Source organism: Thamnophis sirtalis, unplaced genomic scaffold, assembly GCF_051295495.1.
Source record: "Thamnophis sirtalis isolate CommonGarterSnake01/CBP01778 unplaced genomic scaffold, rThaSir2_p1.2 scaffold_13, whole genome shotgun sequence".
NCBI lineage: Eukaryota > Metazoa > Chordata > Lepidosauria > Squamata > Natricidae > Thamnophis > Thamnophis sirtalis.
The window spans coordinates 44858662-45147019 of NW_028261393.1; the positions used below are offsets into that span (position 1 = coordinate 44858662).

The 288358-nt window shown below is 42.7% G+C and overlaps 7 protein-coding genes across 10 annotated transcripts in view; 4 read left to right on the plus strand and 3 right to left on the minus strand.

Annotated features, from left to right (window-relative positions):
- The window catches only part of LOC106548733 (connector enhancer of kinase suppressor of ras 2), a 217428-nt gene extending 201036 nt beyond the window's left edge, over positions 1–16392 (plus strand). Inside the window, exons 17-24 of the mRNA XM_087727105.1 lie at positions 1252–1427; positions 2784–2857; positions 4945–5016; positions 6298–6368; positions 7041–7144; positions 8231–8741; positions 10654–10853; positions 12953–16392. Coding sequence (XP_087583231.1) covers positions 1252–1427; positions 2784–2857; positions 4945–5016; positions 6298–6368; positions 7041–7144; positions 8231–8741; positions 10654–10853; positions 12953–13168 — 1424 coding nt within the window. The 3' untranslated portion in view covers positions 13169–16392. The remainder of the gene's footprint in view (positions 1–1251; positions 1428–2783; positions 2858–4944; positions 5017–6297; positions 6369–7040; positions 7145–8230; positions 8742–10653; positions 10854–12952) is intronic.
- Positions 16393–27170: 10778 nt separating this feature from the next.
- On the plus strand, positions 27171–43569 carry APOOL (apolipoprotein O like). 2 transcript variants are annotated; one of them, XM_087727343.1, is made up of 9 exons: positions 27171–27227; positions 33054–33158; positions 34909–35028; positions 36531–36585; positions 37662–37760; positions 40085–40176; positions 41191–41298; positions 42128–42293; positions 43129–43569. In XM_087727343.1, exons 1-9 carry the CDS (start codon positions 27216–27218, stop codon positions 43224–43226), a joined length of 855 nt encoding a protein of 284 aa, XP_087583469.1. In that variant the 5' UTR covers positions 27171–27215; the 3' UTR covers positions 43227–43569. The 2 variants fall into 2 exon arrangements, with proteins under 2 accessions (XP_087583469.1, XP_087583468.1); XM_087727342.1 differs by having other exon boundaries at positions 27174–27227; positions 33051–33158.
- A 1470-nt stretch (positions 43570–45039) lies between these two features.
- On the minus strand, positions 45040–53701 carry SATL1 (spermidine/spermine N1-acetyl transferase like 1). Its single transcript, XM_087727437.1, has 6 exons — positions 53214–53701; positions 52482–52533; positions 50943–51023; positions 48571–48672; positions 47218–47258; positions 45040–45374 (listed from the first exon to the last, which is right to left on the minus strand). Exons 1-6 carry the CDS (start codon positions 53298–53300, stop codon positions 45204–45206), a joined length of 534 nt encoding a protein of 177 aa, XP_087583563.1. The 5' UTR covers positions 53301–53701; the 3' UTR covers positions 45040–45203.
- A 1209-nt stretch (positions 53702–54910) lies between these two features.
- On the plus strand, positions 54911–64451 carry LOC106552540 (uncharacterized). The gene is made up of 7 exons (XM_014070850.2): positions 54911–55097; positions 58056–58161; positions 59683–59862; positions 60842–60905; positions 61172–61254; positions 62967–63105; positions 64287–64451. The coding sequence occupies exons 1-7, from the start codon at positions 55019–55021 to the stop codon at positions 64395–64397; spliced, it is 762 nt and encodes a 253-aa protein (XP_013926325.2). The 5' UTR covers positions 54911–55018; the 3' UTR covers positions 64398–64451.
- A 1991-nt stretch (positions 64452–66442) lies between these two features.
- Positions 66443–88074, plus strand: ZNF711 (ZFX family zinc finger ZNF711). The gene is made up of 9 exons (XM_087728087.1): positions 66443–66610; positions 70862–70963; positions 71833–72363; positions 78273–78431; positions 79665–79811; positions 81211–81348; positions 82948–82995; positions 83451–83594; positions 85184–88074. The coding sequence occupies exons 2-9, from the start codon at positions 70879–70881 to the stop codon at positions 86359–86361; spliced, it is 2430 nt and encodes an 809-aa protein (XP_087584213.1). The 5' UTR covers positions 66443–66610; positions 70862–70878; the 3' UTR covers positions 86362–88074.
- Positions 88075–89695: 1621 nt separating this feature from the next.
- POF1B (POF1B actin binding protein) lies at positions 89696–150144 on the minus strand. Of its 3 annotated transcripts, XR_015698297.1 has the most exons (16): positions 149576–150144; positions 119556–119636; positions 118916–119002; positions 114425–114604; positions 110899–111011; positions 109241–109268; positions 108643–108717; positions 106373–106465; positions 105197–105310; positions 103996–104148; positions 102686–102796; positions 101498–101626; positions 99425–99501; positions 97302–97419; positions 96432–96564; positions 89696–95565 (listed from the first exon to the last, which is right to left on the minus strand). XR_015698297.1 is itself a non-coding variant. In XM_087727339.1 (15 exons), the coding sequence occupies exons 1-15, from the start codon at positions 149999–150001 to the stop codon at positions 95545–95547; spliced, it is 1743 nt and encodes a 580-aa protein (XP_087583465.1). In that variant the 5' UTR covers positions 150002–150143; the 3' UTR covers positions 89696–95544. The 3 variants fall into 3 exon arrangements, 2 of the variants coding, with proteins under 2 accessions (XP_087583465.1, XP_087583464.1); XM_087727339.1 differs by lacking the exon at positions 96432–96564 and having other exon boundaries at positions 118916–118988; positions 119605–119636; positions 149576–150143; XM_087727338.1 differs by lacking the exon at positions 96432–96564 and having other exon boundaries at positions 149576–150142.
- Positions 150145–195446: 45302 nt separating this feature from the next.
- Positions 195447–275226, minus strand: CHM (CHM Rab escort protein). The gene is made up of 15 exons (XM_087727162.1): positions 275125–275226; positions 261418–261484; positions 254282–254354; positions 252296–252420; positions 245649–246042; positions 240479–240595; positions 238457–238577; positions 237233–237458; positions 223366–223443; positions 213499–213603; positions 209303–209369; positions 208149–208245; positions 204259–204348; positions 198473–198642; positions 195447–196195 (listed from the first exon to the last, which is right to left on the minus strand). Exons 1-15 carry the CDS (start codon positions 275171–275173, stop codon positions 196007–196009), a joined length of 1968 nt encoding a protein of 655 aa, XP_087583288.1. The 5' UTR covers positions 275174–275226; the 3' UTR covers positions 195447–196006.
- Positions 275227–288358: the final 13132 nt, after the last annotated feature.

The following is a 288358-nucleotide window of genomic DNA, read 5'->3' on the forward strand; positions in this document are numbered from 1 at the left end:
TAATTAAATTTGCCCTCGGCTTTATAGGAAAAGTGATATGAATATTACAAGAAATTCTGTTTCTGGTGATAAAAGAAAAAGTGACAGGAAAAAAGGAGAAGAGAATTTCTGAGTGATCCAGCTGTTTGAAAATAATGAAAATCAGAAGTCTTCTGGTTTCTTACTCTTTGACTTATGCCCACAATTGTGCCCAAAATATCTCTTCTTTTTTTTCATAAAGTTTTTTTTTCATTTTCATAACATATAATCGTATGTATACTATTACATAGCCAACATCGCATTGTATTATTAAATGTTTATATCAATTCAATTCATCTTACCATCAACTTCCCAAAAGAAAAGAAAAGAAAACCCAGTTATTGGCTCTTCTGCTCTCCATACACCATATTTGTGCGTTCACTTTCTTCTCCCTCTCTCATCCCCCTACCTCCTTTCTTCTCTTTGTCCTCCTTTTCTTCTCTACTTCCGCTTCCTCTCTCCTATTCCTCTCTTCCCTTTCCACTCCTCATTTCTCTCCTCCTCTTCCCCTCTCCTACCCTCTCTCCTTCCCTTACCTCTCTCCTTTTCTTCCCACTCTTCATCTCGTTTGCTTGGTGTATTTCAGCTTCTGAGCAAGCTCCATTTTATGCTGATGGTATTTATAGTTCCTTTTCAATATACATATTTAATTTTAAACATATAAAGTAAAAATAGAACCAAAAAGTATGCATATATAGTCATTGTACTTTTAAAATGTCTCTTCTTAAGTGAGACATTGGTTAAGGGAGTTTTGCTCCATTTTACAACCTTTCTCTCCCCCTGTTGTTAAGGGGATCACGGCAATTGTTAAGTTAGTGGCCCGGCTGTTAAGTGAATCCATTGACTTTGCCTGTCAGAGGGTCATAAAAGGGGATCACATGATCCCCAGGAAAATGCAACCATCATAAATATGAATTAGTGGCCAAAACATTTGAATTTTGATCATGGGACCACAGGGACAGTAGAATAGTTGTAGGTGTGAAAAATGGTCATCGGTCACTTTTTCCTTTGCCATTGTAACTTTGATAGGTCACTAAATGAACCGTTGCAAGTTGAAGATTAGCTGTGTTGTTGTTAGTTGTGAAGTCATGTCCAACCTATCAGGACCCCATGGACAATGTTCTCTCCAGGCCTTCCTGTCCTCTACCATCCTCTGGAGTCCATTTAAGCTCATGCCGACTGCTTCGGTGACTCCATCCAGCCATCACATTCTTCTACATTTTTTCTTTAAAGGTGGTTCTCTGAACAACAGTAGCCGACGGCGGATTTCCTGTAAAGATTTGGGCCATGGCGACTGTGAAGGTTGGTTGTGGAAGAAGAAGGATGCCAAAGGTTACTTCACCCAGAAATGGAAAAAATACTGGTTTGTCCTGAAGGATTCTTCCCTCTACTGGTACACTAACCAAAACGTGAGTACCAAGCGCAATTACAAGGAAGATGGGATCTGTAAACTGAATAAAAGAAACTGGTTTGTTTTAATGGAGGGGAGTAAGGAAGCTGAGAAGACAGGAGAAACTTCCAATAAATGAATGGCTTGGTCAACAGCGGCAGACAGGATTTTAAAGCAGACAAGTGATTGAGCTGATAAATGAGGTATGGATGTCTTGTCAGACTTCTGCACCTAGTAGAGAAATGGGCTAACTAGAGAATGGAGCTGCCTCTTTCTTCACCCAATAAGAAATGCAGTTTCAGTCCTTCTATTGGTGTGTGTGTGTGTGTGTACATGTGTGTGTGTATGTGTAGATAAGAGAGAGACAGATTGACAAACAGAGGAGAGACAGACACAGACAGATAGACAAGATGATTGATAGATGATAGATAGATGATGGATGGATGGATGGATAATGGATGGATAGATGAATGGATGGATGATGATGAAAGGATGAATGGATAATGGATGATGGAGGGATGGATAATGGAGGGATAGATGGATGGATGGACAGATGCACAGTTGATGAAAGGATGGATGATAGATGGAAGATTGATGCATGGATGGATGGATGGATGGATGGATGGACAGCTGCACACATGATGAAAAGATGGATGATAGATGGATGATTGATGCACGAATGGATGGATGGGTGGATGGATAGATGGATGGACAGATGATGAAAGGATGGATGATGGATGGATGGATGGAGAGAGTGAGAGGGGAGATCCAAGAAATCAGGAGCACTAAGCACAAGACAACCCACACGAATATTTCACAGTTCAAACTATTTCACAGTAAACTTCTTTTAAATTAAACTAGGCTTATTTTTTTAATTTTTTTAATTTTTATCTACGTCACATAGATTCACAAAACCAATCGGGAGTTGTTCTCAGTCAGAAAACAATTCAAAGGTTCCCATAAAGCTTTTTTCTGACTTCTGACTTCTAAAAGGCAAAGGCAGATTTCATCTTCACATCACAGCTGTCAATCAGTGAGCTTAAGGGCCTTTCATTCTGGTTCTGCTTGTGGCCTGGGCTTGCAGAAAGTAACATTAAACCGGCTTCAAAAGTCATTTTCCTCGCATGGAACTGAATCCCATTATGGTTCCATATTCCCGAGCATCATGTGGTTATTAATAGACTGAAACCTTAACCTTTTTTTTTCCTGAAAGTAGTTAGGATTTAAAAGGCCATCTTCAAACAGAATTGGTACCTGCCATAGCATGTTTGGTGATCTGGCAACCTAATTATCTGTAATGGAAGGGAGATATGGGATACTTCTCTGCCAACCTTGGTTCTGTCTCAGCGGCATTTTCTTCTTCCTCCAATCACAGGATGAAAAAGCAGAAGGGTTTATCAGTTTACCAGAGTTCAGAATAGACAGAGCAATTGAATGCAGAAGGAAACAGTAAGTATGAACCAGAATCACCTGCAAAGTAGAGATACGAATGGCTTACAGACCCAACAAATCTGTTTGTGCTTTATGAAAAATTGTGCAAAGCTTCCTTTAGGGGTGCAATTCCAGGATCACCAAATTTGAAGGAGCTTCAAATTTGAAGGCTCCTCTTCCACCTCCTCCTCTCCCATTCCCTTCACAGCTTAAGTGGAGTCCAGCATTTGAAGGGACAGCTTCAGTCCATATTCATGCAAGCACCCAAACTCCCATGACTGAGTCCTAGGAAAATCCTTGTTTTGCCTCACTTCATTTGACTGGCCTTGTCTGCCATCTAGCGGGCTCTGATTGCTGAAGTCCATTTAAGGCCTATATTTTTATCATGGTCTCTCCTGGTATTTCTCAACTCTGGCAGCTTTAATTGGCATGGACTTCAACTCCCAGAATTCCCCAGTTGGGATTCCGTTCAAAGCCACTGGAAATGTTGCGTTTCTCTGCAGAATTATTATATGCCGTGTCTGAATCTCACACCAGGAGCATAATTTGATGCTTACCTCCTATGATATCAGTGAGGAAGATGTGTCTGTAGACCATGTGAAATCTGTCCTCGCTGCCTTTGGAAATTTTGCTTATTTGGAAAGGTGCCTAAATCCGTGCCTTAATTGTCAATGTTTGAGTGTAGTCCAGACAATGAAACCAAAAGCGCAAATATTAACATTACCTTTATTGTAAAGATAAAAGGTAAAGTTTCCCCTTGCACATATGTGCTAATCATTCCCAGCTTTAGCGGGCGGTGCTCATCTCCGTTTCAAAGCCAAAGAGCCAGCGCTGTCTGAAGGCATCTCCGTGGTCATGTGTCTGGCATGACAAAATTCCGAAGGTGCACAGAATATTGTTACCTTCCCACCAAAGGTGGTTCCTATTTTTCTACTTGCATTTTTACATACTATCGAACTGCTAGTTTGGCAGAAGCTGGGACAAGTAACGGGAGCTCACTCCATTACGCGGTGCTAGGGATTCAAACCACCAAACTGCTGACCTTTCTGATCGGAAAGCTCAGCATCTTAGCCACCCTTGCGCCTTTATTGTAAGGTTATAGTAAAAAGAATCTTGCAAGTCTATAAGCAAGTTCTCCACCCACTCCTCGGTACTTAGGTTCCAGAGAAATAAGGAGGGTCAATTCTGAGATTCTCTGTCCATCCCCAATCCTGTTTTGGATTCAGATTTTTTTCTTCTCAGTCCCTTGTCCAGACTGCAGCTCTTCTTACTGTCTCCAAGGTTGTTATCACTTTGGAAAACTTTGGAAGAATGAAGAGCTTTACATTTTGAGCAGAAATTCTGTGTCAAAGAAGAGAAAATTGGGGTTATGCCAAGCTCTCCAAAATCTACGTAGGATAACTAATGATTCAGAAATCTGTGAATTGTGTTTCAAAAGTTCTGGATATACCTGGTCACTGCCAAATTCAAGCAGTAACTTGACTTCAGGAAGAGTCATTTTAGTCTAGTGGTTAAAGCATCAGGTTAGAAAGCAAAAGACTGTGAATTAAAATCCCACTTTAGGCATGAAAGCCTGCTGGATAACTTTGGCCCAATCACCAGGAGACTGGGAGTTCTAGTCCCACCTTAGACATGAAAGCCTACTGGGTGACCTTGGGCCAATCACCAGGAGACTATGAATTCTAGTCCTGCTTTAGCCAAGAAAGCTGACTGGATGACTCTGGGTCAATCACCAGGAGATGATGGATTCTAGTCCTGCCTTAGGCATGAAAGCCAGCTGGGCGATTTGGGGTCAGTCATTCCCTCTCAGCCCAACCCATCACAACCATGGCAAAAATGGGAGGAAGGCAATATTGTGTATGTTGACTGCCTTGAGTTATTTGTAAAAAAATAAAAATAAGAAAGGATGGATACAAATAAATAAATACCATATAAATAAAAGTCAGTAGAACTGGACAACTTGCTGTCATTTTAATAGATATCAAATTTTCTTTCTTTCTTTCTTTCTTTCTTTCTTTCTTTCTTTCTTCTTCTTCTTCTTCTTCTTCTTCTTCTTTTTCTTCTTCTTCTTCCTTTTCCTCTTCCTCTTCCTCCTCTCCTCCTAGTGCTTTCAAGGCTTGCCACCCCAAAATCAAGAGCTTCTACTTTGCAACAGATTGCCTGGAAGAAATGAACCGGTAAGTTGCTCGGAGATTCTGCATCGAGTGAGAATCACAGAATAAGAGAGTTGGAAAGAATCCTGGAGGTCTTCTAGTCTAACCCTTTTCTCAGGCTGGAAACACTATAAAGCATGTCAAACAAATAGTCATCCATGATTTACTCTGATTTCACTCTGATACGTGTTTGGGGATAGAGAGCAAGAGAACGGAAGGATGGTGTTCTTTTATCTTCTGATACTTATGTTGAACTTCCCAAAACTATGAACAGTTACAATATGACTATTTTGCTGCCCTTGTGTTGTGGCTTATCGGACTCCAGCCTCTCCGGCCACAGAATCGGAGGAGGTGGAGGCATGGGAGTTAAGGTCAGCATCAAGGCAACCTGAGAGCTAAGAGGGGGAAGAGGGAGTGGGGCTGTCAGAGAGAGAGATAAAGGCGGAGCCTGGGTCGTCTGTCAGCCTCAGATGGAGAGTCAACATCCCCCAGGTCTGGAGGTGTCTGATGAAAAAGAGGAGGAACAGCTGGGCCCAGTGCCTGACACGCAGAAGGCAGAGGAGAGGAGAGCAGTGGAAATCTATGGGCCGGTCCTTGGGAAGGAAGAGCCACCAGTGCAAGCAAAGCCATACCCTAGCTCTGGGGATAAAAGGCAGGATGGCAGAGATGAACAGATGGGGCAGACAACTATCCATCTTCCGGATAGAGGGACTTGTTAGCCTGAGAGAGAAACCTTTTTAGCGGGGCTCCTGGCGCTCCTAATAAAGGGGTCTTTTGAGTTCACATCAGAGGGTCTGTTGTGTTTGAGGAGCTGGGTCAGAACACCTTGACAGCAGGAATGGACTGAGGTTAAGAATAATACCCATCAGAAAGCAGCACCCAGGAATCTTTATTTTCTGGGTTGTATTTAAAGTTGTATCAAAGAGTTGTGAAATGGGAAACTTCATATTGTGCTTCAGGATTATCCATTTGCAGCCAGCCTTCCAAATGTTGCCGAATGCAATTTCCCAACTTCTAAGTCAGCCCTGTGAAAGATGAAAAAAGTAGGAGAGTCCTAGGAACATATAAAGTTGAATAGTTAGTTGAAATTGAATAAATAACACAGAAATTGAGTGAATGAATGAATGAATGAATGAATGAATGAATGAATGAATGAATGAATGAATGAATGGATGGATGAATGAATGAATGAAAATTTAAAATCATTATCATCACCAGCAACTTCAAATTTTCCACTCACTGCTTAATATAAGGAGGGTTTAAAGCCATCGGAACCCATTTCTCTTTTTAAAAATCTTTCAATAGATGGATGAACCGTCTAGGTTTGGCCGCCATTGGTTACACACCTGATGACAAGGATATTCGGGCAGATGAAGGTGAGGTTCTTTTCTTGATGACAGAATAGAATAGAATATTGGAATGAAGAATAGAACAGAATATTGGAATGAAGAATAGAATAGAATAGAATAGAATAGAATATTGGAATGAAGACTAGAACAGAATATTGGAATGAAGAATAGAATAGAATAGAATAGAATAGAATAGAATAGAATAGAATAGAATAGAATAGAATATTGGAATGAAGAATAGAACAGAATATTGGAATGAAGAATAGAATAGAACAGAACAGAACAGGAGTAGAACAGGACAGAACAGGAATAGAAGACAATAGAATAGAACAGAGCAGTGCAGAACAGAATAGAGGAGAGGAGAACCGAATAGAGAGAAGAGTAGAACAGAACTTTTATTTAGTCAAGTTGATTGGACCCACAAGGAATTTGTCTCTGGTGCTCTCCGTGTACGTTCAAAACAGCAGAGTAATAATAATCGTAATAATGATACCAATAAGAGAAGGTAGGAGAAAAGATGAGAAAGGATAATAGTAATACAGTCATACTACATGGGTGAAAATACTTAGATTTAAGACAAAGCTCTGGGAATTAGTTGTTCAAAAGAGGCAGTTGAAAATATCTGACTTTTCTGCAGCCTTTGGGAAACCTTGCCTAGCAAAGCAGACACTTCTGAACAAAATGAAAACCTTTTCTTAGCAGATTATTGGAGTGAAAGTGACCAGGAAGACGTTGACAACTCCTTAATGTTGAAGCAAGAAGGACCCGTTGTGCTTTGTGACTCCTACCACCGGACCCCCTCGGTGAGTCCAGAAAGTTGTGAAATGAAAACTTTTTGAATTTCACTCTGCGTTTTCTTTTCTTTTCTTTTTTTCTCTCCCTTTCTCAATGTCCCAAAGGTGCTTTTTCCAAAAGGCAACTGGACTTCCTTGACATTTTTGTTTGAAAACCTTTCGCTTCTCACCCAAGAAGTTTTTTTCCATTCTAGCTCTGTTAGAACTGAAGAAGCTTCTTGGATGAGAAGCAAAATGTTAAGTAAGTAAGTAAGTAAGTAAGTAAGTAAGTAAGTAAGTAAGGAAGGAAGGAAGGAAGGAAGGAAGGAAGGAAGGAAGGAAGGAAGGAGAAAGGAAGAGGGAAGGGAGGGAGGAAGGGAGGGAAAGAAAGAAAAGGATGGAGGGAAGGGAGGAAGGAAGGGAGGAAGAGGAAAGAAAGAAAAAAGAAAGAAAGAAGAAAGGAAGGGAGGGAAGGAGGGGGAAAGAAAGAAAGTGAGAGGGAGGATGTAAGGGAGGGAGGGAGGGAGGGAGGGAGGGAAGGAAGGAAGGAAGGAAGGAAGGAAGGAAGGAAGGAAGGAAGGAAGGAGAGAGAGATCAGTTTTGGGACAACCATGACCTGGATGATGGAGAATCTCCATGGAAACTCTTTCTGGATGTGTGTTGGGAACCTGAAACCGACATTCAACTGGATGTAACAGAGATAATAGATTTCAGTAACAGAGATTACCAACACAAAAGCAACTCTACAAGAAGCAGTAGCAATAGCAATGGCACTCGGACGTATATACCGCTTCACAGTGCTTTACAGCCCTCTCTAAGCGGTTTCCAGAGTCAGCATCTTGCCCTCAACAATCTGGGTCCTCATTTGACCCACCTCAGAAGGATGGGAGGCTGCGTCGACCTTGAGCCGGGTGGGATTCGAACTGCCAAATTGCAGGGACCCGGCAGTCAGCAGAAGCAGCCTGCAGTACTGCACTCTAACCACTGTGCCACCACCGTGGCTCAGTAACAGCCTATTGAGGGAAAGAAAAGGATTTGCCTCTGAAAAGTCTATCTTGTATGGTTCCAATGTCTTTCCATAACTATACCTTACAGTGGTGTTTTATTCGTTTGCAGATGAATTCTTCGAGTCCATTCCCTGAGCCAAAACATGGCCGTCACTTCTCCAGTGAATCAACCTATTCCCATTCTTCTGCAGAGGAATCCCGACAGGATCCAGCAGGGAACACACACTCTGCAGGAGGTTCTAGACCTCCCTACAGAGAACGACGCTCATGGCAGGATCTTATAGAGACGCCGTTGACCAGTTCGGGACTCCATTTCCTGCAGACTGTTCCTACTGACTCAGACTATGTGAACGAGAGGTTCGGGGTGTCCCCGGAGAGGCGGCGACAAGCCACCTTACCCGTCCAGAGGCGCCATAATCATGATCAGGATGGTCCTTTCCCGTTGGTCGGGTGCTACAAAGGTCAGAGTTCGCACTCCAGGCCCCAGAAGCAAAGGAGTCAAAGCCTTCCTCGGAATCGCGACGTCCGGATCAAAGGGCGGGTAAAAACAAGCGGGATCTCTGAAGAGCGGTCGGAAGAGGAGCTGGCCGTTAAAAAGCCGAGTAATTCGGGGGGAGATGGTAAGAGGTTAAAATAGCTGGGACTTCGGATAGTGTGAGGGATGGAAGCGATGAAGCTGAGCGATCGGGCTTCTGCTCCTTGGGCATGTCAAAACATGAACATCTCCATTACAGGCAGAAGAACTACAAAAGGTTTCTGTGTGAGATCTTGAATAGTTAAGTCGGAGAAGATCAGTGGTGGGTTTCAAAAATTGTTGGAACCTACTCTGTGGGTGTGGCCTCCTTTGTGGGAGTGGCTTGCCACCCATGTGACCAGATATGAAATTATGAATTAATACTTAGGTTGGTCCAAGTAGCTGTTCAGAAACTCTGGCATTGAAGCATGCAAGTCTTAAAAGCTGTCAAGTTACAAGATCCTTGCCAGTGGTGGGTTTCAAAAATTTTTAGAACCTCTTCTGTAGGTGTGGCCTGCTTTCCGGGTCCACTGGTGGAACCTCTTCTAACCGGTTCGGTAGATTTGACGAACCGGTTCTACCGAATAGGTGCGAACTGGTAGGAACCCACCTCTGGAGAAGACGTTTCTGGATCAGATGAACTCACTAGCCAGCATGACACAATTTCTAGCATTTGTAAAAGTAGGGTCATCTTCAGTGATTGAGGCAATGAAACATCTGGTAGAACAGACAGAACTTAGGCTGGAAGTTCTGGAATGGACCTCAAAGGTCTTCTAGTTCAACCCCCTTGACCAAGTAAGAAGACTTATACTATCCCGGTCAAATAATTGTCTAGTCTATTTTTTAAAACTTCCAAAGATGGAGTGCCTACAACTCCTGGAGGAAAGCTGCAGGTAGAACTCAATTTACAATAGCTCATTTAGAGACCGTTCAAAGTAATAACGGCACTGAAAAAAGTGACTTAGGATGGTTTTTCACACTTATGACCATATCAGCATCCCACCCAGCTTTGGACAAGCAATGTCAATGGGGGACATTACTTAACAATTGCATGATTCCCTTAACAACTTGGACAGAAAAAGGTCATACATTTGGCCACAACTCGCTTAATAACCACTTTGCTTAGCAATGGAAATTCTGATCCCAGTTGTGGTCATAATTTGAGGACTGGTTGTTAGATATTAGGACCTTAAGTCTAGATGGTATATTCTGTGGTTTGGTTTGGCTTAGTTCATACCCAGAATTCACATAGGTTAGAAAATGTCTCTTTCGTAGGTTTTATTTTTACATTTCATTGGGATTAAAACAGAGATAGCAACAGTGTCAGAGTTTTGCAGCACATCCGACCAGCGCACAAGTAAATGAACTTCAGCAGGATTCAATTATATATTAGAAACTTATTTATATACAATACCAAACAGCAGAAGTCAGCATACAAAATCAGGAATACAAAGCAATATTCATAAAAGCAAGTCATTACAGAGCAGAGAGATACAGAGGCCATATATTGTACAGATGTTGCAAAGTTACAGCGGCTAAACCAACTCTTATATACAGTTCAGTAAGTCTAAGCCATGCCCAGGCTCCAAAATTGTCTCTTATGGCCCCATACAAACAAATATTATGTTTCAGTTTCCAAACAGTTCCCATTGATCTGTTGCCTGTCTATAAACATTCATACTCTGACAAATAGCCATAGCACTTAGACTTATATACCGCTTCACAATGCTTTACAGCCTTCTCTAAGCGGTGTACAAAGTTGGCATATTGCACCCAACAATCTGGGTCCTCATTTTACCGACTTCAGAAGGATAAAAAGGCTGAATCAAACTTGAGCTGGTGAGAATCAAACTCCTGGCAGTGGGCAGAGTTAGTCTGCACTAACCACTAACCACTGCACCACATGGCTCTTATTTACACAATAGTCATCTGCACAATAAGGATTATGTCTTTAACTTTGCCTGTTTTCCTTCATTAGAAATATATCTAGCTTCTAAAGCAGGCTTGCTTCTCTTTAGAAAAAGTAGAAGAACGAAGGAAGAGCACAGATGGTCTTCATGAACTCTACAAGACTTTGGAACAAGCCAGCTTGTCAGCCTTTGGAGAGCAACGTCCTTCCACCAAGCAGGAATTCCGGAGGTCCTTCGTCAAGAGATGCAATGACCCTATCGTCAATGAAAAGTTGCATCGCATCCGAGTACTCAAAAGTACTTTAAAAGTAAGAACACCTTACCCCTGTAGTAGATTCAGTGAAAGGGGCTGTGTAGCTTGTTATAGTAACAACAAAGAGTTTTTCTACTCCTGAATCAAAGGTGGGTTCCTACTGGTTCAGACCGGTTTGGCCAAACCGGTAGTAACTTGGCAGCCTGGGTCACTGGCACCGGCAGTGACCCAGGCCTGCCATGACCCTGAACCAGTTCTCCTAGGGCACTGCCATCTTGATTTTCAGTTCTGTGCATGCGCAAAACACCTTTCATTGCAGAAATCTATTTATTTATTTCGTTTTTTAACGTTTTGCGCATGAGCAGACCTTTTTATGTGCCAATGCACAGAAGTGTGGAGCATGTGTTTAGTGTCTGCAAGAGTGAAGTGAGCGTGCGCGCACAAAATTTTTTGCACGCCGAACCGGCAGTAATGCCGGCACCAACCCACCCCTGCCCTGAATCAGAGGAATGTAGAAAGACCAATTCTCCATCTAGTAGCCTTCTCTAGGTCCAAGCAAGGAGAAAGCCAATTTGACACATGAAAAGACCCTGCTGCTGTCATTCAGATAGTGAAAGAGCATTTCTATCATCACATGGAAAGATCTTCCTCTTATGGCCTGGGTGAAACATCATGACACCAAGACAGAAAAGGGCAAGACTTGAACGTAATGTTGGGCATGGAGGATCAGGATCACACATAAGTTCCGGTTCAGAAGATTTATTGCTGAAACCTATACACAAGAATCTGGGCAACTAACGTACAAAACTAAATTGGGGCCTGATAAAGAGGGGATTCAAGAGGGGTTGGACTTATAACATTAATGGGAATGTAATGACTCTAGGCTAATGATTCACTTGACTCCACCTTCCCGCTCTGCCTCCTCTTTTCCTTCCCGTAATGACATGAAGCTGCTGCTTTCATCATTCTGCTTTGCTTCTCCCACCCATTTCGGCCCAGACACTGTGGATTTCACCCCCAATGGATCTAAATGTGTGATTCAACTCCTTCTTTTACTCCTTGCTCTGTCCATGTAATCTCATTCCTCTACTCCAGTGTTTCTCAACTTTGGTAACTTGAAGATGTCCGGAATTCAACTCCCAGAATTCCCCAGCCAGCGAATGCTGGCTGGGGAATTCTGGGAGTTGAAGTCCAGACATCTTCAAGTTGCCAAGGTTGAGAAACACTGCTCTACTCTTTTTTCCCCACCCATTACCTTTTCCTTATGTTTTATTCCAAAGCTGAAGGGAGGGATTTTCCTCTCCCTGACATCAGTCAGGTTAACCGTCAGAGATCGCGTCAAGCCGAAACTAAAGTTCAAAATTAAACGAATAATAATGAACCACAAATCATGCACATGTCAAAACAGACTCAAACACGCCCACCGTGATGCAGGAAGCCAACTAGGCCACGCCCACCATGGCCACGCCCACCCAGCAACGGGGCAACGAGCCCGTTGCTGCAATTTTTGAAGCCCACCCTGGACACAGTATTCTGCTGTGGAGTAGACCACCCCTACGGCTGAAGCTACTCATTTACCGTATTTTTTGGAGTATAAGACGTATAAAATGCACCAAGGTTTTGAAGAGGCAATTTTTTAAAAAAAGTTGTTGCACTGTGCAAACCTTCCAAAAACTGCCCATTTTTTTTATAAGGCATGAATAGCCTTTAGGAGGCTTGTAGAGTGCTCTGGGGGGTGGGGTGGGGACAAATATGAGCAAAAAACAGCCCATTGTTTTGCAAAAATGGGTCCATTTTATGTAAAAAAGGGGCATGGATAGCCTTTAGGAGCTCCTGGGGGCTGGGGGGGCAAAATTGAGCAAAAAAACGCCCCATTTTTTGCTCATTTCTGCCCTCCCCAACCTCCAGGAGGTCGCTGAAAGCCTCCATAAGGCTATGCATAGCCATTTTGGTGAACGGGGCAGGGTTTCGGGAGGCCAAAAATGCTGTATTCAGGGTATAAGACGCACCCAAATTTTTGGCCTCTTTTTTGAGGGAAAAAGGTGCGTCTTATACTCCGAAAAATACAGTAGTTCCACATCATTTCTGGAGTACGTTGTTCCTCGGATTGATTGTTTTTTTTCCATCTGAAATGTTTCTCTTTTTTCTGCTCAGGCCAAGGAAGGAGATCTGGCCATGATCAACAGCTTGCTCCACGAACCTAAGTTGACGTCCAAAAAATTCAAAGAATGGAAAATAAAGAACTATGAGTTTTTTCTGGACATTTGTGAGTACAGCGGTGCTTTGAAAGCCCAGAACGGAGCTTCTGAACTCACCATTACAGCCTCTCTGCTCTCACACACACATTCCTTCATCGAAACCCACGTCTGACCCCCGCGAGGGATTGTCGGAAGAAGGGCGGAGAGCCACGTGGGGGGGAGGGGGGGAGGGACGATCCCTTGTGACAGAACACTGTAACCCGTATCAATAATGTATCCAGCTCTATTGTAAATAGATTGGATAAGAATTTAGTACCATCGGATGCCTACTGCATTGCATGACGAGACAGATTTCTTTCTTTATTTTTACTCCCCTTTTTCTGGAATTATTTTGGGTTGTTTTTTCCCAATTCTGCTTTAGTGAAGAAGCAGCGTAGAAGGACGAACGGGCATAAAATGACACAAAACTGCAGTATATTTATAAAACGCCAGTATACTTACCCATATTTTTTAAAAGAAGTTTAGTCAACAGGATTCCTCTTTCTTTTATATAGGTAGATACTCTGCGCTTGCTCGTATCTAGGTATATAAAACGGAACGTGAAAGCTGAGGTTTTATTTTTTTAAAAATATTTCCAGAGACGTCCATCCTCATAAATTTCCCTCCCCTCCTTTTTTTTCCCCTTAAGAGTGGAAATTTTAAATATGAAAAAGAGGAAAAAAAAAGAAGAATAAATAAAAAAGAAAAGCTCCATCGCTCTTAGGAAAAGAGGGTTTAACCGTTCAGCATTTCCAAGAACCGACCTGGGTTGTGAGATTAAAAAGAGAGCTTGGCGAGGTCTAGAAATGGAAAAGTTAAATTCCCCTCTCCCCCTCACCTTTTTTGGCGTGCCTTAAAGTATGCAGCATTTTATCCCAGGAAAACCACTTGCTTTCGGTTTGGCCTGTCCAGGCTCAACCGGTACATGCTGTTGAAATGCTGTGCTATTCTTACAAAACTGTGCCTGCTTTTCGGAAGATTGACCCAAGATGCGCATGAGGGTGTGTGCGCACTGACACACAACCTGTACGTTCATGTGACAGAGAAGAAATTAAGGTACGAAAAACTGTTTGTGGGAGCAGGATTGTGCAAAAGGCAGCTTCTGCTCGCCCTTCTGGCCCGTCACGAGTCGGGAGCCGAGAACATAATCCATAATTTCTGGAAATTGGTAGCTATTCCGGGTGTCAGCAAATGTCCACTGTGAATTTAAAGGCCAGAAACCTACCAACGGCAAAATTCTGATCTTTGCAGACTCAAGACAGAATAACAAAATAAAAAAACAGCCAAACTGAACACCAATGGCTGTCTATATTTACACTGTGCTATTGAATAAAGATCCTCAGATTTATGATTTGAGAACCTTTGCAATAAAAGAAACCTACATCCTGTCGAGGCATTATCACTGAACAGGGAATTCAAGGCCAGTAAGAGACATGGGTTCTCCTAATCACCCCTGATCCTTCTGAACCTATCCCGTTGAGTAGGAACTCATCCTCCATCCTCATGTTCATTCAAAAACTTAGTGGAAGTCTCTAGCTCTTCAGGAACACTAGTAGTAGTAGAAGTAATAAGCGAATCTCTGTCCTGCAGATGTTGCTGGATTGCAATTCACATTTGTTCTTCAAAACTGGAGCTCACCTAGGTTCCATCCTAAAGGTTTCTACTCAACGTTCAAGGAAGTAGGAGTAGAAGACTCTTGCATAACCTCACTGCCCAACATGGAGAAGGGGTGAGCATTCAAAGCAGAGCTTGACAGTAAGCAAAAGGATATCAGGTGCAATGTTACCATTTTTTAAATGTCTGCATTAAATATTCTGGACTATAGAGCGCCATTTCCCAACCTCGGTGGCTTTAAGAGGTATGGACTTCAGCTTCCAAAGTTACTCAGCTCCAGTCATCTTACAGCCACCACGGTTGAGAAACATCGCCATAGAGGTCGCATAGCCACAGAGAGAAACAGATTGGCGTCTCTAGAATTAACCTACATATGAAGCCTACTAGAATGAGAATATATCTGCTGAATATAACTCCACGTTGGCGACAGGGTGGGCATCTGGCCAGTAAACACTCAGGCTCCATTTAGTTGCCCAGACTCCACCCTGCAAGGGATTATGGGGTTGTTAAAAGAGGATGATGAAACTTACTAGAGTTTTTTCAGAAAACTAGAATGCAGGTAATCCTCACCTTACAACTATCCTTTTAACAATTGTACAAAGTTGTGATGGAAGTGAAAAAAAGTGACTTATGACCAGTCCTTGCACTGATGTCTGTTGCAGTGTGCCCATGGTCATGCGATCAAAATTTGGGCACAAGACAACCAGTAAGATGGTCACTTATGACATTCCCAGGAGTCTCCCAACAAGTAAAGCCAATGGGAGAAGATGTTGCATAACAACTGAATCACTTAGCAAGGGATGTTCCAGTCCCAATTGTGGTCAAAAATCAATGACTACCTGTTTTAGAGTATTGGAATGCTGCCATAGGCTCATCGGAGCATTATGGGAAACTCCCGAAAGTCTATCTAATTAAGTCTTGTTAGAAGGGCAACTTCCAATCACAAGCAGAAGTTGAACAAGGAAATTGGTACTTGAGACAGAAGATCTCAACTCCTACTCCAGATCAATAAAATTAATCTAGTAATTGGCTGTTTATTGTCCCTTTTTCATTCCCTTTCCTTTTTCCCAGATGTGCTTCTTAAAACGGAGCCCATTCAGCTTGGCTTATTATAAGCCAAGCCTAGCCTATGGATTTTAGACAACATAGAAGGATGAATTAAGAAGAGAAATATTCGTTTAAGACGTTCCTTGGTGTATATTGGTTTACACTCGGTTCCTTGAGAGCCCATTAGCTGTATGCTTCAAGGATGTGCCTTCTACTTATTTAGGAGTAACTTACATCAAATTCTAACCAGAAGAGCATTTGGAAGTGCAATGCTATGTTGTGAATTTATTTGCTTTAAACCTTTTGCACCCTTCTGCAAAGCAACTAAACTGAGTTTTGATTGCATCATCCCATCCATCATATTGCCTTTTTTGATCATACATTGAGACATTCCTGGCACATGAAAAAACCTAATACCTTGACTACAGAGTTGAAAGTCCAAATGTTGAAAGCATTTCTAGGACCAAACAGAACTCTGTTGGCTACCATCTGACCACCACTAGCCATTGGTCAACATGTTTAACTAAGTTAAGTTTAAAGTCTTGGCAGGCATGTTTGCACTGAAAGATAAGCCTAGTTGGTTTTAAACTTGGTTTGTTTTTTGGGTTGGAATTTTGATGTCTGTTGAAAACCCAGGTTAGTTTTTCATTTCATAGATCAAAGACATTGCATCCAGTTTTGGTCATCACACTATAAAAAAAATGTTGAGACTCTAGAAAGAGTGCAGAGAAGAGCAACAAAGACGATTAGAGGACTGAAGGCTAAAACATATGGTGAACAATTGCAGGAACTGGGCATGGATAGTCTAGTGAAGAGAAGGACCAGGGGAGACATGATAGCAGTTTTCCAATATCTCAGAGGCTGCCCCAAAGAAGTGGGAGTCAAGGTATTCTCCAAAGCAAAGGCAGGACAAGAAACAATGGATGGAAACTAATCAAAGAGAAAACCAAAGTAGAACTAAGAAGAAATTTTCTGACAGAACAATTAATCAGTGGAACAGCTTGCCTTCAGAAGTTGTAGGTGCTCCATCACTGGAGGTTTTTAAGAGATTGGACATGTCTAGGATGGTATAATGTTTCCTGCCTAAGCAGGGGTTGGACTAGAAGTCCTCCCAGGTCCCTTCCAACTCTGTTATTCTGTTAAGGACAAACTCACATGGGTTAATTTATTAACCAGGTTAAGCATAGCATGTGAACATAACCACTGGGTAGTGGTACTAATGCCTCCAGAGGGGGAAAAATAGCAGCTGCAACCATGGTGTGGTAAGGCCAGATACCAGCTCCACAGATCAAGACTTCTAGGATTTGAAGAGAAAAACACTGAAGTATGTGAAATTTTAAAAATCAGCATATTTATAATGCCAGAGTGAAGCCAGGGCCTGATTTGATCAAACAATCTTTGTTCGCTAAAGCATTGTTTACTTATTTGTAAACAAGCATTGTGCCCTTGTCCTTTCCTTCCCTGGGCACTTCAATCATGGTTTATTAAGCCAGAATAAACTGGTTTGCCTTGAACAACTAGCTTTATTCAGTTGGATGTATATCTCATGAGATTACGGCAACTACTTTGACGCAGGCAAATAAAAGCTTCTGTCGCAATCTATGTCTGTCAAACAGAATGCGATGGCAGTTTGATATTCTAGTAATCTGTAATTCTAAGACTAAGGTAAAAGTGTAGAAGGAAAGATGGTGTGATAAACCACAGAGTAGAGACAGGGGGACAAAGATGGGGTTTATATGCCCCAATCTCAGTTTTAATATGTCTGAATCAGACCTTTGACTCTTGTTTATTTAACAATTACTTTCCCAAGTAACTTTTTTTTTCTTTTGTAAACTACTTTCTGCTCTTAGAAAAAGAAAGCATCTGCATTTTTCAAGGCAAGTTTAAAAGGAGTATTTGATACACTGGTGATAATAGATTCTGGTGCTTCCAAAGAAGACACTGAAGTGACTTCACATCCCAAACCATGTGCTTCCCAAAACATGTTGCCAAAGGTTTATAAATCCACTGTTTTGTTTTTGTTAGTCTCTCACATGTCGGTCACTGTATAAATCTATGCAGATCAGCCTTTTCTATAGAGTAGCTGTCCAAATTTGGCAACTCCTGATCTTGGCAGCTAGATTGATTCCGCTTCTCTGTGTCCTCACTAACTTGTTTCTTTGCGTTAAGAGCCTATATTTCATAAGTTCACAATCTCTCTCTCTCTCTCTCTCTCTCTCTCTCTCTCTCTCTCTCTCTCTCTCTCTCTCTCTCTCATTGAAAATGGCAATTTTATTGTTTATATGGTAGCAATGTTTCTCGATCTTGGCAGCTTTAAGATGTCTGGACTTCAACTCCCAGAATTCCCCAGATAGCATGCGCAACACTGGACCATAAGCTCCCTGGACATGCATATCAATCTAAATTTATGTCTCTTAAGATAAATGAACAGTATTCCTTCATCTCTCTGTCTCTCTCTGTCTCTCTCTCTCTCTCTGTCTCTCTCTGTCTCTCTCTCTCTCTCTCTCTCTCTCTCTCTCTCTCTCTCTCTCTTCCTCCTCTCGTCTCCTTTCTAAAAGATGTATTCCTACACAGGAATGAAACCTTGCAGTTTTGTCAAAAATATTGCTGTTCTATTAAGAAACACCATACAACAGATCGAGCCTAAGGTTGTTGCATTTGGTTTCCACTGAAATCAGTGTTTTCAATAGCAGAGAAAATCTGTGGTTCAGGGTTAAATTGTGGACTACTTCGTGGTTTCTGAGCTTATTTGCTTGCAGACATTTCATTACCCAGCTAGGTGACATCATCAGTGTGAGTGTGTGGATTTTGCAGCCAGGTTTTATTTAGCAATAGCAATAGCAGTTAGACTTATATACCACTTCGTAGGGCTTTCAGCTCTCTCTAAGCGGTTTACAGAGTCAGCATATTGCCCCCAACAACAATCTGGGTCCTCATTTTAGCCACCTCGGAAGGATGGAAGGCTGAGTCAACCCTGAGCCGGTGAGATTTGAACAGCCGAACTGCAGAACTTCAATCAGCTGAAGTAGCCTGCAGTGCTGCATTTAACCACTGTGCCACCTCGGCTCTGTTTGAGGGATTTGAGGGATTGAGAGGTCCTCCTTGGTGGTTACTTAATTAGACTAGTGCTTTTTGCCTGTTCATTTGTCTGGTGGTGATCCCTGCTTATCTGAGTATAGGCTGCTGGAGGGGGTATTATATTTTGGTCACCTTCTTAAATTTTTTATTATCTCCTTTGAGCGGTGTGTGATTATAGTTTGTATGTCTATGGATGGTTGGTTTAAGTCCCAGGGATTTCAGTGGAAATCAAATGTGTGATTAAGATGAGCTACAGTCTGGTGCTATTTCATCTATACTGAGTAGCATCTTCTGGGCAAACATTTTAATCAAGAGCCACATTTTGCTGATGATATGAATGTATCTGAAACAAATTAGACTGTAAAGATAGAGGCCACAGGGATGAAGTTTCTGGATTTCTTTTTGTTGCCTCACACATCTTGTTTTCTTCTTGTTTGTTACTTAATTTTAATAATAAGTTTCATTAAGGAAAAAATAAGGTAAAAATACAAAATAAAACAAAAGTTAGAGAACTAAGAGAGGAAAGAAGAAGAACAAAATAGTGACTTCCAACTTTTTTCGGAATAGTAAGATATAAAAAAAAATGCAACCTCAACCCTTTCTTTTCCAGTTCACAACATTTAAGTCATTTCTATAACAACCCATTCATTCTAATCATCAAAACCTAAAAGCAAAGGTTTTTTTTTTTCATTTTTAAGCAAAAAGTCCAGAAGTGGTTTCCAAGTAGAAAAAAACAAACCTAGAAAATCCCTTCCAACTCTGTTAATCTGTTAAATTCTTCTCTTTGATTAAAATGGTCCATTTTGCCATCTCCATTCATTCCATCACCTTCACCTTCCATTCTTCCATTGTGGAAATTGGTGTGTTTTCCCATCTTTGTGCATATAAGATGCTCGTTGCTGTTAACATGTAGAATAACAAAGTTCCACATTTTCTTTCAAGTTCTTTGTCCATCAAACTTGATGATTAAAAGCACCTTCCTCGCAGTTACATTTCCAACCTATGTTAAAACTTCTTTATAAGTTCTTGATAGTTTCTCAGGCGTTAAATACCAATGTTCTACATCTTATGTTCTTCTTATCCAACACTCCCTTTTCTTTCATCATCTCCCTCCCAAACCCCTAAATGGGCAGGGAAAGAGAGACTGCTAGAAGCTGAGCTGAATGCTTCTGCGACCATAAGTTCTTTCTAAACCTTCTTAAACTCTTATCTAACTTTCATCCTTAATGTCTTCCAATAAGATACCCCTGAAGTGTCACTTAAATGTCAGACAAAAGTGACAACTGCTTCCCCTCCCCCCCTAGAAATGAAAACCTGAAATAGGCCTTCACCTCACGTGACTCCATCCAGGCCCAACATTTATCAGTTCAGGTGCAACACTTGTGCAAGCCTAGTGAGTAGCAGAGAACTAAGATCAAATTTGGTTGTGTGTTTTTATCCCATCAACTGGAAGCAAAGAAGCAGCTCTCTGATTTGGCACACTTCTCTCTATTCTCAGGCAAGAGAGAAACCTGAAGCAGTTTAATGAAGTACATCTGCACTCAAATATAAATCATGCTACGTTGGATTTCAACAGCCAAAATCTTCTTCCAAAGAATCCTGAGAAATGTAGTTTTGTGAAAACATTGATCGTTCCGTGGTTGGATTCACTCATCGTACGGAACCATGAATCCACACTAAACATGGCTAGATTTGCACAATTACATTAAGGCTGTTGCTTCCTTGTACCTAACATCCTTTGGGGAGGGGGGTGTTATTGTATCGCCACTGCATTCATCTCATCCTCAGTCCAGGAGTAAGGACATAGATTTGAGTAATCCTTAGCTGTCCCAGCATTAAAGTAGCATTTAATACCCCAAACCTCTTCAAGGATAGTCCTAAGATGGATAAATACGTTTGGCTTTGAGTGAGTGAGCTATCAACAATAAATGTTCATGCTAGGATAACGTTCTACACTATTAAGGATGAGTGGAACGCAGAACAGGAGTAAAAAAAAGCCCTTAAGCCATGTTCCATGGTTGATAAGAGCAAATTGCTGGTTTCTTGCAACATGATAAGCCCAATCAAACCAATCACCCAGTTGCTTAGAACAAGAAACGAACCATCCCTGCCAGGTCAGTCTGGTTCTTTGGGAAGAAGCCATGACAATGGAATCGACCTGTTCCAAAGATGTGACTTGAAAGTTGTTAGGAAGAGGAGGAGAAATTGAGAAGGGATCCCTTTGCTAGAGTTAAGCAGACTCCAATAATGTCTAGGAAGAATTGGCTTGTACCTCTTAAGGATCCAGCATCTGCCTGCTGTCTTGCCAATGAACGGAGTCCAACTTTTTTCAAAGTTCAACCTCTGCTCGAAACAAAGATACCATTGCTTTAAAAGTCGCAAGGGGCTCTTTAAAGCAGCCGCATCTTTTCTTCAGGCTTCATTGTCAACGCGTGCACAGCCTTCCTACCTGCACTGATAAATAAGCATCCTTCCACCTTTGACACTGAAGCTGTATTACAAGAACAGTTGCTTCGTAAACAGGCCCATAGGTAACCTCGCCTGATTTATTAAATAGCAAATCAATGCGATTTTTTTTTCCGTTTACAAATAGAGAGCTTTTTAAAGAATATAATGCTTAAATGTATGAAAAAAAAAATGTATGACACCATTGTACTACGGCCCGCACTTTACTTGCATATGAGCTTTGAAATAGGCTGTTGTCTTATTTTTATTTTTATTTTTTTTAATTTTGTTCAGGGGTTGAAGTAGCCACAAGCTGGTACTAAATGTCTGGTTCTCAAGCTGTAGTTTGTTTGTTTTTTAAACAAACAAAAAATGTCTCAGGAGACAGGCATTGGCATTTTAAAGAACGTTGAAGGTGGTAAGAGAGAGAGAAAGGGTCATGCTTTCGCTGTGGTTCCTATATCAATTTGTCACCTTGAGACTAAGAGAAAAGTTGAGGCTGTAACTTTCTACATCAGCCTGGGCTTATAGACCACCGATATTCTTACGATATCTTCAGTCATTATGGTGCAACCTGGCCATACAACGTGTGGCTATGTTTTGATGGCCATATTTTGCTAGACCTCTAAACTGTGGTTAGGGACATCATTCTCTGCTTTAAACTTTGATACCCAACTTCTCCAACTGTGGCTTAAGTCATCCTTCTAAACGTCTTACAAATCACAGTTTGGCCCTATTTACCATAGAAGGCTGTCTTAACTTGGATGTCCCAGCAAACCATGGCTTAACTAAATGCAAAAAGTAAGGAATTAGGCCTGCAAGAGGCAAGATAAGGGAATTCACCTGTATTTAACCGTAAATTCAAGAACAGTCTCCACCCTGCCAATGATATTTTTTTAAAATTGAACTATGGTAATGGAAGAAGGGTGTTTTTGGTTAAAACATGGGTTGCATTAAATGTCAGGTTGCCTTCCTTGGGTATGCAACAGTGCATATGACATTTAACATTTTCCAAACCACAGAATGAAAACAAGGAAAACAATGCATGGTGTGTTTTTTCCCCCACCACCACCTTCAAACCTCTCTAAAATAGCGGCTGATTTCCTGCCAGCCAAAGATCAGATAAATGTTTTTTGAGGCAGAAATCTTCGGTTAATGCTAATGTCGTGTTGGCTGTGCTAAGAGAACTCCACAGTCTTTCTTTTGTAAATAATGAGCATTCTTAACAATTTCCGTAGCAATAGGAGGTTTTAAGCCAACCTTCCCTTGGACTGTTTTCAAACAACAACTTAACATTCTTGAGCGCCTTGTATTTTAAAAGAAAAGAAAAAAAAATTACAGAGAACCAATGTCTTCTGAAGATGAGGCAGCACTGTTATTAATCCTGCTATAAGCTACGTTTGTTCATTTCTAAATCTTTTGTCAACTGGTAAATATGTTGTTCATAGAGAGAATTTTTTTCCATTGGATGTAGTTTTCCCATAAACTGGAAGAACCGAAGGAAAACTTACAGGAATGGAACATCTGTAAGGGTGACCTTACAGTTATAAACCGGAGGGGGGGGTAATCAACCCTTTCCTTTTGCCTTGTTGTTTGAAAACATCTGTTCTGTCCACAGCTCCACTGAAAATGGGGACGGCGTAAACCATCATTTGTGTCTTTTAAAGTCCATCCCCATTGATCTCAATGGGATCTTGTTTCCATCCGTAAGCGTCTATGGGATTGCAGTATCAGACCACCAAAATTAAATTTCAACCTCTGGATAATTCAGATTGTTCTGTGTTTTGGTTTTAAGTTTTTCCAAAGTTCACAAAAGTCTTTTTAATTCTCCTCGCTCTATGTCAAGAAGCAATCACCAATTTGTAGAAGCAATGAATGTTCCTTCCGTCTGGTTTTGTTTTTAGGGGGTGGGGGGGAAATAATAATATTTATTTTTGGTGTGTCCTTGGCTGCATTTCTTTTTTTTTCTACCACAGATTAAATGTTAAACTTTTTGTGTGTCTACAATGAGAATTTATGAATGGACCATGAGAATTTATGAATGGACCATGAGAATTTATGAATGGAAATAAAATTCACTGTGTGTTTTTCACTGGGCATATACCTCATGGTACATTGCACAGACGTGTAAGTTGTAAGTTGCACTGCAACATTATAAAAGGAACATATTGCTCTTTTTTCAAAGATATTATCTTATTTAAAAAAATATATAGAGACTGTATATTATTGAAAAAGGACATTTATTCTTCCTAAATTGAAAAGTAACTTTTGTTTTGGGAAAAGTTGTAAAACTTCAGTTGTACATTGGACTTCAATAAACGGAATTCTCTGCATTTCAAAGATTCGTCTTTCCTTCCTTAGCACTTTAGGTGCTTGAAGAAGAAAACAGAGGCTTCGTTCCTACAACCCATTTGTCAAGCACGGGAGTCCTCAACTTATGACCACAACCGAGACCAGAATTGCTCTTGCTAAACAAGGCAGTTGTTAAGTGAGCCATGCCCAATTTTACAACTTCTTTTGCCATGGTTGATAAACATAACAGCTCTTAAGTGAATCATACCATCATAGCAGTTGTTAAGTGAATCACACAGTCCTTAAGCGAAGCCTGCTTGCCCCATTGACCTTGCTTGTCTGAAGACAGCTGGGAAGGTTGGAAGTAGCAATCCCAGGACCTAAGATTTTGCAACGATGGTAAATACGTACCGGTTGCCTGAATTTTGATCCCATGACCATGGAGATGCTATGATGGTTATAAACCCAATAACCAAACATAGATCTTTTTTTTTTCAGTGTGGTTATAACTTTAAATTGCCACTGAATGAATGGTTGCAAGTTAAGGGATACCTCTATTACATCTCGAAGATTTAGGCTTATAAGTTTTAGTTTGTATGTTAAACGACTATGGAAGTGTAGAAAGTTAGCAACCCCCCTCCCCCTTTCTCCTAGAAGAATAAAATATTTTGAGAAATATTAAAAAGGCAGACTATTATATTTCTGTGGATGAGAAATGAAAAAAACATGCCCTTGGAAAGGAACTCCCACCTTCCTTAATAGCCCACAGCGGATGTCAGCGCTTAAGAGATAAAGAGAAAGCTAGCTCTATTCTTTTCTTTTTAAAGGTTTTTATTAGGTAATGTCGCACTATATCCAATGTTAACAACATTGGACATAGTGCGACATTTCTGGCATAGTCATTTCCATAGAGTTCTTAGATCTTACAATAATAACAGTTTATATCCATTACATAGGTATGTGCAATCGGTCAAATTACCTCCCCATTAGTCCCTTTCGTTAGATAGTTACTATCAATACATATACATATCCAGTTCCTACCTAACATACAATATTCATACCATATTTCCATATTGTCTAGCTCTATTCATAAGCAAATTTCCTGCAGCAGGATCTGAACAAAGGTAAGATTAGCTCTCAGCCACAATAGGAATTGCCCAACAAGCACCATTAAAGTAGGACGTAAAGTGAGATTTGGACATTGTGTGAAACCTACTGGGTCAGGCTGGACAGCCTCTCGGGGCCCCTTTACTTCTATATTAAAAAGCCACATAGGCAGAGCTGCAGCTTGCAAAAGAATAGGAAGCAAGTGCCTAACCACAAGATGTTCCAGCCAACATCCCTATGTCAAAAGTCCAAACCACAAGGTTCAGATAAAGTTCATTAATGACACGTAGTCCATTCCTGTAACAAAAGGAGAAGTAAAACTCCATCTCTTATAACGCTTTCTCCTCAAGGTAACCACTAAGAAATGAGTTAAGTGTTTTGGTGTTACGCTGCCTTTGAGAATGTATAAGAATGCGCGCTTCGATAATGAAGGTTGTTCAGAACTTGCAATGCTAGCCTTTGGGCTAGCTTTCTGAACCTGGCTGCCAAATAAACTTTTCCTGTATCCTGAGAAGTCTAAAGCCTGTCATTTTCTGCAACACCATCAGCCAAATTTCAACCGAGCTTGGCTCAGACAAACTCCTAGGATTTGTACATGGCCCCATAGGAATCTGACAACAGCCAACAGAATACATGTTCTTGCACAGCAACAGGAAGTTCAAGTGCAAAGCTAAGAGAAGGTATAAAATACCACCCACTCTCAACTCCATGTGGTCATCTACACCAAAACTACAGACACGTGATTCTGCTTCACCATTAAACCATCTTTCCAATCACCCTCCATGTTTCCAGTGCCTTTCTCCCGATTTGGAACTGAACCAGATGGATATTTCTTCCCACAGAAGAACCCTTCTGGCTATCATTGACATACCAACTGAAAAGTAAGATCATGACTTTAAGGTGGACTTGTTTCCAGATATGTCATCTATATAAAATTCAGAAGAGCATCAACTGCACTGCAGCACCTGACATCCCGTCTTCGTACACTCATCTTGCAGATAACTCTGGTTCCAGGTAAGACTGCATAGAAGCCCAGCCTAGAAAACAGAGACCGACCTATCTACTGTCTGTATTTCAGCTTCCTTGAAGGTGCTTTTCAAGAAGCAACTGGACTTTCTGTTTTTTCTTTGAAGACGTTTCGTTTCTCATCCAAGAAGATTCTTCAGCTCTGAGTGGATGGTGGGGAATGGAAGGATTCCATTGTTAAACAAGGGGATTGTTAAGCAAGTTATATGCCCAATTTTACAACCTTTCCCTCCCCCCCATGGTTGTTAAGGGAATTGTTGCAGTTGTTAAGTGAACCGTGCAGTTCAGACTGGGGTGTATGGATGCTTGCTTCTTTAATGTTTGCTTGTACTAAACATTATTAAAACTCCCTGTCAATCTGCATTAACTTTCTAAAAAGAGGTGATTTGAAGTGTGGTTCAGAGAACTAGCAAATCTTTTTTTTCTCTTCCTAGCCATTCCTGCTTTCTTTATGTCACTATATGGCAGCTCAAGGTCTCTCCCTGCTGGATTTCTGCCTGTCATGTTTTAGTTTGATTCACCGGATATATAACCACAGACGTGTTTCTTGAACTTTTTGCTCTATGTTAGCCTGGGTTAGATTATTCCGTATCCGCCATATTAAATTTTAAGAATGCATTCTTGCAAACTTTGTTTTTAATAAAACGTTTTTCATAAAATAACTTTTTTATGAATAGAAATAATTGTGAGAAGACTAACATTGTTTCACACTTTTTTTGCCAGTATTTTCAATATCCCGCAAACAATTATGATTTCGTGGACTTCTAAAATCCTGCCCTCCTTTCCCCCCAGTCCTGGGACAACACTTTAAAAAACACTGGACTACAGCATCCATTACTTGTAGGAACGTGATGGGAGCTGTAGTCAAATTAACAGATTAACAGAGTTGGAAGGGACCTTATAGGTCTTCTAGTCCAACCCACTCAAGCAGGAGACCCTATATCATTTCTGACAGATGGCAGTCCAGTCTCTTCTCTTCTTGAAAGTCTCCAGTGATGAAGCCCCCACAACTTCCGAAGACAACTTCTGTCCCATGGGTTGATTGTTCTCACTGTCAGTAAGTTCTTCCTTATTTCCAGGTTGAATCTCTCCTTGGTCAGTTTCCCTCCATTATTCCTTGTCTTATTCATTATTATTAGTCTAACAAGGCTAAGAAACCAAGGAAGGAAACTACCAACAAAACTCATATTCATTTTCACCCCAAACACCTTATTTTAGCCCAGTAGATTTAAATCTTGGCAAGTTTAAAAAGGTGTGGACTCCAATTCCCAGAATTCCCCAGCCTGTACTGCCTAGGAATTCTGGGAGTTGGAGTCCACATTTTTTAAATTTGTCAAGGCTGTAAAACACTGTTTTAACCCTCCCCACAGCCGTTGAGCCATGCTCCTGGGGGATCATGGGAGCTGTAGTCCCGCGCGGGAAACTCTGCCGCTAGGGCGCCGCCAAAGGAAAACACCGGTTGACGTCACTCCAACGCCGCTTCTCCGCTCCACCGGCTCTCTAGGCCGGCTTTCCTACAGCTCCGCCCTCTTCCGGGTTGGACGCCTCCCACGTGAAGAGGTGGGGCCAAAATGGCGGCCAAGGTGAGTGGCTGCGTCGCGCCTCTCCGGGTCTCCAATTTCGGCGACTTTTGAGGCTGCTGGAAGCCCCTTTTTTTAAAAAAAAAACTTTCCTTCTTTAGTTTCGGGATCCACGACGGAGCCTCCCAGCCTTAAAGGGAGCCGTTTCCCGCTTTTCAACTGAAAACTGGTCCTAGGCTGCAAAGGGTGCCTGAGCATGTGCAGAGTTGCCTTTCCCTGCGAGGGTCTCTGAATCAGCCAGCAGGGCCTCTTTCTCATCTTCGCTCTTCTCTCCCGCCAGCCACGAAATTGGATCTTTGTCCTGCAAAAAAAGAGGCCCCAAAGCGGAGGAGGGGGTGGGAAAGGCGAGTGGACCTCTGAGCGTGTGCAGAGGGATTTGTCCTATGCCTTACCGCAGTCATCGCCCCTTCCTTCTCTGAATGGGGGGGTGCGAAAGAAATAAGAGCCGCAGGGCAATGGATGAGGAAGCTCAATGGGCAAAGCATCTCTTCTGAAGCTTGGCTCCATTGATAATTTCTTGTTCATGCCCCTCTCCATATCAGTGTGGAAAGGTGGACATTGGGGTGTTCCTGAAGATGCTGGGCAGCGGAGCATGTGCAGAATGCCCTTCCATCGTGAAATCAGATTTAATAGATTAACAGAGTTGGAAGGGGCCTTATAGGTCATCTAGTCCAACCCACCCACTCAAGCAGGAGAGACTACACCATTTCTGACGAATGGCACTCCAATCTCTCCTTGAAAGCTTCCAGTGATGAAGCGTCCACAACTTCCAAAGGCAGCTTCTGTTCCATTGGTTGATTGTTCTCACTGTCAGAAAATGTCTCCTTTTTTCTAGGTTGAATCTCTCTTTGGTCAGTTTCTAACCATTATTCCTTGTCTGGCCTTTGGGTGCTTTGGAAAATAGCTTGTTCCTCCTTCTCTGTGGCAGCCCCTCAAATATTGGAAGACTGCTATCACATCTTCCCTGATCCTTCTCTTTATTACACTAGCCATGCCCAGTTTCTGCAACCGTTCATCATACATTTTAACCTCCAGTCCCCTCATCATCCTGGTTGCTCTCCTCTACACTCTTTTTAGAGTATCAACATCTTTTATAGTGTGGTGACCAAAACTGTATTCTAGGTGTGATCTTACTAAGGCTTTATAGATTGGTATTAGTACCTCACTTGATCTTAATTGCATCCCCCTGTTAATGCAATTTAGGATTGCATTGGCTTTTTTGGCTGCCGCTGCCCACAGCTTGCTCCTATTTAGCTGGTTGTCCACTAAGACTTCAAGATCCCCCTCACAGTCACTGCTATTAAGTCTGGTTTCACCCAGTTTATATGTGTACTTTGGGGGGGGGGGGGTTAACCTAAGTGTAGGACTTTTCTCTACATTGAAAATCCCACTGATGAGGCCTCCAGATGTAACCCAACATCCTTGGGATTTTTCTGAGATTCCTGGCCAGACGTCTCTCCCTAAGAACTGCAAGAATTCTTTATTGGCCAAGTATGATTGGACGGAATTTGTCTTCGGTCCATAAGCTCTCAGTTTACATAAAAGCTATGATAAATCATGAACACTTAGTGATAGTCATAGGATACCAACTAAGCAATCAACATAAATCATACTAGGAAACTAAATAAAACAATATAAATCGTAAAGATACAAGCAACAAAATGATAGTCATAAGTAAAAAAGGAGATATGTAATAGAAAAGATGAGAAGAAGCATAGTAATACAGTATTAGTAAATTATTGACAGTGTCGTGGGAATTAGTTGTTTAGCAGAGTGGTGGCATTCGGGGGAAAACTATCCTTGTCTCTAGTTGTTCTGGTGTGCAATGCCCTATAGTGTCGCTTTGAGGGTCGAAGTTAATTTATATCCAGGATGTGAGGAGTCTGTAAATATTTTCACGGCCTTCTTTTTGACTCTTGTAATGTACAGGTCCTCAATGGAAGGCAGGTTGGTAGCCATTGTTTTTTCTGCAGTTCTGATTATCCTATGAAGTCTGTGTCTGTATTGTTGGATTGCAGGGCCAAACCAGACAGTTATAGAGGTGCAGATGACAGACCCAATAATTCCTAAAAAACTAGAGCCCTGTTAGCAAAACTATTCTGCTAATTTGTTTTAAAACTCCCAAAATTAGCGTTGGACATTCTTGAATCAATACTCCACAAGTTCCTATTTCTGGTGATAAGGTGTTTTCAAGATGCTATCCTGTGTTTTGAATCTTCCAGGTATCTTCCTTTTGAATCTTTTTTCTCAAACATGCAATTTACCAGATTATTTGTTTTAAGTGTCAGTTTTTTCAGCCGCTGCTTATGTCTGACAGGACATCATAATACATTTTAGGTGTACAAACTTTTTTTTTCCTGGTAAAAGATGCATTCCCTTTGTTAATCACTTGGTTTTATGCAAGCAGTGGCAAAAAACAAAGAAGAAGAATTAACTTCTTCATATGTGCATGTGCTTGTTGCAAATGCTCTAGAACTTTTGTGGAATCTAGAATGAAATGACAGATCCAAGTAAAATACAGCTGATGCTGTAATATTTGTGTGACGCCCTTCAAGTTGCTGTGATTGACAATAATAGAATAATAATGGGTGGGTGTAGACCAGCGCCCCTCAATCGTTTGGGCACCAGGAACCAATTCTTTGGAAAGAGGTTTTTTCACGGATTAGAGGGGGCATGGATGGGGCATGCCGCGAACCAGTGCTAGTCCACAGACTGGGGGTTGGGGACCCATAGGGTAAACAACTTGTTTTAGGTCTCGCTCTTTCGCCTACATTGATTCCCTAATAGATTATTTTAATCAAAAATAAAGAAAGGTCTGTTCCAAAGCCAAGTATTATATGAGCCCTGGTGGCGCAGTGGTTAGAGCTGAGTAATGCAGGCTCCTGCTGACTGCCGGCTACCTGCAATTTGGCAGATCGAATCCCACAGGGCTCTAGTTTGACTCAGCCTTCCATCCTTCCAAGGTGGGTAAAATGAGGAGCCAGATTGTTGGGGGCAATAGGCTGACTCTGTAAACCATTTAGAGAGGGCTGTAAAGCACTGTAAAGTGGTATATAAGTCTAAGGGCTATTGCTATTACTCCCTCCCTCCCTCCCTCCCTCCCTCCCTCCCTCCCTCCCTCCCTTCCTTCCTTCCTTCCTTCCTTCCTTCCTTCCTTCCTTGACAGTAGTTAAAATGCAGGCTAACTCTGCCCACAACCAGGAGTTCCATCCTGAGCGGCTCAAGGTTGACTCAGCCTTCCAGCCATCCAAGGTGGGTAAAATGAGGAGCAAGATTGTTGGGGGCAAGAGGCTGGCTCTAAAACCGCTTAGAGGGGGCTGTAAAAGCACTCTAAAGTGGTTTATAAGTCTGAGTGCTATTGCTATTAGCTTTCAGTGTCATTTTGATTTCTGGGAATGCCTCTGGAACACATGGCGTTTTTAGAAAATAAGCATGCTAAATATCTGTAATGTCAGTGCCAGGGATGACTTCACAACTGGCGAAAGGGGGTGTGAAGGGAAGAAGCTCACAGGCCTCTCTTGACATAAATACAGGGGTGATGTGAGCTTTCTGTAAAGAGGCAGCGTGCATACTGCCCCACCAGCAATGTTTTTATGGGCTGCCAGTTTTTATGGGCTGCCAGTTAAGCTTTTCTTCTGAGCTTTTAAAAAGAGACTGGACAGCCGTTTGTCTGAAATGGCAAAAGGTCGTGATGGCGAACCCATGGCAGAGCCCTCTCTGCAGGCACGCAAGCTGTCACCCCAGCTCAATTCCACCATGCATGCCTGCGTGCCTCCCGCTGGCCAGCTGGTTTTGGTGTCTGCTGTGTTTGCATTACATGCCTGCACATGTGCAAGGGTCGGCCGTGTGCAGGGGGGTTATGCACACATGTGCAGCGGTTGCGCAAGCATGGGGGTGGGGCACGCAGGGTGGGCATGCACGAATTGCATTACGGCGTGCTTTTGGCACGTCATGACAAAAAGGTTAGCCATCACTGCTATAGGGACTCCTGCTTGAGCAGGGGGTTGGACTAGAAGATCTCTTAAGGTCCCTTCCAACTCTGTTGTCCTGTTGGTGGCCAAGCTATTTTCTTAGCCAGCCGAAGAAAATGTTTTTCAGTGGTATGTTTCAGGGTAGTTTCTTTTTTCTTTTACTTTCCCTGTCTAATTTATATCATGATTTCAACACTGGAAGTATAATTCTTACACTTTGCAGCTTGCAAATCCTGTTAGTTGCCCCTGAATTGCAATTATGGATAACAGAGCAGCATTATTTAATCATAGCAACTTAATTTAATCTAAGCGAGAGACAGTTAAACAAAATCAAATAATCTCAGTTTTTTATCCAGACCTAATAATATGCCCCTTCCACAGACAGGCTGTCTTGAGTCTTGTGATTTTAATGGAAAAAAATTTTTTTTTACATCAATCAATGTTAAGATAATTGCTTCAAAATAATTGCTGAGCACTGAAATCTATTACAGGAGCATTTTGTTAGTCACTGCCCAGTTCCTTTCGGTAGACATCTCAAAGCAATTAGTGTTATTCGTGGAGTGAGCCAATTCCAGCCGTCATGCTACAATTCTTACCATGTAAATAAGATTGAAAATGTATGAAGAAATGAGAAAGTTTAAAAACAAACAAATCAGTGTTGAAGTTTCCAGTCATGTTTCTAATGAACCCCTCACCCCAAAAAAGTAATTTTGCCATTAAAGTGGATTAGACATACGAAGAACAGTTGCAGAAATTGGGTATGGCTCAGTGGTGGGATTCAAATAATTTAACAACCGGTTCTTTGCCCTAATGACTAGCTGGGTGGGCGTGGCTCAGTGGTCATGTGACCTGGTGGGCATGGCCAACTCAATGTCATTCACGTCAATGGGTGCTTCGCCTTAGCTGTGACAATGTAATCAGGGTGAACCGGAGAAACAGTTTCTGCAAGCAGAGCAATAAAGATTAGGCTAGAAACAACACCAGAATATTTCCTTCCTGCCTTCCTTACAGGATTAGCCCTGTAAAGTGCGGGGAAAAAGATTTCTTTCAACAACCTGTTCTCCGAACTGCTTAGAAAGTTAACTGGTTCTCCCGAATAGGTGCGAACTGGCTGAATCCCACCACTGGTATGGCTAATCTAGAGAAAAGAAGGTCTAGAGGTGAAATAATAGCAGTTTTTCAGTATTCGAGGGGTTGACACAATGAAGAGGGTGATCAACTTATTTTCCAAAGCACCAGAAGGCAGGACAAGAAACAATGGATGGAAACTGATCAAGGGGAGAAACAACTTGGAATTAAGGAGAAACTTCCTAACACTGAAGACAATTAGCCAGTGGAACAGCTTGCCCTTAGAAATCGTGGGCGCTTCATCACTGAAAGTTTTTAAGAGACTGGACAGTGACTTGTCTCAAATTCTATAGGGTGTCCTGCTTGAGCAGGGAGCTGGACTAGAAGACCTCCAGGGTCCCTTCCAACTCTATTCTGATTGATTGATTGATTGATGTGCAAAGAGAAAATACACTATATTGGCAAAAGTGTTCGCTCATCCACCCACATAATCAGACTCAGTTATACTCAGAATACTTTTGGCAATATAGTGTATCTGCTCTGAGCTCCACATAGGCATCAGGAAGGGCATCCGGCCTGTAAATGCTCTGCTCTGCTCAGTCGCCCCAACTCCACCCCGAAACAAGGGATGAAAGGCTTATTTTTTTAAAAAATGGATAAACCAGCCTTCCCAACTTAAAGAGAGATGTGGGCATAACAGTTTTCTTGGTGTTAGAATGGATGTTGAGGAACAAAAGCTGCTTTCCTGAAGGTATCGAATGTGTCCCTTGATTTCTTCCTCTGACAGCAGGTCACCAAATGGGCAGCTCTTCCTACAGTTCTAGCATGGACTTCTACTCATGCACTTGCTGCAGCCGAAGGAGAACAGAAATCTTGCCGGATTAGAGCACATCAGGTGAGATTCGTAAGGTCACTGCGGGTTTCGTGTTGTGTAGCAAAGCTTTCCCTGCGAAGGTTACATCTCAGGAAAAGGGTCTTTATGTAGTAGCCTGGAAATGTGGAATTATGCTCAAAACAAAAAAGATTGTGCATCTTTGTTTATTTAGCCATCTGTCAAATAAATATGCATGGTAGATCATTATACAGCAGCCTAAGAGGAAAGTAATACGTAATTAATAAGTAAAAGCAATTAACAAGTAATGGAGCTTCTTGTAATGACCTCCTGGAGGCTGAACTCAAGATCACCAAAAGTGATCTTTATAAATATAGTATTTCCACCTATTTGGAAAGGTAGAACTTTCCCCATCTGTTTTGGTTCTGGTTGAATTGCATTGGGGAACGATCAGACAAAACATGATTTAATCAGTCTTATTCTCTGTTATGGGCTTCCCCAGCCAGCAATGGCTGTTGCTGAGAATTCTGGGGAATAAGCTCCATACATCTAGAGAGGAGATAAGTTAAATTCATGAAAGGATTTCACTCCTGTTTAGAGCAGCTTTGAATCCCAAAGAGCTACTCTGATACTCCTTGGGGGAATTCTTCTCTCCACCCCCGCCCCCCCAGCTCCTAACTCCAGGGTTTCAAGGACCTTTTTGGGAGAATCGTGGCTTGATGGCTTTGCAACTCAATCACTCTAGATTTCTTTTTATTTCTTATGAAACCAGATAAAAGCACAAAATGTGAAGAAAGAATGGGGAGGAGGGTTGGCTTGTAGTAATTAATTTTGATGGACTTCTGTTAACTCCAGAACCTATAGCAGATCAGGATGGGTCAATGATTGGCATTCCCTATTCCTAGCTTAGTAATGCGGGGGAAAAACAACCAGTAGGTCTCTTTGGGGAGGGATGAAAACAGTGACTCGCTTTGGAAGGGTGGTGATATGGAAGACCCCTTTAAATGATTTAGAATAGGAGGAGAGACGGAGTCAAGAGAGGAAGCAGCCTAGAATCCTTACATTCCCACAAAAAATCCCAGTTGAGTCCCTCTTAAGTTCTGTTGACTCCTATCTATTTAGTGCTGACACTTTAGTCCTTGGCTAGACTCTTGTGTATAAAGATAAAGGTTCCCCTCGCACATATGTGCTAGTCGTTCCTGACACTAGGGGACTCATCTCCGCTTCAAAGCCAAAGAGCCAGTGCTGTCCAAAGACGTCTCTGTGGTCATATGGCTGGCATGACTAAACGTCAAAGGCACACGGAACGAGTTTCCCTTCCCACCAAAGTGGTCCCTTGCATTTTTACATGCTTTCGAACTGCTAGGTTGGCAGAAGCTGGGACAAGTAACGGGAGCTAACTCCATTAGGCGGCGCTAGAGATTCGAACCGTCGAACTGCCGGCCTTTCTGATTGACAAGTTCGGCGTCTTAGCCACTGAGCCACCATGTCCCCTCTGAGCCACTGTGTCTCCCCTTGGGTATAGACGTGAGCAATAAATCAGCCTAACTGGAACTTAACATGTGGTCCCGATTCTTCGTGCTTGACAAGAAGCAGATTTGAACACCTCTTATGAGCAATTGCATTGCAATATCTGTGGCCACTTAGTGGTGGAGCACTAGTTCCTTCTTATCAATAACCTCATGACCAATTCTTGTTGAATGAGGAGCAAAGAAATATCACTGATAAGGGAAATGGAATGGAGGCTCAGCGTTCATTTCCGCAGGCAAGCCCATGGTCACCGTCTGCCCCTTCCTTTTTTTTTTCCCCTCAGCTTCCCATTTACAACGCCCCACCTCTGGAATCACGGTACGTTGACGAAAAACCCGGCCGGCTGCAAACCAGGATTTCATCCGTAAGAAAGACGACAAGTTACTACCTAAAGAACTGCAAGGTGAGAACACAAGCAGGCTTCTCGATTTAGGAACAGAAATAATACATTTCAGAAGATTCAGTCACAACCCCGTTGGAGAAGAGAGCGGGGAGAGGGGGGAAGCATGTTGGACATCAAAACAACCTTTGAGATGCATATTAAATGTCTCTTGGCCACAACTCTTACAAGCTTCTTGGGTTTTTGCATTTAAGATGTTTCTCCCTTGTGAATGGAGACGTTCTCAAATAAGTCATTTCCCTATTATTATTTTTTTCCGTGCCTATCATTTTGTCCTCTAATTACCGTGATAATCCTGAGCTTGTTGGATAATGACATCTGGTGAGGTGAAGCCAGACTTAACGTTTAATGCAAGATTCCTACCTTGCAAACTGTAAATCTGAGCCGCAGTGGTTAGAGTGCAGTGCTGCAGGCTACTTATGCTGACTGCCAGCTGACTGCAATTTGGCAGTTCAAATCTCACCAGGCTCCAGGCTGACTCAGCCTCCCATCCTTCCGAGGTTGGTAAAATGAGGATCCAGATTGTTGGGGGCAAGATGCTGACTCTGTAAACTGCTTAGAGAGGGCTGTAAAGCACTGTGAAGTGGTATGTAAGTCTAAGGGCTATGGATATGGATATAGGGTAGACATTCTGATTGATAGTTGAATTAATAATTGGAATGAAAGATATTATAACTGTCCATAACATCTTTGACGTAAATGCCAATTCTGTATATTCCAATAACTGAACTGGATATTCAGTTATGAGGCCACTGCTGTACCCCCATAGAAGTTTTGTATATAATTACACAGATTGTGTGCATATGTTTATTTTTCTCTCCTGTTCTCATCATACCCTAAACAAACAAAACCTCGCAAACTGTGATGAAAACTGAAATTGTCCTGCAGATGCATAGCATAGAGATGAAAGGGAGAAGATATGTGTGTATATCGTTCACTACCATATGGTCATTCTTAATTGCTGAGATCTTGGATCGTGATATGAATAAATCTAATAAGTAATGTGCATGCATGGGCACACCAGAACAATAGGGAAGATTCTTACCAGTTTTGGGGTTGTTTCTTTTTTTGATTTTGTAAAAGATTGCAAATTTTTTTGACTTTGTAAGCTGGGAATTCAAAGAATTGTAATCGCAACACATGATTTGCATTAAGTGACATTATTTACCCAATTTTGCCCATGAATACCTGGGGGATGACAAGGGGGAGCAGTGATTGGTGTTGGTGTGTATACAGTGTCATCCCACAAAAGCTGCCACTTCCATCACACACCACAGGTACAAAACACGAAGACAATTTCTCATCACTTTGTCATCCCACGTATGTATCATTTTCTAATTGCAAATCGCATACACTGGGATGGGTTTACACATTGCGTTAAAAACAAAGAGTATTTTTTTCCAGCCGTCTCCCCTTTCTATGAAGCTGCCTTCATATTTGCCAGTGGGATTTTTTTTAAAAAAAAGAAAAAACAACAATGATTTTTTGTTTGTTTGTTTCTACAGGACGCTTACCTCTTCGTCAAAAGGGGAGTCACGACTTCCCTCCAGTTTGGAAAAGGTGGGCGCATCAATAGAGCACTTTGCACCACCTTCTGTTTTGGGGTACTTATGGTTAGCTTTGCGGGGTAATTAGACCAGACAGGAGGCCCAGCTCTAAGCACAGATAGTCCGCGACGTATGACCAGTTTTCCCCATTTTACGACCTTTCTTGCCACAGCTGCTAAGTGAATCACTGCAGTTGTTAAGTTGGTAACACGGTTGTTAAGTGAATCTGGCTTTCCCCTGTGGACGTTGCTCATCAGAAAGTTGCAAAAAATGATCACCGCAACTCTACCATAAATATTTGCCGATGTCAACTCGCAATGCACTCCTGGCCGGCTCACGACTTGCTGTAGGCAGAAGGGGGGAACTGCCACGACCAGAAGTCCATTCCACACATAACCTTTCTCCAGATGGAATGCCAGGTTACCAGAGCCAGCTGGAGAGGCGGGGTTTCTACAGCCCGCAAAAGTACTCCTTTGGAGAATGTGATTTATGACACACCCTGGGAGGGGGAGGGGAAACAGGGTTGTGGTTGGGCCATAAATCACGTGGGGCAGAGCTGGCTCCACTCAGGAACTGCTGACATGTTGCTCCTAATAAATCACTGGGTTTCCTTTGAAACTTGGCTCAAGGCTCATGGATTAATTAAGGGATCCGTCCGAACCCTAACAGCCAACTGCCCCACTTTTGATCATGTGATCATTGGGATGCTGCAACAGTTGCGTAAAAAAACAATCATAAGTCACTTTTTTCAGTGCCGTTGTAACTTCGAACAGTCACGAAATGAATGGTTGTAAGTCTAGGATTACCTGTCCTAACTTTAACTTTATTGTAAGGCTACGTTAACAGACTCTTGCAAGCCTGAAAGTACAATTTTCCACCTGTCTCTTTTACTCCTGAGAAAGTAGGGAGGGTCCTTTCTGAGCTGCTTGCCCTGCCCATATTCCTTTTGTGGGCTCAGCTGCCTCTTATCCATTATGTAGTCCCTAGTCTTCCTTCTGTCTCTCAAGGCCATTCCCACATACCACTACAACTTCTGAAAATAACCAACGAGCTAAAGAACTAACCACGATTGTTTTGCTTCTCTTGAAGATGTGTTCTTTTACCTGAAGAATCCTCCCCCAGAATTTCTCCCTAAAGTTGGTGTGATCACAGTTTCAGGACTGACCGGAATAATCCTAGCCAGGAAAGGTAAGATAATGCTTATTGTTACAACACTACAATTATGGGGAAGGAAGCTACTCCAGATGATAAGAAAAACTGCACTTACTTATTAGAGTGATCTCTGTTGCTGTGTTCAATTTATTCTTAACCTACAGCCAGTATCTTCAGGGGTGTGGTTAACAATAGTCTAGATGGCAACTGTGAAGTTGTGATGGTAGCTCTGCCCTCTATGTGATGGGCACAACTTGGATTACAGTATCATGGCTCCATCTTGGCTTTTTTTGACCGTGCTGTGGGGATACCCCACTCCAGACTAAGTTAATCATTTTACCTACAGCTTTTGAAGCTGCAGCTGTGGACAAAAAGAAAAGATGCAGCTGCTTTAAAGAGTTGCCAGCAAATATTATAGGTTCAAATCCCCGTGACCCGACAATTGCGCGATAGACATGTGCGCCGACAAAATATCGCCGATTAAAACACGACATCAAAATAGCGACGACAAAAGCGCGATGACAAGCTCAATAAAGCACAATAAAATCGAAAAAAGGTTAGGGTTAGGGTTTTATTTATTTATCTAATTAGTTTGTATGCCGCCCACTCTCGAGAGACTCAGGGCGGCTTACAGGTAAAAAAGGAAGGGGAGGACATACAAAGAACAAACAACATTAAAAAATCCACAACATTCACAACTTAGAATGGGGCTGGACAAAATCAACAGCCCCAGGCCTGCCGGAACAGCCAGATCTTGGTCGCTTTGCGGAAGGCCGGAAGGGTAGGAAGGATCCGGATCTCAACGGGGAGATCGTTCCATAGGGCCGGAGCAGCTACAGAAAAGGCCCTCCCCCGGGGAGTCGCCAGCCGACATTGACCGGCAGATGGAATCCGGAGGAGGCCTAGTCTGTGCGATCTTATTGGTTTCTGGGAGGCAATTGGCAGGAGGCGGTCTCTCAGGTAGCCAGGTCCGATACCATGTAAGGCTTTAAAAGTAACGACTAGCACCTTGAAGCGTGTCGGGAGACCAATGGGAAGCCAGTGCAGCTCGCGGAGGATAGGTGTAACGTGGGTGTACCTAGGTACACCCACTATCGCTTGCGCGGCTACGTTCTGGACTAACTGAAGTCTTCGAACACTCTTCAGGGGCAGCCCCAGGTAGAGCGCGTTACAGTAATCCAGTCTTGAGGTGACGAGGGCGTGAGTGACCATCTGAAAGGCCTCCCGGTCCAGATAGGGTCGCAACTGGTGCACCAGGCGAACCTGGGCAAAGGCCCCCCTGGTCACAGCCGACAAGTGATGTTCCAACCTCAGCTGCGGATCCAGGAGGACTCCCAAATTGCGAACCCTCTCTGAGGGGCGTATAATTTCATCCCCCAGGCTGCCGCGATTTTGTCGGCGCGCTATTGTCGAAAATCAATTAGCGATTTTGACAGCGCTCATTTGTCCATCGCGTTTTTGTCGGCACGCATATGTCTATCACGCATTTGTCAGTGAACCTCAAACTCCTGCTTCAAAAATACCATTGTACTTCCATATCCTAAGCACTGCACAGCTACTGAATCTTGAGCGAATGGAATGTGCTCAGTTAGTTCTCAAGTAGCGTTAGCTTGGTTAGTTTTTGGCGGCTGAGCCTGATGTGCAAATCTAGACAACTTGTTCCGACCCAGCCTTCACAGGTAACGATAAGCTGTTTATTCGTGAGTGAAACACACCCCTTTTTTTTAATAACAGGGCAGTATCCGTCTTTTATTCACAGGGCTAAAAAAAAAAATCGAACGTAATTAGTCCCAACAAACCTGGGTTTAGCCAAGGAATCTGAAGTGTACTAGAAACGAACGGTTGTCTGTGACAACTGGCCCCTCCCAAACCCCTCCTATTTATTTCCCAGCCAGGGAAGGGATTGGCTAGCATCCACATCTGCTTTTCCCTGAGAGCCGGCTTATTGTTTTCCTTCGCTCTCCTTTCCTTTCCTCTCTGCATATACGCGCACCTGGGATGGGGGCCAATCTGTTCCTCCTCCTCACTCAGTTCAAACCCCGAAGACAGCAGCCTCCCCACCTGGGGGAGGATGGAAGGCCCCTGGCTCTGCCTCTGTCCCCGATGCTGTTTCCTTATCGGAAACTTCCAAAGTCTCCCAAGTTGGCCCAGGCCATCCCTCAAGCTCCTCTTGGTCAGACTCTGCCACTAGCTCTGCTGGCAGCCGACAGGCCACAACGCAACTTGGCCAGTGAATGTACTCTAGGAAAGCAGGCCAATTATGTAGTGAAATCAGTGAATTATGAGGACACAGGCCTTGAAACTTCATGTTGCAGTTAGTGGTGCTCTGTGTGTTCTCACTTGGGCTTTGTTTCTCGCAGGATCTCGGTTCAAGAAAATCGCCTATCCCGTGTGCCTTGGTTCACTAGGTGTATCTCTTTGCTACCCAGCACAGTCGGTGATTGTTGCTAAGGTAAATTTCTCTTAAAGTTCATATTTAGGGGAGATTAGATAGATAGATAGATCGATGGATCGATGGATCGATGGATGGATCGATGATGGATGGATGGATGGATGGATGGATGGATAGATGGATAGATAGATAGATAGATAGATAGATAGATAGATAGATAGATAGATAGATAGATAGATAGATAGATAGATAGATAGATGATACCATATTTTTTGGAGTATCACACCAAGGTTTTGAAGAGGCAAATTTTAAAAAAAAAGTTTTTGCACTCTGCAGACCTCCCCAAAACAGCCAGTTTTCTGCAAAAACGGGCCCGTTTTTTTTTCCCTAAAAAAAAAAAAAAAACATGAATAGCCTTTAGGAAGCTTGCAGAGTGCTCCTGGGGGGTGGGGTGGGCCAAAACAAGCAAAAAACGGCCCATTTTTTTGTCCAAAAAATTGTATGCATAGCCTTTAGTAGGCTGCAGAGTGCTCCTAGGGGCTGGGGGGGGGGCAAAATTGAGCAAAAAATTGCTCTTTTTCTGCCCTCCCCAGCCCCCAGGAGCACTCTGCAAGGCTCCTAGAGGCTATGCACGGCCATTTTGATGAAGGGGGTGGGGTTTCGGGAGGCAAAAAATGCTGTATTCAGTGTATAAGATGCACCCAGATTTTCAGGTTCTTTTTTGAGGGGAAAAAGGTGCACCTTATACTCTTGAGAAATACGGGATGAATGGATGGATAGATGATGGATGGATGGATGGATGGATGGATGGATAGATGATGGATGGATGGATGGATGGATGGATGGATGGATGGATGGATAGATAGATAGATAGATAGATAGATAGATAGATAGATAGATAGATGATAGATATTAAACTCCAGGGGCCAAATTTCAAGTAGACTGCTATTCAGAATTAGGAAGTTTTTCTTCCACTCTCCGAATTGTCCTATTCATTAAAAAAAAAAAAAAAAAAGGAAAATCACCACCTTGTGTCTGTTGTTGACTTGAATAACACATTTCATGCTAAACCAGGTTACAGGTAGCAAAGTTTATACTGCGAGTCATAAGACGTATACAGCTATAGGATCACTCTGGACCCAAAAACCTTCTGCAGAAGTTGCCCAGGAAAAAGATATTCAGGTATGTCCTTTTCCAAGAATAGCAAGAGTTTTGATATGTTTTAAAACATCAACATTTTGCATCTGTTTAAATGATATAATTAACTGCATTTCTATAATTGCCCATTGTAAAGAGGCCCTAAGGTAGAGCTTAATGTTAGTTATCTATACATGAAGTCCTTGATGCTCCTGAATTTGGTGGCTTGCTTGCAGATGTTTCATTACCCAACTAGGTAACTAACCTCATAAGCAATAAATTATACCCTAAATCTTGACAACTTTAAGATCTGTGAACTTCAACTCCCTAGAATTAAACTAGGGACTCAGTAAAGATTTTTTTTTTAAGTTCCTTGTTTCATAGTTGGCTGCCAATTCTTTCTTACCACAAGTGACCAGATATGAGGCTGCTTTTAAAATCTGGCCCAAGTCCATTATCTTTATCTCTATTTGTATTTTGTATTAAGGGTGGGAAAATCTTAAATAAAATACATATTACAAAAATTAAAATCTGGCCCAGGTCTTTCTCGTGCTGGCATTTGATGACTTCTAATAAGAATTCTGAGCTAAAGCAGAAATATTTTGGCCAATGTCTATGGAGCTTCTCAGTCATCCAGGTCATGTGCTTTTTATAAGAGGCAACTGGACTTACTGGTTTTTCTTTGGAAGACGTTTTGCTTCTCATCCAAGAAGCTTCTTCAGAAAGTCCCGTTGCCTCTTGAAAAAGAAATATTGGCCAATGCTTTTATTAAAATCAGTCCCTTTTTGGAAGCCACACTGTTTAATTAGAATAGACTTCCCAGCCAAGATATCCTTCTGGATATGCCATAATTCCGTCTCTTTTTCAAGTACAGGAAGCTTCACGAGTCAGTCATAGCCTCCCAAAAGCTCAGGAGGCTTCTGTAAAATCGGAGGACAAGGCAGAAACTTCAGAGAAACTGACCCAGAGGGAGAGGTCAGACGTGCACAAAGATTATGAGACTTCGGTGGGCGAAACGAAGGCGCCAAATGTCAGGACAGGTGAGATGTTTCTAATTGCCATCACAGACTTTTCACAACTCTGGATCTGCAATTCCCAAATTGGATGATAGTTCATGCAGATTTTTGGGTAAGGGAGGTTGTTTTAAACACATGTGAAAGGCAGCTGGTTAGTGCAGGCTGTATCGGTTATGGCCCGCCAGTGGCCAGTCACGAACAAATCTTCACACTAAACAAACTAATTATCTCCTGCAAACTCTCCTCCCCTTTCGCTCCTCTTTTATTCCCTATGGGCAGGGGGGCGTTCACCGTCCACCTGTGCCTTTACTCCCGAGTTGATCCTTGTTCTTTAACTGTTCCCTTCTCCTGGCAGCTCTGTATATGCACACACTGGGAACAGGCTGCAGCTGTTCTTCTGCCCCACTGATCTCTGACTCCGAAGGCAGCTGATAACTCTCGGATGGCCCTGGCCCCCTCTCTGCCTCTGACGCAGAGCCTTCATCAGAGCCTTCCCCAGGCTCCAGGACTGGCCCATGTTCCTCCCCAACCTCCTCACTGTCTGAGTCTGCTACCAGCTCTGCTGGCAGGCCACAACATAAATAAACCTCAGGAGCAGGGGTAAAATTCAGCAGGTTCTGACAGGTTCTGAAGAACCGGTAGCAGAAATTTTGAGTAGTTCAGAGAATCGGCACATACCACCTCTGGCTTGCCCCAGAGTGGGATGCAAATGGAAATTTTGCAGTATCCTTCTCCTGCCACGCCCACCAACCCACGCCCACAGAACCAGTAGTAGAAAAATTTGAATTTCACCTCTGCTCAGGGGGCTCTCCCTGATTCCAGAAATGCTTGTCCTAACATCTTTGTGTATATTTGGCAGATGTATTGAAGGTGCCCAAGTTCAAAACAGATGCCAGCCTCATGGACTATGGGCAGGCCAGCCCAGAAGATGCAGATCTGTATAGCAAGAGAAGCTAATAACCTCCAGTTTTCCTCACGGGACTTTGAAAACAGGTGTGGAAGCCCTGTGCAATTTGCTCGCGGTCTGCATGGTGATAACGAAGTCAGGTAGCTTCTTAACTCTCCTTCTCTTGCCAATCTTCCCGTGCAATCCTTAAAATCTTTTTCTACTCGTTAGTGCCACTTCGTATTTTCAACTGGTTGAAAGCATAATTGGCCTCTGGGTGTAAAAAAAAAAGCCAAGAAGCTTCTCAAGAGATCCTTGCTGCCAAATTAGTGAACAGTGTAAATAACAAAGGATACCACGCTGCTTCTAATAAAAAAAACCTGCAATAATAATAATAAGAGAATTTAAACCACATTTTGTTTTGCGTTTCTTTCTAATCCCTGAGCTACTCAGAAACTGTGCCTGTTTTTAGTAATCTGCAGAAAGATGAGGATCAGGAATGTTTTAAGCCTGTAGAATTGATGGTGCAACTTTCAATCCATAAAAGATCAACGATATAGTTCTGTGCGCATGACTTTAATGAGTATGTTTCCCACACATCCTGTGTGCAATATCAAAGGCCTGGAAATGAAACCATATGAAGAACGGCTGCAGGATTTGGGCTTGGCTAGTCTAAACAAAATAAGAATTAGGGGTGACGTGGTAGCAGTATTCCAGTATTTGAGAAGCAGCCACAAAGAAGAAAGGGTCAAATTATTCTTCAAAGCACCGGAGGGCAGAAGAAGAAACAATGGTTGGAAGGTGATCAAGGAATAGAAGCAACCTGGAATTAAGGAGAAATTTCCTGACAGTGAGAACAATTAATCAGTGGAACAGCCTGCCTCCAGAAATCGTGGGTGCTCCATCAGTGGAAGTTTTTAAGAAGAAACTAGACAGCCACTTAACTGAAATAGTACAGATTCTCCTGCTTGAGCAGGGGGCTGAACTAGAAGACCACCAAGGTCCCTCCCAGCTCATTCATTCTATTCTATTCTTTTATAAAGAGAGATATTAGGCTGTCTAGAGGTATAACATCCACGATGTTCAGCTTATGGAACTAGCATTTATGGAATAGGATTGACTTCTTGATCAATCTCCCATTTCCAAGATGCTTTTTAGGAGCGCGCTCCCAAAATATTTTGTTTCTCACGAATGAAGGTAAATATATTGTACATGTTCCAGGATAACGTCACAGGATCCAATCTGTGTGGGTCAGGTGGTTTTCGGATTTCTCCCAAGCTGACCCCTGTAGATGCTAATGAACTTCTGCCTTTAGTCAAGGAGCCCTCAACAACCAAGAGAGCCCATCTAATGTGCCTGTGTACCGTATTTTTCGGATTATAAGACGCACTGGTGTATAAGGCACACCAAGATTTTGAAGAGGTAAGTAAGAAAAAAGTATTTTTTTCCTCCGTAGCCCCTAGGAGCATTCTGCAGGCTTCAGCAGGGCTGGGGGGAAAGGCAAAAATGCCCCCGTTCTTGCGAAAAAGGGGCGGAAAATGGTGTTTTTTGCAAAAACAGCATTTTTGCCTTCCCCTAGCCCTGCTGAAGCCTGCAGAGTGCTTCTGGGGGCTCAGAGAAGGCAAAAACACCTCCGTTTTTGCAAAAGACAAGACGTTTTCCCAAAAAATGGGATATGGGGACAGGGCTTTAGGAGGCCAAAAATGGCTGTATTCGGTGTATAAGACGCAGCAACATTTCCATGCCCTTTTAAAGGGGGGGGGGAGGTGTCTCTTATATTCCAAAAAATACAGTATGTATTTATTAAACAAATATTATTGGGGGGGGGGTGGAGATTTTGGGGCACACCAACACAGCTTGCCAATGGAAAACACCAGACTCCAATCACGTATCAAGCTATTGCCAGTCATAAATCAGGCAAGCTTCTTTTTAATTTTGTATGGCTAGTATTTGCCTGCTTTAGAGAGCTTCCCATTTTAGCCAGAGGTTTCCTTGGGACCGATGAGCCGACGGTGCGCCAACCTTGGAGAGAGAGAGATACTCCCGTGTTACTGTCCGGTAGCCATTCTGACGAGGTGCTCTTTATCGAATCGGAAGAGATGCCATCCCTCTTCGGTGGAGAGATCAGCCGCCCCGTGCCTCATGTAGTACTCGATCGACGGCTTGTTCCAAACCACGACGAGAAAGTGCATGCAGCTGCAGTTGGACTCGAGGGCGATCTGTTCAAGGGTAAAGCCAGAGGATTTGCATTGGAGAGCAAACACGAAGATGTTTGCAGTGCAATGCAGCAGAATCCACTATAGCGGGAGTCTCTAACCTTGGCAACGTTAAGACTTGGGGACTTCAACTCCCAGAGTTCAGGGAGTTGAAGTCCCCAAGTTCTGGGAGTTGAAGTCCCCAAGTCCTACCGTTGCCAAGGTTGGAGACCCCTGCACTACAGCTCAAATGTTGACCAATACAGCTTGTTGTACCGGTAACAAAACTTAGAATTAGTGACTTCCTTCACAACAGTCATTGCATGCAGAATTGTATACAGGTGGTCCTCAACTTAACACCCAGCATTTCTGTTGATAAGTTAATTTAATTTTGCCGCATTTTAACAACCTTCCTCGCCCCTGTTAAGTGAATCACTGCCGTTTTGCTGAGTTAATTAAAGGTAAAGGTTCCCCTTGCAGATATGTGCTAGTGGTTCCCGACTCTAGTGGGCGGTACTCATCTCCGTTTCAAAGCCAAAGAGCCAGCGCTGTCCGAAGACGTCTCCGTGGTCATGTGGCCGGCATGACTCAACACCAAAGGCACACGGAACGCTGTTACCTTCCCACCAAAAGTGGTTCCTCTTTTTCTACTTGCATTTTTACCTGCTTTCGAACTGCTAGGTTGGCAGAAGCTGGGACAAGTAACGGGAGCTCACTCCGTTGCACAGCGCTAGGGATTCGAACCGCTGAACCTCCGACCTTTCTGATCAACAAACTCAGTGCCTTAGCCCCTGAGCCACGGCGTCCCAATGAGTTAGTTACATGGTGGTTAAGCGAATCTATCTTCCCCGTTGACTTTGCTTGTCAGAAGGTCGCAAAAGGCGATCACATGATCCCCCGGGACACGGCAACTGTCATAAATATGAATCAATTGCCAATTGTCTGAATTTTGATCATGGGACCACGGGGATGCTGCAACAGTCGTAAGTATGAAAAATGGTCATAAGTCACTTTTCAGTGCTGTCGTAGTGTTGAACAGTCATTAAATGAACTGTAAGTCAAGGACTGCCGTATAATTGTATCGGCTTGTAGAATTGCTTATACAAAGCTAGAGGTCCATGTTTTTTTTGAGTTCTCCAGTGCTCTAAACCAATGGTTTTCAATCTTGGCCACTTTAAGATGCGTGGACTTCAATTCCCAGAATTCCCCAGGTAGTGCAAGTGGGCAAAGTAGAGAAATAATTGCTCTAAAGCTACCTGGGCAAAGCATGTGGACTAGAAGGAGATCAAGCCATTAAACCTTTTGTTAAGATTTGAATGTTTGTAGGTATAAAAATGGTTGCATTTTCATGCATACAATATATAGCTATAATTGAGCTATATATTTTTTTCTCTCTCTAACAACAGCTATGTTGCACATCAAATTTTGAAATGTAAAAGGAACATTCAGTCATGGAAACCTGTCTTTGCAATCTAAGAATTCATTTTTAGCAGATTTAGCCGCTGGCTGCAAATAAAACTGAACTTATGAGAGAGGTCAAAAAATTAAGACGGTGGACTCCATTGTCATCTTGACTTTTTCAGCCCTACAGACAACCCTGAGGCTGTGGCCTCTTTCTTTTGTGGACACAACCACGGAGTCCCCTCTAAATTTAATGTCCCGTCCTAGGAATGGCCATTTGGACTGAGGAATGATGTAAATTTTACCCACCAACTCAGGGAAAAGGAATCCCATTTTGGGGGAATTGCTGTAGCTTCTTTTTTTTTTTACTTTTCTGCTAGCTCTTTAGCAATAATTAGAGTTATCCAATGAAAATGATGAGCATAACATTTAAAATATAACTTAAAAGTCTTAAATGGTTACTTGCCTGACTTAAACTTTTTAAAAGTTCCGTTCCAATGCCCCAGCCTGCCAAAACACAGTTAAGAAACTCAGTTGTCTGAATTGGAAATTTTCCATTTTGTTCTAACCCAGGGGTCAGCAAACTGCGGCTCTGGAGCCTCATGTGGCTCTTTCCTCCCTCTGCTGCGGCTTCGTCACCGGTTGGCTCCACAATTTTGAGAGGAGCACAGGGGGAGAGAAGCACAGTGCGCCAGGAGAAAACTCTATGGCAAGGGGAAGAGTTTTTCCAGTTGTCTCCACAATTGATAGGGCTTTTGGTTATGACAGGTAGAGGAAAAAGTACGCCGCGCTAGGAGGAGACTCTATGGTGCGGGAACTGAACTTCCAGGCAGCTCCATGATTGAACAGGGGGCTTCTGGTTAGAACCTTTGTGGCTCCCGGTGTTTTCTTTTCTGTGGGAAACGGGTCCAAATGGCTTTTTGAATGTTTAAGTTTGCCGACCCCTGTTCTAACCCATAGAATTATCTGTTCAGTAAGCAAAAGCTTGCTAACATTGTATACAGGCTAAAACGTTTTTAGCTTCAGATCTTTTGAAAGGAAAAGAAAAACTGTAACTGCTTGGCTGCATCTATCAGGATGGAACCAATCCACCATTAGGTCAGGTGCATTCGCACCACAAATTTATATGTAGGGTACTTGAGTGGGGGGGGTTGGACTAGATGACCTACAAGGTCCCTTCCAACTCTGTTAATCTGTTATTACCGTGCTTCTCACCTTGGCGACTTGAAGATGGGGAGACGTCAAGCTGCCGAGGTTGGGACACTGCTATATTGGATAGTAACACATTCTTGGATTCACAAAATCTAAATAAATCCGGATTGTTCAACATGCTTGAAACCCATCACCCTAGTTGGGTAAAGGATACAAGCAACCACATTGTTGTGGCCTGCCAGCAGCCAGCAGAACTGGCAGCAGATTCGGACAGTGAGGAGGTTGGGGAGGAACATGGGCCAGTCCTGGAGTCTGGGGAAGGCTCTGATGAGGGCTCTGTGTCAGAGGCAGAGAGGGGCCCAGAGCCGTATGCCAGTTATCAGCTGCCTTCAGAGTCAGACATCAGTGAGGCAGACAAACAGCTGGAGACTGTTCCCAGTGTGTGCATGCGCAGAATTGCCAGATGACGGGAACAGGTAAAGAACTGGGGTCATCTTGGGATTAAGGCCACAGGTGGACGATGAACTGCCCCTCCCAGGGGAAACAAAAGAGGAGTGAAAGGGGAGTGGAGTTTGCAGGAGGCTAATTCCTAATTCCACCTGGTGATTCTTCCATTTCCTGGCTGCATTAAAAATGGGCAACAAAGAAACAGGGTCGTTAAAGTTACCTCTATATTCTTCCATAACATAAAAGTCTTCTAAGTATAACAGCTTGCCAATCCAAGGGTCGTAGGTAAAGTAATACATCGCAAAAGCTACAATACTTGCATCTGTGGGGGGTGAAAAGAAGAAGCATTGCTTTAAGGAATTACATCCCCCAAATGAAAAGGGTAAAGCTATAAAGCGACTAAAGAAATCCAGTTCAGTTTCCTTTAATTTCGTCAACTTAATATGACAGATTTTGTGATGAAAGTGGTTCTTGGAGAAAAGAGGATGTATGAAGATTTAAAGTAACCGCCTACCTAACTGCATTCTGGTAAGAACAGCCTTCTGTTAAAATGGACCAATAAATTAATTCCTCTCACTGAGTCATTGTGTTTTATTTTGAACTAGCACATACCCTGGCATTGCCCGGGTATTCATTTATACGGGGGAAATGTCCGGACCAAATGTAATTTCTAATGCTTTTTCTCCTCACCAGAGGGAGCCCCCTTGTGGAGTACTGTGAAGCATTACCATGGCAACTCCCCTGCACTGCACAGTAGAAGCCATTTTACAGCAGTACAGTAGAAGCCTTTTTAAGGCACAACAGGATGTATCTTAACAGAACACACACCACGGGGGTTTTTAGGGGTGTCTTACCCCCACAATATTTTTCTCTAGAGGGTAAGTCATCTGTGTATCAAGTTTGGTTGAAATTGCTCATGGCGTTCCAGAGTTATGCTAGAGCATACACACACGTGTATATACATACATACATGCATGCATGCATGCATGCATATATACATACATATATATATACAGTTAATATTTAGCAATAGCACTTAGATTTATATACTGCTTCTTCACTGCTTTACAGCCCTCTAAACAGTTTTACAGAATCAGCATCTTGCTCCCAAACAATCTAGGTCCTTATTTAGATGATGCAATGGGGCAATTCATGATGTCCAACTCATTGCTGGACAACTCAATCACAACTAACTTGCTGCGGAACAATTTAACAAATCTATTTAATTAGCGTTTTTTTTTTTTATGTTATTCAGATTTCATTCTGTTTACGTCCCTCCTTTTGCATCCTTTTTGTAGAATCCTTTTTGATTCTATTCCACCATTTCTTTGATATTACTGTAACTCTTGTCCTACAGCGAATTGTCATAGACCTTCACGCACTTGGTGGGAGTAATGAATTTGTGTGTATGAAAGCACAGCTCCTTTTCACAATTATTGTTGCCTTACTACTAATTGACTTTGACACCTCCGTTCACCTCGGGCTCAGAAGCAGCAGGAAAATGTCAGAAGGAGCCTCTGCATATCATGAGCACCTCTGAAAGTTCAATTGTTTTCCCCCACTGCCTTTTTATCCTACCCGCCGTCATTGAGAAAATTTAGCAGAATGAGGTAGGCAGAAGTAAAATACAGCCAGCCATTCTACTCCTGGGCTGAACAGAAGAGAGGTTCTTAATGGAAAAATAAATGTGTTGCCGTTATTTTTAAAAGGGTTGTTTTATATTTGGGACTCAAAACCAGATAATTCCAGGCACCTATTAAAAAAAGGGTAGAACAGTCTTTTTAAGCAACCCATTTTTTTAAAAGCCTCTTATGCCCTTGGTCCTCCTTTGTTACATTTTTGGAATATGTGGCTTCTGATAAAGCATAAATCACATGCATAGTCCCCCAAACCCTCTTTTATTTACACGGCTGTGAATTATGGTCATTCACAGCCCGTAATGATGCACAAAAATTCTGTGAAGAGTCTGACAGATGTCTGCTTGAGTTGCAACAATCTTTAAGAGTAATACTGATAAGTACCCACCTTTATCTCCCTTGAAACACTGCCAGAGACCTAATTGCCAATTAGTTTTGCGACGCCAAACAAAGCACAGTCAAACGGAGCTTCAGAGACCAGAACAAACAAATTGCTTCCTGCAAAGTCTCATGTCTGTGTGCTCCTCTTTTATGTCTTATGGGAGGGGCCAATCATCTCCAAGCTTTACTCCTAAGTTGCCCCTTTTGTCTTAACTGTTCTTGCTTTCTGGCAGCTCTGCACATGCACACACTAGGAACAAACTCACAGAGTTCTGCCTTGCTGATATCAGACTCCGGAGGCAGCACATCACTACCAGATGGCCTTGGCATCTTACTGAATACAGAATAACAGAGTTGGAAGAGACCTTGGAGGTCTTCTAGCCCAACCCCCTGGTCAAGCAGGAGACTTTATACCATTTCAGACAAATGATTGTCCAAACTCTTCTTAAAACAGTGGAGAAGCAAAAGACTGTTGAATTTCTTAGATACTCTTAAGCTCCGAACAGGTACTTTCCATCCTGCAAAGATAACTAGATTCATTTCACCAGCTAAAATAATATATTTGTTGGCTTACCTAACATTACATTTTCCGATGATACCTCTGCTACTAAACACTGGAAGAAGGGATGTGTTCCAAAACCATCTCGAAGTAAATCTGAAAAAATGTTCAATGAACATTGAATGAAGGGTGAGAAATACTACATGAAAATCACAAAAGAGAAGATCACCATTGGCCCGAAGCTTACCAAAGACAAAATGGTAAGTGGATGGATGGAAGGTGTAAGGTAGGTAGATGATAGATAGATAGATAGATAGATAGATAGATAGATAGATAGATAGATAGATAGATAGATAGATAGATAGATAGATAGATAGATGATAGATAGATAGATAGATAGATAGATAGATAGAGATAGATAGATAGATAGATAGATAGATAGATGATAGATAGATTAGATAGATAGATAGATAGATAGATAGATAGATAGATAGATAGATAGATAGATAGATAGATAGATGAGTGAAATAGGTAGGTAGGTAGGTAGGTAGATAGAAGATAAGACAAAATGGTAAGTGGATGAATGGATAGAAGATATACAATGGTTGGTAGGTAGGTAGGTAGGTAGGAAGGAAGGTAGGTAGGTAGGTAGGTAGATAGATGATAGATAGATAGATAGATAGATAGATAGATAGATAGATAGATGATAGATAGATAGATAGATACAAGATGGTGAGTGAATGGATGGATGATAGAAGAGATGACCAAATGTTATCCCCACTCTCTTACACAGAAACATCACAAACAAACACACATACACATACACACACAGATACCAGTGATGCATTTTTTTCTCTCCAGTCCCTCTTCCCTCTTGTCCCCATCCTCCTTCCCCTTTTCCCAAGGAAGGGCCCCATTTCTTCCCCTCCACCTTTACAAGACATCCTGCAGAGGAAGCCCTGTTTTGCCCCCAGCTGTTTCGTGTTTCTCTCCAGCCGGCCAAAGGGAAATTCTGGATGATTAAGATGCCAGCATGAGAGCAATTGGAATATGCCACATAGTGTAGTCGAATTGTTCTAAGAAAGAAGGGAGAAGTGCATTAGAGGATGGGAAAGAGGGAAGGTAGGGAAGGTCCCAGAAGAGGGGGGGGGAGGACACGGGCTTCCTTTGTTGTCAAACTAATGGTGAACTTTTTCAACGTAGAAAATATAGGCTGTCCTCAACTTATGACCACAACTGAGCCCCAAATTTCCATGGCTAAGTGAGACAGTTGTTAAGTGAATCATGCTCCATTTTATACCCTTCCTTCCCACGTTTGTTAAGTGAATCACTGCAGTTTAGTTCAGTTGCGAATCTGGCTTCTTCATGGACTTTGCTGGTCAGAAGATCGCAAAAGGGGGATCACATGACCATGGGACATTGTGACCGTCGTAAATATGAACCAGTCGCCAAGCATCCCGAATTTTGATCACGGGGATGCAGAAAAGGTCGTAAACATGAAAAACAGCCAAATGTCGCTTTTTTCAGTGCCATTGCAACTTTGATCACTAAATGAAAGGTAGGTAAGTCAAGGACGAGTTGTATAAAACACTCAAAACTGCTGGGTTTTTTTACCTGTTTCTGTTATTTTTACTGCTTCAGGCATGTTTTCATAAGCAGCCAGTTCCTGCCAAGGGAAGAAACCAGAATGTCACTGGGATAAAGAAAATAATGTTATTTGTTCGGACTTCTCAACAGTTGATAGGTTAGACCCCAATTCAACCCCATCTTCTTCTTCTCTCTTATTGTTGTGGCCCGCCCAGCGGAGCTGGTAGCAAAGTTGGACAGTGAGGAGTCTGGGGAAGAACATGGTTCCAGTCCTGGGGTCTGGGGAAGGCTCTGATGAAAGGTCTGCGTTGGAGGCAGAGATGGGGTCAGGGCCATCTGACAATTACCATCTGCCGTCGGAGATCAGTGGGGCAGAAGAACAGCTGGAGCCTGTTCCCGATGTACCCATGCACAGAGCTGCCAGGAGAAGGGAGCATTTAAGGAACGAGGGCTGACTTGGGAGTGAAGCCAAAGGTGGATGGTGAATGGCCCCTCCCATAGGGAATAAAAGAGGAGCGAAAGGGGAGTGGAGTTTGCAGGAGACAATTAGTTCATTCCTGCATTCTTGCCAAGTATTGCGGTGTCTGAAAGATATCGGCCTGGCCACTTTCCAAGCCTGATAAAGGTCGGTAATTGTGAACTATCTTGAAAGACTGTGGGAGAGGAAAGACTTTGCTGGAGAGGAATGAAATAAAAGGGGTTTATCAGGACGAGGACTCAGCTTCGTGCTGCTGGGGAAGCCTAAGTCAGAACACTTACTCTAATGAGTCGCATGATATGAGGACAGTCCTGTGGCTCAGCTGGTCGTACCCGGAAGCGATTCATGGAGCTGCTGTTGCCTTCCATAGTGAGACTTTGGAGCAGCCGAGCAGCTGTTCGCTTCCCACAAAGGGGCTTGAGCGCTGCTGAGCCTCTGCTGGGGCTGCTTCATTCACCATCTCAGAGAGTGATGGTCGGACAAGGCCAGAAAAAAAGAAAAAGAAAAGACAAAAGGAGAAGCAGAAGCCGCCTCCTCCCCCCGCCGCTGCCTTCCCCTGCGTTATCTTTTCTCCTGCCCGTTCACAAAGAATGGAGATTGGAGATGCGGTCTCTGTTTCTGGCTTGCTTCCATCCCAGCTTGTGCTGGGGTCACCCAACAGGCTGTGATCCTGCAAAGAGTCACAATGGGGCCAGCATCACAATATCCCATCTCTTGCTCATCTTCTTCCCTTATAAACAATTATCAAGACCCAAGGTGAAGGCGGGGAGGGAAGTTCTCAAGGTAGGACAACTCAGAGTCTACTTCTCAATGTTTGAAATCTCAAATGGAGGTTTAGGAATTGACTGATTAGCTTCTCTCTCTCTCTCTCTCTCTCTCTCTCTCTCTCTCTCTCTCTCTCTCTCTCCTGTTCCATTTCTTTGTTTCTTTCTCTCTCTCCTGTTCCATTTGTTTCTTTCTTTCTCTCTCTCTCTCTCTCTCTCCTGTTCCATTTCTTTCTTTCTTTCTCTCTTTCTCTCTCTTCTGTTCCATTTCTTTCTCTCTCGCTTTCTCTCTATCTTTCTCTCTCTCGTTCCATTTCTTTCTTTCTCTCTCTCTCTCTCTCTCTCTCTCTCTCCCATTTCTCTCTCTCTGTCTTTCTCTCCTGTTCCATTTCTCTCTCCTTCTCCTTCTCCTCCTCCTCCTCCTCCTCCTCCTCCTCCTCCTCCTCCTTCTTCTCCTTCTCCTTCTAACCACGCAAGTCAACGGATGTCCCCAAAAACGGATGGTAAGAAAAATGCTCAGGAAGGCCGACCTACAATATTTATTGGAATAGGTCTTCATTTAATGTTGGGGAAAAAAGAAACTGTAATAGCATTTAGATTTATATACCACTTCACAGTGCTTTACAGCCCTCTGTAAGCGGTTTACAGAGTCAGCCTATTGCCCTCAAACAATCTGGCTCCTCATTTTACCAATCATGGAGGGCTGAGTCAACTTTCAGCTGGTAAGGATCGAAATCAGAGGTGGGTTCCTACCAGTTCGCACCTATTTGGTGGAACCGGTTCGTTAAATCTACGGAACCGGTTCGTTAAATCTACGGAACCGGTTAGAAGAGGCTCCACCAGTGGACCCGAAAAGCAGGCCATACCTACAGAAGAGGTTCCAAACATTTTGGAAACCCACCACTGATCGAAATGCTGAATTGCTGGCAGCCAGCAGGCAGCAGAAGTAGCCTGCACTACTGCATTCTAACCATTGCACCACGTGATGATATCTGGGTGGGCGGGCAGGTGGAGCCTCCCACGGTCACCACAACCGGTTTGCCAGAACCAGAGAGAACCGGCTGAATATCATCTCTGCCTATATGCAATATAGGAAATGCTATGATCTCATGTCTAATCATTTATTTACATGAATATTGGTCTGAGAACCAATCCAAGAAGACCTATCTTTAGAGAAGTTAATTAAAAACCAGAAATGATGCTGTAAAAAGCAAGCTCAAAATCCATGGCCTTTGGTCTAATGTAAATCAAAATTATTCAGATTGGAATGAAAACTTCAGAAAGCAGGAAAAGGATCAAAACTCTCTTTTCGAAGGAATTCCATGATGTTTGCATCCAATCTCCACCTGCTCCAACTTCTGCTGTTAACCATCGTTTGCCTGACCTCACAAGCTGCAAATCGTAAGAAAACCTTTCTGATCTTCTTTTAGATGACTTCTGGTTAACTAGATCCCCCAGATGTCAGAATCAAGGGGAATCCTTTGGAACTTGACTTTTTTTTTTTTAAAGAGGTGGATGTAGTAAGGACTAGGATTAAAATCCGCAATGTTAATATTCACTTGTTGGAAACTAAACATAGACCTCAAGGGATATGTCTGTACAATATGATTTACCTAGTGCAGTTAAAGACTTAATATGTTAAACCTAGTTAGTTTCTTTGGATCTTAGCCTATGATGCAAACCTAGTTCAATAACGATGATCGTGGGAACCTAAAAAGGGGATTAATTTAATATCCATCCTGTAGTGTAAAAGAAGACAAAGATGAAAGATTGTTTCACTCAAGGTTCAAATTATCTTCTATCATACTTTGTTTTCATAGAGATATGGGGAACCAGGATTATAAATTCTCCGAGAACATCTACCTTACTTGAGACTGAAAGTCCAACTATTGCTGAGAAACAGAAGGGGAATAGAAATAGAATAGAAATAGAATAGAAATAGAATAGAAATAGAATAGAAATAGAATAGAAATAGAATAGAAATAGAATAGAAATAGAATAGAAATAGAATAGAAATAGAATAGAAATAGAATAGAAATAGAATAGAAATAGAATAGAAATAGAATAGAAATAGAATAGAAATAGAATAGAAATAGAATAGAAATAGAATAGAAATAGAATAGAAATAGAATAGAAATAGAATAGAAATAGAATGGAATGGAATAGAATAACAGAGTTGGAAGGGACCTTGGACCTTGATCTTCTAGTCCAACCCCCTGCTCAGGAAACCCTACACAAATGGTTATCCAACATCTTCTTAAAAGCTTCCAGTGTTGGAGCATTCACAACTTCTGGAGACAAGTTGTTCCACTGATTAATTATCCTAACTATCAGGAAATTTCTCCTAAGTTCTAAGTTGCTTCTCTCCTTGATTGGTTTCCACTCATTGCTTCTTGTTCTACCCTCAGGTGCCTTGAAAAATAGTTTGATTCCCTCTTCTTTGTGGCAACCCCTGAGATATTGGAACACTGCTATCATGTCTCCCCTAGTCCTTCTTTTCATTAAACTAGATATACCCAGTTCCAGCAACCGTTCTTCATATGTTTTGGCCTCCAGTCCCCTAATCATCTTTGTTGCTCCTTTCTGCACTCTTTTTTTTAAAAAAAATTATTAACAAACATGTAAAATATATACACACACAAAACTTAGACGTACACCCCATTTATACAATACAATACAAACAGGAGTTTCCTGTTCTTTCTAATAGCAATTATCAATCGATACCGCTCACCTTATATTATTTCCCCTTCTATTGTATTTCATTTGGATTTCACCATTTTTAACCCTCTCTGCACTCTTTCTAGAGTTTCCACATCTTTTTTACATCGTAATGACCAAAACTGAATGCAGGATTCCAAGTGTGGCCTTACCAAGGCATTAGAAAGTGGTATTTTCACGTGCTCTTAGAATAGAAATAGAATAGAAATATCTTGACTGATTCAAGAAAAAGAAATACATTTTAAGGATTTTTTTTCCTCCATGGAATCCAGTTTCTGTCTTTGGGCTGAGAGTACTCAAAAACACCTTATGGTTCTACAATCATGGGAATATAGCTAAAGATAATTAGATTTTTTTAAAATCCCGAGTGTAGATATTTCCAGAAAGAGATTGTTCTTATCTACTGGCAACCTAGGGTAGAAATATAGTTTTAGAAGTGAATTATTATTGTTGTTATAGAAGAATTTAAAATGAAATCGATGCCCTTATCAAAGTCAGCGGTTAATTACACAAAACACAATCCAATCCTTTCTTTTCCAGACAGGAAAAAGTGACTTGTTGGTAATTTGGGAAAAGGGAAGATAAGCTAGAAAAAAAGTAAATAACCACATTTTGGTTTGGTTTTTCCTCATATAATAGAAAGGGACCAGGTTCACATATGGCGGTAAGTCGTAGTTTGTTTGTTAAGTAAGTCTTATTTGGGTATTCTGACATGTGAAAGTCCATCTAATCCAGGGGTGTCAAACTCAATTTCATTGAGGGCTGCATCAGGGTTGTGTTTGACTTCAAGGTGGGGGGCAGCGTGCCCAGGGTGGGCATGACCAGCCTGACATCCCTCCTGTTGGGGCCGCTTGTGGTGGCATGAGCGCTCTGCCAGGGAAAATGGGCTCCCGAGCTCCGTTTTCTGCTGCCACGGCCTCCTGCAACCCTCTGCCAATAAAAACGGAGGGTTGCAGGAAACTATGACAGCTGAAAATGGTGCTTGGGAGCCCATCTTCCCTTGCAGAAGCACCATGAGCCTCTCCTTTGCTGTTTCCAGGGCGGCCCCATGGGCCAGATCTAGGTATCCCGTGGGCCGGATCTGGGCCCCGGGCCTTGAATTTGACACCCCTGATCCAGGGGTGGGTTCCATGCCGGTTTGCTCAGGGATGCGCTTTGGATGCATGGGCAGGCGCTTGATGCACACTACACACTCTTGTGCAGTAAGTAAAAACAAAAAAACAAGATGGCGGTGCCTATGGCGCCACCAATAGAATTGGTTTGGGGGCGTGGCCAGCCAAGTTACTACCAAATTGGCCGAACGGATCCGAACTAGTAGGAACCCACCTCTGCCCTGATCTAATCCAACATTCTTTACAATAGAAACAAAGTTTGTTTGTTTTTTAATTCCACTAAGCATGGCTTGCTATGCTGTTAAATGAACCATACTTAGCTCTGTTCTCCTACAACGCTAAGCCATAAGTCTGGCTTATGAAGGACAATAGCCAAGCTGACGAGAATGTACCACATCGAAAACAATTAAACTATATTATGGTTAACACAGTGCATTAACCTGGTGGTGAGCGACCCACATATACAGTTGAAATTTGCTCTTGGAAATCCAGTGATGACGTTGGAACTGAAGTGTGCCTTGTTTTCCAGCTGACTGCACCCATGTTGCAGACTTTGGCAACTGTGTAGGTGACACAAATGATTTTTGCCCTAAAGGGATTGCCTGCGGTTGTAAAGATAAAGCTCCTTATTGCAAGTAAGTAAGTTAACTTCCTTGTTTTGAGAATTAGGGAGAAGGGCTATATTTGCAAAGCCCAGTCTCTTCTTATAAGCCTCCAGAGATGGAAAATTTATGACTTCTATAGAGACAACTTCCATTCTGAACTTTTTCTTTCTTGGTAAACTAAATCTAGCTAGGTAGCCCTCTTTCCATCTCTCTCTCTATCTCTCTCCCTCCCTCCAGCTTTCTTGACTATATTCTCTCTAGCTTCTCTTTACATACTTGAACATGGCTATCATCTCTCCCCTAAGCTTTTTTTTCGTCATCCAACTTCCAAAAGTTAAGTCTTCCTGTCCTTGAAGGCATGCCCTCAAGCTCTTGAATCATCTTTGTTGCCCACCCCTGAAACTTTGTTGATAAGCAAACTCGGTCTGAATGTTTGAGGCAGATAACTACTTGCAAACATTACTCCAGAACACACTGTCCAAGGAGCTGCTGATTCTGTTCTACAGAGGAATGATTGACTCTGTCCTCTGCAGCTCCATAACTGTCTGGTTTGGCTCTGCAACCCAACAAGACAGACACGGACTTCAGAGGAGAATCAGAACTGCAGAAAAAACAATGGCTACCAACCTGCCTTCCATTGAGGACCTGCGTACTTCACGAGTCAAAAAGAGGGCTGTGAAAATATTTACAGACCCCTCACATCCTGGACATAAATTGTTTCAACTCCTACCCTCAAAACGGCACCATAGAGCATTGCACACCAGAACAATAGATACAAGGACAGTTTTCTCCCGAACGCCATCACTCTGCTTAACAACTAATTCCCTCACCACTGTCAAACTATTCACTAAGTCTGCATTACTATTAATCTTCTCATCGTTATTAGCCCCCAACCCCTCCTACTTATGACTGTCTATCTAACTTTGTTGCTTGTATCCTTATTCCTTGTGTGTCCAATCACACTTGACCAATATTCTATTCTATTCTATTCTATTCCATTCCACTCCACTCTACTCTATATTCTGTTCTCTTCTGTTCTGTTCCGTTCCATTCTCATTCTCTTATACTCTACTCTATATTCTGTTCTATAGCAATAGCAATAGCAGTTAGACTTATATACCGCTTCATAGGGCTTTCAGTCCTCTCTAAGCGGTTTACAGAGTCAGCATATTGCCCCCAACAATCCGGGTCCTCATTTTACCCACCTCGGAAGGATGGAAGGCTGAGTCAACCCTGAGCCGGTGAGATTTGAACAGCCGAACTGCAGAACTGCAGTCAGCTGAAGTAGCCTGCAGTGCTGCATTTAACCACTGTGCCACCTCGGCTCTACCCTACCCTACCCTACCCTACCCTACCCTACCCTACCCTACCCTACCCTACCCTATCATTACTTGCAAATGTTACTCCAGAACACAAGGAAGCCCTTGATTTTAGCATTCAACCCTAGAGCTGTTGGTTGGATTAGCACCCAACTTCATGATGCAAGCTATGCTTTGCAGGGAAAGTGCTTCAAAGCTTCTCAATTTTGGTCTCCTCCATTTCTATCTCTAGGTGTCCCTCCTACCGAAACAAATGGGCAGATTATTGGTACATGGGGCCCAAATGTAACTACCTGTGGAGCACCCTGGACTTGATTTTGATGATCGCAGTACCTGCAGTAACATTGTCTATGGTTGTCTTCACCTTAACGAAGTGGACTGCCTACTGTAGAAGCCAGCCGAAAAAGAGCAGGTGAGTTGATTTGGGGCAAGAAGAGAAGACCTGTTTTGATCAAGGTAGGATTTACCGATATTTGCACCAAATCCCTCCCCTGATCGGTGAATGTATACCGTATTTTTCAGAGTATAAGAAGCACCGGAGTATAAGACGCACCTTAGTTTTGGGGGAGGAAAATAGGCACATAGGTTTGCTGGTTTTGAATGCGCGCACACATGCTTTTCATCCCCTGGTTGGGGATGAAAAACAGCTTCTGAAGCACAGCTGATCATCAGAGAGAAAAGCAATGAGAAAAGCAGGCAAAGCCAGGGAGATGCTTCACTCCTTAGCGCTGCATTAGGGTTGAAAAAAAGCTTCGAAAAAGCTACATTCGGAGTATAAGACGCACCCACATTTTCAGCCTCTTTTTGGGAAGGAAAGTGCATCTTATACTCTGAAAAATACAGTAACACCGAACTAAAAGTGTCAAACATCCCGATAAAGAAGGAGCTTAGGAGCAGCACAGAAGTGGATGTTCATCTAACATACTAAGCCATAGTTTGTCTAATTATGGTTTATCACCCTACAATAAGCTGAGATCAGGGATTGTATTCATTTATCGTCCCTACCAGTTCACAAATGTGAGTGTCCGTGCATGTGCTCAGGCTAAAAAAATGGTCTATTTTTAATGGTCTATGATCCTAGTTTTAGTGGCAAAGACATAGAAGCCAGGGGAGTATGAGTTCCAGTTTCACCTTAGGCACAAAGCCAGCTGGATGCCCTTGAGCCAGTCACTTTCTCTCAGCCCTAGGAAGGAGGTAAGGACAAACTCTTATGAAAAACCTTTGGATGAAAATTTCCGGGAATATGTCCAGACAATCTCCAAGAATTGAACACGGCTGAACAAAATAAATATGCTTTGCTTAGCTTTTTGTTTCCTCGTCAAGGGTATGCTATATTTAAACTTAATATTTCTTTTTTTTTTTTTAATCTGATATTTTGGGAATATTTTCAGAAGTCAAGAAAGGCAACCAGGGCGCCCAGCTTCTGCCATGCCAAATAACCCCCAAAGACAGCTGGTAAGCTAATACGTTTTGAATTTATTTCATTGTTGTTATTATGGCTTTGTTTTGTTTAGTATGATTACTTTTGATTTAATTCAATGAGGTTTTTAAAGGGTTTTTCCCTCCAGTTTTATTTTATCTCCATCAACGTAATCTTGACCTATTTCATTTTTCATCAATATTGTTATTTTGGAATGCTTCCCCCCCCCCCCACACTTTTAAAACAATAATCAAAATCAAAGCAATCTGCTTATTTCTCATTTGTGATTTTTCTCGTGCAGGAAGCCCAGCCCAAACAAATGTCGGCGTTTCCCAGGCCTTTGGCCCAAAACCAAGCGGAGATCCCCTTTCCTGATAGATCCAGGTATGACCTGCTGCAGGGGTGGGTTCCTGCCAATTCTAACCTCTTCTATAGAAGAGGTTCCACAAATCTACAGTGCCGTTTAGAACCGGTTCCAGCTCCCTCCTCCCGCCCATCCGCTCATCATCAAGATGAAGAGCGAGAGGAGGAATTCTGGGAGTTGAAGTCCACAAGTCTTAAAGCTGTCAAGATTGAACACCCCTGGGTTTTTTTTCTAAAGGGTTAGGGGTGCAAGGGTCTAGTAACTTGACAGCTTTAAGATTTGCACACTTCAATGCCAGAGTTCCTGAGCCAACATGACTGGAGGAGGAATTCTGGGAGTTGAAGTCCACAAATCTTAAAGCTGTCAGGTTTGAACACCCCTGGGTTTTTTTTTCTAAAGGGTTAGGGGTGCAAGGGTCTTGTAACTTGACAGCTTTAAGACTTGCGTGCTTCAATGCCAGAGTTTCTGAGCCAACATTTTGGTTGCTAAGCAAGAACGTTGTTAAGTAAGTTTTACCACATTTTACAAGTTGGCCACGCCCACTCAGTCACATGGCCGGCAAGCCACTCCTACCCAGTCACATGGCCAGCAAGCCACTCCCACAAAGCAGGCCACACCCACAGAAGAGGTTCTAAAAAAAATTGTAACCCACCACTGACCGGCTGGGATAAAAACTGGTGTTTTCTATCACAGGGCCTGAATCCAGATTGTTAACTTTCTTCCACACTTGAAAAGTGAAGCTCGTGTTGCCCCCACTAATTTTAAGCATTGGTTTAAAATGTTTAGATGGAAATGCAGTCTAGGTAGTCCTCAACTTACAACAGCCCGTTTAGTGACAGTTCGAAATTGCAACGGCACTGAAAAACGTTGGTTATGCCTGCTTTTCACTCTTACGACCATTGCAGCGTCCCTCGTGGTCATGGGATCAAAATTCAGACGCTTTGCAACTGACCCATGTTTATGACGGTTGCAGCGTCCCTCATGGTCATGTGATCCATTTATGACCTTCTGACAAGCATGTTACTAACTTAACAACTGCAGTGATTCACTTAACGATTGTGGCAAGAAAGGCCGTAAAATGGGACAAAATTCAGTGAATTTTGTGAAAGTCATTGCATTTCAGTGAATTTTGTCCCATTTTACGACCTTTCCTGCCGTAATCGTTAAGTGAATCACTGCAGTTGTTAAGTTAGTAACATGCTTGTCAGTTGTTAAAACTGTCTCACTTAGCAACATAAATGTAAGGCTTCATTCTGGTTGTATGTTGAGGATATCTGTACCATCCACTCAACTTGGCTTAATCTGGACTCTGTGTGTGTATGTGTGTGTGTATAGCATAAACCCACTATTTAGACATAGGCACACGTACGCACACATAGAGTCCACACCCAGAAAGAAGCTATTTCACATTATTTCATGACACTATTCCATCTACAGTAATTTGCTTGAAAATCAGTTCAAAGGGAATATTTATTGGGAAGTCAGCTGTACAGTAACTTCCACATTGTGATGACTACACATACAATAGGCGGAAAAAAGCTCCCTTTCCCAATAAGCAGAGAAAATTAGTAACAGTGGAAAATTTGTATTTGTTTATGCGTCTGCTTTCATTTCCTGGCCGATACAGTAAATCGAGCCATATGTGGTTTAGCTTAACGTGTTGCAGGAATACAACGCCTAAGTTTTCATTTCCAGAATGTGTTTATGGTTATCTTCCATTTTCTCATGACAGCTACTCACCCCAGAGACCTCTTCCAAGGGCAGTCCCATCTGCCCAAGCTGGCCAGAGTAACCACTGGGTGAATGAGATACCAAGTGCGGATTATGATCAAGAAGCCCCATTTGAAGAGGTGCCTATGAGGCTGTTTCCGGTATGTCCAGATTTTGGCTGTGTACAAAAATGGCATTTTTTTCCAGAGTGTTCTTGGTATCAGTGGAAAAAGCCACCTTTGCTTCTTTGAAGGAATCAGCTTCCACTGATTCTGCTTCAAACTTGTCATTTCCTAGTGCCCAACAATAGGGCACATATATATAGAGAGACATATATACTGAGAGACCTATATAGAGCTTTTGGGGGAAAGAAATAATTTTCATCATTGTGCAAATAGAATGTGGCCCATATAAGCCAGCAGTGTGCGGCGGCAGCCAAAGAAGCCAACGCAATCCTATGTTGCATTAACAGAGGAATACAATCAAGATCAAGTGAGGTACTACCACTCTATGAAGCCTTAGTAAGACCACACCCAGAATCCTGTATTCAGTTTTGGTCGTCACACTATAAAAAAGATGTTGAGACTCTAAAAACAGTGCAGAGAAGAGCAACCAGGATGATGAGGGGACTGGAGGCTAAAACACGATGAACGGTTGCAGAAACTGGGCATAGCTAGGCTAGTGAAGAGAAGGACCAGGAGAGATATGAGAGCAGTCTTCCAATATTTAAGGGGTTGCCACAGAGAGGAGGGGGTCAAGCTATTTTCCAAAACATGTGAAGCCCAAAGAATAATAGATGGAAACTGACCAAGGAGAGATTCAGCCTAGTTAAAATAGCATTTGCACCTGGAAGCAGTGTTTCCGTAATCAAGAAATACTTGATTATAATGAGACCTGACTAGTTCAAAAGGCCCTTTTATTTAAGCTCTAAAGCCCAAATTTTCAGAGGTTATTCTAATGCCAGTGTCCAGGAAACACCCTGCTGGAAGTCAGTTCCTCTACATGGATTTAGGCTTACCAGTTCTGAGCTGCAAAAGTCTAGACAACTACTGAATGGCATAAAATAATTAGTTTTAATGGTATTTAGTGATTGTTCAGATCTTTGTAGCCTGGATAAGGTAGGTCTACTTTGTTTTAATATAACTGGCTATGGTTGGCATGCCCTCTTTCTCACTCTCCTTATTTTTGTGGACTTTTCAATTGGGAGAAACAAGTCAAACACCCTATCTCGAAGATTGCATAGACTTTTCAATTGGGAGAAACAAGTCAAACACCCTATCTCGAAGATTGCATAGCTGAAACACTCCCTTAAGTAACTTTTAATCTTAATTTTCCTTTACAGAAACCTAAGGTATCGGTTCGTGACTATGGGGAGAACAGTTCCCAGCCAATGAACCATCTCATTGCTAATGCACCCTCTAGATTTGTTAATCCACAGTATGCATATAACTAAAAGGAACTTCAGAAAACTGAAGTGTCTTATGGTATAATAAAATTATCAGATAAATTCTTTTGCCTGTTTCATTCTTTATTCTTCAGAGTTGTAGTCCTCAAAATAGTCTTCAGGTTGTCCCAAAGGTGCTTTTTCAAGAAGCAACTGAACTTTCTTGAAACATTTGAGGACATTTTGCTTCTCATCCAAGAAGCTTCTTCAGCTGTGACAAGATAGTTGGGAATGGAAAGATCTACATTCCTTGCAGACAGCTGGTCATTTGCATCCTTTTAGAGTTGATGATGGGATGCATGACAACCCCACAATATTTCAGTACTTATTTTGCAGTCCCAGAATGAAGATATTGAACCGGAGGACCACCCACTATCTTAATCTTAAAGGGGCTTTTTTTTTTTTGCATTATCACAGTAGAACTTCATCAGTTGTGTTTTATGGAGAATTGTTGGTAGAAATATACATCTGGTTCAGTTGCAAGCTGGGAGAAAGACACTGGAAACATGGAGGCTGATTGGAAAGATGGTTTAATAATGAAGCAGAACCACCAAGCACAAGCACACAGTTCTGATACAGCTGACCAGAGGGAGTTGGGGTAATGGTGTTATACCTTCTTTGGGTTTTGAACTTGAATCTTTCTGTTCCTGTGTATTCTATTGGCTGTTGCCAGATTCTCATGGGGTCATAACTGGCTCTATAGGCAAAAGAAGAAATGCACATCCTAGTATCTGAGCTCCCAGGTTTGGTTGAAGTTTGGGCTGCTCTGGGGGTCATGCAATTCCTATTGTTGCTTAATGGCTTTAGTCCTGTTTTGGCTCTTGGGTGAGGGTATTTGCTTATGAATACAGCTATCTAGATACTTGTCTTCTTTCAATAGGCTCTTTATCTCAAGTGCTGACATCTGCTGTGGGCTATTAAGGAAAGGGTGGGGGGCTTCCCACAGTATTATTTAAATGTTTGATAGGGTAAATATTGATCATAGCCCATACAAACAAAAGCTCTTTGGAGCTTGTCCTCCTCTAAAAAAAAATGCCCTAAGAGCAAAAAATTTAAGAAACTCCCGAGTATGCCTTTCACTGTTATTCTCCCTCTTTAGCAGCATCAAAAACTTTAGCAGTGTGTGTGTGATGCCCGTTGCTCTTCATAAATTTGGAATGCAGAAAGACAAAAGGGCATCCTATGTTAAAGATGCAGGAGGAGCTTTGTTCTTTGCTCCTGCAAAACTTTTTTTTTCTTCACCCTTCCTGAGACTTGATGGGAATATTAGAAAATGCAATCCAGTCCCCTTTCATGTACCTAGCAAAAGATTGCAAATCTTGCTATTTGTGGAGTAATACGTAGGTGAATTTTAACCTTTTTTTAAAGGCCCGTTTAAAATGTTGGCCGTTATGAATTTTGAGGGCTGTTGTTGAGTTTTGCTCCTGTAAAGGAAACCCAGGCAAATGTCCATTTGCATTGCTCGGTAGAAACAAAACGTTCACAAACAAAACTGGCACTTTATTGGTACGTTTCATTGCAAGAATAACAGGAATCCGATAAGAGATCAGGGATTGTTAGAAGATAAAGGTTGGACTTCGGCCACTTCTTTTATAAAAAAAATAACTCATTAAAATCGAGGGGAAAAGACAATCATGGTAACATTGCAACGACACATTTTTCTGCGCATTTCTGAAGTCTGCCCTCCCACCCCCGGGAAATGGTCTTGACGTGAGACGCTACCCGTAGAATCGCCCGTTTGGTTGGTTTCTCGTGCGCCGCCCTCCCGCCTTTTCCCCCCTCTGGGTGTTTTTCGCTCCTGGCTTTTGTTCGCCCGCTTTCCTTTCTCCTCCCCGCCCTCACCCTTCGACTCAGGGAAAGATGCGGGCGCCGCGGAGCTTCACTCGCCTCCGCGCGCATGCTCCCTCGAAGGAAAAGTGGAGGGGGGGGGAGAAAGGCAACCCAGGGGGACGACGCGCCTGGGTGACGTGTTCCGGCGGCGGCTGTTCGCGAGGACGGCGCAGGGGGGAAAACAGGGAGGGGGGGCAAGAGGGAGCGCGCGCGGGCGAGGGAGAAGGCCGCGCGCGCTCCCGCCCGCCTGCCGTTTCCTAGCCCGAGTCTGTGATTGGTGCAGGCCTCGGACCTGGCGGACCTCGAATGCCAGGCCCCGAAAACTGGCAGGCGAGGCGGCCGAGCGTCCTCCGGCCTACACCCCCGCTCGGGCCCGAGCCCGCCCGGCGAAGGTGAGGAGGTGAGGGGGGGAAACGGGGGCGGCCCATCCGCCGGTCGCTGCGAGGCGTGTCTTCTAAGGAAGCGCCACAGAGAGACGGAAAGGCGAGGCGTTGTCGGGAGGGACGGCCGCCAGGCCGCATAGGCCCCGGCCCAGGCCGCGCCCCGAGGCCTACTCCAGGCCTCAATGGCGGCTGGCTGTTTTCTCCTCTTCTAAGGACGGGGTTTCTTTTTACCTCAGCCCGGGCGCCGCTCGTCCCCTCCCTGGCGGCTCGCCGAGACGTTTTGGGCGCCTCCGCTGCTGCTTTGGCTGGCCCCGGCTTCAGAGCGGGCCAGAAAATGGCGGCGCGTAAAATGGCGGCCGACAACGGCCGCAGCCACCGCCCCCCCCCCAATCGCCTTCCCCAATGTCGCCGCCGCAACCCCGCCTCTCCCGGCTACGGAAAAACCCACCCCCCTCCTCTACGCCGCCCCCCAATCCGTTCCCACCCCCTTTGCGCCCCCCCTCTCCGTCCCGTCCCCTTTCCTCCAGACAGGCGAGGGCGGAAAGCCTCAGCGGGAGAATTAGACCCGCCCGGGCCTCCCCTCAGCGCCTCAGCCGTCTCCAAAGCTAGGAGGGGGAAGTGCCTGTCTGGCTCCGGCCGGCCCGCTCGCTGCTTCCTTGCCCTCCCTTCCTTCCCTCTCTCTCTCTCTTTCCCTCAGCCGCGCCACAACCGCCCCGGGGAAGGATGGGTACAACCCCACCCCTTTTTGCCCGACTCGGGCTGCAAAGCGCCGCTTTTTTTTGTTTGCTCATCACGGGCGCTGATTGGAAGAGGAGGGCGGCGTTGGAGCGCGCGCTCTTCCGCTCGACTCCTTCCCCCTCCTCTTGAAGCGTTCGCGCGCGCGGGGAGTGTGGTTGATAGAGCGCTGATGGCGCGTGCGCGCGCACTAGCGGGAGGGGGGGAAAGAGAGGTCCGTATGACGCAGGCGCGGGCCCGAACGTTCTTTTTGTATCGCGAGCTCCCCCCCTCCCTCCAAAGGAGTCCCCAGCCCGTTTCTTTCTGCCTCCCCCCCACGTGCAGATGCCAGCCAGATGTTCGGCAGCTGGGCTTGTTCTATCCGACGCGGGCTTGAAGTGGCCCTTCTCCCGGGGTTCCCTTTCCTCAGTCGCTTCCTAGAGGGGGAAATAACTCTGAAACCAGCGCCCCCCCCCCGGTGCATGGCTTAAGACTTCTCCCAGAGCCCCGATTTTTGAACGCGAAAAAAAAGATCGTCGTTTCCCCAATCCGGGGCAGCCAAAGGTGTTCCCCCCCCCCCCAGGCAACTGTGGACAAACTGGGATTTTCTTTGAAGACGTTTCGCTTCTCATCCAAGAAGCTTCTTCAGCTCTGACTGGATGGTGGGGAATGGGCAACCATGACCTGGATGACTAAGAATCTCTACAGACTTTTAGCTATACAATTTGGGATGAAGACCCTTTGAATGGTGTGGGAGTAGGAATGGATTTCGCGGGGGGGGGGGGGAATTGCAGACTACAGGAACCAGGAGCACCACTCTGGTGATCCTAAGAACACAGATAAACCTCCAAGTGCTTCAACGACCCCCTAAAAGACCAGCTGTCTGCAAGGAGTGTTAATCCTTCCCATTCCCCACCATCCAGTCAGAGCTGAAGAAGCTTCTTGGATGGGAAGCGAAACATCTTCAAAGAAAAACCCAGTTTGTCCACAGTTGCCTCTTGAAAAAGCACCTTTGGGTCAACCATGACCTGGATGACTGAGAATCTCCATGGTGAATCCACTTTTCCAGCCCTCCACGTCCCTTCCTGGCTATCTTGTCCCAGGAAGGAGGAAGTGCTTGGAATCTGTTTGAAAGGGCAAAGCATCCAGTTAAGACGGTACTTGCAAGGAAGGCAGATTCCCTGATCCCTGCTCCCCCAGGGTGGGGGAATAACTAGGGCATTGATGGTGAACTTTTTTGGCGCTGAGTGCTCAAATCAGAACGTGCACATGTGCGCACATGCACCAGAGCTCTAGAAACCCGAAGACCAGCTGACTGGTGTTGATGCGCATGCCGGCCAGTTTTTACGGCGCTTATGAAAACCAACTGGCTGGCGTGCATTTGCACGGTGGAAACCAGAAGAGCAGCTGGCGATGGCACGCATACCCAGAGAGAGGGCTCTGTGTGCCACCTCTGGCACGCATGACATAGGTTCGGGTCTAGAGAGATTCTCAATCATCCAGATCATGATTGTCCCAAAGGTGTCTCCCCCCCCCAAAGGTTACTGGACTTTGGGGTCCCTCCCCCCTTGAAAAGTTTCGCTTCTCAATCAAGAAGCTTTTTTCAGTTCTAACTCCAATTCTTCAGTTAGAAGTGAAGAAGCTTCCTAGATGAGAAGCAAAACGTTTTTTCCAAGGAGACTAGAATAGATACCTTTATTGTCACTTTGAATGTACACTAATTAGCATACATAAAAATGAAATTTTGTTGCATACAGTTCTCAGAAAGTCACCACCTCCAACATACATTACATGAACATGACTAAATAAATACATAAATAAATACAAAATTATGTATATACCCATATACATGGCACACCGAAGGAAGGAAGGAAGGAAGGAAGGAAGGAAGGAAGGAAGGAAGGGGAAGAAAAGAAAATAAGTCCAGTTGCCTTTTGGAAAAAAGCACCCTTGGGATCCCCCCCCCCCCCAAAAAAAAGGTGAATAAATCTTTTGAGTCGACTACACTAGGGGTGTAATTGACAGGGAGGGGTATATTGGGCTGATTTTTTTCACTTATTTTTCAGGATGTGTTTTGGAGTATTTAAACTTCATTAAAAAGTAATGGAGCAATGGTATAGGGTGCAGTGCTGTTAAGCAGGATTGGGCAAAGAGACCCTGAGCGGCAATTCCATGCTGACCAGACCTGACTTAGAGGCCAATTGTTGACAGCCTTATCTAGTTACCCCCTTTTTGTAAAAAAAATCTGCGATGGGAAGGCATCAGAAAATAGTCATAGGTGCAAAAGTCCTTTTTGAAAGTTCAGAGCTCTCTAACTGTGAGGATGCTGTCTCACCCAGTCAGGCATTTCATAGACTTTATAGAAACTTGTCTCCCTTCAGTTAATTATGTGCTGTTACAAAATTTTAATACCTTGATGTAGGGAGAAATTTTGGCTGTGAACATCACTCTCAAGACTGTTTGCCAGTGCCAAAGTCAATCTATATGTCTAGGTAAATAGAGTGGTACTAGATAACGAGAGTCACTCTGTTTAGAAAAGGAAATACCCCTGAAATGATGACCCAATGAATCTCGTTATCTAGTACCACTCTATTTACCTAGACATATAGATTGACTTTGGCACTGGCAAACAGTCTTGAGACCCAGGAAGTACCGTATTTTTCAGCGTGTAAGACGCACCTTTTTCCCTCAAAAAAGAGGGTGGAAATCTGGGTGCATCTTATACACCGAATACAGCATTTTTGACCTATCGAAACCATGCCCCTTCACCAAAATGACAATGCATAGCCTTATGGAGGCTTTCAGAGACCTCCTGGGGGCTGGGGAGGGCAGAAATGAGCACAAAATGGTCCGGTTTCGCTTGTTTTTGCCCCGCAGCTCCCAGGAGCGCCCTACAAGTCTCTCAAAGCTCTGCATGCCTTTTTTTTTTGTTTGTTTGTTTTTTTGCAAAAAACTAGGCAGGCAGAGAGTTTGGGAGGCCTGCAGAGTGCAAAAACTTTTTTTAAAAAAAATTCACATCTTCAAAACCATGGTGTGTCTTATACTCCGGTGCGTCTTATATTCCAAAAAATACTTATATATGTGCCTCAGTAATAAAAAAGAGGCCTTTTGCTGTTATGTTCTCAAAAAAACAGAATTTGGGGTTTAATTTTCAATGTGAATAACAGTTATTACATAAACATATTTTAACATATAAAAATATCAGGTGATTTAGGCTTCAATCTTACATTCACTTAACAGGAAGTAAGCCCCTTTATTTTTAGGATTTAATTATAAATCATTTTACAACATATTAATACATGTTTTGAATACATTAATTGCCTAATTTGCAAATAAGTTAATTTAAAGAGTAGCCAGATCTACTGTCATATCCTTTAATTGTTCTGCTAATTTTCACTTCTGATTTAGACTTTTGGTAACTATGGAGAGCAGAAAGTTCCTGCAATGTGTTTACGTTACATTTGCACAGAACAAAACAATTTAATAAAGATACTTCATATGATGTTAGTATAAATAGTAATAATATCTGTATAATTCTCTTTTCAGTTTGTGAATGAGACTCAATGATTATGGATCCAGGTGGTGGAAGTCTTGGTTTGCAGACACAGGAATCCAAAATGCCTCACACAATGATTATGCAGGATTTTGGTAAAAACCATACTATACTAACCCCAAATTATTATTATTATTAGTTAAACTATTTTCTTTTCAGGTGCATTGTATTTGTAAATGAATAATCTGCAGCAAGGATGCCAAAATTGGTATGGGGGTATGGATTTTTTAAATCTTTGGACGAGCTCATGGGGCTGACTTACTACTGCCTCTCCAAGGCTGCACTCTGGTTAGCTGCATGCTTCAGTTGCTTACGAAGAAAACCACATTTGGATGTGGAGGGTGTATAGTGCCCACTAATGAAATCATTCCTTTGAATTTGATGATAAGGTGACCAAATATTTTAAATAATACCATTGTATTAAATTTCTGAAATCAGGTGAATTGGAATACACTTGGCACTAGAAGGCTGCTAACCTTCTAGCTGAGCCGCGGTGGCGCAGTGGTTAGAATGCAGTACTGCAGGCTATTTCTGCTGACTGCCAGCTGCCTGCAATTTGGCAGCTCGAATCTCACCAGGCTCAAGGTTGACTCAGCCTTCCAGCCATCCGAGGTAGGTAAAATGAGGACCCAAATTGTTGGGGGCAAAAGGCTGACTCTGTAAAACTGCTTAGAGAGGACTGTGAACTACTGTAAAGTCAGTGCTATTGCTAATACCAATATTTAAAATGCTCAGTCTTAGCCTGCAGACTTGGTATTTCCTCGCAGACTCATTGAATGCCAACAATTATTGTAATGATTGCATCTAGCTGCAGAATTCTGTTTAAAGTTGATAATAAATATACTGGAAAGATGGAGAGTAATTTGGATGCACGTACAGCATTCATTAGCTCCTTAGGAATATGTAATGTTTCAATCTTGAAAACAAGTATTAATATGCTTCCTCGTACATTATTGTTTCCTAGTGGCTGGAATGGCTGGTACCGCTCATATTGATGGAGATCACATTGTGGTGTCAGTCCCTGAAGCTGTACTGGTTTCAGATGTGGTCACAGATGATGGGATCACCCTTGATCATGGCTTGGCAGCTGAAGTTGTCCAAGGACCTGATATCATAACTGAAACTGACGTTGTGACAGAAGGCGTGATAGTACCTGAATCTGTCCTGGAAGCGGATGTCGCTATTGAAGAAGCATTAGATACCAGTGATCACGTTTTAACTTCCGATTTAATCACCGAAACTGTTAGAGTGCCTGATCAGGTTTTCGTGGCTGATCTTGTTACGGGTCCTGATGGACACTTGGAACATGTGGTGCAAGATTCGGTATCGGGACCTGATTCCCCCACAATGGTATCCGAAGAAGTTCTTGTGACAAATTCAGATACCGAAACTGTGATTCAAGCAGCCGGCACCGTTCCCGGATCCACAGTTACCATCAAGACTGAGGATGATGACGATAGCAAGAGCACATCTGAAGACTATTTAATGATATCTTGTAAGTGAAGTAAAGATATATAAAATTACCTACTCAGACTAGAAGTGACTTGATCATGAGAGATGTAATTGTGTAGAAGTACTGTATTTGGTCGCTTGGTTTCGTATCAAGGAAGACATTGTAAATGAGTTAACAGAAACAAGCTGGTAAAAGAAATGAAGAGGAAATTGGAAATGTTTAGGCTTTTAAACAATTCTAAGCTTGCATATATTGTCTCAGCTGACAATAATGGGTGTAACTCGTCCTTGGACTGATTGCTTGTATCAGTTTCCACTTGAATTTCTTTTTTTCAATCCTTAATTATAGTTTACAAGTTAAGTTTGTAGTATTACAACAACAAAAACTATAGTTGAAAGTTGGCCACAAAAGTAAATGTGGTTGACATTAAAATAGCTAACTATGTTTCATGCTAAAAAGGGAAGAATGTCATGGAGGCCAGATGAAAAAAGAGCCATCAAATCTCTCTACTTTGGTTAAAATCAACACACAAATTATTTGCATATTATTTCACCATTTTAGGTTTAAATATGGTCTACAAACAAAAATATTTCTATATTAAAGAATGAAAATTGCGACTAATTCCAGCAAAATATTTCATTCTGCTTGATCAGTCTACCAGCCCTACATGTTTATTTGTTTTGTCTTTTATAGAAATAGCTATTTTACATATTACATAGAAATTACTTTTCTCCTAAAAGTGAAGTGTTGTAAATAACACTAATTTGTCATACTGATGAAGATTTGTTTTTCACTTCAGTCAAAAGAGTTCATTGTAAGGACATATAATATTCTTCATACCCGTGAAAGAGTGAAAGCTTTGTACATTTGTCTCATGACTAATTCAGTCGCCTTTGAAGTAAAAAGAATATTTTTTTTCCAAATAAAATAAAACTTATTTCAAAAGAAAGGTCCACGTTTAAAAGATTACATTTTTTAAAACTCGTTACCTAAAGGGTTGGAGTGAAAGATCCTGGGAATCCCTTCTAGCTCTGCAATTTTGCAATTTTATGGTCTAGGATTTATAGTGACCGTCGGCAAGAATTCAGGAAAAATAGAGATTTAGTGTGTGGGGGGAGGGGGAAATCACACAAAACATAAAATGCCCTTCTTTGTTTTTGTTTTTCAGGTTTGTGATGTTCAGGCACCCACAATGGATTGCTAGCTTTTGAGCCATAGGATGATACTGCATGCACATGCTGGTGATCCTATACCCACTACAGAGCCACCCTGGAGCTGTCCTTTAGGGATAAGGTAATATTCCACTGCCACCTCCTTTTAAGAATCTGTTAACAGTACAGTATAGCAGGGGTGGGCAACTTTTTCTTGACAATGAGCCATTTCCCCTCCTTTGCTAACCGGCTTGAACTTGCCTGCACCCAATTGGATCCCACTGCCTTCAATCATGTCAGTAGCACAGTTGGGCAAAGGTGGTGGAGTATTTTGCTACCAGTCCAGGGCACAAGAGTTAACAGTGCGGCTTACGGCCACTCTGCACTGCAGCTCAGCAGAAATGGGCCCTAAATGCACCACATTTGACACGTTGGCCAAAAGTTATTCACCCCTGCAATACAGCATTGCATAGTCTGCTACAACTATAAGTAAAATCCTATTCTGTTCCCTTCTTGAGAAAGCAATTAGGAAAGTCAGTTTTTTTAAATAAAATAAAATAAAATTGCACAGTTGTAAACTTTGGCATGTATCTCATGGTTTTATGGTGGGTGTGATATCACCAGCATAGTGCATGCTGAGACACCACATGAATGGGAAGCTGGCAATCCACAGTGAATCTGAACATCTCATACCTGGAAACAGCTGAGAAAGGTAAGTTAGAGGTGGTTAAGACTTCCTTATAATTTTTCTTTGTCAATGGATATCCCTTACTATTTCTGCACAAAAATTATTCCTTACAATTCCCTGGGTAATCATAATAATAGATCATTAATAATCAAAAGAAATAATTGGGTTTAAAAAAATGTTCAAGTTTATGTGCGGTCAGAAAATAATCTTCTGGAATTATGATTTGGTTAAGAATGAATGTGGAGTTAAATATTTTTTTAAACGTTCTGTAGGTTTACAAAAAAAGGACACGGTGGCTCAGTGGTTAAGATGCTGAGCTTGTTGATCAGAAATGTCAGCAGTTTGATGGTTCAAATTCCTAGTGCCACGTAACGGAGTAAGCGCCCGATACTTGTCCCAGCTTCTGCCAACCTAGCAGTTCGAAAGCATGTAAAAAAAAAATGCAAGTAGAAAAATAGGGACCACATTACTGGGAAGGTAACAGCGTTCTGTGTGTCTTCGGTGTTTAGTCATGCCAGCCACATGACCACGGAGATGTCTTCGGACAGCTCTGGCTCTTCAGCTTTGAAACGGAGATGAGCACTGCCCCCTAGAGTCGGGAAGGACTAGCACATATGTGCAGGGGGAACCTTTATTTTTATAGGTTTACAATTCTTATGTTGAAGTCTGTAAACCGCCTTTTGGGTTTTCTTTAACAGCAAGTTGTTAAATCAAGGTGGGAAAATTCATTGATGTATGAGTTATGGGTCCAGCAGTTTAGCTTGTATGTATTTAATTCTGGAATCCCTTGAATAAATGGTGCATGATGTTAATAAATAAAAATAAAATATGTCGTTAGCTTATGTCTAACAGATATCAACTTAGAAATTAAAGATACAGTGCATTTCAATATTCATATATTAAAGCATTATTGACACGCGATGTGTTTCCAATAATTTATAACCATTTTTATTTGCAGCTTCTCTCCCAGTACTATATAGCATTTCTTCCAACATATTTTTTCCAACATTTCCCTATGTCCCTATGGGTTATATGCATTATTTATAAAAAGTAAACTTTCAGCAGTGATCAGATAGGGTAATTCTAGAAAATATATTTCCGTCCATGTTTTATCCGTAGTTATGAGAAAAATGGGTCCTAGCTAAAATCAAATTGAAATCGTTGCATTTTGATAAATTGCCTTAGCGTTATGTTCCTTCTGTATTGAGAACTTTCATTGTTAAAGAATTGTATTTAGCAAATATTCTTTAGTGCAAGACATGCCTGAAGACTTGAAATGCTAGATTATCCATTCCAATACTTCTGCTGGTGCCTTTTTAGGCATGACATTAATTACATTTTACCGATAAGCTTTGGAAAAATGTGTTTTAGGAGGTAAGATTTTCTCCGTACATTAAGTACTGCAGTTTATACTACTAATGTATGTTAGCTGTAGGTTTTATTTTGGTTGGGAATCATTAGGGTCTTTATTAACATAAGGATTATTCTTTCTAATAAGCCGGAATTTGAAACTAGGGTTTATAATTACTGTATGCAACTTGACTTGTCAAAATAATGGTAAGGGGGAATTTAAACGGAGTTGCAATGTTAATTTTTCCCATTCTTTTCAGTTTTGTTAATTTGGTAAATAAAAGACTCTGAGGCCTTTATTTAACTGTCACTGGCACATCTTACAAATCTTAAAAAGAACTTGTTTTCTTTTATTCTTAGGAATGGAATTAAAGCAGTGACTATGAATTTGAACAATTGGTTTATTGTTATTCAAACAGGATGTATAGAAAAAACATTCTAAAACCTTGGAAGAAGGAAACTGTCACAATACAATAGAGAAATCATTTCCATTTCCTTCATAGGTTTATGTTTATTATTTTTCTTTCTCATTTTTTTTTACTACATCTTCATGAATCTAGTAAATGCTTCACTGTTTGGTCTGAAATCCTTTTTATTAGGCCAGCAGCATTGGCACTTCCCTATCCAATGTTGCATAGATTAGTTACAACTTTCCAAATGCTTCTCTGCACTCTTTATTTTTAAAGGAAAATAAACAAAAATGTAACATTTCAAAGGCAAGAATTGACTCCATATTAAAAAGAGCGCTTTGTAGCAATCCATTCTTAAATATTTTGACTGGGCAGTGTGCAAAAAAATACTTGAAACTTTTTGATGTCTACTTCACAATGGAATTTGGTGTGACTCTTCCCACTCTCCTGAGTATGAATGTGAATTAGAGAAGATATTTAAGCCAAACTGGCAGGAAAGTGTTCTCTGTATATATGTTTGTATGTGTGTGCGCGCGCACACACACACACATAAAAAAGTCAGCAAGAGCCACAGAAAAACTATACCAAGCTTTCAGAGGTAGAGAAGTATTTGAAAGATCCCCTTCTCCGTGCTAGCAACATAAGCCCTTCCTTCTGTCGGCACATACTGACACATCCCAAAAGCAAATCACTGCTCCCAAAGTTGTGAATTAGCTCTCCTATTAAAATAGCGGGTTTGTTATCTGTATATAAATCTACTAAATAGTCCAACATATCCCTATAATTTCAATATGCAACCTCTTTGTGTTCTTAATGTTGTCTATCTGCAAACTGATAGATAGGAAAGGAAGGGAAGAAGGAAGATTCTTGGCCTCTGTGAAATAGCTTTTTGCAAATTCAGATATGGAGGTTGCTTGGGCCAAATGACTTGAATTTTATTAGCTTTTGTTTTTCTAAAATTCATTAAGAAACATCAGCAACACCGAGTTCGGTCATACAAGTTGAATTTCGCCATGGTTAACAGTAGCGATACTGATAACTCTCTTTTAAAAATTCAGTGATTAGCTTTTTTATTTCTATTTAGTTTTCTTTTCAGTAGTTCCAGCATTGTTCTGACCAGTTCACAGCCTTCTGAAACACAGGTTCATCAATGCCATCTAAAACTGCAGCAGTTTTAGCAGGTTATCATTAAATGGCACCTAGCACAGGCAATATGGGCACATGTAAAGCATATAAAATTTGTATAAATGCAAGAAATTACATTGAATCTTTGCTTGCTTCTCCCTGAAATAATTGACACCTATAAAAGAGCTCAGCATCCAGCTGACTATTGCAACTGTAAAACAATTTCTTTCATCCGGCTTCCAGCAAAGTAAATGATATTAAATTTCCTTAAGATAAATCATGTGAGTCTTGTAGTATTGTCAATGGTGCTGAAAGGAAACTATTCTTGACTATGACCATAGAAGAGTCTAAAATAGTTATGAAGTAAGGACTAGGCCCAAAGCATGCTTCCTTTCTCCTATATAAGACATTCTCCCCCTCCCAAGAATTTACTTTGGTACCTTCAATTTATTTCTGGATCATTTTGAAACAAAGAGATCCTATTGGGACTTGATTAACATGCTTTAACTGAGAAAGAACTCTGCCCATAAATTAAACTTAGTATATAAACCTAATTCTGATTAATGGACAGGGAAGGCTTTTCATGCAAGGAAGAAATATGGAAGAGATTGGGTAAATTTATTGCTTTCTGACTCCCCACCCCCATGAAAATAGACCTGTCATCAATTCATTCACAGTTTCACTATTCTACATCAGTCATAACTTCATCTGGTAGAGTACCTCCTTATGGAAAGGAAGTGATATGTGTGAATAAATGCTAACTAATACTTTATTGAAAATGTTGAAGGTCTTTCAAAGATCAAACCAAGATGATTTTCCTTTTTTAAAAAAAAAATGATAACATGGGTATCCCTCCCGTCTTATGCCTTCTAAAATGCAAAATAGACCAATTAAATGCAAAATATGCATGCAATGCAAAATACCATGCCTTATTTAATTGCTTAATCAGATATTGTAATATTAATGATATATTTCTACATCACACGTAAGGATTCTTTCCGATGGTGAAATTAATTATTTTGATTTACTAAAATAATAAATTATCAACTTACAGTGGATTTATTTATACCATGTACAGTCTTCAGAAATTAAAACAAATGCAGAGTGATTGGTGTGCATGCCAGCAGCCAGGTTGTTATTTCAATAAATGAGCTAAAATTCTCAGAACATGTTGTTTTGCTTCACATTCTGCTTCAAACTTAACTTCAGTTCTTATTTATTTTTTAGTGGATGATGTTGGGGAAAAATTAGACCACATTGGAAACACTCCTCTAAAAATCAGCACTGAGGTTTCACATGGTGATGTATCTAAAGATGATGGGTTTGGCTCTGAAGTTATTAAAGTTTACATTTTTAAAGCCGAAGCGGAGGATGATGTTGAAATAGGTATGTATCTTAAACTTAGGTTTATGAATCAGTCCATCAATCAATCTGTTTGTGTGTATATAAATGGCTGTTAGTTTGTGTGTGTGTGTGTGTGTGTGTGTGTGTGTGTGTATTCCAGCATAACTCTGGCACTCCTCAAGCAATTTCAACCAAACTTGGTACACAGATGACTTACTCTCTGGAAATAAATACTGTGTGAGTAAGACACTCCTAACACACACACACAACCCGGTGTGTGTGTGTTCTGTTACAATACAGCCTGTTGTGCCTTCAAATGGCTTCTACTATACAGCACAGTGGAGTTGCCATGGTAATGGCTTCACAGTACTCCAAAAGGGGGCTCCCTCTGATAAGGGGGAAAATCCAACATTAGAAATAACGTTTGGTCCGGGCATTTGTGAATGTCTAATACAGGATTGGGATAAACAAATACCCGGTCAACACTGGGTTAGCAGCTAGTATTAAATAAAATCTGTCTGCTAATTTTCATAAACTAAATCATTCTTTGTAATGATTCCAGTTCAATTAAAGATTCCATCAAACCCGTTGAAAGGAGGCAGGCACTCAAACTAAAAGTTGGCCCACAGATTTTAAACTATATGAAATGAACTCTCACATCATCTCCTTTTAGAGCAGGGATGTCAAACTCGATTTCATTGAGGGCAGCATCAGGGGGACGGGGACATGGCCAGGGTGGGAGTGGTCAGCTCAATGTCATTCATTGAGGCTCCATTTTCAACCATGTTCGCTCTCTGGGACTCCATTGGGAGCCCGAGAGGCCACGACAATCCTCCCGGGCTCTGTTTTTGACCATGCCGGCCTCCTGCAGCCCTCTGCCAGCGAAAACAGAACTCAGGAGAGCTGCATGCAGTCTCCCTGAGCCTCCTTTTCAGTGGCAGAGGCACCGAGGGCTGGTCCTTTGCTGTTTTCAGAGTGGGCCCATGGGCCAGATCTAAGCACCTCACAGGCCAGATCCAGCCCCTGGGCCTTAAGTTTGACATCCCTGTTCTAGAGGCTTTCCAAGCCTTGGGCGGCTATCTTTATTTTTCCTTCCTGCCACGTGTTTAAATCTGTCATGCTGCTTACAGATTAAGATCATGCTGTTGTATTATCTGTTGGCCCTAAAAATGTGTTGACTTCCGTTATGCCCCAAACACAGAAGAAAAATAGCAAGCTTTTACTGTCCTTATTCAAATTCTACCACGTGAAATATCATTTTTTTTTCTATTCAAGGGGGAACAGAGATTGTAACAGAGAGTGACTTTCACAATGGACACTCTGTTGCTGGAGTTCTAGAGCAAGGCAGTGTTGGCAGAGTCCAGCGAGAGAAGATGGTTTATATGGCTGTTAAAGATTCCTCCCAAGAGGATGAAGATATCAGTAAGGACCACTTTTTTGTGTGTGCTGTTACTAAGTAAATAATAATGTAATTTCTAGAAGATCTCTCCGTTACTAAATGATTGTTCTGAGTTCCAGAAGATTAACAACAAGTTTTCTCCTCTTTGCCACCTGTGTAATTACTCAGGTCACAAATTTTGCACGTAGAAAGAGTTATGTGGACTTTTACACAAGCTTTAATCCAAGCAATTGCAAAAGCCATTGTCTCATTGCTGACTTTGATCTGTTTGAATGCATGACTGGCAGAAAATAATACATCTCTTGACATTTACGGGAACTGCTGGCAATGCCAGGTAGATTTTTCAAAATGTCTGAAAAGAAGTATTTAGTTCTACATGTACCAATGATAATACTTTTATGAATGCTTCCCCAGTGGTCAGTGTTCACTGTTTTTATTTTGCTTTTATAATTTACCTTAAGCTACGTTAATGTCTAAATATCAATAATCTCTGACAATAGTTTGCATATTTTACTTGCCTGTTCGGTATTTAAAATATGTTGAAGCCAGTGAGAAGCAAGATAAGAACATAACACAAGTACCAAGATATTAAAAAGCATTGTCTGTAATTTTAATTTCTTTTTTAAAAAAATTACCACCCATATTTAAAATTAAATATCTAAACCTTGTGATTGTTTCCATTACATATTTTACTTCAGCCATGTACTTAACTAGATAGATTAGCTAGCCAGTAGCCAAATTATTGGCTTACATTACACTATTGTAAAGTGTAACTTAGATAATTAACGGCTTTTAGTATAGTGAGTGCTATAAAAATATTTTTAAATGCATAATTTAATTATATGGTTGTGAGTGAATTAAAAATCACTTTGTTATGGTGCTTTTCTACTTAGGAATTATGCTTAACTTCTGCAATATAAAAGCACAATGTAATTTTAAGCAGATTTGTTTAAAGGTATTTTTGGTGTTTTTTTTTAAAATATGCGTACAACAGAAGCCTTAATAATAGAGTCGAGAAGTTGTTTCAGAACACTTTTATATTGTGATTTATTCCATACAAATCCAGATAGCGGGTTTAAAGTAGAAGTTAATTGAGCAAGAATAAAGTAATTACATCATCATCATCATTTTAGCCCTTGACTGTCCACTGCAGGATGAAGGCCTCTTCTGAATTTTTCCAACCAATACAGTCCTGAGCTTTCTTTTGCAAATTGGGCCTACAATACTTGCTGATGTCATCGTTCCATCTTGTTTCAAGGGTTAGGGCAGATTTCAAACTAAGTTATGCTGGTTGGAGAATTCTGGGAGTTGAAGTCCACAAGTCTTAAAGTTGCCAAGTTTGGAGACCCCTGGGTTAGGGCTTATGAAAAGTAGTTACATAAACAGAATAATCCATTTCGCCTCCTTTCAAATCACATCTAGGCTGTGCTGAAATAGCAGATGAAGTTTACATGGAAGTAATTGTTGGTGAAGAGGAAGCCTCCTCACTTCCCGATGCACAGCTTGAAGATGCTGGTGTGAATAAAACGTTTGTTCCAGTTGCCTGGGCTGCCGCTTATGGTAAGATGTTACTTTTTTCTTTAACTCGATCCCTTCTCATCATTCTACTTACTACTTCTAGAGCAGCAACCTTAAACACTCAAAAGAGCCACAACGGTCCTAATCAGAAGCCCTCCATTCAATTCTGGAGCCAACCGGAAGTCCAGTTTCCCCACCATAGAGTCTCCTAGCATGGCGTCCTTTTTCCTCTACTTATCCTAACCGAAAGCCCTATCAATTGTAGAGCTGACCGGAAAACCCACCTGTTGCCATAGTTTCCTCCTGGTGCGCTCTGTCCCCCCCTCCCCCCAAAACCGTAAGCTTCTCTCAAAATTGTGGTGCCGACTGGCGACAGGGAGCCACAGCAGAAGGATGAAAGAGCCACATGCAGCTCCAGAGTCGTGGGTTGCTGACTTCTGTTCCAGAACCTTGCTCATGTTGTGGAGGGTTGGTTTCTCTCCCCCCTCCCCCCCAAATTTCATTCCACCTGAAGTCAAGTCTCCTTCGAGTCAAACTTGACCTTTGGTGACTGAGAGAAGATTTCTGAAATGACATCTTCCAGTTGACCGCTTGGTATTAGAAAATAAGGCCTGATTTTGTTCAAACCACCCATTTGGTTACGCACATTTAAATGTTCTAAATATAACTTCAGAAAGTTATTAATTCCCCAATTTCTTTTGAATCCTGGGACTTTCTCTTTTCTGTTTTCATATCAAATAATAAAAGCAGCTGACCTTACCTGTTATAATTACAGTGTCATCTAAATAAAAGAGGCTTGGAATGCAGAATATTGCCTATTAATTAATCCAAAAGTATTGTCAGATATCCTGGGAGCTCTGTCAGAGTCCGTGATGCTGGTTGTGTGGGTCAGTGCATATGTATGCGTGTTTGTGTGTGTGTACTTGTGTGTACAGTATGAAAAAGAAGATGAAGGTTGTTAGGCAGGTTTGTTTAGTTGTTTAGTTACCTAACACATATTTTTCACGATACTATAAACAGAACATCTGAAGGCCAATTGCTGCTGTTTCGTCTGCCTCGCATAATTATATCCACAGCATAAAATGGGTTCTTGGACATCAAAGTCTATCTGTATTTTTTTTTCTTGGAAGCAACAGACAGCAAACCTTAGTTTTTAAATATAAGATACATGATTGTGTTTTGATTTTGTATGGCACTCTTTGGAATCCTTACAAAGAAAGTTTTGGCAATTAATTACTCCTTGTTTCTCAACTATAGTCTTTCAACTATTTTACAGTAGCAGCGCACAAACTGTTAGCTGTGTGCAAAACCTCTTGTTTTTCTCCTGGATCAAGGAGATCCAGTCAGCCATTGCAAGGACAATCTTCTGAACTGGAGGGCTTGTGGTGTTCTCATTAAATTGAGGCCCATTTGGGGGTTGGGCTGCATCCAGAACACCAGAAACTACTTTTGGTTGCACTCCCCCCCCCCTTAAAAATGAAGAAAAAACTAGCTTCAGAAAACTTCTGGAGGAGCATGCTCCAGAAGAGAAACAAAATGTAATGTAATTAAGTTCTTGGGAATGTTCCGTTCCCAGAATGATAGATATTGCACATCCCCCACTGTTTGTGAATTAAATCACTAAATTGCTTATTTCTCTAGGGGATGATAGAAGACTTCCAAGGAAATATGAAGACTGTCAAACACCAGGTGAGAAGATGAAGAATTGTTCCATGTTTAGTGTAAATATTGCTCCTTTTGCTGTACAACACAGAGCAGTCTATGTCTTTTAGAATAACTCAGAGTTAAAATTGAAAAGGGGGGAATATTAATACATAGAGATGCTACTTGAATATAGCTATTGAGAGGGACAACCATGGGTGCCACTATATCAGGTTAATAAATATGGGAACAATGAGTAAAATACTTATTTTCCTTCCTCTGAGAAAATTTCTGAAATTCAGCACAAATATAAACAGTGATAAACTATTGCTTTGTATATGATGCATTAAAGAGAAGTTTGAAGGCATTCTGGGGTTCTGGCATCATAAAATAGAATCCTTTCACACATCAAAGGCTCTACAAATGCTTTCTGCTTTAGTTTTGTAAATCAGGTATTTTAAAGCTCTTAACTTGAAACATTCTGATGTTATCTTTCATTCCAGGAACAAACTTAGATGCACGATTGGAGAACAAGAATGGTAACACAACTCAGTATCTCCAAATCTGTGACAGTATTAATACGAACAGATTGCTTAAGCAGAAGACCAAGAAAAGGAGAAGAGGTGAAGCTCGCCAATGGCAAACAGGTAAAACAACCTTCTAGAAAGTTATTATCCAATTAAATATAGCTTTTCACATAGCTAACCTTTCTACTTCTGTCAGGATTTTTTTGGCAAAAAACAATAGTCTTTTTTTTTGTACAGTCTCTTAATCACTTCCTATTATCTTCTTCCCAGCAAATTTTGAAACTACTTGGTGTAATCTACTACCAATTGTTTCGGGTAAAATCAAGTTTTCTCATTGTGAGACACCCTGTTCATTTCTTTGAGGACATAACCTATTAATTAACATGTGTGCTTTGATTACAAGGCCATATTTTTCTCCTTCATGTTTTTCCTCTAGACCTTTAACCACCTTGCTTGGTGAGACGTTCTTAAAAACTTGAAAGGGTACAATTTTATTGGCCAAACAAAAGTGTTTCAAAATGGTCTTTGAATTTAAGTCAGTGGATTTCTTATATCATACTTTTTCACTTGGTAAGCCTGTAATAGCCGCTATCTGCCTGATAAGTTAAAATAGGAAAAAGGATGGGTTGAAAATGACAAAGAGGCAATTCATTTGTCTTCTCCTGTTTTCTACAAGCAGCCATCATTAAATTATATTTAATATCCATTCTTGATAGCATAAATAGAATGCTAAATAAACCTGAGCTTTTCAAACAGTTTATTTAGGAGCAAATTATGTTGCCAGTGAAATAACGAAACATACATTTTCTAATACCTATATGGCATATGCACAGTTCAATAGAAATTATCACCTTATTATGGAAAACACATTACATATTGAATAGAGGGTGTCTAACCTTTAGATCATAAATAGTTATTTATATTTATTAAGGTGTGGAAAAAAGATGTTAGTCAAGAGACGTGCCCATTTTTGAATGTTTAATGAATCCAGCAGCATCTACAGATAGGGTTGAAGCAGGCAAGATGGCAGTCATAGTATCACAATTCACACAGATGTTGCACCATGTCAAAAGGTTGCGGCTTTGACCATGATCCTCTGACTGCTATCATACTTCTTTTGATCCTTCACGAAGCTCCCCAATTGAGTTAAAAATTTTGTATGTCAGATTTTGGGGTAAATACATTATGTTCATTGTAGAATTGGGAAAGAGTGTAAATAACCATTCGGTTATGGAAATTAATGTGATTAAAGAAGATAGACAAACTAATACTTGTTTTGGGAAAACTAGAAAACTTAATTGTTGATTTGAAATAATAGATCTTAATTCTTTAAATTTTACTTTTTAAAAGTTTGTCCTGTAATACAACCTATAGATTATTTTAGAGGATTAGAACTGGGAATATGCTGAATTGCTTAGCGGAGTGAGTGTCTAGGTACATTTGCAATATTTATAGAACTATAGCTTAAAAAGTGACTTTACTCTTAGTGTATTGTCAGTTTTTATAAGGATTTTGATTGTCACTTCCTGGAAATAAGGTTTCATTTAATTTAACAAAATGTTTACGTCTGAGTAGTTCTATCGTGTGTTGGTTTGCACTGTTAGCTATTGAAAGATTTGCTTTCTTTTCTGTTGCTATTGCATTCTGTGTAATTTTACAATAACCTTTACATAGTTTATTTCATAATTCTTTCTGTTTATTTGACCCAGCTGTTATAATAGGTCCCGACGGACAGCCCTTGACAGTCTACCCTTGTCACATATGTGGGAAAAAATTCAAGTCCAGGGGATTCTTGAAAAGGCATATGAAAAACCACCCAGATCACATGATTAAGAAGAAATACCAGTGCACAGACTGTGACTTCACAACCAACAAAAAAGTCAGCTTCCATAATCACCTGGAAAGCCATAAGCTGATCAACAAAGGGGACAAAACGCACGAGTTCACCGAGTACACCAGGCGCTACCGAGAAGCCAGCCCGTTGAGCTCCAACAAGCTCATCTTGCGCGATAAAGAACCCAAACTCTACAAGTGCAAATATTGTGACTACGAAACCGCGGAGCAAGGCCTGCTGAACAGGCACCTGCTTGCGGTTCACAGCAAGAACTTCCCCCACGTTTGCGTGGAGTGCGGGAAAGGCTTCCGCCACCCTTCGGAGCTGAAAAAACACATGCGGACCCACACGGGGGAGAAGCCTTACCAGTGCCAGCATTGCGTCTTCCGTTGTGCGGATCAGTCCAACCTGAAGACGCACATCAAAACCAAGCACGGGACGGACCTGCCCTTCAAATGCGAACACTGCCCGCAGGCCTTCCCTGATGAGAAGGAACTGCAGCAGCACACAGAACTCTTTCAGGGGCACAAGACGCACCAGTGCCCGCACTGCGACCACAAGAGCACCAACTCCAGCGACCTGAAGCGGCACATCATCTCCGTTCACACGAAGGACTTCCCTCACAAATGCGAGGTCTGCGAGAAAGGTTTCCACCGTCCCTCAGAGCTCAAAAAGCACAGCGAGAGCCACAAGGGGAAAAAGATTCACCAGTGTCGGCACTGCGATTTTAAGACTTCCGACCCTTTTGTACTCAGTGGGCACATCCTCTCCGTTCACACCAAGGACCTGCCTTTTAAATGCAAACGGTGTAAGAGGGGATTCCGGCAGCAGATGGAACTCAAGAAGCACATGAAGACGCACAGCGGGAGGAAAGTCTATCAGTGTCAGTATTGCGAGTACAGCACGACGGACGCCTCGGGCTTCAAGCGGCACGTCATATCGATACACACAAAGGACTACCCTCACAGGTGCGAGTATTGTAAAAAAGGCTTCCGGAGACCTTCGGAGAAAAACCAACACATCATGAGGCATCACAAAGAGTCCCTCATGTAGCATCGGGCGCTGCGGGAAGACAATGTGATAGATAGGGGAAGGAAACTCTCATGAACTGTTTCTCCTGGTTTCAAAGCTTGATCTTAAACCATAACTTTGCATTCTTTGTATTAAAAGTCTTTTAAAAAAAAAAGTATTACGGTCGACTGGGTATCTCATAGCCCTATGATTGTTGCTTATAGGAACCTAACGAGCACTATAAACGCGGAGAGATGAATGTTTTGAAGAAGCTGCAGAGACCTTGAATGTCTTCTGTTAATTAGAAAGCGTTACACGTTATGAAGCGAAAGAAATATTAAGTCCATTCCCGTAACTCTTTATATCAATAACGCCATTTGTCACCTTAACGAAAACCAGAAGTTCTTTCAAAGTGTTTTTTTGCTGGAACAAATTATACCACACGCAGTTTCGAACAGTGAAGTTAGATAGAAGTCAGTCATGTAGTCCTTACATTTTTTTTTTTAAATTAAAGAAAATTGTGCTGGGACATAGTATTCGAGAAATGGGTCAAATTTTAAGATCTGTCCTTTTTTTCCTTTTGTTTTTTATTTTAAAGCAATCATAACATTTCATACGTAAACCTTTTAGTTTTCCTCCCTTTCGTCGTTGAATGAGCAATTTCCAAAGTTTTCTTTCAGAGCTGCTAACCTTTTTTACTACAGGATATCGTGTTGAAAAATACAGCATTATGTTTTCCGAGATCAAAAGTTTGGTGCTAGGGACCGAGAACATGTATGTACATAATTTCCCTTTTTACCTGAAACTACAGCTGAATGTTTAATACGGCACATGTATTACGATGACAAGTAACTTTTGACCAGTTATTTTTTAAAAAAAGAAGTTAAAAAAAACCCTGATAGATGCAGTTATGGGGCACTGCTTTTTCTTTTCTTGTGATTTCACAACCGTCTTTAAGAGAGTATCAAGGTAGAAAGACACCAGCTGTTGGAAAATCCTAGAGAATCTTTCAAAAGCAGTGTTTCTAGTGAGTCAGCATCCATGGCCCTGACTTGCTATTAATCTTTATTTTTTAAACGAAATCATTATAGAAACGAAAATTGCACCTTTTAAAAGAATTCATACGAAGCTTATACCATACTATAAAACTTGCATTCTCAATCTGTATGGAAGTTATGTATGCAGTATTTAACCCGAACAGTAAACTGCCACTTGGGGGCAGAAACGGATTTTCAGTTTACAGTGTATACATTTGAAATACGCATCCCTTTAAACAATGCTTTGTGTTAGCATGCTGCAAAAATGCCGCTTAATATAACAAGCTGGTCTAGGGCTATTTAATAATTTTTTTAAAAAAAAAACCCTTCATAAATGTTATACATGCGTGTCCTTTTTTAAATAAAAACGTTTTAAGTTGCTTCATGTTTGCACACAGCTGTTCACATGATAAAATTGTAACTTTTAATTCATTCATGCTACTATATTGTGGTTTTGTGTTTCAGATAATGTTCATACTTGGTTTTTGCACCAGATGAGAATCAGTTCCTTGAGAAATAATTTTTTTATATATATATATTTCCAACCTTCGGAAAGTTAACTTTGGGAAACCATAGGAAACTACTTGTGTTTTATGTGGCTGTATAAATGATGTACACGCTGTAAAATAAGATTGTCACTGTTACGTGGGATTATTATTTTAAAATGTGTTACTCATTGTAATGAGCATACAATAAAATGCATCTCTTGCACTCCAAACTCAAGAACCTTTATATTCCTTTCTGCTGCCAATCAAGTGACACACACTCCTAATTTATGTACTTAAATTTCTCGCTTACTGAGATTATTATGTCACACAAAAGTACCAGAAAAACCTGTCTTCGGGTTCCTTCCCAATGCAAAAAGTTCCATGTAGTTTCAGGATCATAAAACAATTGTTTCTTCCATCTGCAGTAATTTGAAAAGCTGCAATGGTGATATTTATTTTAAAATGGCTAAAATAGCAGTAGACTTATATACCGCTTCATAGGCCTTTCAGGCCTCTGTAAGCGGTTTACAGAGAGTCAGCATATTGCACCCAACAATCTGGGTCCTCATTTTACCCACCTCGGAAGGATGGAAGGCTGAGTCAACCCTGAGCCGGTGAGATTTGAACCGCTGAACTGCAGATAAAGTGGCCTGCAGTGCTGCATTTAACCACTGCGCCACCTTGGCTCTAAAAAAAAAAAAAAAACCACTGCAATGGTCTAGTACCATGATGGCGAACCTGTTAAACGTGTGCTAGAAATGACAGGCAGAGCCGTTTCTCCAGGCATGCGAGCCTTCGCCCATTGCTCTTCCGGATTCCAGCACATCAGCCAGCTGGTTTCCACACCTGCAGGAGTGCCGGAAAACAGAAGAGCTGACACCCGGCACACATGCACGCACATGGCAGCTGGTCTTCTGGTTTCCAGCACATACATGCACACTAGGAAGCTGCTCATCCAGTTTCCAGCATTCATGCGCGCTCCCATTTTGGCACTCTGCCGAAAAGATTTGCCAACACTGGTCTAGTAGAAAAATTCAGTATGTTTCTATACAGGTAATCCTTGACTTAGCACACTTGAGCCCAAAATTTACGATGCTAAGTGAAACATTTTGAGTTTTGCCCCATTTTGCGACTTTTCTTATCGCTGTTAAGTAAATCATTGCAATAGTTAACACAGGTGTTAACTGAATCTGGCTTCCCTATTGACTTTGGCTTGGCCGAAGGTTGCAAAAGATCACGACCACACCCACTCCCCCAGGATACTACAACCGTCATAACTCTGAATCAGTTGCCCAACATCTGAATTTTGATTGTGCGACTATGGGGATGTTGCAACAGTTATGTGAAAAGTGGTCATGTCACTTTTTGGGGGTGCTGTTATAACTTTGGATGGTCGCTAACTAAGTTGAGGACTACCTAACAATAATAAAGATCATTTTCCGAAATTTCTCTTTTAGGATTTCCCTGGTAAGATAAGTACATCTCTTGGTTGCATCTTAACAAGTTTGATCACGTGAGATAGTAGCATTGGGGTTTTTTGTGCTGTGGAATACAGATTCCCCAAATATTCTAATCATAAGGCCTATCTGGCAGATTATGTACAAAATTGAGAAACATTTTGTCACAAAACTTAAAAGTACATTTGATTTAAGCCCATTTGGCAGTTCACGTTTAAATTGTCACTTAAGCATGGTGGACAAACCTAAAATGTGCTTTGGGATTTGTAAAATTTATGGTTTTTCCAGCACTCTTCATAGTCTTGAAATTCCTGAATGGCTTGATTTCCCCTCCCATGTTTAATTATGCACACACACAACACCCCACACCCACACACTGAGGAAAGAGACCATCTTGAAAGTAAATGTGGTTTATTAAATGGCTGTTAGTTCATAGGATGCATTAGCAATTGTGCAGCATGTCATATACATTTGCCCCAAACATTAACACTTAAAACTCTTGTGATTTGTGTAGCTCAACTACGAGATGTGGACTGCGGACATTCGGATAACAGCAGAAAAAGGGGCTATCAAGTGCCAGGTTGTGTAGTTTTAATCAAAATATTTTAACATCATCTAAAACTTTAAAAGTGGCTGAGAAATTGACATCACACACCTGCTAAAATTACTTGCACATCATGCAATTGTTTTAAATGTCGAAGGAAGCTCTTTGGGTTTGTACTTTTTATATTTTTTAAAGAAAGGCTATTCTACTAGTTAATATTATTTTAGAAATTTACAAGGACACAGATTCTAGAATGACACATGTTGTGTGCCTAAGATGAACAGTTAAATGCCCAGTTTTATTTACGTAGCGACAACCTGCAGAAACATGAGATCTACACCGTCTAAACTTAGAAATGTATTTTTTTTAATTTAACCAAGAGAGTCAGTCGTATTCTTGTATATTATCACAGATTTATTCAAGGTTGTCCATGTCAATTCCAAAAAAGGCCTTCACCCAGGGGAAGAAAAGACGACAAACAATTACCACAGCCACAAAACAGAACTTTGCAAGAAAACCCACTGGCGTTTGATAGCTGCAAAACAGCTCTTAAAATTTAAAACATTTTAAACCCTAACATTTTCCTTCTGTGAGATATTGAGCAAATGGTTTGAGATTATGTTGAGAATATCGAAATACGCTTAATTCATTTTCATCCGTTTCCAAATCCAACTTTGTCCTTTTGTGTGTACAGCTAGTCCTTGACTTACCACAATTCATTTAATAACCGTTCAGTTACAATGACATTGAAAAAAGTGACTTATGACCCTTTTTTTCTACACTTAGGACCATTGCAGCATCCTCATGGTCAGGTGATCAAAATTCAGATGTTAGGCAACTCATATTTAGGATGGTTGCAGTGCCCCGGGGTCACCTGATTCCCTTTTACGACCTTCTGGCAAGGAAAGCCAAAATCACTTAACCACCATGTTACTAATTTGACCACTATTGTGATTCACTTCTCAACTGAGGCAAGAAATGAGGCAAGACTCACTTAACAATTGTCTTGCTTAGTGACATAAATTTTGGGCTCAGTTGTCGTAAGTCGAGGATTACCTGTTTGGTTGACTGTTCAACTTGCAGCAATACTATAGATCAGGGGCAGCAACCCATGGCTCTGGAGCCGCAAGTGGCTCTTTCATCCCTCTGCTGCAGCTCCCCATCGCTCAAAATAACCGCCAATGTGTGATACCCACCGGCACGCAATTTATTGAGCTTTTCAACTCCCGGTAGGTCAACCATGGATAAATCCAAGGAAAAAAAAGTTTCAGAAGAAAACAACATTTAATTCAACTACCTATGCTAGTTCTGTGGGCGCTCAGGAAATAGTCAGGCACGGGAAAGATTTTGTGGTTCCCGGTGTTTGCTTTTTTTTTTCTGTGGGAAATGAGTCCAAATGGCTCTTTCCAGTGTTTAAGGTTGCCAATCCCTGCTATAGATCAAGGAAGCCAGAGAGAAATGCGAGCCTCAACACTTTTACTCTGGCAAGTCAGAAAACATGATAAATTCCAAGTAATATCACATATGTGTTACCATTGTCAGCTGATGCTTAAATAGATTCAGCTGCCTAAGAATAAAAGGTCCATAATGGAACTGATCTGAGTTGTTTTATTTATTAAATTTATATGCCCCCACCCCACTTGTTATCCAGAATGGCTCTGGGCACTCAAATCTCTGACTTGTGCATCTAAAAGCCATTATCGGTAAAGACATTCAATAATTGTTTAGAATTGGGAATAATAACTGAAGCACATTCTCCATATTTTCAATTCTTTTGAAATCACAACATTAACAGAGGCGCAGAGTTTATTTTCCATTTCTTCAAAGCTCTCTCTAAAAACACAACTTCTAAGTAGGAGCTTGACCCGACTTGAAATTTAAATCTCAATCGGAATTCCTTCTATGGAAGTTGGCCCAGACCTGGGGCCTTCAAACAGTTGGGTTGAAGTTTCAGATTATCTCTGTTTATTATGATTTAAGTTTATTATTATTTTGTATTTCAGATCTATGTGTGTGTGTTTTTAAAGAACGTTGATGAACAAAAGGCAAATGTTTTTCGGGGCCAAAGATGGGAGATGAAATAAACCTCTTGTCAAAATAGGAAATGAAGTGACATCAAAAGCTGACTCATGTGTTTAAAAGCATGAGTCAATTATTGAATGTCTTTATCAAGACATTCAATAATTGTTTAGAAAAAGCTTTTACTCCTGGGAAATCTTTTGTCTTGAGAGACTACAGTATAAAGAACACAGCCTCGGAGCTATTTACCGGTTCCCTCGTCTAAAAGTCAAACATCTATATATGTGTCAAACATCTATATCTGTGTACCAAATTTCAACCAAATTTGGTACACAGATGACTTAGTCTCTGGAAAAAAATATTGTGGGGGGTAAGACACCCCAAAAGCCCCCCAGGCTGCATGTTCTGTTAAAATGCAGCCTGTTGTGCCTTCAAATGGCTTCTACTGTACAGCACAGTGGTTGCCATGGTAATGGCTTCACAGTACTCTACAAAGGGGCTCCCTCTGATAAGGGGGGAAAAAAATCCAACATTAGAAATAACGTTTGGTCCGGATATTTCCCCCCTATAAATAAATACTCAGGCAACACCGGATTATCGGCTAGTAGCTTATAAAAGCCAGGAGTTTCTTTATTTCCATAGTTGGGGTTTAACCTGGCTTCATAGATCTCTGCAACAAAAATGGAGGTAAAGAATATTTTTCATATACTATTCTACAGAGATTCTGCATTCTGGGCCTGGTAGCCACATGCCCATCAATCTGGAAGCAAAGTTCAACATTGACGTCAATATTAGTTGCACCATCAATGTGGCATCACAACATAGGATGCTCCCTTGCGTTGACCAATAACTGCAAGCTCTTCAGCCTCAAATCCTAAGGCCAATTTTGAGACAGGCTCTTACCCATCTTTCTATAACCCCTTGCGTTATTTTCATTTGTAAAGTTAGTTGATTCTGAAGGGGGGGCTTTTGGTGCTCTCTCAGCCTGGTTGTTTTCTTGCAGACCTTTCATTACCAAACCAGGTAACATCTTCAGGGCTAGAAGCAAGTGGGCTTTGCTCTCTGCTTATGTACAAGACGTAATTAAGGACCCTCACTCCCTTCTAGCATTGATGATAATACCTAGTTTGGTAATGAAACATCTGCAATAAAACAACCAAGTTCAGAGAACATCAAGGAGTCCTCCTGTCATCCCTAACTACAAATAAATCTCCTTTATTGGTTAGTTGACTCTATAAGCTATCAAGAATAAGCAAGCGTGTGTTGTGGCCTGCCAGAGGCCAGTGGAGCTGGCAGCAGATTCGGACAGTGAGGAGGTTGGAGAGGAACATAGGCCAGTCCTGAAGTCTGGGGAAGGCTCTGATAAGGACAGAGAGGGGGCCAGAGCCGTATGCCAGTGATCAGCTGCATTCAGAGTCAGACATCAGTGAGGCAGACGAACAGCTGGAGCGTGTTCCCAGTGTGTGCATGCACAGAGTTGCCAGGCGAAGGGAACAGCTAAAGAACAGGGGTCGACTTGGGGATAAGGTTACAGGTGGATGATGAATGGCCCCTCCCAGAGGAAATAAAAGAGGAGCAAAAGGGAAGTGGAATTTGCAGGAAACAATTTGTTCAATTAATTGGCTCGTGACTCTCCCGAGACTCCTTGCCAAGTTCTGCAAATATCGGCCTGGCAGCTCTCCAAGCCAGATAAGGTCTGTGACTGTAAATCCTCCCTTGAAAAACTTTGCAGGCTCTGAATGAGCAGAATTCACAGCAAATTAATAAAAAGGTTTTTTGTCGGGACAAGGAGTTTGCTTCGTGCTCTTGGGAAGCCTCGGTCAGAACAGCCTTGCTGCATCTACGCACAGAAAAAATCTAAGACATATCTCCTGCAAATGTGTCATCTGCTCTACTCTCAATCTTGCCTTCCTGAGTTGGCAAGTGCATCTTCCCCAGCACTAGATGGAAGGCAGTGGAGTCCAACTTCAACCCACCTTGCTTGCGATGGTGTGAATTCATCCTATCCCTCTCAACACTTAAACTAAGCACAATTTTCAAATCTCAAAGCCAGTTTTCAACTTCATGCTGAAATGGTCCATAAGCATTATCTAATGTTCTCTGAACAACATAACAATTTTGGATAGAGACAACAGCAATAGCAAAATTCCTTTCTTGTCAATTGTCCTTCCAGTCCTTCCTCCTTCTCCACATTTTGAGGTTTTAGCTTCATGCAACAAATCCAAGCACAGAACAAAAATTTACCCCCCATTCGGTCCAAACTTGTCTGTTCAAGATTTGACCCAATTGCACCAAAAAGTAACTACAGTAATATCAAAAACCAACCCTGCACCCAAATTCTACCAATTAGGTACTTTAACTAAAGATACTAACTCCGTCTGGTTTCCAAGAGGACAGAAAATTGCTCAGAAAGTACATATTAAAGAAAAGTATACTTGCTCAAATAACACTTGACTGTTTACATTAATAGGCTGTGTTGGAAGCAATCTTAGCATTCCTAGATAATCCCAAAGGGGCTTTTTTCAGGAGGCAACTGGACTTCCTTGTTTGTTTGTTTTCTTTTGAAGATGTTTCGCTGCTCCTCCAAGAAGCTTCGATAGCTCTGGCAGGATAGTGTGGAATGGAGGGATCTATATTCCTTGCAGGCAGCTGGTTCTTTGCAATCTTTTCCAGGGTTGTTGAAGCACTTGGAGGTCTATCAGTGTCCTCAGGGTCACCTGAGTAGTAGTGCTCCTGGTTCCTGTGGCCTGCATTTTTTCCTCTGGGAATCCATTCCTACTCCCACACCATTCCAGTAGTATTTACCCCAAACTGTGCAGCTAAAAAAGTCTGTCTTGCTTAGCAGTAGACATTTTGGTCTGTAGACTTTTAGGTATACAATTTGGGATGAAGACCCTTGGAATGGTGTGGGAGTAGGAATGGATTTCCAGAGGAAAAAAGTAATTTGCAGACCACAGGAACTGTTTGCACCACTCAGGTGACCCTGAGGACAGAGATAAACCTCCAAGCGGCCTCAACGACCCTCTAAAAAGATGCAGAATATAAATCCTTCCATTTCTCACTATCCTGACAGAGCTGAAAAAGCTTCTTGGATGAGAAGTGAAACATCTTCAAAAAAAAAACAAAAAAACAAGGAAATCCAGTTGTCTCCTTAAAAAAGCACCTTTGGGATAACCATGGCCTGGATGACTGAGAATCTCTACCGATTCCTAAATAATATTGGTAATGGACTGATCGTTTCCAATAAAGAAAAAAAAAACCATTTATTCAGTAATTATTTATCTATGCAAACTGAAGCATCAGACAGGTATCGGATAGTGTTTCTCAGCTCTTTGGCGTAAGAAGGGAGAAGACAGAAGCTTGGCTAGCATAAACGCGATTTCTGAATTCCCCAGCCCACATCCCTTCCTGACTCCTATACATCCATACATAGCTTCAGTTGACCAATTAAGTTTGAAAGCAATAACCCACTGCTGAGAATAACTTGTTCAAATGCTGCCTTTGGTAGCGTGTGCTTTTCACCCTGACAGATCCAGAATTATCTCAGGCTTTAAGCGTTACATGAAGGCGGAGGGCAAGCAAAACAATAACACAACGATATTCATTTTGTTGCAGAGTCTTCTGATCAGCCACAGCTTGTCCAGCAGATCTGCTCATTCTTGAAAGAAGCTGGTGGGTCTTTAATCACAATTAAATGAATCCTGTTGTGGGGGGGAAAATAGGACATGTTATTCATCTCCATCTCTTCGCTAGGATATCTGTCAATTACCGATGGATTACTATTTATTCCCAATCTTTGGGTGTTTTGTGCAGTTCTAATCTAAGGAGTTGGCCTTCAAGACCAAATAGCAATGACTAAAAATGTTAAGGTTTCCTAACCTGTAATAATGCTATTCCGCCATTGCCTTAGGCCAGGGCTGGCAAAGCTTTTTCGCCTCAGGTGCCAAAAGCGCGAGCGCATGTCCACCTCCATAACTTAATGCCCCCCTGAGCCGTGCCCCTTGCATGTTCTTGGGATCAGGGGAAGCCTCCTGAAGCCTCCAGAGGGCGGAAAACGGCCCAAGGCGCAAACCGGAAGTTCGGGAATGGACTTCCACTGCTAAGCAAAGTGATCTTGAATCTGGAGGAGGAGGAGCCAATGCCATGACAATATGGTTGTGCAGTCTCAATGCTCTGAGACCACAGCCAACACTTTTGCCACTGGGTGATCCAAACGGACCTAAACCATCCCGAAGAGATGGTGAATAGGAAGAATACGTCTTGCTGACCTTGGGGGATACCGCAAAATCCCTGAAAAAAGCAAGAGAAGTTCTTCAAGCCAGTGACAAAAAATCCAGCCAAGGCTGACAAAGTCAGGACGGCTTCAAAACGGAAGGATATGGAAAGAGAAAGTGTTTCCAGCTGGTGAGGAATTTTTATTGTTTTAAAAAAGAGACTGCCTAGAAAGACTCAAAAATCAATTTAAATTGAAGAATAGAAGAATCGGCGGAATTAAATTTGGAATGGTTTTGGGCAGTGGTTATCTTACTTTTTAAATGTTATTTTCACTGATCGAATCTATGCAAACCTTTTGAAACGGATGGATTAAGTTTTCTTCTTCTACCTTCCCCTTCTGACTCTCTGTAATTTACACACTAAAGTTTTCCACTTTTATTGCTGTGGGTATTTTTCTAATTCATTTAAAGATTGGACCTCTTTTTCTAATTTGAAATACAAAAAAAGATACAAAAAGAAACTCTTTAACAGTTAAACAATTATAGTCAAATAAAAATGGAGGTATGATAAGGGTAACTTGTATAAATATCTGAGTTAAAATACTTGAGCTAATATGAATTATGCTTGATGACTGTGGAAGAGATGCACGAAAACCTTTTGTAACCAACTGATACACTTTCTACAGTATGTAAAGAAGGAAGATTTTATGTGTTGTGTTTGCTTTGAAAATAAAAAATAAAATTTATTTTTAAAAAAGTGATCTTGAATCTGGTGCCTGATTCAAGACTTTTTTTGGGCCCCGATTGCCAAGTGAATCACTGAAGTCTTTAAATGAATCGTGTGGTCATTAAGTGAATCCATCTTCTCCCCCCCCCCATTGACTCTCTTGTCGGACACCAGTTGGTGGCAAATGGCGGCCACATGACCCCAGGATGCTGCAACCATTGTAAATAAATGCCAGTGGCCAAGCGCCTGAATTTCTATCATGCATCCTTGGGGATGCAGCGATAGTCGTATCTGTGAGGACCAGTCCTAAATGCCTTTTTTCGGTATCGTCGTAACTCCGAATGATTTCTAAATAAACAGTCGTAAGTCAAAGGCTACCTGTAGTCTGAATTTGGTTACTCTCCCACGACCTCCCCTCTTTTCAAATCCTAAGGCTCAGATCCTGAAGCTCCTGCACCTGTAATGGGATGTGGGAGACTTTCTACCAGGAAGTTACCTTCTGCCAGGTTTCTCCAGTTTTTTCAATCACGATTGTCTGAGTTTCCCCCGCAGAGGATGACGTATTTTGGTAGTCATCGGACAGGAGGCCGAGGATGGGATAATGATTCCTGTATCTGGGGGAGAAAAGGGGTGAGAAGCAAAACGTCAACAATGATTAACAGAGTTGGAAGGGACCTTGTAGATTGTCTAGTCCAATCCCCACACCCAAGCAGAAGACCCTATATCACTTCTGACAGATGGCAGTCCAATCTCTTCTTGAAAGCCTCCAGTGATGAAGCTCCCACAACTTCCGAAGGCAACTTCTGTTCCATGGGTTGATTGCTCTCGCTCTCAGAAAATGTCTCCTTATTTCTACCTTGAATCTCTCCTTGATCAGTTTCCATCTATTATTCTTCGTCAGGCCTTCGGGTGCCTTGGAAAATAGCTTGACCCTCTCCTCTCTGTGGCAGCCCCTCAAATATTAGAAAATGCTTCTCATGTCTTCCCTGGTCCTTCTCTTCTCTAGACTAGCCATGCCCAGTTCCTGCAACTGTTTAGCCTCCAGTTCCCTAATCATTCTGGTTGCTCTTCTCTGCACTCTTTCTAGAGTCTCAAGTAGATCTTAGGTGGCATAGTAAGAGCAAGACTAAGATGATCAAAGGCGTAAAACATATGAAGAACAGCTGCAGGATTTGAGTTTGGCTGGTGTAGAGAAAAGAAGGATTAGGAAGGGACATGATGGCAGTCTTCCAGTATTTTGGGGGGCTGCCACAAAGAAGAGGGAGGTCAACTTATTCTCCAAAGCACCAGAAGGCAAGACAAGAAAGAATGGTTGGAAACAAACCAAAGACAGAAGCAACCTGAAATTAAGGAGAAACTTCCTAACAGTAAGGACAATTAACCAGTGGAACGGAAGTTGCCTCCAGAAATCGTGGGTGCTCCGTCACTGAAGGTTTTAAAGAAGAGACTGGACAGTCACTTGTCTGAAATGCTTGAGCAGGAGGCTGGAGTAGAAGACCCCCAAGATCTGGTCTATTTCTATTTCTATTATGTCTTTCTATTTCTATTATTCTCTTTCTATTTCTATTATGTCTATTTCGATTTCTATTATTCTCTATTTCTATCATGTCTATTTCGATTTCTATTATTTCGATTTCTATTATTTCGATTCCTATTTCTATTATTTCTATTTCTATTATTTCTATTTCTATTATTTCTATTTCTATTATTTCGATTTCTATTATTTCTATTTCTATTATTTCGATTTCTATTATTTCGATTTCTATTCCTATTCCCATTGTTCAAAGCAGGACTATAATCTGTCTATTGCAACAATTGCCACAACTAGATTGAAAGCCAGCCAGGGTTAATGATTTGGGTGTCAGGCTAGAAATTGGGTGACTGTGAGTTCTAGTCCCACCTTAGACACAAAGCCTGGGTAAGTTTCAGCCAGTTATTCTCTGTCAGCCCTAAATCAGTTCTAAAATCTTGCCAAGAAAACTACAGCGACTAGTCAAAGGTTGAGTTACACACACACACACACACACACACACACACACACACACACACACACACACACACACACACATCACCCTATTTTTTTTTAAAGCCAATTATTACAGTTGAGCTGTATGTCTAATGAAATATATTTTTATTTATCTACTTTTAGAAATGGAAGACTACATATGGCATAAACATTCTTGCACCATCTCTATTTATTTTTTTCTTTGGATATTTTTATGTCTTTCCTTTTATAATTTTGATTTTCTCCAGCTGAGTGGGAGATCAAATTTAACGTTAACTGTGATAAAAGCAGTGAAACCTTTTCTATTTCAACCTCTCCTATGAAATGCAATTGTCAATCTTAAGCTAAATTAAGCCCTGCCAGAGTGTTGTTTTTTTAATTACATTTTTTTTTAAAAAGGACATCCTTGTATATTTTATTCTCAGTAAGTGTATTTTTTTCAATAACTTTTAGCTTTTGCTGTTTTGCTATGGCCTAATTGTCGGTTTGTATCATTTTTAAGTCTGCTGGCTTTTGGGGCTTTATTGCTGATCGGGGCAGAAAGATTGGGGTACCCAAGCAATAAACATTTTTTTTCAGAAACAAAAACAACCAGGTGCTCGCAATAGCATTACTTTTTTGTGATGATGGTCTTTGTGATTCCTTGGGATGGGTTGATGGCTAATTTTTCTTGCCTCAATCTGAAGATTTCCTAAAAGAGTTTAAAAAAACAACAACATTTCAGGCAAAAAGTACATCTTCCCGTATAGACTATTTGTCAGTGTATAAGAAATTATGAGCTGGGATAGCCATAACAACAAGTCAGCCAATAGGTGACTAAGAAGCAGGATCTATTGTGAGCCATGGGAGACGGCTTGGGGCCTGGGCGTAGCTTAGTTTGAGTGGTATGTATGTGTGTGTGTGTGTGTGTGTGTGTGTGTGTGTGTGTGTGTGTGTATTCGAATCCCAGTAAGGGTATGGCTAGCTGATAAGAGCTAAATAGCTTGAAATAGATCTATACTAGTCTCCCTTTATTTATTTATCAGCACAAATACAACACAAAATGGAACAAAGGCAACAGTAAAAATATTGGTTTCTGTCGTGATGGACTCTTGTGACGAGCCGATAGACAGAGAATGGAAGCAGTTAGCTTCCTCCCACATTTGGACATACCAGAGGTTGTGACACTAAAATACATACATACATACATACATACATGTTTTCTGAGGTTTTTGAGGGTGTTAGTATGTAGGTCTTTGGTTATTCGGGTTTTCTCCCGCGTGAAATTGGAAAGACACTTCCAATTTTACGCAGGAGAAAACCCGAATAACCAAAGACATTATATATGTGTGTGGTGTGTGTGTGTGTGTGTGTGTGTGTGTGTGTGTGTGTTTTGAAGAGACAAATAAAAAAAAAGTTTTTGAACTCTGCAGATCTCCCAAAAGTGGTCCATTTTTCACGAAAACAGGCCCTTTTTTTTCTTTTTGTTTTTCAAAGGCCTTCAGGGGGCTAGTAGAGTGCTCTGGGGGGGGAGGGAAATGACCAAAAAATGGCCCGTTTTTCGCTCATTTCTGCCCTCCCCAGCCCCCAGGAGCACTCTGAAAGCCTCCTACAGACTCTGCGTGGCCATATTGGTGAAGGGGGAAGGAACAAGGTGCGTCTTATACTTCAAAAAATACAGTGTATATATAAGTTACTTTGTCCTTGCAATAATAGCGTCTGTGATTTTTTTATTCTGTCTCCTGAGTTCTGGTTCTGACTTCTGCTGCATGGGTATTGTATACATGCGTCATGATTTATATTATTGTACATAAAGAAGTTTCTTCTATAAATGAATCCTGCTGAATTATTTACTTGTGTGCTGGTTGGATCCAGGGGTGGGATTCAAAAATTTCAGCAACGGGTTGTCTGCCCGGTTGCTGGGTGGGCGTGGCCATGGTCAGTCTCCTGCACCATGGAGGGGGGGGGTCACAGTTTTTACCTTCCCCAGGCTCTGGAAGCTTTCCTCGAACCTCTGGGAGGGCAAAAACTGCTTCCCCGAGAGTCTGGAGGCCTCCGGAGGCCAGGAACAGGCCCGTTTCAGGCCTTCTTGAACTTCCAGGAGACCTGTTTTTCCCCCTCCCAGAGCCTCCATGTGGGCCCTCAACTTATCTCACATTCAAAACGGGCTGCGTGGAGACTCCTGGGAGGGGAAGGGTGGGGTGGGCAGGGCCAGCCAGGGGTGGGATCTGGAGATTCTCCGAACCAGCCATAACGTTAGCTAAGGCTTCTCCCGAACCCGGGTGAACCTGTAGCAGCCCACCTCTGGTTGGATTGCTGTAAACTCTAACACTATTCAACATTTCATACCTTGCGGTTCCTTTGAGAGCATTCAGAACCTTCCTAATACTTAGGTTTTCTGAAAATAAGTCCCTAAGGAAAGGAGACGTAAAGAGTGACTACGATGAAATTCTACTCATGGGCACCATCCCAAGAGAAAACTGAGATTGAGAGTCGAGTTCTTGGTGTTTCCCGATCTTGTTTTCCTTGTAGATGTTTCATTACCAAGCTAGGTGACACCATCAGTGCAGGGGTGAGTGAAGTTTGGCTGGGTTTTATATGCAGTTGCTTGCCTTGTTAGTCTCAGGTGAGAGTGTGGTTTCTTCCTTAAGGCTTCCTTAGGGATCGAGCCAAGAATCTGCTCCAACCCTCCATGTACTGCTCCTTACCTCCTCCTGCCGTTTGATGCAAGCCTCCCTCTCCTCCAGCTTGAGGATCAGGTCTTGGAGTCTCATCTGAAGGTCAGTGTCGCTCCCTTGCTTCCTTGAGAAATCCTTCTGGAATTCGGACAACGAGCACTACAGAAACAACAAAGCTTGTATCAGTAAGTGATCCTACCAACAACTGCTCTGCAGTATCTAAATATAACAGAAGAGCAGAGTTGGAAGGGAGCTTGGAGGTCTTCTAGTCCAAACCCCTGCTCAAGCAGGAAACCCTATGCCAGGGGTGTCCAAACTTGGGAACTTTAAGACTTGTGGTCTGCATGGCTGGCTGGGGAATTCTGGGAGTTGAAGTCCACCAATCCACGTCTTAAAGTTCCCAAGTTTGGACACCCTTGCCCTACACCAATTCAGACAAATGGTTGTCCAATCTTTTCTTCCAGCGTTGGAGCATTCACAACTTCTGGAGGCAAGCTCTTCCACTGATTAATTGTGCTCACTGTCAGGAAATTTCTCCTTAGTTTCAGGTTGCTTCTCTCCTTGATTAGTTTCCACCCATTGCTTCTTGTCCTGCCCTCAGGTGCTTTGGAGAATAGCTTGACTCCCCTCTTCTTCGTGGCAGCTCCTGAGATATTGGAACACTGTGTCACCCCCATGCCTTTCAGTGAAGTTGGAATCCCTGATGGATGTCACTGTGTCATTTTCCTGGTAACAATGTAGGATCTGTTTGCCCCTACCTTCTTCTGGAATGCATTGTAATGCCCTAGGCCAGGAGTCAGCAACCCGTGGCTCTGGAGCCACATGTGGCTCTTTCATCCCTCTGCTGCGGCTCCCTGTCACCGGTCAGCTCCACAATTGATAGGGCTTTTGGTTAGGACAGGCAGAGGAACAAGGATGCCGCACTCGGATGAGATTCTATGGTGGAGAAACCGAACTTCTGACCGGCTTCAGAACTGAACCGGGAGGCTTCCGATTAGGACCTTCATGGCTCGAGTATTTAAGGTTGCCGACCCCTGCCCTAGCCTAGTCTACACTTCTGGGATGTCCATGCGGTTCAACAACCTCCACTCAGCTATGTTCCAGGCCAGACAAGGCCAAACAGGTGTCGACACCTGTAGAGGCTCCAGCTCTACCAAACAGGAATGGCTGAAAAGGGAGTCAAACTATAAGGCGTCTTTGATAAGGAAGCTAACTTACCCGCAGAGTGCGGATCTCTCGGTCTTTATCCTCTCTGAGTTGATTGATCATCTCTACGTAGCGGCTGGAAAGTTCATCAGTGGTGGTCTGGCCCAGAGGATTGGTGGAAGCCTGAGCAAAGGAAAAATATTTTAGTTTCTGCAATTAAAAAAAACCCACTAACAGTCCTTTAAAGCAACCTCAACATAATGAGAGATTTATTCTATGGATATATCTCTCTCTCTCTCTCTTTCCTTCCCATCTTTCTTTTCTTTCTTTCTTTTTTCTTTTTTCTTTCTCTGTCCCTCTTTCCTTTCTTCCTCCTTTCTTTCCTTTTTCTTTCATTTATTTTCCTTTTCTTTTCCTTTCACTTTCTCTCCCCCTTTCTTTGTGATTATTTATTTTTCCTTTCCTTCTTTTTTCTTCTCTCTCTCTCTCTCTCTCTCTCTCTCTCTCTCTCTTCTTCCCATTCTTTCTCTTCCCTGCCTCAGTCCAGTTTACGTTAACTAACCATCCTTGTTCAAAATCTTTGCTAATATATATTTTTACCAGTGGGGATTCAAATTGATTGAATCACAGTTCAAATTAAATGCACTTGAATTGATGCTCCTGTATTTTCTATTCCCAACTTGCTTTTTTCACAGTGCAACCTCCAATGTACAACATAAACCACAAACGAATGACTGACATATGTAATTTCCCATAACAATGCTGCTTCTGGATCCAAGCAAGACTTGGGAAGAAAAGAATGCAGCCCTCAAGGAGATCATTTGGCACAGAGGTTGGTGTCCACTCACTGTCCCCACCACCCATCTTTTTTAATGCAGATTCAGGTGGTTTGGACTGGTTTGGGCAAAATGGATGCTAATTTTGCATCTGGTTCGCTAAACCGGTAGTTGGACGGACTGGCTGGCCCCGCCCACCCACCCCACTCAGCCCCTCCCAGGAATCTCTAAGCGGCTTGTTCATCATGCCAGGTAAGTGCAGGGCCTGCGCAGACGCTCTGGCAGTGCGAAAAATGGGCCTCCTGGAAACGGGCCTATTTCTGGCCTCCATAGGGCCTCCGGAGCCCAGAGGAAGCCTTTTTTGCCCTCCCAGAGATTCGAGGAAAGCCTCCGGAGCCTGGGGAGGGTGAAAAACGGACCTCCTCCGCCATGGTGCAGAAGGCCGAGTAGACCACGCCCCCATGGCCATGCCCACTCAGCAACCAGGCAGAAAACTGGTTGCTAAAAAATTTTCATTCCACCCTTGGGGACAGTCCCCTCTTTTCAAGGGTAGCCCTTGGAATCCCAAGCATCAACTGACCAAAGGAAAGAGGAGAGTCGCCTTACCTGGAGTCTCAAGTTCTGGATTTCCTGCTCCAAGGCTCGCTTGCTGTATTCCAGGTCTTTCAGCCGGAATTCCCGCTCGCTGTCGTTGTGACGGAGGGAGAGCAGCTGTTCTTCCAGGGAACGGCACTTCAGAGTGTATTCGCGGAGGGCTTGCTACAAAAACCCACCCCAGCCAAAAAACAAACAGTCTTAGGTGACTTTGCCAGCTGGGAGAACCTACCATATTTTTGGGAGTATAAGACGCACCAAGATTATTTTGAAGAAGCAAATTAAAAAAAAAAGTTTTTGCACTCTGCAGACCTCCCAAAAACGGCCCGTTTTTCGCGAAAACAGGCCAGGTTTTTTTTTCCAAAAAAAAGGGCATGCATAGCCTTTAAGAGGCTTGTAAAGTGTTCCTGGAGGGTGGGGGGTGGGGGAATTAAGGAAAAAAACAGCTCGTTTTTTGCTCATTTCTGCCCTCCCAGCCCCCAGAAGCACTCTGAAAGCCTCCTAAAAGCTATGCACGGCCATTTTGGTGAAAGTGGGGGGGAGGGTTCAGGAGGGAAAAAATACTGTATCCAGTGTATAAGACACACCCAGATTTTCAGCCTCTTTTCTGAGGGAAAAGGGTGCGTCTTATACTCCGAAAAATACAGTAATTCCTTAAAGTTTAGTTTAATGTATTTGCATTTGTATATCTGTATTTTCCAGGGGTGGGCTTCAAAAATTTCAGCAATGGGTTCTGGTTGGGAGTTTCAGCTGGTTGGGAGTTTTACTCTTTTAAAATTAAGTGAAAACCGCGGGAACTTTCAGAGTTGGTTTTCACCGGCTGTGCCGATATGATATATCCAATAAACCTGTTCTTTGAGGAATCTACCTGCCTCGGAGTTCTGCTTTCAATGGGCGCGTTACTTGGAACGCTGACAACATGATGGTTACTTCTGCACAACATTGTAGTATTCTACATTACAAGATTTATTTTCCTCCTCTTGTAACAGGAATAAGAAACATTTATCTAGTTTAAGCTAATCTACTGATTCTCCACTCCAGCCTCTTCTATTTTCATGGATTTGCTCTTCTCCCCCAAGGTTCTTGACCTCTCAGAAGAACATTTTGGTGTTAGATCAACTGATAGGGTCAATACAAAAAAAACGACCAATGGACAAGACAACCGCTTAAATCAGGAGCTAACATTGGGTACCCACGAAGTTTGCCCACTCACCTGCTGCTGACGATTATTCTCACGCACAGATGCCAACATCAACTCATATTCTTTTACTTGAGCTTCTTTGAAAGACAGATCTTTCTCAAGCAGCATCTTGTTCATTTCCTGTTTCTGTAAAAGTCCAAAGTCAAGCTGTTAAAAATATTCTCTTTGCTATTTACAAACTGATCTGTCTGTTTGCCTCACAGTTTACAAAAAAAAATTAAAAATATTCTATATGCTACATCTTTCCTTCCCTCCTTTTTTCCTTCCTTCCTTCCTTTTTCCTCCATTCTACTTTTCTTTCTCTTTTTCTCTTTCTTTCTTTTTCTTTCTTTCTTTTCTTCTTCTCTTCTGTCCTCTCCTCTTCTTTTCCTTTCCCTTTCTTTTTTTCCTTTCCTTTTTCCTTTCCTTTTTTCCTTTCCTTTCTTTCGTCCTCCTTCCTTCCTTTCTTCCTTCCTTCACATTTGTGATCCAGAAAAAAGTAATGCTTGGATCTCCAAGGGTTGATTTTATGACTGAACCATAAAATCAGTCATAAGATGTGCCCTTTTTCTTTTGCGACACACTGATACTGCCTTTGTACCTCTGAAGAGGGGCAGAATTTCATGGCTTTTCAAAAGCAAGTAGTTGAAAAACAAGCATGGGGGAAACGAACACAGAGGAAATGAACAAAGAGATCAATCGAAGTTTCCAATGCAACTACAAACAACGCAAAACATCTCTAATTAAAAATGCCCCATGTTCATAACCACTCATAACTACTAAGTCACCTATTATCCATGCTTTGGTCTCAAAAGATTCTTCCAATTGTCCCCAGAGAAAAGTGACTGCAAAGATTGCCTTACAATCTTTGAGAAATAGTGACTGACACAGCTTTGATTTCCAGCATCCAAGAAAGGATCAGATATTTCTATCCCCTTATTTGTAGGCATGTCACTCAAAATCAAGGCGACTCTCTCAAAAACAGGCACTGATGAGATGAGGATCTTGAAAATCTGAAATTGCTTTATGAATCCTGGCTCTAGATCACAAGTTCCAGCTGGGTGCAGCTTTCCCTCTCCCGGCCTCTCCCAGATGTGTTTGAAATGTAAATTCCAACCAGCAGGTCCCAACACATCTGGAAGACACCCTTTCAGGGAAGGCTGAAGTTCAAACGCACTTCGACACATTCCAAGCAACAGGACTACGCACCTCTAAGTCATCCTGAAGGTGGACAAGCTCCTCTCGAAGATTGCTGAAGGTGGTAAGGACCAGCCGCATGGACTTATCAGCTGTGGCTCTCATCTAGGAAAGGTGGACAGCAAAACAGATTGTTTAGGATGGTTTCAGAGCAGGAAGGTTTCAATACAAAAATAAAATATAGTTTCAAGCACGCAACTAACTGGGGACTTGCAAGACAATTCAAATCCTCAGTCACTCCAATGTCCTGTTGGTGAGAATTGGCCAGGTGAACATCTGGGAGAAACAGCATTCATCAGTTTCCCATCATATAATTATCCTTAAGCCAAGGTGGCGCAGTGGTTAAATGCAGCACTGCAGGCTACTGCTAGATCAGCAGGTCAGCGGTTCAAATCTCACCGGCTCAGGGTTGACTCAGCCTTCCATCCTTCCGAGGTGGGTAAAATGAGGACCCAGATTGTTGGGGGCAATATGCTGACTCTCTGTAAACCGCTTAGAGAGGCCTAAAAGGCCTATGAAGCGGTATATAAGTCTACTGCTATTGCTATTGCTATTGCTAATCGTGTCCATTTTACCACAAGGAATAAGATAGATACAGATTAACAGAGTTGGAAAAGATCTTGTAGGTCATCTAATCCAACCATCCCCGCCCAAGCAGGAGACCCTACTCCATTTCTGACAGATGGCAATCTCTTCTTGAAAGCCTCCAGGGATGAAGCCCCCACAATTTCTGAAGACAACTTCTGTTCCATGGGTTGATTGTTCTCACTGTCAGAAAATTTCTCCTGATTTCCAGGTTGAATCTTTCCTTGATCGGTTTCCATCCATTATTCCTTGGCTTTAGAAAATAGCTTGACCCCCTCCTCTCTGTGGCAGCCCCTCAAATATTGGAAGACTGCTATCATGTCTCCCCTGGTCCTTCTTTTCACTTGACTAGCCATGCCCAGTTCCTGCAACCATTCTTTGTATGTTTTAGCCACCAGTCCCTTAGTCATCTTGATTGCTCTTCTCTGCACTCTTTTCAGAGTGTCAACATCTTTTTTATAGTGTGGTGACAAAAACTGGGTGCAGATAGGTCTCCAAAACTGGAAATGAGATAGGTCATCTTTGAGCTCAGAACATATTTAGACCAACTTTGGATCTGACATGTCTCAAAAGTTCTTCTTAAGCTTCTTGGATGAGAAGAGAAACATCTTCAAAGAAAGACCAAGAAAGTCCAGTTGCCTCTTGAAAATGCATCTTTGGGACAGCCATGACCTGGATGACTGAGAATCTCCATAGACATTTGGATCTGACACTACCATTCCAATAGTTTGGGCCAAGTAGTGAGACATAGTTATTTGTTCCGACAGTTTTGAGATTTTCATTGATCTTGGAATTTTTGTGGCTTTTAATGCCTCTTATCATGAATATGGCTCTTTCTTATTGCATATTTTCTAATTATATCGCACAAGGGATGGTGAAGCGGTACTTTCCCAAGAAGAACGGAGCATCTTCTAAGAAGAAAGGTGAGACAAGAGGTAGCACAGCCGAGAAATGGATCGGAGGCAGAGAAAGGCAGTAAAAACAGCAATTCCCTAGACCCTCCCAGGGAATATCCAACTGCTGTGACAGTAGTAAAGGTTTACTCTGGCAGGATTCTGTCTGTTGTGTGTAAGCAAATAAAGAACTGAACTCTGGCTGGATTCTTCTATGTCATTCTTGGGCTGACATATAGTTGTTTATTCATCAACATGGTATCTAGCATTAGAAAGGCTGAGCACCAAAGAATGGAGGCCTTTGAACTACGGTGCTGGAGAAGACTCCCTTGGACTGCAAGGTGATCCAACCGGTCAGTCCTAGAGGAGATCAACCCTGACTGCTCTTTAGCAGGCCAGATCCTGAAGATGAAACTCAAATACTTTGGCCCCCTAATGAGAAGGAAGGACCCCCTGGAGAAGAGTCTCATGCTGGGAAAGATAGAGGGCAAAAGAAGAAGGGGACGACAGAGAATGAGGTAGCTGGATGGAGTCACTGAAGCAGTCGGCGTGAGCTTAAATGGACTCCAGAGGATTGTAGAGGACAAGAAGGCCTGGAGGAACATTGTCCATGGGATTGTGATGGGTCAGACACAATTTTGCAACTAACAACAACAATCCATCATAGGAAGGACAGTAATTAAATATGCAAAATGCATCAATACTGTGTGTTATTGTGTAGCAGTCTGGACCAAGAATGGCTTCACCACATGAAATTAAACACAATTTCCATCAATTTCCACAAATTTCTCCATCACCCCATACCTCCAGAAGGTAACGGATCTGCTGTTTTGTTGACTCCGAAATCCCCTTAGGGATCAAGCTCTCAATATCCTGTGCCTATTGAAAAGAAAACAAGAAATAAAATGCCTATTATCGAGGAGTGTTGTTACAGGTTGATCGAATATTAGGTTCAACCTCCCTTATGTACACCCTCTAATATATCAACTGCAAAAGGACCTTTGCGACAGGCAGGAAATAATTATCTTCTCAAATAATAAAAGCAGCTTTTTTTTTCTTTCCTACTTCCTTCTCCTATCGGCATCTTACGATTACATTGCTTTGTTATTTGTATGTACACTGAGAGCTTTCTGCACTAGAGACAAATTCCTTGGGTGTCCAATCACACTTAGCCAATGAAGAGTAGAGTCTCCTCTCCTCTCCTCTAGTCTAGCCGACTCAAGCAAAAAGATAATCTCTACCATATGTAAAGATCAGCGTGATTTCCATTCAGGCAGGTTAAGACCAGCCTTTTATTCTCATTTTTTGGGATTTTAACCAGACTTAAAGACGGTGTGTTGTTGTTTGCTTATCAATGCACAAAGCCCAGATATTGCTATAAATTCTATAAACTGGCACTTACATCATTCAGAGATTCCAGATCGCACCTTCTGTAAGAGAAATACAAGGAAACATTAGCATTGTCCTTTCTCTATCTATCCACTGAGTACATTACAATTATCATTGCCATTGTGATGGTAAGTCTTTCATTCTGACTTAATTGAAGAAACTGTATCCTAAGTTACCTTTAATAAAATTATGATTGCTTCTGGAATATAACATGCAAATATTTAGACACAATACACCCATCCACAAATGAAGCTTGAAGTTTTCAAGAAGAGACCAAACTGCCATTTGTCAGAAATGGTATAGGGTCTCCTGCTTGGGCGGGGGGTTAGACTAGATGACCTACAAGGTCCCTTCCAATTCTGTTCATCTTTTTAAAATGTGTTAGAATACGCACGTTCCTGTAATGCAGTCCAACTGGTGGCATTCAGGATTGGAACAACGATGGCTCTTCTTTTTTATGGCTTAGCAAACGGTGCAAACCCAGGCAACTGAGATTTGTCGAGAAAACTATGACCAATAGCAGTAGATTTATATACCGCTTCATAGGGCTTTCAGCCCTCTCTAAGCGGTTTACAGAGAGTCAGCAAATTGCCCCCAACAACAACCCGGGTCCTCATTTTACCCACCTCGGAAGGATGGAAGGCTGAGTCAACCCTGAGCCGGTGAGATTTGAACCGCTGAACTGCTGATCTAGCAGTAGCCTGCAGTGCTGCATTTAACCACTGCACCACCTTGGCTCTAATGATGGCTTGGCACATCTTGGGGAATCAGTATATAGCAATTATAGATGGGTGGTCCTTGTTTAATGACCCATATTAAGGGACCATTCAAACTTGTAATGGTGCTAAACAGGTAGTATTTGCAACTTGTCCCTGAAGTTCCAGCTGGACATGTGATTGCATTCAGAGTGCTCAGCAGTGGTAATGCAGTGGTTAGAATGCAGTGTAGCAGGGTGACTCTGCCCGTTGCCAGCAGTTCGATTCTCACTGGCTCAAGGTTGACTCAGCTTTCCATCCTTCCAAGCTCAATAAAATGAGGAGCCAGATTGTTGGGGGCAATAGGCTGACTCTGTAAACACTTAAAGAGGGCTGTGAAGCACTGTAAATCTGTATATAAGTCTAGGTGCTATTGCTACTTCCCTCCCTCCCTTCCTTTCTTGTGGTTAGAGTGCAGTGTTGCAGGCTAATTCTGCCCACTGCCAGCAGTTCGATCCTGACCGGCTCAAGGTTGACTCAGCCTTCCATCCTTCCAAGGTCACTAAAATGAGGATCCAGATTGGGGGAAATAGGCTGACTCTGTAAACCGCTTAGAGAGGGCTGTAAAGCACTGTGAAGTGGTATATAAGTCTAAGGGCTATGGCTATTGCTATTAACTGAGCACCATCTGTAACTAAAAACGAAGAATGTTGCCACAACGCTCACACATATTACGAGGACTGGGATTATACGTCTATTCACAGAAACGAACAAGGATGTTTAAGGCAGAGGGATTTAAGGGGATTTTTTTGAGCGTGGTTCAGGGAACCTTAATCAACCCCCGTTTCTCAGGATGGCTGCAAAATAACAGAACCGCAGAGCCTGCTGTTCAGGCAAGCAGCTCCGCTTCCTGTCCAAGAAGGGCTGCCAAAAACATTCCCCAAATTCCAAGCTAGGATGCGGCCCGGCCTCTTACCTTCCACCCAGCTTCTCAACATGCTGGAGCAAACAGCTGTACAGGTCGTTGCTCTTGCGGTGGAGTTCTGCTAGGAGCTCCCCGAAGTATCGGCAGTCCAGCTGGTCATTCACCTGTCAGGAGGTCGTTAAAAGGACATCGTTAGAGGAGCCCATTTCCTGAGCATAAAGCAACGGTGAATCCTCTTGCCCAACAAGCAGACAAACAAATAAATAATATACAGTTAAAGCCTTGCTGCAGTTAAACAACACAAAGCAATTTATTGATTGATTTGATTGATTGATTGATTTAATTTGTATGCCGCCCACTCTCAAAGAGACTCAGGGCGGCTTACAGTAATAAAAAGGGGAAGGGAAGGACATACAAAAACAAAACAACATTAAAAGATCACAACATTCACAACTGAGGGTGGGGCTGGACAACTTCAACAGCCCCAGGCCTGCCGGAATAGCCAGGTCTTAGTCGCTTTGCGGAAGGCCGGAAGGATAGTAAGGGTCCGGATCTCCATGTGGAGATCGTTCCATAGGGCTGGAGCAGCAACAGAGAAGGCTCTCCCCCGGCAGATGGAATCCGGAGGAAGCCTAATCTGTGCGATCTTATAGGCCTCAGGGAGGTGATTGGCAGGAGGCGGTCTCTCAAGTAACCAGGTCCGATACCATGTAGGGCTTTAAAAGTAACAACTAGCACTTTGAAGCGTGTCCGGAGACCAATGGGAAGCCAGTGCAGCTCGTGGAGGATAGGTGTGACCTGGGTGTACCTAGGTACACCCACAATCGCTCGCGCAGCTGCATTCTGGACTAACTGGAGTCTTCGGACACTCTTCAAGGGCAGCCCCATGTAGAGCACATTACAGTAATCCAGTCTTGAGGTGACGAGGGCATGAGTGACTATCTGAAGGGCCTCTCGGTCCAGATAGGGTCGCAATTGGTGCACCAGGCGAACCTGGGCGAAGGCCCCCCCTTGTCACAGCCGACAAATGATGTTCTAGGGTCAGCTGTGGATCCAGGAAGACTCCCAAATTGCGGACCCTCTCTGAGGGGCATATACTTTCACCCCCCAGGCTGAGAGATGGAATAGCTGGACGATCTTTGGGAAGGAGCATCAATAGCCACTCAGTCTTGTCGGGATTGAGTGCAAGCTTGTTCGTTCCCATCCAGACCCTAACAGCCTCCAGGCACTGGCACATCACTTTATATTATTTCTTCTTTCTACTTTTCTCTTAGATCTGTTCTTCACTCTTTTAAAAAAAGAAGGGGGTTGAGGGGGGAAACCCTCAGTTTTTTCTTAGTCTTCCCACGATGCCTCTTCAACCTTTCAAGGCACCACAAAGCAGATGTGGCTGCTGTTGGCCTAATTAGAATTCAACCTTCTCCTTTTTCCCAAGCACTCCACCTAAATTCATTTTGTTTCATAACTTGTGGCTAACCTGCGTTTATGAACTGTCTTGCGGAGGCTTCTGCAAAATTGCCTGCCTCTTGCTAAAGGCAAACAGCGGCACACTTTCCTGATTTCACTCCCTGATAATTTCAGCGCAGAAACTGGAGAGCAATAATAGCATCCTTTCCCGCCAGGCTGGGTGTTGGCCACTTTTTTTGCTGCTTGAGCAAAATGGTTCAGAAAATTTAAGATTTGATCTGATTGCGCTGCAACCTGACAGCCGCTTGATCTGCAAAGATCTCCGTGCAGCTAAGAGAACTCTTTCATGCATGAGACTATTCAGCGGAGTCCTTTTGGAGTAGAGCACATCCATTTGAAACAGTGTTTCTTCAAATGAGGTACAGGAAGATAAGGTGGGAAAAAGAAGGATTGAAAATAAAATGCAGATAGAAGATTTCACTGGGATTTACAGTCACAAAGAAAAGGAGATCTCCCAAAAAGGAAACCACAAAATAATAAGGAAAAGAGAACAGGGAAAACCCTGGGGAAAGTTACTAGAATAATAAAAGTAAATACTCTGAAGAAAAGATACAATAATCACAAAAATAGGAAAAAGAAAAAAAAGTTAGGGGAAAGGGGGAGAAGAAGGAAAAGAATTAAAACTGGAATTTTGAGAGCCCAAGAGAAAATGGCTAAAAGAGGAAGAAAGTTGCCCTTACATCAGTAGACTAAAGAGAATAGTAGTAAGGTTGTTATTGTGATACAACTAATTAAGAAATAAAAAAAATGATAGTATATTGTTAATAGTAGAAAAAATTTAAAAGAAATGCTCTCTATGTTTAAATTGATTTAGAGGATGTATGCTGTTTAACGCAAAATATACCAATGAAGAGTATAAGAAAGGAAAATTTGGTGTCACTTTGATGGAGCAATTGAAGACATTGTTTATGTATTAAGAAAAAATAACTATAAAGATGAAAAATAATGGAAGAGAATAATTTGGCTGAAAGTGAAAACGAAACTATGATGTAAAAAGGACTATGTAAATGAGAGGGTGTAAAAGAAAAGACCCAGACAACTTTGTTCCTATAATATGTAAAATTTGTATTAAAAAATTAAAAACCTTGAATGGAAAAAAAAACTTTCTCTTTTTCCAATCAATTTTTTTTATATTCTTTATAGATATCACTGAGTGAATGGTGTCTGGGAATCAGACATTTCAGTGCACATAAGCCTAATCTTATTACTCCTAAATATTAATTTCATTTCCATTATTTCATATTATTTATACATGCCTTTTGTTATCACTCTTCATTTCTAAACCTTCTTTCTGTCCTTTTGTATATCTTAACATATTAATATATAATTACTATTATTCCCCTCTATTTTCTATCCCTATTTTAACTTTTTTCCCTCTTCATATCGCTATAATATTCAAAGATGTGCTTTTCACCTACTATGTTATTAATATTTCCTTAATTAAATCAGAATTTCATCCTTCATTCTTCCATTAAAACAGTGTTTCTCAACCTTTAACATGGTGGAGCTCAACTCCCAGAATGTCCCAGCCAGCAAAACCAAGAAAAAACTGTTTTTCCCCCAAATCCCTCTTCTTTTTTAAAAGAGTGAAGAACAGATCAAAAAGAAAAGTAGAAAGAAGAAATAATATAAATTTCTTTGTGCTGTTTAACTGGAGCAGTAAGGTTTTTAACTGTATATTATGCTGTGAACATACTAGACAAGCCTTTTTTCCCCCAAAGCACCTGAGTTTTTAAAATATTTGCATTTTTATTTTTTTTATTTTTTCGTGAAGTGTAAACTGCTGTATTGAAAAGTTGCCCTTGCATAAGCCATTAAACACAGTTTGAGGGATCCTTGGTACTCTCTGAGCTTGCTTGCTTTCTTGCAGACGTTTCATTACCAAAACTGGGTAACCTCATCAGTGCTCTCTGCATCACCACTGCTATCAGCACTGATGATGTTACCTAGTTGGGTAAGGAAACGTCTGCAGGAAAACAAGCAACCTCACAGAGCATCAAGGACCCCTCATGTCAACCCTGAGCTACAAATATTCTCCTTTATTAGCGATCACGGTTTAAAAGTTGTCTTAAAGTAGCCAAGGTTGAGAAAACACATATATGATGCTTACCGGTTCACATGTCTGTATGATCACTTTGTTAATGTTGGTCTTTCCGACATCATGGACACGGATGGGAGTAGAATCACAGGCATTGGTTGTGTGTTGCTGAACCACTTGGACTCGTTCCACTGGCTGGCTGACTTGGCATTGGTCAGACTGGGTGTGCTGCAGGTATTGGTACTGCTTCTCCTAAAAAAGAGAGATTCTCTTGAAAACTCACATCTCTTGTGCAAATCCTTTGTGTTAATAACCCACTTCGTGTTAGGAAACTGAACCGTTAGATGCAGATGTGGGAGATGGGCGTTAAAAAGAAGGGAAGCTGGAAGACCCTCCCCTTTTCCAGGGGTGTCGTGATTGAAGTAGAAACAGGTGGGGTTTCAGAGAAGCATGGTCACCTTGACCTTCTCTGACCACCCAGTGGACATCCTGGAGTTTAAATAATAATGCTCAAGTCAAAATTAGACAATCAACAATCTAGATGGTTTGAAGTCAAATTCAAATAGTGTTTTGACAAACTGCATCACTGTTTGGTTTGGTGCAGCAGCACCTCAGATAGAAAGTCCCTACAGAGAGTAGTGAGGACAGCCGAGAAGATTATGAGAAGATTATAAGAAGCTCAAGTTCTTTTTATTCAAGATACTGCTTATAAGCGCTATGAGCTTAGAGCTCGAAGCATCGTTAGAGACCCCACACACCCACTTCACGGTCTGTTTCTGTTGCTCCCCTCTGGGAGGAGGTTTCGAAGTATTTCTAGCAGGACTGCCAGATTCTGTAACAGCTTTGTTCCCCATGCCACCCGTCTGGTAAAGTCGCAAGATTCGTTTTTCTCGCCATGTACATGTATACATCTGAACTAGACTGTGTTGTTTCTCTGTGTCATATAATATACATGGATATATACATAATTATGTGTGTATGTATTTCTTTATAGTGTCATGTTTATGTAGTATAAAAATGGAGGTTGTGATCCTTTAAGAGCTGTATGCAACAAAATTTCATTTTTAATGTATGCCAATTAGTGTACATTCAAAGTGACAATAAAGCTATTCTATTCTATTCTATTCTATTCTACTTTATTCTTTCATTCTAATTTCTATTCTGTTCTATTCTATTCTTTCATTCTAATATCTATTCTATTCTATCCTATTCTAATATCTATTCTATTCTTTCATTCTAATATCTATCCTATCCTATCCTATTCTTTTATTCTTTTGTATTGTATTGTATTGTATTTCATTTTTAATGTATGCCAATTAGTGTACATTCAAAGTGACAATAAAACTATTCTATTCTACTTTATTCTTTCATTCTAATTTATATTCTGTTCTGTTCTATTCTTTCATTCTAATAGCTATTCTATTCTTTCATTCTAATAGCTATTCTATTCTTTCATTCTAATTTCTATTCTATTCTATCCTATTCTATCATTCTAATATCTATTCTATTCTTTCATTCTAATATCTATCCTATCCTATCCTATCCTATCGTATTCTTTTATTCTAATATCTATTGTATTGTATTGTATTGTATTGTATTGTATTGTATTGTATTGTATTGTATTGTATTGTATTGTATTGTATTCCATTCCCCATTCCCCATTCCCCATTCCCCATTCCCCATTCCCTATTCTATTCAACTTTTACTGTGGCCATTAAATCATCTGAAGTGTAGACCTACCTCATAGTCCTCACCTTCTAAAGTTTGGCACAAGTTTCAGTAAGTGTGGCACTCAAAACCCTTTGGAGTAGAGTTTCTCTACCTGAGCGGCTTAAAGAGGGGTGGACCTCTACTCCCAGAATTCCACAGCTGGGGAATTTGAGAGTTGAAGTCCACCGTCTTCCTGGCTGCCAAAATTGAGACAAACCACTCTAGATAAGAAGCCTTCCTCCCAGCATTCCTTGCCAAGCAACTCTGCCCCCAAGATAAAGTCCGCTGTGTACAATGAAGCTGTTCTGAATTTGACTTTGACCTTATTGTTACGTTCTGTTTACACACTTGAGCTTGTTTGCTTATTCTGGTTTGCAACTTCGGGACACACGGCTAATAGCTGACTGGCCATGCGTGAATCCAGCCAACAATGACTTATTGTGCAGTGGGCTCAATGTGTAAAATCAGTTCTGCTGCAGACGTAACTACAGAAAAGAAGTTTTTCATAGGGGACCTATTTCCAAACTGAACTCCGTAGTCAAATCTCTATTTGGCTTTGTTTCCAAGAATTCCGGTCTCTTCCTGGTTCGTTTGTTTTATTTTACACCTGGTTGACAAAGAGAAAGAACTTCTGCTTTGCAGGTTATTGTAACACAAGCCATTGGTTTGCAAATCTATGAGATTTGTCTTGCAAAGGAGGACATGAGAACTGAGAAAGTCCACAAAGGGCTGTTTCATTAGGCTGTACGGTCAGAAGGGAAATCCAGATTTCTAGCACCTGGAGGCAGACTCATAGTAGATGCAGAGAGCTCTAAAACCAAACCCATCTTGATCGGGGTAAGTCATTGTCGCCACAATGTAAAAAAGATGTGGAGACTCTAGAAAGAGTGCAGAGAAGAGCAACCAAGAGAATTAAGGGACTGGAGACTACGAAGAACGGTTGCAGGAACTGGGTATGTCTAGTTTAATGAAAAGAAGGACTAGGGGAGACATGATAGCAGTCTTCCAATATCTCAAGGGTTGCCACAAAGAAGAGGGAGTCAAACTATTCTCCAAAGCACCTGAGGATAGAACAAGAAGCAACGGGTGGAAACTAATCAAGGAGAGAAGCAACTTAGAACTAAGGAGAAATTTCCTGACAGTTAGAACAATGAATCAGTGGAACAGCTTGCCTCCAGAACTTGTGAATGCCCCAACACTGGAAGTCTTTAAGAAGATGTTGGATAGCCATCTGTCTGAAACGGTATAGGGCAGTGATGGCGAACTTTTTTTGGCTGGCGTGGCAAAAGTGTGGGGAGCGCAGGGGGGGGTCGTGTGCGGGCGTGCCACACCCATATGCACGACCCCAGTGTGCATGCACGCATGACCAGTGCGAGCCCCCCATTTTTTGCATGCTTTTTTCGCCCTCCCCAGGCTCCAGAGGCTTTATAGGAGCCTGGGGATGGTGAAAACAGCCTCCCCCACCCCCGGAGGCCCTCTGGAGGCTTCAGGAGGAAGGCCCTACAGGCAAATCAGAAGTTTGGGAATGGACTTCCAGTTTGCTTGTAGGGCTGGTTTTAGCCCCCCGGAGCCTTCAGGGGCCTTCAGGCAGCTTCCCTGAAGGCTCCAGAGGATGAAAAACAGCCCCACGGACAAACTGGAAGTGACGTTTCAATGCCCAACTAGGTAACAACATCAGTGCTAGAAAGGAGTGGGTGGTTTGCTCTCTGTACAGAAAGGTATATAAACAGAGGGAAAACACCTTCTAGCATGGATGATATTACATAGCTGGGTAATGAAATGCCTGCAGAAAAACAAGAAAGCATCAAGGACCTCACAAGGTCTTTTAGTTTTCATACCAGCCAACGCTTTGGACTTACCTTGTTCACCTGTTCCCTCCCTCCCCCACTTTCAATTCCTCAACACGCAGACTGGTAAACCAGTTCTTAAAATACCTCTTGGGTTCACCTGAGCCTCTAAAAAGGGGACACACCTTGGATCTTTAGTCTCCTGGAGAAGAAAGTGAAACACGACTCCGTATTCATCTGTGTCAAAAGGGCAGGATGCCTCTTGAATGCACAGCTTTGTTTCTAGGGCAGCAACGTCCAGCTATTTGTGCAATTGGCTAAGTTGCTTTCATTTGCCCTGGAGATCAAACGAGGGCAGGTGTTTGGGTCCAAAAGTGCAAACCTCCCTAGAGACAAACCCGCTAAAACAGTGGGTCTCAACCTTCCTAATGTTGTGACCCTTTAAAACAGTTCCTCATGTTGTGATGACCCTCAGCCATAAAATTATTTTATGTTTTCCGTATTTTTTCAAAAATATGTGTCTTCCAATGGTCTTAGGCGGCCCCTGTGAAAGGGTTGTTCGAACCCCAAAGAGGCCCCAACCCACAGGTTGAAAACCACTCCGCTAAAGGCTCAGGCAACCGAAAGGCGATTCTGTCCACTTTAGCTCTGCAGTCAAATTAAAACACTTTCCGGTTTCTCTTTAAAAGCAAAAAGAAGGGAGGGAGGGAAAGGAATAAAGAGAAGGATGGAAGAGAACAGAAAAGGAGGGAAGGAGGTTGAGAGGGGGGAGGAAGGAAGGAAGGAAGGAAGGAAGGAAGGAAGGAAGGAAGGAAGGAAGAAAGAAAGAAAGAAAGAAAGAAAGGAGGGAAGGGAGAAAGAAGACAAAAGGGAGGGATGGAGGAAGGGAGGGGACAGAAAGAAAGAAGGAAAAAGAAAGAAGGAAAAAGAAAGAAGGAAAAAGAAAGACAGACAGAAAGACAGAAAGAAGGGAGGGAGGGAGGGAGGGAGGAAGACAGGAAGAAGACAGAAGAAGGAAGAAAGGAAGGAGGGAGGGAGGGAAGGAGGGGGCAGGAGAATCTCTTACCTCATCTGGATTTAGCAGCTCGTATTTCCTTATTGTCTTTTCATAGATCACATTATTCCCGCCTCTCAGAAGTGGAGACAGCGGCTCCTGTAAGAAAGAAAGCAACTCCTTATTCACACACGGTCTCGTAGACTGCAAAGCATCCGACTTTACAAAATGATAAGTAGGGGACTGGAGGCTAAAACATGATAAATGGTTGCAGGAATTGGGCACGGCTACTCCAGTTCCCCTCACACATAAGTGCTAGCTGTTCCCGACTCTAGGGGGTGGTGCTCATCTCCGTTTCAAAGCAGAAGAGCCAGCGCTGTCCGAAGACGTTTCCATGGTCATGTGACCTGCATGACTAAATGCCGAAGGCACACAAAATGCTGTTACCTTCCCACTAAAGGTGGTTCCTCTTTTTCTACTTGCATTTTTACATGCTTTTGAACTGCTAGGTTGGCAGAAGCTGGGACAAGTAACGGGAGCTCACTCCGTTATGCGGCGCTAGGGATTCAAACCGCCGAGCTGCCAACCATTCTGATCGACAAGCTCAGCGCTACTTAGCCTCTGAGCCAGTGCATCCACACACACAAATACTTAAATCCACTTCCAACATCTTACACCCAATGCCATTGTAACAACAGTGCAACTTTCCTACCTTTTCAGGATTCTCCAAGATAATCCTTCGAACGTTGCCCTGGGAATAAGGAGACAGTTTCAAGGCTGGAGATGGAACTTCCTGCAAGAAAGTAAATGCGTTGTTAGCATTGTTTGTTTCACGAGTAACCTAATGCCGTCTTGTTTGATCAGAGAAGAAAATAAAAACAGTCCCAAAGATTATGGAATTCTAGGAATTTACAAAGCACCTTCAGCAGAATGGTTAGCCAGACTCCTTTGCTATCTAGATATTCTTTAAAATAAATGAGCTGGAAGGGACCTTTAACAGATTAACAGAGTTGGAAGGGACCTTGTAGGTCATCTAGTCCAACCTCTCGCCCAAGCAGGAGACCCTACACAATTTCTGACAGATGGAAATCTTTTCTTGAAAGCTTCCAGGGATGAAGCTCCCACAACTTCCAAAGGCAACTTCTGTTCCATTGGTTGATTGTTCTCACTGTCAGAAATTTTCTCCTGATTTCCAGGTTGAATCTCTCCTTGATTGGTTTCCATCCATTATTCCTTGTCTAGGCTTCAGGGGCTTTGGAAAATAGTTTGACCACCTCCTCTCTTTGGCAGCCCCTCAAATATTAGAAGACTGCTATCATGTCTCCCCTGGTCCTTCTTTTCACTTGACTAGCCATGCCCAGTTCCTGCAACCATTCATTATATGTTTTAGCCTCCAGTCCATTAGTCATCTTGATTGCTCTTCTCTGCACTCTTTCCAGAGTCTCAACATCTTTTTTATAGTGTGGTAACCAAAACTGGATGCAGATAGGTCTCCAAAACTGGAGATGATATAGGTCACCTTTGAGCTCAGAACATATTTAGGCCAACTTTGGATCTGACATGTCCCAAAGGTTCTTCTTGAGCTTCTTGGATGAGAAGAGAAACATCTTCAAAGAGAAACCAAGAAAGTCCAGTTGTCTCTTGAAAAAGCATCTTTGGGACAGCCATGACTTGGATGACTGAAAATCTCCATAGACATTTGGATCTGACCAATATTTGAAACCTGGTTCTTTGAAGTGAAGATCGCAAAATTTTACAGATTAACAGATTTGGAGGAGACATTGTAGGTCATCTACTCCAACCCCCTGTCCAAGTAGGAGACTGTATGCCATTTCTGACAAATGGCAGCCCAGTCTCTTCTTAAAAGCTTCCAGTGATAAATCTCCACGACTTTCAAAGGCAACTTCTGTTCAATGGGTTGATCACTGTCAGAAAATCCCTGCTTATTTTCAGGTTGAATCTCTCCTTGCTCAGTTTCCATCCTTTATTCCTTGTCTGGCCTTCAGGTGCCTTGGAAAACAGGCTGACCCCCAACTCTCTGTGGCAGCCCCTCAGATATTGGAAGATTGTTCTCATGTCTCCCCTGGTCCTTTTCTTCACTAGACTAGCCATGCCCAGTTCCTGCAACCATTCATTGTAGGTTTTAACCTCCAGTCCCCTGATCATCTTGGTTGCTCTTCTCTGCACTCTTTCTACAGTCTCAACATCATTTTTATAGGGTGGTGACCAAAACTGGATGCAGTATTCTAGGTGTTGTCTTGCTAAGGCTTTATAGAGTGGCATTAGTACCTCTCTAGGTTGACCCCACTCCCTGTGGCAGCCTTTGTCTACCCTGTTCCTTCTCTAGACTAGCCATGCCCAGTTCCTTCAACCGTTAATTGTATTGGAGGTCTATTCCTGAACTACATCTCCCAGATCCTTATCTCATGATCACTGATGGCTGAGGCTCTTGGGAAACTGTAGTTCAGTCTTTGTAGATGGAGGTGTTCTGCCTACATTGGGTGATCCTGGACAACTAAGGATTCAGAACACTGTTTTATTCACCCTGATATACTGGATTCAATTCCCACGATCCCGTAAGGTTCATACCGGCTGGGGAATTATGGGAGCCAAAGTCCTACACAACTGGAGGGGATCAAGTTGGGGAATACGTAAGCAGGCAACAGGCTGCATAAATAGTCTAACAAGTCTGATATTGAATTGCTGGTACAGAGATTTTACCCTTTAGCAAATGCATGCATTAAGCAGACGCTTGAAAGCATTACCATATCTCCCTGGTGTAACAATTCTTGCAGCCTTTCATGGCTTACCGAGGGAAAGTGATGAAAATCTGTTGACATAACCAGAAAACGGGAACTGCATTCCCAAAGCAAATTATAAGACTTGTTAAGACAAAGTTGCAGATCATGTGGTTGTTTTTTTTCTTCTCTTTTAGGTGGAGTTGATTTCATCACTGAAAATGTTTGGCGCTTAGCTAGCTGATTAGATTTGACAGCGCAACTGGACCTCATTCTGACAAACAACAATAGTCTCAAGGCTTCTGTTTTTTAGGAAGAATTAAATCACATGGGGAGTCCTTCACTGGAAACAAGTCTATTGTTAACCGTTCCATGGAAAAACGTACACTCTACTAATGTACTAAAGGTAAAGGTTCCCCTCACACATACATTATGTGCTAGTCGTTCCCGATTCTAGAGGGCGGTGCTCATCTCCGTTTCAAAGCCAAAGAGCCAGCGCTGTCCGAAGATGCCTCCATGGCCATGTGGCCGGCATGACTCAACACTGAAGGCACACAGAATGCTGTTACCTTCCCACCAAAGGTGGTTCCTATTTTTTTACTTGCATTTTAATATGCTTTCGAACTGCTAGGTTGGCAGAAGCTGGGACAAGTAACAGGAACTCACTCCATTATGCGGTATTAGGGATTTGAACCGCTGAACTGCCAACCTTTCTGATCAACAAGCTTAGGGTGTTAGCCACTGAGCCACCGCATCCCAGTAATGTATTAGACGGAGTAAAATCAGCAATAGCAGTAGACTTATATACCGCTTCATAGGCCTTTCAGGCCTCTCTAAGCGGTTTACAGAGAGTCAGCATATTGCCCCCAACAATCTGGGTCCTCATTTTACCCACCTCGGAAGGATGGAAGGCTGAGTCAACCCTGAGCCGGTGAGATTTGAACCGCTGACCTGCTGATCTAGCAGTAGCCTGCAGTGCTGCATTTAACCACTGCGCCACCTTGGGAACAATGTTCAGTATTTGCTTGTCCCAAAGGTGGTTTCTCCAAAAGGCAACTAGACTTTCCTGGATTTTTTTTCCCCTCTGAAAACATTTCGCTTCTCATCCAAGAAACTTCTTTGGTTCAGAACAGAAGAAGCATCTTGGATGAGCAGTGAAATGTTTTTTTTAAAAAAAACAGGCCAAGAACTGAAGAAGCTTCTCGGATGAGAAGGAAAACATTTTTAAAAGAAAAAAAATCCAGGCAAGTCCAATTGCCTTTTGGAGAAGACACCTTTGCGACAACCAGGACCTGGATGATTGAGAATCTCCATAGACAAGAGTGTGTGCTTGTTCTGCAGAGTTGTAAAGAATACACAAATGTGAATACCTTGGTGATTATTTCTATGGATGAAAAAGAATCAATTTGTTGTGGCCTGCCAGCGGCCAGCAGAGATGGCAGGAGATTTGGACAGTGAGGAGGTTGGGGTGGAAGATGGGACAGTCCTGGAGTCTGGGGAAGGCTCTGATGAGGGCTCTGCGTTGGAGGCAGAGAGGGGGACAGAGCCATATGCCAGTTATCAGCTGCCTTCAGAATCAGACTTCAGTGAGGCAGAGGAACAGCTGGAGCCTGTTCCCAGTGTGTGCATGTGCAGAGTTGCCAGACGAAGGGAACAGCTAAAGAACAGGAGTCGACTTGGGAGGAAGGCCACAGGTGGACGATGAATGGCCCCATCCAGAGGAAATAAAAGAGGAGCGAAAGGGGAGTGGAGTTTGCAGGAGACAATTAGTTCGCTTAATCATGACTCTCCAAGACTCCTTGCCAAGTTCTGCAGATATCAACCTGGCAGCTGTCCAAGCCAGATAAGGTCTGTGACTGTAAATCCTCCCTTGAAAGACTTTGCTGGATATGAATGAGCAGAATTCACAGTCAATTAATAAAAGGGTTTTTTTATCAGGACAAGGAGTTTGCTTCATGCTCTCAGGAAACCTCAGTCAGAACACAACTAAAAGAAACTGCCTCAATAGAAGAGCAACTGTGCGGATATGTATGTATTTAAAAGATGTATGGCCGCCTATCTTAACCACCACAACAAAACCTATATATACATAAAGCAATCATAGAACAGTAAAAACAAAAAATTATAAAACAGAAACCTTGCACCTGGGATGCCCCCCGGCAAGCTCCAGTTCTGATAAACTACAGCAAACGTTGCCTTTAATAACTCTTTGGGATAAACTGTGCCTTAAATAATGTTTCATTGTGACTATTCATTTTGCCCTTCAAAGCATTTTTTTTTAAAACAAGCCGGCTGCTGTTTGATTTATTGCTTATATATTATGGGTGGGAGAAACCAGCCCTGTCTTAGGTAAAAAGGAATTCAAATGAAGTCGATGGATCCCACATATATGAATGGGATCTTATCTTTCTTTCTAAGCGAAATGCCCGGAGGAGCTTCTCATGCTCATTGCAAAAAGTAGATGAATCAGGGGGGGAAAAACCAGATATAGAATAGACACCAGAGATCTTCAAACTTGGCAACTTTAAGACTTGTGGACTTCAACGCCCAGAATTCTCCAGCCAGCTGGGCGTTGAAGTCCACAAGTCTTAAAGTTGCCAAGTTTGGGACCCCCTGATATACACCGTTCTCTCTGGGTCAATTGCTATAAGTTTTTTTTTTTAAATCATAATTTAATTAATTCGTAATTTAATAAACTTATATGCTGTCGAATCCCATAGGACTCCGGGCGGCTTACAAATACGAGAAATAAAAACAAAAAATTAAAAAATAGGGAAAAGACAAGAAGAAGTTAAAAGGAACACAACATACACTCAACGTAGATGGGGGCTGCACCTTATAAATGGGTCAACAGCCCCAGGCCTGCCGAAACAGCCAGGTTTTGGTGGCTTTTTGGAAGGCCGAGAGAGTAGGAAGGGTCCGGATCTCTGTGGGCAGATCATTTCACAAGGCAGTGTTACTACTATCAAGCTGCTGAATTGACACATAGCAATATCTTCCTTTACCTCCCACAGCATGTTCAATTGCGATAATAAAAGCTATTATTAATCTAAGTGGAGCAAAACAGGAAGAGGATGTCACAGGTGACATCTGCGGAAGACAAAATAGTTCAGACTTTCAAACTTTACAGAGGGATACTAGTGCCACTCTATAAAGCCTTAATAAGACCACACCTAGACTATTGCATTCGGTTTTGGTCACCACCCTATAAAAAGGATGTTGAGACTCTAGAAAGAGTACAGAGGAGAGCAACCAGGATGATTAGGGAACTGGAGGCTAAAACATACAATGAACGGTTGCAGGAATTGGGCATGGCTAATCTAGTGAAGAGAAAGACCAAAGGAGACATGATAGCAGTGTTGCAATATTTGAGGGGCTGCCACAGAGAGGAGAGGGTCAAGCTATTTTCCAAAACACCTGAAGGCCAGACAAAGAATAATGGATGGAAACTGAACAAGGAGGGATTCAACCTTGAAATAAGGAGGGATTTTCTGACAGTGAGAACAATCAACCCATGGAACAGAAGTTGCCTTCAGAAGCTGTGGGAGCTTCATCATTGGAGGCTTTCAAGAAGAGACTGGGCTGCCATTTGTCAGAAATAGCATATGGTCTCCTGCTTGGGTGGGGCACTTGGAGTAGATGACCTACAAGGTCCCTTCCAACTCTGTTAATCTGTAAAACTTTGCGGTCTTCACTTCAAAGTGAACAAACATTGGAAAAGATCCGCTTGAAGATCTGGAGAACATTGATAACATGGAACAGAGATCCTAGAGCTGGATCTAGAGTGATCCTAGACCACCTTGGAGGTCTAATCCAATTCCCTGCTTAATGTAGGTGACCTTATTCCAACCAGATCAAATGGCTGACCAGTCTATTTTTATTTTTGAAACCCTCGTGATGGAACATCCCAACTGTGGAAGCCAAGTTGTTCCACTGATCAATTCTTCACACTGTCAGAAAATCTTTCCGAGGTTGGTTTTCTTTTTAACAAGCTTCCACCCATTACGTCTGCATGGTATGTTTGATATATTCTAGATGACACCCTATGATAAGCCACAAAAGAGTGGATGATCTAAGCTTCCGTGAATAAATCAGTTTTCTGAATTACTTGTTTAAAAGCACACTGCCCTCTGAATGGATTCTTTTAGCATGCAAATTAGGTCATTTGATGCACTGAGATATTTTAGACACATCAGTCATGTCAAGCATGGTTTAGGACATGGTGCTAAGCTCCACGTTTCTGGTGGACACCACATTGTTTACTCCTGACATGCAATCCATCCCAATTCCTGCCTTAAAAGCGGACAATCATGGTCAGCTAAAAATCATGAGCTTGATTGTCCAATACTGTGTTTTTTTCTTCAACTAGCTGATAACCTGACATTGCCCAGGTATTTATTTATAGGGGGGAAATGTCCGGATCAAAAATAATTTCTAATATTGGATTTTCCCCCTTACCAGAGGGAGTCCCCTTGTGGAGTACTGTGAAGCTATTATCATGGCAACTCCACTGTGCTCTACAGTAGAAGCCATTTTACGGCAGTACAGTAGAAGCCATTTTAAGGCGCAACAGGCTGTATCTTAACAGAACACACAGCCTAAGGGGTGTTAGGAGTGTCATCCCCTCATTATGTTTCTCCAGAGAGTAAGTCATCTGTGTACCAAGTTGAAATTGCTCGAGGCATTCCAGAGTTATGCTGGAATATACATACACACACACAGAGCCATATATATGATTAAAAGATGGCAGCATTTACATTTAGCGGAATACACTGGAACTCTACATCAATTCCTCCAAATCTATCACCAAAAATAAGAATACAAACGAATGAATGAGATGGATCAGTGAATGGACAATATGGTTCAATGCCAATAGCCTGTCAGCCCTGAAGCTGACCGAAGCCACTTTGAGGCTTCAGTGTTTCTACATTGGAGCTGAGGGATAGGGAGGGGGGAAATAGAGATAGCTGGGGTTTTGTAAGCCAAAACAAAATATTTTCTCCTGGGAACCAAGGACATTCCCACAGGTGGTTGGGGAGAGGAAGAGTAAAGTTACCAGGCAACCAGACGGTGCTTTGATTGAACCATATTACTGATTAGGGAAGGGGAAAAACTTTTACTTTTAATTAGATGAAAACCATGGGAACATTCAGAGTCGGTTTTCACATACTAAACATACATACTAAACAGACATACTAAATAAAACTATTCTTTGAGGAATCATCCTGCCTTGGAGTTCTGCTTGCTCTGGGTGTGTTACTTGAAACCCTGACACAGCCAGAATCCTAGTTGAACTCAAACTTATTTGACCATTGCTTACCCCAATACTCCCTCTAGTATCCAGCATGTAAGGTTAGATATAGCAATAGCATTTAAGCTTATATACCATCCCATTGAACTTTGCAGCACTCTCTCTGGGCAGTTTGCAATGTAAAGGCATTATTTGCATAATGTCCCCTACAATCTGGGTCCTCGTTTTATCAACCACGGAAGGATGGAAAGCTGGGTCAAACTGGAGCCCATCAGAATCAAACTCCAGACTGTGGACAGAGTTTGCCTGAAATACTGCACTTTTAACTACTGTGCCACCGGGGCTCCCAGTGGGTGTAATTTAAGTTCACAAGAGTAGCATTCCATAGGAAAATGATTCAATTCGGCAGCTGGTTTAAATTATGGGCAGTTCACAACCTGTGGCCACCACTGAGTCCCAAATTATCATTGCTATATAAGGCACCTGTGCCATCCACTTCTTTGATGCACTTTGGCAGAAGATAACCCATTCTTCTTGGGTTACTCACCAAATGCCCATGCAGACGGTCACAACCGACAAGGTACTTCAGTTGGTTGACAGTATTGAGAAAGAAACAACGGGCTTACGTTAAAAGAAGTGAAGGCACAGAAGACTTCTTACTACAAACATTTCCTCATATCTGGTAGCATCACTAACTGGCTCTTTAGCCAGTAGAGGGATAACAGAATAATAGTTGGTTTTCTAGCCCAACTCCTTGCTCAAACAGGAGATCCTGTACCATTTCAGACAAGTGGCTGTCCACCCTCTCCTTAAACGTTTCCAGAGATGGAGAAGCCACAACTTTTGAAGGCAAGTTGTTCCCCTGATTAATTGTCCTGGCTGTCAGGAAATTCATCCTTAGTTCTAGGTTGGTTCACTCCAGTGGTGGGTTTCAAAATTTTTTCGAACCTACTCTGTGGGTGTGGCCTCCTTTGTGGGAGTGGCTTGCTGGCCATGTGATCTGGTGGGAGTGGCTTGCTGGCCATGTGTTCTCTCTCTCTCTCTCTCTCCCTCTCTCTCTCCTTCCTTTTGTCTCTCTGTCCCTTTTTCCTTTTTTTCTTTAATCTCACTCTCACTTTTTCTTTCTTTTTTTCTTTATTTCTTTCTTTCTTCCTTCCTTTCTCTTTCTCTCTCTGTGTGAGTCTGTGTGTGTGTGTGCGCGCACATGTGCAAGAAGTGCATGTTTGTGTGAGTGAATTGGTAGTAAAATAAAATTGGTAGTGTGTGTCAGAGGTGGGTTTCAAAAAATTTTGGAACCTCTTCTATAGGTGTGGCCTGTTTTCCGGGTCCACTGGTGGAACCTCTTCTAACCGGTTCGGTAGATTTGACAAACCGGTTCTACCGAACTGGTGCAAACTGGTAGGAACCCACCTCTGGTTCACTCCTTGATTAGTTTCTACCCATTGCTTCTTGTCTTGCCTTCAGGTACTTTGGAAAATAGCTTGACTCCCTCTTCTTTGTGGCATCCTCTTAGATATTGAAACACAGCCATCATGTCACCCCCTAGTCCTTCTTTTCATTAAACTAGAGATTAAACTAAACTTCTTTGTGGCTGCCCCTTAGATATTGGAAAAGAGGGGCTGGGCAAGGAGCAATCAGGTTCAGATATTACTCAAAGTCTCCAGCACGTCTTGCCTTCTGGTGCTTTGGAAAATAAGCTGACCCCCTCTTCTTTGTAGCAGCCCCTCAAGTACTAGAAGACTGGATCTCAAAGTGGGAGATATTTCTTCAACTTTAGGACAATCCATAAATCAAGAGGGAGTGTGGGGAAGTGATATGTCAGTCTTTCCTACTCTGCTCTAAGCCGACTATATTTCCAACAGCCATCTTAGAATCTGGTAGCATCAGAGAAGAATGAAGTTCATTTATCTTCTCAAGGCAAATAATCTCCAGGAGATCCTCATAAACCTGTCTAAACCACACCCTGCAGCCTCAGGGGCCTGGAAGATGCATAACTCATGTGCGTATTTCCCAGTTTAAGCACAGTAAGCTAAAAAATAAATAAATGAATTGGCCTGTTCCTGGCCTACCAACTCATATTATTGCTGACAGTGAAAGAAAGGATGAAGTGAAATCAAAGGCCGATCTTTCGAGACTTATTAAGGCTGGTTCTCCTAATCCTGCAGAGAATAAGAGGCTGAAAAAAAACCCACGGGTATTATTTTTAACTAGGATGGTGATTGGTCGATGCCAGTAAGGTGGCATAGATTCTGCCAAATTGGCTAAGCGTTAGATCCCAGGTGGGGCAGAGATCCAGGCTTCTTTTATTGTAATTGGCACGTGTCACAACACATCAACGCAACCCGTCAAGTTAATGAAATCAGAAGCAACAACGCAGCCACACTGCTTCTAGAATGGAACTCGGCAGTCAATTTCCTCCCCCCCCCCCTGAAAAATAGCACATGTCCTATTTTTGATGTGATTGGGAACTAATTATGGAGTAAGGAATGTAACTCACATTTCTGTTGGAAAACACAAGACTCCAATCTCACGTTTTAGACATAGAAAGGGCAAAACCACCAAACAAGTATGACCTCGACTGACTAGCACTGCGTAAGGGAGTGAGCTCCCATTACTTGTCTCAGCTTCTGCCAACCTAGCAGTTCGAAAGCACGTAAAAAATGCAAGTAGAAAAATAGGAACCACCTTTGGTGGGAAGGTAACAGCGTTCCATGCGCCTTCGGTGTTTAGTCATGCCGGCCACATGACCACGGAGACGTCTTCGGACAGTGCTGGGTCTTCGGCTTTGAAATGGACATGAGCACCACCCCCTAGAGTCGGGAACGACTAGCGCATATGTGCAAGGGGAACCTTTACCTACCAGTGACATGTCAAGAGGGCCACAAAAAACCGCTGGCTAAGAACCATGCCAACACACATCACAAACATCTGTGAACTGAGGACAGTCTAGTGTAAAGCCAAGTCTTTCTTGAGTAACGTTTAGTTTCTGGTGACTACATGGACATACTCATGCAGTTTTCTTGGAGATACTATGCAAGGGGCTTGCTATTGTCTTCTTTCGAGTTGTTTTTATTCTGACTTTCCAGTCCTAAGGCTTCCTCATAGTCTTCTTTCCAAGTATTAACCAAGCTAACCTAAGTTGTAGGAATGCAATCTGGGTCGGTCACCGGGACCAGAAGTTTAGTTTTCTGAGCTTGCAGACCCTCTCAGGAACTTGAGTGTGTGTTCCCAGAGAGAAGTTCCCTGAGGATGGGCTCCAGAAAAAGTCCAAAAGCTCAGAAGACAGATCCCGGTATCCGACCCAGAACGCTACCCTGGGACACATATGTTCGCTTTTATTCGCAAGTTGTGAGTGATCCATCGCTGGAGGTGTTTAAGCAGAGATTGGGCAACCATTTGTCTGAAATGGTAAAGGGTTTCCTGCTTGAGCAAGAGGTTGGACCAGAAGACCTCCAAGGCAAGGGTGAACTCCAGCAGGTTCTGGAGAACCGGTAGCGGAAATTTTGAGTAGTTTGGAGAACCTGAAAATGCCACCTCTGGCTGGCCCCACCTCTGCCTCCCAAGTCCTAAGTGATCGGGAGGGAATGGGTTTTTTGCAGTATCCTTCCCCTCCCACGCCCGCCAAGCCACACCCACCAAGCCACACCACTCCCGCCGAGCCACACCCACAGAACCGGTAGTAAAAACATTTGAATTTCACCACTGTTCCAAGATCCCTTCCAACCCTATTATTCTGTTAATAACAACAACAACAACAAGTTCAACCCAACTTTGTTTCCTCAACATTAGCCAAGGTCAGTTAATGCTGTCATCCACGATTGGTCTGCTATAGTCTCTTTCTAGGACAGGGGTGTCAAACTCAAGGCCCACGGATCAGATCTGGCCCACGAGGCTGCCCTGGAAGGACCAGCCCATGGTGCCTCTGCCAATGAAAACAGAGCCCGGGAGGCTGTCACGGCCGGAAACAGAGCTTGGGAGCCTGTTTCTGCTGGCAGAGTGCTTGGCCCACCACAGGCGCCTCCAAGACAAGTGTCATCGAGCTGGCCACGCCCCTCTGCCCCCCTATTAACAACCCTGATGCAGCCCTCAATGAAATCAAGTTTGACACCCCTGTTCTAGGAGGTTGATTCTGATGATGATTTTATTTCCTAGCCCAGACAATAGTTCCAGAATCTCCAAGCTCACAAAACAAGGTCAGGCCTGCAGCTGGTTCCTTCTGGGATCTTTGGCCTTCCACACTAATATTCTATTCTACTATGCCCTTCCATTAGTGGGAAATTGGGAGGGGGAATAGTAAGGAGTAGAATGTGATGTTGTCAAAATAAAATTCCTTTCTAGAATCCAAGGTCATCCTTTGTTTCTACATCTCTGCATCTGGCTGGAACTGGATGGGTGGAACTGCCAGTATGGCAGTGGAAGATTGGACCATGTGATGGACTTGTGGGTGTGGGGGGCAAGAACTTTCAAGTGGGTGGGGAAAACCGAGAAGCTTTCAGATTCGGGCTTTCCCAGATGTGCCAACATGGCTCTCTTAATAAATTGGAACTTTGAGCAATACTTTGCCTTGGACTCTGATTTAATTTTGGATGCTATTTGGAACCCTGACACAAGGTCAGTTCAGTCCCACATATAATTCCAACTCTAGGAGACCAATAAGGGAGACTTTAAAGAGACAATTCAATATAATAAACATTAGCTGAAATATTCTATTATGGGAAAGTCTGTAGGAAAACATCTGCCAAAAAATATTATTCCGTTGGGAATGAATTATTCCAATGCAGAAGCAGTTCAAAAATGCTGAGTTGAGAGATCCAACTTTATTGTTATTATTTTTTTAAAAGCTTCCTTTTTATACAAAAAAAACCCACTTCTATCTTTCATAGCTTTTAATAACCTTACTTTCAATGTGGAGTTTACATTTATCACTAAGCACTGGAGTCCTGGCTACACAGCAGTTTAAGATGTTCGAACGCAGCAACGAAAGACGTAAGATCTGGGCAAAGCAAAAGTAAATTTGGAATAGACTTTCCAAGCTGCCAACTTTCATAATGCGCTTCAAAATGTTTCTAGGTTGCACTTCCTGGAAGGTTCTTGAGAAAGTAGCCAGGTGTTCTCACCTGTTGGAGGAAGTGATATAAAAGAAAGGTGCTTTCTTTTGAGCTTCAGCTTCACCTGCTATCTGGACTTCAGCCCTATCCAGGTCAATGCTGTGAGCAGGAAATGCTCTTTCCCAATTCCACTGTAGAAATTTCTCAGTGTAAATAATTCAAAAGTAGAAAAAGGGGATCTCAAATATTTCATTTCGCTCTGTCTGTTCGAATTGCAGAAACTATAAAGCAGGGATGGCTAACCTTTTCCAGACCGAGTGCCCAAAGCACATGTGTGCATGCCAAAACACCCAATATGCAATGTGCACATGGCCCCCACGAATACGCCCTCCCACTTGTGCACTTCTTGCATGCGCCCACCTCCCTGCATGCACACTCGGGTCTCCCGCATGCACTCCAGCCCCCCCCCCGCGCATTCGCGGCAGAAACCCAAGGACCAGCTGACCAGCAGGAGTCACAGCAGAGCTGAACTGGGGCAACAGCTCACGTGCCACAGAGAGGGCACTGTGTGTCACCTCTGGCACATGTGTCATAGGTTCGCCATCACAGCTATAAAGCATTAACCCACGATTATTTCATCTTTTAATGCCAACTTACTTGGAGCACAAATTGCAAACCTTTCAACCAGCCTTCAAACAGTTTGATCTCTGCAAACCAAAACCTGCAACCTTCCCAGAATCTGGAAGGATGTTACTCCAGGAAGAAGACGGGGAGTTAGTTTATATCTCACAATATTTCTTTTTAAGCCATCCGTAAAATCTCTGGCAAAACAAGAACAATAATAAACACCGTCCTAGATCCTCTTGTATCTATGTCTTTTCTCCTTGACAGGCCTGGTGTCTTATTTATAAAAGATTCAATCCAGGACTTGTGGAGCTTACTGATTATTTTCCCAATAGCATACTATTCAAACTTTGCTGTGAGATAACGCCAAATCCATAGAAACTCTGAGTTAAATATCTCTGGAGATCAGTGGTGGATTCAGCCGGTTCGCACCTATTCGGGAGAACTGGTTGTTAACTTTCTAAGTAGTTCAGAGAACCGTCTGTTAGAAGAAATCTCATTTCATTTTTTCCACTTTACAGGGCTAATCCTGTAAGGAAGGCAGGAAGGGAACATTCTGGTATTGTTTCTAGCCTCATTTTTATTGCCCTGCTTACAGAAACCGCCTCTCCCGTTAACCCTTATTACATTGTAACAGCTTAGGTGAAGCGCCCATCGACATGAGTGACATTGAGTGGGCTACACCCACCCAGTCACATGACCACCGAGCCACGCCTACCCAGCTGGTCATTAGGGCAGAGAACAGATTGTTAAACACTGCTGGAGATTCTCAGTCATCCAGGTCATGGTTGTCCCAAAGGTGCTTTTTCAAGAGGCAATTGAAAAAGCATCTCATCCAAGATGCTTTTTCAGCTGTGATTAGTTGGTAGGGAATGGAAGGATTTATACTCCTTACAGGCAGCTGGTCATTTGCATTGGGAGTCATTGAGGCCACCTGGAGGTTTGCCTGTGTCCAAGGGACACATGAGTGGTGCAACAGAATGGGGAGCCTTCTTGGAACTGCTGAAAGGATCTGTGTTGTAGACTGGAGATAGATGATGTCATATCCCTCCTGCTCTGTTGAGAGAGGGCAGAGAGGACCACTGGTTTGGAAAAGGAGTCAAAGAGGCCATTTATGTCAAAATCCCAGCCCCTCTCTCAACAGAGGGGGAAGGATATGACATCATCTATCTCCAATCGACAACACAGATCCTTTCAGCAGTTCCAAAAAGGCTCCACACCCATTTGCACCACTCAGGTGACTCCGATGACACAGGTAAACCCCCAAGTAGCCTCAATGACCCTCTAAAAGGATGCAAAGGACCAGCTGTCTGCAAGGAGGATAAATCCTTCCATTCCCCACCATCCAGTCCATTGGTAAGTACGTGCTCTGACTTGCACAGAGGCCAGTCCTCAACTTACAGCCATTCGTTTAGTGACCAAAGTTACAATGGCACTGAAAATAGCAATGGCACTTAGACTTATATACTGCTTCAGAGGGCTTCAAAGCCCTCTCTAAGCGGTTTGCAGAGTCAGTCTCTTGCTCCCAAAAATCTGGGTCCTCATTTTACCCACCTCGGAAGGATGGAAGGCTGAATCACCCTTGAGCCAGTGAGAATAGAACTCCTGGCAATGGGCAGAGTCAGCCTGCCATCCTGCATTCTAATCGCTGTACCACTAGGAAGGAAAATGAGAAAGGGAAGAAGGGAGGGAGGGAAGAAGGAAGGAAGGAAGAAGGAAGGAAGGAAGGCAGGAAGGAATAGCAATAGCACGTAGACTTCTACACCGCTTTACAGTGCTTTACAGCCCTCTCTAAGCGGTTTACAGAGCCAGCCAATTGCCCCCCAAAATCTGGGTCCTCATTTTACCCACCTTGGAAGGATGGAAGGCTGAATCAACTTGGAGTGACCGGCGATCGTTTTTCACACTTACGACCATTGCAGTCTCCTCAAGGTCATGGGATCAAAATTTGGCCACTTGGCATGTATTTAATGACGGTTGCCAAGTCCCCGAGTCAGGTGACCACCATTTGCCAACCTTCCCCACTGGCTTCCAACAAGGGAAGTCAATGGATGGAGGAGGGGGGAGCCAAGTTCGCTTAAAGACTGCATGGTTCACTTAACAACAGCAGCAGCGATTAACAGCTGTGATAGAAAAAGTCGTAAAATGGGACAACACTCACTCAGCAACAGGAATGATAGGCTCAACGGTGATCCCACATCAAGGAACCATCCGTACAAATTCACGTTAAAGGCAGACTTAGGAATGGAGCTCGATTTTAACCCAGGACTGATATAAACAAAACACAAGAGGTGCTGAAATAGGTAACCTGGTTTCCTTTGCTCTCAAACAGACTTTTCTGGTATTTCCAGCTCCACGGGATCAGAAGGGCTTTTGTTCTAATGCTGTCCAGACATGACCTGGCTGCATAGTTACCAGACCTACTTCGCTCCCTGTGCACAGCTCAGGATGGTCCCTTCTCCACCCCACCCAGTGGAGACAAAGAGCGAGCCAGCAAGCTGTTCTTTGCAGCGGTTCAAGGATCAGGTGATGCCAATGGGCCACTGGTCCCTTTGAAGAGAACAACGGTCATTGGGAAAGAGCTGAAGAAACTGGAGCCAATTCTCCAAGCTTCATCTGAAGCACCAATAATAAAATCAGTAGCCCGGCCAAACGTCCACATCCGTCTATCCCAGGTCCTTGGGAAGGTCTCGGTAGGTAGGCAAAAATGCCAAATCCTGTCTGAACATCTGGGTGACTGTGCAACAAAGGAGGAGGAGGAAAAAGAAGAGGAGGAGGAGGAGGAGAGGAGGAGGAGAAGAAGGAGGAGGAGGAGGAAGAAGAGGAGGAGGAGGAAGAAGAGGAGGAGGAGGAGGAGGAAGAAGAGGAGCAGGAGGAAGAGCAGGAGGAGAAGGAGAAGAGGAGGAGAAGGAGGAGCAGCTGCAATCCTATTTGGATGCCTTGGGTGCAATCCCAAAAACAATTGGAGTACCACTTGAACACCATAGACATTGACAAGATCGCCACGAGTCAATTACAGAAGGCAGATTCACTTGCAACAGCTTCTGTCCTGCAACAATATCTGTAACACCATCAAATATCCAGATCTGCCTATCCCAGGTCCTTTGTAAGGACTTGATAGGTAGACAAAAATGTCAAACCCAGTCTGAACATCTGGCTGACTGTGCAATGAATTATCATCATCATCATCGCCTGGCTATTGAAACTACGTAATTACGGATGAAACATGTGACAGTGGTACCCATTGTGATCAGGGCACTTGGTACCATGTCCAAGAATTTTGAAAAGTACATCAAGAAGTTGCAGCTTCTTGCAATAACACCAGCAGAACTACAAAAAACTGTGCTACTCGGAGCATCATACATATTAAGAAGATACTTGGTTGATACCTAGGACACTGGCAGCAACCCATATCAACCATTAGCACCAGTCACTGGTATTTGTAATGCATTCTTGAATGTTCAGTTGACGGAGTTTCATGTTTAATGAATAATAATAATAATAATTCAAAGGCTGTGAATCTCACCAAAGATTAACATAATAATAATAATAACAACAACAACAACAACAACAACAACAACAGATTACATCCACATGGTGATACGGATGGACTATATCTGCCCCAAAAATCAGGTGGCAGAGGATTATTACAAGTGAAGCAAACAGTTGAAGAAGAAAAACATGCACTGGCTGATTATTTAAAAGAAAGTCAAGAACATCTATTAATCGAAGTAAAGAACAAAAATCTACTGAAGGCCCAACAGACGAAACAAGAATACAGAAAAGATGTGATAAAATCAAGAATGGAGAGTTGGCAGAACAAAGCACTGCATGGCCAATTTCTGGAAAAAATAAAAGATAAAGTGGACAGTGAACAAACTTGGTTATGGTTAACAACAGGTACATTAAAGAAAGAAATCCTGGCTGCACAAGAACAAGCTATCCGCACAAATGCCATTAAGGCCAAAATCGAAAAATCCTCTGATGATGCCAAATGCAGACTTTGCAAAGAAGCTGATGAAACTGTTGATCACATACTCAGCTGCTGTAAAAAAATTGCGCAGACTGATTATAAATTGCAGCACAATTCAGTAGCACAAATGATCCATTGGAATTTGTGCAAAAATTATAATATTAAAACAACAGCAAACTGGTGGGAACATCAGCCTGAAAAAGTCACCAAAAATCAGATGATCAAGATCTTGTGGGATTTTCGCATACAAATGGACAAAATACTGGTGCATAATACACCAGACATCACACTGGTTGAGAAAAATAAGGTCACAATCATAGACATCGCAATACCAGGTGATAGCAGGGTCGACGAGAAGGTACATGAAAAAATCACAAAATACCAGGACTTAAAAATTGAAATTCAACGACTATGGCACAAGCCAGCAGTGGTAATTCCAGTGGTAATTGGCACACTGGGTGCTATTCCAAAAGCACTGGAATTACATTTAAACAGTTAAAAATTGACAAAATCACCATCAGTCAAATGCAAAAAGCCGCACTGCTTGGATCTGCACGCATATTACAAAATTACGTTATGACATCCTAGGCCCCTGGGTGGGGCCCGACTAGTAACCAATGCCAAATCCGGCGAAACAACTGGCCGCTGTGATACAATTGTATAATAATAATAATGATGATGATGTTTAATGAATAAAGTATATATAATTATAATGGCAAATGTAAGCAAGGGTAGTAATAGTAATGGCCGCCTTGGGTGCAATCCCGAAACAACTGGAGCTCCACTTGGACACCCTTGGCATTGACCAATTTGCCATCAGTCAATTGCAGAAGGTGGCTTTACTTGGAACTGCTTCCATCCAGTGACGATATCGGTAACACCGTCAACCATCCAGATTTGCCTTCAAGCATTCTTTCACAAAAGGAATAATAGCAAGTTGCATATTCAGGAGATCAGAAGACAAGTAACCTGTACTACGTATATACTGGTTGCTCAAACTTGGCAATTTTAAGAGGGTGTGAACTTAAAACTCCCCAAATTCCCTAGGCAGGAATTTTGGGCATCTGAATCCACATCTCTTAAAGTTGCAAGCTTGTTCTAATATTCTCCTTTCAAGAATGCAAGCAATCCGAAACAAGAGGAAGTCCTTTACACAGAGGGAACCTGGATCTCCAGTAGTTCTCGACTTACAACAGTTCATTTAGAGACCATTCGAAGTTACAACAGCACTGAAAAACGTGACTTATTCACACCGATCGTTATGGCATCCCCATGGTCACATGATCAAAGTTCAGCCGCTTGGCACAACTGACTCGTATTTATGACGGCTGCAGCGTCATAAAGAGCCATAAAGTCATAAAGACGGCTGCAGAGTCATAAAGATCCGAGGTGGCGCAGTGGTTAGAGTGCAGCACTGCAGGCCACTTCAGCTGACTGTTACCTGCAGTTCAGCGGTTCTAATCTCACCGGCTCAAGGTTGACTCAGCCTTCCATCCTTCCGAGGTGGGTGAAATGAGGACCCAGACTGTGGGGGGTGATATGCTGACTCTGTAAACCGCTTAGAGAGGGCTGAAAGCCCTATGAAGCGGTATATAAGTCTAACTGCTATTGCTATTGCTAGCATCCCGGAATCAGGCAATCTCTTTTGTGACCTTCTAACAAGCAAAGTCAATGGGGAAGCCAGATTCACTTAACAACTGCGTTACTAACTTAACAACCACAATGATTCACTTAACAACTGCGACGAGAAATAATAAGTAAAATAAGGCAAAACTCACTTAACAACTGTCTCACTTGTTATATAAGCCATAGAAATGTTGGGCTCAATTGTGGTTCTAATTCAAGGACCACTTGTATACCATTTGGATTTAAAACCCAACTGCCAAATTCTAAAATTGCTCCTCAGTTGTTCTTGTTTTTAAACGGTAAATGAAAAGGTTCCCCCACACATATGTGCTAGTCGTTCCTGACTCTAGGGGGCAGTGGTCATCTCCGTTTCAAAGCCAAAGAGCCAGTGCTGTCTGAAGACGTCTCCGTGGTCACGTGGCCGGCATGACTAAACGCCAAAGGCACAAAGAACGCTGTTCCCTTCCCACCAAAGGTGGTCCCTATTTTTCTACTTGCATTTCTTACGTGCTTTCGAACTGCTAGGTTGGCAGAAGCAATAGCAATAGCAATAGCAGTAGACTTATATACCGCTTCATAGGCCTTTCAGGCCTCTCTAAGCGGTTTACAGAGAGTCAGCATATTGCCCCCAACAATCTGGGTCCTCATTTTACCCACCTCGGAAGGATGGAAGGCTGAGTCAACCCTGAGCCGGTGAGATTTGAACCGCTGACCTGCTGATCTAGCAGTAGCCTGCAGTGCTGCATTTAACCACTGCGCCACCTTGGCTCTTCAAGAAGCTGGGACAAGTAAGGGGAACTCACTCCATTGCATGGCGCTAGGGATTCGAACCCCCAACCTTTCTGATCGACAACTCAGCATCTTAGCGACTGAACCACCACATCCCTCTTTTTAAACGCTACCTGCAGCCAAAACATTCATGGTTCTGTTATTTTTCTTTTCAGTGTATTTGTTTACTTTATTAAATACAATGTATTGTATATTCCTTAATTTCACTGTTAAAACAGTCTCATTTATTGCTCTTGGCATTTTTTCCCCTCCAGTATGGCTTTTTATAGTGCAATATTGGTGGTTAGCCTTAAGGCTATACTGTAGCAAAACTCTTGGATTTAACCCCTTAATAAATCAATCAATTAATTAACGTGATCTCTTCAAGTTAATCATTCTTTGGCAGTCTGCCTAACAGAGAGGTGCTGATGCAGAGGAAAGAATTCTATATTTTTAAGCCAAAGTCTGCACTGAACATTAAAAAAAAAAAAACCCTTTTGAAAAAAACTTAAAAAGGATGAAAGGGGAAAAAAAAGAGGAACGTTGAAAAGAACAGAAGACCTGAACTTGGAGATTCATTATAAAGGTCGTCATTTTGCTGAAGCTCAGTGTCAATCATCAACAACCATTAGATTAACATGCAATTATATAACCAGCAAAAATAAATAATTTCAGTGACTCAGAACAATGGGTGTAGTGGATACCGAATTTAGCAGTAGGCTTGCTAAAGAAGCCGCAACAGCATTAAGGAGAACATTGTGTTCCCATCTGATGAAATAATAGAACCGACAACTCATCTTCTGTATCTTTTGTGTCTGCCCAACCTCACAATTCGATGTATCAGACACTTTTATTTATTTGGACTAGGTATGTTCTACCTTTCTCCGAATTTCATTTCCACGTGGCCCTAACAGGAGAGTCGAGTTCCAAGAAAGCCAATCTAATGCTAGCCAATTTGTGCAAAAGTTGGCTTGAAACTCAACATCAAGAAAACTAAGATCATGGTAGCCAGCCCTCTCAATTCCTGGCAAATAGATGGGAAGAGATGGAAGTAGTGACCAATTTTATTTTCCTGAGATCCAAAATCACTGCAGATGGGGACTGCAGCCAAGAAATTAAGACGCTTGTTCCTGGGGAGGAAAGCTATAGCAAATATAGACAGCATACTATAAAGCAGAGACATCACCCTGTCAACAAAAGTGCATAGAGTCAAGGCTATGGTTTTTCCAGTTGCAATGGATGGCTGTGAAAGTTGGACCATAAGAAAGGCTGAGCGCCAAAGAATGGAGGCCTTTGAATTATGGTGCTGGAGAAGACTCTTGCGAGTCCCTTGGACTGCAAGGCGATCAAACTGGTCAGTCCTAGAGGAGATCAACCCTGGCTGCTCTTTAGAAGGCCAGATCCTGATGAGGAAACTCAAAATACTTTGGCCACCTAGTGAGAAGGAAGGACTCACTGGAGAAGAGCCTCATGCTGGGAAAGATTGAGGGCAAAAGAAGAAGGGGACGACAGAGAATGAGATGGCTGGATGGAGTTACTGAAGCAGTTGGCGTGGACTCCGGAGGAAAGTAGAGGACAGGAAGGCCTGTCCATGGGGCCACAATGGGTCTGACATGACTTTGCAACTAACAACAGCCAATTTGTATCAGATCCTCCTTCATTTTATCCAATTTTGCTTTCGGTGACTGAAATTCTGCACACAAAGTTGTACGAGGCAGATGGAATGTGTTTCTGGGTTGACAGGTATAGGATTACGGTGTGGCCTTTTCAACCCCATAAAACCCCATTCCTTTGACCAGAGAGAGCATTTTAAGGGAACAAGAATGTGGAACAATCAATAATTGACAAAGAGATGGCCAGTTTGGAATTCCAGGTATGTGGAAAACAAATTAACATTTGCTGGTATCCAAGGGAAAGGGCCTGCCTCTAAAAAATATTTAAGTTGTCAGGAACATGTTCATCTTTTAAGGTAATAAAGATGTCTCGGCTGGATCTGAAATTCCTAAATTGAAACAGAAGGCAGGAGGAAGAACCAAACAGACCCGAATAACAGAGTTGGAAGGGACCCTGAAGGTCTTCTAGTCCAACCCCTTGCTTAGGCAGGAAACCCTACACCACTTCAGACAAATGGTTATCCAATCTCTTCTTAAAAACTTCCAGTGTTGGAGCATTTACAACTTCTGGAGGCAAGTTGTTCCACGGATTAATTGTTCTAACTGTCAGGAAATTTCTCCTTGGTTCTAGATTGCTTCTCTCCTTGATTAGTTTCCACCCATTGCTTCTTGTCCTGCCCTCAGGTGCTTTGGGGAAAAGCTTGACTCCCTCTTCTTTGTGGCAGCCTCTGCGATATTAGAAGACTGCTATCATGTCTCCCCTTAGTCCTTCTTTTCATTAAACTAGCCATGCCCAGTTCCTGCAACCGTTCATCCTATGTTTTAGCCTCCAGTCCCCTAATCATCTTGGTTTCTCTTCTCTGCACTCTTTCTAGAGCCTCAACATCTTTTTTACATCACGGCGACCAAAACTGGATGCAGGATACTTTTCAAAGGAGGAAGCAAATCAGGAAACATTTCTAGCAGTCGTACTTTATCTGAAATTACATTTGGAGCAAGATAAAATAGAAAAGTCACACCCTGAAATGAGCTTCGCCCAGAGGCCTCTTAAATGTGGCAACTTTAAGACTGGTGGACTTCAACTCCCAGAATTTCCCAGCCAACATGGCTGGCTGAGGAATTCTGGGAGGTGAGTTCAGAAGTCACCTTAGAATAGAATGGAATGGAATAACAGAGTTGGAAGGGACCTTGGAGATCTTCTAGTCCAACCCCCTGCTTAGGCAGGAAACCCTACACCAATGAGCCGAGGTGGCGCAGTGGTTAGAGTGCAGCACTGCAGGCTACTTCAGCTGACTGCAGTTCTGCAGTTCGGCTGTTCAAATCTCACCGGCTCAAGGTTGACTCAGCCTTCCATCCTTCCGAGGTGGGTAAAATGAGGACCCAGATTGTTGGGGGCAATATGCTGACTCTGTAAACCGCTTAGAGAGGGCTGAAAGCCCTATGAAGCGGTATAAGTCTAACTGCTATTGCTATTGCTATTGCTACTTCAGACAAATGGTTATCCAAGTCTTTTATATTGCCAAATTTGGAGGTCCCTGACTTAGTCCAACAACGATGGAGTCCTACCTGGCGTGAAAAGGAAACAGGCCTCTAATCTTAAACATTAAACCAGTTTGTTCGCTTGCCTTGTTTTTTACACTTTTTATTCTTTGATAAGTTAACGTGGTAGAAACAATGCCACAATGGTAGCGTAATAAAAGAAAAGAAGAACGATGATAAACTGAGAAAAGAGAAAGTCATGAGAAGGAACTAGAAGGTCCCTGTAGAAATAATTAATATTTGTGCCTTGAAAGATATATTAAATTTGTGATCTAGACTGAATAGCAGGTGAAATGCTGAGTTGGCACATGGGCAGGTAGGGGAGGATAATATAACCGATGTGGCAACCTCATAACACATGCATGAGAGGTGGAGTTTGCAACCTTTCTTTTATCGTTTCGACAAAAGGCTTTGATCTCGCAGACGCCTCTGCACAGACAAATGTGTTTAATTGGGACATGTTACATAGTTTTTGGACTTGCTGGCAGGGAAAACAGAAAACGGGCTGCAAAACTCTCACTCGGTTTGCTAAGGAGCTAAAATGAGATTATTTCTTTTGCTCTGGCACTCAAAAGTTATAAAGCCAAAGGAATGTAACAGGGGGTGATAAGAATGATTAAGGCAACGTCTGTTTCAGTGACAAATTCCAGCTGCAACTCTCAAAAACACAGACCCTCATGCCTTCAGTGCAACCTACAGTTGAATCTGTTCAAAGTTAGTGCAACAGGAAGAAGCTGAGTTCAATGTAGAGATGTTATTAACTTCTTTTTTTATTTCTTTTGTCTTAATATATTTTAGACTGTGTTTGTTAAAAATCTATACCGTGTACGGGCTCTGGGAAGTCGAGGGGGGGGAAGGGAGGTGGGGTGTTAGGGGGGGGAGGGGGGATATATAGTATGAGTTAGATTTCAACGCCATTTCACATGTATACTGTTTCTCTTTAATTTCACTGTAAAAATAGGACAAGCTGAATATATGGACATATAGCAGAAATACACCAAAGGGAGGAGTAGCGGGATAGAAGAAAGAGGGGTAGAGATGGCGGGAGAGAGGATTGGAGGGAGGGTGAGAAGGAAGGGAGGGAGTGGACTGGGAGAGAGGAGTGGTAGAGCGGGAGGGGAAGTAGGGTAGAGGGGAATGATGGAGGGAAGATGGAAAGATGGAGGGGGGCAAAAGAAAGAGGTGTATGGAGGGTTGAAGAGGTACAGTGGGTTTCTATTTTGGGGGGTATTGTTGACAAGAGGAATTGCTGTGTTTATTGTTTAATGTTGTATGGCCCCGGTTATGCACAATATATATGTGACTGTATGTAAATGAAAAATGGAAAAAAATAAAAACACATTTTACGAAGTTCAGCCTACAGTTGAATCCACAGGGGGGAAAATTCCTGTTGGGTCAAAAATGTACTGTAGACCACAACGGGCAAAGGACAACTTATGTAGGTTCGTATCACTTGAGATGCATACAACAAACGACATCAGGTCTTAAGGCAGCCCATCAACTTAGCGTAACATTGCAACATAGAAAAAAAAGGTGCAATTTTAAACATATTGTCCACTGCCCGGAATCATGTATTTGAAACGGGAGGCCATACAAATTCAAATCTCTATCTCTCTCTCTCTCTCCCTCTCTCCCTCCCTCTCTCCCTCCCTCCCTCCCTCCCTCTCTCTCTCTCTCTCTGTGTTCCAGTATAACTCTGGAACGCCTTGAGCAATTTCAACCAAACCAAAATTTCAGCCAAACTGATGACTTACTCTCTTGAAACAAATATTGTGGGGGTAAGACACCCCTAACGCCCCTCTGTGTGTGCGTTTTGTTACAATACAGCCTGTTATGCCTTCAAATGGCTTCTAGTGTACTGCCGTAAAATGGATTCTACTGTACAGCGCAGTAGAGTTGCCATGGTAACGGCTTCACAGTACTCCACAAGGGGGGGCTCCCTCTGGTAAGGGAGAAAATCCAACATTAAAAAGTTACGTTTGGTCCAGACATTTTCCCCCTATTAATAAATACTCGGACAATGCCAAGTTATCAGCTAGTAAACAAATAAATAAAATGTTGCTTATTATCAGCTTTTTCAAATAACAAATAACTGCTAAAAAAAGCTTCTGGGATATTAAAATTGTTGAATAAGTAAGATTGCTGCTCACAACCCCCCTTCCCTCCAATTGCAGATGATAATTAGTCCAACCTTCCATAATTAAACTCTGATTCTTGTAGCGGGATAGAAAATATGCAACTCTAGCAATTTAAGGGCCAAGGATAAAAACTGAGTCAGCAATTTGATTCTCTATTAAGTTCTGCTCTGAGATGGGTGGAGTGATCTATCATCAAAGGGTTTGGGAGGGGGAGGAAGACAGAACTATTTTGGGTTTACAAATATTGTTTGGAAATGATGAGGACTCTCCACAGAACATACTTGAAATATATAAAATTCAAGTCTTGCAGAATTTCATATCATGGTTGCAAAGGAACACAGAACGGTAGAGGATGGACAGCTGGATGGACAGCTGGATGGACAGACGGACTGATGTATGGACTGACAGACAGATGGATGGACGGATGATGGATGAACAAACGGATGGATGGATGGATGGACGGACGGACAGATAGATGGAGAATGGACGGATGGACAGATGGTTGGATGGATGGACAGACAGATGGATGGACGGACAGATGGATGGATAAATGGAGAATGGACAGATGGATGGATAAATGGAGAATGGACAGATGGATGGATGGACAGATGGATGGGGAATGGATGGATGGACATGGATGGATGGATGATGGATGGACAGATGGATGGATGGGTTGCTAGATAGAGATAAATATATCCTCTCTAGAACTAAGTTTCAAAGAAACTGCCTTGTCCTTTGGCAACTATAGGTTACATACCTATTTCTCATACATAGATAGTCCTTTCAAAGTTACAACAACACTGAAAAAATGACCTACAACCCTTTTTCATTCTTACGACCGTTGTAGCATCTCCAAGGTCACATGATACAAACTCAGAGGCTTGGCAACTAGCTCATAATTATGACAGTTGCAGTGACCCAGGGTCACGTGATTCCCCTTTTGCGACCTTCTGACAAGCCAAGTCCATGGGGAAGCCAGATTCACTTAGCAACCAGGTGACTAATTTAACAGCTGCATTGATTCACTTAACAACTCACTTAAACTCACTTAACAAATCTCTCACTCGGCCACCTCAATTTTGGGCTCAATTGTGGTCATAAGTCGAGGACTTCCCGTAGAGATAAAATGTTGGTTGTTCTTGACTTACGACCACAATTGAGCCCCAAATTTCCATTGGGTCGCAATGGAAATGTAGTTGTTGAGTCAATTGTCTCAGACAATCCCAGCATTATGTAAGAATATCTATAATAGTAGACTACATCCCTAATAACCAAAATAAAACATTATTACTTCTTCTACTAACTGGAATTTCTTCACTAACTGGTGGAGATTTTTCTCAAGAGTTTATAAGGACGGAGGTACCTCTGCCAGTTGTTTATTACTGTTCTCTTATCCCAGCCGCCATTTCTCCTCCCATCTTAGGAAAACACAGTTTCGCTTTCATTTCATTCCATGATGCTCGTCCATCGCATTCAAAGGTGCATTTTTTTGGCCTCCAACAGGTTGTGAGCTGTCCATGATGTATCCACAGGTGGTTGGCAAGGCCTATACCAGTGGTTGGTTCCTACCGGTTCAGCCAAACTGGTAGTAGTTTGGTGGCCTGGATTGCTGGAACCGGCAGCAACCCAGGCCTGCCACGCCCCCGAACCAATTCTCTTGCTGCCATCTTGTTTTTTGCTTCTGTGCATAGCCATTTTATTGCTTTCTGCGCATGTGCATGCAGCACACATCAAGTGCGCACTCCCATGAGCGAACCGGCAGTAGTGACTGCCAGAACCCACCCCTGGCCTATGCGGGCATGAAATGTCCTGCCACATGTCGGGTAGATGTGTGTGGGCACCACTGTGGCAGCGTTTGTAGCTCTGGCTCTGCGGAGTGCTTGCTTCTCTTGCGCTACCGTTGTCCTTCCGTCCTCAAATGTCTGGCAGCCTTGATGGATCAGCGTGCGCCATGTGGATCGGTCTTGTGCCAGGGTTTCCCAGGAGGCGGTGTCGCTATCCAGGGACTTGAAGGAGGCGTCCAACGTGTCTTTGTATCGCCTTCCTTTGTCCCCCTTACGATCGCTTCCCTTGAGGCAGCTCACCGTAGAGGTGGCCGAACATCCTGGCAACATGGCCATTCATTCACTTCATTCCACTCAATGGCTGAATGCCTGTATTTATTCAATTGGCGATTCTGTGACATGAGGTAGTCATAGAAGCACAGCTAGATGAATCATTATATTTGGCAACCCATATCCGCCCTACTCGGACTCCAGGGCAGGCGAAATGGTTCATTATAGTGGCCACAATCATGCCATCCATTTTTTACATGCTTCAGTTGGATAACTACAGTATGATTGCCATGCCAGGATTTTTTATTTTTTTTTAACCCCACACCTCTACTGGTGGGACTTCAATCTGTCTGGTTGCACATTCAAGTGTACTACTATAATCTTACTTTCCCATCGCTTGTATTTATTTCAAACCAGTCTACCTCGCAGGGTTGTTCTCAAGGGAAACGGGAGGAGGGAGTACTCTGTATATCTCCTGGGCCTCTTGAATGAAATGCAGGATGTAAACCTCATAACCGAATGTTCCCAAAAGGTATAATTTCCCATGAAAAGCAGGATTATAGCAAGCAAGCAAGAAGAAAAGTCTCAACACCCAATCTCTATGCCAGGAGTCTTCAAATTTGGCAACTTTTAAGACTTGTGGAGTTCAACACCCAGAATTCCCCAGCCAGCCATGGGAATTCTGGGAGTAGATGTCCACAAAGTTTAGAGATTTCTGCTCTATCTGAAAGTCCAACTATACTTTTTGGAATTATTTAGGTTTATGGTTTTAGGTTTATTGGATTTAGATGCCGCCCTTTTCCCAAGGACTCAGGGTGGCGTACAACATTTTTAAAAAAAAAAAATATTACAAAAATTAAAAGGGACATTAAATAAAGTATCCAAAAAAAAACCCCAATTGATATTTACAATAAAAATTTAAAAATTAAATTAAAATTAACAGTCAAATTAATCCTATATTTTATTCTATTCAGGCCAGGCCGGCTTGCTGGAAAATATGCACACAGCTAAGATGACTCTTTTCAAACCAAGCATGCATTTAAGCTCATATCAAAGCAGTTTGATAAAACCTGCCATTTCCAACCATTATTCAAATTCCCGATTTACTTTTTGTTCCAATTAGCTGGTTTTTAAACTGGCATAAATCCAGTTCATGATTTCATTATACTCGAAATTGGTACGTTTTACACTGCAAACTAATGCTGGAGAAGAGAATTCTATGAAAAGATGACTAAGAAATCTGAATCAATTACAATCTCTTTCACTCACACATACACGCCTATAATTGTTCTAAACTTGACTGTAAAAACATATGATTTCTGCAACAGAGTTGTCAAAGTCTGGAATTCCCTACCTAATTCAGTTGTCTCAGCTACAAATTTTCACACTTTCAGTCACAAATCAACTTCCTTGGACCTTACTTCATACTTAAGTGGTCAGTAGAAGGGGAGTGCATAACTTCACCAATGTCCCTATTGTCCCTATCCTTGTATTTTTATTCTCTTATTCCTGTTCTTGTTTTCGTTTGACAAATTCCAATAAATAAATATACATACACACTGCTTCCTCTCACAACATTGTATCCGCCTCTTCAAAAACAACACAATCCGATCGTCAACAAAATGAAACCACCCTTGTTCTTTTAAAAAAAACAAACACATACAGAAAGGTCCCCCCCCCCCAAATATACAGTATTTGTTTGCTTTGCAAACTTCTGGCCCTAATAACATTGTACCTCATCTAGAAATTAATGTTAGTCAGAATGAATGTAACTTGGCACATGATTTCTACACGCAATTTGTGTTGCGCGTTCAATGAGTCAATCGAGACTAGAATACAGGAGTTAATTGAGATGATAATACAAGGGCAATAAACAAAACGAAAATTAAGAAAATTAAATCAATACCGAAGGCCAGGAAGTGCACATTGGAGGTGTTAATTCTATTTCGCACACAGAGAATCACCATCAAATAGGGAAAAAGGATATTTCTGCTCCAGGTAGAACAAATACAGTAATTGGACTTTGGAGGATATCAACTTTTAAGGAACTAAGGAAATAGTTAGCCAAAAAGGCCTGTTAAGAGCACTTGTAAAAAAAAAAAAAAGTTACATGGGTAAACCTCTCTTTTATTCTCATTGTTCCTGGCTCTAAATGATTTGCTATCTGAACACTTTCTTAGCACACTCAGCTGTGTTTGCCAAAGGTGATACAGACAAAAAACATTTAGCTTGGGAATATTTGCAAGCTGTATCCACTCCCACGGCTTCGGCGGGAAGCTGGCAGGAGCCTGAAGGCCGCTGCCTTTTCCGTGTGGAACCCAGATGCTCAGGGCCCCTAACTTTTGAGGGGAGACCCTTTTGAAGAGAGGGTCAAACTCAGTCCAGTGCAAACCTACATCCCTGAAAAATAAGTGGCACCTTGGATGGAAAGCTATGGCCCAGCCTCTTCCTCTCCCTGGGCCTCGTATATCCTTCCAAAGGGCAGCAAGCGCCTGGCCTCTACGTAAGGTGAGTGAAAGGTGCGCTCTTGTCCAGGTGAGAGAAAAGAGGAAGCAAGTCAGTGTTGGGGAGAGAGGTCCAATTGGATCCAGTCTCACAGTTTGGTGGGAGAGGTGGGGGGGGGGAGTGGCAACCAGAAGCTATTGACCCTTCTACCTGGAAAAAGTAGGGCGCCCTGCCCCTTACAATCTGTGAACTTGGAGAGGGTAACGTTTTTTCCAGCGCCCACCCACCCACCACTGGCTAGGACAGTGTTTCTCAACCTTGGCAACTTGAAGATGTCCGGACTTCAACTCCCAGAATTCCCCAGCAAGCATTTGCTGGCTGGGGAATTCTGGGAGTTGAAGTCCGGACATCTTCAAGTTGCCAAGGTTGAGAAACACTGCTCTAGATAGATAGGACCCAGCTCCTTCTTCCTGGTGGGCTTTATAGGCTTGTAGTGGGTTGCTCTCTGCGTACCATGTAGTCTCTCCCCCAGATAAGGGCTCCCTCCTCCAGGTGAGAACATGGGGGTGCTCTCTCCTCCAGGTGAGGGGCTCCCTCCTCCAGGTGAGAACATGGGGGTGCTCTCTCCTCCAGGTGAGGGGCTCCCTCCTCCAGGTGAGAACATGGGGGTGCTCTCTCCTCCAGGTGAGGGGCTCCCTCCTCCAGGTGAGAACATGGGGGTGCTCTCTCCTCCAGGTGAGGGGCTCCCTCCTCCAGGTGAGGACATGGGGGTGCTCTCTCCTCCAGGTGAGGGGCTCCCTCCTCCAGGTGAGAGCATGAGGGTGCTTCCTCCCCCAGGTGAGACCAAGCAGGAACCCAATCGGGGAATCCGGGGGGGGGATGGGCGGTGAGGAGGAGGGGGAGAGGTGCCATTACCTGCAACGGGGGATCATTGCTCCAGATCACGTGCTGGTATCCCGGACTGGCGTCGAAGGGCGAGAGCGCCCGGGGGGAGCAGCCGTTGGGGGCGTCCAGGAGCTGCACCCGCTTCCCGCCTGGGCTGCTGTAAGTGCGGACGCGCTCGTAGACCACGCTGCCGCCGCCGTTACAGCCCTCCTGCGGCGGGAAGGGGTCGGGGTAGGGCTGGCCCAGCTGCAGGGGCAGCGGGGCCGGGCGGCTCTGACGGGCGCGGGGCAGCGTGGCGGGCAGCGAAGGCGGCGGCTCGAAGCAGGAGCGGGAGGGCGCCGGCGGCGGCGGCACCGGGCAGTAGCCGCGGGGCGGAGACGGGACGGCCGGCTGGGAGCGGGAGCTCCAGGGCGGAGGCAGCGGCGTCGGCTGGACGTGTTGCTGGACGCCGTACATGCTGGCGCTGCGCGGGGCACTGACGCGGGGCTGGCACTGGTCCGGTGGCTGCGCCGGGCGGAGGTTAGGCAGCGGGACGCCCGCCCTTCCCGCCGGGGCCACGCCCGACGCCGGGCCCCCGAGCTCACCTGCCGCCGCCGCCGCCAGGGAAGCCGCGGCCGGGCGGGGCGTTGCAGCTGCCCGAGGGGACGGGCGGGGCTGCGAGGCTGCGGGCAAACTTCTCAACTGGGAAAACAGGGCCGACTGGGGAATTCTGGGAGTTGAAGTGCGCGGGGCTTTCAAAGTTGCGGGAAAGTTGGGCACTTCTGGGCAAGAAGGTTCAGGCCAGGGCAATATTCCTGCAAGCACCTCCGCTAAACAGGCAAATTCCGCAAGGAACGGACGGACGGACAATGAAACTTTGGGAACTCTTGCAGCGATGCATAGAACATTAAGAGAGCCAGTTGTCCGGAATGGTACAGGGTCTCCTACTTGAGCAGGGGGCTGGACTAGAAGACCTCCAAGGTCGAGATGGCTAAAATATCAGCATATCTTAAAGACCACTCAAATGAGAGATATAAACGAGACTGGAAAAAATGGATTGACTATACACAAAACAAATATGGGACTAAGAAATTCCAGATAGCCTATGTTTAAGATTAGGAATAAGTTAAACTGCTTAAAGTTTGGGTAACAGCAAGAAGCTGAGTTCAACGTAGAGATCTTATTGACTTTCTTTTTTTTCCTTTAATCTCCTTTGTTTTAATATATTTTAGACTGTGTTTGTTAAAAAGCTATACTGTGTATGGGCTCTGGGAAGTTGGGGGGGGAGGGAGGTGGGGTCTTAGGGGGGAGGGGGGAAATATAGTATGTGTTAGATTTTAAAGTAACATGATTGCACTTGTATACTGTTGCTCTTTAATTTTAGTGTAAAAATAGGACAAGCTGAATATATTGATAGATAGTAGAAATACACCGAAGGGAGGAGTAGAGGGAAAGAAGAAAGAGGGGTAGAGAGGGTGGGAGAGAGGATTGGAGGGAGGAGGAGAAGGAAGGGAGGGAGTGTATTGGGAGAGAGGAGTGATAGAGGGGGAGGGGAAGTAGGGTAGAGGGGAATGTTGGAAGGAAGAACGAAAGTTGGAGGGGGGCGAAAGAAAGGGTGTATGGTGGGTCGAAGTGGTATATTGGGTTTGTATTTTGGGGGGTATTGTTGACAAGAGGGAGGGCTGTGTTTATTGTTCAATGTTATATGCCCCGGTTATGCACAGTATATATGTGACTGTACGAAATGAAATGGAAATAAAACATATTTACATACAAGACCTCCAAGGTCCATTCCAGCTCGTTCTGTTCTTTTCTTTTCTCTATTTTATTCCTTATTCTATTCTATTTTCTCTTCTATTTTCAATCTATTCTATTTATTCTATTATATTCTATTTATTTGATTCGATTCGTTATTCTATTCTATTCCTGTTCATTATACTATTCTATTCCTATTCATTATTCTATTCTATTCTTATTCATTATTCTATTCTGTTCCTATTCATTATTCTATTCTATTTATTCTATTCTATTCCTATTCATTATTCTATTCTATTTTCTCTTCTCTATTCTATTCCCTATTCTATTTTATTCCTATTCATTATTCTATTCTATTCCTATTCATTATTCTATTCTATTCTTATTCATTATTCTATTCTAGAATAGCTTCCTGAGTGGGGAATTTTGGGAGTTGAAGTCCACACACCTTAGAGTTGCCAAGGTTGGAAAACACTGCGCCATAAGCCTAATGGAGAATTTAGGAGACACACTGAACTCTTGCCGTCTCTTGTGGCATTTTTACTTTTAAAAGTTGTCTTCAGCTGTGACTTTTTTCCTTCTTCTCTTTTTCTTGCCCCCCCCCTCTCTATCAAGGTCCAAGGTTAATCCATTTGTGGAAGCCTCCCATCATTTCTTTTAAAGGCAGAACCTCACAAGCTGGGGCAGGTGCCAACACAGCTGCTGTGAAGAGTGTCGCCAGGGGAGTAAAACTATTATTTCCATGAGTAATTCGGTCTTAAGGCTGTTTGGAATCGAAGTTGAACGTATCTAAGTTATTTGATTTTTTTTTAAACCCCCACTTCATGGACTTCCTTTCCCTGATTACACTGCCATTCCGACTCAAGGCGTGTGGGTGGGTGTATGATGGGTGGGTGGGGCTCTTCCACTGCCTTAAAATTGGGCATTCTTGGTTGGGCACTCTTCATGTTCTTTGAAGTCCCTTCCCCCCCCCATAAAAATGCTGCATTTTGCGTTGCCCAGTTGCTGCAGTGAGTCCAGAGGTTATAGAGTTTATACAATGGTAGAATCTAATTAGTTACCTATTTATTTGAATCTCGCCTTTATTGTTTTTACAAATAACTCAAGGTGGCGGACATATCCAATACACAACTCCTCCTAATTTCCTAACAACAACAACAACAACAATATTGTGAAGTGGGTTGGGCTGAAAAAACCCAAGGTTACCCAGCTGGTTTTCATGGCTAAGATAGAACTAGAACTCACAGTCTCCTGGTGGTTGGCCCCAAATTACCCACTGGCTTTCATGCCTAAGGATTGGACACAGGGGTGGGTTCTTGCCGGCATTACTACCGGTTCGGCGCCTGAAAAATCTTGCACGCAAAATTTTACAAATGTTTATCGTAATTTAATGACTACTTGCATTGCATATATCCTTGAATGCATCCTTGGAGCCTTTCCAGAGCCCTCTTACAAATAACCACCAAGGTGCAATTTAACTGTGTCCCCCCCCCCCCAAAAAAAAAGGTAAACGCTTTAATCCACAGGGATTAATGCTGGAATATTCAATTAATTTGGTTCATTTAAGACTGCAAGGATTTCTTTGTGGTTCTGCAGTGGTGAACCAATTTAAATTAAATGTTCTGAAGCCCAAAGACTGCAAGGAAATCTCCAGAGCCCTGTTAAAATTTGCCACTGATTCATAATTGAAGAGGAGGCAAAAGAGAAGCACGATTATACATATAGGGAGTAGCCCTATTGTGATTAATTAATTGCTGAAATACAATTGGAATAAGACAAACTCTACTCTTGTTTGTTTGCCCTAGCCGCAGGAATGTCTTCATTGTCCTATATTTATATTTATACTAGCTGTTGTCTGGGTATTTATTTATAGGGGGGAAATGTCCAGACCAAGCATAATTTCTAATGTTGGATTTTCACCCTTACCAGAGGAAGCCCCCTTGCGCAGTACTGTGAAGCTGTTACCATGGCAACTCCACTGCGCTGTGCAGTAGAAGCCATTTTACCGCAATACAGTAGAAGCCATTTGAAGGCACAACAGGCTGTATCTTAACAGAACATACAACCTGAGGGGTGTTAGGGGTGTCTTACCCCCACAGTATTTCTTTCCAACGTGTAAGTCATCTGTGTATCAAGTTTGGTTGAAATTGCTCAAGGCGCTCCAGAGTTATGATGGAACACACACAAACACACACAGCCGCTTAGATAGATAGATGATAGATAGATAGATAGATAGATAGATAGATAGATAGATAGATAGATAGATAGATAGATGATAGATAGATAGATAGATAGATAGATAGATAGATAGATAGATAGATATAGAGATATATAGATCTATTTGTCCTATATTATTTATCATAACCACAGGAATTCTTGGCTTCTTGGTTGGAAATTCCAGCCATACACACATATAATTTATAGGTAGTCCTCAAATTACAAGTTTTTTAGTGACCACTCAAAGTTACAATGGCACTAAGAAAAAGTGACTTCTGACCCCTTTTCACACTTAACAACTATTGCAGCATTCCCATGGTCATGTGATCAAAATTGAGACGCTTGGCAACTGACTCATATTTATGACGGTTGCAGTGTCCCAGGGTCACGTCCCGTGATCCCCTCTTGCAACCTTCTGACAAGCAAAGCCAATGGGGAAGCCAGATTCCCTTAATTTAACAACTGCAGTGATTCACTTAACAACCGTGGCATGAAAGGTCATAAAATGGGACAACCTTCAAATGTTTCACTTAGCAACAGAAATGTTGGGCTCAGTTGTGGTCGTAAGTCGAGGACCACCTTTATATGGTGGCCCATCTTATCAAGGGCACTCTAGGCAGTGAACGGAGGATAAAAACCTATCACAGATGTAAAGAACTATTCAAAGCAATTAAGATAAAAACCAAAATCAAAACTTCTATTTTTTTTTTAAAAGTGCCTTGGCTCATGTTTTGGGCACCATGTTCAGTGGGAAACTAGATTAAAAGTTAGATAGTATCGTGAGTGAATGTGTGAGTGGCAGAACAGAATTAAAATTCCCTAGACGATAAGGGAAAACTTTTTGACAGCCAAGAGTTCATTTACCTAGAGATAGTACCATCTCGCAGATATAGGTAATCCTTAACTTACAACCATTTGTTTGCTAACCATTCAAAGTTACAACAGCTATCAGGTTTCTAAGGAATGCCCCCCAACGAAAGAAGACTCCGTGGCTTGAAGTTCCTCAAAGTTCCATTTTATTAGAGATGTCGTATTGGCACATCTGGGGAAAAACGGATCTGAACGCTTCCAGGGTTTTCCCACCCAAAGGAAAGTCCAAGTCCCTGCCCAGCACCCACATGTCCATCCCATGGCCCAATCAGGCACTGTCCCAACTGGAGATGCCTCCCAGTCACGCCCCTCAAGGTACAGGGCAGGATGTCCTTGACTCTCAAAGAAAGGAATGTTATCTTGATCCATTCCAGTCAGGCTTCAGGCCTGGCTACAGCACAGAAACCGCTTTGGTCGCATTGACCGATGATCTCTGGAGAGCCAGGGATGGAGGCCATGCCCCCATCCTGGTACTCCTTGACCTCTCTGCGGCTTTTGATACCATCGACCATGGTATCCTTCTGCGACGACTGCGGGAGGTGGGGGTGGGAGGCACTGTTTTACGGTGGTTCTCCTCTTACCTCTCGGACAGGTCGCAGTCGGTGTTAGTCGGAGGGCAGAGATCGACCCCCAGGCCCCTAACATATGGGGTGCCGCAGGGTTCGGTCCTGTCCCCCCTTCTTTTCAATATCTACATGAAACCGCTGGGCGAGATCATTCGATGGCACGGGATAAAATACCACCAGTATGCGGACGATACACAGTTGTATCTGTCCGCCCCGTGCCAACTCAATGAAGCGATGGGCGTGATGAGCCAGGGCCTTGAAGCTGTTGGAGACTGGATGGGGGTTAACAAGCTTGTACTCAATCCAGATAAAACCGAGTGGCTGTTGTGCTTCCCTCCCACTAATTGGCCAAGTGTTCCATCTCTCAGGCTGGGGGGTCAAATACTACGCCCCTCAGATAGGGTTCGCAACTTGGGAGTCCTCCCGGACCTTTGAACACCATTTGTCAGCTGTGACCAGGGGGGCATTTGCCCAGGTTCGCCTGGTGCACCAGTTGCGTCCCTACCTGAACCGGGAGGCTCTCACAACAGTCACTCGTGCCCTTGTGACCTCTAGGCTGGAATACTGCAATGTGCTCTACATGGGGCTGCCCTTAAAGAGTATTTGGCGACTTCAGCTGGTCCAGAATGCAGCCGCGCGAGCGATCGTGGGTGCACCTCGTTTCACCCACGTAACACCTATCCTCCGCGAGCTGCACTGGCTGCCTGTTGATCTCCGGGTGCGCTTCAAGGTGCTACTTGTCACCTACAAAGCCCTGCATGGTATTGGATCTGGGTACTTGAGAGACCGCCTACTGCCAATTACCTCCACTAGGCCAATAAGATCCCATAGATTAGGCCTCCTCCGAATTCCATCAGCCGACCAATGTCGGCTGGCAACTACCCGGAGGAGAGCCTTCTCGGTGGCTGCTCCGACCCTCTGGAACGAACTCCCCGTGGAGATTCGTACCCTCACCACCCTCCAGACCTTCCGCGTAGCCCTTAAGTCCTGGCTGTCCCGACAGGCCTGGGGCTAAAGATTTCAACCCCACTCGAATAGTACGACTGTAGTGCTCTTTTAATGATGTATTGTTTTCATGTTTGTAACTTGTTTGTCCTCCCTCCCCCTGAATTGTGAGCCGCCCTGAGTCCCCTCAGGGAAAAGGGCGGCATATAAATAAAGTATCTATCTATCTATCTATCTATCTATGACTATATATCTCCCCAGCTCCATACAATCCCAGTTTCCCACAGATTAAACGTGGCAGGCCTGAAGATCTGAGGCCCAAGGTGGTTTCCAGCCCTGACAACAGCATTGAAAAGTGACTTATGACACTTTTTAACACCTATGACCATTGCAGCATCCCCATGGTGAGTCATATTTATGACAATTGCAGCGTCCCGGGTATATGCGATCCCCTGTTGGGACCTTCTGACAAGCAAAAACAGGGGAGCCAACTTCACTTAACAATGGTGTTGCTACCTGAACAATCACAGGGATTGGCTTAACAAATGTGGCACAGAAGGCCGTAAAATGGGGCAAATGTCTCCCTTAGCAACAGAAATGTTGGGCTCAATTGTATGTCGTAGGTCGAAGACATCATGGACAATCGGAACCTTGAGTTAGAGGAAGGCAGATCCCAGCTGGATGTTAGGCAACGCTTTGCAATAATCATATTTCAACAATGGAATGAAACGTTGAAGGGAGTTGTGAATACCTTTTTGTTATGTCAGGTGAAAGCTGATATCTATCTCTTATGGAGATTCTCACTTGGATTCCTACGCTAAACAAGGGTTGGACTTCCTGCTGAAGGGTGTAAATCAGTCAAGTGATCAATTAAGGATCATTGCCCAAATGTACATGCCTGAATGTTAAAGTCATACTCTCGAACTTAAAAAGAGTTGGATATATATATATTGCTCCATCTGGCCTACTTGTAGTTGGCATCAATCGCTTCGCCAGGTTCCAGGTGAGCAGGTGAGGAGTTGGCACCGTCTTCCTACAAAGCAACAGCTTTAACCCTTGTGCTGTGACCTCTCCTTCATCTTGAGAACATCAGTAGTTCGAATCTAATCCAGTCTCACGGTCACAGCATTGCCAAAAAGCATTGTTAATTTTGCAAAGCTGCTTCTCCAGTAACATTGTACTGCTAACCAGGGAACACAAAACCTTTGCCAGACCAATCTTCGAATACAGCTCATCTGCCTGGAATCCACACTGTATATCGGACATTAACACAACTGAGCAGGTGCCAGAGGTATTTCATGAGAAGAGTCCTCCACTCCTCTACTCACAATAGAATCCCTTACGCCACCAGGCTCGAAATTTTGGGCTTGGACAACCTAGAACTACACCGCCTATGGTCTGACTTAAGCACAGCACACAAAATTGTCTGCTACAATGTCCTACCTGTCAACGACTACTACAGCTTCAACCACAATAACACATGGGCAAACAATAGATACAAACTCAAGGTAAACCGCTCCAAACTCGATTGCAGAAAATACGACTTCAGCAACAGAGTGGTCAATGCCTGGAATGCTCTACATTACTACAGCCTCAAACCCTCACAGCTTCAACCTTAAACTGTCTGCTGTGGATCTCACCCCATTCCTAAGAGGTCCATAAAGCGGGCGTGCATAAACGCACCAGCGTGCCCACCGTCCCTGTCCTACTGTCCCGATTTATTTGTACTCATTTCCTTTGTTCATATCCATGTTTATACTTATACCTGTCATCTTGTACATGTTTGACAAACAAAATAACTAAAATCAATCAATCAATAATCTAATCTAAAGGAAGGAATCTAATCTGGTTTAATGAATTTAATCTAATCTAGTCTAGCCAAGAGAAGGACTAGGGGAGACATGATAGCAGTGTTCCAATATTTGAGGGGTTGCCACAAAGAAGAGGGAGTCAAGCTATTCTCCAAAGCACCTGAAGGCAGGACAAGGAGCAATGGGTGGAAACTAATCAAGGAGAGAAGCAACATAGAAATAAGGAAAAAATTCCTAACAGTGAGGACAATTGATCAGTGGAAGAGAAGTTGCCTTAAGAAGTTGTGGCTGAAGTTGCCTTAAGAAGTTATATCACTCACTGGAGGCTTTTAAGAAGAGACTCGACAACCATTTGTCTGAAATGGTATTGAACAGAGGGTTGGATTAAAAGACCTCCAAGATCTCTTGCAACTCTGTTAGTCTGTATTAAAAGTAATAAGATATCTCCTTGAATCCACAACAAATCTACTATATATTCTAAGTGTGGAAGATTTTAAGTTGTATCATTTGGTTCCTCTTTTGTGAATTTATTTATAACTAGATGATAACCTGGCGTAGCCTGGGTATGTATTTATCCCAATCCTGAATTAGAGGGAGACCCCATGTGGAGTACTGTGAATCCGTTACCATGGCAACTCCACTGTGCTGTACAGTAGAAGCTATTTTAAGACACAACAGGCTGTATCTTAACAGAACTTGAATCCAAATGCACACTGTCACACTGTAGATAGAATCAACAAAGCAATATGTTAAATTATACACATCCAATCAATGTAGTAATGTAAAACTTTTTTTCAGGGAGTTGGCAGAAATCAGTTTCCACCACCGAAGAATTGAAATTCAATTGAAATGGAAGCCATGTTGTGTTGGGGTGAGCCCATGGTGATTATACAGGAGGATTGTGTATGGGGGGTGGGCAGGCGCAGGAGCCAATCTTCCATGGCTGTTGAAACATTACACCATGGCTTTTCCCGATTCAAATATTCATGGCCATATATATATTTCAGTAACAAAATTGAAGATTTTGAACAAGTGGAGGGTCTTAGTTAAAGTCTTTGGAAGCAGAGTATAACAGAAAGGGATGCAACTTATTTTTAATACATAACTCAAACCAAACCAAAATTTGGTGTGCCTATAGGTGTATTGGCACAGATTTCGGTTTTACCAAGCTGTGTAAACAGGGCCGCTTGTGAATTGATTTAAATGAAGTCACTCCTGCACTCAAGCCATAAATTCCTTAAACATGACTTACTGGAGATGCCACCGTTTGCTGTTTTCACATGGCATGCTAAATCCATAAACAAATGAACCATGTTATGACTCCCAGTGATATGAGAATTATTAAGGCTTTCTTTGAACTGCAGAACAAACACTCATAGGAATGGAAGTGACCTCAGAGGTCTTCTAGTCCAACCCTTGCTCAAGGGAGGAGCCTTATGCCATCCCAGTCAAATCCAGTCATATTTTTGAAAACTCCCCGTGACGGAGCACTCAGAACTCCAGAAAGCAAGCCATTCCATTGATTATTTGTTCTCACAGACAGGAAATTTCTCCTTATTCTAGATTGGATAACTCTTTTATGATTTTCCACCCATTTCTTCTTGTCCTGCCCTCTTGGTGCTTTGGAGAACATCTCTTGTTCGTGACAGCCTCTCAAGTACTAGAAGACAATTATCATGCCTCCTCAATCCCATTCTTCAATAAACTAGGCATATCTACCTCCCTCCTTTGTGTCTATGTACATGTGAAGACATCACCCAAAATTATTTAAGATAACAGGCATTCAAAAAAAAAAAAAACTAAATCCAAGCAAACTATGGCAGTCAGTAAGTAACTCAAAACTTGGAATTTATGTATAACTTACAATTTCTCTTTTTGTTTTCTATTTTAGATTCACATCTGGAATACTGCATCCAATTTTGGTCACCACACTTTTAAAAAGATGTTGAGATTCTAGAAAAAGTGCAGAGAAGAGCAACCAAGATGATTAGGAGGCTGGAATATACGATGAACAGTTACGGGAACTGGGCATGGCTAGTCTAGAGAAGAGAAGGACCAGGGGAGACATGTTAGCAATCTTCCAATACTTGAGAAGCTGTCACAGAGAAAAGGGGGAAATCCTATTTTTCAACGCACCGAAGGCCAGATAAGGAACAATGGATGGAAACTGATCAAGGAGAATGTCAACCAGGAAATAGGAAGACATTTTTTGACAGAACAATCAACCCATGGAACAGAAGCTGACTACGGAAGTTGTGGGAGCTTCATCCCCAGAGGCTTTGAGGAAGAGATTGGACTGCCATATGTCAGATATGGTGTACGGTTTCCTGCTTGGGTGCGGGGTTGGACTAGATGACCCACAAGATCCCTTCCAACTCTTGTTAATCTAATCTGAGATTGTGCCCTTTGTGTTAGCCAGGAAAATGCCTGACAGTGGCCTTAGCCAAAGCATAACAGAACAATATGGTATTCCCAAAAGACATTGAATTAAATAGATGTTGAATTAGCAATGTGATTTGGCCTGTCAGATGTGTTCCTTCGAAATCGCCCTTTTATGACAGTGAGGAGATACCTGACTGGCATGGTTGACAAGTATCATTGTAGGTTTCAAATGTATCAGAAGAACTGTCTGGCTATTGAAGAATGAAATTCCTTCCAAAACAAGGTTTGACAATTGGCTTGTCCCCACCCACAAATGCAAGAGAAAGGCGTTTTTTAAAAAAATGCTTGATGGCGCAAGAGAGGAGGATAAACTGGCCAGGGTGACAAGCTCAAGAGATTAATTCTCCAGAGTTGCTTTTTGACCTCGTCACCTGTAGATTGTGATCTACAATTCAGCCCTGCAAAAGGCTGGAACAAATAGTTCCTCTTTAAAGAAACACAGAGGTAAATTAATAAAAAAAATTAAAAAGGGGGAGAAGAAAGAAAAAGGATGGGTTTATCAAATGCATAGAGTTCCAACTTTCAGTTGATAGCTTATTCGATTGCAGCTCTCAGGAATTCAGTCTTGAAGAAAGTGCTGTTGTGGCCTGCCAGTGGCCAGCAGAGCTGGCAGCAGATTCGGACAGTGAGGAGGTTGGGGTGGAAGATGGGCCAGTCCTGGAGTCTGGGGAAGGCTCTGACGAGGGCTCTGTGTCGGAGGCAGAGAGGGGGACAGAGCCGTCTGACAGTTATCAGCTGCCTTCAGAGTCAGACCAGTGAGGCAGACAAACAACTGGAGCCTGTTCCCAGTGTGCACATGTACAGAGTTGTCAGAGGAAGGGAACAGCTAAAGAACAGGGCTCGACTTGGGAGTAAGGCCAGATGATGAATGGCCCCTCCCAGAGGAAATAAAAGAGGAGCAAAAGGGGAGTGGAGTTTGCAGGAGACAATTAGTTTGCTTAATTGGTTCGTGACCAGGGGTGGGTTCCGACAGGCACTACTACTGGCTCACTCATGTGCACACTGCAATTAAAATTGTTCTGTGCATGCGCAGAACCCAAATACAAGATGCCAGCATTTATGGCACCACCCGGAGAATCGGTTGTGAAGTCGTGTCCGACCCATTGTCCCATGGACAACATTCCTCCAGGCCTTCCTTGTCCTCTACCATCCTCTGGGATCCATTTAAGCTCACGCCAACTGCTTCAGTGACTCCATCCAGCCACCTCATTCTCTGTCGTCCCCTTTGCCCTCAATCTCTTCCAGCATGGGGCTCTTCTCCAGGGAGTCCTTCTTTGTCATTAGGGTTCTCCATGGGGTTTTCATGGCAAAAATACTGGCGTGGGTTGCCATTTCTTTCTCCAGTGGATCACGTTTTGTCAGATCTCTCTGCTATGACCTTTCTGTCTTGGGTGGCCCTGCAAGGCATAGCTCATATTGGGCTACCCAAGCCCCCTTTGCCTTGACAAGGCAGTAATCCACAAAGAGGTACATTTTCTTAATCAATTAATAAAATAAATATCATCTGATCAAAGCTAATTGTCATTGTTTCAGGAAATCATGGTTAAACAAGCCACACCTTAACATGATACCCGGCAGAAGGGAACTTAGTACGTGCTTCAGCCAAAAAGAGGTAACACGGGTAGCATCCCAGCTGAGGAACCAGAGGCTAGCTTCACACCCCCTCTTATTAACCATCATTGTTTAATGCCCCAAACCTGACAAGGGATCCAAAGAGTTCATTCTAGAATCGCATACCCCACAATTTTTAGGCAGCTCCCTTATGTTCTCAGCCAGCACTCAAGAGCTGCAGGACTCCTGAAGAAATAATTGTATAATTGGGAGTCAAACTGGTTCCACAGAAAATCCACCCACCCGGTATCAAAGAAAAGTATGCGCCCTCACCGTAGAGAGAATATTTAGACAAGCCTACACCTACTGTATAAAGAACATGTGTTGATTTCAGTCTCGTAAAATAAATTGCCTTAAATCCCCAGATGATAGGGTGCTTAGACAGCAATGAGAAGCAGGCCTAATTGGCTTTTCTACCATCATAATGGGTAGTCATCGTCTTGACAAGGCTACTGCTACTGCTTCAACCCCGGGATGCCCATCAAAAGCAATTTCATCATCTCCTCCAGGAAGTTTTCAAAGGATGGGCTGGTTTTTGTTGGTTTTGCACAGGTGCCTCTACCTGTTTGCTTGGCAGAGAGAGGTGTGTGCAATTTGGGAGAGGAAGCGGTGTGCTCCCCAGGCCCAGAGGCCAAGCAGCTAGTGGTGGGAGTGGGAGGACTGGATAAGCATAGGGCCTGTATTCATATAGTTGGTCTGGGTTGGGCTCAGCACCACATGCGGTTTAGGACTTGTCGTTGTGTGTTAACCAGGTTGTCACGTCTTTCAAAACTAGCACTCGGTGTGATGCGTTAACCCAAAGATAATGATAAAGAGGAAGAACCTGTTTATTCTGTATTATTAGTCTTGGTGTTGGAGAAGACTCTTGAGAATAGCACAGAAAACCAAGAAAACAAACCAAATGACTCGTTGAATAAGTCAACCCAAAGACTTCACTCAAGGCTCTTGAGAATAGCATAGACAACCAAGAAAACAATCCAAATGACTCGTTGAATAAGTCAACCCAAAGACTTCACTCAAGGCTCTTGAGAATAGCATGGACAACCAAAAAAACAAACCAATGGACTTGTTGAATAAGCCAACCCAAAGTCTTCACTCAAGGCTCTTGAGAATAGCATAGACAACCAAGAAAACAATCCAAATGACTCGTTGAATAAGTCAACCCAAAGACTTCACTCAAGGCTCTTGAGAATAGCATGGACAACCAAAAAAACAAACCAATGGACTTGTTGAATAAGCCAACCCAAAGTCTTCACTCAAGGCTCTTGAGAATATCATGGACAACCAAGAAAACAAACCAAATGACTCATTGAATAAGTCAACCCAAAGAATTCACTCAAGGCTCTTGAGAATAGCATAGACAACCAAGAAAACAATCCAAATGACTCGTTGAATAAGTCAACCCAAAGACTTCACTCAAGGTGCTTGAGAATATCATGGACAACCAAAAAAAACAAACTAATGGACTCGTTGAATAAGCCAACCCAAAGTCTTCACTCGAGGCTCTTGAGAATATCATGGACAACCAAGAAAACAAACCAATGGACTCGTTGAATAAGTCAACCCAAAGTCTTCACTCAAGGCATACATGACCAGACTCATGCTATCCTCCTTCAGATACATTATGTAAAGACATAGTTCCTTGGAGAAACCTTTAAAGCTAAGTGGGTAAGTGGAAGGAAAGAGAAGAAAAGGGCAACCAGCATCAGGGTGTCTGAACTCAATTACTGTTAGCAAGGAGTGCACTGTTGGAAGATCTAAAGAACCTCATTGGGATATGTCATTCTGGAGAAGATCTATCTTCAGTTGCGAAGAGTCAACACATCATAGCATATAATCAGTCAACCAGTCAGTCAATCACACTTTCAAGTACGGGTAGTCCACGACTTACAAATATTCATTTAGTGACCGTTCAAAGTTACAGCGGCACTGAAAAAAGTGACTTGTGACCATTTGCACACTTATGAATAGGGGATATGCAGCAGCTCTGACCAGTTCTAAAAAAACGGTAGCGGAAATTTTGAGTAGTTTGGAGAACCAGTAAATACCACCTCTGACTGGCTCCGCCCCCATCTATTCTCTGCCTCCGGAGTCCCAGCTGATCAGGAGGAAATGGGGCTTTTGCAGTAGCCTTCTGTCACTAACTTAACAACTGCAGTGATTCACTTAACAACGGTGGCAAGAAAGGTCATAAAACGGGGCAAAACTCACATAACAAATGTCTCACTTACCCAACAAACATTTTTTGCTCAATTGTGGTCGTAACTTGAGAACTATGTGTAGTAGTACACTGGTCTCCCATACTTTTATTTCATGACATTGATGTCTTTGCAATAATTTAAAAATAATGTTGGGTAAGATTTGCAATCACAGAGTTATGTGATTCTGTTTTTTTTTTAATATTAGTATAGTTCCTTAAGTATAAAATGTTGTCAAGCTCAACATCTTTTTTGTGCACACACAAACCTGCACACGCAGAGCCATTACAAATTGCATTTTATGAATGGTCTTCTGGGGCCTTAGTTCTGTCAGTGAGATCAATTTTTGGTTATGATCCCTCGGCATCATCTCGTCTTTGTGTTGAAAAGACAACATTTGAGACAATAGTAATTATATTATTGCTGTGCAAATTATATTATCCTCCTCTTAAAACAAAGCTAGCATTTCAATCACGAGGGTAGTTATCGCTGCCTTTCTCTTTTAGTTTGCACTGTAGTAATTGAATTTTTAAAATAACATGATGTCGAGAAAGTAAATGAACCAAAAATAATAACCATTTGATATAAAAGCAACATAGCAGAAAATATGCAAAAACGAGTGTGTGGGGTGGGGGGAGAGGGAATGACCACTTATTGCAAATAAAATACGGGGCGGGATAATATAATTGGGAAATTCCAATTTAATTTTGCACTTGAAATCTTTTAGCGCCAAATGAAATGGCTTTTCCCTGCTTCTGATTTTCAGCAATAATAAAAATGTATAGATGAGCACTTGGTTATTGATGGCCTCAAAAAAGACACTCGGATGCCACGATGTGTCCATCTTTGCAAAAATCGGAATCAACCAATCACAGATGTTTTCCTCTGTGGAAAACTATGGAAGCTGAGATCCGAATAATGTGAAAATCCAGAAAAATGAGTTGAAATAATCACAGAGAGCAGACTTTGAAGAAGCAGGATATAAAAAGAGTATTGCAACTTGAAGTTGGATTTTGGAGAACATTCCTGAGAATACTATAGAGCAGGACTTCAACTCCCAGAATTTCTCAGGCAGCCATTTTTAAGACATGTGGGAGTTGAACCCAAGATTTAAAGTTGCCAAGATTGGAAGCTCCTGCTATAGAGAACGGAGGAAGCAAACAAAAAAGTCAATGCAATACTAAATTGCATTAACAGAGAGATACAATCAAGATCAAGGGAGGTACTAATACCACTCTATAAAGCCTTAGTAAAACCACACCTAGAGTACTGCATCCAGTTTTGGTCACCACGCTATTAAAAAGATGTTGAGACTGTAGGAAGAGTGCAGAGAAGAGCAACCAAGATGATTAGGGACTGTAGGCTAAAACATACAATGAACGGTTGTAGGAACTGGGCATGGCTAGTCTAGGGAAGAGAAGGACCAGGGGAGACATGAGACCAAGCCTTCCAATATTTGAGGGGCTGCCACAGAGAGGAAAGGGTCAAACTATTTTCCAAAGCACCCGAAGGCCAGACAAGGAATAATGGATGGAAACTGAACAAGGAAAGATTCAACCTAGAAATCAGGAGAATTTTTCTGACAGTGAGAACAATCAGCCAATGGAACAGAAGTTGTCTTCCAAAGTTGTGTGAGCTTCATCAGTGGAAGCTTTCAAGAAAAGACTGGACTGCCATCTGTCAGAAATGGTGCAGGGCAAGATCTCCTGGTTCGGTGGGGGATGGTGGAGTTGATGATCTACAAGTTCCCTTCCAACTGTGGTAATCTGTAATCTAAAACGAACAAAGGGATCGTTGACCTTCTGAAGTCTCACTTGAGGTATACATGACCAGGTTCAGATTTACAGAACTTTTGAACACTTGATGTAAAGACTCAGCTTCTTTGAGAAATCCATCATGCTGAAAAAAATGGAAGGAGAGACAATGATAAGTAACAAAGTTGTTGGACAGGTACAATAATCCCAGATTGCAGCAGGGATACGTGCAAAATTGAAAGCTTTCAAGAACAAGGTTAAGGACAGATCATCCTAAATATTTTTGTTGTTGATCATCATAGATATCCTATTTATGGAGCCGCTAAAAGTTGACATAACCTTGATGGCACCTTAATAGGCAACCAATCAATAATTATATTTTTTTTTAAAAAGAAGTCTTCGGTAATGCAATATTGGTAATGCAACATTCCACCCTGATGAAAGCAAGGCAGACCTGAACTTTACATGCAAAGCAAATTGTCTTCTTCTCCCTTGAATCACTCCTTGATTTATCCATCCCCTTTTTTCACTTCCTGCTCCTGCCTGTTGATCAGGAATGGAGGAAATATCCAATGACCTCATCATTCAATTCTTTGACAATGCAGGACAATTCAACCTGTTGCCACAACGATAGGAGAATTTGATACTGTTTGGGACCGCCGTCCAAAGCCAAGAACAAAGGAGCTACCTTGTTCATTGATTAAAATCCTCTTTAACAAAATTCTTCTAGCTCATGTGCTAAGGAATGTCTGTTAACTTCTCATACTGTTTTAGCTTCAAGTAACCAGTATTATTATTATTATTATTGTTATTATACAATTGTATCACAGCGGCCAGTTGTTTCGCCGGATTTGGCATTGGTTACTAGTCGGGCCCCACCCAGGGGCCTAGGATGTCGTAACGTATTTTCGTAATATGCGTGCAGATCCAAGCAGTACGGCTTTTTGCATTTGACTGATGTTCCTTCTCGGCGACCCGGCTATTACCTGATATTGTGATGTCTATGATTGTGACCTTATTTTTCTCAACCAGTGTGATGTCTGGTGTATTATGCGCCAGTATTTTGTCCATTTGTATACGGAAATCCCACAAGATCTTGACCATCTGATTTTCGGTGACTTTTTCAGGCTGATGTTCCCACCAGTTTATTGCTGTTTTAATATTATAATTTTTGCACAAATTCCAATGGATCATTTGTAATTATTATTATATAATTGTATCACAGCGGCCAGTTGTTTCGCCGGATTTGGCATTGGTTACTAGTCGGGCCCCACCCAGGGGCCTAGGATGTCGTAACGTATTTTCGTAATATGCGTGCAGATCCAAGCAGTGCGGCTTTTTGCATTTGACTGATGGTGATTTTGTCAATTTTTAACTGTTTTAAATGTAATTCCAGTGCTTTTGGAATAGCACCCAGTGTGCCAATTACCACTGGAATTACCACTGCTGGTTTGTGCCATAGTCGTTGAATTTCGATTTTTAAGTCCTGGTATTTTGCGATTTTTTCATGTTCCTTCTTGGCGACCCTGCTATCACCTGGTATTGCGATGTCTATGATTGTGACCTTATTTTTCTCAACCAGTGTGATGTCTGGTGTATTATGCGCCAGTATTTTGTCTGTTTGTATGCGAAAATCTCACAAGATCTTGACCATCTGATTGTTTTATTTTTTTAAATTATTATTATTTTTATTATTTTTATTATTTTTATTATTTTTATTATTTTTATTATTTTTATTATTTTTATTATTTTTATTATTTTTATTATTTTTATTATTTTTATTATTTTTATTATTTTTATTATTATTATTATTATTATTATTATTATTATTATTATTATTAGCAGCATAGGGCATTGTTACATCAGTTACATTACAATACAATTATAGAGTAGTAGTTTGGCTACCTGTTCACGAGCTCTGTCAGGTACACCTCTGCACACAAGGTGCACCACAGGAGGGGAGCGAGAAAGTCGAGTGGCTCTTCCTGCAGTGCCCCCTGCCTTCCCATAGCTGCCTCACAAGCGGGTACCACGACCGGACAGGTTCAAAGCCATTAGGAATCTGACTGCCTGCACAGAGCACCAGCTCATCTCCTCACCACTGAAGTGGTACCTATTTATCAACTTGCATAGAGAAGCTGAGGGAAGCTCAGCCCGACACGCAACGCTGGGATTCAAATTTCTGGAGCAGAGATCCTCTCCAGCATCATTAAGGCACTAAACCACTGTGTCTCTCTACGTGGCCGGTTAGGCATTGTGAAGGAACTGGAAATGCACCACCGTAAGAAAGAAGCGAAGTGTGATACAAATTAATGCATTAATTTATATGTAGGGATGTTAATTTAGAAGAAACAATACTTCACACCATAACATAATACATGACCTTGAGTCAGGCTGTTCATAGCTCTTCCTACTTCCTACATTTTTCCTTCCATTGTTTGTTCATCAGTGGAGCAATTTTTCCATGTCTTGCAAAAGTTCACAACCAACTTGACTTTCTTTGCGATAAGGACCACCTTACGCAACAGATTGCCACCAGGGTTTGAAGCAATCCACCTCCATATGAGAACATGTCAAACAAATTAGCTTTTCTGGAGTTGTTTGATGCTTAGTGTTTTGGCTCTGGGGTTTTCTGTGTTTTTTTTTAAATAGATGTTCATCTTCTTACTGTATCTATTTTACCCAGCGTAACGTGAGTAAATATATTACTATACACACCCAGACAACTTATGTTGTAAGTGCTAACTTTAATGTAATCCTATCCTGTCTGATGGAACATGCTCACTTGGAAACATGAACATTAATTTTAAAAGCAGTTTAAACAAAACAAAACTAAAGAAAAAAATAATTCCTTGAGTTATAAAGAAATCTTATAAAACAGGCACAAAACATAGAGTGCATATTCTTACACACACACACACACAGAGACACACACACAGACACACACTGTATGTATACACACACATATAACTGTCCCTAGTAATTCTCCATTGATGAATAATGAATATAGCAATAGCAATAGCAGTTAGACTTATATACCGCTTCATAGGGCTTTCAGCCCTCTCTAAGCGGTTTACAGAGTCAGCATATTGCCCCCAACAATCCAGGTCCTCATTTTACCCACCTCGGAAGGATGGAAGGCCGGTGAGATTTGAACAGCCGAACTGCTGAACTGCAGTCAGCTGAAGTAGCCTGCAGTGCTGCATTTAACCACTGCGCCACCTCAGCTCTATTAATGATTATATATCACTAATAATGTCAATTTTGTAGACCACTGACTACTTGCTGTCATGCTATTCTTCCAATGCTCAAAAATAAGTTTTTCAGCTCCAAAATTAAGCACAGAGAATTCATTTACTTTATCCAGATGTTAATTTCCATGTGATAGGAATATAGTTCAAAGAAGAACTTTTGCCAGACCAATCCTCAAATACAGCTCGTCTGCCTGGAATCCACACTGTATACCGGACATTAATACAATTGAATTGAATTGTTTATTGAATTGTTTATTATTTATAGGCCGCCCTTTTCCCTGAGGGGACTCAGGGCGGCTTACAATTCATGGGAAGGGGAGTGCAAGACAATATAACACAATACGTGAATAAACAAAATAATAACAGTAAAACACAACAGTCATTCAACATTCGGGTGGGGCGGCGTAATCCTTATCCCCAGGCCTGATGAGATAGCCAGATCTTAAGGGCTGTGCGGAAGGTCTGGACGGTGGTGAGGGTACGAATCTCCACGGGGAGATCGTTCCAAAGGGTCGGAGCTGCTACAGAGAAGGCCCTCCTCCGCGTAGTTGCCAGTCGGCACTGACTGGTGGATGGAACTCGGAGGAGGCCTAATCTGTGCGATCTAATAGGTCGAAGGGAGGTAATTGGCAGGAGGCGGGTCCAGAGATACTTGTGAGTGGGTCCAGAGATACTTCACAAGAAGAGGAGTCCTCCACTCCTCTGCTCACAAAGGAATCCCTTATGCCACCAGGGTTGAAATTTTGGGCTTGGACAGTCTGGAACTATGCTGCCTACGGCCTTACCTGAGCGTAGTACACAAAATTGTCTGCTACAACCTCCTACCTGTCAACGACTACTTCAGCTTCAACCACAATAATACACGGGCAAACAAATTGAAGGTAAACTGCTCCAAACTCAATTGCAGAAAATACGACTTTAGCAGCAGAGTGGTCAATGCCTGGAATGCTCTACCTGACTCTGTTACATCCTCAAACCCTCACAGCTTCAACCTCAAACTGTCTAGCATGGACTTCATCCCATTCCTAAGAGGTCCGCAAAGTGCACCAGCGTGTCTTCTGCCCCTGTCCTATTGTCCCCATTTATTCCTACCCATTTCCTGTGTTCATGTCCATGCTTATACTTATACCTGTTATCTCATACATGTTTGACAAACTAACTAACTAACTAACTAATAACTAACTAACTAACTATCTACCTACCTACCTACCTACCTAAATAAATAAATAAATAAATAAATAAAAACATGAAACTTGAGAATATTAAATCTTAGTGGAGTAAATAAAGGATGTGATCCTTTCCTCAGTTACAGGACGCTGAACCAACAGAGGCTTACGTGAACCATTCACTGCTTCGTGCCCAACAACATGAGAATTTATTCAAGTCATTCCTGTTTAAGTGTAAAGATGCACAACAGAGCTGAGATACATTTTTTTCATTGAATGGGACAGAATTCAAACTTTAAACGAACATTTTGGCATTAGTACTAGCCTGTCTTGTTAGTGTATTGCATCGCAACCTTTGATCAATTGAGATGTCTTAATCTGGAGCCTTAATCAAGTTAGCAGCCTTGGGACAACACATTTAACCTAGCTATTCATTATGTAACCGTAGCTTGTTACCAGTGGTTCTGGCAACACACAAGCACCCTAATTGGGTGAAGAACCACCATTACTAGAAGCCCTATTGAGTAACCCAGTAAATCACTACTCTATGAGAATTCTTCATGTTGGCGGTCCTTTCGCATTGGTGATGCAATCAGCAGTAAGGATTATTTGAGCACCGCAGCTGATTGTGGGAAGTAGCAATAGCAATAGCATTTATATACCGCTTCATAGTGCTTTTACAGCCCACTCTAAGCGGTTAACAGAGTCAGCCTCTTTCCCCCAACAATCTGGGTCCTCATTTTACCCACTTCGGAAGGATGGAAGGCTGAGTCAACCTTGAGCCTGGTGAGATTTGAACTGCCAAATTGCAGGCAGCCGGCAGGCAGGAGAAGTAGCCTGCAGTACTGCAGTCTAACCACTGGGCCACCACAGCTCTTCTAAAGTGTCTAAAGATCTAAAGATCTAAAGTTCTTGTGAGCATCACGGACTGCTTTCTATTTCTTCACAGTTCACTAAAAGTCAGAGTTCAACTTCACACCGTACAGTTGATTTGGCAAAGGGCGTGGTAGAACCACCTGCTGATTGCTGCTGGTGGTTAAAAAAATCATTCCAGCTTAGAGACCATTCAGGAGAGGAAACATTTGAGGTCACACCCTTTGGTCTGTATCTGCTGTTTCCCAAGAGAAGGCAGACGGTTTAGTGAGAGTTTTACAAAGTGATGATCAACAACAAAGAAACTTATTTGACCCATCCTTGGAACTGTTCTGGTTACTTACTTACTGTTGATAGAGGGCTACTCAACTGATGACATCTCTGCTCTTTGAAGCTTTGACTTCAAACTGGCCCTCACCTGTTATGGTTCTCTCAGAGTTAGTATCTTCATACCGTCTACTACAAACATGTTGTTGGCGCAGGTATATTCTGTGAATGCTGTAACTATTTAGATAAGGGGTATGAAACTCAAGGCCCAGGAACCAGAGCCGGCCCCCGGGGTGCTTAGATCTGGTCCATGGGGCCGCCCTGGAAACAGCAAAGGACCAGCCTGTGGTGCCTCTGCCAGCGAAAATGGAGCTTGGGAAGGATGTGCATGGCCGCTGCGAGCTCTGTTTTCACTTGCAGAGGGTTGCCGGAGGCTATCACAGCTGAGAGCGGAGCTCGGGAGGGCTGTGGGCGGACCTTCCGAGCTCCATTTTGCTGGCAGAAGGTTGCAAGAGGCTGTCACAGCCAAAAATGGAGCTCGGGAGGGCTGCGTATGGTCCTCACAAGCTTCATTTTGCTGGCAGAGGATTGCAAGAGGCTGTTGCAGCCAAAAACGGAGCTCGGAAGGGCTGTGGGTGGACCTCACGAGCTCCATTTTGCTGACCGAGGATTGCAGGAGGCCATCACAGCAGAGAACGGAGCTTGGGAGGGCTGTGGGCGGACCTCCCGAGCTCCATTTTGCTGGCAGAAGGTTGCAAGAGGCTGTCATAGCCAAAAATGGAGCTCGGGAGGGCTGCGTATGGTCCTCACGAGCTTCATTTTGCTGGCAGAGGGTTGCAAGAGGCTGTTGCAGCCAAAAACAGAGCTCGGAAGGGCTGTGGGTGGACCTCCCGAGCTCCATTTTGCTGACCGAGGATTGCAGGAGGCCATCACAGCCAAAAACAGAGCTCGGGAGGGCTGTGAGTGAACCTCACAAGCTCCATTTTGCTGGCAGAAGGTTGCAAGAGGCCGTCACAGCCAAAAACAAAGCTTGGGAGGGCTGTGGGTGGACCTCACGAGCTCCATTTTGCTGACGGAGGATTGCAGGAGGCTGTCGCAGCCAAAAATGGAGCTCAGGAGCCCATTTTCGCTAGCAGAGTGATTGGGCCTCCACAGGCGCCCCTGAGTGATGTCGAGCTGGGCACACCAACATTGGCCAGGTGCCCCCCAGCTTCCTGCAGTCAAATACAATCCTGATGTGGCCCTCAATGAAATTGAGTTTGATACCCCTGATCTAGATATATACAGGAATGGAAACATCGACATGAAGTGGGAAGACTTCCAAATCTCAGGTGGATTGAGTATCCCACAAGGTGGGCCAACTAATCATTCTCCCCCCCCCCCTAATTGATGGATTCAATCTTTCTTGATTTCTCCCATGCGTAATAAGCAGCGCATGATGTGCTCTGAGAAAAGGACCAGAATTATTTCTGCCTGATACTGTTAGCACTGTTTCTCACACTTCACCATGCAGTTGACAAATCTGGGTTGTTCTTGGAACGGTGCCTATAGAAACTGAAGAGCAATGTGTTTGCAAGATATATATATAATTAGGCGCATGTTGCAACTGGTCTTTGGCTTCTGAAAAGTATCTTGCCCTATCAAAACTTCACATATCCATAAATTAGAGCTGGTTTTAGTCACCTCCTCCTAGCTTTACCCCCAAATCTTTGAGAATTATCCTGAAATATAAAATTAGGGTGGGATGAAGGAGAAGAGAGAATTTGCTCATGACATCACTAAACTATTCTCCTCCAAGCCTTTTCCAGCTTCTTCAGTCCCCAAATGTCACATCAAGTGGATCCATCCTGGTTAATAAGTGAGATTACAGGTGGTCCTTGACTTAACAACAGTTGGTTTAGTGACCTTTTGAAGTTACAATGGCATAAAAAAAGTGACGTACGGCCATTTTTCAACTTAGGACCACAGGGGTATTTCCAGGGCCATGTGATCAAAATTATCAAATCAAAATCATGAAGGCTGCAGAGTCCGGGGGTCATGTGAATTCCCCTTTGGTGGCCTTCTGACAATGAGGAAGCCAGATTCACTTAACAGCCAAGTTACTCACTCAACAACTGCAGTGATTCACATGACAACTGTGACAAAGAAAGATCATCAGAGTAAGAGAGGAACAGATCACTAGAAGACTTCCATTCAGGGGTGGGATCAGAGGTGGTAGTAGGTAGTAACTTGGCCTGCCACACCACACCCCCAAACCGGTTCTATCGGCGGAGCTATAGGCGCCGCCATCTTATTTTTTGCTTCTGCGCATGCACATAAGCTTTTTTAAAGTATTGCGCATGCGCGCATCAAGCACGTCCCTGAGCAAACTGGCAGCAGCAGCAACTGGAACCCACCCCTAGGTGGGATTCTACTGGCTTGGACCAGTTCGGGTGAACTGACAACTCCAATGATCAGCTGGAAGCGAACCGGTTCACTCTGATGATCAAGTGGGCCCACCCCTGCATTTTACTGACCTTTAACTTCTCAGCTGAGTCGCGCAGCAGATTGGATTGCCGCCCCTCAGCTGTTTTCCTCCCCAGCAGTAGTATGGAAGGTGCCGTATTTTTCGGAGTATAAGACGCACCTTTTTTCCTCAAAAAAGAGGCTGAAAATCTGGGTGTGTCTTATACACTGAATATAGCATTTTTTGCCTCCCGAAACCCTGCCTCCTGCCCCAAAATGGACGTGCATAGCTTTTAGGAGGCTTTCAAAGTACTCCTGGGGACTGGGAAGGGCAGAAATGAGTGAAAAATGCACCAGTTTTTTGCTCAATTTTGCCCCACCCCGGCTCCCAGGAGCACTCTATAAGCCCCCTAAAGCCTATCCATGCCCCCTTTTTTGTCAAAAAACGGGCCATTTTTCACAAAAATTGGCCATTTTTTGCTCGTTTTTGCCCCCCCAAGAGCACTCTGCAAACCTCCTAAAGGCTATTCATGCCCTTTTTTTGAAAAACAAAATGGGCCTGTTTTTGTGAAAAACGGGCCATTTTGGGGAGGTTTGCAGAGTGCAAACACTTTGTCTCTTCAAAACTTTGGTGCGTCTTATACTCTGGTGCATCTTATACTCCAAAAAATACAGTAAATTTTCTCCAAACTGCGCCGATCACTGAACCAGTTGTTAAACTCGTAAGATCCCACCACTGGTTGCATTTATATATTATGCTCACCCAAGTTCCATTTAACCTTTGGTGAACAAAGCACAACTCTCTGGGCTCACACAAACTCCTGAGCCGTAAAACCAAAATGGCTGCGTTTGCATGAGAGTAAACTTAAAATGAAGAAAACCATACGAAATTTTAACACAAGAAATTGCCGCCATTTTGAAACGTAAATCAAATTTGAATGGACCCATCATACAGTCCCCAGAGACATAAATAAAATAAAGATGAATAATTGGACAAAGTTTTGGTGCGTGGGGCTCACCACTGGCTATTTTATGGCTCATGGCATGTTATACTTCAGAATTCATGTGAAGTTCTACAACATTTATTTATGCTTTTTTGCCCCACCCAAATTCTCTGGGATGATGAGCAATATATAAAAAATTATAAATAAGGCTTTAAAAGAGAATTCCGAAAGGGGAGATTCAAAACCAACTTACAATGAATTAAAACTAATTCGCAGCTGGGTTATAAAAAGGTTGAAAACCATACAAAGTGAACGAAATGTGGCTTGCAAATCCTGCCGATTATAAATATCCTTTTCAGATCCTTTATACTTTTAAAATATTGAACGAGAACAAGATAGAATAAGATTACTGCCTCACTGGGAGACTCTGTTTGGATTTGAAAGTTTAGCTGGTGTTTTGATTGCAAACTACTGAAATATTTTTTTTAAAAAAATGGAAGCAACATGGAAATGTTTTAATTAAAATAAAAACAGGGGGATGAAGATGATGGAGTGTGCTGAGACTGTTAAATTTACTTCTTTGATCAGAGAAAAAAAATAAATGAAAATTTATATTTATGGGGGATGGACAGGCGTTTTGCGTGAAATGGGGGAAAATGCATTTCTGGTTTTGATGATTGGGTGGGGGGGAAGAATAATAAAAAGCGAGCTCTTTTTTTAGCAATTATATAGTGAGAAATAATTTTGTAAACATATTTGCTGCAAAATAAATCCAAACCTGTTTCTTTCATTTTTTTGGTTCCAAAGGTTTTTTTTTTTTAAAAAAACACAAATATTTCATCATTCGTCAATCATTAAAACATTGAAGTACAATTTTTTTGTATGCCCCTCCCTCCCTCCACCCCCCAACCCCCCTCCTCCTTCCCCTCCCCGACTTCCCAGAACCCGTACACGGTATGGATTTTTAACTAACACAGTCTAAAATCTATTGAGAAAAAAGAAATAAAGAAATTAATGACATTCTACATTGACCTTAGCTTCTTCTTGCTGAGCTAACTTTAAACAATTTAAATCATTTCTGATCTTAAGCATAGGCTAACTGGAATTTCTTGATCCCGTATTTATTTTGTATATACCGTATATACTCGAGTATAGGCCGACCCGAATATAAGCCGAGGCACCTAATTTTACCACAAAAAACTGGAAAAGTTATTGACTCGAGTATAAGCCTAGGGTGGGAAATGCAGCAGCTACCGATAAATTTCAAAAATAAAAATAGATACCAATAATGTTTTTGAATATTTATTTCAAAGAAAAACAGTAAACTAGCGGTGTATTCAATGAAATACTTCACTCACCTCATGATGCTGATGTCCCGCTGTGATGATGATGTCCCGTGCAGCCGCGGGAGCGATGTCCCGCCTCCTATGACACACGGCACAGTGATTCCTATCATTGGATCACTGTACCAGAGGAGGTGGGACATCGCTATGTGGCTGCTTGCCATAACAAGGAGGAGGTGGGACATCGTTGCAGAGCGGCAGGAGGGGGAGGAAGGGGAATCGTAAGACAGCCCTGCATTACATTAGAACGTGAGGAGGGGGGATGGTGCGGTGCGCGCTGCGCGGCAAACTGACACAGAGGGAGGGGAAACTCACAGGGGCACTGGGCCATTCACGAGTGTCACCCAGCGGCATGGCCCCGCCCCTTTTTCTCCTCCATTTCGGGCAAATTTTTCACTGACTCGAGTATAAGCCGAGGCGGCTTTTTTCAGCCCAAAAAGTGGGCTGAAAAACTAGGCTTATACTCGAGTATATACAGTAATCGATCCATTTTTTCCAGTCTCGTTTATATCTCTCATTTGGGTGATCTTTAAGATATGCCGATACTTTAGCCATCTCGGCTAAGTTTGTGACTTTCAATGTCCATTCTTGGATTGTAGGCAAGTCTTCCTTCTTCCAGTATTGCGCCACCAACAGTCTTGCTGCCTTTCTTTCATTTTTTTTTAATTCTTTCCCACTGCACTCTTTTTTCTTTTCCTTCTCTCTCTCTTCCTTTTTCTATTCTTTCTATTTCGTATTGGTTTGTGGTAGTTTTTATCTCTTTTAGTAACTTTTATTTTTTTAAAAAACAAAACAAAATAAAAACAATATATACTCTTTCTACCTATTTATCTTTGGGGGGGGGGAAGACAATAACAAGGAACCCTTTTCATATTGGTCTCAAGAAAATAACCAGAATGTACCATAAACATAAATGCAACAAAAATCAAAGCCAATTTGCTTTTAATGAGACTTTTAACACAAATTTAAAAACAGTAACATCATTGAGGGAAATGCACTTTTTGTCTAATATTGAAATTATCCAAGGTTCAGGATCAGTTGTAACCAAATATGTCCTCTCTTAGATCACCCACATACCGTGTTTTCCCAAAAATAAGACAGGGTCTTATTTTCTTTTGACCCTGTCATCCCCTTCTTCTTTTGCCCTCAATCTTTCCCAGCATGAGGATCTTCTCCAGTGAGTCCTTCCTTCTCATTAGGTGGCCAAAGTATTTGAGTTTCCTCTTCAGGATCTGGCCTTCTAAAGAGCAGCCAGGGTTGATCTCCTCTAGGACTGACCGGTTGGATGGCCTTGCAGTCCAAGGGACTCACAGGAGTCTTCTCCAGCACCAGAGTTCAAAGGCCTCCATTCTTTGGCCCTCAGCCTTCCTTATGGTCCAATCTTCACAGCCATCCATTGAAAATGGGAAAACCACAGCCTTGGCTATATGCACTTTTGTTGGCTCTGCTTTTTAGTCTGCTGTCTAGATTTGCCATAGCTTTCCTCCCCAGAAGCAAGTCTCTTAGTTTCTTGGCTGCAGTCCCCATCTGCCGTGATCTTGGAGCCCAAGTAGTTCTCTAGACTACCCATATCCAATTCCTGCAACCGTTCTTCATAAGTCTCCAGGCCTTTAATCACCTTTGTTGCTCCACATCTTCTTAGTTGCTCTTCATCTTCAACTCCATCAAGACTCAAGGAGAAGCGGTGCCAAATGGGATGGGCAAAGAGACTTCTAGGCTCAGCAGGTTCTAAGGCCCAGGGTGAGGCTGGCTCATGCCGATACTTCATCTAAAGACATCCACATTTCTGGAGCAAGGAGAGCTGGAAATCACACTTGGTCAGGTGCCATTCTCTCTGTGTAAACGGATGACTCAGAGCCCTCCCTTGGCTTCTTCTAAGAACACAAATCAAAGGATGGAATTGAGGTACATTCTTAGGCAAGTTTCAGCTTATTAGAGCCTTTGATCTTTAAAGGCTGATGCTGAGAATAATATATACGTACATAATTTCTTTTTCTTTTTAAAAGATGGTCTGTGGCGACTTTTCTCAGCCTTTGAGCAGGAGATCTCTCATTCCTGGGGATTGTTCCTTCTCCAACAAATCAACATGCCTTAATGATGTGTGTTGGACACTGCATAGCTTAATTGTTTAATTTCAACTTATTAATGTTTTTATAACTGATCCTCGGGGAAAGGTAAACCAAATAAAAACAGGAAAACAACAACAACATAGAGGAAGTACAGCCTATTTTTTTCCGTGATCCCAAAACTTGGTTTGAAAGTCTTCCCTTGGGTATCTGGATGAACTTTGGGTTGGTGACAGTAAGGGTGATCTTTAATTTATAAAACAGCATTATTAATGGTGATAAACAGAAGAACCAAAACACCCTTTCCCTCTAGAAGATCTTAATACCCGGGATCTTCTAGATCCCAGGTATTATCTAGAGCAGTGTTTCTCAACCTTGGCAACTTGAAGATGTCCGGACTTCAACTCCCAGAATTCCCCAGCCAGCGAATGCTGGCTGGGGAATTCTGGGAGTTGAAGTCCGGACATCTTCAAGTTGCCAAGGTTGAGAAACACTGATCTAGAGAAAGGTGTTCTGTCAAATATCCATCAACTTTCAATTCTAACGTTTCTTTAGTATGATGGTGTTGGATAAGGAGCAATCAACTTTCAGTTGTCTTTCACATGCAGCCTTTCCAACTAATATGTAATCTCCTTTTGGGAGTACATTATTCTTATCAGGCCCACCAGATCCACATGTGTAAAAAAGTTGTTGAGACTCTAGTAAATGTGCAGAGAGGAGCAACCAAGATGATTAGGGGACTGGAGGCTAAAACATATGAAGAACAGTTGCAAGAACTTGGCATGGCTAGTCTAGTGAAGAGAAGGACCAGGGGAGACAGGATAGCAGTCTTCCAATATTTGAGGGGCTGCCACAGAGAGGAGAGGGTCAAGCTATTTTTCAAAGCACCTGAAGGCCAGACAAGGAATAATCGATGGAAAGTGACCAAGGAGAGATTCAATCTTAGGAGGAATTTTCTGACAGTGATAACAATCAACCAATGGAGCAGAAGTTGCCTTCAGAAATTGTGGGGGTTTCATCACTTGAGACTTTCAAGAAGAGATTGGACTGCCATTTGTCAGAAATGGTGTAGGGTTTCCTGCTCGAGCAGGGGATTGGACTAGTTGACCTATAAAGTCCCTTCCAACTCTGTTAATCTGAAGGATTCAAATTGACGACTCTATTGGGTTCTACCTTTAGTACAAGAATCTCCCCATGATTGCCTTCTCATGGGAACAAAAAGATAAGGTCCCATGGAACTTAGGAGGAGTCAGCTGTATAACCCTTGTGGCTGCACAAAGACTCCGTCCCTGTTTGATTTGTCCCTGTTTGATTCGCTCCCCCTCGTCTAACTGGGGATTTCTCAACAACTATGCATTTCAGACCATATTTTGGTATTATTACTATTATGAAATTACATTCACATTTTTCCTTTTTCTAAGGATCTTGTAAGCCACCCAGAGTTGCTAGACAACGAGAAGACCAGTATATAAATTTAATAATAAATAATAAATGAATAAAGCACCTTCCATTGTTTTACTGTCTTGCTACAATCAAACGAAATAGGTTGGACTAGTCTGCTTTCAGATTACAAATTTTGTATTAGTTTATCAACACAAAAATTACAGAAATACAAAAAAATGAGAATAGTGAGGGGAAAGGGGAGGAGAAAGGAAAGAGGAAAACATGCAGGAGAAAAAACATTGACTTCTAACTCTTTTTGGCCAATAGAATAAGATAATAACATACAACTTCAACTTTTTACTTTTACGTAATAATATATACTAGCCATTTCTATAACAGTACACCTATCTAATCCACAAAAACCAAAATCCAAGTTTCATTCTTTTTCCCAACCTCAAGCACAAAGTTCAGTATTGGTTTCCCAATAGAAACAGAGGCCATTTAAGTCAAAACTGAACAGCCTCCTCTCAACAGAGGAGGAAGGATACGACATCATCTATCTCCAGTCTACAACACGGTCCTTTCAACAGTTCCAAGAAGGCTCCACACTCATTTGTACCACTCAGGTGACCCCGAGGACACAGATAAATCTCCAGGTGACCTTAATAACCCACTAAAAGAATGATTGTTTGATTGATTGATTGATTTGATTTGATTGATTTATTACATTTGTATGCCGCCCTTTTCCCCGAAGGGGACTCAGGGCGGCTCATAATTCAATCAGGGAAGGGGGTACAGACAAGGGAATAAAAAAAAGATGAGACATAACAATACAAAAATTTAAAAAACACACAACAACCATACCATTCGAGAAGGGGGGCAAAAACTCTTTAGCCCCAGGCCTGTCGGAACAGCCAGGTTTTAAGGGCTTTGCGGAAGGCCTGGAGAGTGGTGAGGGTTCGAATCTCCACGGGGAGCTCGTTCCAGAGGGTCGGAGCAGCCACAGAGAAGGCTCTCCTCCGGGTAGTCGCCAGTCGGCATTGGCCGGCTGATGGAATTCGGAGGAGGCCTAATCTGTGGGATCTGATCGGTCTATTGGAGGTAATTGGCAGCAGGCGGTCTCTCAAGTACCCAGGTCCAATACCATGAAGGGCTTTATAAGTGACGACTAGCGCCTTGAAGCGTATCCGAAGACCAATAGGCAGCCAGTGCAGCTCGCGGAGGATAGGTGTTACGTGGGCGAACCGAGGTGCACCCACGATCGCTCGCGCGGCTGCATTCTGGACAAGCTGAAGTCTCCGAATGCTCTTCAAGGGCTGCCCCATGTAGAGCACGTTGCAGTAGTCCAGTCTAGAGGTCACAAGGGCACGAGTGACTGTTGAATGCAAATGACTAGCTATCTGCAAGGGGTATAAACTCTTCCATTCCCTACCAACCAGTCAGAGCTGAAGAAGCTTCTTGAATTGGAAGCAAAAATGTCTTCAAGCAAAAACCAGAAAGTCCAGTTGTCTCTTGAAAAAGCACCTTTGGGACAACTGTGACCTGGATGACTGAGAATCTCCACAGGCAATTAGCTAACAAAAGGAATTGACTAATCCTCTTTCAACTGAAAATCACCCAATGAGCTCAGGGGTTCTGTTGGGGCTCAAAGCTGTCCTCCTCTTTCAAGGCTGGCAACTTCACAGCTACCCTACACTGATGGTGAACAGGGTAATTAAGCCTTAATTAACCTGGATCAAAGTTGAACATACCGGATCTCAAGTTCTTTTGTTATACTCAGAAAGAACACTGTCTGTGGAACTGCGTCGTTCTTAAGTCATTCAATTCCATCAGAATGTGTGGAGCGCATGACAAAATGTTTACGGATTGAAAGGAGCCATCAGAAATGATGGGAGCATTTCCTAGAGGATCTTCCTTTCATCAGTCTGGAAAGTAAAGCCGTTCTCCTTCTCTGGCATGGTCACAGAAATAAGCCACTATATATTTCTTAATCTGTCCGATAAGGAGAAACTTCCTTGCAATAAGTATTGTAGAGATACAGCCAGCAGGTACTTGAAGCTTGTTGCAACTAATGGAGGCATCAAAATGAGGCTTGGGACAACGTCAGCACCTTTCCCATATGCTCAAGATAACACAAAGTGCTGATTTGGTCCTTCAGGTTAACATTTGCCCATCCCTGCAATACAGCAGAAAAAGCCCATTTGTTTTAGCTAAATTTAGTCTATATTTCAAGATTGTAGGAACCAGTTGAGGAGTAGAATGGACCAAAACTTGAATAGATAGTCATGTTACATACCTGAGTATTCAATATTTCCTTCCTCCCTCCCTCCTTCTTCCTTTTCCTTCCTTCGTCTTTCTCCATCCCCTTTTCCTTCCTTCCTTCTATTCCTTCCTTCCTTTCTCCTCCTTCCCTTTTTCCTTTTTCCTTTCTTCCTCTTTCCCTCCTTTTCCTTCCTTCCTTCCTTTCTCCTCCCTCCTTCCTTTTCCTTCCTCCCCTCCCTCCTATCTTCTTTTTCTTTTCTTTTCTTCTCTCTCCCTCCTTCCCTCTTTCCTTCCTTCTCCTTCCTTCCTTCTCCTTCCCTCCTTCCTTTTCCTCCTTCCTTCCTTCTCCCACCCTCCTTTCTTTTCCTTCCTTCCTTTTCTTCTCTCTCCCTCCCTCCTTCCTTCCTTCTCTTTCCTTTCTTCCTCCTTCTTTCCCTTCTTCTCTCTCCCTCCTTCCCTCTTTCCTTCCTCCTTCTTTCCTTTCTTCTCTCCCCCCTTCCCTCTTTCCTTCCTTCTCCTTTCTTCCTTCCTTTCTTCTCCTTCCCTCCTTCCTTTTCCTCCTTCCTTCCTTCTCCCACCCTCCTTTTTTCCTTCCTTCCTTTTCTTCTCTCTCCTTCCCTCTTTCCTTCTCTTTCCTTTCTTCCTCCTTCTTTCTCTCTTCTCCCTCCCTCCCTCCTTCCTTCTTCCTTCCCATTCAAGGGAGGGGAAGTCAATTTATTTATGTCAGTTGTTTTTTGTTTCAAGTTTTCAGAAAAACACGCTGCAGATCTTTAACAAGAATGGAGAAGGAATGTTCTGGGGCTAGAAAAGAGGGTTTTGTATTGCTGAACCCCGCCCTGAAAGGTATATTGGTTAAGTTTTAATCTTGGTGCTAATTTTTGCTTCTTCCCGACAGTATTCTGCTTTAATTAGCTTTCCCAGATCTCATCTTGTCTGGCTGGTGGTCTGATAGTTAAGCAAGATGCTCTGCATTTGCCAAGAGCCAGGATTTTTTTTTGGCTGCTCAGCATGAAGAAAAGGGCTACAGGGTGTGTTTAATGAAAAAAATGAGGGCTAGCTGGGAGAACAGCAAGATAAACATCTGTGTGAATCAAACAACTGTGGGATCAAAAGAAAAACCAAGCCCAAATATGAGAAAGCATCCCAATAGTTGGTATGGTCGCTGAGCTAGAGGTCTCGGAATTTTGCTACCCCCTTTTAAAACTAAATAAATCATCTGAATTTTTTTGGGGGGGGGTAATTTATCAGCTTCCTTTGCGGCTTGGGTTTTAACTTCAGTTCTTTTATAAAAGTTTTATAAGACTTGTAAAAAGTGAGAGGCAGTTTTGTCTAGTGGTTAAAACACCCAGCTAGAAATCAACAGAACATGAGATTTGGTCCTGCTCAGTGGTGGGATTCAGCCAGTTTGCACCTATTCGGGAGAACCGGTTGGTAACTTTCTAAGTAGTTCAGAGAACCAGTTGTTGGAAGAAATCTCATTTCATTTTTTTCCACTTTACAGGGCTAATCCTGTAAGGAAGGCAGGAAGGGAACATTCTGGTGTTGTTTCTAGCCTCATTTTTATTGCCCTCCTTACAGAAACCGCCTCTCCGGTTGACCCTTATTACATTGTAACCGCTAAGGTGAAGCGCCCATCGATGTAAGTGACATTGAGTGGGCCACACCCACCCAGTCACATGACCACCGAGCCACGCCTACCCAGCTGGTCATTAGGGCAGAGAACCGGTTGTTAAATTATTTGAATCCCAACACTGGTCCTGCTCATAGATAGGAAGCCAGCTGTGATCCTGGGGCCAGTCATTCTCTCTCAGCCCCAGGAAGAAGGGAATGGCAAACAACTTTTGAAATGTTGCCAATAAAACTGCAGGGCCTTGTCCAGACAGCGGCCAGTTGTGGTCTCCCCCACCACATTTTTATAAAGCAATTCTCTTCTCAAAAGCTGCATTTAAAAGTGCACGGGCGTGCCATATATACTGTAGTTCACAGTGCATCTCTTAAAAGTAGAAGAAAATGCCTTAATTTTAACTCTCAGAGCTAAAACTCAGATCTCCAGAGTCACAAAAAATGTCTGCTGTCTAGCTATGTTTAATCCGGGTTCCCCCAACCCTGTGTCCTCTTGTGTATAATAACTTTCAAATTAATATTGCATTTGCTTTATCTTCTAAATGAAGAATATGCAAGCTAGCCAGCAGCCGAGGAGGGGGATTCACATGCAGAGGGCTAAAAAGCAATATTCATAATGGACAGTTATGTTTTGAATAGAACACTCACCATGTTCCTAAGAGTGAATTAAACATGAGAAGGACGCACAGCCTCCCCCCTTTAATCCAACCTAATTTTTACAGTTGGAAACAATAACTGTGCATAAGCAAGAATGAAAAGTGTCTGAAAAGTAGGGAAACAGCGCCCACTGCTGGAGAGTTTCTTTGTTTTTTCAAAAGATTCTTTGTCCATCAACGTTATTTTTGAAAATTGTACTTAAGATCCACGGATTTGTTTTCCCAACCGTTTCTTACCAATTAACACTGTATTTCCTCCAATAAAATCTTTCCCATATGTTTCAACTGCAACTGGTCATCTTTCTGTGTTATGGTTAGTGTGATTTCTGATGACCATGTGGACAAATATTTACCCTCTAGCTCAGAGGTGTGAAACTGAAGGCCCGTGGGCCATATCCGGCCCATGGGGTGCTTAAATCTGGCCTGCAGGGCTGCCCCAGAAACAGCAAAGGTCCACCCTGCTTTGCCTCTGGCAGTAAAAATGGAGCTCAGGAGGGCCGTACGGGGCCCGGGGAGGGCATTCAGCCCCCTGGAGTTCCGTTTTCACTGGCAGTGGGCCAGTGGTGGGTTTCAAAAATTGTTCAAACCTACTCTGTGGGTGTGGCCTCCTTTGTGGGAGTGGCTTGCCACCCATGTGACTGGATGGGAGTGGCTTGCCACCCATGTGACCGGATATGAAGATGCCGACGACACTTGTCAGAACCACCTTAAATTACTTCACACACAGCACTGGCATGCATAAGAATATGATGTAAACTTGTTTTTTAAAAGGCATCTTTGGTTTGTGTTAAAACAACTTCAACACACGCAATGTTCTGATTGCACCACAAACGCAGTAGTCATCCTTACCTTTCACAGAGGCACTGAGTTTTATAAATATGAGCATGATAGTGTAGAATAATCATATCCAAGGACCAGTGGTGGGTTTCAAAAACTTTTGGAACCTCTTCTGTAGGTGTGGCCTGCTTTCTGGGTCCACTGGTGGAACCTCTTCTAACCGGTTCGGTAGATTTGACGAACCGGTTCTACCGAATAGGTGCAAACTGGTAGGAACCCACCTCTGCAGAGGGCTAGCAACACAAACTAAAAACGAAACCAAAGGAGAAATGTTTCCCCTTTTGCACTTGAGCATCCAAGAAGAGACAGGCAAGGAGAAAGGGAAAGGGGAAAGACAACGAAAAAGATGGGAAGAGAGCAAGGAAGGAAAAAGAAGGAAAGAGGGGGAGAAAGGAGAAGGAAAAAGAGGAGAGGGAAGGGATGGAGGGAGGGAGAGAAGGAAGATTATAAGGAGAGGGAGAGAGGGTCTGAGGGAAGTCCTGCCTTAGCACTTGGCCAATACAGGTGCTCCCGGCATGAGTAAGATCAAGCTGGCCACGCCCCCAGCCAAGCCACGCCCCAGGTCAAACATAACCCTGATGCAGCCCTCAATGAAATAGAGTTTGACACCCCTGTTCTAGCTAGAGCAGGGGTCTCCAAACCTGGTAACTTTAAGAGTCGTGGACTTCAACTCCAAGAATTCCTAAGCATCGTATTCTGGATCTTTATCTCCATTCCTCTGTTTTCCATCTTATCAACAAGGGGGAACCCAATCAGGAGCTTTTGCTCGGTTCACCCCCAGAATCGCAGAAGCTCTTGAGCCCCTTCCATCAGAATTATTACAAGAATTATTAGATTTTTATCCCACCTTAAAAAAAATCAAAATGACAAACACACCTCCTGCTTGCTATTTCCTCACAGCAACAATCCTTGAGATGGTTGGGCATCTACCCACAAAATAGCCTCCGGAAGGATTTGTATGTAATTAAGCATCCATTTAATTTATTCAATCCATTTGTTTAGTTGACATCATTTTAATTGTTTATTTTTTAAAATCCTGCATCATCCACTTTTTGGAGTGGAACCCTTCTCATTTCCTCTCAATGAGTTCAAATTACTTTTTCTCTTCTCTTCTTTTGTTTAATTTACATGCACACAGTTAAGACAATCTTCAATCTTAAAAAGAATTTTTTAAAAATGAAATATAAACTAAAAACACAAGTGGAGAAAGAAAAAAGCTAAAAGTAATCTACCTTATATTTTACATTTTTCAGCTATCACTGGCTTACTAAAAAAAACACATTACTATATAAGGTGAACAGTATATAATACGGTATTATTACAACATATTGCATGAAATCTCAGATGGAGTAACACACATTGCTGCGGCTATTGGCTAGTAGAGAATATTGACTTTTCCCAAAATACATTGATCACACATTTTCAACAACATGACCATACTGTGTTTATAACCATAGTACTAATAACAATAGTAGTATTTACATAAATCGTCATTCAAAATAGAATAGAATAGAATAGAATAATTTATTGGCCAAATGTAGTTGGGCACACAAGGAATTTGTCTTTGGTGCAAATGCTCTCAGTGTGCATACAAAAACAAGATACATTCATCAAGAATCATAAGGTACAACACTTAATGATAGTCATAGGGTACAAATAAGCAATCAGGAAACAATCAATATAAATTGTAAGGATGCAAGCAACAAAGGTATAGTTATGCAGTCATAAGTGGGGGGTGATAGGAACGATGAGAAGACTAATAGTAATAGTAACGCAGCCTTCGTAAATAGTTTGACAGTATTGAGGTGATTATTTATTTAGCAGAGTGATGGCGTTCGGGGGAAAAAGTGTTCCAGTGTCTAGTTGTCTTGGTGTGCAGTGCCCTATAGTGTCGTTTTGAGGGTAGGAGTTGAAACAATTTATGTCCAGGATGCGAGGGGTGTGTAGATATTTTCACAGCCCTCTTGTTGACTCGTGCAGTGTACAGGTCCTCAATGGGAGGCAGGTTGGTAGCCATTGTTTTTTCTGCAGTTCTGATTCTCCTCTGAAGTCCATGTCTGTCTTGTTGGGTTGCAGAACCAAACCAGACAGTTATAGAGGTGCGGATGACAGACTCAATCATTCCTCTGTAGAATACAAACCCCAGGAAGATTCTGTTCATTTTACCCTCAGATTTTCAAGTTGATTCAGATACTAGATTGTGTCTGAAGAACGAAGTAAAGTTTAGAACTGAAGTTCTGGCACAGCCTGAATTCGTAGGATTCAAAAGTTTAAAAGAAAGAGACTTTAAAACTCTTTAAAAAGTTTCCCAGCAGGGGTCGCTATTAAGCAATAGTGGCTTGATTTCAAATAGAAACCCGAATTCAAGGCTTGTGATGGGAAAGAGAATAAATAAATTTGAAGAGCGTCGGGAGAAAGTGCAGTTGAAGGGATTGCGACCAAGGATATTCTGAATTCTTTTTTCTTTTCTTTTCTTTTCCAAAAGGGGCTTTATTTGAAAATAGTTTGGGAAATTCAATTGTCTGATGCTGAAAATAAACTACAGACCCCTCACATCCTGGACATAAATTGTTTCAATGTCTACTCTCAAAATGATGCTAAAGAGCACTGCCCAGCAAAATTAGACACAAGGAGAGTTTTTCCCCGAATGCCAGCACTCTGCTAAACAACACTTTCAATAATTTACTAAAACTGTATTACTATTATTCTTCTCTTCCTTCCTAGTACCTATCTCTCTTCATTTATGACAATAACCATGTTGCTTGGATCTTTCAATTTATATTGTTTTTATTGTTTCCTAGTACGATTTGATAGCTTATGACTTTCCCTAAATGTTGTATCTTATGATATGTGATGAATGTATTTTATACAATACAACAGCAGAGTTGGAAGGGACCTTGGAGGTCTTCTAGTCCAACCCCCTGCCTAGGCAGGAAACCCTATACCGTTTCAGACAAAAAAAATATTTTCCCCCTCTCTTTTTTCTCTTTTTCCTTTTATGTACACTGAGAGCAAATGCACCAAAGATGAATTCCTTGTGTGTCCAATCACACTTGGCCAATAAAGAATTCTATTCCATTCTGTTTCTAAACCAAGATAATCAGATGCTTCTCTCACCAAGTTTAGGAAGTTACCTCTTACTTCCACAAAGCCAACATGTGTGGGGGCTGCCGGGGTGCGAGAAACGGTATTCCGTGAAATCTTGTTGAATTGCATGATGGGAATCTCTCTCTCCCAGCTGTCATGGACCTACCTGTCAAGACTAAGGATGGATGGTCTCCAGTGAACGAGGCAGCTATTCAGTTGTTCTTTTCATCTTCATCTTTTGGCCTGCAGTCTCCATGCCTTATCATCCACTCCTGGTCGCGGCTACACAAACCATTCATTTCCTTGCTGCTTTTTGAAGGCGGCTTCTTATCACCATGGAGCTGACATCTCCCTTGCATTAATGAGTTCCCCCCTGGTCCAGATGCAATGCTCATTTGAGCCACGGTTGACCGATGAAGAGCCTGGGAGTCTGGGAGCAATATTTGGATCTGGGGATCCAAATAAGTATTTGGGGGAATCTCAACCTGGGAAAAATGTAAGTTGGGTCCAGGATCTCTGCCTTCTTCTGAAAAACGTGTCTCATAGTTCCATTCTTGGCTGCTTGTCTAGAACAGGACTCTCTAAATCTGGAAACTTTTTAAGACTTGTGCATATATATGTATACTTTTTTTCTTCCCCCCAAAAAGGAGGATATATGTTAAAATTAAAGATGTGTATTGAAATGAAATTATAAATAACATCAACATAAAATGGAGCTTGCTCAGAGGCCGAAATACACCAAGTAAATGAGATGAAAAGTGTGGGAGAGAGGAGAGAGGTAAAGAAGAGAAGGTCAGGAGAGAAGGTAAGAGGGGGGAAGAGGAGGAGAGAAAGGGGAGAGAGGAGAAGGAGAGAGGAAGGGGAAGTAGAGAAGGATGACAGAAGGAAGAAAGGAGATAGAGCGGAGGAGGAGAGAGGGAGAAGAAAGTGATGGAATGGGTACAAATATGGTGTATGGAGAGCAGAAGAGCCAATGATCGTTCTTGGGGGTTGATGGCAAGATGAATTGATGTAAATATTTAATAATATCAAATAATGTTGGTTATGTAACAGTATTAAGAAGCTGGTTTTAGGTGACCAATTCTCTAAAGGAAGAGCTGTTTGAGAGTGCAGTAGATGGTGTTAGAAGACAACAGGGTCCTTTTCATTGAAGGCCTTCAATTAGAAATTGAAAATCTTGTGGAAGCCTGTGGTCTTGGGTAGGACAGAGGATTGAGCTAAATGGCCTCCTCTTAAACAATATAGATGAGGGAATAGAAGGGGAACTTACCAAATTTGTATAGGATACTAAGGTGGTAGCCACTGAGCTACCACATCCCTATCTCTTGTACCTGGGAGTTAGTCATTTTATTGGAAGGCAGCAGTGAAGGGAAGAGAGATTACGAGGCTATGGAAAAATCACTGACACTTGTTTTTAATTGGGGATGTTCAACCTTTTAAGCCCAGATGTAGCTCATCAAGCATCCCCAACCATTGAATTCTAATTTTTAATGAGACCAGATGAGGGATGTTTAAATATTGCAGAACTAATCATACGATTTACAGTTAATGTTTTTCATGTATTTCAATTAACGGAATCAATTTCCTTTTCTTTTGTCCTGATCTCAACCGACTTTGAGGATGGGAGTGTATCATGGAAGCTCTCAGCCCGGGAACAGTTTTAGCCTCTGTATCTTAAGACTCCTTTGTTCAATGAACAGTTGTTCACAATTCAATGTTCACAATTGATTGCAAAACGGGAATGGCAACGGTTTCATTTCTTCCATCATGATAAAAATAAGTCCTGATGATCTGAGCATGGGATGTGTAGTTCTCGCCGTACAGTGCCTGTTAAAGCATCTCCTGCCAATGGGTTTTCTCTTGCAAAGGGAGTTTTCCACTTGGGGGGAAAGTGTCCATCCAGGTATTCACTTACCTTCCCTACTGGTTCGCAAATGTGAACTTGCGCGCTTCACTCGCATGTGCCACCTCCACGCATGTGCCCAGCCTTCTGCGCATGCGCTTTGGTGAAAAAAGAGCCTAAATGGGATGCCATAGAGCCCTCCACCCACAATTTCTACTACCAGTCCAAACTGGTAGAATACCATCTGTGTCAACCCTGAAAGAGAAGATCGTCCTCCAAAATGGGCAACCTACAGTTACCATCTTGAAGAACACAACAGAAAAGAGCCATGGTGGCGCAGTGGTGAGGAAGCAGTACTACAGGCTATTTCTGCCGGCTGCCTGCAATTTGGCAGTCAGAATCTCACCAGGCTCAAGGTTGACTCAGCCTTCCATCCTTCCAAGGTGGATATAATGAGGACTCAGATTGTTGGGGGTAAAAGGCTGACTCTGTAAACCGCTTAGAGAGGGCTGGAAAGCACTATGAAGCAGTATCTAAGTCTAAGTGCTATTGCTTGTGAAGGGGGGGAGGGAAGAAGGGAGGGAGGGAGGGAGGAAGGAAGGAAGGAAGGAGGGAAGGAAGGAAGGGAGACTGAGAAGGAAGCTGTGGTGGTGCAGTGGTTAGAGTGCAGTATTGCAGGCAAACTTTGCCCACAACCAGTAAGTTCGATCCTGACCGGCTCAAGGTTGACTCGGCCTTCCATCCTTCCAAGGTGGGTAAAATGAGGACCCAGATTGTTTGGGGGGCAATAGGCTGACTCTGTAAACTACTTAGAGAGGGCTGTATAAGCACTATGAAGCTGTAGATAAGTCTACGTGCTATTGGTATCTTAGCCTCTACGAGTTCGAAGTAGTTACAAAATTCAGATCAACTCAACGGAAGCCACATTCCATCCAGAGCTCCCACGGCTGAGTGTAAAAAAGTTGGCGGGGACTTTCTCATTTGATTGAGGGTCTTTGCAAAGCAACGGTAGAGAGGGGAGATCTACATGAGTAAAACATCTTGATGAAGGAAAGCCTCGGAGGCCGAGAGGAAAGCGAGGAAGAGCCCCAAGCTGGTAAATCATCGTGATAGTTGCGTTAACGCTGAAAGGACGTTTCTGCATCTCTGGGGTGGCTTTCTCCCTTTCTATCCTTTCTCCATTCTGCTGACTGCAGGACAGGTGACAGAGAAGCCTTCCATTTTAGCTGCTGACACAAGAGGAGGGCTGCAAATGCGTGGGAGTTTTGGTGCTGAGAAAGCAAGCTTCTTCGGTAGAGAGAAGGAGCGCAGCTGTCAGGATCCATCCTTTATTTTGGTTTCTAAATTATGACTTTGAAGGGATGCAGGCTTCAGCAAAAAAACACTTGGGTCAGAAGAAAGCTACACAGAGTCCAGTTTTAAATAGGCATCTACTCAGTTGCATGGAAAGATCTTGACAAGACAGCTGTTTAAAAGGATACCGTAGGAACATTTGTTCTTGGATTTCCCCAAAGTTTTTGCAAAGACATTTTTCCTTTGTTTCATTTTCAAATTCATTCAAAATCCCTTCCTTTTTTTCCCTTTCCTTCCTTCTTCCTTCCCTTCTTTCTCTCCTTTCCTTTCCTGTGTGCACACATCTGTATGTACCATATTTTTCGGAGTATAAGATGCTCTGAAGTCTGTTTCAGTTTCAGCAGAGTCTGATTAGCCCAAGCAGGTGATTGTCGGTTGGATCAGCCTCCCAACAATCAGCTGTTTCAGGCTGCAGGGATTGCCATTGCCACCTCCACATGCTCCATTTTCGGCCTCCGCACACCCCCATTTTCCATCCGTTGCAGGCGGCAGGGATCGGAAGAGGCAGAAAACAGGGCGCAGAGAGGCCAAAAATGGGGCATGCAGACGCAGCAATGGCAATCCCTGCAGTCTGAAATAGCTGATGATTGGATGCCGATCCAACCAACAACAGCTGCTTGTGCTAATCAGGCTGTGCTGAAGCTGAAACAAGTGGTTCACTGTTTGCTGCAAGGAGGCAAGTTGCTGGGAGGCAGAGGCCAAAGAGTGGGGGCCGGCGGGTGCTACATACACCATCTTTTAGGGGGGGAGTGCATCTTATATTCCGAAAAATACGGTATATGTATGCATACATGTGTGTGTATGTGTATATATGATATATGCATACATATATGATTTGCCTGAGAAATTGCTTTTAGAATAAGAACAAAGTTGTAAAGAAAGCAGCAGGTCGGAGAATGGCTTTTCATATGATAGAGCTGGGAAATTGATATAATTCCTTAAAAACTAAGGTGGGTTAGCTTTGAGTTGTAATCTCTCAATTTTTTATATTGCTGCCTCCTTTTGTAGTTATTATTGCCTCATTATGCAGCCATTTGTACAATGTTTTGGAAGAGCTTCCCTATTGCATAAATTAAAGTCACTGCACCTAATTTTTGCCTACAGGTTGACGAACGAAAATGCCCGGACCGTTTTTATTTGAATGTCAAAGTTTGTCAACCATTAAAACGGATTGATTTTTCATTATATAATTCAATAGGAGAGGCAATCTTCAGCTTGTACGCCACATTACACGGGGAGATATCTGCCTCTCTGGAAAAGGGGGAGAGGAAGAAGGGAGAAAAATCTTTCCTGCTTCTGCCTTTCAAAAATACGATCTTCCTAGCACAGGGAAGGCACATGTTCTTAAGTCACAGTGTACATGAATGGTTCGGTCAATACACCAGCGACAGCTTACACCGCCACGATTCCATTTTCAGGCAAACAGAGAGAAAGGCATAAAAGTGGCTGCAACAATTCGCTTTAGCAACTTTTTGAGGGGGCTTCAGAAATCAGAGGCTAACCGAGGGTTGCTAGAAACGGCCGGGGAAGCAATCAGCATGTGTGCGTGGAATTGCACATGCGTGCATTAAGTGCGGTGTGCGTGCAAAGGGAGATGCTGCCGCCGCCTCTGATTTCCTGTGAAATGCAGTGTAAAATTTAGATTATCGATACATCATTATATATTAAATGGGCAGGCTGCCGTGTCATCCCGATTCCCCGAGGCTTTTGCGACGAAATGATAGGGCGAGAATAATTCACGCTTTATGGATTTATGAATGTCCAGGAGCTGCTTCCCAAAAAAAAAAAGGGCTTCCTCTCGGTTCCTCTTTTGAAGTGCGTCGATTCTGGCCATGGTTTATGCCGAGGGACAGACCATCTTCCACTTATGTCCATAATGGAGCCTCCATCGTAAATGGGGCTACCACAATTAAGCAGTCATTAAGCAAACCTATAGTTTGCTATGGGCGCGGTTTTTGGAAATGCCGGGTTTTGGGAAAAACCGTCATAAAACGAGGTCACACGAGTGTGGATGCTGCAAATGGCCAATCTCAATGCCCAAAGTTGGGTCACGTGACTGCAGAGAATCCAGGTTATTGTTCTGACCTAGGCTTGACCAAATCACGAAGCAGATTCCTTGTCCCAGCAAAACCCCTTTTTATTAAGCTAATGTGAATTCCTCTCATTCACATCCAGCAAAGTCCCAGCAAACAGTCTTTCAAGGGTGAATTTACAACCACAGACCTTATCAGGCTTGGAGAGCTACCAGGATGATATCTTCCAAACACAATGTTGTACAAGAAAATACTTGGCAAGGAGAGTCACAAACAAATCTTCACACTAATTAAGCAAACTAATTGTCTCCTGCAAACTCCACTCCCCATTCACTCCTCTTTATTGCCTCTGGGAGGGGCCATTCACTGTCCACTGTGCCTTTACTCCCAAGTTGGCCCTTGTTCCTTAGTTGTTTCCTTCTCCTGGCAGCTCTGCACATGCGCACATTGGGAACAGGCTCCAGCTGTTCTTCTGCCCCACTGATCTCCGACTCCGAAGGCAGCTGATAACTGTCAGACAGTCCTGGCCAACAACACTGCCTACGACACAGAGCCCTCATCAGAGCTTTCCCCAGACTCCAGGACTGGCCCATGTTCCGCCCCAAATTCCTCCCTGTCCGAATCTGCTACCAGCTCTGCTGGTAGGTCACATCACTTATAAGCAGGTAGGTCTGTTGAATAGTACCTGAGAGACCGCCTCCTGCCGATTACCTCCCTCAGACTGATTAGATCTCACAGGTTAGGTCTCCTCCGGATTCCATCTGCCAGCCAATGTCAGCTGGTGACCCCCCAGGGGACAGCCTTCTCTGTTGCAGCTCCAGCCCTCTGGAATGATCTCCCTGTCGAGATCTGGACCCTTACTACCCTCCTGGCCTTCCGCAAAGCCACCAAGTCCTGGCTGCTCCAGCTGGCCGGGGGGCCTGTGAAATATCCAGCCCCACGGAAATTGTGAATGTTGTGGTTTTGTTTTTAAAGTGTTGTCTTTGTCTAGTTTTCCCCTTTTCCTTTGTCTATTGTGAGCCGCCCGGAGCCCTTCGGGAGTGGGCGGCATACAAGACAAATAAAATAAAATAAAATAAAATAAAGTTGCTAGGTGACTGGTCGTAAATCAAGGATTGTTTCTATGAAGTTACTTGACTACCGTATTGATTTATATCCATCCACAGAGGCAGGTTGCTCCTGGCATTACTGCTGGCTCGGTGCACGCAAAGATTTTAGCAATCAGGCAGGGAACTGGTTGCTAAGATTTTTCAATCCCACCCCTGCATGAATGGCCTCTTTTACCTCTCTTTCAAACCAATCGTCCTCTCTATCCAGAATGTGGACTTTGCCATATTCGAAAGAGTGGCCTTTTTCTTTCAAATGCAGATGGACTGCTGAATCTCGTCCTGATGGCTTTGCTCTTCTATGTTGTGCCACGTGTTTGTGAAGTGGTTGTTTTGTTTCCCTAATGCACAAAAAGATTGCATCTCTCTTGCCTTTGTCTGCTTCAAGCCCAAATAGGGTGGTACCCACAGGTGGCGTCACCACCTCCCTCAGCCAAGGTGTGCCCCTCCTCAAGACATTTGCTCATAAATAGAGTTTTTTATTTTATAACCATTGCTTAAAAGGATTCATTTTCTACTGGATCACTTCAGCACCAGGGGAATAAAAAGGCGTGAATATTGAATGAACTTCAACGGGCTTGAAGGATAACACCGTCACTCGTTAAAAAATTCAATTAACCTTATCTTTCTTTAACATGATTAATTATCCTACAGATAAATGACTCCTTGGGAAAAAAAGGTATCATCTTTTGAGCTGTACCTGTCTAACATGCTTTGCTTGTCCTCCTTCCTTTTGCCAAACAAGTTGTCCTTTTCAGCATATTTGTATGTATGCAATAGGTAGATAGGGACGCAGAGGCTCAGTGGCTAAATGGAGTGAACTCCCGTGACTTGTCCCAGCTTCTGCCAACCTAGCAGTTTGAAAGCATGTAAAAATGCAAGTAGAAAAATAGGAACCACCTTTGGTGGGAAGGTAACAGCCTTCCGTGCGCCTTCGGCATTTAGTCATGCCGGCCACATGATCATGAAGATGTCTTTGGACAGCGCTGGCTCTTTGGCTTTGAAAGGGGGATGAGCACCGCCCCCTAGAGTCGGGAATGTCTCGTACATATCTGCAAGGGGTTACCTTTACCTTATATATACATTTTATAAGGGGTGGGGTGGGGAATCCACAATGGTTCTGGAACATTCTTTTTGCATAGGTTTAAAACTGGACAGTAGCAAATGTAATACACAGCTGTTCGAACATTTAAAAATGCGACCACCTCACCATTTCCAAGAAAGCTGCGCTATCTACTTTATTACGCGATTTTGCCGAGTTTTAAGACAGTGAGTTTTTAAGCCACTTCAGATATTATTCTGTATAGCAAGCCAAATGGAACCGTTTTATATTGAAAGATGTTCCTTTCCAGGAAGAAGAATTAGTGCCGTAACAGAAGACGTATGTTCCCAACGAGAGGGGATTGGGGATGGGGGGAGAGGGTGGGGGGAACGCTCGGGAATCAGTTTGGCCTTCTTTTGAAAAGAAGGCAAATGACATATGGAGTTACTGTTGACTTTGGCCAACTGGCCCAAATGGCACTGAAGACTGGAAACACCTTATTTACAAGATATTGGCATGGATTTCTAGAAGTGAGTCAAGCATGTAATACTTTGTTTTTTAACCCAATGACTGGAAGGGCCTTCATGTTCCCAACTCAAGTCAGTCTGTTCGACCAACTCCGCCAAGGTCCCGCCCCAAATTCCTGGAGTTACACATGATGCACGACAAGGGTTGGAACTCTGCTCAGAGTCTGGAGCCACGGGGCTTCGATTCTGGCCCTATCATGGCCTCATTCCTCAGGAGGAGGTCCTTCTTCCAGGTTCTTCTCAGGCCCCTTCTCTGCCTTGCCTTCGGATGGATGGCCGAATCCAGGATCTTCTGGCTGGATCCCATCTCCATCGTAGATGATATCTTCTGGATTCGGAGGCGGGGGACAGAATTCTTCACTGGGGAACATTTCTTGGAAGATGGCTTCGGCCTGTTGGAAAACCAATATATTATTTTGGAAATCTTTTTTTTTTGGGGGGGGGGGCTTCTTGGCAATCTTTCATTTTAGCTGGGTCCCCCCTCCTGTGTAATGTTGTTGTTTCATCAAATCAGAAATAGGTTAAAATAGGGGTGAAAACCAGCAGTTTCTGACAGGTTCTGGAGAACTGGTAGTGGAAATTATGAGTAGTTCAAAGAACTGGTAGCAGAAATTTTGAGTAGTTTGGAGAACCGGCAAATGCCACTTCTGGCTAGCCCCAGAGTGGAGAAGGAATAGAATAGAATAGAATAGAATTTTATTATTTGTATGCCGCCCTTCTCCGGGAGGACTCAGGGCGGCAAACAATTCAAAAGGGGGAAAAGGGGAACATAAAAACGAAATACAAATAATAAAAATAGGCAACAGTCGCACAACCATACATGTCGAGAGGGGAGGGAACTCATCACCCCCAGGCCTGCCGGCAAAGCCAGGTTTTGATGGCTTTTCGGAAGGCCTGGAGAGAGGTGAGGGTCCGAATCCCTGCGGGGAGTTCATTCCAAAGGGCCGGAGCTGCCACAGAGAAGGCCCTCCCCCGGGTAATAGCCAGATGGCATTGGCTGGTAGATGGCACCCGGAGGAGGCCAACCCTGTGAGATCTAATGGGTCTGTGGGAGGTAATTGGCAGCAGGCGGTCTCTCAAGTACCCAGATCCAATACCATGAAGGGCTTTATAAGTTACGACTAGCACCTTGAAGCATATCCGGAGACTGATCGGTAACCAGTGCAGCTCGCAGAGGATAGGTGTAACGTGGGTGTACCGAGGTGCACCCACAATCGCTCGCACGGCTGCATTCTGGACGAGTTGAAGTCTCCGAATACTCTTCAAGGGCTGCCCCATGTAGAGCGCGAGGAATGGGGATTTTGCAGTAACCTTCCCCTGCCAGGCCCACCAAGCCACATCTCTCCACGCCCACAGAACCAGTAGTAAAAAAATTTGAATTTCACCACTGGGTTAAAACCTATTTATCAAATAGGTTTTATAACAGATGATGACCAATGCAATTTAGCATCCAGAAGCTTTGACCCAGTTTTTTTTCCTTCCTTCCTTCCTTCCTTCCTTCCTTCCTTCCTTCCTTCCTTCCTTCCTTCCTTCCTTCCTTCCTCCCTCCCTCCCTCCCTCCCTCCCTCCCTCCCTCCCTCCCTCCCTCCCTCCCTCTCCCATACTTTCTGTTCCCTCCTAGGCTGCCAAGCTGTCAGGATAGTTTTTACCTGAATACACTGTCAACAGAAGATTTTAAGTGAGTTACTTATAAACCCTGGGCTATAAGTAGCTCACCTCTGTGTTAAAAAGACAGAGAACGATTTAAAGAAGTACAATGAACACAAATCCATATAGACTTTAAATCCAACTGATATCAAAAGGAGGAGAGTCAAAGGGAAATGTTGATCTTTCCCCATACCATAACACGGATAGTTTTTAAACCTAAAAATCAGCTCAGGGCACATAAATATGCTTGAAGCTTCATTCATACGTGGTTTTGCATGAGAACACAAGTAAAGTTTTCAAGTTCTGAAACCACAAGGAAGGAAGTCATCATTTATTCTTAAACAATGCAGGCAAGGGAATATACATGCAAAGTATTTTAAATTAGTATACTGTTGTGGCCCAGCAGGAGCCGTTGGAGCTGCCACCAGACTCCGACAGTGAGGGGCCCTATGAGTCGGTTCTGGAGGATGTGGAGGACCCTGGACAGGGTTCGGGCTCCAAGCAGGGTGCAGAGAGACTGGTTGGCCACCAGGAGGCGCCTGAGCCTTGGACTAGTGGAGAGGAGACAAGGGAGAGTGATCCGGACGCCAGTAGTGAGTTGTTCCTGGATGCTCGGCACCAAAGACCTAACAGGCGTCAGGAACAGTTGCGCAAGTACAGGAGGTAATTGCACTCAGCTGGTGGTCATTAGGCTCCTCTCCAGACTATAAAAAGTCTGCTTAGAGAACTTTTGTACCTATCTTGGCAGGCTGCATTGCTGCCAAGGCTTGTCTGAGTTGCTGCCAAGGTCCTTATCTGTTTGTTATGCTTGGCTTTCAGCCACCGAGGTTTTGGTTTCTTGCTAATAAAGTACATTCCAGTTAAGCTTGTCTCGGCATTCGTTACTGGATGGAGGAGGGGGTCAGAACAGTATACAAGGTTTTTTTTTCCTCTCCCCAAATATCGTATTTATTTGGCCTGAGAGAAGTTTCTTGGCTTAGCCATCTGTATTCCTACCTTAGACAGAAAAGTGAATGACTTACCTGTTTGACGGCACAGTCATTCCCTAGTGCCCCGTCTGGGCCAGAACACACGAACAAGTTGGAGGGCAAATCGTCATACGAAGACCTGTCAACGCTGGAGGAATCCCTCATGTTGAAATACACGGACCAGAGAACCTGAGGTTTGGTTCCTTCCCCTTCGTCTTCCCCTTCTGAAAACACAAGGCAACTATCTTAAGAGTCCAGCCTTCAAAAGAGCTCAAAGTTGGAAGAATTCAGCCAAAAGTGACAAGCAAAGCATTGGGGGGGGGGGGGGGTCCTCTTTAAAGGAAGGAGGTTAAGGAACCTTTCTGGCTGTGGATCAGTGATGGCAGCAGGGGTAGGGAGGGGTGGTGGAGGAGGAGAGAGGATGCTTTCCCACCCATGCCCACCACTTAACAAATTAACAGAGTTTGAAGGGACCTTGTAGGTCATCTAGTCCAACCCCTCACCCAAGCAGGAGACCCTACAGATGGAGAACGTTTTTCTGGTGGGAGGGACAAAAGGTGCCCACCCCCATAATGCAAGTCCCTCCCCTCACCACCACCCCACCCATGCGCACACAACCCACCCACCCCCGGACTCCCTCCGCGCATGCACCCAGCCCTCACTGAAGCTTCCAGACTTCCGGTAGGCCCATTGGGCCATTTTCCGCCCTCCCCAGGCTTCAGGAAAACCTTAAGCTGGGGAGGGTGATAACGGCCTCCCCCAGCAACGCCTCGCATGCCCTCAGATATGGTTCCACGTGCCATCTGTGGCATGCGTGCCACATGCTCGCCATCACGACTCTACATCATTTCTGACAGATGGCAGCCCAGTCTCTTCTTGAAAGCTTCCAGGGATGAAGCTCCCAACTTCCGAAGGCAAGTTTGTTCCATGGGTGGATTGTTCTCACTGTCAGAAAGTTCTTCCTTATTTCCAGGTTGAATCTCTCCTTGTTCAGTTTCCACCCATTGCTTCTTGTCCTACCCTCAGGTGCTTTGGAGAATAGCTTGACTCCCTCTTCTTTGTGGCAACCCCTGAGATATTGAAACACTGCTATCCTGTCACCCCTAGTCCTTTTTTTCCCATTAAACTAGACATACCCAGTTCCTGCAACCGTTCTTCATACAGTAAGTTTTAGCCTCCAGTCCCCTAATCATCTTGGTCGCTCTTCTCTGGACTCTTTCCAGAGCCTCAACTTGTGCAAATGGAGTCTTGCGCATTCACACGCTTGCCTGCTGCTTGGGTGGCCCTGTTCCCAAAGGACCGCGACCCGGTACTGTGTCCCGGATCAGAGGTTGGGGACCCTTGCTTTATGGGACAGAAGAACAGTATGGAATTTAAAGACCCACACACGCACACAAATTGGTTGCCCCGAGCGACCTCTAAAGTGGGCCGAGCCAGTTTGAGGACTTACATTTATCTGAAGACAAGCTAAATTAATGTAGTCCGCTAACGTTTTTTGCCATCTCGGGAGGAACTTTGCAAGCCCTTCAACGCTGCCTGTAGAGACGGCGTCTTTGTTTTGCAACAACTCAAGATTCCGATGTTCTTCTTCTTCTTCTTCTTCTTTTTTTATTATGGTTCGTCGCACAGTCAGCCAGGTGTTCAGATTGGATTTGGCTTTTTTTTTTTTTTTTGGTACGTCTACCGAGTCCTTCCCTGGGACCTGGGACACGCAGGTGTGGACGTTTGATGGTGTTAAAAGTCCAGGATGTAAACAGCTCTGAGCCAAACTATCTTTCGCAACAGACCAATGGTGATTTCGTCAACCCGATGGTGACCAAGGGATGTGCCAGTTGTTTTGGGATCACATCCATTATCAATGATGATGATGATCGTAGTAGTTGGTCACACTGTCATTTAGACCGTTAGACCAAATTTGGCATTTCTAGCCACCTATCCACCCTCCATGTTCTTCCCAAGGATGTGAGATAGGTAGATGCTGCCTGATGGTATTACAGCTATTTATTATTTATTAATATTATTATTAATCATTGCGCTGTCAATCAGATTTTCAGTTGGGTTTGGCATTTTTGTCTACCTATCGAGTCCTTACCAAGGACCTGGGATGGGCAAATCTGGATATTTGACAGTGTTACAGATATCCTCGCAGGATGGAAGCAGTCCCAAGGAAAGCTGCCATCTGCAATTGACTGATGGAGAATTTGTCAATGCCTGTGGTGTTCTATTATTATTATTAGAAACCTTTATTCATTAAGCATGAAACTCAGCCAACTGAACATTCAAAAATGCATCACAAATACCACTGATTGGTGCTAATGGTTGATACAGGTTGCTGCCAGCGTCCTAGGTATCAACAAAGTATCTTCTTAAAATGTACGATGTTCTGAGTAGCGCAGTGTTTTGCGTTCCACTGGTGTTATTGTAGGAAGCTGCAATTTCTTGATGTAATAAAATTATTGGACATGGTGCCAAGTTCCCCAATGACAATGGGTATCACTGTTACATGTTTCATCCATAATCGCGTAGTTTTGATGGTCAGGTCTCGGTATTTTGTGATTTTTTTCCCCCAGTTCTTTTTCTTTGACTGGCATCTCCTGGTACTGTGATGTCAATAAATTGTACATTTCAGTTTTCAACAACTGTGATAGTTGGTGTGTTGTGTTCCAAATGACGATCCGTCTGTATTCAAAAGTCCCACAAGATCTTCACCTTCTCATTTTTGATAACTTTTTCCACTCTATGTTCCCATGACTTTCTGGATAAAGGTAAATGGTATTTTTTTACATAAGGACCACTGGATTAATTTAGCAACTAGCTTTGTAATCAGTTTGTGTGATTTTGCTGCATTCACATATTAAATGTGACACAGTTTCGACTATCGTTGTAAAGTCGGTATTTTGGATTGTCGATGGAGTTTTGTATCTTTGCTTTCATGGCATTAATTTGTAGTGCTTGTTCTTGAGCAGCTAGTATTAAACCACCACCACCTCCTCCTCCTCCTCCTCCTCCTTCTTTTCCTTCTCATTATTATTATTATTATTACACTATTCATTAAACATGAAATTCAGCCAACTGAACATTCAAAAATGCATTATAAATACTATTGACTGGTACTAATGGTTGATACAGGTTGCTGCCAGTGTATCAACCAAGTACCTTCTTAAAATATACAATGTTCCTATTATTATTATGTAGTTAATCTTTGGTGAGATTCACAGCCTTTGTGGCTGGTTGGTAGCTCAACAGCTCAAGTCCTAACCAAGGACCTAGGAACTGTTAAGGTAACGTCGGAGGATATAAGCTGTTCCAAGTAGGGTGGTTTTTTGTAGAATCAGAATGTTCAAGTCTGATAAATTTAAAATTTTCTAATAGCGAGGTAGCCCTTTAGGTATTGCTCCAAGGGCTCCAATTACAATCGGGACAACACACAATTTATTTTTCCACAGTCGCTCAACTTCAATTTGCAAGTCCCGGTACTTTGTGATTTTTTTCTTGCTGTTAATCTTCAATTCGTGCATCTCCGGGTATTGCAATGTCAATGAACCATACTTTTTTCTTTTCAACTATTGTTATGTCAGGTGTGTTGTGGGCCAAGTGCCTGTCAGTCTGAATTCTGAAGTCCCACAAGATCTTGACTTTCTCATTCTCTAAAACCTTCTGAACCTGATGTTCCCAGTGGTTTTTGCTGTACTCAGATCCAAACTTTTGGCACACTTTCCAGTTTAATGATCTTAGCAACGGGGTCGTGGCGTTGTAGGTAGTCAGTTTGTGAAATTTTGCTGCACCCACTGATCAAGTGGTTGACTGTCTCGTCTTTCTCATCACAGAGGCGACATTTGGTGTTGGTGGTAACATGTTGAATTTTTGCCTTCATGTAGTTTGTGGCTAAGGTTTGTTCTTGAGCTGCCAAAATAAAGCCTTCTGTTTCTTTTTTCAGTGCTCCTGATCTTAACCAGTTGCAAGTTAGCTTTTGGTCAGCTTTGCCTTCAATACTTTTCAAGTATTGGCTATGCATAACTTTGTTTTTCCAATTTTCAGCTCGCTTCTCAATTACTTCTTTCTTATATCCAGCTTTTGACTTAATTGTCTTTAAAAGGCCTCCTTTATTTACTTCCTTAATCATTGGTTCTTCACTTTTCTGGATGCAATCATTCATGCTGTGTTTTTCTTCTTCCACAGTCTGTTTTACTTGTAGGAGTCCTCGGCCACCTTCTGCTTTTGGTAGATATAATCGGTCAACATCACTTTTAGGGTGCAAAGCATGATTCATTGTCATAAGCTTCCTTGTTTGTCTGTCCAAATTGTCCAACTCCATCTGGGTCCAGTCAATTATTCCTGCAGAGTATCGAATCACAGATATAGCCCAGGTATTTATGGATTTTATTATTTTTCCTCCACTCAGTTTGGACTTTAATATCTTGCGAATTTGTTATTATCATCATCATCATCATCATCATCATCATCATCATCATCATCATCATCATCATCATCATTTTAAAAAAAAGATAGGTGGGTTAGAGCATCTAGCAGGCAACCAGGGAGATTATCCAGAGTTTTATTTGTCCCTGTGAACAAATTGTTGCCTGTAATCTTCAAACAACTGTTTCCAAAAATAATAGTTCATTTCTTCTCGTATCGTTTGGGAGGGACCGTCTGCCAAGAGGGAATGCAGCCTTTTCTCAAATATTATTAAAAGTTCCTACTGCTCCTATTTTTTTTTAAAAAAGTTACTTCTTCATAATTTAGGCAGGAAAATGAATAAAGTCATCTTCCTTTTAGGTGACTTTGCTTCCCTGACCTGCCATGGCCCAGTGCTCGCTTTATCTGGTGATTCATTTTCAATAACTCCAACAGTATTTGTTCTGACATTTTAATTAAAATACGACTACTACCTCATCTTGATGATAAAAAGGCCTATGTGTCAGTGAAAACTACCTTCTCAGTGCCTCAGTGCACCTGAGGACTCTTCTGATCAGAGCCTTCCTCTGAACGAACTCCGGGCAGCTCCTAAACAATACATCACTTCAAAACTAGACCATTTTAAACATTAAGATTAATGCTAAGAAAGAAAGGGGAGGGGAAGCCGGGAGGAAAGAGAAGAGAATGTTCAGAGGTGGCCTAGCTTTTTTCCCCCCCTTCTGTTTGGGCTCTGCTAGTTCTTGATAGAAAGTTAGAAAATTAAGTTTGAGAAGCTCCGTTTGATGCAAAGGATCGACCAATCTTTATTTTAACTCTCTTTCCTAGTGGCAACAGAGTAGTAGAAAACCTCTCCTCTTCCTCCTCTCCTCCTTCCCCCCCCACTCCTCATTCTTCTTCTTCTTCTTCTTCTTCTTCTTCTTCTTCTTCTTCTTCTTCTTCTTCTTCTTCTTCTTCTTCTTCTTCTTCTTCTTCTTCTTCTCCTCCTCCTCCTCCTCCTCCTCCTCTTCTTCTTCCCCCTCCTCCTCTAGTCGTTCCCGACTCTAGGGGGCAGTGCTCATCTCCGTTTCAAAGCCGAAGAGCCAGTGCTGTCCGAAGACGTGTCCGTGGTCATGTGGACGGCATGACTAAATGCCGAAGCTGCATGGAACGCTGTTATTTTCCCACCAAAGATGGTTCCTATTTTTCTACTTGCATTTTCACATGCTTTCAAACTGCTTGGTTGGCAGAAGCTGTGACAAGTAACGAGAGCTCACTCCATTACACGGTGTTAGGCATTCGAACTGCCAACCTTTCTGATTGGCAAGCGCAGCGTCTTAGCCACTGAGCCACCGTGTCCCACAGAATGGGTATCAGGGAAGAAAAATGGCAAATCTTCACTTTTGTTTCATCTTAAATTTCCACCCCACCCCACCCCTTTTCACCTGTTTCTGCAACACTGAATAACTGCTCCACTACATGTGTCAAGTCTTCTTTAGCGGTTTGGATGGAAGGACAGGTCAAATGAACCAAATCTGTTGAAAGAATGGAAGAGCAAAGTGGTTATTCAAGGCGCCGATTCATTCGCTCGATTTATATCCTGTCTTGCTATTGGTAATGAAAACTCAAGGTGACTAGCGACAATATAAAAGCACAAAAATCGAAGATTAACAAGAAGGTTTAAACAGCAGCCCTTCAGGATTGAAGGCCTGGTGGAAGAGATGGATCTTGGCGGAGTCAGAACCAAGAGTGTATGGATCCGTGAATAGACTGGTTTCAAAGCCCAGCATGCTTGGAAGCAAGGCAAGTGACGGTGGCAGGTTGCCTATAGAAGGGAAGGGAAGGAAGGAAGGAAGAAGAAAGAAAAAGTTGAGAGAAGGGAAGGGAAAGGAAGGGGAGGGAGGGAGGGAGGAAGAAAGAAAGAAAGAGTTGAGAGAAGGGAAGGGAAAGGAAGGGAAGGGAGGGAGGAAGAAAGAAAGAGTTGAGAGAAGGGAAAGGAATGGAAGGGAGGGAGGGAGGGAGGGAGGGAGGGAGGGAGGAAGGAAGAAAGGAAGAGTTGAGAGAAGGGAAGGGAAAGGAAGGGGAGGGTGGGAGGGAGGAAGAAAGAAAGAAAAAAGCAAGAAAGCAAGAAAGCAAGAAAGCAAGAAAGCAAGAAAGCAAGAAAGCAAGAAAGAAAGAAAGAAAGAAAGAAAGAAAGAAAGAAGAAAGAAAAAGTTGAGAGAAGGGAAGGGAAAGGAAGGGAAGGGTGGGAGGGAGGGAGGGAGGGAGGGAGGAAGGAAGGAAGGAAGGAAGGAAGAAAGAAAAAGCTGAGAGAAGGGAAGTGAGGAAGGAAGGAAGGAAGGAAGGAAGGAAGGAAGAAAGAAAAAGTTGAGAGAAGGGAAGGGAGGGACGGAGGGAAGAAGGGAGGGAGGGAGGGAGGGAGGGAGGGAGGAAGAAAGGAAGGAAGGAAGGAAGAAAGAAAGAAAGAAAGAAAGAAAGAAAGAAAGAAAGAAAAGAAAGAAAGAAAGAAAAGAAAAGAATGAAGGATCTTTCTGGAATGTTCTCTAATCCTCTCTATCTGGCTGGAATTCAGTTTAGTAGTGCAGGATACTGATGGGCTCTTGGAGACATGGAGGCAAGTGAAATAACTGAAGTGGCTGGTTAGAATACACAACAGCTACAGCCATTCTGCTATATTCTCAACGGTTTTAATGGTGTCTCCCCGAAACGCAATACAGATAGTCCTTGATTTACAACCATTGGCTTAGTAGCCATTCAAAGTTACAACAGCCCCTGGAAAAAGTGACTTGCGGCCATTTTTCCACACTTAACGACCACTGCAGCACCCCCACAATCACGTGATCAACTGTCAGACCCTTGCAACTGGCTCATATCTATGATGGTCGCGGCTGATCCCCTTTGCGACCGGGGTGATTATGGGGAAAGCCAGATTCGCTTAGCGACCGGGGTGCTAACTTAACCGCTTTCAGACATTCACTTAACAACGGTGGCAAGAAAGATTGTAAAATGGGATGAAGCTTGCTCAACGTCTCGCTTAGCAACAGAAATGTTGGACTCGATTGTGGTAGTGAGTTGAGGTCCACCTGTAATTGTTTTTCCTTCTGTTTTCTCCCTGGGCTTGAGAATCTTCAGCCTAGGTTGAGCTTAGAGTCCAGCCAGCCGTGCTGAGCCCAGCATCTGGGAATTCGTGCCAAGGATTTTCCTGCATCTTTCATTTGGCAGTGCAGTTATAATTCAGGAGGGGTTAAAAAAAGAGCCAAGTGTCAAATGCTCCCACCCTGTGGCATCTTCTTTAAAAAGGTAAAGGTTCCCCTCCCACATAGGTGCTAGTCGTTCCTGACTCTAGGGGGCGGTGCTCATCTCCGTTTCAAAGCTGAAGAGCCAGCGCTATCCAAAGACGTCTCCATGGTCATATGGCCAGCATGATTAAATGCTGAAGGCGCACTGAATGCTGTTACCTTCCCACCAAAGTGGTCCCTATTTTTCTACTTGCATTTTTTATGTGCTTTCGAACTGCTAAGTTGGCGGGAGCTGGGACAAGTAATGGGAGCTCACTCGGTTATGAGGCGTTAGGGATACGAACTGCCGACCTTTAAATCGACAAGCTCAGCATCTTAGCCACAGAGCCACTGCGTCCCTCTTCTTACGGAGTTTAAAAAATTAAGATAACCACCTGTCATTCTAATGAATGAGCATTAACAGTCCCGCTGACCTAAAGTGTAAATACATAATTGGAGGCTTTTCTCCAAAGCTTATTAAAAGGATTTTAATAATCGGGGGAAGAAAAAGGCAGAGAGAAGCAAGTAATGAGGCGAACGACATGCTAGAGCAGAATATCTCAATTTATAACATCGGTTGCAAAGGGGGGCGGAGGTCCCAGCGAGTTTCTAATCCAAGGACTGGCAGCATTTGGGGGGGAGGGAATGGCCACCCCATTGGACCTCACAGAAAAGTGGGAACAATGAAAGAAATAAGTGTCTTATCCTCAGCCTGTAAGTAACCTAAAGGTAAAGGTTTCCCTCGCACATATGTGCTAGTTGTTCCCGACTCTAGGGGGCGGCGCTCATCTTCCGTTTCAAAGCCGAAGAGCCAGCGCTGTCCGAAGACGTCTCCGTGGTCATGTGGCCGGCATGACCAAATGCCAAAGGCGCACAGAACGCTGCTACCTTCCCACCAAAGGTGGTTCCTATTTTGCTACTTGCATTTGTACATGCTTTCGAACTGCTAGGTTGGCAGAAGCTAGGACAAGTCACGGGAGCTCACTCCGTTATGCGGCACTAGGGATTCGAACCGCCGAACTGCTGACCTTTCAATCGACAAGCTCTGCGACTTAGCCACTAAATCACCTCATAAGTAACCTACTATCTCCACAAATATGAACGCAGGGAAAAATCAGAAAAATATTTATCTTTCTTTTCAAAGCAGTTTCTACTCTAGTCCTTATAATAATACAGTTTTAAGTGTCGTATTTCTGATCCTTTATTTAAATCCAGGGGTGTCCAACCTTCATAACTTTTAAGACTTGTGGACTTGGACTCCCAGAATTCCCTAGCCAATATGGCTGACTGGGGAATTCAGATTTCCCGCAGCCAACATGGCTTAAAGTTGTCAAGGTTGGACACTCCCTGATTTAATCCAAAGGACCCATAAGACTTTTATAAGCTAAGGAGAATAGGACAAGAAATTCCTGCTGATGATGTTACCTAGTATGGTAACGAAACATTCAGAAACTCAATTGAAACAAGCTTAAAGAGCAAACCACTGCCAAAATCTAAAGGGTCCATTTTGTAGAAGAGGCATAACTTCATCTTACCCATTCCTTATAATTAATTTCAATACACATATGAATTAATCTAATCTTCAAAGTTAACCTAATGAGTGGTGTGGTGGCCTTGAGGTGGAACTCTCTCACCTCACAATCAGGAGGTAGAGACAGATATTTCTCTCTCTGGGCACAATGAGAATGTATCTGCTGAAAAAAAACTCTGCATTGGCAACAGGAAGGGCATCCAGCCAGTAATTCAGTTGTCCAGACTCCACCCTGCAAGAGTCCTTAAAAGAAGATTGATGATGTTCAAGTTTAACCTAATCAATCATATTGATTGCTATAGTTTATTGCATAACTAATGAGTATCTGTGATTGGAATGTAACCTATCAAATAAAATTGTATTTGCATACATCTGTAAAGGTGAGCTTCTAATCCCGTCTCTTATTTAAGGGCCTTCTTTTCCATCTCTGGTACCGGAGACCAGAGATGGAAACAACCTGGGCTTCCATGTAATTGTGTCTCATCTTCAGTTCAGACCTACTCCTGGGAAAACTGGATCTACTCACATGTATTTTTCATGCAGATCATAGCTGAAGAACACAATTCCACAAGGCAAACAGCTGGCTGGCCTTTCTCTTGAGGTGGGATAGTCAAAATGGAAATCTGGAATGGAAACAAAAGACCTTATAGATAACTCATGTTAGGAATATAATCTAATGGTTGGGTTGGCAATATATAAATCATGTAACAATGCTATACCTGTTTCTTTAAATCATACTGTAAAATGTGATTGGTTGCTGTTTTCCTCAATCAGCCATAAGAAGGAGCCAGAATGACTGTTAGCTCTCTGTTTGTTAGATGCTGGGCTGATCTGATCTGAGTGTTTTGGAAGCTGGCTGTTAGAAAGTGCCGTGAGCTATTGTAAGTTTTGCAACTGCTAGCAAACTTTGAGTACTGAACTGATTATATGATACTGGACTATATTATTTGGATTATCCCTTAACTGAAAGACATCGATGACTGACCGTCTTAACCGTGTATGACTTGGACTGTTTGATGGACTCTGATACCTCTATTTCCACGAAATTAAAATCCAATTTCAACTGCAGTGTCTCTGTATGCTGGTTGGTGTGTTCTCCAACACAACTCTCACAACGCTTCTCTGAACGCACTCACTCTCCCAACAGAGAGCTTACCTAACACCTCATATATGCATACACACACACAGTCTACACAGTATGGCCACGACTCCATGCATGAAACTCTTTTCAGAAGACCATTTGACTTCAGGAAATGAGAGGGATTAGAAAGATTTAATTTCAGCAAAGCTACATCACAACTGAGATTTTCCCCAGTTCGAAGCCACTTTGGCCTGGTGAAAAAGCCAGGAAGCCAGGTCTTCTAATTTCTAGGTACATTTTTTTAACTAAGCAACTGAAATCTGCGAATAACTTTAAAAAAAAATCAGTGGGATCAAACGTGAATCCATTCTAACAAATATCCCGCCAATCAAGCGTTTACTAATATTTCCAAAATTTGAGTTTGGGGACATAAGTCCTTCTTATTAACTAGCAAAGAATCCAGAGATGGCAAAGCCAAATCTGTGGGTTTTTTTTGTTTTTTTTTTTTACAAAACACTGTAAATAACTAGACAAAAATTAATCTGGGATATTAGATGGTCCCGAGGGAAGGGGAAATGATCTTGAGCGGGTGGGCTCACCTGCTGATCAGAGCTCTCGTTGTTCTGTATGGATCGATCAGTTATGAGAATCGCTCTGGAGATCTGCCTGCCAGCGAATAAGCAAAGCTTCATCAACAACAATAACAACAACAAAAACAACAATACTTGGTTGATGCCTAGGATGCTGGCAGCAACCCGTATCAACCATCAGCGCCAGTCAATGATATTTGTGATACCTTTTTAAATGTTCATGACCTGGCCATCGAAAGTACGGGATTATGGATGAAACATGTAACAGTGATACCCATTGTCGTCGGGGCACTTGGTACCATGTCCAAGAATTTTACAAAACACATCAAGAGATTGCAGCTTCCTGCAATAACGCCAGCAGAACTGCAAAAAAACTGTACTACTCGGAACATCATACATTTTAAGGAGCCGAGGTGACGCAGTGGTTAAATGCAGCACTGCAGGCTACTTCAGCTGACTGCAGTTCTGCAGTTCGGCTGTTCAAATCTCACTGGCTCAAGGTTGACTCAGCCTTCCATCCTTCCGAGGTGGGTAAAATGAGAACCCGGATTGTTGTTGGGGGCAATATGCTGACTCTGTAAACCGCTTAGAGAGGGCTGAAAGCCCTATGAAGCGGTATATAAGTCTAACTGCTATTGCTATTGCTAGACTTGGTTGATATACCTAGGATGCTGGCAGCAACCCGTATCAATCATCAATGATATTTGTGATACATTTTTTTAACTGTTCAGTTGACCGAGTTTCATGTTTAATAAATAAAAGAAATAATAATAATTTTAAAAAAGAGCCATATGGACCCACATTTCATCCAAAACAGGACACATTGCCCCAATGCAAATAATATTCTACACTCGACAATCTGAACACGGTTAATGACATTTTCACATATGGCCTGCTTAAGTTAAGAAATTAATAATGACTCAAATCAGGCTTATATAAAGGTTAGAGCGCTTGCTTAATAGCCATCAAAATGTAATGATGACACCGAGGATTCCGTATGGAATGTGATGTTTAGCCATCTTGAAGTTATTTCCAACAGCAAATCGTTGTGCGGAGAGCTAGTGCGCAAACAGTTATCCACAGTTACTGTAATGCGCAGTCATTCAAATGCCAACCAGAAGTTCTCGTACGTGCCTAGGATTAAAGCTCCCTGGAAGCTCCCAACTGCCTTCGCCTGCTTTATGCAAGCCACTTGGAGAATTAAAGAGATAATTAAGAATGCTGTGGCAGTGGGAAACGTTTAGGATAAACCCCAGCGTGAGCAGGCAAGTGGTTTACAGATGGTTAGACTATCCATGTCAATGACCAGGAAGGGCACTAGGATTATTTAAAAAGATGTTGAGACTCTAGAAAGAGTGCAGAGAAGAGCAACCAGGATGATGAGGGGACTGGAGGCTAAAACATAGGATGAACGGTTGCAGGAACTGGGCATGGCTAGTCTAGTGAAGTGAAGGACTAGGAGAGACATGATAGCAGTGTTGCAATATTTGAGGGGCTGCCACAGAGGGGGGGGGAGGGAGTCAAACTATTTTCCAAAGCACCTGAAGGCCAGAGAAGGAATAATGGATGGAAACTGACCAAGGAGAGTTTCAACTTGGAAATCGGGAGAAATTTTCTGACAGTGAGAAAAATCAACCAATGGAACAGAAGTTACCTTTGGAAGTTGTGGGAGCTTCATCATTGGAAGCTTTCAAGAAGAGGCTGGACTGCCATTTGTCAGGAATGGTGTAGGGTCTCCTGCTTGGGCAGGTGGTTGGACTAGATGACCTACCAGGTCCCTTCCAACTCTGTTAATCTGTTAAATCTGATCCAGGTCTAATTGATGATATGAGCTTGCCAGAAAGAGCTGTTTGGGTTTCAACCAGGAGCCTGCTATTGTATTAATAGAACGTAGAATGATAGGGTTGGAAGGAACCTTGGAGGTCTTGATGTCCAACCCTCTACTCAAGGAGAAGATTTTATGCCCTTCTGGACAAATGGCTGTCCAATATCTTCTTGAAAACCTCTAGTGATAGAGTATCCACACTCCTTTGGGGTGCAATGTAGGCTAGCCATGGTGCACCCCAAATGTGACTTTGTCACGGCTAAATAGTCTATGCATTCTGGCTGCTGGATCGCATAAGCAAGAAGCAGCAATGGCCAGATGGAGAAATACCTGCCTCTACCTAGGATCGAACTCACAGGCTCCAGATTGTGAGGCGAGAGCTCCGCCTCTAGGCCACTGCACCACTTAATTCTGTTACACCGTATCAAATAAATAAAAGCTACGCCACTGATTAATTTTTCGCAATGTCAGAAAATTTCGCCTTACTTCTAGGCTGAATCTCTCGTTAATAAGCTTGTACCCATTATTTCTTGTTGTGCCCTCTGGTGCTTTGGAGAATAAGTCCATCCCCTCTTCTCTATGACAATCTCTCAAGTACTAGAAGACAGTTGCTATGAGTAAGACCAACTTAATCTTATTCAATCCCCTGCTCACTGCGGGATCCACTGGCATAGCATTTCTCGATCTTGGCAAAATTAAGACGGGTGGACTTCAGTTCCAAAACTGAAACAGCCAGTTTTATGGATTTGCTCATAGATAAGGGATGAAATATGAAGTGAAGAAACATTTATTTAACCTTACAGAGGTGAAGATTTGTCAAAAAGAGAAATACAATATGAGAATTCAAGCCATCCTATTATTGTCTATCTAACTCTATCGCTATCTATCTCTTGATCTCTCTATCTATATTTATCTCTATCTATCTCTGTCTGTCTGTCTGTCTATCTATCATCTATCTATCTATCTATCTATCTATCTATCTATCTATCTATCTATCTATCTATCTATCTATCTATCATCTATCTATCATCAATCTATCTATCTTATCATCTACCTTTATATCTATCATCTGTCTGTCTGTCTATCTATCTATCTATCTATCTATCTATCTATCTATCTATCTATCTATCATCTATCTATCTATCTATCATCTATCTATCTATCTATCATCTCTATCATCTACCTTTCTCTCTCTCTCTCTCTCTCTCTCTCTCTCTCTCTCTCTCTCTCTCTCTCTCTCTCTCTCTCTATCATCTACCTTTATCTCTCTCTCTCTCTCTCATCTATCTATCTATCTATCTATCTATCTATCTATCTATCTATCTATCATCTATCTATCTATCTATCTATCATCTATCTTTATCTATCTATCTATCTATCTATCTATCTATCCATCCATCTATCTAAATTGTATTCATAAACACTTTTTTTGAAAAACAATGCATGGTCAGGGTATACCATTTACAAATAAAAAAGACCAAAAAGAAAAAAGAAAAAGAAAAGTGGTGTTGAACATGGAAATACAAGCTAATAACAATAATAATGATATAGTAACAATAGTAATAATATAACCAAAAAGCTTTTAGCTAAGTTTCTTCTTACATTAAAATATTTACATTTTGGTTGATTATTGTAATTATTTAGCTTCTTATTTTCAGTGCTAACATTTATGATCTTATTTTTCTCTAATTCCTACCTCTGGCTTCTACCCAGTCATATAATTTATTCCAAATCATGTAATATTCTGTATCTTCTTGATCTTTAATTTTAAAGGTTAATCGGACCATTTTGGCACAGTCAAAAAAAATTCGGATTACAGCCTCCTCTGGTGGGGTGTTAACATTTTCAAAATATTTAGCATATATGGTACTTGCTGCTATCAGTATGTGTAGGACTAAATATGTGGTCCCTTTATCATATCCCTCTGATAGTACATCTAGGATATACCTTTCTTGTTTCAACTCAATCTTCTATTTAATTATCATTTCTAGCCAGTTTTGTATTTTCTCCTAATATTCTCTTGCTTTACTACACACCTACCACATCTTATCATAGTCTTGTCTAGGTTATATTTATCTGAGCTCCAACTTTTAATCTCTGACCAGGATTGTGTCTATATCTGCATACATGCTTGACACTAAAGAAACACAGGTGCACCTTCCATATGCAAGGAGAGGGACATAACATTTAATATATTAGCAGACTTTTTTTCAGATTGATTTTCAAAACGAAGACTAATTTTGAACTCAGGGTGTTCCCCAGGCCATAAAACTGGATACACGAAATTAGAAGTCTTTGAAATTAGGTCTGGCTGAATGCAGTGAGATTTACTTTTGAGTAAGAATGCACTGTTAGTTATTCATATCGTGCCGATATTTACCTGTAAGATACGTTTTTGCATATTTTTTCTGAAAGATAACTATCCTCCACAACAAAATAACTTGCATTTATTCTTTGACCGAAATGATCGATGACAGCTTTACACCTGTTGGAAAATAAGGGGGGAAAGGTTTTTTTTTTTTAAAGCAAAACAATTTTGTCATTATTAGATTGAGGAATATAAAATATTTACAGACAATTAAAAAATATACCCTAACCAACATGTTTTCTTTCCTTCAAACTTTTAGCATGAATTAAGAGTTTTGTCTGTCCTGTTTTTAGTCTGTGCTTGGTTTTATGTGGAACCCTGTTAACGTGGATTATTTTCAACACTGTTTACACAAAACTGTGTTTGGATTTTTTTAAAAAAATAATTTGACAAAGAAAAAGAAAACTAGCAACAATTTTGTAATGATCTAGGATCATTTTAACATTTAACTATCTTTAGTACCTGTTCTGACCTAGTCTGCCCAATACAGTAAAAAGCATATGCTTTGTCCACAAAAAACTCTTTTTATTTCAAAGGCTGTGAATTATGTTTATTCACAGCCCTTAATGAGTCACAAATAGTTTGTAAAGAGTCTGACAGAAGTCTGCCAAAGTCTTTCAGGATAAGGCTGATAAGCTCTCACCTTTATCTCCCTTGAAGCGTTGCCAAAGACCTAATTGGCAACTAGCTTGCAAGGCCACACGAGGCAGAGTCACAAAGGAGCTTCAGAATTTAAACCGACCAGAATGAACTTCCGGCAAAGGCTCACTTCTCATTTATGTCCTATGGGAGTGACCAATCACCTCCAAGCCTTACTCCCGAGTCGTCCCTTTTGTCTTAACTGTTCTTGCCTTTTGGCAGCTCTGCGCATGCGCACACTCGGAAGAGACTCCCACTGTTCTTCTGCCTCGCTGATGTCAGACTCCAGAGGCTCCGGAGGCAGCACATAACTCCCAGATGGCCCTGGCGCCCTTTCTGCCTCCGACGCACAGCCCTCGTCCAAGCCTTCCCCAGACTCCAGAACTGGCCCATGTTCCCCCCTCCCCAACCTCCTCATTGTCTGACTCTGCTAACATCTCCGCAGGCTGCTGGCGACCACAACAGTACCGTACCTTTCCCAGAACATTACCTTTTGTTATTCCTTCTGTACCAGGAGAAGAGTTTCCCCAGATTATAGATCTGGAGAATCTCAAGCAATCAATCTATCACCTTCCGCCAATATATCTATCCATCCTTCCCTCCCCCCTTTCTTTTAAGAATATTTTTAAGTATAGACTTTGGAAGAGCTTTTAGACTTTGTGCTCGAGACAGAAGAAAATGAAAAATGAACTATGAGCTATGGGATTTTCTGATTAAATTAGTTTATAGAAATGGCTAGTATTTACTAAGTATGTAAAAGTAAAACGTTGAAGTTGTAACTTTACTTTGTTTTGTATTCTACTGTGCAAAAAAAAAGGTGGAAGTCAATCCTTTTTTTCTTTCCCTTTTTATTCTACGCTTTTTTCCCTTTCTTTCCCTTTCCCTATTTTTAATTCAAATCATGATATTCTTAACTTTTTTTTAAAAAAAGAAATGTCTTTACTTTGTCATACAAGGTGGTAAGGTCCGGTCTCTTTAATTATACTATAGTTAATTAAAGGAATCATAACTGGCTAGACTTGCATCACACCCCAAGATCTGAATCATGGTTTGCAAACCATGGTTAGAATTTTAAATCAAAATCATGCAAACAATTGTTTTAGATAAATTTAGCTGCAGAAAAACAAATGAAATACTCAACTGAAAGTCACAGTGTTTCCGTTCAGTGTTACCATATTATTCTCTCTTCTTTTCACCCAACAGAACATCATTCCAAGTCCAGGAAGACCCTCACTTAAAGAGATCCCCCCCCCAATTTTTTATTGAAAGAAATATTTGCAATCTTTCCTATACTTCCAGGCCTCCTCACATCTCCCTTTTATTTGGTGGTGTTGTATTAGTTACGTAAGAATAATCACAAATGAATATTCAACAGAGGAAACGATCAATGAACAACATGAACTGAATTAGAGAAAAACAGAGGAATTTATTCTGCTCGTGACAGTTAAGTATTTTTATTTATACGCCCCAATTTTGTTTTGCTATCAGTTTACTGAATACTGCCAAAAATGCAAGCCAAAAATGCTGGAATCACCATTTACATCAAACTAAATTCTTTGCTACTGTTTATGAAACTGTTTTTGTACATTCTTGCATGGAGGAAAAGAGGAGGGGGGAAGTGGATTAAATGTCACATTACGAGACCCCACAGAAAGAGTCAATTCATTCTCTCTCTCTCTCTCTCTCTCTCTCTCTCTCTTACTCTGTCTCTTTCTATCTCTCTGTGTCTCTCTCTCTCTGACTCTCTCTCTCTCTCTCTCTCTCTGTGTTTCTGTGTGTGTGTGTGTGTGTGTGTGTGTGTGTGTGTGTGTGTGTCTGTCTCTGTGTGTGTGTCTCTTTTGGTCTCTCTCTCACTCTGTGTGTCTTTCTCTGTGTCTCTGTGTCTCTCTGTCTGTGTCTCTGTGTCTCTGTGTGTCTCTGTGTGTCTGTCTCTCTCTCTCTCTCTCTCTCTGTCTTTCTCTGTGTCTCTGTGTCTCTCACTCTGTCTCTGTGTTTGTCTCTCTCTCTCTCTTTCTCAGTCTCTCTCTCTGTCTGTCTGTCTCTCTTTCTGTGTGTGTGTATGTGTCTCTCTGTGTGTGTCTCTCTGTGTGTGCCTCTCTGTCTCTGTTTCTCTCTCTTGTCTGTCTGTCTGTCTGTCTGTCTGTCTGTCTGTCTGTCTGTCTGTCTGTCTATCTATCTATCTATCTATCTATCTATCTATCTATCTATCTATCTATCTATCTATCTATCTATCTATCTAATTTCTTGCTTCATCATTCAACAACGGCTAATGCCAGAGATTTGTTCACGAGCAGAGAAAAGGAACTCAACGCCCCACTTAAAACCGATCTTTACTTTCTTTAAAAAAAGGAGGATCAGCAGAAGAATTCTTTCAACTGCCAGGCTCAAATAAGGAAGCCACTTATACAATGACATTATCAGGTCTCTCTGTCATCTGATATCTGTTCAGACAATGAATCATACAGAACCTCCATTGACCTTCTTCAATGTGTCTAGATAAAAGGATGAAAATTAGAATCCATCTCCTTGCCAAGTGCCACCAGTTATAAATGTACTTTATAGGGCTCATTATCCAAACTAATGGACTAAGGGCGACATCCTTGAAATGGACTTACCAGCACTGACAAAGCCAGCAAGCAATAATTCAGGAAAGATATGTAAATTACAGTGTTTGCTATATTTTTTAATTATTATTGTGAAAAGATAAATTTACATTTGTCATTTCGCTTGGAGGCCGGCGGCTCCTTTGGAAACACGCTCCAAATTGGGCTCAAAGCAAAACAGGGACGGTGGTTTTTAAATGTAGATCACAAAACCCACACATACAAATTGAAACATTTTAAACCTTGCGGAAATGAAACTCCATAAACAATAGCTATGTACCATAAAAAACTGAAAGTTTAAATTAAAAGGGGGAAAGGAAGCTAAAACAGGAAGGGAATGCACTATTCAGCACCCTCAAGGCAAAAATAATAATAATAATAATAATAATTCCAAACAGGCAACAAATTAGATTGGCTTTTAGCTGCATTAGCAGAAATACAATTCTTGGTTTAATTAGGACTGACTATAGATGTAAACACTTTATTCCCCCACCCCCCCTTTCCCTCTCCTTGGCAGTATTTTAAGATGCAGATATCCACACTTCTGGGGACACCAGCCTTATCTGCAGTAATTGAGAATGTAGTCTTGGAAGGACAAATGTTAAATGTGGGGATAGCCAAGTTTATTAACCCAATGCCATCATTTGGTTCAACCTGAGGACCAGGAGACCTGCCAAATAGAAAGCTGCATGATACAAAGATGGGATATTTGTATCATCCAGAACATGGAGCTCTGCGGACCAGAAACAACTTCCCAACTTCCCTTCTGCTTGGGTAAATTAGTCCGAGGCAGGAAGGATGAGGACCACACGTTAAGTTCTAGTTAAGGTATTGCTCATGCCTATATAGAGGAACTGTCACTAGATAAAGAGTCAATGGAATTCAGGAAGGGTTGAACTTAGACTGCTTATCTATCTATCTATCTATCTATCTATCATCTATCTATCTATCTATCATCTATCTATCATCTATCTATCTCTATCTATCTATCTATCTATCTATCTATCTATCTATCTATCTATCTATCTATCTATCTATCTATCATCTATCTATCTATCATCTATCTATCTCTATCTATCTATCTATCTATCTATCTATCTATCTATCTATCTATCTATCTATCTATCATCTATCTATCTATCTATCATCTATCTATCTCTCATCTATCTATCATCTATCTATCTCTCATCTATCTATCTCTATCTATCTATCTATCTATCTATCTATCTATCTATCTATCATCTATCTATCTATATCTATCTATCTATCTATCTATCATCTATCTATCATCTATCTATCTCTATCTATCTATCTATCTATCTATCTATCTATCTATCTATCTATCTATCATCTATCTATCTATCTATCTATCTATCTATCTATCTATCATCTATCTATCATCTCTCTCTCTCTCTCTCTCTCTCTCTCTCTCTCTCTCTATCTATCTATCTATCTATCCATCTATCTATCATCTATCTATCTATCATCTATCTCTATCTATCTATCTATCTATCTATCTATCTATCTATCTATCTATCTATCTATCTATCTATCTATCTATCTATCTATCTAAAAATGGCCATGTGTGCGTATGTTCCAGCATAATTCTGGAATGCCTCGAGCAATTTCAACCAAACTTGGTACACAGATGATTTACTCTCTGGAAATAAATACTGTGGGGTTAATACATCTCTTACGCCCCTTGGGCTGTGTGTTCTGTTAAGATGCAACCTGTTGTGCCTTAAAATGTCTACTGTACTGCTGTAAAATAACTTCTACTGTAAAGCACAGTGAAGTTACCAAGGTAATGGCTTCACAGTACTCCACAAGGGGACTTCCTCTGGCAAGGGAGAAAATCCAACATTAGAAATTACGTTTGGTCCAGGCATTTTCCCTCTATAAATAAATACCTGGGCAACACCAGGTTATCAGCTAGTGGGAACATAAAGGACTCTAGGCTGATTGCTCTCTTGACTCCCTCCCCAGCCTCTGCCTGTCCTTCTCCTACACTTGGGGTTGCGTGGGAGTCTATGGGCAAAAGTCTGGAATTGTCAGTCATCGATTTCCAACTTTCAAGATGTGATTGCTATAAATACATATGAAGAGTCTGATGAATCAAATCAAGGGCATGTCTGGCTCCAAATTCTACCTCTGTACACTATCTCCCAAGTGCACAACGAGGACATAGGAGCTGTGACATCTTCATGCTCACATTCCAGAGAGCTCTGGAACTATTGAGGGAAGTCTAATCTTCAGTGGATTTTTCTAACCTTCCTTCTAAGGTCTGATGCTTGACTGACTCAAAGCAAAAATGGGACTTATTTTATTTTTGGATTAGTGTTGTGAATTTAGATACTTCATGAATGGAATGGATTGGGATGGAATGGAATAGAATTGGAAATGGAAATAGAAAAACAGCATTGGAAGGCACCTTGGAGGTCTTCTAGTCCAGTCCCCTATTTGAGCAGAAGACCCTATACCAGTGATGGCTAACGTTTTTGTCGTTGTGTGCCGAAAGCGCGGCTGCACATCCATAATGCAACATGTGTGTGACCCCCCCCGTGTGTGCCCTGCCCCCCACCATGTGGGCACACGCAACCCCATACATGGATGTGTGACCCTCACGTATGCACATATCCCTGCACTTGCATGGCATGAGCCCCAAAACCAGCTGGTTGGCAGGAGGTGCACGCCCATGCATGGTCGAGCTGAGCTGGGGCGACAGCTCGCATGCCCGCAGAGGGCTCTGTGTCGCCCCCATGGCATGCATGAGATCAATTCACTATCACGGCCCTTTATTATGCCAGACAAATGTCTGTCCAATCTCTTCTTTAAAATCTCCAATGATGGAACACCCACACCTTCTGGAGGCAAACCGTTGCTTTGATTACCGTATTTTTCAGAGTATAAGACACACCTGTTTCCCTCAAAAAAGAGGCTGAAAATCTGGGTGCGTCTTATACAGCACTTTTTTGCCTCCTGAAATCCCGCCCCCTTCACCAAAATGGCCTTGCAGAGCCTGTATGAGGCTTTTAGAGAACTCCTGAGGGCTGGGGAGGGTACAAATGAGTGAAAAATGGGCCGTTGTTTGCTCAATTACCCCCCCAGGAGCACTCTATAAGCTTCCTAAAGGCTATCCATACCATTTTTTAAATGAAAAATGGGGCCATTTTTGTAAAAAACGGGCCGTTTTTTGCTCAATTTTACCCCCCTCCCCCCCGGAGCACTCTGTAAGCTCCCTAAGCTATACATGCCTTTTGGGGGGGGGGGACGGGGCCATTTTTGGGAGATTTGCAGAGTACAAAACCTCCCCCCCCCTTCAAAACCTTGCTGCGTCTTATACTTCTAAAAAATACGGTAATTGTTCTCACTGTCAGGAATTCCTTCTTATTTCGAAGTTGGATCTCTCCTTCATAAGCTTTCATCTGTTGCTTCCAGCTCTGCCTTCCAGTGCTTTGCAATATATTTACTATAGCTTAGATGGCTATGGTTAAGCAAAACATTGTATTCGCATAATATATGAACTCAGTCCGGCTCTGATGGTGCCAAATTTAACATGTTGACTATATTATGTAGGAGGAAGCTCTTGGTCGTTATCTTTTCTGAATCCTCCCTTCAACTTAAATGTATTATCCCAGATTTTGGTGATGTAATGGAGCGTGTATAATTGTATAAGTCTATATTATATCTTCCCTTAGCTCCTCTTTTTCTGAAGCTGAGTTGCTCCAAATTTCACATTTCCTTCAAAGAGAATTGCCTTAGCTTCTTAATCCTTCCATCCCCCTTTTTAAAAACTCTACAACACCCACTTTTCCTCACAAATGTGGAGATTAGATTAGAACAAAGCAAGGGGGGGGGAATGGCATTTTAAACTCAGCATTAAATTTATCTTTACGACAACAATATGGGCTGGCATACCTTGTTTTTCATCAATTACCTATAGAAACCTATCCCCCCCCCCAAGTAGGCTCATCCCAAACGTATCTGATTATCATTAGAGGTGGAGGAAAAAACCCTTAAAAAGATAAAGCCTCTTGAATCAAGTTTGACTTTCAGCTATTTCACCAGCACATCTGTACAATTTTCATGGAAACAGTCTGGAAGTGATTTGCCATTTTGCTGCAAATCTCACCTTCTCGTTCTGGGGAACTATAATCCATCCAAACGGACATGCGCGCTACGCACACATGCGCATCCACCACCCTGTGATGCTCCGGCTGCTCAGTGGAGCTTGGCGCAGGTGCCGTATGCTGCGCGTGCATGCGCAAATGACCCGGTTAGCTCAAATAAAGGTAAGGAACAAGGGAAGGTGGGCCCTCCAAAGCACTGTTCCGGTACGGAGGCTGCTGCTCCCAGCAGCCACCGGTACATTTATAACGGGGCGTGCCGCCCGGAACCCACCACTGCTCCCCTACCAGGAGTCTCCATACGGTGTGTTTTGAATGCGAGGTAAGTGAAGGGCCCACACGGAGGCTCAGGGAGGGGAAAAACAGGCCTTCCGGAAGGCTGGGAAAGAGCCCGTTTCCGGCCTATGGAGGGTCTCCGGAGCCCGAGAGCAGTTGTTTTCACCCTCCAAGAGGCTCAAGGAAAGCCTCTGAAGCCTGGGAAGGCGAAAATGCCCTTCCACCCCCACCCCCTGCATGGTGCCGGAAGCCAAGTAGGCCACACCCACCATGGCCACGCCCACCCAGCAACTGGGCAGAGAACCCATTGCTGAAATTCCTGGTGGATGTGGTGCACTCCACATAAGGTGGCCCTCCAGATGTTGCTGAATGACTATTAGCAGCTCTCTACCAAGCTAGATGGGGCAATTGGGAGTTGGAGCTCAACAAAATCCAGACAGCTGCCTACTACATATCTACACGATATGGCAATCACTCCCGGATACTGTGGTACAACGTATGGTCAATCACAACCACATCCACATCCACTTTCTTGTATCAGCTAATGCAGTGTTTTTCAACCTTGGCAACTTGAAGATGTCCGGACTTCAACTTCCAGAATTCCCCAGCCAGCGAATGCTGGCTGGGGAATTCTGGGAGTTGAAGTCCGGACATCTTCAAGTTGCCAAGGTTGAAAAACACTGAGCTAATGTACCGTCCATTTTTTTCCCAGTGACAATTTGATAAGAATTTCCGGGATGCGGTTTTATGGTTTTGATTTTGGTTAACAGTGTAAGGGTACCATTTTGATGAGTTGGGAGCTGCTACGTAGAGGATAGAGGAAGGCTACATCCCCTACCCTTCGGGCCCCAGTTCTGCATGGGAAAAAAAAAAAAAAAAACAGGAGTCGCACTAACGGAGCCCCATCTGAAGCTACTCCATTATCCTAGATCAGGGATCTCCAAACCTGGCAACTTTAAGACTCGTGGACTTCCAGAAATGGCTGGCTGAGGAATTCTGGGAGTGGAAGTCCACAAGTCTTAAAGCTGCCAAGTTTGGGGACTTCGGTCTTAGTTCTATACCTAGAAACCAGAAAGGTAAATTAGCCATAGAGTCATTCCCTGTCTTATTTATTATATGACTGGGTGATAATCCGGCGTTTCCCGGGTATTTATTTATAGTGGGGAAATGTAATTTCGGACCAAACGTAATATCTAATGTTGGATTTTCCCCCTTATCAGAAGGAGCCCCCTTGTGGAGTGCTGTGAAGCCATTACCATGGCAACTCTGCTGCACTGTACAGTAGAATACATTATACGGCAGTACAGTAGAAGCCATTTTAAGGCACAACGGGCTATATTGTAACAGAACACACATCAAGGGGTGTTAGGGGTGTCTTACACCCACAGTATTTGCTTCCAGAGAGTAAGTCATCTGTGTACCAAGTTTGGTTGAAATTGCTCGAAGCGTTCCAGAGTTATGCTGGAACATACACACACAGCCATTTATATAGATAGATAAATATTTAAATAACCCAAATTCTGGTTAAGGCACTATAATATAATATCATAACATTTAACCACCCTATGCTTTAGTACACTGAACAAGCTGGTCACATTTTGTGCTTTGCACCATCCCACTGGTATAAATTTTGCAGCCCCCAAACATCCGTTGATTTGGTTCCAACTTTACAAAAAAAAAAAAGTTGCTCAAAAGTCCCAATACTGGTGGAAAAATAATTCATTCTAGGCTAAGAGGGCAGCGTGGTTTATGACAACAATCTACCTAAAAACTCATTAAAGCTTTTTTCTCTTAGAGTGACATGCATTATCAGCAGAGATTAATCTGATGAATCTTTAGGTGAGCTTCATTTTTTTTAAAAATGCAATAACAGAGGGCTTTGTTGTCATCTGATGAAAATCAATTAGAGTAGGTAAGGCCACAAGGAAAACTAACATCACTCATCACCAAACCCCTGGCAACTGAAAATGATCTGTCTTCCAAGCTTGGGTGATCAGGAGGCTGCAGTAATATCAGAGGGAAATTAATTTAGTTTCTTTATTCTAAACCCACTTTCCCAGTTCTGGAGGACCTATACACAAATTATTTTTAATCAAGGTTGATGTGTTATTAATACCAAGGAAGATCTTTGAAGAATCGTTTTTTTAAAAAAAGAAGACCCTGGCATTTTTCATCTCGTAGTTGCATTTATGTAAGAGAGAGAGAGAGGGAAGATTACCTCGCTCAAGACTTACCTTCTAAGTTCTTTGTCTAATACAAGACACTTTATGGCGTGCCGGAGGCAATAGATCCCACCGAATACTGCACACATCCTAAAGGAACGTCAGAAATCAAGAAAACAAGGCATTAGGTTTAGAGCCCTTTAGGTCTATTTTCTTTTTTTTTAAAACAAAAACGTTCAATTTATTTAAATTGATCCATGAAATAGGAAGAATTGCAACCTCCAATAAATTGTTAATTTAATACAAATATTTTAGGAATAAATCACCCAGGCACAGTTGCATATCACGTAAGGGGAAATCAAGCTAGAAACTGAGCTAATAATAATCTTGGTTTAGAGCTGGCTTGCCATCCTGACCTATTTGGGTCAATTTAATAGTACGTGTGGACTTGTATATAACAGGATGTGGTGGCTCGGTGGCTAAGACGCTGAGCTTGTCGATCGGAAAGGTTGGCAGTTCGGCGGTTCGAATCCCTAGCGCCGAACAACGGAGTGAGCTCCCGTTACTTGTCCCAGCTTCTGCCACCCTAGCAGTTCAAAAGCGTGTAGAAATGGAAGTAGACAAATAGGAACCACCTTTGGTGGCTTACTGGATAAATCTGATTCCACACAATGTGGCTATCAACCACATATACTATATTGCCAAAAGTATTCGCTCACAACTGAATCTGATTAGTTGGATGGGTGAGCGAATACTTTTGACAATATAGTGAAACCGAACCCAAGGCTATCAGATTACTCTGAGAGTTGTCCATGAGCTTCCTTGGGTGCAAATGAGGTAGAGGATGGCATTTTATGTCACGACCACATGGTGCAAAGGCTTTGACTTACATATTTATGCCCAAAATCGTTAACGGTTATGATATTGATAATGTCCTAACATAGAGATCGGCAACCTTAAACACTCAAAGAGCCATAAAGGTCATAACAGGAAGCCCCCGGTTCAATTCTGGAGCTGACTGGAAATCCGGTTCCCCCACCATAGAGTCTCCTCCTAGCATGGTGTCTTTTTTCCTCTGCCGACTGGAAGTCTGGCTCCCCACAACCACCATAGAGTCTCCTCCTAGCGCACCGTCCTTTTTCCTCTGCCTGTCCTAACCAAAAGCCCTATCAATTGTGGAGCTGACTGGTGACAGGGAGCCGCAGGAGAGGGAAGAAAGCAAGCCGCGGGTTGCCAACTCCTGTCTTAACACCTCGAGGTTTGTTACAAACATCAACAGAACGCAGGTACAAATGTCTGTATTTAAGTAACGGTTACTAGTGGCTTCATATTAAAAAAAGCACCAGGGTGATTTCTGTTTTTAAAATCTGGTGGCTCCACCCCTGCCATCATTGCCGTTTCACTTCCTACTGCCAAAAATCCACCGACTTACCGGTCTGCTCTTAAAAATAGCCTCTTTCAATTAGAGATTGTCATCCCAGATCCCTGGCTGGAAAACAACAATCAAGATCAAGTGACAAATACAATACAATACAATAGCAGAGTTGGAAGGGACCTTGGAGGTCTTCTAGTCCAACCCCCTGCCTAGCCAGGAAACCCTATACCGTTTCAGACAAATGGCTATCTAACATCTTTAAAACTTCCAGTTTTGGAGCATTCACAACTTCTGGAGGCAACTTCTGTTCCACTGATTAATTGTTCTAACTGTCAGGAAATTTCTCCTTGGTTCTAAGTTGCTTCTCTCCTTGATTAGTTTCCACCCGTTGCTTCTTGTTCTACCCTCAGGTGCTTTGGAGAATATTTTGACTCCCTCTTCTTTGTAGCTTCCCCTGAGATATTGGAACACTGCTATCATGTCTCCCCTAGTCCTTCTTTCTATTAAACTAGACCTACCCAATTTTAGCAACTGTTCTTCGTATGTTTTAGCCTCCAGTCTCCTAATCCTCTTTGTTGCTCTTCTCTGCACTCTTTCTAGAGTCTCCACATCTTTTTTACATCGTGGTGACCAAAACTGGATGCAAATATTCCAAGTGTGGCCTTCCCAAGGCATTATAAAGTGGTATTAACCCTTCACGTGATCTTGATTCTATCCCTCTGTTTATGCAGCCTAGAACTGTGTTGGCTTTTTTGGCAGCTGCTGCACATGGCTGGCTCCTATTTAAATGGTTGTCCACTAGGACTCCAAGATCCTTCTCACAGTTACTACTGTCGAGCAAGGTATCACCTATACTGCACCTGTGCATTTCGGGTTTTTTTGGCAAATGATGTGGCAGATGTTGAAACAATGCCTTTGTGCCTTCAATATAGGTCCCTCTCTCAATTAAAAGAAAGGTCGCCCAGTGCAAAACTGTAACGTTCCCGTGGTTCGCCCATGAGGCCAATGTTGAGAAAAGACAAGACACGAACTTTCTCGGGATGGAGCGACCCAGATTGGGGGTCTGAGAGCCCCTTTTATTGAGATAGGACAAAGGCAGGAGGAGCAATAGCATGTGAGTAAAAACAGCCTGTAAAAGTACAATTTCTAATCTACTGCTCAGTCTATATATCGTCAAATCCTGGACGTCAATGGTAGGGCACATCTCAGAATGTTATGTTATGCACTATCTGAATGTTATGGCGTTCTAGGAGTTTGTTTTCTCCTGTGTGATTCAGCGTGGCTCTGCATGCCCGAGTATGAACTAGGCCATGGGGGACACACACCTACACAAGGAACTATATTACAACACAAAACCAGAGTGACTTAGCAGCTTAAAAACAAAGAGAGGGAAATACTACCAAAGGCAGCACCGAATGAAAAGGTTGGATCTTTTTTTGTCTATAAAATATGAAAAAAATATGTCTTTCCAAAAGAGAAATAATCAGATTTGTTTCTCCCAATTAATAGGAGGCAGAGTTTTTTTGGCAACCCAGCAGAGGAAACTAAACGTTTGTTTGTTAGAGAAACGTCTACTGAAAACAATAAAACAGCGAGCAACATGCAGCAACTCACAATGACAGCAAAAGCACTTAGTAATTTCCACCACCCCCTCCAGTTAAATCACTACTTTTTCTTTTCTTTTTTCCCCTCCTGCCACATCCAGCTGAATCAACAAGTTGAAAAGCTGAGCCGCCAGGATTATTTTCATAGTTGGAGGATAGGAGGTGAAATATGGCATTAATAAAGGTAAAGCACATATGTGCTAGTCGTTCCCGACTCTAGGGGGCAGTGCTCATCTCTGTTTCAAAGCCGAAGAGCCAGCGCTGCCCGAAGACGTCTCCATGGTCATGTGGCCGGCATGGCTAAACGCCGAAGGTCAACAGAATGCTACTTCCTTTTTTTCTACTTGCATTTTTTACATGCTTTCGAACTGCTAGGTTGGCAGAAGCTGGGACAAATCACGGGAGCTCACTCCATTACGCGGCGCTAAGGATTTGAACCGCCAACCTTTCTGATCGACAAGCTCAGCGTCTTAGCCACCGAGCCACCGCGTCCCTATGGCATTAATAGACAGTTTTTAAAAAGAAATCAGAAAAGTTGAAATCTGTTGTGACAACCAACCCCATTATCATATCCATGTTTATTTCCCCCCACCCTTCCTTTATTTAAAATACACCAAACTCGAGAGGCTGGTTTGGCTGGGCCCCAAGCACAAAGTACTTCAGTATTACTATTAACCCTAAATAGACAGTTAAACTGATATTCTTCTAATTAATTGGCTACTGTTTCTGCCAATAATTCCACCTTTGCTGAAAGATCACGCCTGCTCTGCACTCCGCTTCAACTCTGCCCTGCTGACATCAAACCACATTACAGCTAAATTAACAGTTGTGAAAATTTTTGCCCTGCTAGTCACCGCTCTGCTCCCCCCTGCCCCCCCCTCCTCCCCAGCCTTCAAATGCCATTTCAGTTTCTATCGCGGCAGGGGGAAAAAAGGAAGGGAAAAAAATCAGCCGCTGCAATTTCTAATACAACAGCACAACAATGGGGCCCATTAATAGCCGAACTTCTGACAGCGCCGTTCCCCGTGATTTATGAGTTTGTATATAATTTGATTATTCTATTAATTCTACTGATTACTGCTAGAGCTAATCCAGTGAAGGTCACTCCCTAAAATAAATCTTCATTACTCTTCCGCAGAAAATAACTGCCTCTAACGGGTTGTTTTCTTTAATTAAAACATGAATGTTACAAGAGGCTTCGGGCTTGGCGTGTCTGGTGCCGGGCGGGAGGCTGACAAGCCCCGGAGAGTCTCTTGGATCAGAACATTGGGAAGAAGGCAATAAAAACAATTCAAATGCATCTTTATCAGATGCTGTCAAGATACTGTGTTTTCCCCCCAAAACTACGACCTTCCCCCAAAAGTAAGTCCGAACTTGGATAACCATTTGTCTGAAGTGGTGTAGGGTGTCCTAGACAGGGTTGAACTAGAAGACCACCAAGGTCCAACTCTGATATTCTATTCTATTCTATCCTATCCTATTCTTTAATTCTAATATCTATTCTATTCTTTCATTCTAATATCTATTCTATTCTATTCTTTTATATTCTTTCATTCTAATATGTACTCTATTCTATTCTATTCTTTCATTCTAATATCTATTCTATTCTATTCCATTCTTTCATTCTAATATCTATTCTATTCTATTCTTTTATTCTAATATCTATTCTATTCTATTCTTTTATATTCTTTCATTCTAATATCTACTCTATTCTATTCTTTCATTCTAATATCTATTCTATTCTATTCCATTCTTTCATTCTAATATCTATTCTATTTTATTCTATTCTTTCATTCTAATTTCTATTCTATTCTATTCTTTCATTCTAATATCTAGTTATTTTATTCTACTCCATTCTTTCATTCTAATATCTATTCTATTCTATTCTTTTATATTCTTTCATTCTAATATCTCTTCTATTCCATTCTTGCATTCTAATATCTATTCTATTCTATTTCTATTCTATTCTTTCATTCTAATATCTGTTCTATTCTATTCTTTCATTCTAATATCTATTCTATTTTATTCTATTCCATTCCATTCTTTCATTCTAATATCTATTCTATTTCTATTCTTTCATTCTAATATCTATTCTATTCTATTCTATTCTTTTATATTCTTTCATTCTAATATCTATCCTATTCCATTCTTTCATTCTAATTTCTATCCTATTCCATTCCATTCCATTCTATCTTGAGTTTTACACCTGTGCCAATATAAGTGTTACCCCCAAAATAAAGCCTTAATAAGACACCACCCACTCCAGGGTAAAAATTAAGCTAGGTTGAGAATGGAGGGGTGAAGCTGCCCTACTATTTACCTTCGGGCAGTGGCAGCCAGGCCTCGCACACCCCAACACCAGCCTTGCATTGAAAAATGTGACTCCTAACTGTTTTTCACAGTTACCACCTCATGGTCATGGGATCAAAATTCAGACCAACTCCTATTTATGACGGTTGCAGTGTCCCGGGGTCACGGGATCAGCCTTTTGCGACCTTCTGACAAGCAAAGTCAATGGGGAAGCCCGATTCACTTAACAACTGTGTTACTAACTTAACAACTGCAGCGATTCATTTAACAACTGTGGCAAGGAAGGTCAAACAATGAGGCAAAACTCACTTTAGTAACAGAAATTCTGGCCTCAACTGTGGTCATAAGTTGAGCACTACCTGTATATCTGATAAATAAAATCAGGCTAAAATATAATAACTGTTCAAGTTGGATGGGATGTAGACCTGGTTCATGCTTATTCTAGTCCCAGCCCTTAGCAATAGCCCTTAGACTTATATACCGCTTCACAGTGCTTTACAGCCGTTTCTAAGCAGTTTACAGATCAGCATATCACTCCCAACAATGTGGGTCCTCATTTAACTGACTTTGGAAAGCTAGAATGCTGGGTCAATCTTGAGCCGGTCAGGATTGAACTCCTGGCAATGGGCAGAACTATCCTGCAATACTGCATTCTAACCACAGGGAGGGAAGGAAGGAAGGAGAGACAAGGGAGGGAGGGAGGGAAGGAGGAGAGACAAGGGAGGGAAGAAGAGACAAGGAGGGAGGGAAGGAGGGAAGGAAGGAGAGACAAGGGAGATAGGGAGGGATGGAGGGAAGGAAGGAAGGAGAGGCAAGGAGGGACGGAGGGAAGGAAGGAAGGAGAGACAAGGGAGGCAAGGAGGGAAGGAAGGAGAGACAAGGGAAGGAAGGTGAGGGAAGGAAGGAAGGAGAGACAAAGAAGGAGGGAAGGAAGGAGAGACAAAGAAGGAGGGAAGGAAGGAGAGACAAGGAAGGAGGGAAGGAAGGAGCGACAAGGGAGGCAAGGAGGGAAGGAAGGAGAGACAAGGGAAGGAAGGTGAGGGAAGGAAGGAAGGAGAGACAAAGAAGGAGGGAAGGAAGGAGAGACAAGGGGTGGCAGGGAGGGAGGGAGGCAATATCACTTAGACCTTTATACTGCTTCACAGTGCTTTACAGCCCACTCTAAGCGGTTTACTGTTGCCCCCAGTAATGTGGGTCCTTATTTTACTGACCTCGGAAGGATGGAAGGCTGAGTCAACCCATGACCCGTCAAAACCGCGGTCCACTAAAGCGCGCCCGATCAAAGCGCGTATGTGACGTCATCAGCAGCGCGACAAATAAAATTAAAAATAAATTAAATTAAAATAAAATTAAAGCAAGCCGATTCACGTAAAGGTAAGGTTTAGGTTTAGGTTTAGGTTTAGGTTTAGGGTTAGGTTAAGGGTTAGGGTTAGGGTTACGTTAAGCGTTAGGGTTAGGTTTAGCGTTAAGGGTTAGCATTAGGTTTAGCGTTAGGTTAAGGGTTAGGTTTAGGTTTAGGTTAAGGGTTAGGCTTAGGGTTAGGCTTAGGGTTAGGTTTGGGGGGGTTAGGTTTAGATTTACACGTTAATTTTAAGTTTACCGCTCACAGCGTGCTGTTTTCGTCGCGCTGTGATGACGTCACGTACGCGCTTTCGTCGAGCGCGCTTTAGTCTACCACGGTTTTGTGGTGGAACCGAGTCAACCTTGACCCTCATCTTATTGGGGCTACACAATGTTTTGCTTAGCTGAAGGAGAAAGGCATGGATGGCTTCATAAATGATACTAACTCATCCAACATGGTTTACAAAATAAGGTGATTCTTTGGCTTAATGTGTTGCGTGAATGCTCCCAAAGACTACGCCATGCTGGCTTTCTTAGCCATCCACTGTCCTAGGAGGAACCTGAGCAGAATTGCTCCTCCAGAAGCACCTGAGTATCTGATCTGATTGGGTGTTAGAGAATATTTAAAAAAAAACACACCCAAAATCAAGAGATCTCTCGACTGGAGTTGGATTTAATCATCTTGTCTATCTTAAACACAGGCACTTACAACTGCAATTGAGCTCAAAATTTCCGTTGCTAAATGAGACGTTTATTAACTATGTTGTGCGTCATTTTACGACCATTCTTGCCCATTGGTTAAGTGAATCACTGCCGTTGTTAAGTTAGAAACATGGTTGCTAAGTGAATTTGGCTTTGGGTTTGGCTTGTTAGAAGATCGCAAAAGGAAGTCACATGACCCTGCGGGCATTGCCACACTCATAAATGTGAGCCAACTGCCCAGCGTCTGAATTTTGATCGCCACAGGGATGTGGCCCCAGTCGTAAGTGTGAAAAACGGTCATAAGTCACTTTTTTCAGGGCTGTTGTAACGTCGAAAAAGTCACTAAACAAACTGGGGTAAATCGAGGACAGCAACTGACTATTTAACAACAACAACAAAATCTCCCAAGTATTCTGAATGGTATTTCCCGAGAAACTGTTTCCTCCCAACGGATTGTGAAGGGGAACTCTCACAAAGGCCTTTGTGTGCTTAGGAGGCATGTTTCAACACAAAGGTTATTTTCAAATTAAAAGGCCTGTCCTGTCAAAACTTGAGAAATAATGCGGGCAAGGACAACAAAAGCATTCCATAGCTTTATTAACGACAGCGCTCACTGATCTGTGAATAACCGAGAGAGAGAAAAAAGGGAAGATTATTGAGTTACTTTACCAATCTATCCATCCATCACTGGACAGCAGGTCTCGGACGTGATGGATTGTCTCACTTCATTGATATTTGTCCCAAAGTAAGATTCGAAGGAAGGAAGGAAGAAAGGAAGGAGGCAGAAAGGGAGGGAAGGAAGAAAAGAAGGAGAGACGGAGGGGAAGAGGGAGTGGGGAGGGAGGGAGGAAAGAACGGAAGAAGGGAGGGAAGAAGGAAGGAAGAAGGCAGAAAGGAAGGAAGAAAAGAAGGAGGGACGGAGGGGAAGAGGGAATGGGGCGGGAGGGAGGGAAGGACAGAAGAAGGGAGGGAGAGAGGAGGGAGGGAAGGCGGCAGAATGGGAGGGAAGAAAGAAAAGAAGGTGGAAAGGAGGGGAAGAGGGAGCGGGAAAGGGAAGGACAGAAGAAGGGAGGGAAGGAGGAAGGAAGAAGGCAGAAAGGAAGGAAGAAAAGAAGGAGGGACGGAGGGGAAGAGGGAATGGGGTGGGAGGGAGGGAGGGACAGAAGAAGGGAGGGAGAGAGGAAGGAAGGAGGCAGAAAGGGAGGGAAGGAAGAAAAGAAGGAGGGAGGGCAGAGAACAGGGAGTGGGGAGGGAGGGAAGGAAGGAAGGAGGCAGAAAGGGAGGGAAGGAAGAAAAGAAGGCAGAGGGGAGGGGAAGAGAGAGTGGGGAAGGGAAGGACGGAAGAAGGGAGGGAGAGAGGAAGGAAGGAAAAGGAGACAGGCAGAGAGGGAAAGAAGGAAAAGAAGGAGGGAGGGAGGGGAAGAGGAAGTGGGGAGGGAGGGAGGTAAGGAAGGAGATAGGCAGAGAGGGAGAGAAGGAAGGAAGAAAAGGAGGGAGGGAGTGGAAGAGGGAAGGAAGAAACACACTCCTCCACCAAACACTAGTGTGGCCATGCTTTTCATACTTTAACACACATCCTGAGAATGCAAAACTCACTCCAGAAAGAGATTCAACCAAAACAATTTCATTGCTATGGTTAAAAGTTCTGCTACCAATAATAATAATAAAAAATTGAAATAGATGCAAAGTCTAAAAAAAAAAGGAAACGAACTAGCTGCATAGAGGTGGTTCTCGATTTACGACAGCAATGGAGCGAGAAATTTGTTAAGTGTTAAGCAAATTTTGCCCATTTTACTGTGACGTACAACCAGCCCATGCACTTAACATCTGTCACAAACACATGACGTGATCAAAATTAGGGTGCGTGGCAACCAGAGGCTCCTCTCCAGACTGTGGTTATAAGTGGAGGACCCCTGTAGTGGTGATTTCAGAAGCTGCTTTGAATTCAGTTTGTTCCATTTTGCGTTGATATCCTAGCCCAGTGATGGTGAACCTTTTGGGCACTGAGGGCCGAAAAGGAAGCGCACGCATGCGGGTGGACGGGGCAATGAGTCCCCAAAAGGGAGCACTTCACCAACAGGGAAAACGAAGTGCTGAAAAAGGAGCGCTTCACCCATGCGTGTTTGTCTAAGCCGCGACCAGGAAGAGGAGCTGCCCAGGGGACATGCGCGTGCCGGAAAACAAACTTCCAGTTTCCGGCACGCATGCCAGTCTTCCGCTTAGTGCTGCGCATGCCCATGCATGCTCAAGCCGGAAAACAGAAGACCAGTTCTTCCGGTTTCCAGCACTGCCACACAGACAGATGCCAGCTGATCGTGCCCGCCAGAAACCCAGAAAAGGAACGGACGATGCTGGGCGTGCCAGGCAACATGGCTCCGTGTGCCACTTTGGGCACGCATGCCACAGGTTTGTCATCATGGTCCTAGCTGCTCATTTCCCACCAACTAAGACTCTTCTTTCTGCAACTCAAGGCAGAAGCTCCTATTCTCTTCCTTCTACCTTCCGTGCGAGAGGCAGGCAGGCACAGAATGCAAATTGGCTCTTTAAAAGTGGTGATAAAGGTTTTCATCATGCTTGAAATTGGGTGTCATTTATTATTAAATTGCCAATTAACACCTCTGCGTATCTTGTAAAGTCAAGGATCTAGGAGACAGAGAGGTCTTGTGTTTGCAGATGGAGAGAACCCGCACATTAAAACATGCACAGTCATGATTAAATCAGCCTTAATGAACTTTGCGTCTTCAAATGTGAGGTGGCCGTGCCAGGATTGTCCGGGGTAATGGGAAAGAGGTCTAGCATGACTGGAGAAGGTTAAATTAAAGGATTTATTTATTTATTTACTAAGAAACCAAGTTAGTTAAGATTCTGTACTTTTCGCCAGCTTTCTTTTAGGCCTGAGTTATGTACAGGAATCGAACAATTAAAAAGTTGCCATCTTCTACACTGGAGCCAAAGAAAAGCAAGAAGCAAATATCAGGAAAACTTTTTAGCCCTTGGTCTTGGCAAAAGCTCAATGCTATCTGGGATTATCCGCATCAAACTGGATCCAGCAAAATTTCCCGCTCCTTCACCTTATTAACACACCATATTTGATGAGCTTGTTGATCAGAAAGGTTGGCAGTTCGGAGGTTCGAATCCCTAGCGCCATGTAATGGAATGAGCTCCCCTTACTTATCCCGGCTTTTGCCAACCTAGCAGTAATTGGAGCCCTTGGAGCAATACCCAAAGGGCTACCTCACTGTTTGGAAATTTTAAATTTATCAGACTTGAACATTCTGATTCTACAAAAAACCACCCTACTTGGAACAGCTTATATCCTCCGACGTTACCTTAACAGTTCCTAGGTCCTTGGTTAGGACTCGAGCTGTTGAGCTACCAACCAGCCCCAAAGGCTGTGAATCTCACCAAAGATTAACCACGCAATAATAATAATGGGCATGGCTTAAGATGGGAACTATCAAGAAAGAAACGGAAGGTTTAATTCTGGCTGCTCAAGAACAAGCACTACAAACTAATGCCATGAAAGCGAAGATACAAAAATCCACTGACAACCCAAACTGCCGAACTTTGCAATAACAAAGTCGAAACTGTTTCACATTTAATATGTGAATGCAGCAAAATTGCACAAACTGATTGCAAAGCTAGACATGACTGAGTTGCTAAATTAATCCATTGGTCATTATGTAAAAAATATGATTTACCCGTATCTAGAAAGTCATGGGAACATAACGTGGAAAAAGTTATCGAAAATGAGAAGGTGAAGATCTTGTGGGACTTTCAAATAGAATCGGATCGTCATTTGGAGCACAACACGCCAGATATCACGGTTGTAGAAGGCCGAAGTGTACAGTTTATTGATATCGCAAGAACTAGAAAAAATCATGAAATATCACGACCTGGCCATCGAAACTACACGGCTATGGATGAAGCATGTAACAGTGATACCCACTGTCATCAGGGCACTTGGCACCATGTCCAAGAATTTTACAAGATACATCCACAAATTGCAATAACACCAGCGGAACTGCAAAAAACTGCACTACTCGGAACATCTTATATTTTAAGAAGATACTTGGTTGATACCTAGGACGCTGGCAGCAAACCGTATCAACCATTAGCACCAGTCACTGGTATTTGTAATGCATGTTCAGTTGGCTGAGTTTCATGTTTAATGAATAAAGTCTAATATAGCAATAATAATAGTAATAGTAATAGAAGAAGTTGGGTTGGCTCACAACGTTGCAGAGTTAGCAATAGCAATAGCAGTTAGACTTATATACCGCTTCATAGGGCTTTCAGCCCTCTCTAAGTGGTTTACAGAGTCAGCGTATCGCCCCCCCAGTCTGGGTCCTCATTTCACCCACCTCGGAAGGATGGAAGGCTGAGTCAACCTTGAGCCGGTGAGATTTGAACCGCTGAACTTCAGATAGCAGTCAGCTGAAGTGGCCTGCAGTACTGCACTCTAACCACTGCGCTACCTCGGCTCTATATAAGTTGATGCCCAGCTCATTCGGAATGCAAGGATATGACTTACAAATGCCTTTGAATCATTCACATAAATATGCATGCATGCCGTTTATAACGGTAGCCTTGATGAGAAGACACAGGATAACGGAGCGCAAGGAAGGCTTAAGAGGGTTACATTAACAGAGAATATGAAGAGGCGGTTAGAAATCACAGGGCAAGTGACACCTTATCCTGATAACCCGGCGATAAAAAAAATTGTAGGCTGTGATGTATAGGCAGAGTGGTTGCCACTTGCTAGACCAGTTGAACGCTCTTCCTGGGAATCTTGCAAGCCATCTAGTCCAGCAGTCACCAACTGCTGGTCTGCAGAAAAACTATTTACATTTGTTATATTGCACTAAATCAGGGGTCCTCAAACTACGTGCAATGAAGGTTTGTGTTGCTGCAGAGAGTCTCCCCCTTCAGGCTCTTTTTGTGTGGGTCGGAGAGAGGCAGAAATTCCGACTTGGGGTCTGGTATGGGGCTTTGGGCGAAGGCTAGAGGGAAGCACTGCTGGTGGTGAAGAGCCGGAGGGCCTCGTTCCAGTGGGACTGCATCATGGCCTGGAACTGGCTGATCATCTCAGCCTGCTGAGCCTCCAGGTGCCGGCACCTGGCCTTGCACTCCCGCAGCTCTTCCCTCTGCTTGGAAAGCCTATGCTCGTAGTCCTCAGTGAGGTGCTTCTGCTGAGCCTCCTTTTCGGTCAGGTCCAATTAGAAATGAGGTGTTTTGCCAACTCTTTCTCGTGGTGGCTGCTTAGCTCCAACAACTGCTTCCTGTTGAGGCCCTAAGGAGCCCAGGCAGGCGGGAGAGGAGTGGCTGGGAGGGGAGGGGCAAGTAGAAGCTGGTGAGGTGCCCCTTGACGTGAGTGACATCGAGTTGGCCACACCCTCCCAGTCATATGACCACCTAGCCACACCCAGCCAGCCAGCCAGTCATTGGGGAGATCACATTAGTGGTCTGCGGGATTTAAACGTATGAATTTAGTGGTCCCTGAAGTCCGAAAGGTTGGTGAAGCCTAATCTAGTCCAACCCCCAGCCCATACGTACTCCTCGACGTCCAACAACTGAGTCCAAAATTTATGTTCCTAAGCAAAAAACATTCGTTAACTGAGTTTTTACAACCTGATATTACAACCTTTCTTGCCACAGTTGTGGCAAGAAAGGTTGTAGAAGTTAAGTTAGTAACACGGTTGTTAAGTGAATCTGGCTTCCCCGGGGACTTCACTGGTCAGAAGGTCGCAAAAGCGGATCGCACGATGCTGCAACTGTCATAAATATGAGTCGGTGGCCAGGCGTTTGAATTTTGATCACATGACCATGGGGATGCCGGAGAAGTCATAAATGTGAAAAATGGTCATAAGTCACTTTTTCAGTGCCGTTTTCAGAACCTTTACAGACACTAAATGAACTGTTGTAAGTTGAGGACTGCCTGTAGAAGGATGAAGGAAGCTGTGTACTTTGAAAATAAAAGAATTGTAAAGCGGAGGGAATCTTGAAAGAAAGACTCACTGGCGTATAAGTTGATGAATATGCAGTAAGAGAGTATTAGATACAAATAGTAGTTAGTTCTCTACTAAGAACCATAATTCAGACCGAACCTCTGGTTGTTAAGCAAGACAGTTGTTAAGTGAGTTGTGCCCCATTTAATGACGTGTGCCACCACTGTTAAGATAATTGCTGCAACTGTTAAGACAGTCATAAGGCCATTAAGCAAATCCCCCGTTGACTTTGCTTACCAGCTGGGAAAGTTACCAATGGTGATCACAGGACCACAGGACCATTAAACTGTCATAAGTACATGCCAGTTGCCAAGTACCCAAAGTTTGATCACGTGACTATCGGGATGCTGCAACGATTCCCAACTAAGAGTCACTTTCTTGACTTCTGTCCATCTGAGTCCAAAGCAACAGGAGGCCTATGAGTCATATTTGCTGAAACAGCAGGTGCATATTTTCCAACTCAAACACTTAAAGATACATCAAAAGGAAAATGAGAAAGACAGTTTTTAAAAAATGAACTAGAGTGCCTGAGAGAGAGAGAAAGAGAAAGAGAGAGAGAAAGAGAGAGAGAAAGAGAGAGAGAGAGAGAATACACTTACCGACAAAAACACTGAGGGATCTCTCCTTGGCCGTACAAAGGAAATAAGAAGGGGGTATTGCCGTAGCGCCCCAGGCACTGCAGAAATTTTTGAGTGGCCTTCAGCCCATCTATGGTGCAGCAATCGGCCTCCGAGACCATCGCAATGGAATGCAGAATGAAATGCTGCAGGTTGGGCGTTAACTTCTGGGTTTTTAAATAGTCGGCAAACTTGCGATCCTTCTGAGCTGTCTCGGGAAAGGAGAGGAGAAGAGGGGGAGGGGAGAGGGCAGGGAAGGGAAGAGAAGGGGAAGGAGAGGGGGAGGGCAGGAGAGGAGAGAGGGAGGGAAGGGCAGGGGAGGAGAGGAGAGGGGAAAGGGGAGAGGAGGGGAAAGGAGAGGAGAGGGGAGGAAGAGAAGAGGGGAGGGGAGAGGAGAAGAGGGAAGGGAAGGGAAAAGAGAAGAGAAAAAAAGAGGATTTCAGCATGACCATCTTTATATATGTCAAGAAAACACAAGGTCCTCAGTTACAAGAAGTCCTTTACTTACGACCGACCGATTAGCGACCATTCTGTGTTATCTTCTTCCAAGGTTCCCAGATCATCACTTTCAGATCTAGGGCTGGCCAGCATGGGCATCATGAACACCAAGGTCCAGGCTGAGCACAGATTTGTCTATACGTCTCCTCCTATAGGTTCTGACCTATCTGAATGGTCATAATGTCTCCACCCCAGAAACCCAACAATGTTAAACCACCTGGGAACGCCAGCCACCTGGAACTTCCCCAGATGCTCCCATGGAAAATAGGGTCATGAGGTTTTAATACAATAATACAATAGCAGAGTTGGAAAGGACCTTGGAGGTCTTCTAGTCCAACCCCCTGCCTAGGCAGGAAACCCTACACCGTTTCAGACAAATGGCTATCCAACTTCTTCTTAAAGACTTCCAGTGTTGGGGCATTCACAACTTCTGGAGGCAACTTCTGTTCCACTGATTAATTTAGTTTTAGTTTTCAAAGTGGAATGGGACCTTTCGTCTCCTACCATCGGCCGCCCCTCCTTCTCCCCTAGCGTTCCTCCTCTGACTTTTCTCCCCAGCTGACACGCCCCCACCCCTTGGCCCTCGGCCATGGCCCATAGCGCCTCTGTCCCACAAGCTTCTGCGCAGCCCATTCACCTCAGAGAGGTTCCATTCATTGAAGAATAAGGAGACAGAGGATTTCCCCATTCGGGGGAAAAGATACCCACCTTGGTATTCATCAGGGCGCTGTTCAAAATCCAGGCAAAAGGTCAGAAATCTCATCAGCATTCGTTTTTCCACCATTGTCAGCTGTTTGTTGTTGAAAATGTCCGCTCTGGAACATGGAACCTGAAAGAAGAGTTTTGGGTCATCCTCCCTTTACCACATAGGGACGCAGTGGCTCAGGGGCTAAGATGCTGAGCTTGTCGATCAGAAAGGTCGGCAGTTCGGCGGTTTGAATCCCTAGTGCCACGTAACGGAGTGAGCTCCTGTTACTTGTCCCAGCTTCTGCCAACCTAGCAGTTCAAAAGCACGTAAAAAATGCAAGTAGAAAAAATAGGAACCACCTTTGGTGGGAAGGTAACAGCATTCCATGCGCCTTCGGCGTTGAGTCATGCTGGCCACATGACCACGGAGACGTCTTCGACAGCTCTTCGGCTTTGAAACACAGATGAGCACCACCCGCTAGAGTCAGGAATGACTAGCACATATGTGCGAGGGGAACCTTTACCTTTTACCCTTTTCCATTTGTCTCAAGCAAAGAGATAGAAACGATAGTATCTTTGCAAAGAGGAACTCACAACTGTGGTCCTGACTACTCCTTTGAGAGTCCCACCTGCCCCAATATTGAATGGCCTTTAAGATTTTCCCTCCTTTTTTATTTTTAATTGTCGTGGTTCTATAATTTTTTTTTAATCCTAATTAAATTTGTACTTTTAATGTTAATTTTTGTATACATCGTTTTATTTATCGGTTGTATTATATTGTATGAAGCCTAGGGGCTCTCTTTGAGGGAGTTGAGCGGTTTAGAAATAAGAAATAGAAATACAGATAAAAATAAAAATAAAATAATAAAATAAAATAATAAAATAAATAATAAATAATAAATAATAAATAATAAATAATAAATAATAAATAATAAATAATAAATAATAAATAATAAATAATAAATAATAAATAATAAATAATAAATAATAAATAATAAATAATAAATAATAAATAATAAATAATAAATAATAAATAATAAATAATAAATAATATAAAACAATGATATAAAACAATAAAATAAAACAATAAAATAAAACAATAAAATAAAACAATAAAATAAAATAATAAAATAAAATAATAAAATAAAATAATAAAATAAAAAATACATACTGAATAGATGGAAGTAAGAGGCAGGAATCAAGAGGACCACATTCATTAAAATTGCAATAGCAATGGCACTTAAGAATTATATACCGCTTCACAGTGCTTTTACAGCTTTCTCTAAGCGCTTTACAGAGTCAGCATATTGCTCTCAACAATCTGGGTCCTCATTTTAATGAACTCAGAACAATTAAAGGCTGAGTCTATCCTGAGCCGGTCAGGATCAAACTCTTGGCAGTGGACATATTTAGCCTGAAATACTGCATTCTAACGAAGGAAGGAAGGAAGGAAGGAAGGAAGGAAAGAAGAAAGAAAGGAAGGAAGGAAGGAAGGAAGGAAGGAAGGAAGGAAGGACAGATGGAAGGAAGGAAGGGAGATATCACATATACCACTTCACAGTGCTTTTACAGCCTTCTCTAAGCGGTTTATAGAGCAAGCCTTTTGCCCCAACAATCTGGCTCCTCATTTTACCCAGCTCGGAAGGATGGAAGGCTGAGACAACCTTGAGCCAGTCACAATCGAACTGCTAGTAGTGGGCAGAAATACTGCCTTCTAACCACTGGGAGAGAAGGGAGGGAGGGAGGGAGGGCAATCGCAATAGAATTTAGACTTATATACTGCTTCACAGTGCTTTTACAACTCTCTCTAAGTGGTTTACAGAGCCAGCATTTTGCCCCCAACAATCTGGGTCCTCATTTTACCCCTCCTCGGAGGATGGAAGGCTGAGTCAACCTTGAGCTGGTCAGGATCGAACTCTTGGCAATGGGCAGAGTCAATCTGCAATACTGCACTTTAAAGAACAGCGCCACCACAGCTCAGTGAAAAGGAATGCTTTCCAAAGAGCCGTGAGTTCAGTGTTGTAATCTGGCTGATTAGCGTACCTGTTCCACTCTGCCATCCCTCAATGCAAGAATACGGGTGACATTTTTGAACTCGGCATATCGGCTGACGTTTGACTTGATGAGGAGGTCAATCAGCAATCCTCGGGAATAGAGGAGCTGCAGGAGGGAGAGAGTGAGAAAAAAAAAGAGAACATGTATGCAAATTCTCCCAAGAAAACACGACTGCCGTTGAAATAAAACTTTTTCTTCCTTGTTGTTATTGCTTGCAAGGAACCCGCTAGCAAGAATGCTAGGCATTTTGGTAAATTAAATGTGTCTCTTCTGGCTGAAGAAACGGGAATGCGAAGAGTCTTAAAAATAAATAATGACAGTTTGAAAAGCAGCAGCAAATCAGCCCTAGGCAGCTGGAGAAAATAACCTCAAAGGCTGAAGGGACACTAGGTAAAGGTAAATGTTCCCCTTGCACATATGTGCTAGTCGTTCCCGACTCTAGGGAGCAGTGCTCATCTCTGTTTCAAAGCCGAAGAGCCAGTGCTGTCCAAAGATGTCTCCAAGCTTCTTGGATGAGAAGCGAAACATCTTCAAAGGAAAAAAACAAGACCGTTTTCTAGTTGCCTCCTGAAAAAAACCGTGACCCGTCAAAACCGCGGTAGACGAAAGACAAAACCGCGCTCGACGAAAGCGCGTACCTGACGTCATCAGCAGCGCGACGAAAAAAATTAAAAATAAATTAAATTGAAATTAAAATAAAATTAAAGCAAGCCGATTCACATAAAGGTAAGGGTTAGGTTTAGGGTTAGGGTTAGGGTTAGGGTTAGGTTAAGGGTTAGGTTTAGGGTTACGTTAAGCGTTAGGGTTAGGTTTAGCGTTAGGTTAAGGGTTAGCGTTAGGTTAAGGGTTAGGTTTAGGGTTAGGTTTAGGGTTAGGTTAAGGGTTAGGTTTGGGGGGGTTAGGGTAAGGTTTTTGCTTTAATTTTAAATTTACCGCTCACAGCGCGATGTTTTCGTCGCGCTGTGATGACGTCACGTACGCGCTTTCGTCGAGCGCGCTTTTGTCTACTGCGGTTTTGTGGTGGAACCGAAAAAAACACCTTTGGGACAACCATGACCTGGATGACTGAGAATCTCTACAGACTTTTAGCCAACCATATTTTAGCCTATTGTGCAAACGGTGATAATGCTACTTAGCAATGAGGGATGCTGTGTGTGTGAGCCCATGAAAGTGTGCAAACTTGATTAACAGGGGAAAACCCAAATGCATAAATATGTGCTGAATGGACAGAGCTGGGTTCCGTGCAGCAAACATTTTAACACTCACACGCGCAAACATGTTTTATTAAAAGTTTCGCTTTGGATAGTAAGATGGGTGGGATATAAATTTTTTGTAAATAAATAAATAAATAGTAAAACATTTTTCCAAAGAACTCACGGAAACTAATAAAAAGTACAAGGAACAAAAAAAGAAGAAAAGAAAGAAGGTAAAGCTGCAGAAAGAAAGAATAAAAAGAAACAAAAGCTTCTGATTTCCTTTGCAGCAAACACAAGTTCAATTACAAAATTATCTCTTACTCTAAAGGTAAAAATAAAGGTTCCCCTCGCACATATATGCTAGTTGTTCCTGACTCTAGGGGGTGGTGCTCATCTCCGTTTCAAAGCCAAAAAACCAGCGCTGTCCGAAGATGTCTCCGTGGTCATGTGGCCAGCATGACTCAATGCCAAAGGTGCACAGGATGCTGTTTCCTTCCCACCAAAGGTGGTTCTTAATTTTCTATTTGCATTTTTACGTGCTTTCGAATGGCTAGCTTGGCAGAAGCTGGGACACGTAATGGGAGCTCACTCCATTACATGGCGCTAGGGATTCGAACCGCCAAACTGCTGACTTTTCAGATCGACAAGCTCAGCGACATAGCCACTGAGCCATCGCGTCCCTTGTAAGTAGCCTTCCAACCCCCACAAATATGAAAGCAGGGGAAAATGAGCCACTGAGCCACCGCATCCATCCCAAATGTTATTATAATATCCTAGTGGGATATTTTTCTACAAAGGAATATTATCCCACTAGGAAAAAAACTGGAAAGACCCTTAGAATTCAAAGAAGCTAGAGGTGGTCCTTGACTTACGACCACAACCGAGTCCAAAATTAACAGTTGTTAAGTGAGTTTTGCCCCATTTTATGACTTTTTACATTTACATTTTACATTTTCTTGCCCCAGTGGTTAAGGGAACCACTGCAGTTGTTAAGCGAGTAACATGGCTGTTAAGTGAATCAGGCTTCCCCATGGACTTTGTTTCTCAGAAGGTTGCCAATAGGGGATTGCATGACCGTCATAAATGTGAGACCATTGCCAAGCGTCTGAATTTTGATCATGTGACCAGTTGCGAAAAATGATCGTAAGTCGCTTTTTTCAATGATGTAGCTTTAAACAGTGCGCGTTCCATGCGCCTTCGGCGTTGAGTCATGCCGGCCACATGACCACGGAGACATCTTCAGACAGTGCTGGCTTTGGAATAGTGATGAGCAGCACCCCCTAGAGTTGGGAACGACTAGCACATATGTGCGAGCGGAAGCTTTACCTTTATATATTCTGGAAGAATATCTTTGACAAGACTTCCAGAGGTTTTAATCTTCTTTCTCATATTCTACATATCCTTTCCATCTTCCTTGTTTTGCGTGTGTTTGGACTCCGGGCTGAACGGCTGCCTTTATTTCTTCCATATCCCAGCAAACATGCAAGGGTTACAAGTTGAAACCATAAAACTTAAATCTCCTAAATACCTTTGCTCACTTTGTGTAAGCTCCAAATTTATTATACATTCTTGGAAGGACATGAATGTAAAAAAAAAGAAAAACCCCGTCGCACAAGATAGATGACCTCACTTCGAAAAGGCAATGCTCCACTGGAGAATGTTAAGTTACAACATGCCATCATTCTCAAAAGTCGTCGGAATCACAAGGAGACGACTTTGCAAGGAGAGAGAGAGGGGGGAGGGAGGGAGAGAGAGAGGGAGAGAGAGAGAGAGAGACAGAGAGAGAGACCGAGAGAGAGAGAGAGAGAGAGAGAGAGAGAGAGAGAGAGAGAGAGAGAGAGAGAGAGAGAGAGAGAGAGATGCAGAGGAATTCGCTCTCCAAATCCAAGCCTTGTGCCTTGTCCAGATCTTGGGCAGAAGAACATGGATGGCAAAACAGACCAAAAACAGGACCATGGAGAGCTCTGGGGAAACAGTTTGCTTTGATGGGAGGTTAAATCAAAGCAACTCATGACGAGTTTTTGCACTTATGGCTGTTGCAGCATCCCCATGGTCAGACAATCAAAATTCAGGCGCTTGGCAGCAGACTCATATTTACGACGGTTCCAGTGTCCCTGCGGTCATGGGATCCCCTTTTGCGACTTTCTGATGAGCAAAGTCAACGGGCATGCCAGATTCACTTAATAACTTAACAACTGAATATAGCTCGTCCCGCCTGGAACCCACACTGTATATCTGCCATTAATACGATTGAGCAGGTCCAGAGGTATTTCACAAGAAGAGGAGTCCTCCACTCCTCTGCTCACAAGAGAATCCCTTATGCCACCAGTCTTGAAATTTTGGGCTTCAACAACTTGGAACTGTGTCGCCTGTGGTTCGATCTAAGCATAGTATACAAAATTGTCTGCCACAACGTCCTACCTGTCAACAACTTCTTTAGCTTCAACCACAATAATACACGGGCAAACCATCGATACAAACTCAAGGTAAACCGCTTCAAACTCGATTGCAGAAAATCCAACTTCAGAAGCAGAGTGGTCAACACCTGGAATGCTCCCCCTGACTCCGTTGTTACATCCTCAAACCCTCACAGATACAACCTCAAACTGTCTACTGTGGACCTCACCCCATTCATAAAAGGTCCGTATAAGCGCACCAGCGTGTCTACTGACCCTGTCTTACTGTCCCCATTTATCTGTTTTTTCCTCCTTTGTTTCTGCTCATGTTTGTGGCTCAGTGGCTAAGATGCTGAGCTTGTCAATCAGTAAGGTCGGCAGTTCAAATCCCTAGCGACACATAATGGAGTGAGCTCCCATTACCTGTCACAGTTTCTGCCAACCTAGCACGTAAAAAATGCAAGTAGAAAAATAGGGACCACCTTTGGTGGGAAGGTAACAGTGTTCCATGTGCCTTCGGTGTTGAGTCATGCCAGCCACATGACCACGGAGAAGTCTTTGGACAGTGCTGGCTCTTCGGCTTTGAAACGGAGATGAGCCCCTTAACCCCTTAAGAGTCGGGAACAACTAGCACATACATGCAAAGGAAACCTTTACCTATATTTGTTATCTTGTACATGTTTGACAAACAAACAAACAAATAAATAAACTGCAGTGATTCACTTAGTGCTTGGGGTAAGATTGTAAAATGGGGCAAAACTCACTTAACAAATGCCTTGATAATGTTACACAATGTGTAGTGTCATGATGAGTAATAATTGGATATGAATATTGAATGGTACCCATGAAAGGAAGATTAGAAATCCCTTTGGATTATATATAAAGGTTAATAAAAAAAGAACTAAATTAGATACAGTTAAAGCTTTGATTATTAGGGGGAAAATGTTATGATACAGGATATAGTTAAATAAAGGAGGGATAAGGATAACAACGTAGATATAGATATGGGTATAACATAAGTAAATTGGATGTAAATTGTAAACAATGATTTGGAAAGGAGGATTAGATTGTTATTAAATATTATGGATGTTTAGCTGGAAAGGACATAAGGACTCAGTGTTAATGGAGGATTTTAGAAAGAGTAAATGAAAGGCCAGTATGTGGTTATGTATTAAATCTTGGTACATTTTATGATGAAGGACGTTTAAACAATTATAGTCAAATGAAAATGGAGATATGATGATAGTAACATGTATAAATATCTGAGTTAAAATACTTCAGTTAATATGAATTATGTTTGTTGACTGTGGAAGAGATGCACGAACGTCTTTTTGTAACCAACTGATACACTTTCTACAGCATGTAAAGAAGGATGTGTTGTGTTTGTTTTGAAAATTAAAAATAAAAAAATTTATTAAAAAAAACCAAATGCCTTGCTTAGCAACAGAAAATTGGGACTCAATTGTAGTTCGTAGGTCGAGAACTATCAGGATGATTAATAAACAAAAGTGACTTTTTTTTAGAAAAACAAACAAACAAACAGAAATATAGAGTTAATCCCCTTACCTTAGATATTAAATCAATATTAAACCGCCTGCCTTCTTTTACAATTTGGGGATAAGTGATTTTCCTTGGTTCAGCTGCAGCTTCAGGGACCGGCTCAGATTTATGGTCTCCGGTCTCCAATGCTGCTGAATCAGGCATGATGCTGTCAGCGGACTTCCCTTCCAGAGAAGTCCTTCCTGTGTCCTCTTCGTCACTGGTACCTTGTGGATCACTTCCTGCATCACTCTGAGGGCGGATCTCTTCGCTTTTGGCCCCACCGTCTGAAGACGAGCCTCCGTTCTCGACCTCGGTGACCGCAGAGGTTTCCTCTGAATCTTTAGTAAAGGCGGAAGTGGCTGAGGCAGATGGTCTTGGCAGCGCACCGGCTTCTTCAACATCTTCGTCTGAGTCCTGGCTGGGTTTGTTGGTTGGTTTTCCACCAAAGAGAGAAAGAAAAATCAGTTCTCCAACAACCCTGATTTGCAATGTTCCACTGCAGAGGAGGTATTCACTTACCTTCCCTACCAGTTCACAAATGTGAGGGTGGCATATTCAGCCACCTCCATACATGGGTTCCACCACAAAATCGCGCTCGATGAAAGCGCGCATTTGACGTCATCACAGCGCGACGAAAACATTGTGCTGTGATCGAAAAATGTAAAAATAAAGCTAAAACCTTACCCTAACCCCCCCAAACCTAACCCTAACCCTAACCCTAAACCTAACCCTTAACCTAACCCTAAATCTAACTCTAAACCTAACCGTTAACGTAACGCTAAACCTAACGCTAACCCTTAACCTAATGCTAAACCTAACGCTAACGCTCTAAACCTGACCCTAACCCTTAACCTAACCCTAACCCTAACCCTAACCCTTACCTTTATGTGAATTGGCTTGGTTTAATTTTAATTTTATTTCAATTTTTAATTTTTTTCGTCGCGCTGTGATGACGTCACATGCGCGCTTTCGTCGAGCGTGATTTTTTCCTCCGTGCTTTTGACGGGTCACGCATACATGCACTCAGCCATCCGCGCATGTGCTTTTGGCCAAAACAGGGACTAAATGGGGGATGCCATAGAGTTGGGGCGGATGGATGGGGCCACCCACAATTTCCGCTACCGGTTTGGGAAAACCGATCCGAACCAGTAGAATACCACCTCTGGTCCAGTGTAGGTAGAAGCTTCCCCCAACTTCAATGCAACAAAAGGACTATCGAGATTCTCAACCATCCAGGTCAGTTGTCCCAAGGATATATTTTTTTTCCCCAAAAGGAGAATAGAATGGAATGGAATAGGAAATAATAGAACAGGAAATAATAGAAAGAGAGAGAAAGAGAAATAGAGCTGGAAGGGACCTTGGAGGTCTTCTAGTCCAGCCCCCTGCTCAAGCAGGAGAACCTATACTATTTCAAATAATTGACTTTCCAGTTTCTTCTTTAAAAAACGCCACTGATGGAGCACCCACGATTTCTGGAGGCAAGCTGTTCCACTGGTTAATTATTCTCATTGTTAGGAAGTTTCTCCTTACTTCCACGTTGTTTCTCTCTTTGATTAGTTTCCAACCATTGTTTCTTGTCTTGCCCTCCGGTGGTTTATAGGATAATCTGACCCCCGTCCCCTCCTCTTCTTTGTGGCAGCCTCTCAAATACTGGAACACTGCTGTCATGTCACCCCTAATTCTTCTTTTCTTTAGATTAGCCAAACCCAGATCCTGCAACCATTCTTTGTATGCTGAAGTCACCAGGCCTTTGATCATCTCAATTGCTCTTCTCTGAACTTCTTCCAAGTTTTCCAAATCTCTGAACTAGACTTTCTTAGGTTTTTTTTCCCCCCTTGGAAACATTTCGCTTCTCGTCCAAGAAGTGAACTTCTTCAGAACTGAAATAGCTTCTTGCATGAGAAGCAAAATGTTTTCCAGGGGTTTAAAAAAAAATGGTCAGTTGCCTTTTGGAAAAAGCACCTTTGGGACAAGAAGAGTTCTGCCTTTCCGCTTTGATCAACTTTCTTTCTTTTTTGTTTTTTTAAAGATTTTTATTAACAAATATGTAAAATACACACACACAAAACCTAGACGTACACCACATTTACACAGTACGATACGAACAGGAACTTCCTGTTCTTTCTAATAGCAATTATCAATCGATACCGCTCACCTTATATTATTTCCCCTTCTATTGTATTTCATTTGAATTTCACCATTCTTAACCCTCTTATTTTACTCATAATTATTATTTTTTGAGTTTTGTTATATTCCTTCACGGATTCTTGTTTCTTTCCTCCATTCACCTATACCATTTATCCCATATCTGGTGGAATTCTGATTCTTCTTCTCCCTGCATTTCTTTAGTTAGTTTGTCCATTTCGGCACAGTCTATAACCTTTCTTATTATTTCATCTTCGCTTGGAATTAATTTGTTTTTCCATTTCTGGGCAAAGGCAATTCTTGGCGCCGTAATTATATGTAGTATTAAATACTGGATTTCTTTTTTGCATTTCGCAGACATTATTCCTAATAAAAAAACCTTCAGGCTTCCATTCTATTTTAACCCCTGTCATTGCCTCCAGCCAATTTTTGATCCTTTTCACTGGAGTTATAATCATCTCAATATGGAAGCCTGGATGCTATTACAGAAACCACATCCTAAACAGTGGCAAAAGCTACAGTAGATGAAGGATGATACCAAGGAGATAGAGGCATTTTATACCTGAATTGGGCCAGGATTGTTATTCTTCTCCCACCTCCCGTGTGTGTGTGTGTGTGTGTGTGTGTGTGTGTGTGTGTGTGTGTGTGTGTAGGCATAGCACAGGTAGTCCTTGACTTACAACCATTCATTTAGTGACCATTGAAGTTACAACTTCACTGAAAAAAAGTAACCAACCTATGACCATTGTTCACAATTATGATCGTTACAGCATCTCCATGGTCCAGAGGCTGGTTCATATTTATGATGGTTGCAGCATCCCGGGGTCATGTGATCCCCTTTTATGACCTTCTGACAGGCAAAGCCAATGGAGAAGCCAGATTCACTTAACAACCGTGCCCCTAACTGAACGACTGCAGTGATTCACTTAAGAACGGTGGCCAGAAAGGTCGTAAAGAACGAGGCAAAATTCTCCGAACAAAGATCTCACTTAGCAACCAACATTTTGGGATTCACTGTCGTCATACGTTGAGGACTACGTTCAGTTGAGTTCTTGCGGGGCTCCCATGGGGGGGAAATGCAGTCCATTTTGTCTGCAAAGAAGTGACAATCGCTCCCTGCCAGCCTCCAACTAAGTCGAAACTTCCATCTAATATTCCCGCAAACAATGAATTAAAAAGCAACTCGCTCCCTTGGATCTGGAATACGAAATCTGAAATTTATAATTACCACCCCGGATATTTTTTTTCATCCAAGGACGTAATTTTCAAACAGAATAGATGCGGCAATAAAAGCGGAAGCAGGGTGGGGGTGGGGGGGTTGTTCACATTTAAATCTTTGTACAGGTCTGGGGTGGGGTGGGGGGAAATCTCCCAACCCCCCTCGCTCCTTTTTCGGCCATGCTATCTCACAATAAGGGACACATCTGCAGCACCAATTGTGGTGTAAATTCTGAACATTATCTAGTCTCGTTCATTAATTAATGGTCCCAACAAAGGAATCTCTCAAAGCCAATGTGTCTTATTAATGCTTTGCCACAGTCACCCTTCCGATAGGTCAAAAGAAAAACTGCCAACCAGCTGGTTAATTTATGCGGCACAGGTGTTCGCTATTTATTTTTCACTCGTTTTCCTTCTTTTGAAAAAAAAAAAAACCCATTCTTTTTCTCTATCCCACTTGTTGCAGGGATGGTATTCTCTTCCTTTGATGGATGCGTTTTATTTGGTGGCCGTGGGTTCAGCTTTGTACGTTTCTATTACCGCTGCTCCCCAGCTGTTTTATTCTTTCAAAATAAATGTTTAATGGCAACTTCATAGGAGTTCAGGCAAGTTAAGAAGCAAAGGAGCTGAAGCACGTCAACCGTGTCGAATCAACTCTTCCTGGAGCATAAATTAGATGCAGGGGTTTTGGTTTGGTTTCAAACAGCTTTTCTTTTTTAAATGGGCTCCATTTAAAAAATACATTTAAAGTAAAGAGTTGGTGCAGATGCAATAACCCAGTGTTTCTCAACCTTGGCCACTTGAAGATGTCCGGACTTCAACTCCCAGAATTCCCCAGCCAGGGGAATTCTGGGAGTTGAAGTCCGGACATCTTCAAGTGGCCAAGGTTGAGAAACACTTCATTAACCAATCCAGAGCTATAAAAACGGTTCCACCACAAATCCGCGAAGCCCTTATCCACAGAGACATAAGCGCGAAGACTAATTCACGCCGTTCTAAGCGCTAAGGAAAAACGCGACCCTACCGCGATGACATAATCGCAGAGGGCAAATTCGCGCATTCCCAAGCACTCATTACCCTAAACCTAACCCTAAACCTAAACTTAACGCTAAACCTAACGCTAAACCTAACCCTAACCCTAACCCTAACGCTAAACCTAACCCTAAACTTAATGCTAAACCTAACGCTAAACCTAACGCTAACCCTAACGCTAACGCTAACGCTAACCCTAACCCTAACCCTAAAACAAACCCCTAAACCTAATCCTAACGCTTACCTTAATTGAAGTCGGCTTTCTGCCGCGGCACCGTTTTAAAGCGTCCTTCTGTTGCCGCGCTGTTGTCGCGGCGGTGATGACGTCGCGGCTTTAGCGCCGCAATTTTATCACCGCGATTTTGACGATCGCGGTTTTGTCGTGCCACAATAAAAACAGTCTAGAACAGGGATGTCAAACTCGATTTAATTGAGAGCCACATCAAGGATGTGCTTGACCTAGTCTCAGGCCTGCGAGTCATATTCCTTTTAGGATCTTTGGCCTGCCACACTCTCTATTATTTTACTACGCTGTTTCATTAGTAGGGTAATTGGGAGGGGGAATGTCAGCCTCTGTTTTGCTACTTGCCATTGAAACGGGGAGAGGGAGGAATGGTATTTGGGAAGGGAAGTTTTACGTACAGGAGAGATTGTGAAAAGGGAGTTTTGTTCTCACCATCTATTGCCCATGCTGGAGATAGTGGATGGGCCCGCCAAGGCCAACTGTCCTCCATACCAATCACCGGTGGGTTCCTACCAGTTCGCACTTATTCAGTAGAACCGGTTTGTCAAATCTACCGAACCGGTTAGAAGAGGTTCCACCAGCGGACCCGGAAATAGCAATAGCAATAGCAGTAGACTTATATACCGCTTCATAGGCCTTTCAGGCCTCTCTAAGCGGTTTACAGAGAGTCAGCATATTGCCCCCAACAATCTGGGTCCTCATTTTACCCACCTCGGAAGGATGGAAGGCTGAGTCAACCCTGAGCCGGTGAGATTTGAACCGCTGAACTGCTGATCTAGCAGTAGCCTGCAGTGCTGCATTTAACCACTGCACCACCTTGGCTCTAAAAGCAGGCCACACCTACAGAAGAGGTTCCACACTTTCTTGAAACCCACCACTGGTCCTTGGATATGATTATTCTACACTATCTTGCTCATATTTATAAAGCTCAGTGCCTCTGTGAAAGGTAAGGATGACTACTGCGTTTGTGGTGCAATCAGAACATTGTGTGTGTTGAAGTTGTTTTAACGCAAACCAAAGATGCCTTTTAAAAAACACATTTACATCATATTCTTAGGCATGCCAGTGCTGTGTGTGAGGTAATTTAAGGTGGTTCTGACAAGTGTCGTCGGCGTCTTCATATCCGGTCACATGGGTGGTAAGCCACTCCCATCCGGTCACATGGGCAGTAAGCCACTCCCACAAAGGAGGCCACACCCACAGAGTAGGTTCGAACAATTTTTGAAACCCACCACTGATACCAACCTGACGATGTTTTTTGAAGATGGACCTCACATGACACCTGAGGGATTTGCAGATTGGACTAGGGATGGGGTTCCCAGGGGGAGGGCGTTGGTTGACAATTTGATATCTATGATTACGCGTGCTTTTGCCTCAGATCTTGCTTTGCTTAGCTGCTATCTTTTCATAACCAGTAAAAGTACTCTTAATTCTGCGAAATGGAGTTGAGTGGTTTCTTTCTTGGTTGCTGAGGGAGGCTGGCTTGACAGGGAAGAATAAGGAGTAGAACTGTCGAATGTGTTGTTGTCAAAATAAAACATTCCTTTCTAGAAGCCCGAGGTCATCCTTTGCCTCCGCACCTCTGCACCTGACTGGAACTAGATGGGTGGAAATGCCAGTGTGGCAGAGGAAGATTGGACCATGTGATGGACTTGTGGGTGTGGGGACAAGATCTTGAATTTTCAACTGGGTGGGAACCCCAGGAAGCTTTCAGATTCGGGTTTCCCACAGATGTGCCAACATGTCCCTCTTATTAAATTGGAACTTTGAGGAAAGCTGCCTTGAACTCTGATTTAATTCTGGATGATATTTGGAACTGTGACACCTAGGAGGGTGGGTTGTCTGGGATAGCAATAGCAATAACAGTTAGACTTATATACCGCTTCATAGGGCTTTCAGCCCTCTCTAAGCGGTTTACAGAGTCAGCATATTGCCCCCACAGTCTGGGATGGTTTAAACATGCAAACAGTCTGGGATGGTTTAAACATGCAAACATATCTATTAAATGAAATGCATACCATCTTGTACTCACCTAACGTAGCAGAAATATTCTACATTCTGGATGGTTTGATCTTCCTTGTTAAGAGGAACCGCTTCCTCATTTTCAAGAATTAGGTCTTGCCAAGCCGTACTTTCCTCACACGGATCAGCCTGTTCCTTGTAATAGCAGGAACAAACAAAATAAAACTTAGATTAGAAAACACAGGGCGGGGGGGGGGGGGGGTAGCCAAACAGCACTGCAATGTTTTTTTGTTTCCCTTGTTTCATTTCAACTTTTAAAATGGCAGGAATGGCACACCAACCCTTTGCTCTCTTCCGGATTCTATTGCTCCAGCGCGCTCTAGTTTCTGTGGTGCCGAAAAGGTTAACCATCGCTGGTACATAAGATCAAGCTGTTAGAGACTTCTTGAGTTGCAAAGTTTTTTTTTTTAAAAAAAGCAAGTTGAATCTTTTTAAAACTTCTGCAAAGTACACCGTTACAGAATGCAAACAGCAAATATACCTATAGATAATTCTGACTGGCTCATGAGTCCCTACAACTCAAGAAGAAATTATTATACGGATGAAGACTTAATTTTTTTTAAAGAACCATTTAAAAAAAAGAAGAAGGTTAAAGGCTATGTAGGGCACGATAGTATCATTGGAATTTTCAATCGTTTTCTTCATTTTTGGAATTTAAAAAAAACAACACCTAAATTACAGTAGGGTTAAGAATTCCCCCCTCTCCCCTGCAGGATCCAATCTGGGTCGCTCACTGGGACCTGAGGTTTAGACTTCTGAGTTTTCGGACTCGTGTTGAAGCAGTTCTGCAGGGAACTCCTCTCTAGCTCTCTGGTAACCAACCCAAGATTGGATCCCCCAACATTATCCTGGGACATGTAATTTCGCCTTCGTTCATAACTTTTTTTCCCTTCCAATATCACACTGCAAACCAGTGGTTGTTTGGTGTTTTGTTTGAAGAGCCGAGGTGGCGCAGTGGTTAAATGCAGCACTGCAGGCTACTGCTAGATCAGCAGTTCAGCGGTTCAAATCTCACCGGCTCAGGGTTGACTCAGCCTTCCATCCTTCCGAGGTGGGTAAAATGAGGACCCAGATTGTTGGGGGCAATATGCTGACTCTCTGTAAACCGCTTAGAGAGGGCTGAAAGCCCTATGAAGCGGTATATAAGTCTACTGCTATTGCTATTGCTATTGTTTTGTTTTTTTGCAAAAACCACTGGTTTGCAGTGTGATCTTGGAAGAGTTCTGGAAATAGGAAGAAAAAAGACCCTAGTCTTGCCTAATGATTACAGGCTGCCAAATTTATCCTTACATGTTGTTTTCACATGGGTGGAATCGATCAACTGGTCCCTTCTTGGTGGAATTTAATCTAGCAGAAATATTAAAATAGAAGTAGCAATAGCACTCAGACTTATATACCGCTTCACAGGGCTTTACAGCCCTCTCTAAATGGTTTACAGAGTCAGCATATTGTCCTCAACAATCTGGGTCCTCCTTTTACCCACTTCCAAAGGATGGAAGACCGAGTCAATCTTGAGCCGGTCAGGATTAAACTGCTGGCAGTGGGCAGAGTTAACTATAGCCATTAGCACTTAGACTTATATACCGCTTCACAGTGATTTCCAACCTTCTCTAAGTGGTGGACAGAGTCACCCTCTTTCCCCCAACAATCTGGGTCCTCATTTTACCCACCTCAGAAGGATGGAAGGCTGAGTCAACCTTGAGCCAGGTGAGAATCAAACTGCCAAACTGCTGGCAGCCGGCAGTCAACAGAAATAGCCTGCAGTACTGCACTCACACCACTGGGCTACTTCGTCTTAAAATTAAAATAATTTTAAATTAGGAAATGGGAACAGAACATGTTTCCTTATCTCCCCACCTTTGTAAGAATTTTCAATTCTGGTTCCTAAAAAAAAAAAGAAAAGGAAAACAGGCCCGGAAAATTTACATTTAAATTAAAACTAACGCTTCAACAAAAACAATAGAATTTGAGATAAAACAACAAAGCTGCTCCTTACTTGGTTTTCTTTTATCCAGGACAATAATCCCGAGAAGCTAAAACTTGCCCAATTTCCTCCATAATAATTTCTCCTGTGGCAGCAGAGGGGAGAAGGGAAGAAGAGGGAGAAGAAGAAAAAAGGTCAGCAATTTCCTTTATTGCAAGAATTCTGTTATCGTGTTTCCCCGAAAATAAGACAGGGTCTTAATTTTCTTTTGACCCTCCCCCCAAAAATAACCACTAGGCCTTATTATTTTTGAGGTGCAGGAGGCAGCGAGCATGGTTACCTCATGGATGCTGCTGTGTTGCAATATTTTTGGGGAGGGCTTATTTTCGGGGGAGGGCTTATTTTCTTTCTCAGAGAGTCAAGGACACCTTGCCCTGCACCTGAAGGGGCGTGACTGGGGGGACAGTGCCTGATTGGACCATGGGATGGACATGTGGGTGCTGAGCAGGGACTTGGACTTTCATTTGGGTGGGGAAAATCTGGAAGCTTTCAGATTCGGGTTTTCCCAGATGTGCCAATATGACATCTCTAATAAAATGGGAGTTTGAGGAAACTCAAAGCCTCGGAGTCTTTATTCATTGGAATAAAGTCTTTATTCGTTGGAACCCTGACAAATTTTCAAATGTCAAATTTTCCAAAAGTGGATATTCCAATTCTTGATCACTCAGGATCGTAGATCATACATCTTCGTTTTTCGGCTTCTGTGTTATCGTCCTGACCCATTCCAGAGCTCGTCAAGGCTTTGGACGGGTCAGGCTAGCTGCTAATCGCAATTCAGCAATAGATCTCCACTGAGCCCCTGGTCTCGGAGCCAAAGGAGACCTTCATAAATGTCGGGATTTTAGAAAAGTGTCATGGATAGACATGCAAAAGCAGAATTTGCAGGGAGGAAGCCTAGTTTTTGCCGTGAACGCCAGCCAGTTAGGAAAGCCGCCTCTTTCAATACAGTCGTTGCCCTGGGGGGCATGGGGGGGATGAATCAAAGGCAAGGTCTGGGAAGAAGCGGCGGCGGCTGATGCCTGGTGATTTCTCCAGAGAGCTGCTTGCACGCATCTTCCTCTATTTGATCTCTTTCTGGAGGGAGAAGGAAGGGGAAACAGAGGAGGTCCGGCTGTCATCCGAGTGAGTTCTCCCTTAACTAGCAAACTTTCTCCTGCATCCCCGTTAAAAGCAAGGATGTACAAAGTCATCGGCATCAAAGCTTAAGACGTTCCAATCAGCCGTCTTGAATGAAGCGGTTATTATAGTGTTAGTTTTGCTTGTTGCCAACCATCTAACCCGGAGGCAGTGGTGAAATTCAATTTTTTACTACCGGTTCTGTGGGTGTGGCTTAGTGGGTGTGGCTTGGCTTGGCTTGGCTGGCGTTGCAGGGGAAAGATACTGCAAAATCTCCATTCCCTCCCCACTCTGGGGCCAGCCAGAGGTGGCATTTGCCAGTTCTCCAAACTACTCAAAATTTCTGCTACCAGTTCTCTGAACTACTCATAATTTCCGCTACCGATTCTCTGAACTAATCATAATTTCTGCTACTGGTTCTCCGAACTACTCATAATTTCCGCTACCAGTTCTCCGAACTACTCATAATTTCCGCTACCGGTTCTACCGAACCTGTCAGAACCTGCTGGATTTCACCCCTGCCCGGAGGTATCAAATTCAATTTCACACAGTCTCCACCCATGCCCCGTTTCAGCTGGTAAAGTGTTGCAGGAGGCCGTTCAAGCTGAAAATGGGGCAGAGGGGGCTGAGTGCGGCCTCCTTGTGCCCCATTTGACCGGCAGATGGGTGTCCGTCCCATCTCACCACCACCACCAGCCTCCCCCCACCAGCCCATGGAGAACTACAACGCTAATCCGGCCCTCGAAGAAATACAGTTTGACACCCCTGAATTAAAGGGACATGTTTCCTTCCAGCTTGAGTTTCTGATTCCTGATAGCACATTCCTTCAGAATATCTCCCAGCGTGATCAGGGCTTTAATAGAAAGGAGACAGAGATGAGATTTTTTTTAAAAAAAGAAAAAGGATTTCAATACCCTTAAAGGATATTGTAATGGTATGGCTTTATTGACCAATTGGATCTCAATTCAAATTCTTGGTCGGAGATAATTCCAAGACCTAAAAGATAACGACTTTCTGCCAAGCCATGTCAGGCAAATCCATCCACATTTATTTAGTAAACAATGATTAAACACTCATGGCTTAGCATAATATGAGAAATCAGCCACTCATTCCAATCATTCATTGTAATGTCGTACTTCAATAGGGACAAGATATATTAAAACCAAAGAAAAGTTTCTCCTTCCACAATGACTAAGTTAAGTTTTGCTCTTAAGCCTTGCCAATAATACTTCCATGACAGCTTTACCAAGCTCTCTGAAATGCTTGAGCTTTTGATCAGTTAATTGGAAATCAATTGAAAAATGATGCTTTACTGACAAAAAACTGTTGAAGAATGAATGAACCAAATTGATTGCTAGGTACCCTGTTTCCCCAGAAATAAGCCTAATCAGACTTTTGAGTGCATGTGCTAAAATAAGCCCTCCCCGAAAATATTGCAACACAGCAGCAGCCATGAGGTGACCACAATCACCACCTCCTGCACCTCAAAAATAATAAGACCTCCCCCAAAATAAGGCCAGGTGCTTATTTTGGGGGTCAAAAGAAAATAAGACCCTGTTTCCCTGAAAATAAGCCCTCTCGGATAATAAGCCCAATTGGGCTTTTGAGCGCATGCGCTAAAATAAGCCCTCCCCTAAAATATTTAAACGCATGTTCAGCCGGTCCCCGTCATTTCCTGGAGGAGGGTGTAGGGGGGAACATGCCCCATACGTCCCACATACACCTGCCATCCACACGGAATGGCGTTGTGGAGTCCACTCCCGGAAACCCTAGCTCCCGCGACCCTTTAGTGGCGGACGCAAAAAGAGCACCAGGCCCAGTGACACTAGGACTGGCAAGAATGTGCCAGAAACAGAGACAGCCCTCTCTGGATCAGCTGATCCACAGGGCGCAGTTAAAGGGCCTCCTGCACCTTAAAAATAATAAAACCTCCCCCAAAATAAAGCCAAATGCTTATTTTTTGGGAGGGGTGTCAAAAGAAAATAAGACCCATGTTTTCCCGAAAATACTGTGTTCCCTGAAAATAAGACCCTGTCTTATTTTCAGGGAATACAGTATTTTCAGGAAAACATGGTAGAAGATGGGGAAGTTAAAGAAATAAATTGCTCTCCTGTTCCCTTCCCCGCCCCCCGCCATGGGGGGGGGGGAAGAGCAGCATCCCCCCAAAATAAGATTTGCAAAGATGGAAAGAGAGGTGACTGGGGAGGAAAATCTTCATGCATTACACAAATTGCTTCCCCCTCCCCAACTAAATTTCCATTCAAACTTTTGCAACTTCCAACTTTAAACTCAATGCCAAGCCAGTGTATTCTGAATTGCAAATTACTTTTCTAAATCATTTAGCATCCATCCTTGAAATTCCACATGTCAACAGCTCATTAATACCTACAGTCAATGTAGCTCTCTGAAAAAGAACCAATGGTTGGGTTGTTGTTTTTTTAAAAAACATTTTATTGAGACAGATAGCTAAAGAAAGCCTCCTTCAATTACAATTTGGCAGAAGCTAACTTTAGTTTTAAAACACGATTATAGGAATTTATGACCGGGCTGCAATGGAAGTGACTATTTTGAATATGATTAGCGGTCTGGAGAAGGAGATGCTGAGGGACGGTGTTTATAAATCAACAGAGGTGCTGCTCAGTGGTTTATAATGGTTCACTTCAGATCATCCACCATCATCACCTAAGTGGTATATTATGATAAACACAAAACAGTGGTGAGAGATTAAAAGTGATAAGATTCTCTCGGGGTAATGAATCCAAGCACCGTTGGAACCCAAAAGCAGATCAAAAGTTTCCTTTGGCTCTCAAGTTACTTCCACTCACTCACCTAAGTTTTCCACCTAATTCCCATCAGAAAGTAAAGGTAGTCCTTGACTTACAACAGTTCATTTAGTGTTCATTTTGTCAGTACTGTTTAACGGCTCAGACCACGAACAATTCAGGTGCCAAACAAAATATCCCCTAAATGTGTCGCAAACATATCCTTGGGTGCCGAATAAAACCAGCTGTGGCTATTTTCCCCACCACAGCGATTTCCCCTTCTGCACCATTTTTTGTGCGTGTGCGCATGCACAGTCAGTCTTCTTCCGGTCACCATCAAATCGGGTGCTGACCGAAGTCCGGGAACGGATTACGATCGGCACACGAGGTCCCACTGTACTGGAAAAAGCAACTTTTCTCACTTATGACTGTTGCAGTATCCCCATGCTCACATGATCAGGCTTGGCAATTGACTCATATTTATGACGGGTGCAGCGTCCCGGGGGGGTCACGTGATCCCTTTTGCGACCTTTTATTTATTTATTTATTTATTTATTTATTTATTTATTTATTTATTTATTTATTTATTTGTCTGTCTTGTATGCCGCCCACTCCCGGAGGACTCCGGGCGGCTCACAAAAGACAAGGGAAAGGGGGGAACAAGACAAAGACAACATATTAAAAACAAAACCAACATTCACAATTTCTATGGAGGTAGATGCTTCTCAGCTCCCCCAGCCTGCTGGAACAGCCAGGACTTGGTGGCTTTGCGGAAGGCCGGGAGGGTAGTAAGGATCCGGATCTCAACAGGGAGCTCGTTCCAGAGGGCCGGAGCTGCAACAGAGAAGGCTCTCCCCCGGGGAGTCGCCAGCCGACTAATCAGCAAAGTCAATGGGGGAAGCCAGATTCGCTTAACAATGGTGTAACAGCCTTAATAACTGCAACGGTTCACTTAACGAAGGTGGCAAGAAAGGTCGTACGATGGGGCAAAGCTCAAATCTCTCACTTAGCAACATAAATGTTGGGTTTCAATTGTGGTCGTAAGTCGAGGACCACCTGGGGAAGATTTAAAGTTTACCCAGCACCAATAAAAAGCAGATTGATAAGGGTGGCCAATATTTAGATTCTCCACCTCATATGCTACTTGCCTAAGAAACCCATGCAAAATTGAGGGATTAAATGTTGAGAGGTAAATCCAGTAGCGGTTTCTACCTTTTCTTTAACTAAATTTGAGTTGCATTCTCTTCTCTTGGAATTGTATTTCTAGAGGAGGGAGGGTGGGGGGAACAATTATTTCAAAGAGATGGAATTGCTTGCAGAAGGAAGAACTGCAGGCTTGTGAGTTAAATGAAAGCAAGAATCTTTTTCCCATTCGGGTTTGGGTAGTGCAAATACATATAACTATTATACGTAAAAGTTGCGAGCAACCTTTCTATAAATATTGTACCTAAACCTATTAATAGGGAAAAGTAAACTGTCAAGATATTGCTTAGCACAATTTAAAACTTAACACTTTTTCTTCCCAACGCTGAGAAAAAAAAGTGTTAGGAATTACACTTTTTTTTTCCATTTAGACACAAACATACAGAGCTGTCAAATCAACAAATTAGCTTTGCAAATAATGAAGAGCAATGGCATCCAATTGCTATTTCCTTTCCTGCTACTAGACTGGGGGTCGGCAACCCGTGGCTCTGGAGCTGCATGTGGCTCTTCATCCCTCTGCTGTGGCTCCCTGTCACCAATTGGCTCCACAATTGATAGGGCTCTCAGTTAGGGCAGGCAGAGGAAAAAGTACACCATGCTAGGAGAAGACTCTAGGGGGAGGGGGGGAATGACACTAGACTTCTGGTTGGCAGAGAAAAAAGGATGCGGCGCTAGGAGAAGACTCTCTGGTGGGGGAAACCAGATTTCCAGTTGGCAGAGAAAAAAGGATGCGGTGCTAGGAGGAGACTCTATGGTGGGGGAAACCAGACTTCCGGTTGGCAGAGAAAAAAGGATGCGGCACTAGAAGACTCTATGGTGGGGGAAAACAGACTTCCGGTTGGCAGAGAAAAAAAGATGCAGCGCTAGGAGGAAATTCCCTGGTGGGGGAAACCAGATTTCCAATTGGCAGAGAAAAAAGGATGTGGCGCTAGGAGGAGACTCTGTGGTGGGGGAAACTAGACTTCCGGTTGGCAGAGAAAAAAGGATGTGGTGCTAGGAGGAGACTCTATGGTGGGGGAAACCAGACTTCCGGTTGGCATAGAAAAAAGGATGTGGCGCTAGGAGGAGACTCTATGGTGGGGGAAACTAGACTTCCAGCTGGCAGAGAAAAAAGGATGCGGCACTAGAAGACTCTATGTTGGGGGAAACCAGACTTCCGGTTGGCAGAGAAAAAAGGATGCAGCGCTAGGAGGAGACTCTATGGTGGGGGAAACCAGACTTCCGGTGGGCAAAGAAAAAAGGATGCGGCGCTAGGAGGAGACTATTTAGTGAGGGGGAACCAGATTTCTGGTCAGCTCCAGAATTGAATGCGGGGCTTCCAGTTAGGACTTTTGTGGCTCTTTGAGTGCTTAAGATTGCCGACCCCTGTACTAGACCAAGGGCCCACGGACTGCATCCGGACCGCAGGGTACTTAGATCTGGCCCATGGGGCCGCCCAGGAAACACCAAAGGACCAGCCCACGGTGCGTCTGCCAGTGAAGCAGCTCTTCCAAGCTCCCGTTTCCACTGAGAGAGGGGTCTAGGAAAGCCGAAAATGAAACTCGGGACCCCATTTTTGCTGGTGGAGTGCCCAGGCTGCCAACAAGCGCCCAGGCCGCCACAAGTGCCCTAGACATGAGTGACATTGGGCTGCCCATGCTCACCCTGGCCACGCCCACCTCAGCCCACTGAGGTCAAACAACCCTGATGAAATCGAGTTTAACACCCCTGTACTAGACTCTATCAAAATCCAACTTGGTTCAATAAGGAGAGATTTGGAAGAGTTTTTGGTCACATTCTCCAGACATTTATCTCAACCCTTAGAACCGTGAAGGCAAACCTATGGCCCTTCCCTTTTCCCTCCCCATCTTCCCTCCGGAAGAATCAAGTTAGGACCTCCCCCATTAAGCCAGCCTTTGGTGTCAACGGTTGTTAGGACCCATAGCAGCATTTCCCAAATGTGAGAACTTTTAAGTAGTTTAGACTTCCACGTCAACTTCTGGGAGTTAAAGCCCACGCATCACAAAGTTCCCAAGGTTGGGAAAAGCTGAGCCTATAGCCACAATGTACATTGATGGAAGGACTTACGAATCCACATGAAGAACCTGCTGGCCGCTCCTTGCACAAGCTGCCGCGATGATAGACTCAGGTAAGCCTATAAAAGAGACAAGGTTTTAATTAAATGATTTATGATAAAATATTTTAAGATCCATGCATTTTGAAGAAAGACCGTGTCACCCTCCTCCCCCCCCCAAAAAAATGACCCATTATGATTTGATTCTTCTCTGACACTAACGGAGGTAGTTCTACTGTATCTTCAGATGAGTTATTGTCTATTCTCTATTACTTTCTATGAGAGCTTCTTGGTGCTCTTTGAGCCTGCTTGTTTTCTTGCAATTACCCAAACTATGTCAGAATATTCATGAACTGGAATAGGACACAGCAACAGATCAGCCATTGGGTACTGGCTGGAATAGGACATGGTAACAAGGTCAGCCAATGTATAGCCATGGCAACTGGGTCAGCCAATGGGAACTATTTGGTGACTGAGAGCCATGCCAGAAGGCTAGGAGCCTGGGCGTGGTTTACCTATGTAGCTCTAAGTCTGTGCAAGAAAACTAATCTAGTCTGAATGTCTCCTCTGCCTGTGTTTTGCCTGTAACTACTACCATGTTGGCGAATCCACTATTGGTATTGTACATTTACTCATGCATTATTATGTATATAAAGAAGTTAATGAATCCTGCTGAATCAGTTATCTGTGTGTGCTTTCTGGATTTGATTTTTGCAACAAACTCTGACAAACTAGGTAGCCTCATCGCTGCACTAATGTTACCTTGATTGAGTAATGAAATACCTGCAAGAAAACAAGCAAGCTCAGAGAGCACCACTAAGCCCTCATTTCAACCCCGAGCTACAAATATTCTCCTTTATTGGTCCTCTCTATGAGAGATTCCTTTCCAAAAGGAATCTTGCAGTTCTTGTTTCCTTGATCTTCCTCAGGCAGGTAGGGATTCTCGTTCATCAGGCTCCTAGAGTTCCTGATTTGAGTTTCTCATATCTAGACATCCGTTTTTATATCTCAAATTGTAGAGAAGCAAATCGTAATTGGATTATTGCTTTCTGTCCTTTCTCATTCGCCCAGTATCACTATTGTGAGCTTTGATCTAGATCAGTGTTTCTCAACCTTAGTCGTTTTAAGATGTGCGGACTGCCAAGTCCCAGAATTCCGCAGCCAGCATGGCCAGGTTATCTGGAGAATAATTCTGGGAGTTGAATTCCACCTGTATTAAAACAGCCAAGGCTGAGAAAGGCTGCTCTAGATCAGGGGTGTCAAACTCAATTTCATTGAGGGCAGTATCAGGGTTGTGTTTGACCTTGGGGTAGGCGTCGCCGGAGGGGCGTGGCCAGGGTAGGCATGGCCAGCTCAACATCCTGCAGCCCTCTGCCATCGAAAGCGGAGCCCGGGAGGGCCCACAGAGGCAAAGTGTGCCGGTCCTTCGCTGTTTCCAGGGCAGCACCGTAGGCCAGATCTAAGCACCCCACAGGCCGGATCCGGACCGCAGGTCTTGAATTTGACATCCCTGCTCTAGACGATGGGCTTAGCGCAGTGATGGCTAAACTTTTTGTTGTTTGGTGCCAAAAATGCGAGGCATGTGCGCTTTCAAGCACGTGTATGCCAGCACCCATAATGCAAAGCGCCCCCCCCCCACATGCAAATGCGCACACAACCTCTCCCACGCTCTCCTCTCGTGCCCACCGCATTACTCACCTCCCAGCTGAGTTTGGTATTTTCTCCAGGGAGCCAGGGCAGGCCATTTTCTCCCTCCCCAAGCTCCAGGAAAGCCTCCGGACCCTGGGGAGGGTGAAAAACAGGCCCAACGGGCCAAAAGGAAGTTTGGAAATGATCCATTTCCAGCTTCCAGAGGGCCTCCGAGAGACTGGGGGGAGGCTGTTTTCGCCTTCCCCAGGCTCCGGAGGCTTTCTTGAAGCCTGGGGAGGGCAAAAACGGCCTCCCCCAGCCCTCCAGAAGGCCGAAAATCAGCTGGCTGGTGCACACATGTGTGCTGGAGCTGAAGGCTCATGTGCTGGCAGGTACGGCTCCGTGTGCCACCTGTGGCACATGTGCCATCGGTTCACCATCACGGGCTTGGGTACGTTAATGTTTTATGTTTTGAAGGGCAAAATATATGTGCTAAAGTTTAAAGAAAACCAACCGATCGATCAATTAATCCATAGCAAATACATAAATAAAACAAGCAGACCCGCAAGCCTAAAACCTTTGTTTTAACAAACTGGGATTCAGAGCAACTAAACGGCAGTAAGCGGTCCTTAATCCTTTTAACTGGGAGAGGATACAACTTCAAACAATTCATACATCAGAATTCAATATCTAGAATATCACCTGAAGCAATAAAAGGCAATATATGGAATACTGCTGGAGGCAATAAAAGGGAAGTGCTCCCCAGTAGAAAAAGAAAAAAAGAAAGAAAAGACATTGATCAGAGGCAGTTAGGCATCAAGTTGTAGAATACGGGCTTGTAATTAGAATTTCAAAGATTATCCACCTTAGTACAAATAAATTCCTGGAATGAAAGAGACAAGGAGAAGAGAGGGTGTCAGAACCTAAATAGTAAGGGAGGGGAACCAGTTATCCAGTTCAATGTGCGAACTCCAAAACTGAGTGATTTATATTTACAAAACTGCATAAAAATCTATTCAAAAATATAACTTTCCCAGTGAGGGACTTTCTTGTGTTAAGCAAGCCTTTCTCAATATAGCTGGAATGCAGCAGGTTGCATTGGGGGGGGGGGGGAATGAAACCACTAGGAATCAAACTATTTTCAACCGATTATAAGTGACTTTCTTGGATCATTTCCAAATGATTCAAGGAAGGAAATTTGGTAAACAACCATTGTGGTTTGTATACTCTGAATTATGGTTTAGGACAGGGGTTCTCAACCAGTGCTCCGCAGACCCCTGGAAGGCCACGATGTCATCAGAGGAGGTCCACGAAGGCTAGGAAAAAATGTTATGATTTAAATCTTGAGTTAAGTCTTGGGGGTCCGTGGTCATGTTCTGTGGCCACAAAAGCAGTGCTGGGATTCAATTTTTTTTACTACCGGTTCTGTGGGTGTGGCTTGGTGGCGTGGCAGGGAAAGGATACAGTAAAATCCCCATTCCCTCTCCACTCCAGGGGAAGGATACAGTAAAATCCCCATTCCCTCTCCACTTCAGGGGAAGGATACAGTAAAATCCCCATTCCCTCTCCACTTCAGGGGAAGGATGCAGTAAAATCCCCATTCCACTTCAGGGGAAGGATACAGTAAAATCCCCATTCCCTCTCCACTCCAGGGGAAGGATACAGTAAAATCCCCATTCCCTCTCCACTCCAGGGGAAGGATGCAGTAAAATCCCCATTCCCTCTCCACTTCAGGGAAGGATACAGTAAAATCCCCATTCCACTTCAGGGGAAGGATACAGTAAAATCCCCATTCCCTCTCCACTCCAGGGGAAGGATGCAGTAAAATCCCCATTCCCTCTCCACTCCAGGGGAAGGATACTATAAAATCCCCATTCCCTCTCCACTCCAGGGGAAGGATACTGTAAAATCCCCATTCCCTCTCCACTCCAGGGGAAGGATACTGCAAAATCCCCATTTCCTCCCGATTAGCTGGGACTCGGGAGGCAGAGAATAGATGGGGATGGGGCCAATCAGAGGTGGTATTTACTGGTTCTCCCAACGACTCAAAATTTCTGCTACCGGTTCTCCAGAACTGGTCAGAACCTGTTGAATACCACCTCTGCACAAAAGGTATTTAAAGAGGGTCTGGGGTGAAGAAAAAGTTGAGAGCCATTGGTTTCATATGTTGGGGACTCACCCAAAAGTAGCTATATCAACAAACCACAAGTAAACCACCTATGAGTAAGATTGATGTGCAAAGATGGGCGCCAAGTCCCCTTCATTCAACTTGAATGAAGACTGGATCTGTTCTAAATAGAAGCATCAACCTAGCATTATTGAGATATGTGAAAATACATGTGTAGATCCAACCCGCTTCTTTGAAAACAAAATGGATGCTTGTGTGTGGTTGCAGCTAATAACTTGCATGTTCGACTATCTACTTAACCCATCTCCCCAAAAGGACCAAGAGAAATTGGGAGGGTGCTAGAAAGCACCCAATAAAGGGAGGGAGAAGAATAGTTTATTATTATTTGTAATAAATGTCTTCTTTGCAGTTGGGTACATCTTCTTGTGAGAATGCCAACAAAAGACCCTCAAAACTCTAAATGTGCTTACTTTGCCAAAAATGTTGTTCATCCTTGCGTTAAAGCAAAGTTCCACTGAGCAAAATTTCATATTCATCGGTTAATGCAGGGGTGTCCAAATTTGGGAATTTTAAGACTTGTGGACTTCAATTCCCTAGAATTCCCCAGCCAGCATGGCTGGCTGGGAAATTCTAGGAGTTAAAGTCCACAAGTCTTAAAAGTTCCCAAGTTTGGACACCCCGGGGTTAATGTTTATGGAGTCCCAGATGTTGTGGCTATTCAACTGCCTATAGTTAAACCAAACTGTGATTCAGTGTGATGTGTAAACTGAAAGAAGGGATGGGTGCCAGCTTATCACAAAAGCCTGAAAGTGGTTTATAAGCACCTCTGACTGTTGTGTGTTACATATATTGCAAAAAATAAAAGTCTCTGCGGAAAATGCCAAAAGAAATCAACTGGACATGTTATAGGAAAGTTTTAACTACCAACCAAGCCTGAATAGCTGCAGGAAGTTGCAAACATGTAACTATCCAAGGTGCTGAAATTCGACCTCCACTAAATACACTTTGTTCTACAGCAGGAGCCTCCATTCTTGGCCACTTTAAGACTTGTGGACTTCAACTCCCAGAATTCCTCAGCCAGCGCTGGCGGGCTGGGGAATTCTGGGAATTGACATCCACAAGTCTTAAAGTGGCCAAGGTTGGAGAGCCCCATTCTGCAGCATGTTGTGGACACATCATCAAAATGGGACTAGTAAAGGTAAAGATTCCCCCCCCCCCGGACATGTGTGCTAGTCATTCCCGACTCTAGGGGGCAGTGCTGATCTCCATTTCAAAGCCAAAGAGCCAGCGCTGTCCAAAGACGTCTCCCTGGTCATGTGGCTGGCAAGACTAAACGCCGAAGGTGCACGGAAGGCTGTTACCTTCCCACCAAGGGTGGTTCCTATTTTTCTACTTGCATTTTTACATGTTTTCAAACTGCTAGGTTGGCAGAAGCTGGGACAAGTAATGGGAGCTCACTCGGTACCTTGTGCTATAAATCTTCATTTGAACCTTTGCAAAGATTCCGGATATGCAATGCCCCAGACTCCACTCCACCTCAGGGAATCCTAAATACTGTTATTTAACAGTACAAGAGGGAACTGAAATGGGTCCCCCTGTTGTGACTGTTAGCACGGAGAAAGGGTGTGAATGTTACATCCTGGGGCAATGTTATCAAAACAATGCTTCTTTACATAGAGTGCTGTAACAGCTGCTGGGCACATGGGTTTTGTGCAAATTCTGGCTAGAAAACCCCTGAAAGTGATCAGTGATATTGATAATCTGGGGGCTAGATAAAAGCCCAATTCAGTATTAAACATTGGGGCAGAAAATATCAAAGAACTGGCAAAAGATTACATCTGAAAAGATTCAAAGCAATACAACTAGGCAGGGGGTTAAAAAAAGCACTAGCTTTCCTGATGCCCCAGTGTCTCTGTTTGGCTAGTGTGCCATGATACATTTTAAAAACCGTATTAGTATTTGGAATTGATTTTTCTTAACATTATACTTACATAAGATAAACATAAAGTACTATCACCACCATTCCTGGCATATCGACCAATAAATAACAGCTTCCTCTGACAGGACTCTGATGACTGGGCGAAGCCCAAACGCTTTCAGCCAAAATCACAGGGAGCTATAAATCACGGTTTATTTTATAGAATATTTCAAAATGGGTCCCTGCCTTCTACCTTGAAAGTCATTTCATGTGTTATTTATAACTAGCGAAGATCAGAAACAGAAAGAATGGGAAAAATTGCATGGAACCAGAAAATTTACAATGGGCTTTGGGTGTTTTACACACACAGACACACACACACACACAGACACACACACACTTTTTAGAGGAGAAAACAGAGAGAAGAGACTTAGTTTGACATACAGTCAGAAACCACAAAGATCTTTCAGGTGGGGATAAAGTGTAGGGTATAAGTTAAGCAACAGCTAACTTGCACAATATCCCAGTTAGGAGGAACAACAGAGAGGTACACTGTGATCCAAAGATGAAAACACGGGATCAAATTTGGATCCATTCCCAGTCCATATTTCAAAACAGCACTGAATCTGAGATTTATATCAAACAGAACTACGCTGTGTTTCAATCATAATTTGTTATTAAGCCACAAGTGACTGGCCTCAGGCATTGGGTGGAAAGACCCTACCGAATCCACGTAGCTTGGCAAAATACTTGAAATGTTATCAGAAGATGCAGTCGGAGGTCACAATTTCTAACAAATCCTCTCAAGTTCTGGATAAAATAGGGATGAAGGAATTGTCTTCTTTTTTTAATGTTTTCCAAATTTAATTGCAGCAAAACGTAGGCCATCTAGCAGTAATCTACCTTTCAAAAAACCGTTTTTGTACAACCAATAACCCCACTAGAAACACAAAATCTGAACTGGCGTTCTGATTCAAACTGGAGTAATAACTGCTTTGACAATTTGATGGCTATGTAGGACATTAGCGCCCACCCCTCTCCTGGAAAAATGAAATATTTTAGGAAATATTAAAAGGGCAGAATATTTCCCCTAAAAGGGAGGCAAAAACTCAGCCCACCTCCCCCTTGTCAATGGGCCATTAATGCCTGGGCCAGTCTATTCTACATAACAAAGATCTACCTCCTTCAGGCAGAGCTATAATAGGAATCCCAAAGCCCTTTCATTACATCATCACCCAGTAGAGTCAACCAAGCTTGGAACTCAGGGGCAGCCCCTGCATGGCCCTATGGAAGTCTGACAACCAATCAGAATACAAGCTCAAATTCAAAAGTGGGCATAAATCTCAGGCACTCTCAGCATCTCCTCCCTTTTTCTTCTTCACCCAGCATCTTCAAGACAGGTGGCCCTGTCCACCATTAAAATCATCTTTCCAAACAGCCACCATGTTTCCAGTGTCTTTCTCCCCACTTGGAACTGAACCCAGAAGGACATTTCTTCCAACAGCTACGATGAACACATTTATCCATGAAACAGACTCTTCTCCAAGTCCACCAAGGCTCTCCTAAAACCTGGCCTTCTTTGTGCTCCTGCATAAAGCCACTCAATTCATTGGATTAATGTTTGAATGTTTGAATGTTTATTTCATTTATATGTTGCCCTTTCCCCCCGAAGGGGGACTCAGGGCGGCTCACAACTCAAACCAGGGAAGGGGGGATACAGACAAATTAACAACAACACAAAAACAATACATGATTTAAAAACATACAACAATCATACCATTCGAGGCGGGGGCAACGGTTCTTTAGCCCCAGGCCTGTCGGAACAGCCAGGTTTTAAGGGCTATGCTGAAGGCCTGGAGGGTGGTGAGGGTGCGAATCTCCACGGGGAGTTCGTTCCAGAGGGTCAGAGCAGCCACAGAGAAGACTCTCCTCCGGGTAGTCGCCAGTCGACACTGGCCGGTGGATGGAATTCGGAGGAGGCCTAATCTGTGGGATCTAATCGGTCTGGTGGAGGTAATTGGCAGCAGGCGGTTCTCTCAGATTACATTCTGCCCTTCCTCTAACCATCCTACGTCTCACAGAAGGCAACCGGATCAGAGTTCCAGGTGAGGTCACTTCCTCCCTGGTCCTGCTCTTCTCTCAGGAACACAAGAAATTTAAGAGGAAGTCGAGGGTTCTCTTTCATTCAGCTTTTATCCTCTCCATTCTGAATCTCAGTAAAACCAGGGCTGACCATAACTGGCCTAGAAAGCTAAAGGTATCACTATTGATTAGGAATAGAATAGAACAGTGTTTCTCAACCTTGGCAACTTGAAGATGTCTGGACTTCAACTCCCAGAATTCCCCAGCCAGCATTCGCTGGCTGGGGAATTCTGGGAGTTGAAGTCCGGACATCTTCAAGTTGCCAAGGTTGAGAAACACTGGAATAGAATAGGGAATAGAACAGAACAGAATTCTTTATTGGACAAGTGTGATTGGACAAGGAATTTGTCTTTGGTGCAGATGCTCTCAGTATACATAAGGAGAATAATACATTCATCAAGAATAAAAAGATAACACTTAGTGATAGTCAAGGTTACTAATAAGCTATCAAATCGTACTAGGAAACCAATAAAAACAATATAAATTGAAGGATACAAGCAGCATGGTTATAATCATAAGTGTGCAGAGATAGATACTAGGAAGAAAGAGAAGGATGATAGTAATACATTCTTAGTAAATTATTGACAGTGTTGTGGGAATTAGTTGTTAAGCAGAATGATGGGATTTGGAGAAAAACTGTCCTTGTGTCTAGTTGTTCCGGTGTGAAATGGCCTGTAGTGTCGTTTTGAGGGTACTAGTTGAAACAGTAGGAGGGGTCTATAGATGTTTTCACAGCCCTCTTTTTGACTTGTGCAGTGTGCAGGTCCTCAATGGAAGGCAGGTTAATAGCCATTGTTTTTTCTGCAGTTCTAATTATCCGTCAAAGTCTATGTTTGTCTTGTTTGGTTGCAGAGCCAAACCAGACAGTTATGGAGGTGCAGATGACAAGACTCCGAAATTCCTGGAGATTACCAAGAACTACAGGACTAGGGTTGTAGGCTAAATTTCCAGGGGCCGGGAGGCGGGGAATCCCGGAAGGTAATTCTGTATTTTTGTAGTTTGGCAAGATAACTGGATGGTTGTGTCAAGAGAGTCACTAGGAATTGAGCTGAATTCAAGAATGTTTCCCCTCCTCCAAATGAAGGTATTTGGGAAAGTCTATGTAGTTTTCCTCACTCAGGACACCTAATAAGCTTTATATATGAAGTAAGAATTTGAACCTAGTGATTCCTGATCTTAAGCTAACAGAACCTTTAGAGCAAAATTTAAGGTTCAGAAGTTTGTTTTTTTAACTGAAACGTCAATAATCAGATGCCGATTAGTTGGCTCATGACAAACACCCATATACTGAAATAAGGAACAGCACCCTATAAACACATATTGAAACTAATTCTTATCTGAATTGAATGTTGAACACACAGGCTTTTACAGCAAAAAACGATTTCTGGACCTGCTAATCTCCTTAACCTTCAGCCTTGCCATTTTTTCCCCCCAGACTAATTTAGAATAGGTCTACCTGATCTTGCATGCTAGATTCCCTGATGTGGTCCCCATCTGGCAGCTGTAACTTACAGCACAATTTAAAGATATTTCGCATAGTTTAGCTTGCGGCGTTGTCGCCACACTGGTCGGGGTCACCAGTTGCGCCGTTGTCGCCACACTGGTGGGCTGCTCATGTGTCCTTGCCTAATCAAAAGGAAAACACCAGACGAAATTCCTTGGGATGAGCAAAAGCCTCGAATGATAATCGAAGGGCTCTTTTATTAGAAAAAAGTTAAGTTACAGCGTCATCAAAAAGGAGCGTATCAAAAGGCATATATAATCACACATGGTACAAGTAAACTAATGAAAAGTTCACAGTATTCTACAAAAATAACCAATAGAAAATCACATCATGGCAAAGGGTGGGCAAAGGGGGAGCAGAAGGTTACAAGCTGCATGGCATTGGGAGGGGGAGAGGGGGAATAGAAAGTTACAGCACAGCATAGGGGGGAGAAAGGGCCTGTGTGGGAGTAGCTGGCTCACATAGTTCTTGTTACATGAGGCTGCATAGTGAGTTATGACCGTTAGGCCAGAAAGATGTTTCTGGTGCGATGTTTTTGCATCCCTGTGTATGTGTGTTTCAGACAGCAGAAACTGCCCTGCACACAAACACCCGGAATGAATTCCAACATCAGCTATCGTTTGAAACTTACTGAATGCATTTTGAATATATTCAAAATCATAGTCATATAGGCTGGGTTGCTATATTGGGCTAAACCATAGTGCGCATTCCTTATTGCACTGTAAAACATCAGTCCTCGTGATTTATGATTTAAAGCAGGGGTGTCAAACTCAAGGCCCAAGGGCCAGATCCAGCCCACGGGGTGCTTAGATCTGGCCCACGGGGCTGTCCCGGAAACAGCAAAGGACCAGCCTGCAGTGCCTCTGCCAGCAAAAATGGAGGGCCCGCAGCCCTCTGAGCTCAGTTTTAGCTGGCAGAGGGTTGCAGGAAGCTGTCACAGCCAAAAACGGAGCTTAGAAGCCCATTTTTGCTGGGCGAGCGCGCAGGCCGCCACAGGCGTCCCGATACGAGTGACGTCGAGCTGGCCACGCCCACCCTGGGCCCCGAGGTCAAACACAACCCTGATGCAGCCCTCAATGAAATCAAATTTGACACCCCGATTTAGAGTGACACACAAACCCATCCAACTGAGACTAAAGAAGCCATCGTTAAAGAAAACAATGAAGAAACTCAATCACAGTACCTCGTGGTACTTTCAGAATGGCAATAATGTTCATGCATGACAGATCCTAACAAATTTGCCATTTTTAATATTCATGAAGGGGAAATAAATATGTAAATGAGCGCAAGCACTTCAGAACTAAGCAGGTAGCTAAAGAGAAGGGGCTAGGGCAGGAAGAGAATAATAAATTCCTAGGAATAAATAAATATAGTCCCTGAGAAAGGAGAGAGTGAACGAGGCATTCCATTTTCACTAGTGGTTTACTAAAGTTTGAATGAAACACAATTATCTGCATTCACAAAGCATGTAAAACCAAAATGTTTTAGCTGATTTTAGTGAAGAATACTACGTGACCTCAGTCAGGCATGGTTTGTTCAATAACATTTGGTTAAACAAACCATAGCTTAATGTGTTAGACAGTTTTTGTCAGGCACTCTTAACTCAGCTTTTCTATACACAGGCTAGCTACTGATAATAGCATTATTCATCCGGATGATATGTCTGGCTTCTATTAATGTCTGCAAAGAACTACACGCTGAACAGTCTACAGAGTATAGAACTAATTTTTTTTAAACAACAACAATGTGTGGACAAATAAATAATTGGAAATGCAAATACCTTTAATTTTAAAATAGTTTTATTTCACTTTACTGCATGCATTTGATGGATTTATTATAACCTGGCTTGAAATCCTTAAGGCATTCAGCATCCATATTAGCTATGTTAAAATAAAATAAAAAGAACTTGTATCTGCAATGCTTTCAGACCCAGCATGAAAACCAATTGCAGCAAATGAACTAAACGCAGTTACAGAAAGAAAAGGCAATAGCAGTTAGACTTATATACCGCTTCATAGGGCTTTCAGCCCCCTCTAAGCGGTTTACAGAGTCAGCATATTGCCCCCACAGTCTGGGTCCTCATTTCACCCACCTCGGAAGGATGGAAGGATGAGTCAACCTTGAGCCGGTGAGATTTGAACCGCTGAACTGCAGATAACAGTCAGCTGAAGTGGCCTGCAGTACTGCACCCTAATCACTGCGCCACCTCGGCTCATAATGGACAAGAAAACTAAGGATTCTGAATTGTGAGAGGCTTTGTTTTATCCATCCAATGCATCCATCCAATTCTTCACTCCCCAGTAAAAATACCCAGAAGGTATTGTTAGTCCCATGAGCAAACTCAAATCCAATCACCCATTCCAACATTATACTGCCTAACAGAGCCAGATTGGTGTAGTGGTTAAGGTACCAAGCTTTGAGTTCTAGCCCTGCCTTAGGCACAAAGCCAGTTGGGTGACTTTGAGCCAGAAGGAAACTTCATCTCTAGAAGACAGTGGCAAAACACTTCCAAATAAAGTTGTTAAGGAAATTGCAGGGACTAGTCCAGGCAGTCAGCAGACCTCAAGACTTGACTTGAAGGCAAGGAGAGCCAGTTTGGTACAGCAGTTAAAAGTGCCAGGATAGAAACGAAGAGATGATTTAGTTTTAGTTCTGCCATCGACATGAAGGCAATTGAGAAACTTTGGACCAATCCCAAGAAGAGATTGGACAACCAATTGTCTGAAATGGTATTGGGTTTCCTGAGTGAGCAGCGGGTTGGACTAGAAGACCTCCAAGGTCCATTTCAACTGTGTGTGTGTGTTTGTGTCTGTCTGTCTGTCTGTCTGTAGATAGATGATAGATTAGACAGACACAGAGACAGGCAGGCAGGCCAGGCAGGCAGATATAGCTCATAGATAGATGATAGATGATGGATGGATTAGATAGATGGATGGATGGATGGATGGATGGATGGATTAGATAGAGAGAGGGGGGGATAGATAGATAGATAGATAGATAGATAGATAGATGGATGGATGGATGGATGGATGGATGGATGGATGGATGGATGGATGGATGGATGGATGGATGGATGGATGGATGGATGGATGGATGGATGGATGGATGGATGATGGATGGAATAGATAGGTAATTAGATAGATAGATAGATAGATAGATAGATAGATAGATGATGGATGGATGATAGATGGATAGATAGATAGATAGATAGATAGATAGATAGATAGATAGATAGATAGATAGATAGATAGATGATGGATGGAATAGATAGATAGAGAGATAGATAATGATGATAGATGGATGGATGGATGGATGGATGATGAATGGATTAGATAGATAGATAGATAGATAGATAGATAGATAGATAGATAGATAGATAGATAGATAGATAGATAGATGATGGATGGAATAGATAGATAGAGAGATAGATAATGATGATAGATGGATGGATGGATGGATGGATGGATGATGAATGGATTAGATAGATAGATAGATAGATAGATAGATAGATAGATAGATAGATAGATAGATAGATAGATAGATAGATAGATAGATAGATAGATAGACAGACAGATAATTAGATAGATAAATAGATGATGGATGGATGATAGATGATGGATGGATGATAGATGATGGATGGATGATAGATGGATGGATGGATGGATGGATGGATGGATAGATGGATGATGGATGGGATAGATAGATAGATAGATAGTTAGATAGATAGATAGAGAGAGAGAGAGAGAGAGAGAGAGAGAGAGAGAGAGAGAGAGAGAGAGAGATAGATAGATAGATAGATAGATTGATGATGGGTGGATGATAGATGGATTAGATGATAGATAGATAGATAGATAGATAGATAGAGAGAGAGAGAGAGAGAGAGAGAGAGAGAGAGAGAGAGAGAGAGAGAGAGAGAGATAGATAGAGTTAGGTTAAGTTAGATTTAGATAAATATTTATTTATAAAAACACGCACGCACACAGACACACATTATATAGGGCCCAAGACAATTCCTCTTCATTCAATGAGATCCAGGAAAGCCAAAAAAATTGAACATGCTTTGCCTACAGAAAAAGCAGGACATTAATAATAATAATAATGAACCAAAAAGCCACCAGCACCTGCCCCTTTTTCTCTCAACGGCGCACCGACCCCCCATTAGCCTGGCATCGTCTCCTCTTCCAAACCTGGACTTGGCTGGGGATTATGGTAATTGCAGTCCAACCCCTAGGGGGCTGCACCCGATGCAGGAAAGGATCGATTTATTTCCAAAGCTGCTTCCTTCCCTTCCAAAAGGCTTCCAAGATCCTGGCCAATCTCGCCCTCTGCTCCAGCCTCGGACACGCTTCCCTTAACCCCGCCCAGCCATTCGCACGTTACATTCACGCGAGTTCCCTCACCCGTTCCTATGACCACCACATCAAACTCGGAAGGCAAGTGGTCCGCCATCTTGGGAGGGGAAAAAAATTTTCGGCCGCGGTCACGTGACGACTCTGCCTCGGCCGAGCGCTACCGGAAGCGAGTCGAGGCGGAGCGGCGGCCGGAAAATCCTTCGCGGGGCATTGTGGGGAGTGTAGTTCTTTTTTCGAACTTGCCGCCGGAGCGACGGTTCGAAAGGTCTTTGTGTCCATTTAGTTTGAGCGCCTTTTTTTAAAGTTAATCTCCCCTCTTCCTCCGAATCCATATCAACGTTAGATTAAAATTGCAAGATTTGCAGACTTAATTCAGCAATTCCAACAAATTCATAGGAGGACGTAGAACATTTCATATGGGCATCCCAAACTGTAGTTACTTAATTCAGCAATTCCTCCCTACTACTGTTTCCCCAACGGCTGCGTTAGAGGTAGACTGCTTTATAGTATGGAGGTTCTGCATGTGTGTGTGTGTGTGTGTGTGTGTGTGTATGCTTTATAGTATGGAGGTTCTGCTTGTGTGTGTGTTTGTGTGTATGTATATATATATATTCCCAAACATGGGTATGGCTAGCTGATGAGAGCTAAATAGCTTGAAATAGATCTATACTAGTCTCCCTTTATTTATTTATCAGCATAAATATAACAAATATATATATGTGTGTGTGTGTGTGTGTGTGTGTGTGTGTGTGTGTGTGTGGCCCAAATATGGGAGGAAGCCTACTGCTTCCTTTCTCTGTCTATCAGCTCGTCACAAGAGACAGAATCCAGACAGAAACCCAATATTTTTACTGTTGCCTTTGTTACATTTGTGTTGTATTTGTGCTGATAAATAAATAAAGGGAGACTAGTATAGATCTATTTCAAGCTATTTAGCTCTCATCAGCTAGCCATACCCTTACTGGGATTCGAACCTGGGCTGTATTACATGTTAGGCAGATGTGTTAACCACTGAACTATATCTGTCAGAGATCCTGGAGCACCAAAGAACTACCAGAGGACTAGGAAAGAGCTGATGTGGTTCCCATCTTCAAAAAAGGGAAAAAAACAGATCCAGGAAACTACAGACCTATCAGCCTGATCTCAATACCAGGAAGGATTCTGGAAAAGATAATCAAGCAACGAATTAGTGAACACCTAGAAGCAAACAAAGTAATAGCCAAAAGCCAACATGGGTTTGTTAAAAACAGATCATGCCAGACTAATCTTATTGCATTCTTTGATAATGTGACAAAATTAGTGGACCAGAGGAATGCCGTCGATATAGTTTACTTGGACTTCAGTAAGGCATTTGATAAGGTAGACCATAACCTACTACTTGATAAAGTAGAAGAATGTGGGTTAGACAGCATCACCACCAGATGGATTCGTAACTGGCTGACCAGCCACACTCAACGTGTAGTCCTCAATGGAACTGCATCTTCATGGAGGGAAGTATGCAGTGGAGTACCCCAAGGCTCTGTTTTGGGCCCAGTACTCTTCAATATCTTCATCAATGATTTGGATGAGGGAATAAATGGGGAACTCATCAAATTTGCAGATGATACCAAGCTGGCAGCAACAGCCAACACTCCAGAAGATAGGCTAAAGATACAGAAGGATCTTGACAAACTTGAACATTGGGCACTATCTAATAAAATGAAATTCAATGGTGAAAAGAGTAAGGTTCTTCATTTAGGCAAGAAAAACGAAATGCACAGGTACAGTATAGGTGGTACCTTGCTCAACAGTAATAACAGTGGAGTCCTAGTGGACAATCATATAAATATGAGCCAGCCATGTGCAGCAGCTGCCAAAAAAGCCAACACAGTTTTAGACTGCATAAACAGAGAGAATCAAGATCACGTAAAGTGTTAATACCTCTTTATAATGCCTTGGTAAGGCCATACTTGGAATACTGCATCCAGTTTTGATTGCCAGAATTCCACAGCCAGCATGGCCAGGCTATCTGGAGAATAATTCTGGGAGTTGAATTCCACCTGTATTAAAATAGCCACGGTTGAGAAATACTGCTTGGTAAGGCCACACGTGGAGTACTGCATTCAGTTTTGGTTGCCACAATGTAGAAAAGATGTGGAGCCTCTAGAAAGAGTGCAGAGAAGAGCAATAGAGATGATTAGGGGACTGGAGGCTAAAACATGAAGAACAGTTGCAGGAACTGGGTATGTCTAATAGAAAGAAGGACTAGGGGAGACATGATAGCAGTCTTCCAATATCTCAGGGGTTGCCACAAAGAAGAGGGAGTCAAACTATTCTCCGAGGCACCTGAGGGTAGAACAAGAAGCAATGGGTGGAAACTGATCAAGGAGAGAAGCAACTTAGAACTGAGGAGAAATTTCCTGACAAAACAATCAGTGGAACAGTTTGCCTCCAGAAGTTGTGAATGCCCCAACGGTGGAAGTCTTTAAGAAGATGTTGAATAGCCATTTGTCTGAAATGGTATAGGATTTCCTGCCTAGGCAGGGAGTTGGACTAGAAGACCTCCATGGTCCCTTCCAACTCTGCTATTGTATTGTATTGTATTATTTTATCCATATTTTTATTTTAGATTTATATCTATACATTATATCTTAATTCTACTTTATCTCGTAATATTTGATATGGCTGGGAGGGGAGGGGTGAATAAGGGCCAGAGAGGTGCCCCTCGACATGAGTGACATCGAGTAGGCCACGCCCATGCAGTCGCATGATCACCTAGCCACACCCACCCAGCCGGTCATTACACAGATCATATTAGTGGTCCACGGGATTTAAAATTATGAATTTAGTGGTCCCTGAGATCCGAAAGGTTGGTGACCCCTGGACTAGAAGACCTCCAAGGTCCCTTCCAATTCTGTTCCATTCTGTTCGTTTCATTCCATTCTGGGTTCTGGCTGATGCCGTGGTTAAAGCAAGGCAAAGCTTAAGGTGATATGTAAATCCAACCAGCCTCTTATTCTCTATGCCTTCTTTTTCTTCTTCGTTACTCATCATTCTCCAGGGTGTGATCTGACATTCAGAAGTAATCCCAGACATAAAATCATTCATTCTCACCTTTTAGCAAGCAGCTTTTAAAGACAGGAAGGTTTTGGATTGAAGACCAGCCTTTCCAGGAATAGATATCGCCGGCTTGGGTTCCCAAATATGTATGGAGATATACATATAAAGAAGGGGGTGGGGGGGGAACCTGACTCTTATTCCATTAATACATTGTTATAAAGTGTTGGTTCACCCAAAAGAGGGGGGAAAGACAAGATAGCTGAAAAACACTTATTTTGTTGTTGTTAGTTGAGAAGTCGTGTCCGACCCATCGCAACCCCATGGACAACGTTCCTCCAGGACCTCCTGTCCTCTACCATCCTCTGGAGTCTATTCAAGCTCATGCCGACTGCTTCTGTGACTCCATCCAGCCACCTCATTCTCTGTTGTCTCCTTCTTCTTTTGCCCTCAATCTTTCCCAGCATTAGGCTCTTCTCCAGTGAGTCCTTCCTTCTCATTAGGAGGCCAAAGTACTTGAGTTTCATCTTCAGGATCTGGCCTTCTAAAGAGCAGTCAGGGTTGATCTCCTCTAGGACCGACTGGTTGGATCGCCTTGCCGTCCAAGGGACTCGCAGGAGTCATCTCCAGCACCATAGCTCAAAAGCCTCCATTCTTTGGCCCTCAGCCTTCCTTATGGTCCAGCTTTCACAGCCATCCATTGCAACTGGGAAAACCATAGCCTTGACTATACCCACTTTTGTTGGCAAGGGTTATACAAACCAAATATTTCTCCCAATGCACTGAGTGAATAACTTGGTTATGAGATGGTGACTAGAAATGGACTCAGTGAAAAATTTGAGATGTTAAATCTCTAAATCGGAGATTGTAGAATTCAAAAAACAGCCAAAGGGGAAAACCAAAAGAATCAAAAATCCAGATTTGTATTTCCCACAATGACATAGAGGTGGTCCTTGACATGACCAAAATTAAGCCCAAGATTTTGTTGCTGAGTGAGAGACAGTTGTTAAGTGAGTTTTGCCCCATTTTACAACCTTTCTTGCCACCATTGTTAAGTTACTAACACAGCTGTTAAGTGAATCTACCTTTCCCCGTTGACTTTGCATTTCACGGGATCACATGACCCCGGGACACTGCAACCATCATAAATATGAGACAGTTGCCAAACATCTGAATTTTGATCATTTGACCCTGGAGATGCTGCAGTAGTCATAAGTGTGAAAAAAGATCACGTCACTTGTGCCGTTGTAACTTTAAATTGTCACTAAATGAATTGTTCTAAGTCGAGAACTACCGGTAATATGTTTTTTCATTAAAAGAGGAGAGGGAATCCTTAAAATTAAATTAAATTAAAAATTAAATTGCGATCTCAGATCTAATTTCTGTACCTGTCGGTATAAAAGTATAGTGTCGTGAAACATGATAGAAAGGACAGAGAAATGATTGAGTAGAAGCCTAGTAATAAAATGTGTTCTATGATGTCACCACTAAAATGATGCATTTGCAAGTGGATATTATTAAAATGCATTTGCAAGTGGATATTATATTATGTTTGATCTTCCTTGCTAACCACCCAGATGCCCAGTGAAATCAGTAGGCAAAATTACACATGTTATGGATATCTAGACAATATTTGCCTTGGTCAGTGACCAAAATCAAGCCACATAATGCAACGTATGAAAAAGCATGTGCGGCTAATCCAGAATTTGGTTTGTTTACTGTGAGTCGTGGCTGTGGAAAGCTTTGACCTTGGCATCAGCTACAAACCACCATGATGAAGAACTGTTGAAAAACACATCCTGGCAGTTTTATTATTGTTGTGGACCAGAATTCTCCTGAGCGAACTGCATAATTAAAATCATTAAACCCTTTTGATTTCAAATAAAGACACCATACAATCATAGCTAGGGGATCGAGGCAAGTAGAGGACATTTAGCTTTACAGACACTACAACAAAATTAAGTCATATTGTCAAGCACGAGCGAGACAATCCAATCTCTGAATGTAAAACTCTATTTGAGTACATCATTACGGCACTGATTAGGGCAAAACCAGATCTAACTAATTCCCATGTAAATCTACATAATTAAAGTATCAGTCTCCGTCCTCCTATTAGAGCAGGTCACATTGTCCAATCGAGTCTCATTATAATGTTAGGATTAGGGACGCGGTGACTCAGTGGCTAAGACACTGTGCTTGTCAATCAGAAAGGTCAGCAGTTCGGTGGTTCAAATCCCTAGGGCCGCGTAACGGAGTGAGCTCCTGTTACTTGCCCCAACTTCTGCCACCCTAGCAGTTGAAAAGCATGTAAAAATGCAAGTAGAAAAATAGGGGCCACCTTTGGTGGGAAGGTAAAAGCGTTCCATGCGCCTTCGGTGTTTAGTCATGTCAGCCACATGACCATGGAGATGTCTTTGGACAGCGCTGGCTCTTCGGCTTTGAAACAGAGATGAGCACTGCCTCCTAGAGTTGGGAACAACTAGCACCATTTACCTATTAGGATGGTCACCTTTACCTATATTGTTAGGAGAAAAAATGACTCTGGAAAACACCTGCGGAAGTGTCCTTGGTTCTCAAGGTTTTATGTATTTATTTATTTAGTTGGTCACTCATCTACAAGATAACAGGAAGAAGAATAAACATGAATAAGAACACAGGAAATGGGTACAAATAAATGGGGACAGTAGGACAGGGGCATTAGGAAAGCTGGTACACTTATGCATGTCCTAGGATGTGTTCTTGATGTCTGGAGCCTAATTCCATCTCCCCCTTCCCTCCTCTCAGTTTGTTGGCAAGCTGAGAAGTGATAATGGTTGCAATAGCAAAACAAGATAGGCTCAAGATCCAGATGGATCTTGACAGACTTGAACACTGGGCCCTATCTAACAAAATGAAATTCAATGTAGAGAAAAGTAAAGTCTTACACTTAGTCAAGAAAAACCAAAATACACATAGAGACTGGGTGAAACCAGGCTTAATAGCAGTGACTGTGAGAGGGATCTTGGAGTCTTAGTGGACAACCAGCTAAATATGAGCCAGTAGTGTGTGGCGGCAGCCAAAAAAGCCAACACAATCCTAAATTGCATTAACAGAGGGATACAATCAAGATCAAGTGAGGTACTAATACCAATCTATAAAGCCTTAGTAAGTCCACACCTAGAATACGGCATCCAATTTTGGTCACCCCACTATAAAAAATATGTTGAGACTCTAGAAAAAGTACAGAGAAGAGCAACAAAGATGATAAAGACTAAAACATAGAATGAACAGTTGCAGGAATTGGGCATGGCTAATCTAGTGAAGAGAGGGCCCAGGGGAGACACGATAGCAGTCTTCCAATATTTGAGGGGCTGCCACAGAGAGGAGGGGGTCAAGCTATTTTCCAAGGTACCCAAAGGCCAGGCAAGGAATAATGGATGGAAACTGAATAAGAAGAGATTCAAACTGGAAATAAGGAAGACATTTTCCTGACAGTGAGAACAATCCACCCATGGGACAGAAGTTGCCTTCAGATGTTGTGGGAGCTTCCTCACTGGAGGCTTTCAAGAAAAGACTGGACTGCCATCTGTCAGAAATCTGCAATAAAACCACCAAACTCAGAGAGCACCAAGGACCCCTCATTTCAAGTCTGACCTACAAATATTCTCCTTTACTAGAGTAGAAGACTTCTAGATCTTCCAACCCGGTGATCCTGTGAGCATTTCTCCACATAGAACAAACAGCTTTCCTTAGCTCCTGTTAAATTCATCCATAAAACCACAGTCAAGGCAATATCATTTCATCCTGATAGTCATTCCTTACCGAGCTGGAAAACGGAAAAAAAAAAGCTGTTTTCAGGAGCAGCAGAGTTGGCCAAATGGACATTCAAGTTTCTTTTTTTCCTGCAGGATTTGATATTTTTCCCTGCTTTGCCCCACCCATCACTGGATTAAAATCTCATGGAGGAGAGGAATGAGGGGAAAGGGGAAAACCCAGGTATGAACAATTTTTATAGCCGTTGGCACGGCCCATTAGAAAAATGCCTTACAGTCTTCGCCCCCCGCCCCTCTTTCACCCCTTAGCTATTTAATTGCAGTGTCATAGTAACAAAAAAGGAGCACACTCAATTCTGCATGGATGAATAAGCACATTCAATAAAAAAGATTTAACAGAGTCAGTCAAACACTGGTTTAAACATTTTCTGCATAACAGACCGCAAAATGACATTCGTTTTACCAATATATCCTCTGCATTGGAAACAAACAGAAAGGCCCAGCATCGTACTGGCATATTCGACAGCGTGAGTGAAAAATGTCCTTATATTTCACAGAACAAGCCCTTTTGTCAATTACAATAACCCTACACCTATTTAAGAATGAGCAAGATTACACTGGGGGGGAAATGAAAAAGAAACAGCCCTTTGCAATCATTCAATTACCATACAGTTGCTTTCTTCTTTCCCATCTTTATCTTTTATCGTACACTTCTGGATACATTTGTCATCTAGGGGTGGCCTTCGAACAAACAAGGGCAATTAATGAGTAGGTGTGGAATGATGAACAAATATGTAAGAATAAAACGTGCAAAATTGGATTTAGCGGGATTTTTTTTTAATTCTTCCCTCGCAACCGTCAAATGCTTCTCTCTTTATAAGTGATTTTTGCATTATTGTATGCCAATAATACACAGTTTCAGCGGGGAATTCAGAAAGCGTGTTTTTGTTTAAGTAGATCCATTGAGAAATGTCTGTTTAGTTAGTATAATTGCTATCGAAATGGTAACCTTCAGCCTTACTTCATGTCTCTAATAAGTATTTTTGTCTCTGTCTCATTAACAGTTATGCAGTAACTCCACAACTAAATTGCTTTATTGTCCTCTTGGAAAAGAAGGAGTCAAATTTGTTGTTACACCATGATTGATTATGGCAAACATAGATTTGCCTATTTTGACTATTTGACTGTTAAACAAAGCCTTTACTATATTAACTATGATTTATTCCGAAGTAAGGATTGGATTTAGTGAGCTTAGCATTGCAACTACAATCAAACTACAAGATTTAAACCCAGCTATCAAGAGAAATAAATATATTATAATTGTAGCTTTCCTGACAGTGAGAACAATTAATCAGTGGAACGACTTGCCTCCAGAAGTTAAAAACTAGAAATTTTTAAGAAGAGATTGGATAACCACTTGTCTGAAATGGTATAAGATTCCCTGCCTGAGCAGAGGGTTGGACTACAAGACCTCCAAGGTCCCTTCCAGTGGTGGGATTCAGCCAGTTCACACCTATTTGGAAGAACCGGTTGTTAACTTTCTAAGCAGTTTGGAGAACCAGTTGTTGGAAGAAATCTTATTTTGTTTTTTCCACTTTACAGGACTAATCCTGTAAGGAAGACAGGAAGGAAACATTCTGGTGTTGTTTCTAGCTTAATCTTTATTGTCCTCGCTTACAGAAACTGCTTTTCCAGTTAACCCTATTACAACAGCTAAGACGAAGCACCCATCAACGTGAGTGACGTTGAGTTGGCCACGACCACCCAGTCACATGCCTACTCAGCTGGTCATTAGAGCAGAGAACCATTGTTAAATTATTGGAATCCCACCACTGGTCCCTTCCAACTCTATTATTTTGTGTGTGTGTGGATAGATAGATGATAGATAGATAGATAGATAGATAGATAGATAGATAGATAGATAGATAGATAGATAGATAGATAGATAGATAGATAGATAGATAGATAGAGATAGATGATAGATGATAGATAGATAGATAGATAGATAGATAGATAGATAGATAGATAGATAGATAGATAGATAGATAGATAGATTATTCTCTGATATTCTGTAATTCCAGGTTCAATCATGATTATAAATTGAGGTCCACATTGTACCAATAACCCTCAACTTACAACCATTTGCTTAGCGAGCATTCAGAGTTACAATGACACTGGGGAAAAAACGACCCACGGCTATTTTTCACACTTACTACTGTTGCAGCATCCCCATGGTTCCCTGATCAAAATTAGGACACTTGGCAACCGACACGTATTTATGAGAAGGTGGCTGAGTCCAGGATTCATGCATTCACTTTTTGCGACTTCCTGAGAAACAAAGTCATTGGAGAAGTCAGACTCACTTAACCACCATGCATGTGTGAAAAAGTAGCAGTAGCAATAATACTTATATACCACTTTACAGTGCTTTTACAGTCCTTTCTAAGAGGTTTACAGAGTCAGCCGCCTGCTCCCAACAATCTGGGTCCTCATTTTACCCACCTCGGAAGGATGGAAGGCTGAGTCAACCTTGAGCCGGTCAGGATCGAACTCTTGGCAGTGGGCAGATTTAGCCTGAAATACTGCATAGGAAGGAAGGAAGGAAGGGAGGGAGGGAGGGAGGGAGGGAGGGAGGAAGGAAGGAAGGAAGGAAGGAAGGAAGGGCAATACCACTTAGACTTATATACCACTTCACAGTACTTTCCAGGCCTCTCTAAGCAGTTTAAAGAGTCAGCCTATTTGCCCCCAACAATCTGGGTCCTCATTTTACCCACCTTGGAAGGATAGAAGGCTGAGTCAACCTTGAGCCGGTCAGGATCGAACTCTTGGCAGTGGGCAGATTTAGCCTGAAATACTGCATAGGAAGGAAGGAAGGAAGGAAGGAAGGAAGGAAGGAAGGAAGGAAGGAAGGAAGGAAGGAAGGAAGGAAGGAAGGAAGGAAGGAAGGGCAATACCACTTAGACTTATATACCACTTCACAGTACTTTCCAGGCCTCTCTAAGCAGTTTAAAGAGTCAGCCTATTGTCCCCCAACAATCTGGGTCCTCATTTTACCCACCTCAGAAGGATGGGAGGCTGAGTCAACCTTGAGCCCGGTCAGGATCGAATAGCCAAATTGCAGGGAGCCGGGAAGTCAGCAGAAGGAACCTGCAGTATTGCTCTCTAACCAACTGCGCCACCGTGGCTCATGAAAAAATTGGTCATGCCACATTTTTTAGGGCCGTTGTAACTCTGAACAGTCATTAAACGCATGGTGGTAAGTCGAGAACGACTTCTACAGCTGTGTGAATTAGGACTAGATTTGTAAACCAAGAAGCCAGAATTAAATAAACAACATTATGGCTTAGCAAGGAGTGTGAGAACCAGCTGTTGTGTGATCTGAAAGCAACCCACGAAATTGGGCGAACGGTTAATGGTCTCCTTTCCCCCCCCACCTCTTAATAAACTGATAGCAAAACTGGGCTTGTATATTATGTCCTCCCAGTCACCTTATACACACATTACTATTCTGTACCATCTTTTCAGCACCAAGTCGGGGTGTGTGTGTTTTTAATGACATTCCTTTCAGAAACGGTAAGGAAAGGAAGCCACGGATAGCAAATGGAATTGCTTCAGAAACGGGGACGTTCTTCGGTGGATATGAAAAAGCCGAGCTGTAAATCACGACTTGTGAACAGGGGATAATTCACCAGCCTTGATTTATAAGTGCAAGTGTTATTGCTCTATTAATAAGTATCACTCCGCTGTGTTATTGCATCTGCACCAACAGATTGATATATTTAAGAAGGGCCCAAATTGGCTGTACTGTAGTGACGGGGATTGGGAAACGCTCCCAGTTTGAGTGGCTTTTTGCTTTTTTTAAACTTTGAACCCAGGGAATTTTGCTTTGCCGTTTCTTGCAAAAGAGAAGAGAACGTTGGCGAAATATTTAAATTTTGGAAGCGAAGCGTAGTCTTTTAATTTACGATGCGGTGAGGAAGCTAAGTGGGATTTTCGAAATTTCTTTCTTTCCTTTTTGATGCATACATTTTTTTTAAAAAAAGTTTTAACCTGGAAAAATTCCATTTTCAATTCAACGGTGTGTTGTCTGGGTACAACTGCTTTGGAAAGATAGTAATCAAAATGTTTACAACAGTAATTCATTACATTTGTATTAATTTTATAATGATAAAAATAATAATCATATTTATTTTCTATCTTAACAAATCTCCCTTGTTTTATTAGTCTTTTTCTTATATTTCCATGTTTCTAACTTCTGTTTTTGTTATCTAACCCTTGATAAAATAAATCCCATATCATAAAGTATTCAGTTTGTTCATTTTCCTTAATTGCAAATGTTAATCTATTGATTTCTGCATATTCTAATATTTTTTAATTAACCGTTTTCAAAGTTTCTTTCTTTCTTAATACAGTATATGATTATTGCACTGCATATGTTCTATTCTAGGCTTCCCTAAAAAGCAGGAAGAAGAGTTCTGATCCCAACAAAACTCCTTTTATTAAACGAATGTGAATTCTTCTCATTCCTATTCAGCAAGGCCTGGCAAACAGTCTTTCAAAAGAATGTTTATGACTACAGACCTTATCTATCGTTTGCCATGTAAATATTTTCCGAATGAGGTGCTGTGCAAGGAAAGACTGGGCACAGAGTCTCTGAGATTCACGGACAGATCTTCACACTCCTGAAATGAATCTAACAACCAAATGAATTAATTGTTTCCCACAAAAGCCCACTCCCCTTTCACTCCTCTTTTATTTCCTATGGGAGGGGCCAATCCTCCCACTTATGACTTTACTTCCAAGTCTACCCTGATTTCTGAGTTCTTATTTTCTTCTGGCAGCTCTGTGCATGCGCACACCGGGAACAGGCTCCAGCTGTTCCTCTGCCTCACTGCTGTCTAACTCCGTAGCTACCTAAACACTGCCAGACAGCCTCGGCCCCGTCTCTGCCTCTGACGCAGAGCCCTTGTCCGAGCCTTCCCCAGCCTCCATGTTCTTCCTCACTATTCAACTCTGCTACCAGCTCGGCTGGCGGGCCATATCAACATATAAAAACAGCACTGCCATCCCAATTTTTTTTAAACCATTTTCTCTAGATAGTCCTGAAAATGAACAAAAGAATTCACACCAATCTCCTTTGGATAAATTAATAATGAAAGTAAATACTATTGTTCCGGACTCTGCGTTGCAAACTCCATTGTAAAATACGTACTACTGAAAAGGTTTGAAGGCGATCCATAGAGGCAAGTAAAGTGACGTTTCACTATTTTTAACTGCATAAGGGAAACCATAAGCATAAAGCTGGAAAGACATCAGCAGGGGTGAGTTCGTGCAAAGGAGTCTGTCTTGAACCACAGCTAATGGTTTTGTACAGATATGCCCAGTTGAAAATGCTGATCTGTCACACAGGCAGAATATGAATAGCGTATCTGACATTCTCCTCTGCAAAATGTTGGTTGTGCTTGCTTAAACCATAATTTGCTTGCTTGCTTGCTTACCATCTATGGAGATTCTCCGTCTTTCAGGTCATGGTTGTCCCAAAGGTGCTTTTTCAAAAGGCAATTGGATTTTCTCGTTGTTGTTTTTTCCCCCCTTGAAAACGTTTTGCTTCTCATCCAAGAAGCTTCTTCAGTTCTTCCTCAGAATTGGAGAAGCTTCTTGGATGAGAAGCAAAATGTCTTCAAGGAAAAGCAAAGTCCTCTTGCCTTTTTGAAAAAAAATCACTTTTCATTCCGCACGTATCTAGCCACCTATCTTATGAGAATGACTCTGGGCAGTGTATATAGCACAGGTAGTGCTCAACCTATGACCCAATTGAGCCCAAAACATCTGCTGCTAAGTGAGATTATCTAAAGGAGTTTTGCCCCATTGTACGACTTTTTTTGCCATAGTTGTTAAGTGAATCTCTGCAGTTGTTAAGTGAGTAGCAGCCTGAACAAAGTGCAGCCTGAACAAATGTGATTGTCTCAGGAGCCGTTTATTGTCCATTATCTGTACTGAGATCTCTGCGTGCATTCAAAACCAGATCTAAACCACAAGAAATCAAGTCAGAAAATGTTATTTTTTTGGAGGAAAAAAGTCCCCTGTTCCTTCCTTCTTTCCTTCCTTCCTTCCTTCCTTCCTTCCTTCCTTCCTTCCTTCCTTCCTTCCTTCCTTCCTTTCTTTCTTTCTCTTTTTCTGTCTGCCTGTCTGTTTCTCTCTCTCTCTCTTTCTTTATTTCTTTCTGTCTTCTTTTTTTTCTTTCTTTTTCTCTCTCTCTTTTTCTGTCTGTCTGTCTGTCTGTCTGTCTGTTTTTCTTTCTTCTTTCTTTCTTTCTTTCTTTCTTTCTTTCTTTCTTTCTTTCTTTCTTTCTTCTTTCTTTCTTTCCAAAACTGCTTTAAAGACGACAGCTGCATGTTGAAAAGTTTAGGAGCTTAAGAATGCAGGTAAACGCCTCGAGCACGCTGGCACGAGAGAAAGATTAAAATGACATCGGGATTCTTTTCTTTTTTTTC

What these genes read in the sequence shown, in the direction of transcription:
- ZNF711 (XM_087728087.1), top strand. Translation starts at nt 70,879, where the DNA reads ATGATTATGGATCCAGGTGGTGGAAGTCTTGGTTTGCAGACACAGGAA. An exon ending in CCAAGAGGATGAAGATATCA is followed by an intron (nt 79,812 to 81,210) that starts GTAAGGACCACT and finishes AATCACATCTAG; the next exon opens with GCTGTGCTGAAATAGCAGAT. An exon ending in TGCCTGGGCTGCCGCTTATG is followed by an intron (nt 81,349 to 82,947) that starts GTAAGATGTTAC and finishes TTATTTCTCTAG; the next exon opens with GGGATGATAGAAGACTTCCA.
- LOC106552540 (XM_014070850.2), top strand. Translation starts at nt 55,019, where the DNA reads ATGATGTTTGCATCCAATCTCCACCTGCTCCAACTTCTGCTGTTAACC. An exon ending in ATAACCCCCAAAGACAGCTG is followed by an intron (nt 60,906 to 61,171) that starts GTAAGCTAATAC and finishes TTTCTCGTGCAG; the next exon opens with GAAGCCCAGCCCAAACAAAT. An exon ending in CCCTTTCCTGATAGATCCAG is followed by an intron (nt 61,255 to 62,966) that starts GTATGACCTGCT and finishes TTCTCATGACAG; the next exon opens with CTACTCACCCCAGAGACCTC.
- POF1B (XM_087727338.1), bottom strand. Translation starts at nt 150,001, where the DNA reads ATGTACGGCGTCCAGCAACACGTCCAGCCGACGCCGCTGCCTCCGCCC. An exon ending in TCTTGGAGAATCCTGAAAAG is followed by an intron (nt 119,003 to 119,555) that starts GTAGGAAAGTTG and finishes TCTTTCTTACAG; the next exon opens with GAGCCGCTGTCTCCACTTCT. An exon ending in AGAATAATCGTCAGCAGCAG is followed by an intron (nt 104,149 to 105,196) that starts GTGAGTGGGCAA and finishes GGGTTTTTGTAG; the next exon opens with CAAGCCCTCCGCGAATACAC.
- CHM (XM_087727162.1), bottom strand. Translation starts at nt 275,173, where the DNA reads ATGGCGGACCACTTGCCTTCCGAGTTTGATGTGGTGGTCATAGGAACG. An exon ending in CCTGGATAAAAGAAAACCAA is followed by an intron (nt 252,421 to 254,281) that starts GTAAGGAGCAGC and finishes TGCTATTACAAG; the next exon opens with GAACAGGCTGATCCGTGTGA. An exon ending in GAATATTTCTGCTACGTTAG is followed by an intron (nt 246,043 to 252,295) that starts GTGAGTACAAGA and finishes CAACAAACCCAG; the next exon opens with CCAGGACTCAGACGAAGATG.
- SATL1 (XM_087727437.1), bottom strand. Translation starts at nt 53,300, where the DNA reads ATGGAAGGCAACAGCAGCTCCATGAATCGCTTCCGGGTACGACCAGCT. An exon ending in AGTAAAAATAACAGAAACAG is followed by an intron (nt 51,024 to 52,481) that starts GTAAAAAAACCC and finishes ACATTTTTTCAG; the next exon opens with ATTTACTTCGAGATGGTTTT. An exon ending in ATCGGAAAATGTAATGTTAG is followed by an intron (nt 48,673 to 50,942) that starts GTAAGCCAACAA and finishes CACCCCCCACAG; the next exon opens with ATGCAAGTATTGTAGCTTTT.
- APOOL (XM_087727342.1), top strand. An exon ending in AATAATCCTAGCCAGGAAAG is followed by an intron (nt 37,761 to 40,084) that starts GTAAGATAATGC and finishes TGTTTCTCGCAG; the next exon opens with GATCTCGGTTCAAGAAAATC. An exon ending in AGTCGGTGATTGTTGCTAAG is followed by an intron (nt 40,177 to 41,190) that starts GTAAATTTCTCT and finishes ATGCTAAACCAG; the next exon opens with GTTACAGGTAGCAAAGTTTA.